Source organism: Oncorhynchus keta, chromosome 7 (assembly GCF_023373465.1).
Source record: "Oncorhynchus keta strain PuntledgeMale-10-30-2019 chromosome 7, Oket_V2, whole genome shotgun sequence".
Classification (NCBI taxonomy): Eukaryota; Metazoa; Chordata; class Actinopteri; order Salmoniformes; family Salmonidae; genus Oncorhynchus; species Oncorhynchus keta.
The window spans coordinates 9,116,009-9,361,618 of NC_068427.1; the positions used below are offsets into that span (position 1 = coordinate 9,116,009).

The 245,610-nt window shown below is 42.7% G+C and overlaps 10 protein-coding genes and 1 long non-coding RNA gene across 17 annotated transcripts; 6 read left to right on the top strand and 5 right to left on the bottom strand.

Annotated features, from left to right (window-relative positions):
* Positions 1–3,155: 3,155 nt before the first annotated feature.
* On the bottom strand, positions 3,156–8,153 carry LOC118385932 (mitochondrial chaperone BCS1). Of its 2 annotated transcripts, XM_035773185.2 has the most exons (8): positions 7,985–8,153; positions 7,286–7,664; positions 5,426–5,565; positions 5,057–5,251; positions 4,854–4,917; positions 4,423–4,595; positions 3,715–3,832; positions 3,156–3,614 (listed from the first exon to the last, which is right to left on the bottom strand). In XM_035773185.2, the coding sequence occupies exons 2-8, from the start codon at positions 7,603–7,605 to the stop codon at positions 3,362–3,364; spliced, it is 1,263 nt and encodes a 420-aa protein (XP_035629078.1). In that variant the 5' UTR covers positions 7,606–7,664; positions 7,985–8,153; the 3' UTR covers positions 3,156–3,361. The 2 variants fall into 2 exon arrangements, with proteins under 2 accessions (XP_035629078.1, XP_035629080.1); XM_035773187.1 differs by lacking the exon at positions 7,286–7,664 and having other exon boundaries at positions 7,985–8,138.
* A 6,846-nt stretch (positions 8,154–14,999) lies between these two features.
* Positions 15,000–25,175, top strand: znf142 (zinc finger protein 142). The gene is made up of 8 exons (XM_035773188.2): positions 15,000–15,378; positions 17,940–18,426; positions 18,547–18,777; positions 19,033–19,857; positions 19,956–20,133; positions 20,844–23,859; positions 24,073–24,178; positions 24,294–25,175. The coding sequence occupies exons 2-8, from the start codon at positions 17,952–17,954 to the stop codon at positions 24,839–24,841; spliced, it is 5,379 nt and encodes a 1,792-aa protein (XP_035629081.1). The 5' UTR covers positions 15,000–15,378; positions 17,940–17,951; the 3' UTR covers positions 24,842–25,175.
* Positions 25,176–25,180: 5 nt separating this feature from the next.
* On the bottom strand, positions 25,181–50,662 carry plcd4b (phospholipase C, delta 4b). The gene is made up of 16 exons (XM_035773189.2): positions 50,309–50,662; positions 46,734–46,787; positions 46,392–46,550; positions 40,831–41,059; positions 40,246–40,375; positions 39,687–39,918; positions 37,379–37,580; positions 30,065–30,209; positions 28,845–28,997; positions 27,813–27,974; positions 27,387–27,537; positions 27,115–27,231; positions 26,850–27,025; positions 26,590–26,722; positions 26,223–26,372; positions 25,181–25,917 (listed from the first exon to the last, which is right to left on the bottom strand). Exons 2-16 carry the CDS (start codon positions 46,753–46,755, stop codon positions 25,817–25,819), a joined length of 2,262 nt encoding a protein of 753 aa, XP_035629082.1. The 5' UTR covers positions 46,756–46,787; positions 50,309–50,662; the 3' UTR covers positions 25,181–25,816.
* A 2,256-nt stretch (positions 50,663–52,918) lies between these two features.
* Positions 52,919–74,233, bottom strand: LOC118385939 (CCR4-NOT transcription complex subunit 9-like). 2 transcript variants are annotated; one of them, XM_035773196.2, is made up of 8 exons: positions 73,786–74,233; positions 72,853–73,032; positions 71,501–71,616; positions 71,310–71,419; positions 71,071–71,180; positions 70,859–70,957; positions 59,840–59,931; positions 52,919–53,854 (listed from the first exon to the last, which is right to left on the bottom strand). In XM_035773196.2, exons 1-8 carry the CDS (start codon positions 73,801–73,803, stop codon positions 53,686–53,688), a joined length of 894 nt encoding a protein of 297 aa, XP_035629089.1. In that variant the 5' UTR covers positions 73,804–74,233; the 3' UTR covers positions 52,919–53,685. The 2 variants fall into 2 exon arrangements, with proteins under 2 accessions (XP_035629089.1, XP_035629090.1); XM_035773197.2 differs by lacking the exon at positions 73,786–74,233 and adding an exon at positions 73,373–73,493.
* Positions 73,423–104,811, top strand: LOC118385937 (ubiquitin carboxyl-terminal hydrolase 37-like). 2 transcript variants are annotated; one of them, XM_035773194.2, is made up of 24 exons: positions 73,423–73,443; positions 77,251–77,458; positions 80,097–80,262; positions 80,349–80,437; positions 80,537–80,652; positions 80,991–81,068; positions 81,421–81,509; positions 81,601–81,694; positions 81,780–81,935; positions 86,788–86,919; positions 87,253–87,376; positions 87,447–87,664; positions 87,884–88,001; positions 92,806–92,885; positions 92,997–93,161; positions 94,457–94,507; positions 97,467–97,602; positions 97,733–97,949; positions 99,241–99,401; positions 99,691–99,751; positions 101,429–101,544; positions 102,058–102,127; positions 102,470–102,608; positions 103,483–104,811. In XM_035773194.2, exons 2-24 carry the CDS (start codon positions 77,285–77,287, stop codon positions 103,571–103,573), a joined length of 2,841 nt encoding a protein of 946 aa, XP_035629087.1. In that variant the 5' UTR covers positions 73,423–73,443; positions 77,251–77,284; the 3' UTR covers positions 103,574–104,811. The 2 variants fall into 2 exon arrangements, with proteins under 2 accessions (XP_035629087.1, XP_035629086.1); XM_035773193.2 differs by lacking the exon at positions 73,423–73,443 and adding an exon at positions 74,429–74,608.
* Positions 104,810–106,595, bottom strand: ybey (ybeY metalloendoribonuclease). The gene is made up of 4 exons (XM_035773198.2): positions 106,033–106,595; positions 105,692–105,823; positions 105,207–105,275; positions 104,810–105,122 (listed from the first exon to the last, which is right to left on the bottom strand). Exons 1-4 carry the CDS (start codon positions 106,240–106,242, stop codon positions 105,027–105,029), a joined length of 507 nt encoding a protein of 168 aa, XP_035629091.1. The 5' UTR covers positions 106,243–106,595; the 3' UTR covers positions 104,810–105,026.
* Positions 106,588–131,953, top strand: mcm3ap (minichromosome maintenance complex component 3 associated protein). 2 transcript variants are annotated; one of them, XM_035773191.1, is made up of 29 exons: positions 106,588–106,727; positions 107,101–107,178; positions 107,256–108,859; positions 108,983–109,230; positions 109,371–109,452; positions 109,708–109,873; positions 110,111–110,304; positions 110,540–110,676; positions 110,988–111,185; positions 111,433–111,701; positions 111,998–112,160; positions 112,359–112,519; positions 114,066–114,304; positions 114,621–114,952; positions 115,393–115,493; positions 115,626–115,757; positions 116,044–116,157; positions 116,346–116,498; positions 118,055–118,252; positions 118,374–118,442; positions 118,557–118,691; positions 119,626–119,779; positions 126,472–126,715; positions 126,869–126,966; positions 127,361–127,751; positions 127,974–128,228; positions 128,479–128,608; positions 128,749–129,079; positions 131,168–131,953. In XM_035773191.1, exons 2-29 carry the CDS (start codon positions 107,132–107,134, stop codon positions 131,339–131,341), a joined length of 6,519 nt encoding a protein of 2,172 aa, XP_035629084.1. In that variant the 5' UTR covers positions 106,588–106,727; positions 107,101–107,131; the 3' UTR covers positions 131,342–131,953. The 2 variants fall into 2 exon arrangements, with proteins under 2 accessions (XP_035629084.1, XP_035629085.1); XM_035773192.2 differs by having other exon boundaries at positions 106,657–106,727; positions 107,101–108,859.
* A 160-nt stretch (positions 131,954–132,113) lies between these two features.
* On the top strand, positions 132,114–145,896 carry lss (lanosterol synthase (2,3-oxidosqualene-lanosterol cyclase)). Its single transcript, XM_035773195.2, has 22 exons — positions 132,114–132,307; positions 132,728–132,896; positions 135,151–135,289; positions 135,635–135,743; positions 135,947–136,068; positions 136,320–136,416; positions 136,625–136,760; positions 136,928–137,036; positions 137,128–137,246; positions 137,696–137,793; positions 137,889–137,916; positions 138,063–138,119; positions 138,287–138,358; positions 138,523–138,573; positions 138,791–138,940; positions 139,203–139,299; positions 139,421–139,526; positions 139,626–139,691; positions 142,069–142,149; positions 142,303–142,476; positions 143,941–144,019; positions 144,294–145,896. The coding sequence occupies exons 1-22, from the start codon at positions 132,291–132,293 to the stop codon at positions 144,429–144,431; spliced, it is 2,214 nt and encodes a 737-aa protein (XP_035629088.1). The 5' UTR covers positions 132,114–132,290; the 3' UTR covers positions 144,432–145,896.
* An 8,751-nt stretch (positions 145,897–154,647) lies between these two features.
* On the top strand, positions 154,648–224,898 carry hibch (3-hydroxyisobutyryl-CoA hydrolase). 3 transcript variants are annotated; one of them, XR_004826127.2, is made up of 6 exons: positions 154,648–155,327; positions 158,128–158,225; positions 190,356–190,433; positions 222,725–222,847; positions 223,068–223,101; positions 223,198–224,898. XR_004826127.2 is itself a non-coding variant. In XM_052521924.1 (5 exons), the coding sequence occupies exons 1-4, from the start codon at positions 155,306–155,308 to the stop codon at positions 223,076–223,078; spliced, it is 234 nt and encodes a 77-aa protein (XP_052377884.1). In that variant the 5' UTR covers positions 154,648–155,305; the 3' UTR covers positions 223,079–223,101; positions 223,198–224,898. The 3 variants fall into 3 exon arrangements, 1 of the variants encoding a protein (XP_052377884.1); XM_052521924.1 differs by lacking the exon at positions 158,128–158,225; XR_004826126.2 differs by lacking the exons at positions 190,356–190,433; positions 222,725–222,847; positions 223,068–223,101; positions 223,198–224,898 and adding exons at positions 163,294–163,378; positions 163,491–166,291.
* Positions 224,899–226,976: 2,078 nt separating this feature from the next.
* Positions 226,977–235,209, bottom strand: LOC118385942 (uncharacterized). Its single transcript, XR_008139668.1, has 2 exons — positions 234,641–235,209; positions 226,977–232,147 (listed from the first exon to the last, which is right to left on the bottom strand). It is a non-coding gene; the product is annotated as an uncharacterized LOC118385942 (long non-coding RNA).
* A 1,118-nt stretch (positions 235,210–236,327) lies between these two features.
* Positions 236,328–241,675, top strand: mstnb (myostatin b). The gene is made up of 3 exons (XM_035773203.2): positions 236,328–237,414; positions 238,474–238,841; positions 239,907–241,675. Exons 1-3 carry the CDS (start codon positions 237,042–237,044, stop codon positions 240,285–240,287), a joined length of 1,122 nt encoding a protein of 373 aa, XP_035629096.1. The 5' UTR covers positions 236,328–237,041; the 3' UTR covers positions 240,288–241,675.
* Positions 241,676–245,610: the final 3,935 nt, after the last annotated feature.

Sequence of the window (245,610 nt, forward strand, 5' to 3'; positions counted from 1 at the left end):
TAGTTAACTACTGGAACTACACACTACTTTCTTTGCAAAAACTAAAAGAAATAATGAATATTTCAAAAACATGTTACTTACCCTACATTATTCATCTCATATGCATACGTATATACTGTACTCTATATCATCGACTGCATCCTTATGTAATACATGTATCACTAGCCACTTTAACTATGCCACTTTGTTTACATACTCATCTTATATGTATATACTGTACTCGATACCATCTACTGTATCTTGCCTATGCTGCTCTGTACCATCACTCATTCATATATCCTTATGTACATATTCTTTATCCCCTTACACTGTGTATAAGACAGTAGGAATTGTTAGTTAGATTACTTGTTGGTTAATACTGCATTGTCGGAACTAGAAGCACAAGCATTTCGCTACACTCGCATTAACATCTGCTAACCATGTGTATGTGACAAATAAAATTTGATTTGATTTGATTTGATACGTGGGAGGCTAATTGAGAAAAAAATAAACATTTACATCATATTCATAGCTTTACATGATTCATAGAGTACATTAGATCAGAGCTTGAAGTGAGAAGAAACATCTTTATAAAATGTTGGGATGGAATGGGAGGGAGTAGTCTTATTTCTACAGCAGAGTCACATATTTTCCCTGTCACAGGATGCGTAGGAATCTCCAAGGTCACATTACCACCTGTACAACTGCAGAACAATCATATTATGCTGTACATCAACCCCATTATTATACAATTGGAAAGTAGTTATTAAACTACTACTTAACAACATGATAATGACACTGTTACCATAGTAATTACAGCTGTACTACACAGGTATAGAGCAACTTTGTCAAACGTTAGCCAACTCAGGTCGACACCCTGTCACTTCTCCTGACTCTGTTGTGAACCTCTTCAATCTCCATCCATGAAGACTTTCCTTAACCTCACAGCGCAGTGAAAGACTCTGGTTCCTAACGTGTTGAACTCTTGTCAGGATTCATCTTCAGCAAGGTTAGGGGAAGCCCATATGAAACCAATAGGGACTAGGTCAGACTGACCTGCTAACCAGAGAAACTGAGTTTTGCTGTCTCTTGTTTAACAGCCACCTCTCCCAGCTTTACACTTGTATCTTTCTCTATCGGTTAGTTTAACAGAGCTGAAATTGTAGCAGGACCCAGGGGATTCATGGGAAGAATCTTGTCCCAGACAAACTTGCAGCCTGTAGAAGAGCCCTCAACCCCACAGCTCAGTCACCGAGTCTCCTACATTCAGCCACCATTTTGAAACAATTGCTACAGCTCTGGGCCTCTCTGTAATGGGGAGATGCCTTGGAAATATTCACACAATGTACTTCACAGCTGAGCATCTTATATCAGCCTTACCAGACCTTCTAAAACATCCTAATGTCTGTGTTAGATAAACTTACCTGACACAGTAAGATTAATAGCATTGCTTACAAATCAAATTTGAAGCTGCGAGCGTGCATGTGTATAGTTTGAAAATGGCTTGTGTATATCCTGCTCTTTTCACACCAATACAAGTGTAGACATCCATGTAAACTGCTGAAACAAAATGGATTCTGTATACATGATCTGTATTGGAATTTACTGACATATCATTCAATCTCCATTTATAGTCCCAGTCATTGGCTCATCCATCTTTTGTCATATCTAAAAAATGACAGTCTCTCTTTTGAATATCTGAGTCCAGTTTGGCTGCAGGGTTAAGAGCAGCCACAAGTCTCTCTGGCAAAACATAACTTATTTCAGAGAGAAAAGATATTGTAACGGAATTCAATTAATAGTGTGAAACTGAAATACGGCAAGACATCAGATGAAAAGGATGGATGGATAGAAGATCAAGGTCAGTTTTTTGGTCAATTGCACATAGGTCCAACCGAAATTACATCCCCTTTTAACCCAACCCCTCTGAAAGACACACATACAGGGGAGTTCATTACCTTTGTCAATGGCACAACGGGAGGCAATGGCATGTAGGACTTGATACGAGCAACCCTCCGGTTGCAAGCTCACTTCCCGCAAGATTTTCCCCATCGGAACCAGGATTCAAACTAGCAACCCTCTGGTTGATGGCACGCTCTGTAACCGCTAGGCTACCTGCCGCCCCATAAACTGGAGATATAAAGGGATGGAGAATCTGACTTTACGACAGAACATCCCATTGGGCAACCAGCTTAGCCCGCTGGGTAATTGCTGGGGGGAAATCCTTCATCTTGACTGTATCCAGAGTAGATGAATGTAGAGTAATTAGTAATAAAACACAGAGAAATGTCTTTAAATGACACAACAACTCATCTAAAATAAAAAACGCAAAGTATACAATTATGTTGTAAATCAAGGAGAAAATACAATAGTGATAAACCCAAATGTTTGGCACATACACTTACAACACTTACAGAAGCGACCCTATCTCCATTCTGTCCAAACAGTGTGACACCTATGTAAACTGCTGTATATATATATATATATATATATTGTAGACCTCCTCCACTTCCTAAATAAAGTCAGCTAGGTTGCACAAGACACAGAGCAAAGAATACAGAAAAAACGTTGCACGTATTAACATTTGATCTCTACTCAACATATCTTTCTGTGGAGCTTACTCTTACAAAGATGAGGTAGAGGGGCTTAACTTTACATCTTGGACCTGTTCAGAGTTTGTCAGTTACGAGCAATGACTGTTAGTACATTATATAATTACTGGATTAGTTTCTACAGTAATTATATGGTAATATTGCAGTACTTAGTTTTCCCCCAATCTCAAAACTCAGTAATACAGGTACCAACCAACCTCAAATTAATAACATTGTATAAGCTAGGGACATCAATACTTAAGCAGTTGCCAAACACAGATTGTGACAGACTTCTCAAATCAACCAATGAGAAAGGCTACCTAGGTGAAGGTAGACTTATGCCAATCTGCAATCAAATGCAGAGTGGATTTGAGAAATGTGTTTGATTTGCACAGCAGCTTGTCCCGGTTGGAGGGAGTTGAGACTTGTTATAGAAGTGTGGTTCTGTGAACTGGATGGCTTCTCAGATAGAATTTCCATTGAATTATCAAAATGCTTAGAGTTCGGAGAGTGTAATACATGACACAACCCTTTTACTTTCAATCTCTATATACTGTAAATACCATGTCAATAGTACCAACTTACTCATGTGCCTTTGATTTTATTTAAAACATGTTTCATTTACACTCACTCACTTTTATTCAGTATGTGACTTTGCAATAAAAAAAGCACATAAAAAGTTTGAGAAGTTACAGCATTTTCCATCTCAAACAGAGTCCCTTTAACTTCTCCTTTCATGTCAAATGACGACTTCTTCTGTGACCTTCCTTCCCAGAGTCCTTTAAGTCTCCTCACTCCTTCATCTTGGCCACGTTGTCTATGGAGCCCGTTGGGTCCATTTTGAACAGCATGAAGTGCCCCTGCACCTGAGCAGCACTGATGTTGGGGTGGGTGGCCAGCGCACTCTCCGCAAAGCGGTCCCCCTCTGTGGCCGACTCAGCTGGGTAGAAGCGTCGGAACATCTGGGTGAGCTGCCAGTGGGTGCAGTGGCCCACATATTGTTTCAAGTCCACACGGCCCGGCCTGATCAGAGCTGGGTCCAATCTATAGGGATGAATGGAGATGGTAGTCAGGATACACAAAGGATTAGATCACAATACAACATGTTGCTAGATACTGTATTAAATCTCAAGGTGGCTCATACCTGTCTATGAAGTTGGTGGTCATGAAGACTATTCTGGCCTCTGACGAGGCCACTCCATCCAGAGCATTGAGGAGGCCACTGAAGGTCAGCCTGCCCATGCCCTGGTAGGCCAGAGGGCCTGTGGGACAGAGAGATGCAATAATGAGTCCTAAAGAGCAACCAAACTGGAAGGAAGAGTATTGTTTTTATTTTATTAAACCTTTTTAAAGTAAAGAGTCTTGATCGAACCGTCCCCATAGTAAGCATAGTGAATGACAATCAAAGTAAACATTAACTAACCAACAGTTGAAGGCAGAAGTTTATATACACTTAGGTTAGAGTCATTAAAACTCATTTTTCAACCACTACACAAATGTATTGTTAACAACCTATAGTTTTGGCAAGTCGGTTAAGACATCTACTTTGCGCATGACACAAGTCATTTTTCCAACAACTGTTTACAGACAGATTATTTCACTGTATTACAATTCCAGTGGGTCAAAAGTTTACATACACTAAGTTGACTGTGCCTTTTAAGAGCTTGGAAAATTCCTGAAAATTATGTCATGGCTTTAGAAGCTTCTGATAGGCCAATTGACATCATTTGAGTCAATTGGAGATGTACCTGTGTATTTATTACAGACCTCTACATGCTCTACATGCTTTGGAAGTAGGAAAACCGGCAGGATCAGCAGTGTTTCAAATACTTGTTCTCCCCACTGTACATACTTTCGGTGGGCAGCAGCTCTCGGCTGACGAAGGCGGCGTCCACGTCCTCCAGCAGGATGATACTCTGCTGCGGCGCCACGCTCAGCAGGTGGTTAAGGCGGTCGTCAGACAGGCTGCGGTCGCTCAGACTCATCAGGCAGATGCTGTAGCCCAGCTCTCCAGCCAGGGCAGTGCTGAAACACACAGACAGAGCATGCAACAACAAAACATTCAGTTCAAGGAGGCTAATGAGATCTCGGTAAACTGGGCAATTGACAACAGCAAAGGTAAGTGGAAAATCATGTCAACTTGTATTTTGAGAGATCTATCCCTTTAAACTGAATAAATGTTATAAGGGAGTATACACAGATAAGTGTAGAGAGTAAACACCACCAACACAAAGCTTCAAAGCAAGGTTGGGGCTGCCATACTGCCATCATCAGCATACTCACATGAAGCTGCTTTTCCCACAGCCTGGAGGTCCATACAGCAGATAACCTCTCCTGTAGGGGATCCCTGAATGCAGAACACAAAACACAACCACATTAACCCTGACAAAACCACACACTCATCTGCTTGTATGGTGAAAAGGAATGGGGTCAATTCAATTTCAAAACAGCTATTCATTTGTCATTAATTACTGAATTGGAATTACCTCGGTCTGTGTACCACTTGGGGTTTCCGATGAACTCCTTCACATCATCTACAATCCTATCGGCCAAGCCCTCTTCCAGGACCACTGAGCTGAGGGGCCGTCGTCGCCGTGGGAACCCAAAGGGCCTCCACTCGGAGCCCAGGGCCGTGTACATCACTGTCCGACCCTCCTCCTGCTTCAGGGCCAACTCCCTGGCTGCATCACACCCAAACAGACAGACAGAACCAATCAACTCCATATCACAAGCTAGTAATAGTAATACAGTCAATCTCCCTTATCTGCAACAGCCAATCAAATCAGATATCAAGTTGTGTGCACATTTTCCTGGGCCACTCTCAGTGTCTACTTGTCTAGATGATTCTAGTGTACCTTCTTGCAGGATGTTGAAGAAGATGTCTCTGTTTCTGCCCATGGCGGTGAACGTGACTGACTCCCAGGGAGTGCCTGTGTGGAGATCCACCATCTGTTTCTCTCTGGTCCTCTCCACTCGGATCCACTTCCTCCCATACCTGCACTCAAACAGGGATGGCAGTCAAAGTTTACCAACTCACACTCTGAAACAAAAGTGTTTTTCTAAATTCTGGTATGTGCTGTGTACATATACAGTCAGGTCCAAAATAATTGGCACCCTCGATAATGAGAAAAAATCAAATAAAGTGAAAATTGAAAATGTTATATGAATACAATTGCTCAAAGAAGGAGAGGCAACCAGTTTTCTGATAAAATGTCCTGACACTGGGTAAAGTTCATGACGCTGTTGACCTTAACAAAGACCCTGTGTGGCTCAGTCGGTAGAGCATGGCGCTTGCAACGTTTGATTCCCACAGGGGACCAGTAGGGCTGGGAATTGCCAAGGCCCTCACGATACGATATTATCATAATACTTAGGTGCCGATACGATATGTATTGCGATGAGATACTATGATTTCATTAAGATTAGATGTTCCAATCCTATTTCCCACCATATGTCTGCTGCAGAGGGATAAAAGAGAGCCATGAGCAAACTGGTTTTGATCATTCATGGAAATAAAAGTGCTGAAAACAAATTGGCTCCATATTTAAAAAGAAGACGGAGAACAAGCTATGAAGGAAAGACACGAGTTTTGGTGCAGGTACAGCCAAATAGCGCAAAAATATTGCAATATTGTCAAAATGATACATAAAAAATAATATCGCGATATGTAACCTCATCAATATTTTTCCCCCAATCACTAAGTAGGTATGGGGTTCTTTTATGAATATGCATATTTCTTTCTACGCAAAGCTCACCACTTGTGTGCATGGCCAAAGAGCTCTATTTTCCTGTAATCGGACCATAGCATCAGTTCCAATCCAAGTGCCAATGCCATTTAGCTATCTCCAGGCGTTTACATTTGTTGGATGACATCAAAATACATCTCTTTCGCCACACACACCAGTGGTGGGTTTTGTGTCGAAATAATGATATTCAGAAAATAACCACTTAGCTACTGTAAAATATGGTGGTGGATCTTTGATGTTACTGGTCCTGGTTGAGGTCAATGGCATGATGAACTTACCCAGACAGTAGCAGGACATTTTAGCCAAAAACCTGGTTGCCTCTGCCAGGAAGCTGAAACTTGGCCGCAAGTCAATCTTCCAGCGAGACAAAATCCACACAAAAAAATGTTAATTGACCACAAAATCTACATTATACAGTGGACATCTCAGTCTCCGGACTTGAATCCCATTGAAAACCTGCGGTTTGAATTGAAGAGTGCAGTCTGTAAGCTCAGACAAATTATATAAAGGATTTGTAAAGATTCTGTATGGAGGAATGATCTAAAATCCCTCCCAAGACTCAGTGCTGTTATCCTCACAAAGTGAGGTATTAAAAAGGTATTGAAAAAAATCGTTTTTACCCCCCATATTTTTTTAGAAGAATTATTACTTATTAAAAAATACATCTCTCTTTGAGTATAACATATATTTTGAGCACACAATATAGCTCAGTATGTTAATTTCTTTTATAGTGCATTTTTTGCTCATCTTTATCAACGGTGACAATTTTGGACCTGACTGTGCCTGTGAAGAGATATCCTACTGTATAGTATCTGTTGACAATGTTAAGTTCCGCATATATTTTCTCACATCAGCTCAGAGAAAAACAGAGCAGAACTATGAGAGACCACTACGACAACTCATCAGACAACTCATCTCTAACTAATCAGAGAGTACAGTCAGGGTTATTGAGTCTTGTCAACATTTTACCAGATTATGTGGTTGCCAGGGCTGGGGTGGAAGTCAAACTGTGTGTGTACCCGTCCACTCTCGTGCTGCATGTAAGAGGTCTCCACACTCAGGTGCTGCGTGTGCTTGGCGTGCTTGGTGATCCAGCTCAGCAGCCAGTGGTAGCTCTTGTCCCGACTGGGCACCTCCAGGGTGATCATGTAGTTCCTCCGGAAGAAGATCATCCCAAATTGAGCTGATTTCCTGGCCACAGCAATGGCCGAGCCCACCCCCACCAGTCCAAAGCCAGCCCCAAAGTAAGGGTTGTCCTTCAAGGCATCCACGAAGTCTGAAAGAGGCATGGTCCTTGTGTTTCCTAGCTATGTAGCTAGGCTACTCAGAAGCTATACAACACCTCGACCTAAAAGAAAAATAAGACTTTCTTACAGCTAGCTAAATTACGGTCAGTATCATTATTAGTTCGCTAGCTAGAGGCTCAGGCTGGTTGCATGTCTTGCTCTGATCACGCCGGTAAATTTAACTGTCAGAATGTTGTAGCAACAGACAGAAGATTTGAGATTTTGTGCAAATAGAGAAGCTAGCTTGTTAGCTGGCTATATTATAGCTTTAGGACACAACATCGGGAGTTGTGTAAATCAAATCTGTTTATTGTTTTTTTATTGGTTGGAGTTCAACCAATACACAGACACCTGATGTTGTGTCCCAAAATGTATTACATACGTTATGAGCATCCGAAAGAGGTGTCCTCACAGTCTTCCCTTTCCAGTCTCATTCCTAGAACCATGGCACCCTTGGCCTTGTTACACTACAGATTTGGCATTTAATTTCCACAGTGCTGTGGCGATGCTGTGGTTTGGTTCATCAGCGTCTCGTCAGCAACACTAAAAAGGTACTTCCGGGTCACGGAATTTCGAAAATGTTTCTAATAAAAGTCCCCAACGTAATATTAGAAAACTGTCAATAACCTGTAATTATTCACGATATATGGAAATTGTCTAAACATGAACTATTTATATTTGTTCATATTTAAGTGACAATTGCATTAAAAATGGTCCGAGGTCAAATAAATGCCCCCAATGCAAATAAATCACCTTGTATGAAATACATATTGGCTTATAGAGCTAAACCTACTCTAGGTGCTGCAGTAAAAGTATTGTAGAGAATACTCAGTAGGGTAGGTAGAATGTATATATAGTGGCATTTCATGTAGCACTGAATTACACAGAATGTTGCTGGCCTTTTAGTATATTTTCTATATCATACATTTTCAGTCGCTCAGAAAAAGATAAAAAAGCAAACATCTTAAATTAAATGGATAAGTTATTGTTCTGGACACTGTGAATGCACTAGATTTCCATGTGCCATATTCAGGCGATATCATACATTCAGATGAAGATGGTATCTAGACCATTTCGAGCACACTCACTTTTCCAAAATGTGATTATTGCGCAACAGGACAGTTAAACCGCACTGTCCTCAAACCAATCCATGCTGCCTGCTAATTATCTATAGGCTGTTTCAACTTGTCAATTTCTAATTATTTTCAAAAAGTTGTATTTTCTAACAACAGTTTGAATTGAGGTGTGTTCTGCCTCATCATTAATTCAGATAGAAGTAGCCCATTTCACTGTTGCGGGCAATTTACAGTACCAGTCAAAAAATTGGGATGCGTAGAACAGCAGAGTGAAGGGAAAGCAGCCAACAAGTACTGAGCATATGTGAGAACTCATTCAAGACTGTTGGAAAAGCATTCCAGGTGATGCTGGTTGAGAGAATACCAAGAGTGTGCAAAGCTGTCATCAAGGCAAAGGCTGGCTACTGAAGAATCTCACTTGTTTGTTTAATTAACACTTTTTTGGTTACTACATAGTTTCCATGTGTTATTTCCTAGTTTTGATGTCTTCACTGTTATTCTACAATGGAGACAATAGTAAAAAATAGACAAAACCCCTGGAATGAGTAGGTGTGTCCAAACCTTTGACTAGTACTGTATATACAGAAACACACAGACACACTTTTTTTAAACAATATCTTTAATTTTTTCTTCCCTTTTTGTAAATGTATTTCTATAGCTGCCTTAAACTCTGTGAAGTTTTGAGAAACAGAGGTAAAATCATACATTTCTATAACTCTCATCCCCTTGGAATGAGTGCAACCAAAACAAAACTCATCGCCAATATGGCAAAACATGCAGTCAAAATAAATGTGTGCCAGGGCTACACACTGGCTAAACACAAAACTTATTGATTTCCCACCCTTGAAAGACAATCAGCAAACAAGTTGTCATGACCATGGACAAGGTGGAAACTCCTGCAATATGAGAATCCAGCAAATAAGTTGGCGATTTGTGGAGCTCGTCTTTTTAAAGAAAACAAGAGGGTTATGATTGGTAAAGACCACTAGAGGGGTAGAGACCGATACGTGCTGTAGAGCCAGCACCAAAGCAAATGTCCAACCTCGAAATATAAATAAATAAAAAAACAAAGCCCTTAACAGACACGTCATAAAAAGGGGTAAAATTCAGTAATAATAATAATAATAATAATAGAATTAATAAAATAAAATAAAACATGTAATCACTTAGGGGGGTGCACCCACAAAATGCAGTCAATGTGATGGCGCATTGATTAGACAGACAGTTTGGACCATCACACCAGATATTCTTGTTATTTTTGTGCCCTGTGTAGCAGAAAATGGTACAGTAAAGAGAGACCCCATCTTTCCATCCAGTACAATTGAAATCCCAGCTGTTGGCAACAAGAACAGATTGAGATCTGTAACATGTCATCCAGGCACAAAATCTACAAGGGGGTCATTTCTGGTCAGAGCTGGATTTTGACACTTTTTAAGATAGGGGCAAATTAATTACACATTTCTGTTGGCACAAATAGGGAAGGGGTTGGCACGAGTACAGAGGGGGTTATATATTTCTATGAAGTAGTTAATGAGCCTCAGACGCAAACAAACCACTTGATTCAGAAACAGATTTGTCATTCCACAGTATGAATACTTCTCCAATCACACAGTTGATAAAACGTTACCCGTTTAAATGTTTCTAAATACTACATCAGCATAGTAAACTACAAAACAACTGATAGTAAACTACAAAACAACTAATAGTAGACTACAAAACAACTGATAGTAAACTACAAAACAACTAATAGTAAACTACAAAACAACTGATAGTAGACCACAAAACAACTGATAGTAGACCACAAAACAACTGATAGTAGACCACAAAACAACTGATAGTAGACTACAAAACAACTGATAGTAGACTACAAAACAACTGATAGTAGACTACAAAACAACTGATAGTAGACTACAAAACAACTGATAGTAGACCACAAAACAACTGATAGTAAACTACAAAAAAACTGATAGTAGACTACAAAACAACTGATAGTAAACTACAAAACAACTGATAGTAGACTACAAAACAACTGATAGTAGACTACAAAACAACTGATAGTAGACTACAAAACAACTGATAGTAGACTACAAAACAACTGATAGTGGACTACATAACAACTGATAGTAGACTACAAAACAACTGATAGTGGACTACAAAACAACTGATAGTAAACTACAAAACAACTGATAGTAGACTACAAAACAACTGATAGTAGACTACAAAACAACTGATAGTAGACTACAAAACAACTGATAGTAGACTACAAAACAACTGATAGTAGACTACAAAAAAACTGATAGTAGACTACAAAACAACTGATAGTGGACTACAAAACAACTGATAGTAGACCACAAAACAACTGATAGTAAACTACAAAAAAACTGATAGTAGACTACAAAACAACTGATAGTAGACTACAAAACAACTGATAGTAGACTACAAAACAACTGATAGTAGACTACAAAACAACTGATAGTAAACTACAAAACAACTGATAGTGGACTACAAAACAACTGATAGTAGACTACAAAACAACTGATAGTGGACTACAAAACAACTGATAGTGGACTACAAAACAACTGATAGTAAACTACAAAACAACTGATAGTAGACCACAAAACAACTGATAGTAAACTACAAAAAAACTGATAGTAGACTACAAAACAACTGATAGTGGACTACAAAACAACTGATAGTAAACTACAAAACAACTGATAGTAAACTACAAAACAACTGATAGTGGACTACAAAACAACTGATAGTAGACTACAAAACAACTGATAGTAGACTACAAAACAACTGATAGTGGACTACAAAACAACTGATAGTAGACTACAAAACAACTGACAGTAAACTACAAAACAACTGATAGTAGACTACAAAACAACTGATAGTAGATAGTAGTGCATTGTTGGGAAAGAGCTAGCAAGTAAGCATTTCACTGTACTTGTGCATGTGCCAAAACGTGAAACTTCTGAGTAACTGTTGATCAATTTGGTTAATTAACTTCAATGTGATGAATACTTGCATTTCTCTTGACTTTTAAAATAAACATATTGTAGGTTGTATTTTTTCCAAAGTGTCTACCAGAAGGAAGATTAGAAGATATGTCTTTTACAATATAAGCTATTTTGGAATGACAATATATGCATCCTATGACACAGTGCTATATTTGAGCCCTATAGTGTCCTGGCACCCCATTTTAAGACGTTTGTTTTGACCACAGTTAAAGTCCATTAACGCTTCATATGACTTAGCTTTTAATTCAAACTCACCCCACTGAGTCTTTTCTCATCTCATTTTAGCTGAGACAGGTAGTAGACAGTCCAGTACAGTATATTGCATAGAAAGCAATAGTAATGGTGTCTTTTTGTAGGCACTAACTCCGCCATGGTTTGTTGTACAAAGCCTATGAGGAAAAGACTAGAATTTTTGAAGAGTTTTGAGATAAACGCTGAAAATAAGGTCTTTGGTAAACACAGGCTTTGGAGATCTTATACGTTTTTTTCGAATAAAAATAATCTTCAGCTAATCAGCTAATGTTACCTTTTGTGAATTTTGAAGCATTTATGTATTCAGAAAAAACGTAAGACTTCATAATTAATAAAGGTAATGTTAACTGATTGATACTATCTCATAGAACAAAACGTATAAGATGACTTCAGTCTTAATTTCAGTGTTTATCCCAAAACCCTTTTCTTTCCCCATAGGAATGGCTGAATGAACCAGAGGTAATTAAATACTGTTTTTTAAGACTACCAGCTGGCAAGCTCTATTGGGGGCTATGGAGGGGGCAGAGTAAAAAGCCAGCAGCAGTTCACATGACACAGTCCCCCTCCAAAACTAAACGTTTGGTTAGTAGTCTGACTTGTCTCTTATCTCTTTCACTCCCCCAGGGTTCTGTGTCTATGAATCTCTTTTAGCCTTGAGGCGCTTTCTCATAGACACCCTGTTTTGACTGCAATAACTCACACATCTCTCAGACTGTTTCTTATAAGAAGCAGAGGCTAGAAAATAACTGTGGAACAATATTAAACCATATAATGCATATATATATATATATATATATATATATATATATATATATATATATATATATATAGCTAATCTGTAGTCCAGGACTCTATCGATGTTTTATTTATTTATTTTACCTTTATTTAACCAGGTAGGCAAGTTGAGAACAAGTTCTCATTTACAATTGCGACCTGGCCAAGATAAAGCAAAGCACTTCGACAGATACAACGACACAGAGTTACACATGGAGTAAAACAAACATGCAGTCAATAATACAGTATAAACAAGTCTATATACGATGTGAGCAATGAGGTGAGAAGGGAGGTAAAGGCAAAAAAGGCCATGGTGGCAAAGTAAATACAATATAGCAAGTAAAACACTGGAATGGTAGTTTTGCAATGGAAGAATGTGCAAAGTAGAAATAAAAATAATGGGGTTCAAAGGAGCAAAATAAATAAATTAATTAAATACAGTTGGGAAAGAGGTAGTTGTTTGGGCTAAATTATAGGTGGGCTATGTACAGGTGCAGTAATCTGTGAGCTGCTCTGACAGTTGGTGCTTACAGCTAGTGAAGGAGATAAGTGTTTCCAGTTTCAGAGATTTTTGTAGTTTGTTCCAGTCATTGGCAGCAGAGAACTGGAAGGAGAGGCGGCCGAAGAAAGAATTGGTTTTGGGGGTGACTAGAGAGATATACCTGCTGAAGCGTGTGCTACAGGTGGGAGATGCTATGGTGACCAGCGTGCTGAGATAAGGGGGGACTTTACCTAGCAGGGTCTTGTAGATGACATGGAGCCAGTGGGTTTGGCGACGAGTATGAAGCGAGGGCCAGCCAACGAGAGCGTACAGGTCGCAATGGTGGGTAGTATATGGGGCTTTGGTGACAAAACGGATTGCACTGTGATAGACTGCATCCAATTTGTTGAGTAGGGTATTGGAGGCTATTTTGTAAATGACATCGCCAAAGTCGAGGATTGGTAGGATGGTCAGTTTTACAAGGGTATGTTTGGCAGCATGAGTGAAGGATGCTTTGTTGCGAAAAAGGAAGCCAATTCTAGATTTAACTTTGGATTGGAGATGTTTGATATGGGTCTGGAAGGAGAGTTTACAGTCTAACCAGACACCTAAGTATTTGTAGTTGTCCACGTATTCTAAGTCAGAGCCGTCCAGAGTAGTGATGTTGGACAGGCGGGTAGGTGCAGGTAGCGATCGGTTGAAGAGCATGCATTTTGTTTTACTTGTATTTAAGAGCAATTGGAGGCCACGGAAGGAGAGTTGTATGGCATTGAAGCTTGCCTGGAGGGTTGTTAACACAGTGTCCAAAGAAGGGCCGGAAGTATACAGAATTGTGTCGTCTGCGTAGAGGTGGATCAGAGACTCACCAGCAGCAAGAGCGACCTCATTGATGTATACAGAGAAGAGAGTCGGTCCAAGAATTGAACCCTGTGGCACCCCCATAGAGACTGCCAGAGGTCCGGACAGCAGACCCTCCGATTTGATACACTGAACTCTATCAGAGAAGTAGTTGGTGAACCAGGCGAGGCAATCATTTGAGAAACCAAGGCTGTCGAGTCTGCCGATGAGGATGTGGTGATTGACAGAGTCGAAAGCCTTGGCCAGATCAATGAATACGGCTGCACAGTAATGTTTCTTATGTAGTGAGGGAGGGGTCTTATAGCCCTTCCCCTTCTATTAATACAACATTAACATAATCAATTATCAAATCAAATTTGATTACTATAATACATAAAAAAAATGTGCAGCCCCTATTATGACCCCAAGGTGACCTCCCATCAGCTTTAAGCCACAAGATGATGCTACAAGGTTAAGACACGAGGCTTTCAGCCACTACATGATACTACTAGGATAAGACACAAGGCTATAAGTCATATAATCATCCAGGTATACATCTCAAGCAAACTGGAGAAAAATAATAATAAATGTGATAGGATCCTGTAGTTATAATGTTGTACGAATTTTAACATTATGCTCTATGACTATGCAAAGCTGCCAAAAAATATTTATTTCACAGGATGCTGCTGAGGGGAGGACAACTCATAATAATGACTGGAATGGCGTGAATGTAATGATATCAAACACATGGAAACCATGTGTTTTATGAGTTCGATGCCATTCCATTTATTCCCTTCCAACCATTACTTTCCCAAATAAGGTGTCACCACCAAACTACCGTATCGTATCATACACAGCGTTTTACCGAATACTTTTATTTTGAAGGCAAACCGGAAAACTGGAAGTCTTAAAGTTGCTATCGGGACACGAATGTCACGGATAGAACAATTAGTTATTCTAAATCGTTGTTCATGTTGTTGCCGTGAATCATGTGGCGACCTCTATAATACTTCCGCTGTTCTATGAAAATAGCTCCGTCTTTTCAGGGCGCATTTGATGTTAGTTCCTGGTCTTCAAATGCAGCGTCATTATTAATGCTAGACCAAACTTAAATGACCGAAAATGATTTTAATTGTCAACAATATACCTAGTTAGCTATATCTACATGCTGTACATATACGCCCTGAGTATGCAAGTAATTATGATGAGATTCTTTCAACTGGAAATACTTAATCATTGCTCCACCAAAATAAACATAGTGATGGCGTCGTTTGGTCATTGAAGTGGCGATTTTGCAAAGTAAAAACAATCTACCCAGCTTCAATACCTTATTAAGGTAAGACAGGCTCATTAAATGACTTAGCTAATTTATGTTCATTACATGTAAACATATGTAACGATATCATAGCCATCAGAATACAGGTCCATTTAGAAAGGTCTGACGGGGTAAAATACATTGTTTTCAAGAGAAAGAATCTCAGAAGTTGACGCAGTAGGTCAGAATTCTGTTTCATAAAGGCTGTCATTATTCAGCACTGCTGATAAAGTTGTTACTGGAGAACTCAAAACATAATTTCGAGTGCTAATTGTGTTTATCAGCTAGTACTTCGTTTTTATAGAAGGCAACAGTGGGCTCGTCACAATACCCATAAAACCCAGCAGACAAACACAGAAATGGTTCCAATAATTTTTTTCACCATTTGTTTTTCTCGAATGGGATTTCATGTAGGCTTTAGGTGCCTTTACTCAGTACTTTGTTGAAGCACCTTTTGGTAGTGATTACAGCCTCAAGTCTTCTCGGGTATGATGCTACAAGTGTACACACCTGTATTTGGGGAGTTGGAAGGTGAACCTTCACACCAGTCTGAGATCCTGAGTGCTCTGGAGCAGGTTTTCATCAAAGATCCCTCTGTACTTTGTTCTGTTTATCTTTCCCTCAATCCCGACAAGTCTCCCATTCCCTGCCGCTGAAAAACATCTCCACAGCATGATGCTGCTATCACCATGCTTCACCGTAGGGATGGTTTTGGCCAGGTGATGAGCGGTGGTTGGTTTCCTTCAGACGTGACGCTTGGCATTCAGGCCAAAGAGTTGAATCTTGGCAAACTCCAAGTGGGCTGTCATGTGCCTTTATACTGAGGAGTATCTTCTGTCTGGCCACTCTACCATTGGTGGAGTGCTGCAGAGATGGTTGTCCTTCTGGAAGGTTCTCCCATCTCTACAGAGAAACTCTGAAGCTTTTGTCACCTACCTGACTAAGGCCCTTCTCCCCGATTGCTCAGTTTGGCCAGGCAGCCAACTCTAGGAAGAGCGTCTTGGTGGTTTCAAACTTCTTCCATTTAAGAATGATGGAGGCCATTTTTAGATCTGTGCCTCGACACAATCCTTTCTTGGAGCACTACGGACAATCCCTTCAACCTCATGGCTTGGTTCTTTGATTTGTGGGACCTGATATAGACAGGTGTGTGCCTTTCCAGGATGCACATGAGCTCAATTTTAAGTCTCATAGCAAAGGGTCTGAATACTTATGTAAATAATTATTTTTGTTGTTGGTGTGTTTTATACATTTGCAAACATTTTTTGTCATTATGGGTTATTGTGTGTAGATTAAGGCTGTAATATAAAATGTAGAAAAAGTAAAGGTCTAAATACTTTCCGAATGCACTAACTTCTGTTCTGTTGCAGATTCAAAGCCAAATGAACTCATTGCAGAATGAATCCATAACCATGAATAAATAAGAATATTTATTTGACAAGAATGCACTTAGTCACCCATCAATCACCTGATCTCCAATTACTGATTGTAAAACAGCATATTGTGATTTTTGGTGGGTGAGTTACAAATGGATAAACAACTGGATGTGTAAGTTAGGTTTAATATAAAATACTAGGTCAAATCCAGCAGAATGAGAAACACTTAACTCACTCAAAACAAGGAAGGCATGCCTAAACGCAGCTATATCAACTCCCTTCTTGTAAATTTAACAGGTCCATGTTGATTGTCATTTGTGAGTAGCACATTTTCCACAGTATTTAGTCCAAACCCCAGAATAAGCAGGAAAAGGCCAGAATTACACAGAATTACACAATACATCACAACCGTTATAATCATTGACCAGTACGGATAATTAAGTAAAACCACAAATCCAAATCCCTATCTCCATCCATGGCTAATTTAGGAAAGGAACCATTTTAGCTAGCTTGCCACTGGAGGACAGAAACACAATGGGATGCAACAATGGGTTTTGATGCGACTGTAAAGCCAAATCCAAACGGTCTTCCCTTTACATATATATTTTTTTTGTGTTTACCAGGACCATTTTTGTGAGGGGGGGGGGTGCTGTGGGATAATTTTAGATACTCTTTGAAGAGGTAGGATTTCAGACGTTTTTCTCTGAAGATGGGCAGGGACTCTGCTGTCCTAGTTTCACAGGGAAGCTAGTCCCACAATTGGGGTGCTAGGACAGAGAAGAGCTTGGACTAGGCTAATCCTACCCCATTGATTTTAATCACTCAGTTGTGAGTTTATTTACATGCATGCAGACAGTTTATACCAGTTGTAAACAGTACTATGAAACAACACAGTGCCTATAACTGTAAATACATAGGTAAGGACACCTAAGGTAAACATTTGATTGTATATTCCTCCCTGTGTGACCAGGCAGCTCCAGTAGTTGACATTTCACTGTGCTTCTACACCTGCATTGCTTGCTGTTTGGGGTTTTAGGCTGGGCTTCTGTACAGAACTTTGTGACATCAACTGGTGTAAGAAGGGCTTTATAAATACATTTGATTGATTGGCATAGTCCTTGGTGATAGGCACACTAACTCATTGTTATTTAGTATTAATTGCCTGTCATGTTATATGGCATAATGCTCTTAATATTTTCTCAACAGACAAATGAGCCAATGGAGACTGAGGGGTTGTGTCTCTGTGAAAAGTGCGGGAAGGAATTATCCGATAGCAGCCGCCTCTCCTCTCACCTTTGCACTGTGGACTTCACCAAAAAGGGACAGTTGACCCGTTATAAGTGTCCTTTGTGCGATGAGGTCTTTACCATGCCAGGTGCACTGAAACACCACTTCCAAAGCCATCGGAGGGAGGAACTCACAGGTCCGTTCCACTGCTCCGAGGAGGGTTGCCAGTTCAGCACCTCACACCGGTTGGTGTTCCAGGAACACCTGCACTCACAGCATGCTCTCACCCTCGTCTCTTGTACCTTCCGGTCCTGCACCTTGGCATTCCGCACACGTTCTGAGATGGAGGGCCACTGGCGTATCCATATGCCTTTCCACTGCCCCCGCTGTGACTTTGTGACCGCTCATGCTAAACAGCTGAGTACCCATGGTGTGGAACATGACCGTCTACTTGCTGCACCTGAGGGTAAACTTTTAGAATAAATGCATCATTCTCCACACAAACTAATACTCACTCACACAAATTGTTATATTTAGGGTAGAGCCAACACGGGATGCCTCAATTTGTGTACATTTTTGTGCTCAGGTGACAAGGTGCCAACAACGACAGGCCAGGGTGGAAACAGCCAATCGGCTCTTGAGACCAGCTCTGGAAGGCCAAAAAGGGCCCTGAAACGCAATCCAGCTTATGTGTCATCATCACAAGAAGATGATGAGGATGAAGAAGAGACACAGCAGCACAACATCGACAATAGAGCCAGAGAGGAGGTGCAAAAAGACAAAGCAGCTACGAACATCAATGAGAACCCATCTAAAGGTAGTGTGGGATCTCTAGAACTGCTTTGGCGTTGTTGTTCTTCTCTTCTGTGTTCAGGACCATTCAAGTTTTCTGGTGAGGTAGGGTTTTGCCAGGTCATCAAATATCAGATAAATGTTGTGCTAACCATACTTTTGAAAATCACTTTAAATCAGGTTTATGTCAGTAAATCTAGGTCTACATTTACATACTAGGAAATAAGTTGTTCTATTTCATTACAAAAGATAACACCCGCATCTCCTCCCTGTCCTGAAGATCATATTATGGCAGGCATGGAGCATATGTATCGCACTCACATCTGCCCCGAGTGCCGCCGCTGTTTCAAGATGCGCTCCCACCTGCTGGAGCACCTCCACCTCCACTTCCCAGACCCCAGTCTCCAGTGCCCCACCTGCAACCATTACTTCACCAGCAAGAGCAAGCTGCGCATCCACATGCTTCGGGAGTCTGGCCAGAAGGTCCATCGCTGCCACCTGTGCGACTACGCCTCTGTGGAGCGCAACTCGCTCCACCGCCACCTGGCCAGTGTGCACTCCAACGAGGTAGGGGGTGACATCCACCCGGATGTCTACCCCTGCCCCACCTGCGGCCAGAGCTTCCGCCAGAGCCAGGCACTCAAGTCCCACATGAAGTCTCACCACACATCGCGGGACAGCCAGCCACTGGCCTGCTTCCAGGAGGGATGCTCCTTCAATACCTCTGACCGGAAGGAGCTCCAGAGACACGCAGCCGATGTCCATGGAATCAAGGCCGTAGAGTGCCGCCATCATGCCTGCAACGCCATCTTTGGTAGCCCCCAGGACATGGAGGCCCATTACCGGACACACTTGGCCTTCCACTGCTCACAGTGCGACTTCTCCTGCTCCAACAAGAGCCTCTTCCGGCAGCACAAACTGCAAGGCCATGCCGGGGACGAGGAGTTGACCTGCAACTTCTGCCCCTTTGCCACGTTCAATCCCGTGGAGTTCCAGCAGCATGTCGGCCATTTCCACGCCAATGAGAAGATCCACCGGTGCCATCAGTGCAGCTTTGTCACCGCACACAAGCGGGTCCTACGACGGCACATGCTGATGCATAGTGGTGAGCAGAAAAAAGTAACGTAACTTTGGACTGTTCTACTCATCCATAGCTTCCAGATAACTCATTTTTGAAAGTCATTCATGTATTTTTCTTTCAAGGTGAGAAGCCCCACAAGTGTAACCTGTGTGACTTCAGGTGCCGTGATGAGACCTACCTCTCAAAACACATGCTCATCCACTCAGATGACAAGAATCATATGTGCTCTGAGTGTGGATATGTCACCAAATGGAAACACTACCTGAATGTGCACATGCGCAAACATGCTGGTGACCTCAGGTAAGTGATTTACTCGTGAGTTATTTTGCACATACAGTACCAGTCAAAAGTTTAGACACACCTACTCAGGGTGTCATCAAGGCAAAGGGTGGCTACTTTGAAGAATCAAACATTTGTTTAACACTTTTTTGGTTACTGCATGATTCCATATGTGTTATTTCATAGTTTTGATGTCTTCACTATTATTCTACAATATAGTAAAAACAAAGAAAAACCCTTGAATGAGTAGGTGTCCAAACTTGACTGGTACTGTCAGTCTTCAAGAACTGTCAGTGGCGCAGCGGTCTAAAGCACTGCATCTCAGTGCTTGAGGCGTTACCACAGACACCCTCGTTTGATCCCAGGCTGTATCACAGCCGGCCGTGATCGCATAGGGCGGCGCACAATTGGCCCAGCGTCGTCCGGATTTGGCCGGTGTAGGCCGTCATTGTAATTAAGAATTTGCTCTTTACTGACTTGCCTAGTAAATTAAAGGTTAAAAAAAGTGAAAATAGTGGTCTGTTTTATGGTGTGCATGCAGTAGTGTAGGGATTTTTAACAGATAAAAGCATTACAAAATACTTTTTGTCTGATGTTCAACCAAGTTGATGTGTATGTCTGCTCTAGCACGTCTTGGTGTGAGAAGTTGGATATCATATCAGCAGTTAATGAACCTAAGGCCACACTTAGGCATTGAGAGATTGACCGATCCAGTCCGTTTCTTCTCCTAGGTACCAGTGTGACCAGTGCTCCTACCGTTGTCACCGCACGGACCAACTGAACAGCCACAAACTCCGACACCAGGCCAAATCCCTGATATGTGAAGTCTGTGCATATTCCTGCAAGCGCAAGTACGAGCTTCGCAAGCACATGCTCCTCAAGCACTCTCAGGGAGAGGGCCATCAGCCTCCAGTCTTCCAGTGCAAGTACTGTCCCTATCAGACATGCTACCGCCAGGCTCTGCACAACCACGAGAACTGCAAACATACCCGGACTCGAGAATTCCGCTGTGCCCTCTGCCCCTACTCCACTTACAGCAGCACCGGCCTCTTCATCCACAAGAGGAAGGCTCATGGATACGTGCCTGGCGATAAGGAGTGGCAAGAGAACTATGCAGAGAAGGAGAGGGAGAACTCTGTGGACCTACTGCAGGGCTTCTACAAAATGCCAGCCAAGAACTCTGCTGAAGGTCCTATCAAGAACCTACAGGAGAAAGTCGCTGGCTCTGCTGTTCAAAATGAACACAACCTAGAAACTGTAACTGGCCCCAAAACCACAGAAATGTCAAATAAAAATTCTGATATTGTCCAAGTGGTAGTTGACAAAGGGATTCTGGCATGTCACAATTCAACAGATAATCCAGAGCAATGCTGTACTTTAGTTTTGACAACAATAGCTAACACAGAGTGCACTGAGATGGCATCCATGCAGGGTGAGACGCCAAACAGCAGAGACCCAACTTACAGAAGACCCACAGTGGACCCTAAAGGATCTAACACCCTGAGCCAAAAGCCAGCATCTGCAAGTGAGGCGGAGGAAGAGGACATGGCTATGGAGGATTGCGATGACCTAAACGATTCAGAAGACAGAGAAACTCCTTTAACCGCTACAAGGCAACCAGCAGAGGCTGCAGAGAACAACACACAGATCGCGGAGGTGTCTAGCGCAGCTTGCAACTCATCCGCCGAATCATTGGCGCAAAGCGCCGACTCTGAGATTCGTCTGAAGGCCATGAGGAAGCAAGACAAGGACCAGGCGGAGGCTCTGGTCTTGGAAGGCCGGGTTCAAATGCTGGTGGTGCAGAATGAGGCCGGAGAGGCTAGCATATACCGGTGCGAACACTGCTCCTACGTGACTCGCAAGCAGACCTCTCTCCGACACCACTGCCGTTCCCTCTGCCTCGCCAGGTGGAAGAGACTCAAGTGCCAAGCCTGTGGGGCGCAGTTCAAACAGAAGAGAGGCCTGGACACCCACCGCCTTAGGAAGTGTCCCGCTCTGCAGAAGAACACCAGGAGGTTCATTGGCACTCCCTCTGCTGGACAGTCTGGAGAAAGGGACTTGGGTCAGGGTAAATCCCAGATCCCTGACAAAACCACAACCGCCGATCAATCAGAGTTCGTATCTTGTGATGTTGCGCCAACCGAAGTTTCCATAGACACACAACCAGAAATGAGAGGAGAGGAAGCAAACTTGTGCGATTTGACCAATCCTGGAGGCTCGGGTGAGAGAGGATCTACAGCACTACAGAAAAGCCAAAGGAAGACAGTTGGAAAGACAAAAAGGCAAGTGAAAGTTGGCAGGGTAAAGAGACCTGTGAAGATTAAAAAGATCAATGAAGGGGAAATTTTAGGAAAGACAGACAAAGCCCATCCTATGAACACAGAGAATGACAATGCGCATAGCTATATAGAAGATGACATGAAATTCACTTGCAAGACGTGCAGTTTCAGGTCCTCCAGGGTTGTGACGATAGAGCGCCACTGCTCGACGTGCACAAGAAAAACTCCCACAAAGAAAGCTGTCCGAATTGTTAGCTCTCTGGAGCAGGATGATGACAGCAATGAGGAGGAGGAGAATATTAAAAGGGGTTCTGAAGAAGATGTGGTTGAGATAAAGGTATCAAATCCAAGCTATTCTCCTAAATTGTCCTGTCCCAACTGTCTTTTCAGGTGCAAACAGAAGAGAGCACTGATCAACCACGAGAAGCGAGGCTGCCTGAAGCCAGACGAGGTGCAGTGCGAATTCTGCTCGTTTGTGGCCAAGTCACAGAAAGCTATGGCTAACCATGTACTGGTCCATCGGAAAGACAAGTTATCGCTCTTAAAAAAGGTCAAAAGGTTAGTTTTGCATTGCGACCATTGCCCCTTTACTTGTAAGCAAGAGCGTTGCATGACGCAGCATGTGGCTCTGAAGCACGAAGGTGCCAAGCCCCACCGCTGCCGCTTCTGCCCGTTCAGCACCACACGGCGCTACCGCCTATATGCCCATGAATCTCTTCACACCGGCTTGGGCCGCCACAGCTGCGACGTCTGCGACCAGACCTTTGGCGCTGCCTCCAAACTCCGCCAGCATCACAAGCGTGTCCACGACAAACAGCCCTCTCATTTCTGCACCCTATGCGACTTCAGCAGCTACTCTCTCAACGATGTCGGACGACATACCCTCCGCTGCCACACAGGGAAGCTCCTGCACCCCTGCAGCCAATGTGAGGCACGCTTTACCTCCGACACAGCGCTCAAGCAGCACTGCAGCCGCAAACACCTGAGCCCCGCCAGCATAGCATGCCAGCAATGTGACTTCAGCTGTGGCAGCCAGGCCACCCTCAAGGTCCACCAGCAGAAAAAGCACCCTCAGCTGGACTGTGCCACCTGCCAGGAGACCTTCCCCACCCGGGAGGGCCTGGAGGAGCACCAGAGGACCCACCTCACCCAGCAGTGCTTGCTTTGCCCCTTTGCCACCCGTAAGAGGCAGCCACTCATCCAGCACCTTCTCGACGAGCATGAGGATGGCCCCCCAGAGGACAAGCCACTGAAGTGTGCCATCTGTGGCTTCGCCTGTCGCCACCAACTGGTCTTTGAGCAGCACGTTCGCTCCCACGGGGGTACCCGCCTTTACAAGTGCACAGACTGCCAGTACTCGACTCGCAACAAGCAGAAAATCACATGGCACATTCGCATACACACAGGGGAGAAGCCCTACCATTGTGAGCAGTGCAGCTACTCCTGCGTAGATCCATCAAGGCTAAAGGTGAGCAATGAGGTCCTTCAAAATCTTTGCTGTAATGTAACACATGGTACTACACCATTTTATTTTATAGAAGTCAGGTCCTCTCGGTCTAATACCAAACCATTGGGCTTAAAAAGTCTACAAGGACTGGTAGAGGACCTTCTATAATAAGATACCGTGTGTTACAAATGGTGTAGTAGATACCTATTTATCATCATTGTCATTCCATTATAGTATCACATGAGGATCCACCAGGAGGAGAAGAAATACCTCTGTCCTGAGTGTGGCTACAAATGCAAGTGGATGAGCCAATTGAAGTATCACATGACCAAACATACAGGTACAAAGTATGAGTCACACTATTGCTGTCATCATTTACAACATACATTTAGTTGGAATTCGATCATAAAATGACCTTTCCCCTGCCCTTTCTTTCTCTCTCCCTCCACCCTCAGGGGATAAGCCATATGCGTGCGAGGAGTGTGAGTACCGCACCAACCGTGGTGACGCCCTCCGCATCCACAGGGAGACGCAGCACTGTGACGCTCGCACCTTTATCTGCGAGAAGTGTGGCAAAGGCTTCAAGACGCGCTTCCTCCTTAAGACCCACCAGCGTAAACACAGCGAGGAGCGGCCTTACGTGTGCGGCCTGTGCCGCAGGGCCTTCCGTTGGCCAGCCGGCCTCCGCCACCATTACCTCACCCACACCAACCAGCAGCCTTTCATGTGCCGCTACTGCCCCTACCGTGCCAAGCAGAAGTTCCAGGTGGTCAAGCACCTCCGGGGGCACCATCCGGACCAGCCTGTGGAGCAAGGGGTGGCCAAGGATCCCCACGCCCTCAGCCTAACCCTGCAGGATGCCCGTCTGGGGGGGCTGGAGGAGGGGGCTGGGGAGGAGGTGGAGGAGGGAGCTCGGGAGGAGGGGATTGTACCGGATGGGTTGGAGGTGTTGGTGCAAGAGAGGGTGGAGGAGGTCACAGAAGGCCAGCAAGGTGAGGAGTAAAAAGGTTCAGCCCACTCAACTGGAACCTGAGAAAACAGACATTTTAGTGAACGTTTTGATGCAGTTTTCCTCATCCAAGCATGATGAGGACTGGGCTACAGCGGTAAACTTGAATTAAACATCAACAAAGGACCTTGTCTTAATGAGTATGCATGTACATATACTACTGCAGAGTGCACCATGAAACACATATACAATTGTATGTTTAGTATTAAAACATTGTCAATTAATGGCGATTTAACAAATTGCTAAATGACAATTACAAGAAATGGGCAGTTTAAAAATGTTTAACCAATAGGAATATAACTTTTTATATTAAGATGTTTTCAAAACAGCAGGTCTTTCATTTCTCTTTATTTATAGAGCTCTATGCGCATGCATACATTACAGTATAATCTTTTACAACACGACGCATGAGATAGCGATATAGTTTCGTGCCACACTTTGAGGAACTGTACAAAATGTCTATGGAAAGGCTTGGATGGAGGACTAATTGTCTATGCAGTTAAGTTACTCGACCAGCACACAATGCAAGTGTTGAATGGTTATGAAACAATGATATAAAAACAAAGGTCATTGCATAGTTTGTAACCCTAAAAGGACTTGTGAGCCCTGCAGTATGTCAGTTATTGTATCAGTTCGATCAGCCAAGTGCTATTGAACATTGCTTAATGCATTCCTATGACATGACAAGTTAAAAAACATTGATTATTTTAAAAGATTTTATATTGGGGAAATGGCAAAATATCACTTAAATGCTGTGAGTTCCCAGGTGTTTTTTCATCAGTGTGAGGTCCCACTAGCGTTTGCTTGAACAGAAATGGGTATTTATGCAGAAATACTTTAAAGCAGTTCATACCGAAGTATTTTCAATACTAATAACAGTTCATTTGAAAGTGACAGCAATCATGAGGTATTGTAGCCCTCCCATGTAGTTGGAGTTTGCAGCATGTTATTCAGCCAATCATTGGGCCATCAGACTTCTGTTGTTACCTCAGAGATCTTGACGTTGACAAACAGAGTAGACAGGGGCATAGCTGTTCCGTCTTTGGACAGGAGGTGGATGTGCCGATATCCTGGGAAAAGTGGGAGAGCATCCAGTAGAAATTCAGATTTTTGTCAGGAAAGAGCCACTTAGAAACCGTCACTCAGACAGTATGATATGTACATTTGTACATAACAGGCATAAATAAAAACTCAGCTGAGATGTACAATTCAGACAGGTTTCATTTATTTAACCTTAATTGATTTAACCTTTAACCAGGTAAGTCAATAGGATAATATTATTTTGTGAAATAATTTGAAGAAAACTGCACTTAGAGATTTACCCAGCTGTCCAGACTACGCTATCTCAGTTGTAATATGAACATGTCTATTTTACCTGGCTGAATACAGGTGAAGGGCACGGTGAACTGGCCCATGAAGTCATTCCTGGAAGCCTTGTCATAGTCCTCCACCACAAAACGCACCAGGGCCAACTCTGGGACGTGGATGATAAAATTGAGGGTCTCGTTCCATAGAGGGTTAAAACCTGTAGACAGGGGGCAGCAGAGACCAGGATTTAGGCAGCCAAGAGAAGGACTGGGGTTCTATGTCACGTTCTATCTAATGTACTTAAACATGGCAAGGTGCGTACTATTTACATGTAAAAAGAATAATAATAATGCATGCATTTGGTGCCCGAGTTGACCGAGTCTGTACAAAGACCCCAATGAATCTCTTTGTCAGGCCATGTAAGGGTCCCTCACCATTGTTGTCAATGTAACTAGTCTCTTGCTTGGCTTGGTCTTGTGATACTCCGTAGATCTCCACTCTAACCAGAGGGTCAACGATAGAGCCCTCTTTCTGGTTCACCTTTGGTAGCTGCTGCCCACTAATTACCTGATGGACACACACACAATCAAGACTCGGGAAAAGTATAAACTTGCAAAAAGTAAACCTTCAGTACACACAAACTGCACAAAGGCACACAACATAGTTGTATGGTACAGAGCAGTTGTTTCTGGACCTGGATAGACAGTTGGAGTGATGTGTAGCCATCCCAGTCCTGGGGTCTTTCTGGGTCAAAAGAGTCATCGTTCCTCATGAAGTCAGGTTTGAGGACGTAGCCACAGCAGCCATTCTGACGGAAGAGCCCATCGTTCAGATCCATCTCCAGCCCAGCCGTCTGGACGTTCAGCGCCACTAGGAGTAGATTAATCAACCAATCAATCAATCACATGTATTTATTTCTATATGTATGGATGTTAATTACGGTATGCAATATGTTTCACCTATCTGACAGCCCACGTTCCACAGCTCCTGTGGGTTGTAGTTAGAGGAATCGGTCCTCATGCCGCTGGGATAGACTCTGCTAAGCTGTCTGCTGTTGTGGTGCACAAACTCCGTCCCTGAGAAAGACAGCCATACAGCGACGTTTTTTCCTATCCCCTAACCCAGGGGACCTACAACAGTGAATGGGAGTGAATTCCTCACCGATGATCCTTGGCAATATATGAATACATTGTTTGCCATGTAGGTATTGCTAAAATAGTTCAGGGCGTACCTGTGTCCTTTGCAAGTTTCCTGGCCTTGGACTCGGAGAAAGAGGACATTTCGTAGCACTTGGAGTGTAAGCGAGAGTACTCAAAGCTGTGAAAATGGACACTCTTGCAGTACACCACCAGATCCGAGAGTTCCCTAGAGAACTTGGATTTCTGAGGAGACAGGAAATGACATGCCTGCGTAAGTGACCTAAACTCACTTGCTTTGTGGCTTTGGAACCAAGGCAAAACATGATTAGCTGACAGATCAAGGTACAGTGTTCATTGCTTGCTTACTGTGTGATAGACAAAAACATTATCTAGATTTTTCACATAATGGCAGGATGTATTAACAGTAATAATGTGTGAATGTATAAGTGTAATAGTTGGCGCAGATGATGGCAAGAAGTTGACAATGTTCACCTCCATCCATCCATAGATCCCCATACCTTATCATGGAGACAAATGGCCTCTGCAGACAGGTTTTCTTCAGACGGGCTCTCAGGTTCAGCTTCATCGCTGACCTCGTCAGTGGCCTCATCGGTCAGCGTTTCACTTTCTTCTAGGCCGCCAATCTTCTTTGCTTTCAGCAGGATCTTTCCCTTCAGATCCTAATATGTGCATGCACAAACACACACACTCTGCCAATCATAAACTTCGGTATTGATTATCTAAAGTGCTCTGAATGGAAAAAGAATAAAACAAATCACTGGAGAATACAGACTGTACTCAGTGGCGGAATGCGAGGCTGGCGGTGCGCGTGCACTGGAACCCACGGCCATTGGGGGCTCACAAGCCCTAACTATTCAGTTATGCATGGGAACCCTAGTTATCTGCATCCCGGGCTGTATAATTTGTACACCAGACTTGTCAATAGTCAATCACAATGTCCACTATGAACCATATCAAAATGCATCATGCTGTTTATAAGACACGCCTACAAGTCAACAACAAATCCTAATTATGATAATATGTAACTTAAATGTTTGGGCACTACATAAGTCACCTAAATATCTCTATGTATTGATGGCAATACATCTATTTGCTTCACATAAAACCTCACTGGACAGTAACAATGTCATTTTTTATTGGTATGCAAAGATTGCTGGGAAATATGCAAATACTGTCCAATGATATTGTAGCAGAGATTCAGATATGTGGGCTAATTGTGGTTTTGGCTTTCAGTTAGTTATTTTTGGCTACCTGTAAGTGTGAATGTCTTTACAGTTCATCTGGTCTGTTGACTTTCAGTTACTGTTCTGCTTTACATTGGGGGCCCAGAGATAATTGTATAATATAACAATGTAGTAAAGCCACTGACTGGTACTGCTCTTAGCTACACTGGCTGAATAAAAACCTGAACATAGTCAGACAGGAATTCAAATCCGTAGAGAATGGGTTCTCAATTGACTTGCCTTGTTGGTGAATGGTTACGGTAGAGTAGATAAATAGAATAGAAAACACATTGAAGGGGGTCTTACGTGGGGAGAGGGCAGCTCTTGGTGAACCAGTCCATCCAGGGGTTCCCTGAGCAGCATGTCCCCCAGGATGGTGTCCAAGAGCTGGGCCATGACCCTTTGCTGCTCCACACTGCAGTGGTTCTCCAGGGACAGGATGACAGGAAACTCAGATGCCTGGGAGAGGGGACAGATGAGGGACTAAACAGGAATTCCTAAAGGAATGTGTGGATCTATTACAGTAATGTTTTTAATGATATGTTAAGGCTGAAGACAGATTGGTTTATGATGCTGAATACTTGGTTGAAGCAAAAACCAACACAGAAGACAAATGGTCAGGACAAGAACCACTTAGAGACTGGATTGAATAGAACTGAGTGGTCATGGCCTTGTGAGTGGCGCAGCGGTCTAAGGCACTGCATCACAGTGTTGCGGTGTCACTACAGCCTGGTGGTCCCATAGGGCGGCACACAATTGGCCCAGCGTCAATCGGGTTAGGGGAGGGTTTGGCTGGGGGGGGGGCTTTATTTGGCTTCGCTCTAGCGACTCCTTGTGGTGGGCCGGCCGCCTGCAGGCTGACTTCGGTCATCATTTGAACAGTGTTTCCTCCGACACGTTGGTGCAGCTGGCTTCCGGGTTAAGCGAGCGGGTGTTAAGAACCGCGGCTTGGCGGGTCATGTTTCGGAGGATGCATGACTTGACCTTCGCCTTTCCCGAGCCCGTTCGGGATTTTCAGCAATAAGACAAGGTCGTAATCCCAAAATTTGGGAGAAAAAGGGGGTAAATAATTACAAACAAAAATGTAATACAAAAATAGCTGAGTGGTCATGAATATGTGATGTAAATGTTCTGTTTGTGTGTCAGATCAATGCTGCTTTTCTAATAGCCACTCATGTGAGTGACTGATTGATTGTACATGGGAGGAATCCTCACATCCGCAGTACGCCCATAACATTGCTCTGGGATCCAAGAGAAGTATCTTCGTTTCAAGGTCTCAGCTTTGAGAGAAGTCTCATGAGGTATCGGTCAGTCACATGCAGGAACTAACATTAATAATGAATCATGTAAATCATGCTTATATGACTTGTTTGTGTAGGGAATGCCCTTGTGAGAGTTTTCATCAAGCATGGACTGAGCTTGTGAACCTTGATAATAAAGATGGATTAATTTACTTTCAATTTGAGTCCTTAGAGGTGAATTTCCACAGCAAACGGTATAATTAACTCAGGTATTGAGGTGCCCACCTTGAAGGCGTACTCTCCCAGTGTGGTGATGACATCTCTGAAGAGGATCTTGGAGGTGAAGGTGTGGCCGTGATAAACAACCGGCTCTCCATTCGGCCCGTCCCAACAATCCACCTCAACACAACGACAGCCCCGCTTTAGAGCCCTGCACAGCAAGTACGCAGACACTCAGACATGGACTGAAAACTGTTTGAAAGATGGTTTGGTTTGTAAGAAATGAGACGTTCTGTGTCTCACTTCCATACAAGCCAGAGATGGGCAACTCCAGTCTTAGAGGGCCTGATGGCATCACACATTTCCCCCAGACCTACCTAACACTGATTAAACTAATTGTATTCTAAACTGGAAACCATTTTTTATTTAACCTTTATTTAACTAGGCAAGCCAGTTAAAAACAAATTATTATTTACAATGACGGCTTACCGGGGAACTGCCTTGTTCAGGAAGGGTCAGAAAGACTGATTTTTACCTTGTCAGCTCGGGGATTCGATCCAGCAACCTTTTGGCAACTGGCCCAACGCTCTAACCACGAGGCAACCTGCCGCCCCGAGAATGTCTGACCATGATTAGTTGGTTATTAGATGTGTGTCAGCTAGGGCTGAGGCAAATGTGCATAGGCACCTGAGCAATGGCACAAATGTAGCAACTGCACCCACACCTTCAAAATAAGAGTGCAAACGTATTTTTGCACCCTCACTTTTTTACCAGAAAATGATCACGATCCATTGGGTAATTTGTCATATTCAATGATTATCAATCTTTTGAGTTAGTCTACTAAAATACATATGACCATTTAATATATTAATAGCACGCCCCCCACCCCCCATTTGTATCGTCGTTTCATGGCCGATGAGGTTGGTTCAAAGCTGTTTTTACATATCATTTGAGCTGCGTGCACCATGAGAAAATTAATTGTATCATTTCACTTTTCCTGTATGAACCATGATGAGCATGTCTGTTTAGGCTTCGCTGTACCGCCGACTCTGACTTGTGAGTAGCCTTCCATCAGCCTACTACCAAAGGTTCCACCTTGGCAGAACACTGCATGTCTGGTCAATGAGTATCTTATAGACTCGCAAGTAGACCGTGAGAAATAATCAGTAGGCCAGATATTGAATGATTAAAATCTGTGAAATAGTTTTCCTCCCCAAGCTGTTTACAGGCATTTAACACCATTCTGCATCTATATTGCCTTCAGAAAGTATTCCCACCCCTTGACTTTTTCCACATTGTATTACGTTACAGCGAGCCTGAATTTAAAATGGATTATCATGAGATTTTGTGTCATCTACACACAATTACCCTATAATATCAAAGTGGAATTGTGTTTTTAGAAATTTTTTGAAATTAATAAAAAATGAAAAGCTTAAATGTATTGAGTCAATAAGTATTCAACAATTTTGTTGTGGAAAGCCTAAATAAGTTGAGTAAAAATGTGCTTAACAAGTCACATAATAAGTTGCATGCTTTGTGAGCAATAGTGTTTAACATGATTTATGAATGAGTACTTCATCTCTGTACACCACACATACAATTATCTGTAAGGTGCCTCAATCGAGCAGTGCATTTTTAAACACAGATTCAACCACAAAGACCAAGGAGGTTTTCCAATGCCTCACAAAGGAAACCTATTGGTACATTTTTGGGGGGAAAAAGCAGACATTGAATATCCGTTTGAGCATGGTGAAGTTATTAATTACACTTTGGATGGTGCATCAATACACCCAGTCACTACAAAGATACAGGTGTCCTTCCTAACTCAGTTGCTGAAGAGGAAGGAAACCGCTCAGGGATTTCAGAGTTTTAATGGCTGTGATAGGAGATAACTGATTTGACATTTTAGTCATTTAGCAGACGCTCTAATCCAGAGCAATTTAAAGGAGCTCAAGGGCACGTCGGCAGATTTATTTATTATTATTTTTAGATTTAAAAAAATACTTTTCTACCCTATTTCGTGGTATCCAATTGGCAGTTATAGTCTTGTCTCATCGCTGCAACTCCCATACGGACTCGGGAGAGGAGTGTGCCCTCCAAAACACAACCCAACCATGCCGCACTGCTTTTTGACACAATACCCACTTAACCCGGAAGCCAGCCGCACCAATGTGTTGAAGGAAACACAGTGCACCTGGCGACCATGTCAGCGTACAATGCGCCCAGCCCGCCACAGGACTCGCTAGTGCTCGATGGGACAAGGACATCCCTGCCGGGAAAACCCTCCCATAGCCCGGACGATGCTGGACCAATTGTCCGCCACCACGAGTCTCCCGGTCGCGGCCGGTTGCGACAGAGCCTGGACTCGAACCCAGAATGCCTTAGACCACTGCGCCACTCTGGAAGCCCCAACAGATTTTTTTTACCTAGCTGATTCTGGGTTATGTTTTGGGAAAATCCAACACAACACTTCAATGAGTACCACTCTTCATACTTTCAAGCATGGTGGTGGCTGCATCATGTTATGGGTATGCTTGTCATCGGCAAGGACTGTGGAGTTTTTTTGTATAAAAAGAAACGGAATAGAGCCAAGCACAGGCAAAACCCTAGAGGAAAATGTGGTTCAGTCTGCTTTCCAACAGACACTGGTAGACAAATTCACATTTCAGAAGGACAATAAAATAAAACACAAGTTCAAATGTACATTGGAGTTGCTTACCAAGATGACATTGAATGTTCCTGAGTGGCCTAGTTATAGTTTCGACTTAAATCAGCTTGAAAATGTATGGCAAGACTTGAAATTGGTTGTCTTGCAATTATCAACAATCAACTTGACAGAGCTTAAAAAAATTTTTTAAAAGAATAATGGGCAAATATTGTACTTTCCAAGTGTGCAAAACTGACTGACCCAGAAAGACTCACAGCTGTATTCCCTGCCAAAGGCAGAGGGTTGAATACTTATCTAATCAAGATACAGTATATTAGTGTTTCATTTACTATTTAAAAAATCTTCAAATTTTTTCTTCAAATTTTTCTTCCACTTTGACATTGAAGTATTTAGTGTAATTGTTGCCAAAAAATTATAATTAAATCAATGCTAATCCCACTTTGTAACACAACAACACGGTGTGTGAAAGTGAATACTATCTGAAGGCAATGTATTTCCTTAAATCAATCGGTTAAATCACATTATTAAAATGTTTTCATTAAGCTACAAAAGTAACATTCCTGGCTGAGACCCATATGCAAGTACAAAATGGCGCTTTGTGGTTACAGTGTAGCCAAGCTGTGTCTGTATCAGAACATGTGAGCAGAGTTGAAATCCCGCTCAAAATGGCGCCAGAAGAAATGGCAGCAGATTTACAGGCGCCCAACCAATTGTGGTATTATTTTGTACATAATGTTTCTGCAACCGTATCTTACAACAAAAAAAAAGAGCTTCTGGATATCAGGACAGCGATCACTCACCTCGGATTAGACAAAGATTTTTTCTTCAATAAGCAGGACGCACAGGACATTCTCCGAACACCCGACAAGGCCAACATCCCAGTTATTTGCAAGAGGAAGCGACGCAGGTACAGAGGACACAGAGCGGGATGCCTCGTAATGGTCGTCAGAAGGCGAGTGGGAATGCTGCCGTTACCGTCAATAATACCCGCCAACGTGCAATCATTGGACAATAAATTGGAAGAGGTATGATCACGATTATCCTACCAATGGGACATCAAAAAGTGTAAAACCTTATGTTTCACGGAATCGTGGCTGAACGATGACATGGAAATTCAGCTAGCGGGATATACGCTGCACCGGCAAGACAGAACAGCACACTCCAGTAATATGAGGGGGGAGGTCTGTGCATATTTGTAAACAACAGCTGGTGCACGAAATCTAAGGAAGTCTCTAGATTTTGCTCGCCTGCGGTAGAGTATCTTGTGATAAATTGCAGACCACACCACTTGCCAAAAGAGTTTTCAGCTATACTTTTCATGGCTGTTTTATTTACCATCACAGACAGATGCTGGCACTAAGACCGTACTCAGTCAGCTGTATAAGGAAATAAGCAAACAAGAAACCCCTCACCCAGAGGCGGCGCTCCTAGTGGCCGGAGACTTTATGCAGGGAAACTTAAATCAGTTCTACCAAATTTACATCAACATGTTAAATGTGCAACCAGAGGGAAAAAATTCTATATCACCTGTACTCCACACACAGAGACACATACAAAGCTCTCCCTCACCCTCCATTTGGTAAATCCGACCACAATTCTATCCTCCTGATTCCTGCTTACAAGCAAAAAGCAGGAAGCACCAGTGACTCGGTCTATAAAAAAGTGATCAGATGAAGCAGATGCTAAACTACAGGACTGTTTTGCTATCACAGACTGGAACATGTTCTGGGATTCTTCCGATGGCATTGAGGAGCACACCACATCAGTCACTGGCTTTATCAATAAGTGCATTGAGGACGTCATCCCCACAGTGACTGTACGTACATACCCCAACCAGAAGCCAGGGATTACAGGAAACATTCGCACTGAGCTAAAGGGTAGAGCTGCCACTTTCAAGGTGAGGGACTCTAATCTGGAAGCTTATAAGAAATCCTGCTATGTACTCTGACGAACCATCAAACAGGCAAAGCGTCAATACAGGGCTAAGACTGAATCGTACTACACGGGCTCCGACACTCGTTTTATGTGGCAGGGCTTGCAAACTATTACAGACTACAAAGGGAAGCTCAGCCGCGAGCTGCCAAGTGACACGAGTCTACCAGACGAGCTAAATCACTTCTATGCTCGCTTCGAGGCAAGTAACACTGAGGCATGCTTGAGAGCATCAGCTGTCGGACAACTGTGTGATCATGCTCTCCGTAGCTGACGTGAGTAAGACCTTTAAACAGGTCAACATTCACAAGGCTGCGGGACCAGATGGATTACCAGGACGTGTGCTCCGGGCATTAGCTGACCAACTGGCAGGTGTCTTCACTGACATTTTCAACATGTCCCTGATTGAGTCTGTAATACCAACATGTTTCAAGCAGACCGCCATAGTCCCTGTGCCCAAGAACACGAAGGCAACCTGCCTAAATGACTACAGACCCATAGCACTCACGTCCGTAGCCATGAAGTGCTTTGAAAGGCTGAAACGCCTCACATCAACACCATTATCCCAGAAACCCTAGACACACTTCAATTTGCATACCACCTAAACAGATCCACAGATGATGCAATCTCTATTGCACTCCACACCGCACCTTTCCCACCAGGACAAAAGGAACTCTTATGTGATATTCATTGACTACAGCTCAGTGTTCAACACCATAGTACCCTCAAAGCTCATCACTAAGCTAAGGATCCTGGGACTAAACACCTCCCTCTGCAACTGGATCCTGGACTTCCTGAACGGCCTCCCCCAGGTGGTGAGGGTAGGTAGCAACACATCTGCCACGCTGATCCTCAACACTGGAGCCCCTCAGGGGTGCGTATTCTGTCCCCTCCTGTACTCCCTGTTCATAATAATAATAATAATAATAACCCACGACTGCATAGCCAGGCACGACTCCAACACCATCATTAAGTTTGCAGACGACACAACAGTGGTAGGCCTGATCACCGACAACGACGAGTCAGCCTATAGGGAGGTGGTCAGAGACCTGGCCAGGTGGTGCCAGAATAACAACCTATCTCTCAACGTAACCAAGACTAAGGAGATGATTGTGGACTACAGGAAAAGGAGGGCCGAGCACGCCCCCATTCTCATTGATGGGGCTGTAGTGGAGCAGGTTGAGAGCTTCAAGTTCCTTGGTGTCCACATCACCAACAAACTAGAATGGTCCAAGCACACCAAGACAGTCGTGAAGAGGGCACAACAAAACCTTTTCCCCCTCAGGAGACTGAAAAGATTTGGCATGGGTCCTCAGATCCTCAAAAGGTTTTACAGCTGGACTATCGAGAGCACGCATGCCTCCGGTCGCAAGGCACTACAGTGGGTAGTGCGTACGGCCCAGTACATCACCAGGGCCAAGCGTCCTGGCATCCATGACCTCTATACCAGGCGGTGTCAGAGGAAGGCCCTAAAAATTGTCAAAGACTCCAGCCACCCTAGTCATAGACTGTTCTCTCTGCTCCCGCACAGCAAGCAGTACCAGAGCACCAAGTCTAGTTCCAAGAGGTTCCTAAATAGCTTCTACCCCCAAGCCATAAGACTCCTGAACAGCTAATCAAATGGCTACCCAGACTATTTGCATTGCCCCCTTTGGAACACTGCTGCTACTCTCTGTTATTATCTATGCATAGTCACTTCAATAACTCTACCTACATGTACATATTACCTCAATTATCTCGACACCGGTGCCCCCGCACATTGACATTGACTCTGTACTGGTACCCCCTGTGTATAGCCTCACTATTGTTATTTACTGCTGCTCTTTATTTGTTATTCTTATCCTCTTACTTTTTGGGGGGGTATTTTCTTAAAACTGCATTGTTGGTTAAGTAAGTAAGCATTTCACTGTAAGGTCTACCTGTTGTATTCGGCGCATGTGACAAATACAATTTGATTTGGATTTGATTTGTATCTCGATAAAACAGCTCTGCTTGGTAAGTGTAATATGGACCAAAAAGCCATTCCTACACTCTTTGCATTCAATATGTATGCTGCTGAGACAAGTTAATTCAAAAAATGTAATGGTGACAGTGCGTCAAGCAAAGGCAGCAAAAAAAGTCAATTTTGGAGGAAAAGCTGAAAGGTCAATTAATGTGCTTGCTGAGACTACACTCCTTTTATTCCTCATACTTTTCATGATTATTCGGGTTCTTCACGATTCGTTGTCAAATAACGTAGCCTACTCATTGTAGTTGTTGTTTAAAAGCCCACCATTAAAAAACATTAAGATAATAAAAAATAATTTATAGTAGCCCAGGCCTGTAACTACAGACTACAGTTGAAAAAAAAAAATGAAAAAAAAGTACATTTTTAAAAAACTTTTAAAAATTTTCTCTCATCTTAAAAAGGTACGATTCTCAGGTTAGGCTACATGAGATAAAAATAAGATTAACTTCATGAGCAATTTAACAATGTCCCCCCCCCCTCATGGTCATGCATTATTCTGGCCATGTTCTTAACAGTTTGGGTTGTCAATCTATCACTATGGGTGGTATTTTCAGGGAAGGGGGCGGGATGTTTGTGAGTCACAAGGTTGGTAGGGTTTCAGACCTCTCAAATGAATTGCACTCCCACTTTCAAAGTCAGGCACCCATGCAAATGTGTGTCACCAATCAGGCCGGAGGACGGGATTTGCCCATCCCTGAGCTACAAAGGGTTATAATTGGATGTTAGGTATGAAGCTACGGGTTGTAATGGTGAGGATAATTTTGTTCCTCACTGGATGTAGGCCTCCTGGCTGCTCTGTCCTCGGAGCTGGTCCTCCATCAAGTAGGTGTTGTGGGAGGAACAGATGAAGTAGTGGCTGAGGGGCCGGCTCATGTCCTGGTTCAGGGTCAGCCGCTGGGGATCCAAGATGGCGCCCTCTGGAGAGACCAGGTACATCTGGAAGCCATCTATAGACATGGCCCCCTGTTTCTTGGCTGTGAGGAGACATGGGAAGTTCCGTCTTATCATAAGTCAAACCCAATCAAAAAATGCTCAGTAACTACTGTAAAGGAAATTTTACTTTGTACAACTTGTCTTTGGTGTCATAAACAATACTTGGTTCTTGCCTGTGTCTGGTAAAGATATGAGGGGGGGGCTGTCATGAATATGTTATTTAAGTTAAGATAGGAGATGGTGCCAGACACATGCCGGAACAAATTGTGACCGACAGGCTTGAGTCGGGTCTTATGTAGATTTTTTTTTTCTTATGTAGAGTTGTTTTAGTTGGATAAAAGTAGAGACTCAGAGCTGGAAAATGGTATATCATACACTACAGTTGAGGGGCAATGGGAAAGTAATTCTACTTTAAAAGTTGAACTTATAATGTCACTTTTGAGAAAATGGCCCTTGAATGTTTTGGTAAACCTACTGGAGAGCTCTCTTCTACGTTCTTTCAGCATCGTTCACACCCTCTTAAGCCTTTGCCCCACCCATCTCTTTAAGGATTCAGATGTAGGAACATTTACTAAACAACCAAAAGGTTTCAAGACTAAAGGCTGGTTTATACTACGCCTATCGACAGTTGTCGCAGTGACATCATGAACATTCTATTGTCTTCCGACAAACTTGTCGTTGTCGTATAAAGTTTATAAGGTATAAACTCAAAAACAGCAAGATCATTATTTACAAGTTAATGGCGAGCCAATTACAGAAAATAGCTAATGGTTGTGAGTGCGATGAAATAAAAGCAGGGCATTCTACTGGATCATTTTTGAACTTGGACACTGTCTTGTTGGCCTAACATTATATCTTAATTTGACTTTGGTGCAGGTCATGTTCTTCACATTACCGTTTCTGGTAAACATATATTATATGACATAAAATCAAAGTTTATTTGTCACATGCACAGGATACAGAAGGTGTAGTGAAATGGTTACTTGCATAGTGGAGTCTTTTGTTTAGACATGTAGCTAGCTGGCTATCTAGCTAAACAATGAACCATAATCTCAACTCATAACGTTACTACCCTGCATGAATCTGCAGGTAGCTAACCAAGCAGGTTCAATCTTAGCTAGCTAGCTAACATTAGGCTAAAATTAGCTATGCAAATGGCTCTGAGATACGAATAATATTACTACACAAATCATACACTTAAAATTAGCTTGCGAGCCACCCAGCTAACTTTAGCTAGCTAGCTAACAGTACGCTTTAACTTGAAATGAAAACGACTTTGACAAAATTAGAATCGTGTAATATCTTAAAATGTAGCTTGCTAGATTATTTTACCTGTAGACATGGATGGACGCTTCTCTCTCTCTGTCAGAGATGCCATGGTTGCCCTTAGTGTTAATATGTAATCCGGAGACAGGCGTTTTATATACAACAGGCTTTTGTGTGTTCTCTTTTCGACTCCCTCCTCATATTTACAATCAAATGCCAGAATTTTCTCCATCTACTTAGCTATCACACTCCAATTCCACCCGGCATTCCACTGATTTCAAAACTCGGTCCTCCAGAAAGTGGAGAGCAACACTTTTGCAATTCTACTGTGTGATATCTTTAAAAAAAAGCTGTGTTAGAAAGGATTAACCACACATACTGAACTGACCAGCTCATGTTGTAGACAAAAGCGTGCTACATGGCAGACCAATCTGAACTCATCTCTCGGCATGTCCAGGCCATCCATTATCTCAGCCAATCATGGTTAGCGGGAAGGTCCCTGTCTTTCTCTGTGGCAAAACCAACTAGGCTCGTAATTTAATAATTGTATTCGTATTTACACATAGCATACACGTTTGTTATTAAGACACATGAAAGTTAACATGTTCCAGAAGGCATTTCTACAAAAAAACAAATTTTGATATTTAAAAAAAAGTTTACGTTCAAAATGCCTCTCCTGTGAAGTAGTGACATGCAACATACAGCTAGTTTCCTTACTTGTTGAATGGTTAATTGTGGGCTCTTGTGGTTTACTGAAGTAAACTAGGTTATTAATATTGTGGTTGCCGTTCATTGTGATTGACATTGTCTCACCGAGGCTATTAATGAAATAATTCATTACGGTTGACTGTGGTTTGTTACAGTTGCACAGTGGTCCTTACCGGTCTCTGACGGCTCATAGCGGTCAATCAGCTCCTGGGCATGCTCCCAACTCCTCTCCCCCTCCTGTTGCTCCTGCCTCAGAAAGTCCTTCAGCTCAGCAAGGGTTAATGTCTGTCCGTCTCGGGAGTAGTCCTGGAACACCCGCCACATGTCCTTCCTTTCCGTCAGTATCTTATAGAACTGGACAAACTCCTCGTTCTCCAGACAACCTGACTTAGACTTATCTGCCAACTGGGGGTAAAGAAAATAAGCAGCATAGATTGTTACCTCTGCACTCTTCCAGTGGTATTGTACTCTCAATAAATCATGCTAAAACAGAATTCCATCACCTGATGATGGAAGGCAGATTAGTTACTGATATTTGACTGTGATAGGTTTCTGTTAAATATTACCAACGTTGAGAACTAATTCCACGACCAACAACATCCCAATTGAACCGTTGCTCACAATGCAAGGTTGATTCATTGACTGAGGATGTCATATGAGCAGTGGGAAGCATAGAATAAATATAGAAAATAGTATATTTTTTAGACCTCACGAACTTGATGGGTACCTCACCGTGAAGAGGTGAAGAGCATACTCCTCATTCATGTCCACGTTCATCATCTTCAGCAGTGTGCGCACCTCCTTGAAGTTCATCCGTCCGTCCTTGTTTTTGTCCGCCTTCTGAAACCAGTCCCAGATCCATCTGAGGGAAGATGCTGGCTAAGGGCAACACTTGGTAAGACATGATTTAGAAAGGAGCAAAAAAAAAAGACTTTACTCACACAACTTAAGTGTTTTTTGACCACAGAATGAAGCATTAGAATACTAGAATGGAAATGAACCTTCTTATGATGGGATAAAGGTCAGCCATTTCAGTCAGTCAAAGAATCAGGGAGCAATTTTCCTGCATAAGTCAAATCTGGATTTCTTTCTCTACTGCCATTAATTCCAAATAGACTAGTTTGGGTTTCTTTCTGACAATATGGCTGCCATTTTCACCCCATTCTGGAACTTTAGCCCCTCCAGTAACTTAATAGGACCTCTATGGTTTTGATTGTTTAGATCAATTGTTATAAATGTATTATGATAAGGCCCCACCAAGTCAAGTGTCACAAACCATCTAATAATCTGCCTGTTATCTGAATGGGATAAGGATACTGGTCAACCCTCTCCTTGTCATCCATGCTCTCAGCATTCTGTATCAGCTTGCTTACACCCCGGATCCAGGCCTGCGCCTCAGAAGGTGACTCCGCCACCAGGTCCAGGTTGCCGCGGCGACCACGGAACACCAGGGTGAAACAGAGGTCAGCGGGGAACTCTTCAGCGACGCTCAGCAAGACCTCCGACTGGTGACCTTCACGCACCACCTCAACATCAGCCACAGAGACTAGAAAGGAACATTAGGCATTATCGGTCAGATTCATACTTAGGAAAGGCGTGTGTAAGAAAGACGTAATTTCCTACGTGCTTCTCAGTAGGTATTCAGACTTACCTTATGAAGGTCCGTAACGGACTTTGCAGTCATGGTTCCCTTATGTGAACTGAATTTCTTTTAATCAACCGCTGAAAATCCTCCAATTTGCTGGCCAACAGATTTTCTCGTGGAGTTTTTATTCAAAAGGGTTTTCAGTACATTTATCTTAAGCCATCCCTTTAAATACGATGTACCTTTAATTTGAATTTTGGCGACAGACTAGAATGCATCGCGATAACTGGTTCATAAAAATAGAGAAGAATGAAAGAAGCCATCTAAATATGCATCTTTGTCTCCGTTTCAGCACCAACTGGTAGATTTAAAAATACACTAATCTTGTAAATTATTTAAGAAGATTTTAGAGTTAAGAAAGCATGTATGAATCATAGAAAAACTGGTTTGGAGAGCCTTTACATACTAAATACTGTATATTGACGAATAAAAAAAAGTGGTTTGATTCATCCTGAAAGTTGTTATATTCAAGTTCAATCCATGAAATCTTGGAAGGTGGGAAAGGAAAAAGTGTACAATAGAGGTTGAACAATAGTCCTGTAAATCTACCCTAATTCTTACTAATCATGGAACTGTATGACAACGGTCCAGTCGTCGTGAACCGTGCGCCAGGCTCCAGGTTTAATCTGCTACATGTGGTCTGAATTCCATAATGATTCAAATAGGCTTCAAGTCCCAAATTATTTCACAACATTAACCTAATATGATCCACTAACGCTAGAGGAACAACTTACATGGATGTGACAAAAAAGAGAACGGAAACGGAATGTTGCTAAATGTAAGTGTCATGACGTTGGCCTCTTTGGGTATAGCAAGCCCATCCCCCTCTCCCTGCCTCCTTCAACTAGACTGCTGTGGTCAGAGGTCGTAAATTCCTGAGAAGACCTCATGGACACACAGTTATAGAGTAGTTTTTCATGGAGACAAAGGAAATCCTTCCACCTCACAGAACTTGAGGTACGAACAAATTTCATGTTCCGGAGTGTAAAAGATCGGTGAAGAATCCAGCTACGAACTGGTCCATTTGTCACAACTTGGGAAGCTCATGGGAGATGGTGTGGCCACATTACCATAACACTGTTTATATAATAGCCCCAGATATAAGGTTTACATCTAATTTTTGTATAAGATGAATGAGTGAGTATGATACTGTTTACACAATTTTACAATGTGATTTTGGACTGTTTTAATGAAGGAAAACTCAAAAAGGGAATTGGATTTGAACTAAATCAGAGGACCGCCCCTGAGCCCAGTTAGGGTCAGACATCCTGGGACAGCCCTTTTCTGCCATTCCGAATAAAACCCAAATTTGAGAAATTATCACCAGACCATGTTTCTCTCAATCACGGGAGTTCAAAGGTTGTAGACCATTGCTGAATCTTTTAACCATACCACGTGGTTAAACTCTTAGACTATCGATACCGACAGAGCTAGGAATTCAGTATCATTGAACACAAAGAACGACAAGCGCCGAAACATCCATTCTATAACAAATGTCACTCTGAACAATCCCCTCTAACCACAACCCCACCATTTCTCCTTTACCCAAATCCAGATGGCCGATGTTCTGAAAGAGCTGCAAAATCTGGATCCCTACAAATCAACCGGACTAGACAATCTGGACCCTCTCTTTCTAAAATTATCTGCCGAAATTGTTGCAACCCCTATTACTAGCCTGTTCAACCTCTCTTTCGTATCGTCTGAGATTCCCAAAGATTGGAAATCTGCCGCAGACCTATATCTATCCTACCTTGTCTTTCTAAGGTGTTCGAAAGCCAAGTTAACAAACAGATTACTGACCATTTCGAATCCCACCATACCTTCTCCGCTATGCAATCTGGTTTCAGAGCTGGTCATGGGTGCACCTCAGCCACACTCAAGGTTTTAAACGACATCATAACCGCCATCGATAAGAGACATTACTGTGCAGCCGTATTCATCGACCTGGCCAAGGCTTTCGACTCTGTCAATCACAACATTCTTATTGGCAGACTCGACAGCCTTGGTTTCTCAAATGATTGCCTCGTCTGGTTTACCAACTACTTCTCTGATAGCGTTCAGTGTGTCAAATCGGAGGGCCTGTTGTCTGGACCTCTGACAGTCTCTATGGGTGTGCCACAGGGTTAAATTCTCGGGCCGACTCTCATTTCTGTATACATCAATGATGTTGCTCTTGCTGCTGGTGATTCTCTGATCCACCTCTACGCAGACGACATCATTCTGTATATTCTGGCCCCTCCTTGGACACTGTGGTAACTAACCTGCAGACGAGCTTCAATGCCATACAACTCTCCTTCCGTGGCCTCCAACTGCTCTTAAACGCAAGTAAAACTAAATGCATGCTTTTCAATCGATCGCTGCCCGCACCTGCTCGCCCGTCCAGCATCACTACTCTAGACGGCTCTGACTTAGAATACGTGGACAACTACAAATACCTGGGTGTCTGGTTAGACTGTAAACTCTCCTTCCAGACTCACATTAAGCATCTCCAATCCAAAATTAAATCTAGAATAGGCTTCCTATATCGCAACAAAGCATCCTTCACTCATGCTGCCCAAACATACCCCCGTAAAACTGACCACCCTTACCGATCCTCGACTTCGGTGATGTCATCTATAAAATAGCCTCCAACACTCTACTCAACAAACTGGATGCAGTCTATCACAGTGCCATCAGTTTTGTCACCAAAGCCCCATACACTACCCACCATTGCGACCTGTACGCTCTCGCTGGTTGGCCCTCGCTTCATACTCGTCGCCAAACCCACTGGCTACAGGTTATCTTCAAGTCTCTGCTAGTTAAAGCCCCGCCTTATCTCAGCTCACTGGTCACCATAGCAGCACCCACTCGTAGCATGCGCTCCAGCAGGTATATCTCACTGGTCATCCCCAAAGTCAATTCCTCCTTTGGTCGTCTTTCCTTCCAGTTCTCTGCTGCCCATCACTGGAATGAATTGCAAATATCTCTGAAGCTGGAGACTCACATCTCCCTCACTAGCTTTAAGCACCAGCTGTCAGAGCAGTTTACAGATCACTGCACCTGTACTTAGCCTATCTGTAAACAGCCCATCTATCTACCTACCTCATCCCCATACTGGTATTTATTTATTCATTTTGTTCCTTTGCACCCCATTATCTATAACTGCACATTCATCTTCTGCCGATCTACCATTCCAGTTTTTAATTGCTATATTGTAATTACTTCGCCACCATGGCCTATTTATTTCCTTAACTTACCTCATTTGCACTCACTGTATATAGACTTTTTGTTTTCTTTTGTTCTACTGTATTATTGACTGTATGTTATGTTTATTCCATGTGTAACTATGTGTTGTTGTATGTGTCGAATTGCTAAGCTTTATCTTGGCCAGGTTGCAGTTGCAAATGAGAACTTGTTCTCAACTAGCCTACCTGGTTAAATAAAGGTGAAATAAAAAAATAAAAAAATAAATATATAAACCGAGAGAGAGAGAGGACGAGAGACGGACAATTCTACAAAAGACACAAACTTTTCACCAGCGATCAAGACGACACACTGAGCGTAAATATATACATTGGTTGCAATTGTTCCCGAATGAGTGAGCGTTCATGTGTAAAGGATTAGCATTTCAATTGTTATAATTATTAACTCTGTATTTACTTCTTAGTCGACCCCCACTTCCCTTTTGTCTAACAAGCCGCCATGCCGGTTTAGCCCACTAGGGAACATCCTCCTATCACCACATTTACCTTGTTTGTTTATGCATTTCTGTGAATTACTTAGTTAGTAATAAATAAATGATTTAAGACAATTCATGTATGGAAGACTCATAGTGAAGACTGGGTTCGTGCAGACGTTTGGAATGAGACTAACGTGAGGTAAAGTAAAAATTCATTAATTCGAAGACCAATTGATCAGATAAAATATCTGAAAAGTTATATTAGGAAATTATAACTTTGTAATCTGAATATTGTTCCTTGGTGCCCCGACTTCCTAGTTAATTAGTTACGTGATTAATCAGTTGATCACATAGTAACTAATTACAGAGAATCTTTGATAAAAACTATCAGTCTTCAGTTAATGATAGTAAAAACACGACATAAGCTACAAATTGAAAACTAACAATAAAGTGACAGAAATGTATGTGGGTATTACCGATGGTGGCTCCCGTTAGTGGCTAATATTTAACATGATACAAATTGTAGAATAAAACAAAAGCCCGGGCATAAGCTATATTTAAAACATGATTTTAAAGTCCATACATCAACAGGACAGATTAAGCCCCACAGAAACCTATAGCTTGGGTGTCCAAATTTCATCCACACAAATTATGAGGGCACACAATGAAAATTCTGACTAACAGCAGAGCTATTTATAGGCTTTTTCACTGTGGTTTCACATTCGTCTCCAAGGACAAATGATCTAAATTGATGGCTGTGTATTTACAATCCCCTTCTCCAAATGGATTACTCATTTACCTAGCTCTTATCAATAGCTTTTATCCATTTATAAATTACAGTGCATGGATAATGCTGCTATTGCTATCTGAAAACAGAAAGATGCTTTTCCCATTTGGCAGGTTTGCTCAACCTTATTCATGGTTTCCTCACGCGTAAATGTGGCGTAATTATGAGGGAGTTAAGTCAATGTCAGAATATGGACTCTGGAGTGGCACAGCGGTCTAAGGCACTGCATCTCAGTGCTAGAGGCATCACTACAGACATCCTAGTTCGAATCCAGGCTGCATCACAACCGGCCGTGATTGGGCGGCACACAATTAGCCTAGCGTCGTCCGTCTTTGGCCAGGGTAGGCCGTCATTGTAAATAAGAATTAGTTCTTAACTGACTTGCCTAGTTAAATTAAGGTTACATTTTTATAAAATAATACATTTGTTGACACTTCCGCACCTTTCATTTCTTAGATCTCCGCCCGAACGAAGTGGGTGAATAGCATGGTATTCTCATGCTTAATTCAAGGTCAGAAAACGCATAGAGAGAGAAGTGCATAAAAAGGGAATACAACGTTCCATTTACACGCGCTTAACTCGGGTCGGAATCGGGGCCGATGTGAAGACATACTTCGGCTTTTTGAATGCTAAAGTGATATCTCAAGGAATGGTTCTACCCATCATCCTTTAAAAGAAGAGAAATAATGTGGCCTTAATTCAGTTATCTACAGTATGTACAATCTGTGGTCAATTCTTATAACGTCTCATCCGTGCTCCCTCCCGCCACCCACACCCTCGTTACTCACAGGTGGAGTGGCTTGTTCCTGCCCACCTGGACTTATACCAGATGGTCTGGCCATCTTCCTGTAGCCGGAAATGCCGCTGCTTCTTCCATGATTTGGACTTGACCTTCTTCAACATGGCCCCCGCCTTCATCACCTGGAGGTCCTTGTCACCCTTGGCAACTGTGTAGGATACAAATACAGTCCATTTTTGGTCAATTGAGACACCAGTGTAGCTTCTCTATTCTGTTTAATGGAGGCTGACATATGTACTCCCAAAGTTCATTTTTGAGATTTGATCAAAGAAAATAAAATGTTATTATTGCCTGTTTCCTCATGCAACAGTTTTAGTACCCATCAACTTACACAAGCTTTGGGGAGAATCCATCAACAGCCTTGACACATGCACTTGGTGATATCCTGCCAAAAAAAAGAGGACAAACATAATTGCTGCGATACCTGCGATAGTGAAACATATACATAAACTCTACAAATTATTAGCGGTGGTAAACCAATTACCTCCCTACTTGCTAATCAGTGTGGCCCACCATGGCTTAATAATTGTTCTAACTGTGTCGTCAACATTATGGCTGGGTTGCCTGCAGAGCTTAGAAATCCAATAAAGCTTTTGCTTTCTCTATCCATCCGCTATTGATTGGCTAGTGGGGGGTAGATGATTGACAGTCTGTGTGCTGCACTGGTTTTTCCAATACCGTCCAAACGATTTATTTGAAGTAAAAAAAAAAATGTGTTGCTAAATACCTGCAGTCAACTTGTTCATCATTTCAGCTGTCACAATTTTTCATAATGAAGTTTACCGGTAGTTCCCAGACACGTGGTGTTTGTGCAGTACATGCCAGGTCCAGTTACAGCATGGAATTCACAACTTACCTACCGGTCAATAGTTTTAGAAGGGTTTTTGTTTATTTTACAATTTTCTACATTGTAGAATAATAGTGAAGACTTCAAACCTATGAAATAACACACATGGAATCATGTAGTAACCAAAAATGTGTTAAAAATATATTTGAGATTCTTCAAATAGCCACCCTTTGCCTTGATGACAGCTTTGCAGTCTTGGCATTCTCTCAACCAGCTTCATGAGGTAGTCACCAGGAGTGGATTTCAATTAACAGGTATGCCTTGTTAAAAGTTCATTTGGGGAATTTCTTTTCTTCTTAATGCGTTTGAGCCAATCAGTTGTGTTGTGACAACGTAGGGGGATATACAGAAGATAGCCCTATTTGGTAAAAGACCAAGTCCATCTTATGGCAAGAACAGGTCAAATAAGCAAAGAGAAATGACAGTTCCTCATTACTTTAATATGGAACATTTCAAGAACTTGCAGTCGCAAAAACCATCAATCATTATAACGAAACTGGCTCTCATGAAGACACAGGAAGGGAAGACCCAGAGATACCTCTGCTGCAGAGGATACGTTCATTAGAGGTACCAGCCTCAGAAATTGCAGCCCAAATAAATTCAGAGTTGAAGTAACAGACACATCTCAACATCAACTGTTCAGAGGATACTGCGTGAATAAGGCCTTCAAGGTCAAATTGCTGCAAAGAAACCACTACTAAAGGACACCAATAAGAAGAAGAGACTTGCTTGGGCCAAGAAACACGAGCAATGGACATTAGACCGGTGAAAATATGTCCTTTGGTCTGGAGTCCAAATTTTGCGGTGTGGTGAACGGATGATCTCCGCATGTGTATTTCCCACCATACAGCATAGAGGAGGAGGTGTTATGGTGTGGGGGTGCTTAGCTGGTGACACTGTCTGTGATTTATTTAGAATTCAAAGCCCACTTAACCAGCATGGCTACCACAGCATTCTGCAGTGATACACCATCACATCTGGTTTGGGCTTAGTGGACCATAATTAGTTTTTCAACAGGACAATGACCGGACACACATCCAGACAGTGTAAGGGCTATTTTACGAAGAAGGAGGGTGATGGAGTGCTGTATCAGATGACCTGGCCTCCACAATCACCCAACCTCAACCCAATTGAGATGGTTTGGGATGAGTTGGACCGCAGAGTGAAGGAAAAACAGTCAACAAGTGAAGCTGGTTGAGAGAATGCCAAGAATGTGCAAAGCTGTCATCAAGGCAAAGGGTGGCTACTTTGAAGAATCTGAAATATAAAATATTTTTATTAGCTTTTTGGTTACTACATGATTCCATATGTGTTATTTCATAGTTTTGATGTCTTCACTATTATTCTACAATGTAGAAAATAGTAAAAATAAAGAAAAACCCTTGAATGAGTAGGTGTTCTGAAACTTTTGACAGGTAGTGTAAATGTTTGCAAGCTAGATATCTTATATCGCTTGAGTTAACTGTCTAAAATGTGTTAAATGCTCTGTAATTTGAATTTGGTTTGCTAATTTAGTATCTAGTTAGCTATCTAGCTAAGTGGTTAGCTTCTTCCAAAATCAAGCTTTGCTTGGTAACAGCAGATAATCCTGTGCTGGATCAAGAGCCTTGTTGCCTAATATTTGTTTTGTGTGTGCTGTAAACTTTGAGTTGCATTTTTGGGTTCTTGTATAACTTTTAGCTGGGATGTCTGTCCTGCAAATGCATTAGCGCAATGCGCTCCTTAGCATTTAGTTAGCATTCTCTATGGGATTTTACATGTACTTCTTAGCATTGCTAACCTTTGGATTACAAAGGGTCCGTGGGGTGTTAAAATAGCTCCCCTTGTGTTCGGTACTGGTATTACCGAATATCCCGGTATGGCACAAGGTCGGTATGGAGGTATGACAATCTGGATACCGCCCAAGCCTATTAATGATGGCAACTTTTGGCTCAGCTGTCTAGTCCCTTGGGAAAGAGGTTCTTAAACCTTATCAGAGAGGAAACTCACAAGGATTATTGTATTGTATACACTGAACAACAAACAAATGTTCCATAAAGGGATAGTTCAAATGGCTACTCTCCCTTTTTGGGGGGCTTTTCAATGGCTCTTTTTCCTTTTATCTTTGTAGAACAATGGCAAATATTTATAGTATCCTCAGGGGTTGTTCTCAACTGTTCACAGCGAGGTCCATGTTCCACTGTTCAAAATACCACAGTTACTTTCCCTTCCAGATCCACTGTTAGTAAATATCAACTCTTTACCTAGCAATACAAGTATAGCAAAAGCAAAGAAACTATATTTTTTATACTTTTTAACCACCCCAGTTATGTTGTTGATTGTTGTGCGATGTTTGTGAAAAGATGTTGAAGAAGAGGCAGAAACAGAACTCTTATTTCCTGGACCCCTTCTGTAACTACAAATACAAAAAAAGTCATATGGTTCTAGCCAAAGAATAACCTTCTATGTTATTTGAGGGGCGGTGGCAGGAGTGTTTCGGGACAGAGAACTCTTTCAGGGGACTTGACTAATATGTGCAAGAGTGTGGTCAACACACACACGCACAGAATCATGACTCACTGGTAAATTGGTCTCATACTCACACAAACAAATACTCAAATGAATATAGAAATACTATACACCCAGTGAAGTGGCAGCCTCATTATATGCCCATATGACTCCACTACAAGCACCCCTTATTATAACCATTTGTGATATCCACAGGAATGTTCAACTTCCCCTTTCATGAAAGCTCTGTGCTTGACCCTCACAGGTTGGTTCTACACTTCAGTAGGAGCTATGCGAAGAATCCGATAAACAAACCAGTCTTTTTTTTCATGTCTGTAAAACATGCTTGTGCCAGGGAGGGAGGCTGGCTGAAGGACAACAAAGTAGAACCAGATGCTGTAATATGAGACAGTATTAAAACAGGGACCAGGGGGTATATTATCATCAAACCAACTAAATCAACACTAAACCACAAACTCTACTGAACATATACTGTATTGTATAGATGAGGGAAAAAGTTCAGTTTCTGTAAAGTAATGTGAAGGGTCAAAGGAGAAAAAAAAGAGACTTACCAAATTGTAGACTGCTCACTTGGGTCTTTGCCCCGACTCAGCTTGGGCTGCCACTGCTGTGACGAGCTCCAGAATAGATTGATGTTTGGTGAGAGCCAGTCCAGGAAAGGGCTCTAGGTCAGAATTAGGGAGTGCCCAAAAGATAGCTGGCCCCCAGAGATGGGGGTCTGTTGGAGGTAGCAAGCCCAGTAGAAAGCTCCAGAACTTAAGACACTCAGGGAGTGTCCTGAGACCACTAGCCCAGCACAGGGAGATGGGGAGTGTCCAGAGGAAAGCTGGCTCAGTGTCAGCCTCTCTGTCTACCAGGCTCCACTCTGCCTGCGTTGTCTGGGAAAACTGATCCCCAGACAACACTGCCGCATGCTGGTACACTGTTCCCCCCCTCCACCTACCCCCTCTCCTCCCTTTCCTGCCACTCCCTCTTTTTTTCCTCCCCCCTTGCCTCTGATGAGGGCTGTTCATTTTTTCCAAGGCTGCTCTCCTTTACCGTTTTCCGGTATGCTGCCTCTCACTTTAAATGTCTTGTTCTCTCTGTCTCCACACACTCTCCCTTATATATCAGCTGACTGCAGATCCGATTCACTCCTTTTCCTGGTTTAAAGAGCAAATGCCCCTAAAAACCAACTTCTCATTTAGAAAACAGCCTGTGGCATTGATGAGTCAGAAACATGTGTTCTATTTTCAAAATTGACTCCAAGGTGTAAAAAGGATAATTTTGGTCATAAAGTCAGTCTCATGCAAAACAGTTTTGTGATACTCGTGGTCGTGACGGCATCACCGCGTAAATTAAAGTTGGGTTTGTTTCAATCCTACCTACATGCTCACAGCAAGTAATCATCAATTCTGAGTGCAGCTGCATGTGAACCGATCGCAATGCCGGTCATAAATTTCAGTTGATCTTGGATGGCTAGTTTGTGACCATCGGTAAATTACACATGGGACAATATGTTAAAATTCTAATTGTTCCAAATGTCAATGACATAAAAAGCATTTCATGAGAAAACTAAAAAGTGTGCAACATGAAAATAGTCTCATTTACATTGTGTAATTTATTGATGGTGCCTAACTAGCACCAGCAATTGGCTATCCAAAGTCAAACCACGGTGGCGCACTAGCCGGCTGAAGCTAATTGGCAAAATAATTTGTCCAACTCCTTCCCACCTTTGAACACACACACACATAAAATCAAACCACACCCCGAAACCAACTCACGTTTCAATTTATCGTGGATGCTAGCATTTCTTAATAACCCAAATAGAAAATGAGGCCAAATCAGGAAGTTCAGCCGCCATTTAAAGGGAAAAAACCCAGACAGGCCTTTGTGCTTACCTTAGTCAAGGAGGGGTTAGGTTGCCTGTGCAAGATCAAAATACATGTAGAGACCTGCATACAGTACTCGAGTTCTCACAAACCCAATCGTTTTCATACATACTGCACTAATCCCATCTGAGTTCATTTACATCTATTGTACATGCAGCCATGTTTTGCTGAGTTTATTGTCCAATATATTGATAGTTACATTATATCCCATCCTCTCCAACATCTAAAACCCTCTCTGATGTGTCTGTATTTACCCACTTAGCACTGGTACAATGACTGGTACCATATCTGAAAACATGGTAGGAAATGGTAGAGTGAGTTACGCTAAAGAGAAAGGACCTAATCGAGAAAGCGCCATCCCATTTGGCTGTGTGCCCATGCACTGCAGTCAAGAGACCAGAGTGGTAGAATGAGCCGTGGGAACAGCTTTCACGGCATCACATATCACTCTTATGAGAATTCTACCCTCCTGTGGACCAAACCTTTCTTTGGATATCTAACGGAAAACATTAGTTGAAAATCCTGGAGTGTGGGTATAATTTGCAATTGCCCCTTTGCAACTAGAAGATGCAACCCCATTTCACTCGTAGTAGCAGTATTTAAAGAAATGACTTTGCAATCAGTACAATTTATTTCACATAGTATAACACCTATATTTTTTAAATCATAATATATTTTCGATATCTACAAAATGTCATTCTCATTTTCCTAATGCACACTCACTTGTAACATAAAATGGAGCGCTCCAGATAGGTGGATATAAAAAAAACATTTATGGGCACTTTCCCGACAGGAAAGCACATTAAAGATTTGAGCAGAGATCCTCTAGGGATTCAGTTTATTTACAAATGGAATTTACCCCAATAACAAAATGAAAATCCCTCCCTTGTATTGTTAATGGTCCCTATGGCGGAAATGGTAGGCTAAAAGCTGTTAAAGGCTAATGTACAAGTGAAGGGAAACCTTTCTTCTCTTCAATAACCTGCGCTCAGATAATTTACAATAACTCGGAAATCACATTTGAAATCTCATTTTCCATTAATAGAGGACAAACAGTTATTCCTTCAACAATTCAAGAAAGTAAGCGTTTTTTTTGCTGAGATTGGGGCTTTGTTTTGGAATACGTTACAGTAGATATGTTCAACGTATAGCTCCTATAACTCCGAAGCAAAAAGGTAGCTCTCTGTTGATGCAGAGCCACCTTTTGTGGGCCCTAAGCAAGATTTGTCTTGAGTGGATGGTCAGGGGGCCGGAACATTATTAGAAATAATGTGTAGACTGCAAATTGACTGCAAGAAGCCCAAACAGATATAATATTTATTAAAAACCTTGTTTACATTTGTATACCATCACATACAGTAGCTCTATTATACATGGGAATACTTTGGAACAGATTTCCCAATTCACTTAAAGCTGATTTACTGGTGTTTTTACAGTATTATGTACAACAGTAAAAAGAAAATGCATTACAATTACACGTTTTTGGGGGTTTCTGGGGACCTTGGGGTGACAAATAAAATCTCCCGTGGGCCAAATTCAGGGAACCCTGCTCTAGATGTTTAAAAGAAAACATATATACAAATATTTTAAAAAAACAGGTAGAAAATGCCTGTAGTGGTTTTGGTTCAGGACAGAACAAAGACAGTGGGAAACACCAGGTTAAAACCAGACCAATGTTGATTTCCTATTTGATGACGTCAATGTTCTACCCTGTTGAAATGTTACGCAAACACCTCCATAAGCATTGAGGAAGCATTGAGAGAACGTCTCAGGGAGAATGCCAGGTGAGCGGCAACAACAAGTGAGCCACAGAGTTTATGGTTCTACACAGCATCATCTTCTCCTGGTCTTGGACAGTGGTTAAATTGGACAGGCGCACACCACTACAGAGTACCGGAGCCTATTATTTTCCACTCTTGAGTACCGGCACCTCTTATAGAACATTTACTCTTAAATATTAACACGGGTACTTTAAAATTAGTACTAATCATGTTTTTCTTCTGTGGCTCTGCCAGCACGGTACTGTTCCTCAGGTAGTGTGAAAGGGGTTGATGAGGTTACTGTGCGGTCAGGGGGATGCCTCGGCCGTCCGTCACCGGGCCCTCCTGCAGGTTCTTGACCAGCTGGGCCAGCCAGCGCTTGGTGGTGGTGTCGTCCTTTAGCACCTGGGCGAATGTGGCATCCTTCAACTGGTCAGGCAGGCACTGGCGCAGTGCTTCTCGCGCTCTGGGGGTCAGAGGTTAGATGTAATGAGTGAACAGAACACCAAATATATTAGGGGCACGTTCATCAGGAAACAACGTTGGCTAACATTTAGATAGGAATATGCTAGAACAAAGAACAAACAACTCTGAAGAAGGAATCATGTCGACTCTCCATGGCATTCCTGTCTTCAACGTTCAAGAACGTTAGGCTTCTGAACATGACCCTGGACTGCAGTACATCCCCCCACCCACCCCTGCTCTTGTTCACTCCTCTTTGTGTATCTGAGACAACTGGGTAAGTGTAAGAGAGACTGTAGGTCCATATACAGTGGCGAACTGGGACCAGAAATTGGCCCAGGGATTTGTAACACACCGGCCCGTTTTTTCCCCCTCAAGGCCCCCCAATCGGCCCATTTATTTCCTTGAGACTCCCAGTATTAGCCAGAAACTTAAAAAGTTGCGCAAAAATTTAGATCAGCTCAGTGGGCTAAAAATGGACAAGCCTATTTGCCTGAAATGCCTGATGGCCAGTCCGCCTCTGCCACTAACTTAACATCCACCACCCACACTCCTCTATAAGATGAAGGGAGTATCAATTTCCTGTTACAAGGTAGAGCTACAGGCAGCTATGTGATACATTCACCTCAACACAGTAGTTTCATTGCTCACCCCCCCACCCCCAGACCAACGACTAAGATATTCTTAACAACATGAGATCCATGGTTGCCGTGGCAGCCTTTGTAGTTTACTAACTGCATCTTACAGACTACCCCTCCCCCTCAGCAACTTTACAGAAGTTATATCCTCCGCTGTGCAGTCAAACATTTATCAAATGAAGGCCACCACTTGCTCCCTATCCCAACTCAAAACCTGCTCATCTAGCCTGCTTATGTTCATCACTACCCTGATCAACAAGTCCCTGCTGCAGGGCTGCCAACCTTTGAAGACAGCTCAGAGTGAGATTTCATATTGTGAATGTCAATGGTTCCACCCTCTAACCGTGGGGTCTGGGTGTACACCCCCGTACAACAATATATAAATGTTTTAAAGCCAATTTCCAGCTATTCTACATATTTTCACATGGCTAACATGCTGACTCAACAGGGCAAGCATCCAGCATCATGAGCATGTTGGTTTTGTCCATCCACACCAGACGAGTTCAGGACACGCAGGTTGAAATATCAAAATGAACACTGAACCAACTATATTAATTTGGGGACAGGTCGAAAAGCATTAAACATTCATGGCAATTTAGTTAGCTAGCTTGCTGTTACTAACTAATTTGTCCTGGGATATAAACATTGGGTTGTTATTTTACCTGAAATGCACAAGGTCCTCTACTCCGACAATTAATCCACAGATAAAAGGGTAAACCGATTTTGTTTCTAGTAAGCTCTCCTCCTTCAGGTCTTCTTACTCTGGACTTTATATGGTGGTTGGCAACCAACTTTAAGGTGCATGACCAACACCAACTGGACTGTGGACCTCAGTTCATCCTTCAATCACCCATGTGGGTATATGCTCCTAAAAACCAATGAGGAGATTGGGGAGGCGGAACTTGCAGCGCATCAAGCATCACAAATAGAACCAAGTTCTATTTTAGCCCATGGCTACGCAAATGCTTGTTGACGTGCGCGAGCAGTTTGGATGCAATGATTGAATGACATGTATGTGTACATTTATTGTGTGGTCAGCATTTAAGGCCCATGACCAGAGTGTTTTAGCACAGGTAAGGTGTATTCAGGATACTTTTAAAGTTGAATACACAATCAAAACTTGTCGACCTGATCTGAAGTTACTTAGAAATGATTTGGGCATGAGATGCTAACATTTAGAGCATTAGAAAATGCTAATATTAAATGGTTGGTGAGGGTGGCTATTGACTAACCATAGGATGGATTGCAGTCTTTCCTTGTCAATAAGAAACCAACATGTAAATATCTAATTCATATGGGTGAACTAATCCTTTAAAACAGGACCATAGAAAATCCTGATTGGAGGTAGCTCTACAAGAGGGTTGGCCACCTGATCTATGTCTCCCAAAAACTGGGGGTTTGAATATGTTCATGTGACATTTGATTAGAATAAATAACCCCACATTTAAGAAAAATGTAATGAATATTTATCTTCAGCAGGTATAATAGAACATTAATACAGGTCACAATCGCTCAAGCACAAGCTCACTTCCTAGTGAGTAGTCAGCTATTCTTCATATTTCAAGTTTAGCCAACTTCAAACTATTTGCTAGCTAACAAGGCAGAACAGTTGAATTGTTATGGAACACACCACTCTGTCCATCTCCAACTGTTTGAACAGCATGCTTGTCTGTCCACTTTGTTCCGACGTTGAAATCAAGTGGCCTACCTAATTTCTCAGAATGAGAACGAGTTGCCAGTTCCCTATATACACACACAATTGTTTTTGATGCATATTGCACATTTATAAAAACACAAACTTGACAGCTAGTATAACAGGCTAAAATGATGTTGGTACTGAAATGCTGCGTGCAATATACTGATAATTCATTTACCAGAATCAATGTTCATTGATCCTCTCGTTTTAGTAGTCATTTCCAAACAATTGACCAGTCGGCTAAATGGAGTCAGCCCTACTTTTTATATACATTACCAGTCCAAAGTTTGAACACACCTACTCATTCAAGGGTTTTTCTTTATTTGTACCATTTTCTACATTGTAGAATAATAGTGAGGACGTAAAAACTATGAAATAACACATATGGAATCACGTAGTAACCCCCCCCAAAAAGTTAAACAAATCAAAATATTTGATTGATTCATCAAAGTACCCATCGTTTTCCTTGACAGCTTTGCACACTCTTGGCATTCTCTCAACCAGCTTCACCTGTAAAATGCTTTTCCAACAGTCTTGAAGGAGTTCCCACATATGCTGAACACTTGGCTGCTTTTCCTTCATTCGCAGTCCAACTCATCCCAAACCATCTCAATTGGGTTGAGGTCGGGTGATTGTGGAGGCCGTGGTCTTGGACCCTTACTAAACCAATCACAAGTTTCAATCTGACGCGGTTCATAGTGTGGTGACAGGAAAATTATGCATCTCCAGCGTGAAGTTGCCAGTTACATTGCTTGTGATGTGGAATGCACAGTTGAAGTTAATGCACTGAATTACAAAATAAAAGCAGTACTGTTTTTCAATGAGTGAGAAATAAAAGGTATGGCTCTTGAGCTTGTGAAGAAGGTCAAATGTGTGTCTCATGCCCAATGCGTGAGTACGCAGCACTGCTGCTGCCCGGAGAGGTACCATCGATCTTCAAAACAGCAGTAGGTCACCCCCTTACTCAAGAAACCCATCCTTGATCAGGACATCCTATCAAGCTACAGGTCCATCTCCAACCTCCCCTTCCTATCAACAGTACTGGAGAGTCCAGATCCCATGAGTCTGCCTTCACATGCGGTATCCCACAGGGGTCAGTGCTGGGGCCTATTCTGTTTTTAATTTACATGCTCCCTCTCGGCCAAATCCTCAGAGATTATAACATCAACTTCCACTGCTACGCTAACGATACCAAAATTTAAAATAACACCAAACCAGACACCATCTCTGCCCTAGCAAAAGTCAGCAGCTGCCTAGAGGACATCAGGGCATGGATGAATGAGAAAGAACTTCCTCCAGTTGAACAGTAACAAGACTAATGCTATGCTTATTCGGACACCCAAGCAGGCCATCCACCTGTCCTTTGTCATCTCCAACCTTGGAGTCAAGTTTGATCATTCGGTATCCTTCGATTTAGGGGGTTTCTCCCATTCTACTCTGCAGATTCTCTCAAGCTCTGTCAGGTTGGATGGGGAGCGTCGCTGCACAGCCATTTTCAGGTCTCTCCAGAGATGTCCAGATCGGGTTCAAGTCTGGGCTCTGGCTGGGCCACTCAAGGACATTCAGACACTTGTCCCGAAGCCACCCCTGCTTTGTCTTGGCTGTGGTGCTTAGGGTCGTTGTCCTGTTAGAAGGTGAACCGTCGCCCCAGTCTGAGGTCCTGAGAGCTCTGGAGCAGGTTTTCATTAAGGATCTCTTTACTTAGCTATGTTTATCTTTGCCTCAATCCTGACTAGTCTCCCAGTGTGCTGCTGAAAAACATCCCCACAGAATGATGCTGCCACCACCATGCTTCACCGTAGGGATGGTGCCAGGTTTCATCCAGACGTGAGGCTTGGCATTTAGGTCAAAGAGTTCAATCTTGGTTTCATCAGACCAGAGAATCTTGTTCCTCATGATCTGAGAGTCTTTTAGGTAACTTTTGGCAAACTCCAAGCGGGCTGTCAAGTGGCTCTTACAGGAGTGGCTTCGGTCTAGCCACTCTACCATAAATGCCTGGTGGAGTGCTGCAGAGATGGTTGTCCTTCTGGAAGGTTCTCCCATCTCCACAGAGGAACCCTGGAGCTCTGTCCGAGTGACCATCGGGTTCTTAGGTCACCACCCTGACCAAGGCCCTTCTCCCTCGATTGCTCAGTTTGTCCGGGCAGCCAGCTCTAAGAAGAATCTTGGTGGTTTCAAACCTCTTCCATTTCAGAATGATGGACGCCACTGTGTTCTTGGGGTCCTTCAATGCTGCAGAAATGTTTTGGTACCATTCCCCAGATCTGTGCCTTGACACAATCCTGTCTCGGAGCTCTAGGGACAATTCCATCAATCTCATGGCTTGGTTTTTGCTCTGACATGCACTGTCAAATGTGGGACTTTATATAGAAAGGTGTGTGCCTTTCCAAATCATGTCCAATCAATTGAATTTACCACAGGTGGACTCCAATCAAGTTGTAGAAACATCTCAAGGATGATCCATGGAAACAGGATGCACCTGAGCTTAATATAGAGCCTCATAGCAAAGGGTCTGAATATTTATGTAAATAAGGAATGTTAAAAAAAAAAAAATTTGCAAACATTTCTAAAAACCTGCTTTCACTTTTTCATTATGGGGTATTGTGTATAGATTGAGGATTTTATTTTTTATTTAATCCATTTTAGAATAAGGCTGTAATATAACAAAATGTGGAAAAATGGAAGGGGTCTGAATACTTTCGGAATGCACTGCATCTCTGACTGACACAGTGACCTCCTGGCTTAAATGACATTCATGGCACAGCTCCTCTTGATGGACATGAAGAGACAGTGCACCAACAAAGAGAACAAGTGAAGCTTCCCCTTTCTAATATCTCATATGTTAAGATTCTGCACATTTTAGACAAGATCATTATGAGAAAGTACTAACACATTATAACAGTGCATTATACAGTGCATTATAACAGCATCATAATGCATAAGCCTATACCTGCTGGTGTTAAAGACATGCTCTGGGACTTTGACGACTAGTAAGTATTCTAGCCAATGAGCTTCAGCACCTCACCATTTGAGTGACAGCTAGCAAGATGCACACAGCAGAGCGAGAGAGAGCAATGACATGGTGCACATATGTGACGTGGTAAGCAATTTTTAGGGACCAATTTTTGGCAAGTGAGCGCTACTTTCAGAACTACTGGCTAAAAAGTATACAAAAGTATCAGAGAATCTCTTTAAAGTGCTGTTAAGGGACATGCTACCTGTTCCAGACCTGCTTTTTTCAACTCTCTAGAAACAGCAGGAGCGGTAGAGATACTCTTAATGATCGGCTATGAAAAGCCAACTGACATTTACTCCTGAGGTGCTGACTTGCTGCACCCTCGACAACTACTGTGATCATTATTATTATTATTATTATTATTATTTGACCATGCTGGTCATTTATGAACATTTGAACATCTTGGCCATGTTCTGTTATCTCCACCCGGCACAGCCAAAAGAGGACTGGCCTGGTTCCTCTAGGTTTCTTCCTAGGTTTTGGCCTTTCTTGGGAGTTTTTCCTAGCCACCGTGCTTCTACACCTGCATTGCTTGCTGTTTGGGGTTTTAGGCTGGGTTTCTGTACAGCTCTTTGAGATATCAGCTGATGTAAGAAGGGCTATGTAAATACATTTGATTTGTTTTAACACTTAATTTACCTTGGATTATCAGAGAGGCGAAGGTAGCAGCGTACAACGTGTTTCAGCAGACGTGCAGATGGTTCCTTCGAAAGCTGCAGCACCATTTTCCCCTGAAAATAAAGGGAATCAACATGTTTGGGGTAGAAAAACACAATAGTATAGTGCCTTCAGAAACATTTTAACATTTTGTTGTGTTACAGACGGAATTTAAAAATGGATTAAATTGAGAGTGTGTGTCACTGGCCTACACACAATGTTTTTAGACATTTTTACAAATTAATAAACATTTAAGAGTCAAGTTTTCAAGCCCTTTGTTATGGCAAGCCTAAATACATGGAACATATACAAGTGTTTGTCCCATGTTTCATGAGCTGAATTAAAATCTCAGAAATGTTCAATACGCACAAAAAGCGTATTTATCTCAAATTTTGGGTACAAATTTACATGTCTCCTTTGCCAAGATATGCCACAACTGTCAGGTGGATGGATTATCTAGCAGCTGATTAAACAGCATGATCATTAAACAGGTGCACCTTGTGACGAGAACAATAAAAGGCCACTCTACAATGTGCAGTTTTGTCAAACAACACAATGCCACAGCTGTATCAATTTTTGAGGGAGCTGTTGAAAGATCATTAAAATGTTCCTTTCTCTACCATAACCTGCCCCCAATGTCGTTTTAGAGAATTTGGCAGTACGTCCAAATGGCCTCACAACAGGCCACGTGTATGGCGTTGTGTGGGAGAGCGGTTTGCTGATGTCAACATTGTGAACAGAGTGCCCCATGGTGGCGGTGGGCTTATGGTATGGGCAGGCATAAGCTACAGACAACGAACACAATTGCATTTTATCAATGGCAATTTGAATGCAGAGAGATACCGTGACGAGATCCTGAGGCCCATCGAGGCGGCAGGTTGTCTAATGGCTAGAGCATTGGGCCAGTAACCGAAAGGTTGCTGGATAGAATCAAATCAAAGTTTATTTGTCACGTGCGTCGAATACAACAGTGAAATGCTTACTTACAGGCTCTAACCAACAGTGCAAAAAAGGTATTAGGTGAACAATAGGTAAGTAAAGAAATAAAAACAGTAAAAAGACAGTGAATAACAGTAGCGAGGCTATATACAGTATCTAGGCTATAACAGTAGTGAGGATACATACCGGTTAGTCGGGCTGATTGAGGTAGTATGTACATGTAGATATGGTTAAAGTGACTATGCATACATGAAAAACAGAGTAGCAGCAGCGTAAAAGAGGGGTTTGGGGGGCACACAATGTAAAAAAAAAAATCAGTTGTTCTGCCCCTGAACAAGGCAGTTAACCCACTGTTCCCCGGTAGGCCGTCATTGTAAATAAGAATTTCATCTTAGCTGACTTGCCTAGTTAAATAAAGATTACATTTAAAATAAAACTAAATGTATCCGCCGCCATCACCTCATGTTTCATGATAATGCACAGCCCCATGTCGCAAGGCTCTGTACACATTCCCTGGAAGCTGAAAATGTCCCAGTTCTTCCATGGCCTGCATAATCACCAGACAAGTCAATCATTCATCATGTTTCAGATGCAGCTTGTTCCAGTTCCCGCCAATATCCAACAACTGGGACAAGATTCCACAGGCAACAATCAACAGCCTGATCAAATCTATGCGAAGGAGATACACTAGTATATGGACACCCATTCAAATTAGTAGCTTTGGCTATTTCAGCCACAACTGTTGCTGACAGGTGTATAAAATCGAGCACACAGCCATGTAATCTCCATAGACAAACATTGGCAGTATAATGGACTTATTGAAGAGCTCAGTTTTTTTTATTTCACCTTTATTTAACCAGGTAGGCTAGTTGAGAACAAGTTCTCATTTGCAACTGCGACCTGGCCAAGATAAAGCAAACAGTGTGACACAAACAACACAGAGTTACATATGGAATTGAGGTAAGGCAATAAATAGGCCATAGTGGTGAAATAATTACAATTTAGCAATTAAATACTGGAGTGATAGATGTGCAGAAGATGAATGTGCAAGTAGAGACACTGGGGATCAAAGGAGAAAAAAACAGTATGGGGATGAGGTAGTTGAATGGGCTGTTTACAGATGGCTATGTACAGCTGCAGTAATCGTGAGCTGCTCTGACAGCTGGTGCTTAAAGTTAGTGAGGGAGATATGAGTCTCCAGCTTCAGTGATTTTTGCAATTTGTTCCAGTCATTGGCAGCAGAGAACTGGAAGGAAAGGCGGCCAAAGAAGGAATTGGCTTTGGGGGTGGTCAGTGAAATATGGAGCGCGTGCTACGGGTGGGTGCTGCTATGGTGACCAGTGAGCTGAGATAAGGCGGGGCTTTACCTAGCAAAGGCTTATAGATTACCGAGAATTGAACCCTGTGGCACCCCCATAGAGACTGCCAGAGGTCCGGACAACAGGCCCTCCGATTTGACACACTGAACTCTGAGAAGAGAAGTAGTTGGTGAACCAGGCGAGGCAGTGATTTGAGAAACCAATAAGAATGTGGTGATTGACAGAGTCGAAAGTCTTGGCCAGATCAATGAATACAGCTGTACAGTATTGTCTCTTATCGATGGCGGTTATGATATCATTTAGGACCTTTAGTGTGGCTGAAGAGCACCCATGACCAGCTCGGAAACCAGAATTGCAGAGATTGAACATGGGGGGGGTTGCAACAATTTTGGCTGATAATATTAGAAAGAAATGGCCCAGATTGTCTAGCACGGCTGATTAGTAGGGGTCCAGATTTTGCAGCTCTTGCAGAACATCAGCTACCTGGATTTGGGTGAGGGAGAAATAAGGGAGGCTTGGGCAAGTTGCTGTGGGGGGGTGCAGGGCTGTTGACCAGGGGGAAAGCATGACCAGCCGTAGAAAAATGCTTATTGAAATTCTCAATTATTGTGGATTTATCGGTGGTGACAGTGTTTCCTAGCCTCAGTGCAGTGAGAAGCTGGGAGGAGGTGCTCTTACTCTCCATGAACTTTACAGTGTCCCAGAACTTTTTGGAGTTTGTGCTGCAGGATGCAAATTTCTGTTTGAAAAAGCTAGCCTTAGCTTTCCTAACTGCCTGTGTATATGGGTTCCTAACCTGGATAGTAAAACAGAACTCTGCAGGCTTTCTCTGCAGTAGATTGCAACCCCGCCCCCTTTGGCAGTTCTATCTTGTATGAAAATGTTATAGTGAAGGATGTACATTTCTGGGTTTTTGGTGGCCTTCCTCAGCCAGGATTCAGACACAGCTAGGACATCCGGGTTGGCAGAGTGTGCTAAAGCAGTGAATAAAACAAACTTAGGGAGGAGGCTTCTAATATTAACATGCATGAAACCAAGGCTTTTACGGTTACAGAAGTCAACAAATGAGAGGGCCTGGGGAATGGGAGTGGAGCTAGACACTGCAGGAACTGGATTAACCTCTACATCACCAGAGGAGCAGAGGAGTAGGATAAGGGTACGGCTAAGGGCTATAAGAACTGGTCGTCTAGTACGTTCGGGACAGAGTAAAATGAGCCGGTTTCTGGGCGCGGTAGAATAGATTCAATGCATAATGTACAGACAAAGGTATGGTAGGATGTGAATACAGTTGAGGTAAACATAGGCATTGAGTGACGATGAGAGAGGAATTGTCTCTAGAGACATCAATTAAACCAGGTGAGGTCACAGCAAGTGTGGGAGGTGGGACAAGAGGGTTAGCTGAGGCATATCGAGCAGGGCTGGAGGCTCTAAAGTGAAGACAATCACTAACCAAAACAGCAATAGACAAGGCATATTGACATTAGGGAGAGGCATGCGTAGCCGAGTGACTTCCAAAGTGACATCGTCATAGGGATGCCACCTTTCCAACAAGTCAGTTTGTCAAATTTCTGCCCTGCTAGAGCTGCCCTGGTCAACTGTGTTGTTATTGTGAAGTGGAAACATCTAAAGGGTTGCAACACTTATAACAGACTTCCAAACTTCCTCTCGAAGCAATGTCAGCACAAGAACTGTTCGTTGGGAGCTTCATGAAATGGGTTTCCATGGCTGAGCAGCCGCTTACAAGCCTAAGATCACCATGTGCAATGCCAAGCTTCGGCTGGAGTGGTGTAAAGCTCGCCGCCATTGGACTCTGGAGCAGTGGAAACGTGTTCTCTGGAATGAAATCCCGCATCACCATCTGGGTTTGGTGGATTCCAGGAGAACGCTACCTGCCCAAATGCATAGCGCCAACTGTAAAGTTTGGTGCAGAAGGAATAATGGTCTGGGGCTGTTTTTCATGGTTCGGGCTAGGCCCCTTAGTTCCAGTGAAAGGAAATCTTAACGCTACAGCATACAATGACTTTCATGACGATTCTGTGGTTCCAACTTTGTGGCAACAGTTTGGGGAAGGCCCTTTTCTGTTTCAGCATGACAATGTCCCCGTGCGGTCCATACAGAAATGGTTTGGTTTGTCGAGATCGGTGTGGAAGAACTTGATTGGCCTGCACAGAGCCCGGACCTCAACCCCATCAAACATTTGAGGGATTAATTGAAACGCCGACTGCGAGCCAGGCCTAATCCCCCAACATCAATGACCGACCTCACTATCGCTCGAAGCTGAAAGGAAGCAAGTCCCCGCAGCAATGATCCAACATCTAGTGGAAAGCCTTCCCAGAAGAGTTGAGGTTGTTATAGCAGCAAAGGGGGGACTAACTCCATATTAATGCCCATGATTTTGGAATGAGAAGTCCAACAAGCAGGTGTCCACATACTTTTGTGTGGCAAAGTAATTCACTTTATGTCCTGAACACAAAGCGTTATGTTTGGGGCAAATCCAACACAACACGTCACGGAGTACCACTCTTCATATTTTCAAGCATGGTGGTGGCTGCATCATGTCATGTGTATGCTTGTCATAAGCAAAGAATAGTTTTATTTGTTTAACAAAAGAAACAGATGTGAGTGATGCACATGGCAATATCTTTGGTTTGTCTCTGACATTCAGAAGCATGGCTATGACCTAAAGTAGAGGAGTAAAAAAAAAAAAGAAGGTATTTGCTTGGGAAGTAATATTATACAATGTGTGACTATGTGGCTATCAATTGATCGAATCACTTTCTGTAAAACAGAATGTATAATTAAATTATAGGTTCAAAAATTATTCCAGTGTTTCCCAACCTTGGGATACGTGGGCAGTCCCAGAGGAAACTTGAGAAGATTCTTGAAAATGTGAAAGAAAAGGCAAGAAAATATTTACTGGTGTGAAATATCTAGTTATTTTATAATTGAAAAGGCCTACCTTTTTTCACTTTAGTTTCTGCGTGTGCGCATTTCTCTGGCTACCTGGCCTCTGCTCTCCAGTTGGATCCGTTTGATCCTATGCTCGTACCAAGTGCACGTGATCCATTGCTTATCCTCGCAGAAACTATGATTGATAAGACAGCAGCTGATGCACTTTAGACTGTACCATTGTCAAATAACACGGTGTGCCGTAGGATCAATGACATGGGCGTTGATATTGATCAATAGATTATTTTTTATTCAGGTACATTTTCTCTGCGGTTGAACAAATCGACTGATGTCAGTGGGGAAGCCCAATTGATTTCGTGTGTGATACAGAGACATTTCGGAAATGAATGAGCACATTCTGTTCCGCAAGAAGCTAACGGGGAGAACTACAGGTGAGGATGTGTTTTGCATTATTGACCACTTTTTCTCAGACACAATCTGGATTGGAAATCCTGTTTTCATGTGTGCACGGATCGTGCTGCATCAATGTCTGGGAACGAAATTATTAATTGCCAACATAAATAAGTTAAATCCCACTGTATCATTCATAGTCATTGGCCATCAAGATAATGAGTCCAGAGTTACATGATGTTTTGAATGACGCAGTGAAAGTGATTAACTTTATCATCTCCAGGCATTTGAATCACCGACTATTTGAAAGGCTCTGTGATGACTGAGGACCAGCAGATACTGCTTCACACCGACGTCTGTTGGCTATTCAGAGGGAAAACGCTTCAGAGGCTTTTTGAGCTGCGTGCGGAGGTAAGTCATTTCCTGTCTAAGCACTCACACCCCCTTGTGGCTGTGTTCGAGGACAGACTGGGGAGCCCGCCTCGCTGATGTGTTCAGCAAACTGAACAACCTGAATCTAGCTCCGCAAGGTAAAAGACACACACATTATAAACATGTACCACAACGTGTGTGGATTCGTGAAGCAGATCAAACTCTGGGGGAGGGAATGTGAAGATGGGGATATAAGCTTAAGTTTCCAGCAGCTTGACACCTACCTTTTTACAGGTGTTTTCAAGTCTTGCCATAGATTTTCAAACAGATTTACATCAAAACTAGAAGTCAGCCACTTGGCAAGCAACCCCAGTGTAGATTTGGACTTGTGTTTTAGGTTATTGTCCTGATGAAAGGTGAATTCACATCCCAGAGTCTGGTGGAAATCAGACTGAACCAGGTTTCCCTGGTTCAGGCTGCAATTTATGTGACTTGTTAAGCAAATGTTTACTCCTGAACTTATTTAGGTATGCCATAACAAAGGGGTTGGATACTTATTGACTCAAGACATTTTTAATTCATTTGTAAAAATGTCAAAAACAATTCAGTTTTCAGATTATGGGGTATTGTGTGTAGGCCATTGACAATTATTATTATTTTTTATATCAACATTTAACCCACTTTAAATTAAAGTAATTTACAACAAAAAAGTCAACCGGTATGAATACTTTCTGAAGGCACCGTATCACTTTGGAGGGCAGCCTGCCTGCAGAGTGCTCGTTGCCAACCTGGTAGTTGTTATTCCTTATAAATATTGTAGTAAATTCACTAGAATATGTTACAGATCTTCATCCCCTAATATTGAAGGCAGTACGATGTTACGGCTGCATATCTTTAGACAAAGAATCAGTAGCCACCCAAACTAGGCCCATCTGAAATATGAAAAAGTATCAATCAAATCAGCAGGTAGCCAGGGTTAGGTAGGTTACTTTCTAAATGTAATCCATCAGTTACTAGTGACCTGTCCAAAATAGTCATCATAAACGTAACTTTAGCATTACAAACTCAGTAATCTGACTACATTCAGTTAATTTTAGATTACTTTTCCCTTAAGAGGCATGAGAAGAAGACAAATGTATGTTACCAATTGAACTACATGTATTGCAGGATAAATCAATGTTAAAGTTTACATAGTTACATTTTACTTTACGGGTTGGTTATGTAGGCTTCTTCTAACCCATCGCTTTCTGCAACATATAAGATTAAATTACATATTTACATTTTTTTGGACTTATATATTAATGTATGTAGCAACTACTGATTGCCCCTTTAAGACTATCAAAGCTGTGTGTGTTTTAGCATGTGTCCATTAGGCCTCTGGATTTATTTTTTGTATCAGCATGAATTAGATTGAGCAATAAAAGACCCGCTTTTATTCCATAGGCTGGGATCTGCACTATGCAGCTCCACAAATTTCTTGTTAACAAACTATACGTTTGGCAAGTTGGTTAGAACATCTACTTTGTGCATGACAAGTAATTTTTCCAACAATTGTTTACAGACAGATTCACTTATAATTCACTGTATCACAATTCCAGTGGGTCAGACGTTTACATACACTAAGTTGACTGTGCCTTTAAACAGTTTGGAAAATTCCAGAAAATGATGTCATGGCTTTATAGAAGCTTCTGGTAGGCTAATTGACATCATTTGAGTCAATTGGAGGTGTACCTGTGGATCTATTTCAAAGCCTACCTTCAAACGCAGTGCCTCTTTGCTTGACATAATAGGAAAATCAAAAGAAATCAGCCAAGACCTCAGGAAAAATAATTTGTAGACCTCCACAAATCTGGTTCATCCTTGGGAGCAATTTCCAAATGCCTGAAGGTATCACGTTCATCTGCACAAACAATGGTACGCAAGTATAAACACCAATGGATCATGCAGCCGTCATACCACTCAGGAAGGAGACGCCTTCTATCTCCTAGAGATGAACGTACTTTGGTGCGAAAAGAGCTAATCAATCCCAGAACAGCAGCAAAGGATCCTGTGAAGATGCTGGAGGAAACAGGTACAAAAGTATCTATATCCACAGCAAAACGAGTCCTACATAAACATAACCTGAAAGGCCGCTCAGCAATGAAGAAGCCACTGCTCCAAAACTACCATAAAAAAAGCCAGACAATGGTTTGCAACTGCACATGGAGACAATGATTGTACTTTTTGGAGAAATGTCCTCTGGTCTGAAACAAAAATAGAACTGTTTGGCCATAATGACCATCATTATGTTTGGAGGAAAAAGGGGGATCCTAACAGACTTAAGACAGGACATTTTTACTTGGATTTATTGTCAGTAATTGTGAAAAACTGAGTTTAAATGTATTTGGCTAAAGTGTATCGAAACTTCCGACTTCAACTGTAGATATCAATAAGTGATATCCGTATCACCGTAGACTACACCACTGCTGGCATCCTTACCGCCAAGCGTTTATTCATGTTGGATAGTCTTTGGATGCCAACAGAAGTCGCACAATTGGAAGACATAGCTTGAACTGTAACCCACAAGCCTATTCCTGCACTTTTTGCGAAATCCATCAAACAGATTTGGTGTGTCATCATAGTGGTCTCTGACTTGTGGTCAGACTCGCTCAGGTGGAACAAACTTGAACTTGCGCCTTTTTTCAATGCTGATTTGAATGTCATTGAGAAAACAGAGAAAAACATCCTTTCTATATTAAAGTAATCCTCGGAGTAATCTACTTTTTCAAAAGTATCTAATCTGATTACATTATTTTTTCTGGTAACGGATTACAGTTACCCTTTTTTTGTAGTCCCTTATATATAACTGATTAAATGTAATCTGTTACTCCCCAACCCTGCAGGTTGTTGTTCCTATTGTTCTGGCAAAAATGAGTCAGTAGTAGATTTCTAAACTGTATTTTATATGGATGATAAATGTAGGCCTACTCTGTTTTTGCCAGGCAAAATTGGAGGAAATTAAACAAGGGCTGTGTTTGAATACTCATAGTAACCTCACTACTTGTGACGTGAATTAAGTATATAGTATGCTTATTGGTCATAGTACGGATATAGTTAGTATGACAAAAGTTACCGGATGTCGTACTAAATTTGCCAAAATATGATGTATACATGCAGTGGACACTATTTCTGTGCTTTTAGGGCCCATAATGCAATTCATCATAAAATGGCCGTGGTTTCACAGCGTTTTCAGATTTGAAGAAAATGGCAGAAAATATGGAGCCAAAGTCCAACGAGAGCAGATGCAAATTCATTGCTTTAACTAATTATAATCAAAGTTAAGAAAATGTTGAGCAATGTAATGAAGTAATGACTTTTCAAATAAGTTACGTTACACGTTATGTTGGCTGACAATTAGGTAACTACGCTATCCTTACGTACTGCATAGCATTACAGCAGTATGTACCAGCAGTTAGTTGGCTACTAATAAATCGAACTGGCCAGGCAGTATATTAACTATCTGCTAACTAACTACCCAACGTTTATTGACTCGATTATTCACATAATTCTTAGCTAAGTGGTATAGTCATTGTGCGTTTCAATGGAAATGGTTAATTCCGGATAGCTACTCTGATTTCAGAGCACTCTTGTGCAGAATAACTGATAAATTTACAAAACGCCGTTGAATATGGCCAGTGTCAGTAAACGTTGGCCAAAAAAAGCGTAATTAAATTGTTGCTAGCAGCACAGTTAGTCACCAACGCTCTGGATAACAAACAGTCTAACCAGCTCTGCTAGGGTGAGTAAAATGGTGAGAGTGAGGTGTTCTCTCATTTGTGTCTGAAAGTAGCTAGCCAACATTAGCTTTGGTGCTTGACTGCCATTGAAAGCGCCAATCAACCCTAGGGTCCGTTCTTAAATTCGCTCAGGCTATCTACTCCGATTTCAAGACACTCTGGTCTGAGTGTGCCAGAGTGCAGAATAACTGATGAATTTACGAACACTCAACACCAGTTGAATATGGCTGCTATCAGTAAATGTTGGCAAAAAACGTAATTATATTGTTGCCAGCAGCACAGTTAGTCAACAACGCTCTGGACAACATAAAAACAGCCGAACCAGCTCTTCTAGGGGGGAGTAAAATTGTCAGAGTGAGGTGTTCTCTTATTTGTGTCTGGAAGTACAGTGCCTTGCGAAAGCATTCAGCCCCCTTGAACTTTGCAACCTTTTCCCACATTTCAGGCAATGATTCTTCACAAAAAAATACAGTTTTATATCTTTATGTTTGAAGCCTGAAATGTGGCAAAAGGTCGCAAAGTTCAAGGGGGCCGAATACTTTCGCAAGGCACTGTAGCTCGCAAGCTAGCCAACATTAGCCAGTTAGTTTGGGTGCTTGAATGCCGTTGTGAGGTCTACTCCTCTGCCAGAATGTCCAGTGTGCGCACTGAACACTCCCGAGAGCGAAACGCTCTGAATTTACGAAGGGACAATCTGACAACGCTCTGGATTTACTAAGGCCCAGAGTGCACCCTGGAAATCCAGATTGAATTTACGAACACACCCGAAATCGTAAAATGTTTAGCTAGTCATTTGTTATGCTAACAAGCTAGCAAGAGGTTGCGTCGCAACAGCGTCAACTTCCGGTAGGCAGGCAAAGCTCTATTATGCTCAACTGAAACGATACTGTTTGTTTACAGTATACTAAAATGAACGAATTGTATGTAGTATGTTAGTATGGGTATTCAAACACATTTAAGTTCTTTCTGGTCACTAATCTTGATATGCACGTGTCCCTTTGCACGCCATTGCTGATGATTGGTAATTGGTCAACAATCAAGACGCTGAACTTTTTGGTTCTGATGCATGGATGACAATTTAAAGACGACTTACGGGCAAGTGGGTTCAGAAGAACTAACATTTTGTGGGAAATTTTATCACCACAGAAAAGGGCACTTTGGAAACTGGGAAGTCAAATGGGCAGGTGCTCTGCACAGGTACAGCCCCATTTGTTCACGTGTCTGGTTTTATCGCTGAACAACCCCCTGTATATACAGCTGTGCTAAACCTTCCTCTGAAAACAAATGATACTTACAAGAATCATTGCCACGTGAGAGAAGCGTTCATAGGTCTGGCATATGTACGCCAGCCCGGTGTCGTCCAGCAGAATTTTTTGGAGTATGAAAGTAGCAACCTAACATTGAGGACAAAGGGAGAATTACTAAAAGGTTATACATTTCCTTTTGTTTATATGCACGTAACATAATGTGTTTAGGCAATATGGCAGAAGCTGGATAGATTAGCTACCGTTTTGGAGAGTTCGCTGCCTGACTCCATGATGCGCAGGCATAGAGGGATGATCTCTGTGGTGAGCAGGAAATTGATCACCTCCTGTTCGTCTGTTTTGACCAGAGCACCTGCAGGAACACAAACAGCAAACTACAGTTGGAGGCATTCAGGTGTTTTTAACAAACCAGAGAATTGCGGCATGAACAATCGGGTGCATTGGAATCAGGCAGACAAAAGCAGGTAGAAAAGGATGTTACCTATGACTCCTAAGCTGGTGAGGCGCAGGTACTCAAATGGGCGTGTCTTGCTCACAGTATGCAGGAAGGGGTAGAGGAAGAGAGGAATGTGTGCTGCCAAAAATGCAGACCTGAAGGAGGTGGTCACATTTTGAATGTGTAAGACACATAACACAATCATTTACATATTGAAAAGAAAGATGGTGCATTACCGAGTCTCTGGATGGGAGGCGACACACTGTAAGAGCGCTAGGGCATTGCATACTCTGTTGGATTGGTGGGCTGTCAGAGTTGGTGGGTTTATGGAGGGGTAGATGTTCACAATTTCCTGAAAGAAACAGAATGCAAATAAATTAGAATGTGAAGTAGTATCGTCCTCTTAAAGAGATTCTGCGGTACTTTTGTATACTTTTTAGCCAGTAAATCTGAAAGTAGTGCTCACGAGCCAAAAGTAGTCCCTGAAAATTGCTACCACGTCACATGTCCAGATACGGGATGTGCACCACGCCACTGCTCTGCTGTGTGTGCGCACATCTTCCTTGTTGCCACTCAAATAGCTAGAGGCGGAAGCTCATTGGCTAGAACCTGAATTGATAGGGGATGGCCCACATGGGGGAAAAATGGCGCAGTAAAGCTTCCAAACAAACTTAGTTTCTAACTAGCGATTTCATGGCTAATTGAGGTAAGACAGTAATTTTGCTCATAGATTATGCATGTATGAACTACATGTCGCCACATCCAGCACAATGCTGGAGGTTTAAAAAAGACTTAGTAGTCGCCAAAGGTAAAATGCATGTCTTTAAGGAGGCACTGTAGGTACCTTCACGCAGCAATATTTTACATTTACGTCATTTAGCAGATGCTCTTATCCAGAGAGACTTACAGTAGTGAGTGCATACATTTTCATACCCTGTAAGAATATTTTAAGATAAATAAACAACGCAGAGGACTAGAGGTCATTGGGGAAATAACGATCAATGGAAATAGTTGTTTTTCAGTTCAACATCTATTTAGAATCTGTGTAGGGGTTTCGGTCTTGGACTCATAGCGACATGTGGCAAGTTCTCATTGGTCCGACTTGTCTATACATTGAGCCTTAAACGAGATACTTGGTATTTGGTCATTGGTCCAATTTTACTGTAAGTAATTGTAATCTGTCAACCACAGGTTGTGTTATAAACTACATCTGGTATCTTTGTTCAGTGGAGAAAACACTGAGGACAGGGAAGAATGACCATCTACTTTCCAGCATAACAACTATGATTTGTTCTCTTTGAATAAATATATTTTTCTCCCTCTGATTTGCATTGGGGTCTGTGTTATAGAAGAAAAACATAAACTGCTAACATCCCCTGTGGGAATCGTACCCACAACCCTGGCACCATGCTCTACCAACTGAGCGAACACAATGCCACAATGACTAAGACACACAGACATAGGGGGAGGCCACCTAAAACAATGCACATGTATTTTTCCTCTTATGACAGTGCATTACAGATTGGCTTTAATCGGCTCAGTAATGTGAAATAGCTATTACAGTAAGCAAAGATAATATATTTAGTACCTGTAGGAGGGCAGCAATGGTTCCACAAGAGTGCCATAGCATGGGTGCAAGGTCAGGGACAGACTCCCTCTTCTTGCTGAGCTCCAGGAGGGCATTCTCCCTGGTCTCGGGGGTAGACAGCTCGTTGATCCACTGGTAGATCTTCTCCCGATCCACCTGAACCAGGGCTGTGGTTGCAGCCTGTGAGAAAAGGGCAGGGGGGGGTGAACCAACCTCATGACATCTGAGCATGTAATACAATTCCATCGAATGCTCCCCCCTTTCTAGGATCATCCGTCAGATAAATCAAGATCGGTTTGCTGCCCCCTTAAGTTAGTTACTAACTTAACTAGTTACATTTTTACAATGCACGAACTGCAATCATGTGTTCGGACGGGTGGGTGGGTATAATTTGTGCAACGTTTCAACTGGAATCTATTCCAACAATAAGGTTGCCAACAAACAACACATACAAAGTTGTATAGCGGCAGAATAAGATACCGGGTAGGGAGTGGGCCATTTAATAAAGTTTTTCACTCACCACGTTGATCCCGAAAAATGTCTGTCCTCACTCTGGTAGCCTACGGACAAACATTAAGGATAAGCTACGTGGTGAGTTGATGCCTATTCGGCAGCTACTTAGCTAGGTGAATTGATCATACTACTTTGTATGCGTAGTTTGTTGGCAACCTTGTAACGTTACAGGAACAGATTCCTGTTGGAACGTTCGACAAATGATACCCATCCTGTTTGGGCTGTGTAAACTAGAGACCTCCCGAGTATTTAGCTTTGCGACACATCGGTAGTATGTGTACTGGTTGGACTCCCCGAGTTGTGCATGGATCTTGTGGGTGGCGACAGAAAATAACCATAACACAAAATGAATATGTATATTGATAGATAACACGGCATACAATGTAACGTTAGCTATCTAATTCAATATTGCAAACTTACTGCGCCTGTAGCCAGCATTGTCTGAAGCGTCTGGATATGATCTCCCGTAAGCTGTTGAGCTACAAATAAAACAAAAACTACAACTAGTTACCTAGCTAGCTAGCTTAGTTTTAGCAGAATATATTTGGTCTTAGTTTGCTACAATGGTCACATCGGAACTGGAACTACGTTTAAACCTTTACCCGCGCGTTTATTATTCCAACATGCTGCGAACTTCTGTTTGAGAAGGATATCTGCTTTATAGCAGTCTAACGCTATAACACAAGCAACATAGCTATTATCTTTAAACAAAATATAACCCTTAGTTTACATGGTAGGTCGATACCGATAGGAAGCTAGTAAGACAGTTATGCATTTCATTTGTTGATTTGTTGAATCAGAGACGGAAAAGGAAGCGAGACCCCCGACTCGCTATTTCTTTCTGGGGGGTTTTCTGGTTCAATAAAAGTCAGAACCCAGCTGCTATTGCATTGGTGTCTATGGTAGACACACCCTGTTAAGTAAACCGGAACTGATCATATTTTGCGATGCTTAACGGCATGAGTGAACTATCTTCATTTTTTTTCACCATCTTTGTTATCAATTCATCGTGGTTAAGTATCGCGAGAACACATGTGATATGTGTTCTCGTATATCATTTCCTCTAGATTTTCACATTCCCGCCATCATCGAGTACTGGAGGAAAACGTCGTGTTGACCACACTGTCAACAACATAATACTGGGGCCAACGAATGCCGGCTAAACCAACTTACTACTCCCCGAGGATTTAAAACGAAAATATTCAAATTTACAAGTTTCGTTGAAGGGATATTTCATTCAAAGGCAAGTGTTCCTTGTCTTGTAATTAAGTCAAGGCGATGTTTATCTCCAAATGACAAAATCAAATTAGCTAGCTATTCCTTGTCCTTTTTAGCAGCCAGCTATCGTTAGTTAGGAACTTGCTCGTGCATGGGACACGGCTAGACATTCACAGCTAGCTAGATGTGTAACTATCCAATGTTGTTTTGCTGAGTTGATTTGGGGGCGTCATTCTCATCTCGTAATATTCAGTTAGCCAGCTACCTAGCTACTAAGCTAGCTAAGGTTAGCTAACTAACTAGTGGTTAGCGGTGCATCATAGCAGTTATCTAGCCAACAGAAACTCATTCGAGTGTAGTGTGGTTGTGTCCTCCCTGTCCCAGACCGTATCTGTGCGTCAGATGTTTGCCCAGGAAGCTCCGATTCAAACGAATAGACAGCTCTGAAAGCGTATTAAATGTCAAAATACGTGTAATGACACACCAACTACAGTATGGAGTTTCGCTTAGGAACTATCTACATTTACTCCCTTCATGGCCGGTATCTACGTCCAAAAAAGGTGTAAATAAAACATTTGCAAGCAACCAAATGTATTTGGACATGAATACGCTTGCAGAGTTGTGTAACGCCTCGGTCACACGGACAGCTCTGTTGCATGTTGGAAGAAGTACATTAATTTCCAATGGAACGCTGCGTTTGCCTTGCAGCATTGCGGAGTTTTGCTTTGCGTTTTGTGTGTACAAATGTTGGATTTATCGAATGTTTGCTCAAACTATATGCGCTGACGGCTTGATAGAAATGGTTGCATAAGGTAAATGTTGAACTTTTGTTGCACATATATCCAGATGATGCTGCATACCATTTTGCGCAACGACGCTGTAGGCACAACGCTTCGATCACACCGACAGTGTCCTTGCGCAAAATAGTATGTGGTATAATATAAATAGTTTTATATTTCTTAAAAAGTAGTGAACCGGGCCATTACTCGTCCTGTATTATTGGACAGCTATAGTAATTTGTAGCGTGGGCAAAAAATAAAACATCTTAAAATATTTTTTACTTTTGCCATCTGTCCTAGTGTTGATTTGCTATGTTTTTTAAATATTTTTTTTTTTACAGAAATCACCATAGCAGCACATAGCATCATGCTGGCTTGCTTTTACAATTACTGTTCTTGCTTTCTTGTCCCGCTATGCCCACAGGTATGTTTTTTTGCATCCCTCGTCTAAATAGAATAAAATATGTAAGTCCACAAGTTTGCGCAGTGCCCCTCTTTTACATTAGTTTGGGAGATAAGGTTGAATCTCTGAACATGGCTATTTGTCATACAATGGGGGCATACTTAGCTAAGCATCGTTATGCCAGTTCGATTATAGCTAGCTAAGTAATGTTAGTTTCCCCTCTATCTAGCTATGTCACTTGCTAGCTAAATTTAACCAATTGGCTAAGGATGCTTGTCGTAATACACTGCAGCCCAATGGGTGATGCGTAAACAATACCTTTGATTATTGTGGATAATGCCACACTTACACTTCCCTGCCTAGTAGAGCTTCCCAAGACTTTACTTGCAATTCGGTAAACAAGTGAACCCCTCCCTGAATAGGTTAAAAACGAAATTGCATCATGCAAAAATTTGTCACTGCCAAATAAGAACACCATGTGACCAAACATAAGCAGAACATTTCAATTTACAGCTTGAAAAATTTGCCCAGGTCACGTGCACTGGTCTGCACAGTATATTATTTAATTCAAGTATTTTGGCATAGTGTTCCCTTTCAAACCAGACTTACCCATAGGACAGAACAACTGGTGTTGCGCCAACAATGTGTTAAAAGTTACTGGACAACTCAGTTACTGCTCTCTTACTCGTGGTCTTAATGTTAAAAATATATTTAAAGTAGTCGTGGGTGGTATCCAGATTGTCATACCTTCATATTGTTCTTGTAATATCCTGTGATATTCTGTAACACTTGCACTGAACACAAGGGGTACTATTTTCAAACCCAACTGAGCCTCTGAGATCTAAAGGTGAATGTAAACTAAATGCTAATGAACGCATTGCGAACATTTTATACTATTTGCAGGACAGACATCCCAGCTCAAAATTATACAAATAATTAAAAAGTGCATGCTACTCAGTTTGCTGCATGCACAAAACAAATACTTGATCCAGGATGGAATTCACTGCTATTACCAAGCAAAGCTTAATTTTGCAATGACTTAAGCACTTAGCTAGATGGCTAACTAGCTACTAAATTAGCAAACAAATGCACACAGTAGCACATTTTAGACAGTAAACATAAGATATTTCGCTCGCAAACATGTAGTTGTGAATTCTATAACTAGATCACCTGTTGCGTGCTGCACAACAAACAGTAAGTGACTCACAAGGCTTCGGTCTCTCATTGTTGTATGCTTGTAAACAAATACCACGTGACTGGGGACTACTGTTAATCAATTTATCTCCTATTGTATTGCACAAGTTGACTGCAGGTATTTACTTAAGTAGCTACACATTCAAATGTATAATTAAAAAAAAATCTAAATAGTTTTGACGGTATTGAAAAGCAATCCTGTGGCTATTTCCAAATATCCGGTATACCGCCCAAGCCTAATTTAAAAAATATGTCCTTGTTTGCACACAATCTACTTTTCCCTTCCATTAGGTTTATTTGGAGAGCACAACCCTGACCATCACTAATGGCAGCAGCAGTGCCCAAGCTCTCCAGTGGAAGCGTTGTCAAAATACGCTACAACAGCATAGACGTGGGCACCACTCGATGGAAGGAGGGGACCTTCGAGGTTCTTGAGAAGGATAACAAGGTCAACCTGTGCCTGAAGTTCAATGCCGGTGGTGCACTCAAAAGTTTCCAGGTAATAGTTTTCCCTATATGTGCTCATTCACCTAACAAAATGGCATGATTACATTGGACTTGAATAGCTGAAATTGTGTATGTTAAGACTGTCTTTTAAGGTACAGTACCAGTCAAAAGTTTGGACACTGACGGATTCAAGGTTTTTTCTTTATTTGTACTTTTTTCTACATTTGTATAATAGTGAAGACATCAAAACTATGAAATAACACATATGGTGTCATGTAGCCTAGTGGTTAGAGCGTTGGGCCAGTAACTGAAAGGTTACTGAATCAAATCCATGAGGTGTCAAGGTAAAACGATTTGTCGTCCTTCCCCTGAACAAGGCAGTTAACCCATTGTTCCCCAGTAGCCCGTCATTGAAAATTATTATTTATTCTTAACTGAATTGCATAGTTAAAAGGTTAAATAAAAAAATACATATGGAATCCTGTAGTAACCAAAAAAGTGTTAAACAAATCAAAATATTTTATATTTGAGATTCTTCAAATAGCCACCCTTGGCCTTGAATGACAGCTTTGCACGCTCTTGGCATTCTCTCAAGCAGCTTCACCTGGAATGCTTTTCCAACAGTCTTGAAGGATTTTCCACATATTCTGAGCACTTGTTGGCTGCTTTTCCTTCACTCTGCGGTCCAACTCATCTCAAACCATCCCAATGGGTTGAGGTCAGGTGATTGTGGAGGCCAGGTCTTCTGATGCAGCACTCCATCACTCCTTCTCGGTCAACTAGTCCTAACACAGCCTGGAGGTGTGTTGGGTCATTGTCCTGTTGAGAAACAAATGATAGTCCCACTATGTTCAAACCAGATGGGATGACATATCACTGCAGAATGCTGTGGTAGCCATGTTGGTCAAGTGCCTTGAATTCTAAATAAATCACAGACAGTGTCACCAGCAAAGCACCATCACACATCCATGTTTCACTGTGGGAACCACACATGCCTAGATCATCCGTTCACCTACTCTGCATCTCACAAAGACACGGCGGTTGGAACAAAAAATGTCATTTGGACTCAAACTAAATTAGAGATTTACACCTGTCTAATGTCCATTGCTTGTTTCTTGGCAAGTCAGTCCCTTCTTCTTATTGGTGTCCTTTAGTAGTGGTTTCTTTGCAGCAATTTTACCATGAAGGCCTGAGTCACGTAGTCTCCTCTGAACAGTTGCTGTTGAGATGTGTCTGTTACTTGAACTCTGATGCATTTATTTGGGCGGCAATCTGAGGTGCAGTTAACTCTAATGAACTTATCCTCTGCAGCAGAGGATGAAGCTGGTTGAGAGAATGCCAAGGTTGTGCAAAGCTGTCCACAAGGCAAAGGGTGGCTTCTTTGAACAATCTCAAATATGCATGCTACATTTGGATCATTTGGGGTCTCTCGGACCGATGCACTTTTATCTTTGATGCGTCTCGTTGAAACTTAACATCCCTAATCGGAGCTCGTGTATCGAATCGTCTTAATATAGTATACAGTGGGGCAAAAAAGTATTTAGTCAGCCACCAATTGTGCAAGTTCTCCCACTTGAAAAGATGAGGCCTGTAATTTTCGTCATAGGTACACTTCAACTATGACAGACAAAATGAGAGAGAAAATCCAGAAAATCACATTGTAGGATTTTTAATGAATTTATTTGCAAATTATGGTGGAAAATAAGTATTTGGTCAATAACAAAAGTTTGTCTCAATACTTTGTTATATACCCTTTATTGGCAATGACAGAGGTCAAATGTTTTCTGTAGGTTTTCACACACTGTTGCTGGTAATTTTGGCCCATTCCTCCATGCAGATTTTCTCTAGAGCAGTGATGTTTTGGGGCTGTTGCTGGGCAACACAGACTTTCAACTCCCTCCAAAGATTTTCTATGGGGTTGAGATCTGGAGACTGGCTAGGCCACTCCAGGACTTTGAAATGCTTCTTACGAAGCCACTCCTTCGTTGCCCGGGCGGTGTGTTTGGGATCATTGTCATGCTGAAAGACCCAGCCACGTTTCATCTTCAATGCCCTTGCTGATGGTAGGCTTTGTTTCTTTGGTCCCAGCTCTCTGCAGGTCATTCACTAGGCCCCAGATCGAGGGAGATTATCAGTGGTCTTGTATGTCTTCCATTTCCTAATAATTGCTCCCACAGTTTATTCCTTCAAACCAAGCTGCTTACCTATTGCAGATTCAGTCTTCCCAGCCTGGTGCAGGTCTACAATTTTGTTTCTGGTGTCCTTTGGCAGCTCTTTGGTCTTGGCCATAGTGGAGTTCGGAGTGTGACTGTTTGAGGTTGTGGACAGGTGTCTTTTATACTGATAACAAGTTCAAACAGGTGCCATTAATACAGGTAACGAGTGGAGGACAGAGGAGCCTCTTAAAGAAGAAGTCACAGGTCTGTGAGAGCCAGAAATCTTGCTTGTTTGTAGGTGACCAAATACTTATTTTCCCCCATAATTTGCAAATAAATTCATTATAAATCCTACAATGTGATTTAAAAAAAAATATATATATTTTATTTTTCCATTTTGTCTGTCATAGTTGAAGTGTACCTATGACCAATTACAGGCCTCATCTTTTTAAGTGGGAGAACTTGCACAATTGGTGGCTGACTAAATACAGTTGGGCAAAAAAGTATGTTCATTATATATGTCTTTGCTTTCAGCTCAACCAGAATGTGAAGAATGTCATTATGCATTCCATGCACACTATGCGACGAATTGTGGTGTCTCTTAAGGATGGCAGTGTAGTCACCCTTGAGAGAATTCCCACTGCTGTGGCTGAGAAAATGAAAGAATATCTTGAGAAGTTGAAGCAGGGAAAACCAACAGGTAACAATCTATTGGAACTTGTAGATCATTAACTGTTTCCTGCGGAACTGGTGTCCTTCTGTTAGACAAGTGTTGTTTTCTTGTAGTTCTAAAGACATCCCAGGGAAGTGCAAGCTTCAGTGTGCTCGGGAATCGATCCGTAAAGAAAGAGATTAGCCCACCTGGAGAACGACAGGTAAAGAGTTGTAAGAAAGTACCTGTCATTTACAACCATACTGTTCCTGGTTTTTGCTTCTCTGAAAATATTACTTATTTAAATCTGGCTCTGTTTCAGACAACACCCAGACGACCCAGTGTGGACAACAGGGAGGAGACGATGCCCCGCAAACCTCTGAGCAGTCCCAGCAGAGTCACCTCCACACCTTCCCGCAGTGGGCTGTCTGAGAACAGGTAGGCAAGCCAACACACCAACCATCCAGGTAGATGGAGCATCACACGCAGGCTGCATCCTGACCGCACTCATACTTCCCCCCCTCATTTATTTAAGTGGATTGGACTTTTAAGTTCACATGGGGGAATGAACAAGTGCATACTTCTGGGTGAGGGGTATAAAATCCCAACCTCTTCCACTCTTGTCTCGCTATCCTTTCTCCTGAGATTGCATTTCTTCATTTGACAGAGGCTTTAGTCTTCATGTATGCATTTGTCTCATAACCACTCTTAAAGGGACATTTTAAAAATGTGTACTTCATATTCATCATCTTCAGAACCATCTTTTGCCCCTTCAGGATTGAGAAGAGGAAGAGACACCTCACCTCTGACAGTGACCTGACTAAGGACTACCCCAAGGAGAATGACTCATCCAGGTATGACAACGACAGTGTTACTTTACCAAGCAAAGGGTTGACTTCACATCCCTTCCTGTCAATTTAAGCTTATGTCCATTGCGGCCTCGGGGTGTCTAGCGAGTGGGGGTGAGGAGGTAGGTGTTTTTACAGTGACGGCCATGATTTTAGCAGCACCGGTTTCGCGTAAAAGGGAAACCGCCATTTAACATTTAAGTCATTTAGCAGACGCTCTTATCCAGAGCGACTTACAAATTGGTGCATTCACCTTACAACAGATCAAAACTTTTTGACCAAATTTGCTGTTACTACACTTTGCCTTTGTAGGGCAGAGTTGTGCACCAGTGAATCTAAACTGTTTCTCGTATTTCAGCAACAACAAGACCATGTCGGACCCCTCCAGGAAGTTTCTGCTGAGCTGCAAAGACAAGCTGAAACAGGCAGAGGAGAACCGCTGCTCTGGTAAGCCCTCGTCAGACTGAGATGACCTTCTCCAGACTAGAACTGTGCCGTCTCTAGTCGCCCTGTGATAACTGTCTACCTTTCCCACCAGTTTTACTGGTTCCAGCGCCACTTCAGCCCACGTCATTCTACGGCAGCCGATCGGTGACCAAAGACTACTCCACGAGTCACTCTTTCCTCGACAGGTAAGTTATTTTTTTTGCGCCTTAATTTAACCAGGTTGTCCCATAGATGTTAAGAAAACATTCTTATGCATCGTTCCCTCCACAGGCCATCCAGTACATCCCAGACCACCTCGGCTAAGAGAAGTCTCATGTTACCCAATCACTCGACCCCCTTCAAGAAAGTGCGCCCCATGCTGGACTACGGTGGCTGGAACAAGCCGAGACCATCCACTCTGGCCCAGCCCCAGCCTCCACTGCAAGGGTGAGGAGACATCCCAGGGTTATACTGATAATTCTAAAGTTAACCTCCGGAGTCAATGAGGGGCTTTTATAGTGTTGCCCACCTACCAGTAATGTGTGATTTACTATATCTGTTAATGCTCGTTATGAATGTGCCATACGGCTGACCCCAATTAGTCGATTGTTTGGTCGATGGGCTGTTTGGTCGGCCAAGATTTTTATTTTTTTTGTCAAGCAGTTGCAAATACAATTTAAGGAACACGAGACACCGGTCTTATTCACGCCCATCTCTGTGATCTAATCCATTATGGAGGCCAAGACCAATCCATTGTGTCGGCTGCGTGGATGGCACAGTCCAAGAAGAGGGGGAGTGTGGCTGAGATGCACAATGCACATCTCTTTCCAGAATGCTCGCTCTCCTACCAATTTGTGCACATTCATTGGTTCTTAACTTCATTGTGTGAATTGTTTGAGTTAGTGTCTATTAATTCTCCATTACATAAATCACCAGCAGTACATTTGCTGTTAATTCCTATATTTTTTAATCTACAATGTTTGTTTGGTTATTGTTTGCAGAGCGCACAACCTATGCTACACTTGTGAGAAACAAGTATGGGTTTATTTAATTACTTTTAAGAGTTTAGTCAATTTAGTTAGTCTTTTGTATTGAGCGCTCCTGTCAATTTTTAGTAAGGACGCGCACCTGATTACGCATGGAAGTAGGCCTATAGGCTACCTGGCCTATGTGCAAATGAAGGCCTATAAATGTGCCCATTTGGGGATCTGATAGTATTTCTGATTGGCTTAATGCACCACCACTAATGAGCTGTGGAGCCTCTCAAAGTAATGTTTTCTCAACCTCGAACAGCAAGCAAACAGTCTTTTTTTTAATATCTATTGAGAATGACAGTAGTTCCTCTATGTAAACTAGGCAAAAAAAAGAATCGTCCTCTCACTATCAATTGTTTATTTTCAGCATACTTAACATGTGTAAATATTTGTATGAACATAACAAGATTACACAACGGAGACATAAACTGAACAAGTTCCACAGACATGTGGACAGAAATTGAATAATTTATCCCTGAACAAAGGGAGGGGGTCAAAATCAAAAGTAACAGTCATTATCTGGTGTGGCATTAAGTACTGCAGTGCATCTCCTCATGGCCTCCTCATGGCACTTTTTCCAGTCCTGTCTGGTCCAGCGACGGTGGGTTTGTGCCCATAGCTGACGCTGTTGACGGTGATGTCTGGTGAGGACCTTCTTTACAACAGGCCTACAAGCCCTCAGTCCAGCCTCTCTCAGCCTATTGTGGACCGTCTAAGCACTGATGGAGGGATTGTGCGTTCCTGATGTCACTCCGGCAGTTGTTGCCATCCTGTACCTGTTCCGTAGGTGTGATGTTCGGATGTACCAATCATGTGCAGGTGTTATTACAAGTGGTCTGCCACTGCGAGGACGATCAGCTGTCTGTCCTGTTTCCCTGTAACGCTGTCTTAGGCGTCTCAGTACGGACATTGCAATTTATTTCCCTGGCAGTCCTCATGCCTCCTTGCAGCAAGCCTAAGGCGCAGATGAGCAGGGACCCTGGGCGTCTTTCTTTTGGTGTTTTTCAGAGTCAGGAGAAAGGCCTCTTTAGTGTTCGAACTTTTCATAACCGTGACCTTAATTTTCTGTCTGTAAGCTGTTTATCTTTGACTGTTCCACAGGTGCATGTTCATTAATTGTTTATGAACAAGCATGGAAAACAGTGTTTAAACCCTTTACAATGAAGATCTGTGAAGTTATTTGAATCATCCTTGAAAGATAGGGTCCTGAAAAAGGGACGTTTTAGCTGAGTTTATTTGAAAAGATATTTCCAGCTCTCTTTTCAATAACCACTCAGCATGAAAGGGAAAAATATCATGATCTGATCCAGTGGAAATGTCATCAAATAGGCCTACCTGATTATTTCTTATCCCTTATGCCTGTGTCTGGCCCCAGCTCACTAGCACGGGAAACTCGGAAGGCCCAGAATATCTTATGCAAGTTTGCTTGCATCATCTGCTTTGGGTCAGACCCAAGTTAATAGTTGATACAATGTTTAAAGTTTGTGGCCATGGCCTGTCTGCAAATGTGATTTATTTCTATCAGGATATTTTCAACCTGCAGGCTGCAATATTTTTTTATTTGTTTGCTTATGTAGGTGATTGTTTTTTAGTTTAGTTGGCAGTAGAAGTTACTTTTTAAGTTAGTATAACTTTCATTTGGATACAAGTTTAATTAACCACATGACAATGATTGAGATAAAGAGGTTATTATAAATTAAATTAAACCGTTCCATGAAAGAACTGGCACGCAGATTGGTAGAAGTCTTAAGACAAATTGGCATGCCACATGATAATGGTTGCTGACGACTCATGTAGCTTATTACTGGCAACTTACTTACGGAGTCTGCGAAAGCCAGCAGGAACGGGAGGAGGATGGTAAGGTTCAGGTTAAGATTTTATTATTCTGGCGATCTTGTTCTCTGGCCCCCTCTTGAGTCATTTGACTTATTTCATCAGAGTGCGCTTAACCCCTCTAGACTCGATTGACGCACCGGTCAGTCAAAGTAACGTAATGCAAAAATCCCCATCAAAATCCGTCAGTTTAACCTAGTGATATCTATTTTTTTTTTTTTCATTGGATCAGTCTCAATCTGCCAATGTCGCCCTTCCACATCTGCAGTGAAAGGTGGCATAGCTAGAGCAATGTTTGTCAGACCACGAGACAAACATCTGTAGCGTCCTAACTAAGCCACTGGGGAAAGGGTAGACTCAAACAAACACGATGGTGGTCTCCATTTTGCTCAACGACCATGGGCAAGTGTCACGTGACTCGTCTGAAGTCCATAGTGTCGATGTGCCAAATTCTGTTTGTAGCTTCCGAACCGTTTGGGCTACAAACTGTGAGCCCACTGTGAAAGGTGAGATTCTTCGTTTTGCTTTACGACCACCACAAGTGTCACGGGACTTGTCTGAAGGTAACCAGCACCAGTATTATTATTATTTTTGATTGAAGTATGAAGGTAGGTTTGCTACCTACCCCAAAAATGTTTAATATGTGTAAAATAATACTATTTTAAAAAATATATTTAAAAAAAAATATGATGTATGCCTTTGGAAAATATTCAGATTTCCAATTTTTTTTTGTTACATTACAGCCTTGTTCTAAAAGGGAGTAAATGAAAAAGAATTCCTCAGATCTATACACAATACCCTATAATGAAAGCAAAAGCTGTTTCTTTTATTTTTGCAAATGTCTTAAAAACAAACAGCTTATTTACATAAGTATTCAGACCCTTTGCTATGAGACTCGAAATTGAGCTCCGGTGCATCCTGTTTCCTTGATGTTTCTTCAAATTGATTGTAGTCCACCTGTGTTGAATTCAATTGATTGGACATGATTTGGGAAGGCAAACGCCTGTCTATATAAGATCCCGCAGTTGACAGTGCATGTCAGAGCAAAAACCAAGCCATGAGAGGTCAAAGGAATTGTCCGTAAAGCGCTGAGACAGGATTGTGTTAAGACAACAGATCTGGGGAATGGTACCAAAAAATGTCTGAAGCATTGAAGGTCCCCAAGAACAGAGGCCTCCATCATTCTTAAATGGAAGAATTTTGGTACCAACAAGACTCTTCCTAGAGCTGGCCAAACTGAGCAATCGGGGGATAAGGGCATTGGTCAGGGAGGTGACCAAGAACCCAATGGTCTCTCTGACAGAACTCCGGAGTTCCTCTATGGGGATGGTTGTCTTTCTGGAAGGTCCGGAGCGAGTCAAAGATGAACGGAGCACAGAGATCAGAGATCCTTAATGAAAACCTGCTCAGGACCTCAGACAAGAAGACTCGAGGCTGTAATCGCTGCCAAAGGTGATTCAACAAAGTACTGAGTAAATGATCTGAGAGGCTGTAATCGCTGCCAAAGGTGATTCAACAAAGTACTGAGTAAATGATCTGAATACCTATGTAAATGTGATATTTCTGTTTTTTTATTTTTACTAAATTGGGAAACATTTCTAAAAACCTGTTTTTTGCCCTGTCATTATGGGTTATAGTGTCTCGATTGATGGGGGGGCAGTTTAATATATTTTAAAATAAGGCTCTAACCCAGGGTGTCATTATCAGGCCCGCAGGATAATAATATTTTCCTAATGTTCTTGTGCTTCTTTACACCAAAACAAAGGAAAGACATGATATTTTGGTTATTTATAGCAGTATGGTATAATTTTAATGGTCCGGCCCATTGACATCTCCCTAAAATAAATGGTTTGACACCCCTGCTCTAACCAAACGTGAAAAAAGTCAAGGGGTCTGAATTCCTTTAGAAGGCACTGTATATCATGAGCTTTCTCATCTCCCAGATATAGGACAAACACTTCAACCTTGTTTCTGATTGATTTTGAATGTATTTTCTGCCATTTTATGGTAGTACGTTTTTAGATATCCCAATGTTATGTTTTTTTTTTATATATAAAGGGGTCCTTGATATTCAAAATCAAATGGCTAAATGATCCATAGTGTGACCATCTCAAAACAATTCCATGTGTCAGATTTGAACCCACCCCCCCCCAACGGCGTAGGCTCTTAAGAATTAAAGCATCAAAGCTTAATACATAGAGTTGATTTTATTAAAACACACAGGGTGTGTCTAACTGGAAAAATACACACAAAAGAATGTCAGCCAATTGATTGGTCGAAAGAAGACATTTCGGTCAACAGACTTTTTGTTGTCGCTTACAGCCCTAATGTGCCGAAGTAGATGCTTTCAGTTGAAAACATGCCTTTTCACCAGTGGTTGTGGTACATGGATGGAGTTATACTTACAGTTTTCTCTAACCTCTTTGTTGCAGATTCTCCAACCTGGGCAACACGTGTTACATGAACGCCATCCTGCAGTCTCTCTTCAGCCTGCCGTCGTTCTCCAATGACCTGCTGAAGCAGGGAATCCCATGGAAGAAGATCCCCGCCAACGCCCTACTCAGGTAGCCTACTGTTACTGCAGTCATCCTTTTAAAAACATTTTTCTTTAGCAGATGCTCTTATCCAGAGCGACTTACAGCAGTGATTGCACACATTTTTGTATTGGTCCCCTGTGGGAATCGAACCCACAACCCTGGCGTTGCAAGCGCCATGCTCTACCAACTGAGTAGAGTCAATATTTCCACTTTAACGTTGGATTTACTCTTTTTAAAAGCTGTTTTTGTTTAGGTGGCTTAGTGTTTTCATGGCTATGACTCAGTATTTCTCTAACTGCTCAGCTGACTTGTGTACCTGCCCTGCACCCTCACTGACCCTCCTCTCTGTTGTGCATGCAGACGCTTTGCCCACTTGCTGGCCAAGAAGGACATCTCGTGCCCCGAGGTAAAGAAAGACCTGCTGAGGAGAGTGAAGAGTTCCATATCCTCCACAGCTGAGCGCTTCTCTGGATACATGCAGAACGTAAGACCTATAATATTTGCACCACAACCATTTTGGCTCTTTTGTAGCTCTGTATACTCACGCCCCCCAGGACGCCCATGAGTTCCTGAGCCAGTGTCTGGACCAGCTTAAGGAGGACATGGAGAAAGTGAACAAGAGCTGGAAGAGCGAATCGGCGGCGTGGGACGAGGCCCCCCAGCAGGCGGCCGCCGTCAGGCCTGGGGAGGAGGCGGACACCTCACACACGTACACCTGCCCCGTGGTGGTCAACATGGAATTTGAGGTGCAGCACACCATCACCTGCAAAGGGTGAGTGGATCATCAGACTGTGGATTTCTGGGTCGTGCATCTCTTCCCTGATGGAAAATAAAATAATAGACGCCATAGATTTAGCTTTTAATAGTCCATACCTTTTAGCTTTTATGGTATTACCTTTCCTAAGCATATGAAGTTGTCATAAAGACTGACTGAATGTCATGTTATAAACAACAAATCATGAAAAAAGGTTGTGCTATTGTGTGGTTTCAGCTGTGGAGAAGTGGTGACCAAACGGGAGCAGTTCAACGACCTGTCCATTGACCTGCCTCGCAGGAAGAAGGCCATCCCTCTCCGGTCCATCCAGGACTCTCTGGACCTCTTCTTCAGGGTGCGTGTCCGCTGTCCCTAAAAAACCACCAGGCTAGCTCCTGTCCAAATATATTGTATATCAACTAGGGCTGTGGCGGTCATGAAATTTCGTCAGCCGGGCATTGTCAAGCAAATAACTGCCGGTCTCACGGTAATTGACCTAATGGTCAATTGACTTAATGATCAATTAACATGAACACATTTATCAATTCCTGGCTTCCACACACAGCCTACAAGCCACTGATACAGACCTTTGGACATCTACATTTTAAAAAGTCTAATAAATCCATGTACACTTTCACAATAAATCCATTATTTATTTTAGACTGGTCTAAAGAAACATGATATGAAGAAAATGTAGTCCATTTCAGAAGAACAGAATAGCATACTCCTTGTTGTCCTTATCTGGCTTTGCCATATTGCTGTGGGCTATACTCATTTAGCAGACATTTTCTTAGAATCCCATGCCATTATTTTATCATGTTTTATAGTATGAAGAATACAATTGAACAAAGCTGAAATTTTCCTCAAACGATTTGAGAGTGTGCACATTCTATGTTGAGCAGTTAAAGAAACGGGTACTCCTATATGCTTAATTTAGAGTTATTTATGTAACGTTAGTTCTACAAACATTGGGCTCCTTGTTTATATTTGTTATACATTCTAAGGCTGCATGATGCGACTAATGATGATTTGAAAAAAGTCACATGAAAGGCATGAGCTCTGCTTTGTTTTTTGTGCAGGCTGTTCACACTTAATCAGTCTCTCATTCACAATTTGACAAGCACTTGATAATGCCTCGGATTTCCCGGCGGTATCCCCTTTGTTTGGCTGTGTTGCCCCCTCAAGAAATCCACGCCCTTTGCGGCTAGTGGCCGTTGTGCCCTTGGGCTGAATATAATAATTTGAATTTGCTTCTCCCTGTGTGCTCTGAAGCACCTCTCACTCACATGGGTCTCCGTCACGTGAAGACAGACACATCGAGGATGCAACTGCACGTGTCCTTATACAATTCCGAGGTGCATATTAAAGATATTGGAGAAACTGTCCACATTTACTTTGTCAGCCAACAAGATGAGTAGGCCTAACACAGCAGAAGCACTTGCAGATGTCAATCTACTATCCCTTATAGTACAAAAGTTGACCTATTATTTTCTGTGCAAGAAATAAATATTCCCAACATAGTCTGGAACACTTGTGGGATGCCAAATTAATACAATCACTAGCATAACATTTTTTTTTTTTACACAATGAGGCTGATGCAACAGAACAGAATGTTTAGCTTAAAATGTTTATTAACTATCAGGCTATTTCTTCAAATTATGAGCGCAGCAATGTGCACACGGCAGTAGTCTATAAGCGCAAATGTTCCATTAGCGGGAAAACACCATTATCAAAAGTGACCGCAAATGTGATTATGCATGTAATGCTTTTATTATAAAGGTACACTTTTATGGTAAATTATCTAACCCAAACTTGAAACTGGCGGGCTGCTTATGTTGCCAGTTAGGCTCTACACCCCTTGTAAAGCGGATTAATGTGCTTCATTTTAAGAAGTTATTTGGTCACTAGTTGTGATACAAACCGTATGAAAACTTATAGGCCTATGGGCTAGGCTACATGAGGTATGCTACTATGATTATAAAAAGCCTTATTGCACACAAGCTGGGCATCGTTCACAAGTGATCGGCTAATTTTGTCACCTATCAGACTTCTTGATTTAATCTTGTCTTTACATATACTAAATAAAATGTGAAATTTGATTTAGGATGGACCATTATCATGCACCTGTCTCACACCGGGCAGTGGGAAAAATACATCTACTGTATGCACTTAAATAGCAAATGGAGGATGCTTTTCCCGTGGTTCATTTTCACGCTCCGACTGCTCTTAAACGCTAGTAAAACCAAATGCATGCTTTTCAACCGTTCGCTGCCTGCACCCGCACGCCCGACTAGCATCACCACCCTGGATGGTTCCGACCTAGAATATGTGGACATCTATAAGTACCTAGGTGTCTGGCTAGACTGTAAACGCTCCTTCCAGACTCATATCAAACATCTCCAATCTAAAATCAAATCTAGAGTTGGCTTTCTATTCCGCAACAAAGCCTCCTTCACTCACGCCGCCAAACTTACCCTAGTAAAACTGACTATCCTACCGATCCTCGACTTCGGCGACGTCATCTACAAAATTGCTTCCAATACTCTACTCAGCAAACTGGATGCAGTTTATCACAGTGCCATCCGTTTTGTTACTAAAGCACCTTATCCTCTTAGTCCGCCCCATCCCGCATGCGGGATCGTGACTACAGCCTCAAGCTCATTACCATAACGCAACGTTAGCGATTTCTAAAAATCGCAAATGAAATGAAATAAATATGCCTGCTCTCAAGCTTATCCTTTTCTTAACAATCCTGTCGTCTCAGATTTTCAAAATATGCTTTAGAACCAGAGAAAATCTATAATTTTTGTAAGAGTGGTGATAGCTAGCTTAGCATTTAGCGTTAGCATTTAGCACGCAACATATTCACAAAAACCAGCAAAGGGATCAAATAAAATAATTTACCTTTGAAGAACTTCAGATGTTTCAATGAGGAGACTCTCAGTTACATAGCAGATGTCCAGTTTTTCCTGAAAGATTCTTGTGTAGGACACATCGTTCCGTTTTGTTACTATGCATTTGGCTACCGAAACTAACCGAAAATTCAGTCACCTACACGTCAAACTTTTTTCCGAATTAACTCTATAATATCGACTGAAACATGGAAAACGTTGTTTGAATCAATCCTCAAGGTGTTTTGTCATATCTCTTAATTGAAATGGCAGTCCTAGAAGACTTCTTTGTTCTCTGATTCGGATGGAAAAATACTGGTAGCTGACTTTTGCGCACCAATTTCCACGCAGACACCGTGTGGGACACTTGGCAATTGTAGTCTCTTATGGTCAATCTTCCAATGATATGCCTACAAATACGTCACAATGCTGCAGACACCTTGGGGAAACGCTAGAAAGTGTCCGTTCATTCCTGTCGCATTCACAGCCATATAAGGCGATCATGGAAAACGTACCTTCAGAAATCCTGTTCATTTCCTGGTCGCTCAAACATCTTGGTTTTGCCTGAAGCTTTTGTTCTAAGGCACTCACAGTGAAAATCTTTGCAGTTCTGGAAACGCCAGAGTGTCTTCTTTCCAAAGCTATCAATTCCAAGCATAGTCGAGCATCTTTTAGTGACAAAATATTGCGCTTAAAACGGGCACGTGTTTTTATCCAAAAATGAAATACTGCCCCTATAGGACTAACAGGTTATACCACCCACCACTGCGACCTGTATGCTCTAGTCGGCTGGCCCTCGCTACATATTCGTCGCCAGACCCACTGGCTCCAGGTCATCTACAAGTCCATGCTAGGTAAAGCTCCACCTTATCTCAGTTCACTTGTCACGATGGCAACACCCACCCGTAGCACGCGCTCCAGCAGGTGTATCTCACTGATCATCCCTAAAGCCAACCCCTCATTTGGCCGCCTTTCGTTCCAGTTCTCTGCTGCCTGTGACTGGAACGAATTGCAAAAATCGCTGAAGTTGGAGACTTTTATCTCCCTCACCAACTTACTTCAAACATCTGCTATCTGAGCAGCTAACCGATTACTGCAGCTGTACATAGTCTATCGGTAAATAGCCCACACATTTTTACCTACCTCATCCCCATACTGTTTTTATTTATTTACTTCTCTGCTCTTTTGCACACCAATATCTCTACCTGTACATGACCATCTGATCATTTATCACTCCAGTGTTAATCTGCAAAATTGTAATTATTCGCCTACCTCCTCATGCCTTTTGCACACAATGTATATAGACTCTCTTTTTTTCTACTGTGTTATTGACTTGTTAATTGTTTACTCCATGTGTAACTCTGTCTGTTCACACTGCTATGCTTTATCTTGGCCAGGTCGTAGTTGCAAATGAGAATTTGTTCTCAACTAGACTACCTGGTTAAATAACGGTGAAATTTAAAAAAAATATTTAAAAAATGCCAGCCAGGTAGGCTATACTTCTGTTGTAAAAATGAGCAATGTGCTTTATTAAGTTGAGATATAAATATAGAAGGCCTAGCCTATAGAAAGCTGATGGGATCCTCTTAAGTAGAGGCCATCACTCTTCTTTCTCACGCAATTGCATAGCCTATAGAAATGTTGCACAACATGGGCTCTCATGAAGTGTTTGATTAGATTTGATAACATTTGCATTGATGTCAGGGTGATTAGAGGGACAGTAGAGTGCTGAGTACCAGGCAGTTAGCAAGTTTGTTAGGCTACTAATGACCATCATCAGCACTTGGAGACTCCTAATTACTGTGACTGCCTTCATGACTCGTGACCACCGGTGTGGCAGTAATATGGTCACCGTAACAGCCCTAATATCAACTCACTAAAGCATGGGTGACCAACTTTTATATTAAAAACCAAACAAAACAAATTGGGTGGGAGGGACATACTCAATATACTTTAAAAATGACTAAAACCAAATTGAAACTGAAGAAATAATGGAGCTACAGTCACCGTTTCTTGACTGTGTCCAGCTCACTAATAATAACTGAAATGAAAGCTAGACAGTCGGGGAGCATCAAATTACCAACAACTTTGACGCCAAGGAAATGTAATATTTTCAGTGTGGCTCTCCGGACCTCGTTGAAGAACGAATGCGGCCCTAGAGGCAAACAGGTTTGACCCCCCTGCACTAAATGCAATGAAACAGTTAACCTAGTATCCACATCCTAATAGGAAGTAGATGAGTTGAATGTGTGTTGATGTGTGTTCCAGATGGAGGAAATCGAGTATTCTTGTGAAAAGTGCAGCAGGAAAGCGGCAACAGTGACTCATAAATTCAGCCGACTCCCCAGGTATGCCTGTGTGTCTACAACAGTGATCTGATGTTAAAGTGAATGAGAAGTGGTACGAGGTTCACCAGAACCCTAAATTCATTCCTTTCTGTTGTTTTCCCCCCCATGCAGAGTTCTTATCTTGCACCTGAAGCGCTACAGCTTCAACGCCCAGCTGTCCCTAAACAGTAAGCTGGGCCAGCAGGTGATGATTCCCCGCTATCTCACACTGCTGTCCCACTGCACAGACACTACGCAGCCCCCCCTCAGCCTGGGCTGGTGCGCACATGGAACCATGTAAGAAACACACCCCACAGTGAAAATTATCTAACGTTTGTTGCATAATTATACAATTTTACCAAGGCCGGACATTAATTTTTGTACTCCACATTTTTTGGGGTGTTTAACACTTTGGACCAAAAAGGTAACGGAAAATTGTTGTATGATGCAGGGCACCACTTTACAAAATAAAATGTGTTATTAGGCCTGTTACAGTGCCTTCAGAAAGTATTCATACCCCTTGACTTATTCTACATTGTTACAACCTGAATTCTAAATGGATTATTTTCCTCACCAATCTATATTCAATACCCCATGAAAACATGTTTTTAGAAATGTTTGCAAATTTATTAAATTAAATACAGAAATATCTAATTTCTATACGTATTCACACCCCCTGAGTCAATATTTTGTAGAAGCACGTTTGGCAGCAATTACAGCTGTGAGTCTTTCTGGGTAAGTCTCTAAGAGCTTTCCACTCTGTATTGTCAACATTTGCCCATTATTCTTAAAAAAAATTCAAGCTCTGTCAACTTGGTTGTGGAGCATTGCTAGACAACCAGTTTCAGGTCTTGCCATATTTAAAAAAAATAATAAAAAAATGTAAATGGCTAAAGCAGCCTACTTCAAAGCAAGGTAGCTGTTTATCGATAACATCCTTTCAGGGGAGATCTATTGACAGCATGGGAGACATTACTCAATTCTTAATTAGGATTATCTAAGAATATATTTTAAAGTTGTCAGTGACATGCCCAACGTTGAACAGAGGGGAATCCCAGCTTTTCAATGGTGTCAGACTTCTACAGCCAGAGTAAGCATTGATTTATTAACGCACCCGTTGATCAACTGCGTGTCGCCATTTGTAGTTATGGTGGTGAAGTTTAGGACATTGGACATAACTATTATCATGTATTAATGTAATTGTCAACTACAGAGAACAATCCAGGCTACACAATAGGTGTTGAATTGGCTAACTAGTTGTTCTGTCATTATTTTGTAGCCTTACCTGCTGTAATGTCTTCCTCTCTCATCTAGCACACATGCAGTCGATGCACACACCCATGATTTTTCCAGGGTTGGTCTGTACAAAACCTGTTTGCTGACAGAAAATGTGCACGTAATTTACTAATCGGCAAGGATTAGAAACAAATGTGCACACGTGGCTACACACTGATCTGTTCTTCGATCTCAATAGCACATCTCGCCAAAGGGATTATTGAAAGACCACTCTGCCTGTCAATGCAATACAATCCTACTCTAATGTGCTCTGCAGAAATTAAATGACCTTACCACACCCTGTTTTTTTTGTACAGGGCACGAACACTGAAGGCCTCCCAGTTGGTGAACTCCTCCTCACTACTTTGGTAAGCCACTCATTTAACCGTTCTCTAACACTATGGTATCACTTCCATCCCATGGACACCAATCATGTTTACAGTAGGTCTTTTGTTTCTTTGATGTGAACATTGTGTAGATCAGCAGTTCCCAAACTTTTCCCATTCCAGGGACTACCAAATCACCGGCAAACTCTTGAGGATCACATTCCAGGAATGGTGCAAATTAACAAAGTATCTTGGCGGTCAAATTTAGTTCATTTTATCAGTAAATGTAACTTATTATTAATAGTTGTATTATTATTATTATTGTAAAACGGTGTAGAATCAGCTTGATTCTCACGTCTTTGTCGAAGACGTTTGGACCTTTTTTGATATTTTCAGTGGTATTGTTAACAGACGTGAGAAATAAAAACAGGTTCAGCCCCTGGTTCGACCGTGATCTTGCAGAGTTACTCCACCTCAAGAATTGCATTTGTTGAAAGGCTCAGGAACGTGTATACTCAGGCTGACTGGCTCTCGTTCAGGCAAATGAGAAATAAGTGCACTCAGGCTACCCGGAAGGCCAAAGTTAGTTACTTTTAAGGAGCAGTTCTCTCTCTCTCTGTGGGTCTAACCCCAAAAAGTTCTGGAAAATGGTTAAAGACCTGGAGAATAAGCCTTCCTCCTCACAGCTGCCCATGTCCCTTAATGTTGATGATGTGGTTTGTTTCTGACAAGAAGCACATGGCTGAGCTCTTTAATCACCACTTCATTAAGTCAGGATCCCTGTTTGACTCAGCCATGCCTCCTTGCCCGGCTAACATTTCCTCATCTCCCACGCCTTCTAATGCAACTATCCCCAATGCTTCTCCCTCTTTTTCCCATGCCCCGCTACAATGTTTCTCCCTGCAGGCAGTTGCTGGGTCCGAGGTGCTACAGGAGCTTCTTAAACTTAACCCCAAAAAAACCATCTGGGTCAGATGGTTTAGACCTTTTCTTCTTTAAGGTTGCTGCCCCTATCATCGCCAAGCCTATCTCTGATATTTTTAACCTGTCTCTCCTTTCTGGGGAGGTTCCCATTGCTTGGAAGGCAGCCACGGTTCGTTCTTTATTTAAAGGGTGAGACAAAGCAGATCCTAACTGTTACAGACCTATTTATAGTTTGCCCTGTTTATCAAAAGTGTAGGAAAATTGTAAATAATCAACTGACTGACTTTCTTGATGTCTATAGTATTCTCTCTGGTATGCAATCTGGTTTCCGCTCAGGTTATGGATTTGTCACTGCAACCTTAAAGGTCATCAATGATGTCACCATTGTTTGATTGTGCTGCTATTTTTATTGACTTGGTCAAAGCTTTTGATACGGTAGACCATTCTTGTGGGCCGGCTAAGGAGTATTGGTGTCTCTGAGGGGTCTTAGGCCTGGTTTGCTAACTTCCTCCAAAGAGTGCAGTGTATAAAGTCAGAACATCTGCTTTCTCGGCCACTGCCTATCACCAAGGGACTACCCCAAGGCTCAATCCTAGGCCCCATGCTTTTTTTCAATTTACATCAACAACATAGCTCAGGCAGTAGGAAGCTCTCTCATCCATTTATATGCAGATGATCATCTTCTACTCAGCTGGCCTCTCCCCAGATTTTGTGTTAAATGCTCTCCAACAAGCTTTCTCTACCATTAACCTATTTCTGAACACCTCCAAAACAAAGGTCATGTGGTTTGGTAAGAAGAGTGCCCCTCTCCCCACAGGCGTGATTACTTCCTCTGACGGTTTAGCGCTTGAGGTAGTCACCTCATACAAGTACTTGGGAGTATGGCTAGACAGTGCAAAGTCCTTCTCTCAGCACATATCAAAGCTGCAGGCTAAAGTTAAATCTAGACTTGGTTTCCTCTATCGTAATCGCTCCTCTTTCAACCCCAGCTGCCAAATTAACCCTGATTCAGATGACCATGCTAGATTGTAGAGACATAATTTAAAGATTGGCAGGTAAGGGTTCTCTCGAGCGGCTAGATGTTCTTTACCATTCGGCCATCAGATTTGCCACCAATGCTCCTTATAGGACACATCACTGCACTCTATACTCCTCTGTAAACTGGTCATCTCTGTATACCTGTCACAAGACCCACTGGTTGATGGTTATTTATAAAACCCTCTTCGACCTCACTCCCCCGTATTTGAGAGCTCTACTGCAGCCCTCGTCCTCCATATACTATATCCTTCAAATACTATATTGGCTAAATTCCCAGTCTGGCCATCAAACCATCAAGGTCACCTAATAATCTCTAATTTACAATTGGCTCATTCATCCCCCTCCTCTCCCCTGTAACTATTCCCCAGGTTGTTGCTGCAAATGAGAATGTGTTCTCAGTCAACTTATCTGGTAAAATAATGGATAAATAAAAAATACAAAAATATACAACACCTGTTCTGCCAGTCACGTTCTGTTAAAGGTCCCCAAAACACACACGTCCCTGAATCGCTCATCTTTTCAGTTCACTGCAGCTAGTGACTGGAACGAGCTGCAACAAACACTCAAACTGGACAGTTTTATCTCAATCTCTTCATTCAAAGATTCAATCATGGACACTCTTACTGACAGTTGTGGCTGCTTTAAGTAATGTGTCGTTGTCTCTACCTTCTTGCCCTTTGTGCTGTTGTCTGTGCCCAATAATGTTTGTACCATGTTTTGTTGCAACCATGCTGTGTTTGTCTTAGTTCTGTCTTTATGTAGTGTTGCGTTGTCTCTTTTTTTAATCCCAGCCCCCGTCCCCGCAGGAGGCCTTTTGGTAGGCTGTCATTGTAAATAAAAATGTAAGACTTGCCTCGTTAAATAAAATACATTGTTATTACAATTTGCATTGTGTAAAGTAATTATAAATGACAAAATTAGATTCTAAAAATAAATGAAAAAATGTTGGACCACCTGCAATACCTCTGGTCCACAGGTTGAAAACCACAGGTGTAAATGTTTGGATCTTCTAACCACTGTCTTTATTTCCTTCCCCCAGGAAAGTGTCTCTGAAGGCAGGGGGCAGCTCCAGCAGTATCCTGGTGGACTCTGACAGCGAGGAGGAGCTGAGCCGGAAGGCGGTGAGCCGCAAGCGACGCCTCAGCGACTGTCTGCCTGACGACAAAGCAGAGGAGGTAGGGTGACTCGGGAGAGAAATGAGTTACTACAACTTAACCACTGACACATGCAGGGACAGGTTGAAAGAATACTGTTGGTTTAGGTCCGGTGTGACATGGTGGGCTCTGGTTGTGTGTTTCGGTCCAGCGAGGCGTCCAACACACAGACGCGTCAGACATCAACGATGAGGCGATGCTGGCGGTAGTGCTAGAGATGAGTTGTCAAGACACTGGTCTCTCCTGCCCCGCCCCTGAGGATGAGCCAACCAGCAGCCCCGACACGGGCTTCGGGGACGCCGACCCCGACACCCAGGAGCCAAACTACCACCCAGACCTGCTGGAGACGGACAGCAAACCGTCTGCAGGTAACCACTACACACACACACACACACACACACACACACACACACACACCCCAGCCAGGAGAGAAGGGGGAAGTGTAGGCTTAACTTCTTGCGTCGCGCCATCCCGGATCCGGGATCGTGAATACAAGCTCATTAGCATAACACAACGTTAACTATTCATGAAAATCGCAAATGAAATGAAATCACTATGCTAGCTCTCAAGCTTAGCCTTTTGTTAACAACACTGTCATCTCAGATTTTCAAAAATATGCATCTCAACCATAGCAAAACAAACATTTGTGTAACAGTATTGATAGCTATTGATAGCTAGCGTTAGCATTTAGCGTTAGCATTCAGCAGGCAACATTTTCACAAACCAGAAAACCATTCAAATAAAATAATTTACCTTTGAAGAACTTTGGATATTTTCAATGAGGAGACTCTCAGTTAGATAGCAAATGTTCAGTTTTTCCTGAAAGATTTGTGCAGGAGAAATCGGTCTGTTTTCTGCGTCATGTTTGGCTACAAAAAAAAAAACGAAAATTCAGTCATTACAACGCAAACTTTTTTCCAAATTAACTCCATAATATCGACAGAAACATGGCAAACGTTGTTTAGAATCAATCCTCAGGGTTTTTCACATATCTATTCGATGATAAGTCACTCGTGGCAGTTTGGTTTCTCCTCTGTTCAAAATGGAAAAATGCACACACCTGGAGATTAAGCAATAGTTTCGACGGAGGACACCGAGCGGACACCTGGTAAATGTAGTCTCTTATGGTCAATTTTCCAATGATATGCCTATAAATACGTCACAATGCTGCAAACACCTTGGGGAAACGACAGAAAGTGTAGGCTCATTCCTTGCGCATTCACAGCCATATAAGGAGACATTGGAACACAGCGCCTCAAATCTGTCTCACTTCCTGTATGAAATTTCATCTTGGTTTCGCCTGTAGCATTGGTTCTGTGGCACTCACAGACAATATCTTTGCAGTTTTGGAAACGTCAGAGTGTTTTCTTTCCAAAGCTGTCAATTATATGCATAGTCAAGCATCTTTTTGTGACAAAATATTGAGCTTAAAACGGGCACGTGTTTTTTATCCAATAATGAAATAGCGCCCCCATAGGTTGAAGAGGTTAAACAGATAACACACCAAAACAACTCTCTGTAGTTACTAGATGTCCATTGTGAAATTTGTGAAATTGTGATTTCCTTGAACTATCCTATACTAAGTCATGAAGACCATGGACTGTTTTGAAATGTGCGTTTCACCAACCCTTGCGCAACAGAGTGTATCTGTGTGTGTAGATGCGCTGGACTCCTTGGATCTGACCATGGACGAAAACAAGGAAAACCAGACACCTGAGGGGGTGCAGGGGGAGCTGGACTGGGTGCAGCAGTTTAGCCTGGAGCAGGAGCGGGAAGAGCAGGAGCTGCAGCAAGCCCTGGCCCAGAGCCTGCAGGAGCATGTAAGACTCCCAACACACACTAGGCCATTACATAGAGCGACCGATACAGCTCTACCCTTTTTACTGTTGGATAAACCTGGTGTCTGTGGTTCACCAATGTTTTTGTAATGTAGGCTAATCTTCCCTCTGCATGTTTTGGTGAATACCCAAAATGGGTTTTAAGCTCTGACCCACCAACTTTATATAATGTCAACTAGGTGTCCATTTGACCCTGTATCCAGCAATGCTGCCTTGTTGCACCATCGCAATACATTCCAGTGACATTTTCAATTTGTGGTATGTCCTACAGGAAGCCCAAGAGATGAGGGAGGACGACGACCTCAAGAGAGCCACAGAGCTCAGCCTGCAAGGTACAGCATAGACACTGGTACCCCTTTTTTAAGCATATACTCAGCATCACAAAAGAAAAGTAGTGTGTGTGTGTGTGTGTTTACACCAGGGGTTGGAATCAGTTCCGGTGTTCCAACCAGAAAATACGTTCTAAATCGGTTCAAACCAATAAATTTTAAAAAGTAGCAGTTTATATAGGTCAGGGAGGGGCAACTTCAATAGGGGTGGGGGCCACACACTCTGGACTCATGAGGGGCTGTAGTTGCCCCCCCCACACACAAACACACACTGAGGGCAAAACATTTCAGTGGCCCACCTCTTTGACAGCGGAGAGACTTAACTTTTAGAGTTCATTTTGTGCAATTTTATACATTTTGTCATAGTGTAGAGAAATATTTGCAGTTTTAATATGGTATCTGAGTGAGACTAACAAAATCAATGGGAGGGGCCCTGGCCGATAATTTGACCGTGATCACAAGTTTAGTGGCCAGCAATCTAATTTACCAATCTGAAAACATTTAGTTGACATGGGCTAATTGACTATCAGTGACAGACATAACAATAGAGAAACTGCTGATTCACATCCACATTTCTAAATTGCACCTTGTGTATTCTACTATTCTAACTTGCAACAAACAGTAAGTTGAGTTGAATTTGATCCGAGGGCCTCCAAAAAGGGGCCTGCGGGCCGCATGCCGGCAGTTACCCATCCCTGATCAGTGGTGGAAATTGTCATATTTAGTAAAAGTAAAAATATCTTCATAGAAAATGACTCAAGTGAAAGTCACCCAGAAAAATCCTATTTAAGTAAACGTCTAAAAAAGTATTTGGTTTTAAATATGCTTAAGTATCAAAAGTAAATATAATTTCTCAAATGTACTTTAATGTATCAAAAGTATAAATAATTTCCAATTCCTTATTAGGTGAACTAGACGGCACCATTTTCTTTCTTTTCTTTCTTTCTTTAAAAAAAAAAATTGATGGATTGCCAGGGACACGCTTCAAACCTCATACATAATTTACAAACGAAGCATATGTTTAGTGAGTCCCCCAGATAAGTGTGTGAATTACACCATTTTCCTGTCCTTCTAAGCATTCAAAAGGTAACGGGTACTGTTGGGTGTCAGGGAAAATGTATGGAGTCATTTAAGAATGTAGTGAAGTACAAGTATAAAATAGTCTAAAATAGAAATAGTAAAGTACAGATACCCCCAAAAAACTACTTCAGTAGTACTTTAAAGTATTTTTACTTAAGTACTTTACATCACTGTCTTATTTACATGTTTGATTGGTCAGATAAGTGCAGGCCTGAGATGCGACTGAAATTTCACGGGTGAGGGGAGGGCAACGTGGTGGACATGGAGGGGGCTTGTAAGTTGAGTTGAGAACATCATGATGTGAATTGGAATGTGTTTAGGCTGTTACTAGCATTATAACTTCACAAAATTACCAAATTATATTCTAGACATTAGGAATATTTTAGGAACTAAAAAGAATGTTAGTAAGCTGTAGGTAAGATATGAAAATAACGGTTTTGTTCCAGAACACGAGAGATCCCTTTTGTTCCCGGTTCCGTATCACTTCCTCTGCAAATGTAGTTATTTTTTGGTTCCCTGAACTGGTTCCAACCCCTGGGTTGTGCATTTCAGTGGTTTTCACGTGTCTTGATCTGCTCTGCTCTGGTTTCTCCCTCCCAGAGTTCAACAACTCGTTGCCAGAGCTGCTGTGTTCAGACGAGGATTCTGGGAACGAAGAGGTGCTGGACATGGAGTACAGCGAAGCAGAGGCTGGGGACCTGAAGAGGAACGCTGAGGTACAGAGCCTCCCTCCTTTTCCTCATCTCCCACACTAACCAGCCTTCACCAGGGTCCTGTTCAGTAGGGAGTAAACTCTCGTGGACAGCCACGCATAACATAAATGGTAGTAGTGTCTTACAAGAGACTGAGATGTGACGACTAACGAGCAACTTTGTTCTGGTACACAGCTTTTTTTTTTTTTTTTTTTTTGTCGCTGATTTGGACAAATCACAATTTCGCAGGTGCTCGCCTCTTTCCTCTGTCTAAATGGGACATTTGGCCCATAGACTTGCCTGAAACTGGCAGAGAGTTTCTGTTTAGGGGGTCGAGAAATGGCTATTCTTGTTAGTATCTTTTCTAACGTGTGTGTATATGTCATCGTCGCCCCCCTGCGCCCCCAGAACTTAATCGAGCTTCTGATGCAATTACACAACATTTTAGTTCTGGGTGTCTGACATTAAGTAAGGAGAAACGTTTTGAAATGGAGTGAAACGTCCTGGCTTGAACACCTCTTCCTTTCTTGTTCCCAGAGTGGAGATCTGGCCAATTCCTTCCGGCTGATCAGTGTAGTCAGTCACATCGGGAGCAGCTCCTCCTCTGGTAAGCACTGCCCTCCCTATAAACCACGGTCTGCTAAGATATATGGCTGTGTTACGAGATGCACCATTATTTGTGGGACCCAAAAAATGTGTTCAAGTTGAATGAATATTGAAGCATCAATATCATTCATATTTTTTGGTAGCAATGGATTTCTGCGCATCTCAAAACACACTACGGTGTAGCAGGAGCCACAGATTATCACTCATCCTTGAAACCACGTAAAGCATGAAAATGTAAGGTTGTGTGAGCTGAGACAGCATATGATTACGATACCATGAGAACCCCAAACACTGGATTCTTGTAGTCTAATATTAACCTATAATTAAATTGCCCGACTCTCAGGCCATTACATCAGTGACATCTACGACATGAAGAAGCAATCGTGGCTGACCTACAACGACCTGGACGTGTCGCGCACGCAGGAGGCCATGGTGCAGAGGGACCGCGACCGCAGCGGATACATCTTCTTCTACATGCACAAGTGAGTGTCCCTCTTATCTCTTCCATCAAGGTCCCTATTCCAGCTTCAGATGGAGGGCGGGGTTGTGTTCAGTGGAGAAAATGCAGTGAAACGTGTCCTGAACTTGTCCAATAAGAACATAGATTTGTTTTCAGTTGCAATAACTTTGCAACGGTATCCCCTACTGAATACTACAACCCTGTTTTCTTATGCTTAGGCAATAAGGCACTGGGGGGTGTGGTATATTGCCAATATACCACGGCTAAGGGCTGTTCTTATGCGTAACGCAGAGTACCTGGATACAGCCCTTAGCCTGGTATATTGGCCATATACCACAAACCCCTTATTGCTATTATAAACTGGCTACCAATGTAATTAGAGCAGCAAAAATGAATGTTTTTGTCATATACCCGTGGTACACAGTCTGATATACCACGGTTGTCAGCCAATCAGCATTCAGGGCTCGAACAGCCCAGTTTTATAATAAGGAGTTAACAACCAGCCTCCTGTCACTATGCACTACACCCGTTTCTGAGTACAATCCAGTGGCGGCTGAGCGAGACCCAGCTCCAGTAAGCAGGGCTGCCAACAACAATGGGCAACTGAGCGGAAGCTGGAACAAAATCCCCCCCCCATGCAATTAGAAAAGCAATTTGTTCAAAGCTCTTCTTTTGTCAGAAAAAATTAAGGGGTGAAATTAAACAGTCTACTATCTCAAAGAATGCTGGGGGGGTTTAATACAAATAAAGGACATTAAAACAAATGAAGTTGTACATTCACTTATTGTAGGAGATGTTGCCTAACTTGGTGTTGTGTGTATCATATACACTGGAACCCACTTTGATGGGTGTGGATGCCTTGACTGACTGCTGTGTTTGTTCCCTCCTCTCCTCAGGGATGTTTTTGAGGAGCTTTCTGAGCTGGAGAGAACCGGGGCCAGTGGAGGAGCCTCAGAGGCAGGGAGGACCGTCCTGCAGCCCCTCTGAGCCACCAGTCTGTCATCAATTAATCACACCAACCAACACACTCCAACAGCACAGAGCTGTTCCCCATCAGACGTGTCGGGTTAAAGAGAACCCTTCTCCAGTACTACTGATTGCCGTCCAGATTTTGCCCTCTTCAGGCACTTTGTCCCCTTTTTTTAAAACAAAACGCAACAGACCAAGGTAGCTTCTGTCAGGCACAAGACATCAGCACACATACAGCCCACATTCTTCTCTCCAGGTCTACTCAGAAATGAGACATGCAGCACACTCAAAATATAGGAGTTGACTATGTTCTTTGTTTATTCAAGCCTGAGAGAGATTAGCCCCCAAACTTTGTTTCTTTTCTATGATTTGTTGAATAACTTGTAAAATAGTTTCTTGGCACTTGTATGATATTAACTATCATGCATTTAAGAACTTTGATAGAAAGTGTCAGATGGCTTGTATGGTTGACTCAATTTCTAATAATCTATCTAAAACCAAGATTTATTATTCTGTGCTGGAATTAAAGCTAATTTAAGGTTAGTACTTCTATATGCATCGGATACATGTGGTGCAATATTTATTTTGTGGCATAGATTTGCCAATACTGCTTATGTTTGTATTCTGTTCTAGAGTTGAGGATGTTTTTGTTTTTTTCAATTTCTTGCAATGATTTACATATGGACTGTTTGTTGCTGTTTTATTCATGTTTTATCACCTTGACAAACTAAACATTAATAAAGTAGCTTGCTTTTTTTTTAGAAGCTTACGCTCCTAGGGGTTCCCTAGTGCCTCCCAGTACAGAACCGGTAGTTTCTTTTTCTAAAGCGCTTTACTTTAAAAAAATGCACAACCACTTTGTTTAGAATGTGTTCCTTCAAACCGCTGACAATGCAGGAACATGTATTACATGCGTAAGCTATCCTGCATAGGCTTTGCTTTTAATAAGGCCATAAGATTTAACTATTTATTTTAGCAGAGGTCTGTTTATAATGGCCAGCTCGGGTGTCTCATCACACCTGACCAGGCCAGTATTCACATCTTTTAGACTACTTTTTGCTAAGATTAGGGTTTGGCTAGCTATTTACTGGTCTCCTGCTTGCATTAAGTGAAAATGAACATGTTTTAGGTTGACAAGCGTGTCTGATGTGGAAGGCAAAGGAGTAGCAGAGGAGTTTTTTTTTTTTTTTGTAGTTCAGGCTCCAGTATTTGACTTCCTACATCACATTTTAAAATAAAAATGAATTTAAACAATGGTTTTGGATGTTTTAATTGTCAAGTCATGAGTAGTGCAGTTTGATTGTAAAAAAAAAAAAGCAATCACATGAAGGCTGACACTGTCTGTAGCTATCACTTGGAAATGGGCAGTTTATTCATGATCAAGGAATCGTCTTTGCAAGTTTCCAAATCCATTCAAAGCTAAGTCCATTCATTTCAAAGGCCTTCCATTGCAGGTGGTTCTTCTTGGTGGTCACCCGTCTTGGCTACATTTCTTGGTCAGAGGCACCAGCTGTCTGCCAGTGAATCTGTTGAACTCATTAAGTATGTAGCTTTCCTTCTGCAGCATCTGGGAGCACAGATATACAACTGTTAAAAGGAAATCTTTCATTGGAAAAATGTGGGACCAAGCCATTGCACTTATCATCCATACCTCTTTCCACTCCTCCTCAGTTTCATGTCTGTAACCCAACAAATGACAGATTCCATGAGCAGTGACTGACTGAGCAAGGAGAAGGGGGACAAAAAAAAGTAAAATGAACAAGCACTAATGCAACTACTAGTGATTAGTGTAATAAAGGCAATTGTCTGTCAATCTTGGGACCCAGAACCATATTTAGTGTGTGCTGGCAAGTATTTCTCTAGAAACGTTATACTTTTGCATGTGAATGATTATCACATGATAGTCACAGGACAAAATGTTAATCACACCATTCTAAAAGGCAAGGTGGGCCACCCCGCCTCACTCTTAAGCTCCCGCCAAAAAGACCCTGGCTTTGATTGAAAATGTGACTTAATGTCTGCATGATATTACTGTTGTCATTGTAAATAAATATTTGTTCTTAACTGACTTGCCTAGTTAAATAAAATACATGTTGTGCATGCATTGTGTGGCTGTATTACTAGTAGCTTGCTCACTGTGAGAATTCCATGAAGATCCTGAGACTGCTGCTGGCACTGTTTCATCAGGTATTCAACCCCCAAGAAAATGTCTCCAAGGTTCAGTTCATCTCTGTAAATGGGGCAGGGCAGCTTCCCAGGCCGCAGCTCCTTTAAAAACAAAACAAACATTGATCGCCGTTTCTTTACCTACATTTTATTTCCAAATGTTCACATAGCGAACAGGGTAACACTTCCAAAGGCCAGAGACCATCCCACCACTGCATCTTGAACCTGTGGTGCATTAACACCCGTGCCATGAAATCCCAGACCTCTTGACAGGGGCAGATGAATGCTGGGAAGGCAACTTAGATACCAACCTCATAGAATGGAAATGAGAGGACATCAGTGGGCATATTTTTTTTCCTATAAATGTTATTGATGCGTTGAATTTTGCGGTTGTCCACGCAAATGACTCCCAAATCAAATTTTTGGATGCCCAATATGTGCCTCAACGTCTCCACATCCTTCCGTAGCCTCGCGCGTCGCAACGGCACCACGTTCTGAAGATTCCGTAGAACTACACCCATTTGAAAACGCCAGTCACTAATGTTACAAAAACTCCGAAGGAAATTGTTTTTATCAAGTAGTCGTAAATATTACGAATGTCTACATACAAGAAACAGGTATCCTAGGTAACTAGCGTGTTGCTAGCCGGCGAATGCTCGTTGGTTCAATCAAGGTGACTCAGTCGTTCCAGTTGTTGAAGGCATTCTTATTTTAGATTATGAATACAAATATGTACTATTCTACAACAAGGTCCTCTAGAGCTGATGTAATGATACAAATCCAAAATATTATTATATGACAAAATATCCTATTGCTTCAAACAAACAATGAACATTTCAGCTGGCATTCTTCTCTTGCGGATCCTTCCCGGGGTGGAATGTAGAATCTGGGAGCCTAAATAGGTTGGACCGGAACCGGATGTCAGCAAGTTTCTATTCAAATTGATGAGCATAAGGGAATACTGAAAAAGTAGCTCACTAGCTATCTTGTTTGAAACAATATAAAGGTAAAGTCCGTCTGTATTATAAAAAGCAACCGAACGTTTTAGCGTTATTAAAGATGTCCTTAATTTTCAAGTAGCACGTCTTGTAAATGCGCTAGCGCGCTAACAAACTAAACGGTAGCTAGCTAGGTTTACATGATGTAACTAACGTGAGCTAGCTAACATTTTCCAAGTCACAACATGTTAACTAACTAGCTAGTTACATGTAAAGTACGCCATTAAATTGTTTACGTAGTCTTTGAATCTGAATTACGTGTACATAATTAGTTTTAAAAAATGTAGATAACATGAATACGTTTCCATAAACCACGTTAGAAAACATGTTAAGTTAGCTATATAACATCAACATGCTAATGTTTACTTTGCTTGTTTTCAGGCGCAATGATGCTTCACTGAAGACACTTCAAATGGAGGAACACACACTTTCCGCAACCTGGACTCTAGAACGGCTTATGTGAGTTCAAGTGAATAAGTGACTGCCGTTGAGTACAATTGAGACTATTCTGACATTTCCACCATGCATCCCAATAGTCTGTTTGGGAGACAGCAGGGAGGAGCTTTCCAGGCCCCCAGCAACACTAACAAGACTGGTGGCATGTTCCAGGCCTTCAGACAGGAGGGTTCCACCAACCCTCCACAGAATGTAGCATTTAGACAAACTGCAACATTCGGGCAACCGTCTGCCTTCAGTCAGCCTTCGGTCTTTGGTCAGTCTCCGGCATTTGGGCAGACGCCTTCGCTTGGACAAGACTCTGTTTTTGGGCAAAGTGGAGGACTAGGTCAGGCGTCAGGGCAGACCTCGACATTCTCTTCAATAAGTCAGCCTCCAGCCTTTGGTCAGTCCTCATTGGGGCAGGGTAGCTCTGGGTTTAGTGGCGCTCCCCCGCCATCGTATGGTCAGGCCACCGGACAGATTCAGAGTTCTGGGTTTGGACAGATGCCTGCTTTTGGACAGAGCGCTGCCTTTGGGCAGCCACCTGCATACGGGCAGCAGCAGGCCCCGGCATTCGGCCTCTCCTCTGGGATCTCCCAAGCTTCCTCTGTCCCCACCACTACCACCACCGCAGGGTCGGCACAGCCTTTGAGTTTTGGCCAGTCGCCCTTTGGCCAGCCGCCACCCAGCGCTACGACCACCTCCTTTGCTACAGCTCAGAGCGTTGTCCAGAGTGGAGGCTTCAGCACGTCAGAATTCAGCTTCAAGCCGTCCAACGAGGTGCTGTTTAAGCCCATCTTCAGTGCCAGCCCAGAGCCGGCTAACCCCCAGCCCGCCTCTGCATCCGAGCAGCCCTTCGGTGGCACCACCACCACCCAGCCCTCTTTCAGCACCAAGGACAGCAGTGGACCAGCCAGCTCAGGCTTCTCTCTCCTGACCGGAGCCAAGAGTGGCCCGCTTGGCTTCAGCTTCTCCCAGCCGGCGGTGGCCCCCTCCATCTCCGCTTCCATTGCCACTACCAGCCTGGCCCAGAAAGACCCTCTCAGCATAGGCTCCGGAAGGAGCCTGCAGTTCACATTCTCCCAGCCATCCGCTCTCTCCAGCACTAACTCCAGCTCCAGCACCGCTGCCCCCCAACCAGCTCCGGTCCCCAGCAGCCCCTCCTCCTTCAGCTTCTCTACCAAAGTCCTCCAGTCCCAGCCCGCGCCCCCAATGTCCCTGTTTGGAGGAGTCTGCTTCGGCCAGACTTCTACATTCGGAGACCTCAAAACCGAGGCCCAAGGCGAGGAGAAAGTTGGCGATGAGGAGAGCACCAGGGAAGTGACCGTGTTGGGGAGACTTGGAAAAGGAACTAAGCGGAAGGAGGAGCCAGTGAGTCCCAAAGCCGCTTCAAGGAAGCCTGCCCAATCAGAGGACGCCCAAGGTGAAGCCAGAGCTGACTTACCCAGACACCCCTCCAAACGGCCTCTCCTGAGGTCCTCCCGCGGCCCCGTGGGTGGACTCTTCTCCAGGGCAATGAGTGGCATTATGAAATCCACAGCCAACTCAGTGAGGAGGGACCCCGTGAAGGAGGAGCAGCAGCCTCCAGGATGGGGGGAGGGGGAGAGAGCAGACACGCAAGCTCCCACCAGCCTCAGACCCGCTACTCCTCCCAGTGCTCAGGCCCCCACCAGAGAGGTTCTGGAGAAAGCAGAGGCGACTGGTAAGTCCTCATCTTGAAAATGAAGTAAAGCACTACTTGCTGTGAACCAAAATGTACCAACAAAATGTTTAATTTGTATCACAGATTTTGTCATGCTGATTTTCTTCTCACCTTTTCCTCCAGGTTCGGTGGAAGCCCCCGACCCAGACGCTGAGACCAAGACCCTAACTAGGAGAAGGCAGCGCAGCGAGAGCACGGACAGCCTGGGGGGCATGTCCCCCAACGACGCCACCATCCTCCAGTGCAAGAGCATCCCACTCAGCCTCAACAAAAAGAATGTCATAGAAAAGCACTTTGGCCGCTTCGGGAAAGTCTGCCGGGTCTACTGCCGACCTCATAAGAACTTGGCTATCGTCCACTTCCAAGACCACGTGAGTACCACTCTACAGACAACAGAAGCGACTTGACATGCTTTTGGGGATTCTCAGTTCCGTTACATATTATATGATTGTGCCGAATTTAACTGAGAATATTTTTTTGTTTGTTTTCAAACGTCTGTGATACCTTTCAGGCATCAGCAGCAAAGGCAAAGAAGAAGGGTAAAATGCTGCACAGACAGGAAATTGTTATCTTCTGGCAGAGGAAGAAACACAGTAAGTCCTTGTGGCCGCATCCTCCTATTTTGCAGAGTTAAGACAGACAATGCAGACCAAATTACTGTTTCTAGTTAAGTATGCAATTAATAGGCTTATCTAAGGGAAATCATCTGACAGACAAGTAGCCCACTGTCCAGCTCTTGATCAGCTGCCCCTGTATTTCCATGCACCTTGATTGAAGCCATTCTGTCTTTAGAAATTGATTGTGTGTGTGCGCGCTCGTGTGTATTGCTCCTTATGTGTTTGTGTCAGGCCCGGGGAAGAAAGGCGATCGAGCCCCAGAGGGAGAGGAGGAAGAAAGGAACAGGGACAACCAGGTTTCAGACACCAGTCTGGGGGGCTTCCAGTCCTCCTCTCCACTGAGGAAGCCACTCCCCAGAGCCCCTGCCCTCAGCAGCACCGTCAACCTCAGCAGGAGGTAACCTTGGCTCCCCCTCACAGCTAGCTGGGCCAGACTTCCTGTTTCTGTGAAGTGCTTTTATAACCCGAAATGCTTGTGGAAACATACGACTTATACTGTAAAGATAATAGATACTTTCGAGGCTTATTAACTGGGGGATAACTGTGGGTGTTAGCTAGCCGTGGGTGACTAGAGTTAATATCTAAACACATCAGGATGTGAAGTCCGATATAAAAAAGACACTTTGCTTCTCAGCTCCCCAGTGAAGAAGCCGTCCATAGCCAAGTCCCTGCAGTTTGAAAGCGAGCCCCAGCAGGACAGCAGCTCCGAGGGCCAGAGCTCTGAGCGCCCCGTGCCCTCCTCCCTCCTCCACCTGATTGGCCAGGTGGCTGAGACAGCCGAGGAGAAGTACCGCTTCCTGGAGCAGAGGGACAAGATCTTGCGAGCTGGTAGGTATAGTAGAGCTGTCAGTCTGACATGCAGTCCTGGAACTGGCCACGCACTTCTGAATTGACTTTCCTGCATTTCTTGTATGAAGCCATTAGTTGACATGAAAGAAAGAGCTGAATGTTGATTTCTTTGACTGTTGGCATAACAACAATGAAGAAATGAAAGTAATAATAATAAACATTAAATAAAAATCTGGTCTGTAGAGGCTGACTGGTTCTGTTGTTCAATGTGCAGGGAGGCCCAAACGGACAGACCTGGAGCTGTCTTTCTTTGTGGGGACATGCCCAGACATGTGCCCTGAGAAGGAGCGCTACATGAGGGAGACGCGCAACCAGCTCAGTTGCTTCGAGGTCGTCCCAGACACTGAGAGGGTAAAGCCATTTCTTTTATCCCTGTTTCAAGTCACACAAATTCTCTCAGGCACACATTTTGCAAGTATACTGCACCTGTGCTACTGTTGTGTAAAGTACACCACCCTGTCATCAATAGAATGTTCCACTTAATGGCATATGATAATCATAATAATGATGATTTTGATATGTGTGCTATTTATCTAGATATGTCCTCAAACTCCAAGTGCTTGACATTGTGAGTGGGATATACTCCTGTCCAAACGTCTCAGTTAAAGGATATCAACCTTGTTTATACATTTTATAATGACATGTAACCACTTCCTGTCCAGGTGGACCACGTGGCGGCCATCAAGGAGTACAGCAGGTCGTCGGCAGACCAGGAGGAGCCCCTCCCCTACGAGCTGCGGCCCCTCCCCGTGCTCAGCATGACCATGGACTACCTCGTCACCCAGATCATGGACCAGGGCCACGACAACTACCGCGACTGGTACGACTTTGTGTGGAACAGGACCCGCGGCATCCGTAAGGTACACACAGCTACTGTTGGTTAGCTAGCTAGCTGGTACTGTTTTTTTAATAGTTTATTATCGGTGTCACAATTTGTATTTTTTTTATTTAACTAGGCAAGTTAAAGGAATGGGAAAGTGCTAAGAAATGCTGAGTAGCTGAGAGCAGAAAAAATATATAAGCTAATGAAAAAGTGTTCATAACACATTGCTGTGGTCTGAGGGGCTTTGTCCGTTGGAGTTGCTAACTCTATTCCTCTCCTCCCAGGACATCACCCAGCAGCACCTGTGCGACCCGCTGACAGTGTCGCTGATCGAGAAGTGCACCCGCTTCCATGTGCACTGTGCCCACCACCTGTGCCAGGAGCACATGATGACGTTCGACGCCAAGATCAACAACGAGAACATGACCAAGTGCCTGCAGAGCCTGAAGGAGATGTACCAGGACCTGTCCACCAGGGGTGTCTACTGCCCCCAGGAGGCTGAGTTCCGCCAGTACAACGTACTTCTCAAACTAGACGTTGGGGACGTCCTCCGGTGAGTCACTCACCAACGATTGGGTCGTGTTTATTAGGGTACACTGTAGCAAAAGATTTGGTAACGGAAAAGGTAATAAGTGTCTCTTATTGGCCAGTTTTACCTCCCAGTCTCCCTTCGTTACAGACCATTTTCTTCTGTTTAGTTCTTACGAATGTGACATTACCCTAGTTATTCTCCATTTGGAAACATACTACTGATGAACTGTAAGCTTGTCTTTGTTTTACTGTTTCAAACACCACCCTTATCCTCCACTCTGACTGAGAGTATGCTCTCTTTTGTTGTGGTCCACACAGTGAGGTGCAGCAGTTCAGGGACGAGGTGCGCAACTCTCCAGAGGTGAAATTTGCCGTGCAGGCATTCGCAGCTCTCAACAGCAACAACTTCGTACGCTTCTTCAAGCTGGTGAAGTCTGCCTCCTACCTGGCGGGCTGCCTATTGCACAGATACTTCAACCAGGTCAGCAATAAAAGTCACCTACCCTAGTAACATTCCTCCTCCATGTGATTTTTAGTGGGTCTGTAGTTAGCTTTGAAAAGTAGTAGGAAGTTGAACCTGTAGTAAATGAGGGTCACATCCCAACTGGTTGTCCCTTTAGAATTGATGGACGTTTGTGTGTTTGTGCCTATGTGTTTGTATGCATTCCTGTGTGTGTAGGTGAGGGGCAAGGCCCTGAGGACCCTGAATAACGCCCACACAGCGGGCTCTCAGAGGTCCACCATCTTCCCCCTGGAGGATCTGGTGCGCATGCTCATGTTCGAAGACGCCACTGAGGCCACTGACTTCATCCAGCAATTCGGCCTCAACGTTAGTGGCGGGTCAGTACCAGTACCTGTCTAAAACAATATATGCACCCAACATATTTACTGGAGAGAAGAAATAAAACCTGTAGCATACAGAAAACAAAAAATAACATTTCTTATTTGATGTTCAGGTTGCACCTCCATGTATCGCTTGAAATGTAACATCTTCACAACAGTAAAGAGCCCAGAGGCAATAAGCAGTAGAAACAATAACAGAGTACCTCGCGCCCCTGTTTTGCGAAAACGCTGAAACGTATATCATCCATGAAATAAAATGTATAGTTTTAACCATGTTTTGAGTCTATATGAAATTGTATTAGTCACATGCTCCGAATACAACAGCTGTACACCTTACAGTGAAATGCTTACTTACGAGCCCCTAACCAACAATGCAGTTTTAAAAACTACGGATAAGAAATAAAAGTAACAAGAAATTAAAGAGCAGCAGTAAAATAACAATAGTGAGACTATATTATACAAGGGGGCACCGGTACAAAGTCAATGTGCGGGAGCACCGGTTAATTGAGGTAGTATGTACATGTAGGTAGAGTTATTAAAGTGACTATGTATAGATGATAACAACAGAGAGTAGCAGTGGTATAAAAGAGGGGGAGAATGGGGGGGGCATGCAAATAGTCTGGGTAGCCATTTGATTAGGTGTTGAGGAGTCTTATGGCTTGGGGGTAGAAGCTGTTTAGAAGCCTCTTGGACCTAGACTCGGCTCTCCGGTACCGCTTGCCGTGCGGTAGCAGAGAGAACAGTCAATGACTAATGTGGCTCTTTGACAATTTTTAGGGCATTCCTCATATAGTGTTTGTTTACATTTATGTTGTTTACAAACATTGGTGTAAACACAGATTTAAAATGCTTCTTATTGTAATTTGTGATTGCTTCAGACAAATTATGTGCTTCAGTTGCTCTTCTCCACTCGTCGTCATTCCCACATTCACGAACGGAAGGCTCTCTGACTTTGTATCAACTTTTCTCTGTGTATTTTTAGCTGGTAAAATGCAAGATTAACTTCAAGCAAAACATAAGGAAATGTAACTGGCTACATTTTCTTCTATGATAAACATTACAAATAGGATTTCCATTCATTGTCTTTGTAAGCTAATTTACATACGTACGGCTGCTTGACAAATAGCGTTTCACTTTTCTCAATAAAATGAAGCTATTTTCTGCCAAATGTGTTGCACTAATGTATTTAGTGTGAACGGAAACCATAGTTGCATGCCCGTGACCACTCCTATTGAAGCAAAAAACACTGACTGTCTATATAAAACGCAGCGTTTCTGATGGTGTGCGTTTTGGTGGGTTACGACAGTTGAACTAAAGCTCATGAGGCAAGTTATATTCTTCAAGAATCAATGTGTACATGTTGTTAATTTATAAGTCCAACAATGGATGTAGCAACGGGTAATTGCCCCTTAAAGTATTCATACAAAAAAAAAAAATCAAAAGATGAATCACTATAGTCACTTTTCAATGTTTCACTGGGTAATTGTTGTCATCAAGCAACAGACTTCCTTCTCTGATGTCCTCTAACCTCCTGACCCCACAGCTTGGTGGAACTGAGCCGCACGGCCTGGCAGGAGCCAGACCTGAACCTACCCCAAGTGAAGTCAGATGTCATCATGGCCAAGAGGGCTGTGCTAATTGGGGAGGTGGTAAACGGAGGGCCACTGCCCAACCCGCCCCAACATGCCCCCGTCTGCAGCTTCGACGCCTACAACAAGTACTGGGGGGAGGGTCCGCTGGCAGAACCCACACTCTTCAGGAGCAGCCCGGTGGCTGTAACGGGTATGGGAGCCATTGCAGTTCAAGATGGCTAAACTGTAGAGGCCTGTAGAGCCGCTTTGCCTGTAGATTGATGTTCAAGACGGCCCTTACTGACATTGTTTATTTAGCCTGTCATGGTGTCTAGAGTTGTCTAGAGTTGTTAATACCCTTAAAATGTGAAAATGTTCAATAGTTTGTATTGGTAGTCTTGAGCTAATGATTCAATGTCACAGGTACGAGGGGTGTCCATGTTCTTTACAATTGCTGCTGTGTTGTAATCTTTATCATTCTGACTGAGAATTAATAATAAAATAAAAAATATTTTGACTCTTCCCAGTGCCAGCCTTCACCCTGCAGAAGCCAGAAGTCAAGGCCCAGCCGGAGGTTGAGCTCCAGCCGCAGAACAAACCTGTCATGCTGCTGGTAGAGCCACGACTCTTCGGGGATCTTCCACCACCGTACCCCGGCCTTGCCACTGCCACCGAGCCTGCCCAACCATTGCAGGGCACAGATGAGACAGGGGAACCAGAGCCCGCCCAGCTCACTGTCCAGGTCCACCCTGCAGCAGATCTCCAACAGCAACTGTTCCAGCCCATTGATGTTGCCCAGACCCAGCCTGTCAGACCCCCCTCGCCCCCGCCCAAACCTGAGCCAATCTACTCTGACGAGGTGAGAGAGCGAGAAACCCCTAGTGGGTTGATGCTAGCTTGCCTTAGTGGTAGTGTTTCCCAAATGGGCTCCCGATTGGCGCTGTGGTCAAGGCACTGCATCTCCGTGCTAGAGGCATCACTACAGACCCTGGGTTGAACCTGGGCTGTATGTCATCCAGCCGTGATTGGGAGTCCCATAGGGCGGTGCACAATTGGCCCAGTGTCTTTAGGATTTGGCCGGGGTAGGCCGTCATTGTAAATAACAATTTGTTCTTAACTGACTTGCCTAGTTAAATTTTAAAAAATGGTGGGTTAAGACTGTTGTTAGGTCGTTGCTGCTTTCTTTTTGGTCATAGCTCTAGGCTCTGCCTCTAGATGTGTATGAAAGTCAGCTGAAGGGTAGGAGATGTGTCCCCCTGCACGTATGACTCATGTTTTCTGTCCATCCTACTACCGTAGGACATCCTGGCAGAACTGGAGTGCGTGGTAGAGGAGGTGCTGGAGGCGGTGGTGCAGGAGGTTGCCAGCGCTGGGGCCGACTACGCTGCAGCCGCTCTTAGGTGAGTGCTATATTATTGCTTTGTTTGTTTAAGACTGACTTAAGATTGCATACACTGTGGTACATCAGGAGTAGCATTGAACATCCCCTTTCACGTTGATACCCAATGCCTTTTTTTTCTGTCTCGCTGCAGTGCGAGCAGTGTCCACATGGAGGCAGTGGTGAGCGAGGTGGTGGAGCAGATGCTTTGGGAGGTGTCCACAGCCGAGGTCCAAGCAGAGCGAGAGAGGCTCGCCGAGGAAAAACGCAGGATAGAGGAAGCCAGGTTGGTCAGAGACTCTGAAACAACTTGATCTCAATCCTAACCCTAGCTGCAAACCCATACGCAAAATGTATGCACGCGTGACTGTAAGTCGTTTTGGATCAAAGCGTCTGCTAAATGGTATATATTATGTTATTAATCTCTCGCTTTCTTAACCATACATTGGAAGCAGAAGTTTAACAAATCACTTAGTCCAAGTTTTGACCTGTTAACATGTAACTCCACATCCAACTTCTAGTCCAATGTCTTCCAACTCATTATCCGTGTCTCTCCCTCTTTTCCTTGGCAGGAGAAAGCAGGAGCACGAAGTCTTCCTGGCCCAGTTTAGTGACTCTCTCTGTTCTGAGATAAGCCAAGAGGTCTTGACCGAGTGTATCCAGGAGACTGCCGCCTCCGAGATCCAGTGAGCTGCCCTTCTACACTCAAAACTCACATTCCTGATTCCATATCCACCACAAGCCCCATGTTCATGGTGCTGTCTCTCCCTTGTGTATATGCACCTGTGCAGTACTGTCGAGCCTCTGTTGTTTTTGCCGACGTGCAATAGCCACCAGACATTAGTCATTTTCACTAACAATATATGTGTGTCAGGTTAGCCATGGAGGAGGAGGCAGCATGTGTGGCGCGCTGTTCTGAGGAGGTGTGCAGCTTCCTGGTGGAGGAGACCCTGGATAAAGAGATATTCCTCATGGTGGAAGACATCCTGGAGGCGGAGCTACAGCGTATACAGAAGTACATTAAGAGGTACAACCAAGGCATTTGAATGACAACTATGACTGCTTAGGTTGACAGTTGGGCCACCAGACATCGTGGAGACCCTTTATCAAGGTTCTCCAACTCTGGTCCTTGCTGTTTTATTTTCAAGGCTCATGTTTGCTTTTCAAAGCCTGCCCTCTCTCTCTGTTGGGTGTTGACTCCTTCTCTCGAAGCACCGCCATAAAGCGGGGTATTTTACCGTGACCACTGCAGAAAACGCGAACTCCTTCCTCCGCTACTCTTTCGTCCTCGTGAGGCTACAATACGTTGAGTATCCGGGGAAGCTGTGAAGCACATAAGCCAACAGAACTTGGTTCAGTAGTGGCCTGAATATTGTACATAAATTTGTTCATACGTCATATAAAGGCTGAAGGCTAGAAATAGCCCATATCTATTTTCTACATTTTTATCTAGGTTTTACACCAATCATTCACTATAAAACATTTACCAACAAAAACGCTTAGCAAAATACAAAATATTATCGGGCAATAATAAGTATGCTTAAAACCATATATTTCTAAATAACAAAAAAATATATAAAATAAGAGTAGGCTACATGACAATCCAGCGCCATAAAAATAAGTTCAGAACAAATCGTCCAAGAATGTGCTTAATGTTCTGGTCTCATAAGGATTTTGGAGTCATTGAAAGGGTTGAAATGGATGTGTCACGAAGGCTAGGTGCTAATTTTTTTCAGCTTGAGTCTTCAGGTAAGACACCAGCTGTTCAGTCATGGTGTACTTCTGAACCCAGTAGCTTGAGTTCCTTCTGTTGCTTGTAGTAGGTGGCAGAATGACAGCAAGTCTCATTTCACCTCTGCAGCTGTTGTTGCAATGCCTCGATGAACTTCCAACGGTGGGGTGGTTAGCGCCAAGATTCGCCGAAAATGTTCGATGCCAGCCTTCCACTCAGTTGTTGGTCTTCGCCAAGTCTTGCAGGACAGCGTCGTAGCAGTTCAGAAATTCTGAAAATTAAAAAAAGATAGGAAAGGCTATTTTAGAATTTCATAATCATTTTCAGACGTTTTCCGTTGGTAGGCCTACCCAATACCAAAGTTGATAATTGTGACTTGATTAAATTGGAATGATGGGAATAATGATGATGTATAGCATAACCCTTTAGTCATAGGCTACTGTTACTTTGTGTCTCTAAAATCACACCGTTTCTAAAGTCATATTGAAACTTCCAAATGTCGGCCTTTTACAAGATCATTTTTTGGGACATGAAATGTTCTATTTTCCTAACGGATCAAAATTGGGTATGCTATAGCCTATATATTTATTTTAGGCCATATATAGACGAGCTTTGCCTGATTTGAATGAAAAGCTGCAAACAGACACATTGTTTTGCAGCCAATAGACTATACAGCTGGCTTCACAGTTTCCCCGACGAATAGGCCTACAAGGAAACTCGACATATCTTGCCGAAGTTGAGTGCGCGAGGGATCTGTGCGCTGCTTAGTACTTTCCACAAAAGTTTTGCACAACAAAAAGACATGTAAGCTTCCCTCTCACCCCCTCTCTCCCTATTTCTTTCTCCGTCAGGTGGCGCGACGTGGTGGCGGTACGCAGGCAGCTAAAGAGACAGATGCGGGGCTTCCCTGCCGCCCCCTGCTGTGTGGACCCCCGCTACAAGCTCAAAGCCCTGGCTCCCAGTGCCCCCTCCCAGCCCTCTATGGACTGTCTGGCCAGGGGCATGGTCAACCTGGGCAATGCCGGCTACATGGCCCTGTCTAGCACCAGGTACTGGAGCTACTCTGCCTTGCTCTGGCCCTCGCCTCCCTCTTCTCTCTGTCCTTCATTCTCTCTCTTTTTTCCCTCTTCGCTCTCTTACACACCTCTGACTCTTCTGTAATGTCCCCAGGTTGCTAAAGATGAGACAAGAAGCAATCCATCAGATGCGAGTCCACTTCTACTACCAGCAGCTGTTGAAGTAAGCCGTCACCCCCGGTCTTACGTCATTGTAGTTCTTCTCTGTTGTGTACTTCTCAAACTCTCTCACAATGACATTAAACACAACATCAAACAATATGTGTGTCCCCTTCAGTGAGTCAGTGTGGACTCCTCTAGACATGCCTACGCTGGTGGTTGAGAACGTTCCTAACCCACCTGACAGAATCTTCTGGAAGGCCACCCTGCTGTTGCCCAGCGACCACGAGAGTGTTGCCAGCATTGCCGACAGGTGAGATCTAAAGCAGTGTGGCAGATGTAATTGCCATTGAATTCCACACACCCTCTCACAGTGCAGTATACAAGTACTCTCACCAGTACTTTGATGGCTGTGTCCAAGAGTGTCATGTATTTGCCGGCTCTGCTAAATACTGTATAGTGATTTTAGTTTGATGGACAGCTGCCTCTGAAGCCTCCGCAGCTAAGCTTCCATCCTGTGGTTCTTGATCTGCATCTGCTCCAGGATAAGGAGCAGCCTGTGAGACCGTTTCTTCTTGAGGACTTTCTTTCTTCTGAAAGTGGCACTGGATGCATGGACCACCGTTCTCTACACACCTGACCATTTTCACCAGCTGGTCTCATGCTTTCCGAGTGCCTCTTTCTGTCCTGAAACTCATTCAGCTTTTCACCTTTCCAAAGATAACCACATACAATGGATCTCTCTTATCAACCAGTTTGCTGTAATGCTCTTTCATGATGTCATGGGACTCATCCCAGCTCTTGGTGGAATCCACAACAGATCTGTAGAACACATCCAGAGTCATGGGAGAGGCAACATCATCCAAATCAGATTGTCTTGCTCTCATCTCTGCCAGTGGTAAAGATCACAGGCTCAAATTATCCAATGGTGTCTATCGCGAAAATCATCAGACCTTTTGTGAATAAAATTCTGAGTCAATCGCAAGAGTTTATGAAAAGTGTTGCAATTAAGATTTGCCGGAGAGGCAAGTTTTTCCTAGCCACCGTGCTTCTACACCTGCATTGCTTGCTCTTTGGAGTTTTAGGCTGGGTTTCTCTATAAGCATCTGCCGATGTTAAAAGGGCTTTATAAATACATTTGATTTTCTCTCCACTTATTTTCACCAGCTAGTCACTCATGCTTTCCAAGTGCTTCTTACCTCTGACACTTGTGTTTATTGAGTGTGTTCTCTGTGCTCTTATTGCAGGATCCTGACAGACTGGCTGGAGACGAAGTTTGGCATAGGTGAAAGTGCAAACGACACCGAGAAGGAGCAGGAGGGGACACTGAGGACTCTCTGCATCACCAACGGACTCAGGGAAGCAGGAGAGAAGACTCACAAAGTACACATCAGCATCAAGGTGGGAGCTAAAACAACATTACCAAAACATTTTCCACTAAGACTAGTGATAAGTTGAATAACTACTTTCTACACAAGGGGTGTCAAACAAATTTTGGCCCAGCTGCCGCATTCAGTCTTCAATGAGATCTGGAGGGCCATACTGTATATGTGTTATACAGTGCATTTGGAAAGTATTCAGACCCCTTCCTTTTTTCCACATTTGTTACGTTATGGTAATTCTAAAATTGATTACATTTTTCCCCTCATCATTCTCCTCACAATACCCCATAATGACAAAGCGAAAACAGGTTTTAGACATTTTTGCAAATATTTATAAAAAAAGTTTTTTTTTAACTTATACCTTATTTACATAAGTATTCAGACTCAATTGAGCTCCGGTGCATCCTGTTTCCATTGATCAACCTTGATGTTTCTACAACTTTATTGGAGTCCACCTGTGGTAAATTCAATTGATTGGACATGATTTGTAAAGGCACACACCTGTCCAAATAAGGTCCCACAGTTGACAGTGCATGTCAGAGCAAAAATCAAGCCATGATGTCGAAGGAATTATCTGTAGAGCTCCAAGACAGGATTGTGTCTAGGCACAGTGCGGCCCCACCAACTCTTCTATTTATTCGTAATGGCCCTTCGCGTGAGTTGGGTTTGTTCCTTCGTTCACGTTGTCACTCCCTTATTTCCCGGTCGGGTATGGGGCCTTGGATAAATGAGCACTTTATTACTTTATGTTTATAGTCTCTTCCTATACTCCCTAACCTTGGGTCCTCTTCTCTTCTATATCAACACCTAATAACAGTAGTCTAGTGTGGGGCCTTGGATAGATGAGGACTTTATTACTTTATGTTTATAGTCTCTTCCTATACTCCCTAACCTTGGGTCCTCTTCTCTTATATATCAACACCTAATAACAGTAGTCTAGTGTGGGGCCTTGGATAGATGAGGACTTTATTACTTTATGTTTATAGTCTCTTCCTATACTCCCTAACCTTGGGTCCTCTTCTCTTATATATCAACACCTAATAACTAATCTTCTGTTAGTTATTATGCTCGTCAGCTAGTAGTCACTTGGAAACTAGAATTGTTATATGTATTTGACTTTTCCAAAGATATATTATTGTCCACACAATGAAATATTCTTTAGTGCAATCCCTTTAACCTATAACCAGGGTCACTTTCTGTTCCGTGAGAGTGTCAAAGGCGTTTGCTCTCCAGATCGTTAATCTGGCCTAGTTGTCAAAGTTTCAAGCTTTTATTAAGTCAATCTGTTTTTGGTCTTTATACACATTATTACAATTCAATGGTTATACAGTACCAATACATCAATAATGCTCAATCAATCCTTAATGCGCTATGCTATGCCACGTAATATTTTGCAAAGGTAAAAAGCTTAAACACACTTCTTTATGACTCTTTAAACAAAGCAAACACCCATATATTTACCTTGACGCTCTATTCCCTTGGTCCTTCCCGAAACTGGTCTTCATAAGAGTAGTAATATTTTTGCAGCCTTCTGCTGTTTATACTACTATAATCTTCTTATTTAGTCCGAATTTCCTTTGGTTTTTACTGTCTACTGTTTCGATATTGATTCCTTCTTATCGACTCTTGGCTACTACGAGGCTTTAACTATTTCTGGGCTTTTTCATTCTTGCCGAACTGCGATTGTTACTGACACACCAAAGATGGAACGTTGTTGCTATCAAGAGTTCTCCACACCTCGCATTGTTGAGGGGCGAAGTTCTCTCGTACACAATCTTGTTCACTTATTATTTTTATAGAGGTGCGTAGTACAACACAATTCTTTAAGATATACCAGTCTATAGTTTGCTCGCGCCTTGAGATCAAAGTAGTCAATACAAACAGAGTATAGTAAAAGTAATTTAACTGGTCTGATGATTCTCTATGATGTCCAAATCATATGGGTAGGATCATGCCTAGGCACTGATCTCTCCTCCTTTTATACCTCTTTTAGACACTCAGTTTGGGGGAAGATGTTCGGGAGTGCAATCTATCTTAGCACAGAGTGCCATTGCATTACGTATGGTAGCACTTAGTCTAATGTTAGTTACTTTAGCACTGATGCCCATAGGTTTTCTTCTGTTGGGGTGTCGTCTTGGTAGGTCGGTTCATAACACTCCTCAGTCTTCCTATAGCTTGGTTCTTGTTTAATTCCTAGTACTTGTATTTCCCATGCATTTGGCTCCCTCTGCTGGTCACCTGCTGTTGTGGCAATTTCTTCTTTTATCCCCAGTCAACAGATGGCCTTAGAGCCCATGAATGTGGCCCTGGAATTGGACCGGCCACTGAGGGAGGGGTCCGATATTTTTTGCCTTTTGCCACAGAACACATTGGCCTCCATCATTCTTAAATGGAAGCATTTTGGACTCTTCCTAGAGCTGGCTGCCTGCCAAACTAAGCAATTGGGGTAGAAGGGCCTTGGTCAGGGAGGCGAAGCATGGTGGTGGCAGCCTCATGCTGTGGGGATGTTTTTCAGCGGCAGGGACCGGGAGACATGTCAGGATCGAGGGAAAGATGAATGGAGAAAAGTACAGAGATCCTTGATGAAAACCTGCTCCAGAGCGCTGAGGACCTCTGACTGGGGGGCGAAGGTTCACCTTTATCAAGGACAGTAACCCTAAGCACACATCCAAGACAATGCAGGAGTGGCTTCGGGACAAGTTAATCAATCAGTCACATTTATTTATAAAGCCCTTCTTACATCAGCTGATGTCACAAAGTGCTGTACAGAAACCCAACCTAAAACCCCAAATGCAGGTGTAGAAGCACAGTGGCTAGGAAAAACTCCCTAGAAAGGCCGGAACCTAGGTAGAAACCTAGAGAGGAACCAGACTATGAGTGGTGGCCAGTCCTCTTCTGGCTGTGCCGGGTGGAGATTATAACAGAACTTGGCTAAGATGTTCAAATGTTCATAGATGACCAACAGGGTCCGATAATGATAATCACAGTGGTTGTAGAGGATGTAACCACTGTAGAGGGTCTCGGAATGTCCTTTAGTGGCCCAGCCAGAGCCCAGACTTGAACCCGATCGAACATCTCTGGAGAGACCTGAAAATAGCTGTGCAGCGACGCTCCCCATCCAACCTGGCAGAGCTCGAGTGGATCTGCAGAGAAGAATGGGAGAAACTCCCTAAATACAGGTGTGCCAAGCTTGTAGCATCATACCCAAGATGACTTGATGCTGTAATCACTGCCGAAGGTGCTTCAACAGAGTACTGAGTAAATGGCCTAAATACTTATGTAAATGTGATATTTCAGTTTTGTATTTTTTTGTCAGTCTTGAGTAAGGACACATACCTGATTATACATAGAAGTAGGCCTAGGCTACCTGGTCTGCATACAAATGTAGGCCTATAAATGTGCCCGTTTGGGGATCTGATACTATTTCTGATTGTCTTAACCCACCTTTACTGTGTAGCCTGTCAAAGTAATTTTATCTTCGCATCAATTAGCAAGTTTTTACTTCCATTGAGAATGACAATAGTTCCTCAATGTAGCCTATTTGATGTTGTTTCCAGCTCTCTCCCTTTCGATAATCACTCGGCATGAAAGGGGTAAATATGTCATGTTCTGATCCGTAGAAAACGTCATCAATAGGCTGACCTGATTACTTCTTATCCCTTGCGCAAAAAAGTCTACAGCTGTGTCTGTTTGTCTGTCAGCTTACTGGAAACTGAGGGCCCAGAATATTTGCTATCACTATCAGGATGGACCAAGTTAATAGTTGATACAATGTTTCACTATTCTTTCAGACAAGTCATGCATAGCAAATGTGATTTTATAGGATATTTATTTTTACTAGGATATTTTCTAACTGCAGGCTGCAATGTTTTTATTTGTTGGTTTATGTAGGCTATTTTTACATATTGGCAATGGCAAAGTTAATTTTAGATTGGTATCATTTTCATTTAGATATAATTTTTATTAACCACACGATTTTGAGATATGAAGACTATTAAAAATTAAATGAATCTGATCCATGCATATTAAAATCATAACTGGCACGCAGATCAGTAAAGTACAATAACTTGTTATTCCAAATGGAAAAGGTTGCCGACAGCTGGTGTAGCCTATTACCGGCAACTTCAGGAGCTTAATGGCAGAATCTGCTAATACCAGTAGCAGAGAGAGGAGGAGGGTTGGGAACAGGTTTTTTTCTTCTGGTTAGGCTATATTGATCTCTTGCTCCCTCTTTAGTAATTTGTGTGTCTTGATTTTTAATCGCAGTGCTTAAAGCATCAGACAAAGCTCAGTAGCCTATATATAGTTGACTTTATTCAAGCATAGGTTGTGTCTTTATATCAAAAGAACAGATGACTATCGGTCGATCAAGATTAAAACTTGTTTTTCAACCACTCCACAAATGTCTTGTTAACAAACTATAGTTTTGTGCACGACACAAGTAATTTTCCAACAATTGTTTACAGACAGATTATTTACTGTATCACAATTCCAGTGGGTCAGAAGTTTTATAAGTTGACTGTGCCTTTAAAACCTCTTGCGGCTCGGTGTCCCGCTCTCGTTCCACTACGACAACATCTGGTGAAATTGCAGAGCGCGAAATTCAAAATTAAACATCGTAATATTAAACATTGTCTTACATCATTTTAAAGCTTAACTTCTTGTTAATCCAACCGCATTGTCAGAAGATAGCGCCCCACATCAAAATACTTTTTCAAACCAGCATAGGCATCACAAAACCACAAATAGCGATTAAAATAAATTACTTACCTTTGAAGATCTTCCTCTGTTTGCAATCCCAAGGGTCCCAGCTACACAATGAATGGTCGTTTTGTTTGATAAAGTCCTTCTTTATATCCAAAAAAGTATGTTTAGTTGGCGCCATTGATTTCAGTAATCCACTCGTTCAACACGCATACAAACAAATCCAACAAGTTACCGGTAATGTTCATCCAAACAAATCAAACGATGTTTCTAATTAATCCTCAGGTACTCTATCTAAATAAACAATAATATTTAAGACGGAGAATAGTATGTTCAATGAGGAAGATAAATAACGAAGAGCGCGCAACTCATTCACGAGTGCAACAAGACTTTTCTAATGAGGGACACATTGGATAAACTACAACTACTTGTTCATTTTTCAAGAAACAAGCCTGAAACCCTGTCTAAAGACTGTTGACATCTAGTGGAAGCCATAGGAACTGCGATATGGGTCCTATATCCCATAGGCTAGCATTGAAATGGCTTGTGACCCGCAAACAAATTTCCGGATGGATTTTCCTTGGATATTTGCCTACCATATCAGTTCTGTTATACTCAGACATTATTTTTTAAATTTTACCCCCTTTTCTCCCCAATTTCGTGGTATCCAATTGTTTTTAGTAGCTACTATCTTGTCTTATCGCTACAACTCCCGTACAGGCTCGGGAGAGATGAAGGTTGAAAGTCATGCGTCCTCCGATACACAACCCAACCAAGCCGCACTGCTTCTTAACACAGCGCCATCCAACCCGGAAGCCAGCCGCACCAATGTGTCGGAGGGAACACCGTGCACCTGGCAACCTTGGTTAGCGATGAGGCAAGGACATCCCTACCAGCCAACCCCTACCTAACCCAGGCGATGCTAGGCCAATTGTGCGTCGCCCCACAGACCTCCCGGTTATGACAGAGCCTGGGCGCGAACCCAGAGTCTGGTGGCACAGCTGACGCTGCAGTACAGCGCCCTTAATCACAGACATTATTTGAATAGTTTTAGGAACTTCAGAGTGTTTTCTATCCAATGCTACCAATTATATGCATATCGTAGATTCTGGGCCTGAGTAACAGGCAGTTTACTTTGGGCACGTCAGTCATCTGAACTTGCGAACACTGCCCCCTAGCCCTAAGAGGGTTTAAACAGCTTGGAAAATTCCAGAAAATGTCGTCATGGCTCAAGAAGCTTCTGATAGGCTAATTGACATCATTTGAGTCAATTGGAGGTGTACCCTTGGATGTATTTCAAGGCCTATCTTCAAACTCGGTGCCTCTTTCCTTGACATCATGGAAAATCAAAAGAAATCAGCCAAGACCTCAGAAAAACGATTGTAGACCTCCACAAGTCTGGTTCATCCCTGGGAGCAATTTCCAAGCGCCTGAAGGTACCACGTTCATCTGTACAAACAATAGTACGCAAGTACAAACACCATGGGACCACGCAGCAGTCATACCGCTCAGGAAGAAGATGCGTTCTGTCTCCTAGAGATGAACGTACTTTGGTGCAAATCAATCCCAAACTTCCAACTTCAATTATATCTTTTTAAAATATATATATGTATATTTTTTTTTACTGGAACCTCCGGCGGGCAGGAATTGACCCCAGATCTGGCCTGTGAGCCGTATGTTTGACACCCCTGTTCTACACTGACGGATTAACATCCTGATGCATTCACCAATCCCATCTAAACAAATATCAAGACACTTCTGACAGCAGTGTAGTTGTTTTTTATTTTTATTTAACTAGGCAAGTCAGTTAAGAACAAATTCTTATTTTCAATGACGGCCTAGGAACAGTGGGTTAACTGCCTGATCAGGGGCAGAACGACAGATTTGTACCTTGTCAGCTTGGGGGTTTGAACTTGCAACCTTCCGGTTACTAGTCCAATGCTCTAACCACTAGGCTACACTTCCGCCCCTTGTACTGACTTTGTCTGTGTGTGTTGTACCTACCAGGCATCTCGGGGCCCGCTGAGTGAAGAGGGCCTGTCCAATTTGGAGGAGGGCCAGGAGCTCCAGGGTACAGGGGCCCTGCTGATGCTGCTGCCTGCCCCCAGCCCAGGCAGCGAGGACCAGGACGTGCCCATGCTCTCCGCTCTGCTCCAGCTCAAACAGCTCCAGCAGGCCAACATCTGGGACTGCTCGCTGCCCCTTGCCATTTTGGTGCCTGGCCCCCACAACACACAGAAACTGGAGGAAGGTAGGGGTACCCCAACCACACATGCACACATGGCTGGACATCACCAGCATTTTCTCAGTGGTCACTCACTCAATGGCACATATTCTGAATTAAGTCCTTATTAAGTACCAAATCTGAAAATCTCTGCCTGCCTGCCTCTTCTCTTCTGGTTAGACCTGATGCTCCAGACGTTAGTTGAAGACGGTCTGATATCAGAACACGTGTTCGTCCACATCCCAGAGACCACCAGCGACCTACAGGGCTCAGAGCAGGTACGGACAGCCCTCTTGAAACAAAATACAACTATTTAAATTGCTCCTAAGATAATTAAATGAGTAGTGTTGTATTTACAACCTGGACGATACCAGTATCGCGATATTCGTTACTATTGTGCCAAAGAAACAAACCACGAAAGGGATTTAATTTCTTTATGATAACAGCCCTAATGTTGGAAACTAACATCATTATGTTTGCATCCAGAGTCTCATTTATTTATTTTCCAAGCTATCTTACAGCTGGTTTTTAAGGGACCAAAGAATTTGATCTGTTTCTGTTTTCGTTTTTGCCATGTAAAAAGTATTGGGATACTGGTATCGTCGCAGCCCAAGTTTTATTGAAATGGAAGTATTCTAATGTGTTGTTTTATGGGGTTTTGCTTGCCCCCAGGTGAGCCAAGCGGTACGCTGGCTCTTGGCACGTGCCCCAGTGCCCGCCCTCCTCTCCTCCCAGACCCTGGTGCACTTCGTGGAGGCCGGGCTAGGCCGCGAGTTCAGTGCCCGCCTCTACAGCCACCGGCAGGACCGGGCGGGGGCAGGGCTGGCGCGCCAACACCCAGCCCCTGTCATTAAACTCTACAATGCTGTGCTGGCATTCCTAGCTGACCTAGTGTCTTCCCAGTACCTCTCCAGCCTGTCCTGGCCTCCGGGGGAGTTCGCCCTGCCTGAGACCCGGGACTTGGTGCCACATCTGGGTTGGAACTCTCCCCAACACCTGGCCTGGCTCCGGATGGCTGTAGTCAGCTTGCAGATACCCAGCTGGGACATTCCCGCTAACACAGGTGGGTAGCTTTTTGGCTTGTGTGTGTGTGACTGTGTAGTTGTGCTTGTGTGTGATTCTGTTGACTTGTGACTTTTATGTAGCCTGATCCCAGATCTGTTTTTGCTTTTGCCTAACAGACTGGCATCCAGGCTAACATGTATCCCTTATTGCTGTTCAAATTACAACTGTTTACATTGCCCTCCCATCTACTCTTTAATCTCATGAATAAAATTCCCCCCAGCCTCCTGGCCCCAGCTGTGTTCCGCCATCTTCCAGTACGCCGGCCAGATCCCAACTTCGCGCCACAGCCAGCCCCTCCTCATGTCCCGTCTGGAGAACCTCCTGGAGAGGGTGCGCTGTTCCACGGCTGGAGCCCAGGACCACTGGGAGGAGGAGGGCCCATCCTTCCAGCAGGTCCCCTGGGACGAGGTGGTGGCTCTCTGCATAGACCATAAGTTGAAGGACTGGCAACCCCCTGACAGCCCAGTTTGTGACGGTGAGATGACTATTGGTTTATCTACTCTGTCTGCTCTACTCAAGGCCTATTCTAGCACTTTGGGTGACATTTCCCGCACCAAAGACAAATGCAGCTCCTTATGCTAGACAGAATATACTGAGCTTTCAGCGGGATTTGAGACATCAAAGTACTGTATGAAGAAAGCAAGAAAACAAGTTAAAAAGCCTTTATTGCATTGGAATTTGTAAAGAGCTAAACTTAATCCCAGACTCCGGTGGTTCTGTTCCAGATGCAGTGACAGAAGATGGAGAGGTCCTGGTCTACTTCCCCAAGGAGGGACTGAAGGGCTTCCAGCCCCCGGCAGAGTGGACGGAGGCGGTCAGGCTCACACACAGAGAGAAGCAGCAGGAGACACAGGGGTAAGGAGGAGACTGGTTCACTACTCTGTCTCTCTTTCTCCCTCTATATTTCTCTCTCACTCTCAAATCTACTCCTGAATCTGTTGGCTTATACTCCCTTCAGCGAATTGATAAATGAAAAATGATCATTTCCTCTTCAGAGCCAGTCCAGGAGGCCTCGCAGCTCTCCCTCCCCTCAGACAGAAGCTGTTCCGGAGCCTGGTGGATCGTCCGGACCGCTTTTCCCCCTGCCACACTCTGGACATCACACACACCCCCTCACTCCGGGACCTGCTGCCCCACAAGGTCCTCCACGGCCTCCAGGAGGAGAGGGCACACAGCCAGAGGTGTGAGGAACAGCTGCAGCGCTGGCTAGAGATAGAGCCCTTGGACTCTCTCTCAATGCCCCTCTTCATGCCCTCTAGCCTGCTCTCCATGACTAACATCATGGCCCCCATACGTACTTCTGGTGGTGCGTCCACTGCTACACAGGTACGACTGTCTTCGCACACACACACACACGTACATATATATGCACACACATAAACACTATTACAGTGCATTGAGAAAGTAAATACAATCAAGATACAATACCCCATAATGACAGTGAAAACAACATGTTTTTAGATGATTATTTTTTACATTAATTGAAAATGAAATGCAGAAATATCGAATTTACAGTGCCTCTAGAAAGTATTCACAACATTTTACTTTGCGTGTTACAGCCTGAATTTAAAATTGGTTATAAAAAAATTAACTGGCCTATTATATTTTTTACAAATTAATTAAAAAGGAAAAACTGAAATGTCTTTAGTCAATAAGTATTCAACCCCTTTGTTATGGCAAGCCTAAATAAGTTCAGGGGTAACAAGTCACATAAATAAGTTGCATGGACTCTGTTTGCAATGATAGTGTTTAACATGATTTTTTTAATGAATACCTCATCTCTATACCCCACACATACAATTATCTGTAAGGTCCCTCAATCGAGCATTGAATTTCAAACACAGATTCAACTACAAAGACCAGGAAGGTTTTCCAATGCTTTGCAAAGAAGGGCACCTATTGGTAGATGGGTGAAAGTAAAAGCAGACATTGAATATCCCTTTGAGCATGGTGAAGTTATTAATTACACTATGTAGAGACTGGGTGTATTGATACACCACCTAAAGATACATGCGTCCTTACTAACTCAGTTGCCGGAGTGGAAGGAAACCTCTCTGTGATTTCACCATGAGGCTGATGGTGACATTAAAACAGGCCGTGATAGGAGAGAACTGAGGATGGATCAATGGCATTGTAGTTACTCCACAGTACTAACATAAATGACAGAGTGAGAAGAAGGAAGTCTGTACAGAATAAAACTATTCCAAAACATGCATCCTGTTTACAATAAGTCACTAAAGTAAAACTGCAAATAATGTGGTCAAGTAATGAACTTTGTACTCAATACAAATAGTTATGTTTGGGGCAAACCCAACACGTCACTGAGTACCACTCGTCATGTTTTCAAGCATGGTGGTGGCTGCATCGTGTTATGGGTATGCTCGTCTTTGACAAGGACTAGGGAGTTTAAAATAAAACTAAATGTAATAGAGCTAAGCACAGGCAAAATCCTAAAGGAAAACCTGGTTCAGTCTGCTTTCCAACAGACACTGGGAGACAAATTCACATTTCACTTAACCTAAAACACAAGGCCAAATCTACACTGGCGTTGCTTGCCAAGAAGGCTGTGCATTTTCCTGAGTGGCCGAGTTATAGTTTTGACGTAAATCTGCTTGAAAATCTATGACAAGACTTGAAAAAGGCTGTCTAGGAATGATTAACAAACAACTTGACAGAGCTTGAAGAATTTCAAATAATAATGTGTGAATATTGTCAAATCCAGGTATGCAAAACTCTTACAATTACCTAGAAAGCCTCACAGCTATAATCGCTGTCAAAGGAAATTCAGTCTATAACATAACATTTTGAAAAAGTTGTGAATACTTTCTGAAAGCACTGTAATTGATCATTTACACTGTTGAACATGTGTTAAACAAAACGCACTAAGTAGGCTACTATAACAATATACACAACACACTATATACTGTAACTACTGTCCAGTAGTTTTAAAGTACTTTAGTAAAAAAAATACTTATTTTGGGGGGGAATTTGTACTGGCAGACTCACTAAACACACATGCTTTGTTTGTAAATTGTTTACGCGTTGGACTGTGTCCCTGGCTATCCGTGAATTTAAAAAACAAGAAAATTGTGCCGTCTGCTTAATATAAGGAATGTGAAATGATTTATTCTTTTACTTTTGATACTTAAGTACATTTGATCAATTACATGTACTTTTGATACATACTTTTATTTAAAACCAAATACGGTTACTGTAGTAGTATTTTACTGGGTGACTTTCACTTTTGAGTCATTTTCTATTAATGCATCTTTACTTTTACTTAAGTATGACAATTGGGTACTTTTTTCACCACTCCCACTGTTTCTCTCACCCAAGTGTTGTGAGCATTTGCGATGAATAGTACAATAGTAGAGTGACTTAACTGATATTCTTCAATGTCTTATTTTTTTGTAGGAGGCAGAATCAGAAGACCCTTTGGAGAAAGCAGAGTGCGATTGGCTCAAGGGTGCTCCTGTATCCATGGCGCAGCGCCTGAAGGAATTGGATAGGCTTTTATTAGCCAGTCGAGAGGAGGAGCTTGCGTGCGGGCTCAAGCTGAACAGCTTATTGAACATTGTCGAGGACTGAATCTCATGTCATATCACACCACTTAGTTAAAGGCCTTAGCTTTAGCTTTTTGGACTTGTTGCCATCTGAAAATCTGTTATTGTGGTCAGAAAATGTAAACCCATAATATTGTCACTGTGTTTTTACTTTTTTAAATGTTGGTTTTCTAATTGAGAAGAAAGATTCATTGCTTTTTCTTTTTTTAGTTTTGTTAAGTAGTTTTGCATTATGAAAGGGAACTGATTTGTTCCGTGTGTCTGCCTTCCTATAACGGGTGGATCTCAGTGACCTACACATGTAGTTGCTTGACAGACCTAACATGACTTAAGTTTATATCCACGATTATGTATTCGTTGTAATTAGTTGCTTAGTCTTCTTGTAGATGCTTTTTTTTTATCCCAAGGATGGTTTATTATCATATTTCTCCATATGAACTGATTTAGGGATATTTTGTGGATTGACCCAAATGAATTACTTTGGTTATGTTTGTGCCCATGTTTCATTTTGACCTATATTTGTCTAAAATGCTGGGGTTATATTTGTCATAGTAATCTAAATAAGTCTTCTGATGAATGTTGCCATATAGTGTTCTTAACTGACTTGCCTAGTTAAATAAATGTAAAATAAATAGTAGATATGTCAAGAGTTAATTGTAAAGCTCTCACATTCACGAAAGCAACATGTTCGAGCACTCATTAGAGCGCCACATTGAAACTCCGCCCATTTCCCCGCCTCTCTAAATTGTGATTGGACAGTCGGTTGTCTGCTCATATCTCTCCATGCAAAAACCAACTCGGGTGGTACTGCTTGGTACCATGGGAAGGGCAGTCCTCTGTGGCACGAGTTAATGTTTATCCAACGGAAATATTTTGAAAGGAGAACTTCAATTCCCACAGTATCACAAATGGGGGCCGATCCTGTCGATCAGATCTGAAGTTTGCGGAGGATTTAATTCATTCATAAGGTTTTAATGATGACCGAGGGAACGTAAGTACAGAACGAACATGTTCAATTATGTGTATGAAATTATATATGCTATAAAAGTAAACGTTTGTAGGAAGTTATAACTTGCTAATTGATTGGTAGCTGATTGCTTTGTGCTCTTTCACAAGATTAACTTGGATCAGAAAGGACATGCATGCTCATTAGGAAAGGAACAGGATACATGTCAACGATTATCAATTTCAACAATGGCCATTATGTACAATACAAATTGTGGTGCAGAATTACTCAAGCGCCACACCCACTGGGCACAGACTTCAATTCAACGTCTATTCCACATTGGTTCAACGTAATGTCATTGAAATGACGTGGAAACAACGTCGATTCAACCAGTGTGTTCCCAGTGGATACGCGCGCCCATGAATTCCATACGCATTCGCGCGCTGTCAATTCTTGCACCCTCAGATGCCTTCGTAGAAGGGGGGGGCCGTACAAGACTGAGCCGGCGACAGACCTGACCCGCTGGAGGCTGAGTAACACAGAGGGCAGGCAGACATGGCGCTATGTAGAGGATCAAGACACATCAGACAGGGAGCAGACTATGCTTGAAGCCCATTCACTTGGTTTGGATACGGTACACATACTCATCCATGTTTATTTACCTAGGCAACCTTCTCTCGATACATTTCATATTATATATTCTGTACGGAAAACCAAGACACTAATTAGTATGAAGTTACTTTTATTCTGTACATAAATCCGAGACACTTTTAGTATGATGTTACGTTTCATATGGTATGTATTAATTTGTGGATGTCCATCACCCATTTTATATGATATGTTACGAATTACAATTCGCATTATATGTTATGAGTTTGCTAAATGTATAACAAGCTGCAAATTTGCCAAACGTATGATACTTTTGGTCATGTAGTGTATGTGGACACTTGCTCGTTGAACATCTTATTCCAAAATCATGGGCAGTAATATGGAGTTGGTCCCCCCTTTGCTGCTATAACAGCTTCCACTCTTCTGGGAAGGCTTTCCACTAGATGTTGGAACAGCCACGAGCACTAGTGAGGTCGGGCAGTGATGTTGGATGATTAGGCCTGGTTCGCAGTCGGTGTTCCAATTATTCTCAAAGGTGTTTGATGGGCTTGAGGTCAGGGCTGTGCAGGCCAGTCAAGTTCTTCCACACCGATCTCAACAAACCATTTCTGTATGGACCTTGCTTTGTGCACGGGGCATTGTAATGCTGAAACAGAAAAGGGACTTCCCCAAACTGTTGCCACAAGGTTGGAAGCACAGAATCGTCTAGAAAGTCATTGTATGCTGTAGCGTTAAGATTTCCATTCACTGGAACTAAGGGGCCCAAACCATGAAAAACAGCCCCAGACCATTATTCCTCATCCACCAAACTTTACAGTTAGCATTATGTATTCGGCAGATAGCATTCTTCTGGCCTCCGCCAAACCCAGAATCGTCTGTTGGACTTCCAGATGGTGAAGCGTGATTCATTTCCACTGCTCCAGGGTCCAATGGCCACGAGCTTTACGCCACTCCAGACCATGCTTGGCATTGCTCATGGTGATCTTAGGATTCTGTGCGGCTGCTCGGCCATGGAAACTCATTTCATGAAGCTCCGGATGAACAGTTATTGTGCTGACGTTGCTTCCAGAGGCAGTTTGGAACTCGGTAGTGAATGTTGCAACCGAGGACAGGCGATCTTTAGGTGCTTCAGCACTCAGCGGTCCCGTTCTGTGAGCTTGTGTAGCCTACCACTTCACGTTTGAGCCGTTGTTGCTCCTAGATGTTTCCACTTCACAATAACAGCACTTACAGTTGACCAGGGCAGACATTTTCCTAACTGACTTGTTGGATGACGGTGCCATGTTGACGGTGCCATGTTGAAAGTCACTGAGATCTTCAGGAAGGCCATTCTACTGCCAATGTTTGTCTATGGAGATTGCATGGCGGTATGCTCAATTTTATACACCAGTCAGCAACGGGTGTGGCTGACTGGCCAAATGAGCCAAATCCACTCATTTGAAGGGGTGTCCACATACTTTTGTATATATTGTGTATGTTACAAATTCCGGCAAGGTGGCTAACGTTAGCTACGGGTTAAGTTTAGGAGTTAGGTTAAGGTTTAGGGCAAGGGTTAGCAGACATGCTAAGTAGTTGCAAAAGTTTTAAGTAGTTGAAAAATGAGGCCTACATCTCTTATGTAACCATATGAAACCTAACATAACATACTAATTTCAGTGTCTCTGATTTACGTTTACTATGTTACGTCTAGTCCATGAGAACAGACTGACCTAGGCTATCTGAAGTGTAAGCATTAGGCATGACAGGTAGCCTTAAGGCTAGAGCGTTAGGCCAATAACCGCAAGGTTGCAGGTTCGAATACTGGAGCCGACCAGGTGGAAAATCTGTAGCTGTGTCCTTGAGCAAGGCACTTAACCCTAATTGCTCCAGGGGTGCAGTACAATTGTGACCCCACTCCCTGTGGGTGTCTCAGGGGTCATTGAAATGCAAAAAAATAGAAATAAATAACATTTCCATTGCACACTTGTATTGCATTTTTTGGATTGCCTACATGTCCCCTTAGTTGGCCTTCATTGTAAATAAGAATTTGTTCCTTAATTGACTCAAATGAATATAAATTGAACAGGTAAAATATAAGCACCCCCCAAATTATTATAATATATTATTAGTTGAAGCCATAAACCGTACATATGTCTCATTGAAGTATAAATTCAATGATAGAATAGTTGGGCCCCACAAGAACAAAAGGTGGAACTAAATCTCTCCTCTAACGAGCTCGTCATTAGTGTTGTGACCTTTGACCCATGCTTTGTTGTGACAGTACCTATGCCCCTCTACAGAGTAAATTCATCCCTGGCTCTCCCTCAGCCCACACTGCAGTGGAGTCAGCCCTGAAGGGCATGGCATTCTACAGCCAACTCCAGGCAGAAGATGGCCACTGGGCAGGAGACTACGGAGGACCCCTCTTCCTGCTACCAGGTACACACAATTAGATGCACTTTCAGAGGAAGTACAGTATGCATCTCGTAAAATTAAATGTCTGCATAATGCCATCCAATATTCACTTCCATATTTACAGATAATGTATGTACACATAACAAGCACGGTCATTGAGTTTTATTGTGTCATGTCCATGGGAAAATAACAGTGGACGGGGTCGGACGTGGTGTGCATTATCGTGTACATTATGCCATGGTAGTTATAATGTAATACATGGGTTATGAAAACAGTAAAAAAACTCAAGTTAACGATGAGACTCACATCTGTACTTACAACATCTGAGGTGACATCAGTGGTCTGTCTGTTTGTCTGTGCTATCCTCAGGTCTCCTGATCACCTGTCACATAACCCAGATCCCTCTCCCTGAGGCCTGGAAGAAGGAGATGGTGAGATACCTGCGCTCTGTCCAGCTGGCTGATGGGGGCTGGGGCCTGTGAGTGTTCTCATCACTGCTCTCCTTCACTTCTACCCCAAAATACAGTGTGAAAATAAGAGGGATGCCCACGCACACTGTTTAGATATTCTCCAGTAGTTTAATTAGCAATGTTTCTACCACAGCTTATGAGGCTTCTGAGTATCAGCGCAGTCGAAGCTTCAAAGATTTCTTATTGTTGTGTTTTGGTCATTTCTTGTCAGACACATTGAAGACAAGTCCACAGTGTTTGGCACGGCCCTCAGCTACACCACCCTGAGGATCCTGGGAGTGGGACCGGATGACAAGGATATGGTTAGGGCCAGGAACAACCTGCACAATAAAGGTTTTATTTAACGGTTTAATTAATTACATTTTTTTTTGGGGGGGGTCAATTAATTGAGCTCTTTGTTTCGTATGTTGGTGGAACCAAAGAAATATGCTGTTTGAACAAAATGAAAGGGAATGTTGGAGAGCATCACCTGTATATGTTTTAAACCTGAAATAAAAAGTGTCTAAATGCTTTTAACCTCATAAGAGGTGAAATTGTTACCATTGTAGAGTCAGATCATGTCTGTGTGTCTGTCTGTTGTACAGGAGGTGCGGTTGGCATCCCCTCCTGGGGTAAATTCTGGTTGGCCATCCTCAATGTGTACAGCTGGGAAGGAATGAACACGCTCCTCCCGGAGATGTGGTACGCTTGATGTCCTGATACGAATTTGATCAGAATTGTACATAGATTTTAATTCGCCTTTATATAGCACCTATACATAAAAGTTGAAATTCGATAGGCCGCTCACTCTTGAATACTTGTGAACTTTAACCTTGATTTGGGATATTGATTCCCTCAGCTATGTTTCAACTTGACCTGTTCTTTGGTCCATGTTTTGTCCTCTATTCAGGCTGTTCCCTACCTGGTTCCCTGCTCACCCATCCACTCTCTGGTGCCACTGTCGCCAGGTCTACCTTCCTATGAGCTACTGCTACGCTGTCAGGTTTGCTGCCCAGGAGGACCCCCTGGTGCTCAGCCTCAGACAGGTGCAGTAGTTACTTCACCCCACCTGGGGGCGACATGTTTCTGTCATAGTGCTCCACTCACTCCGGCCAGAAGTTGCCCACGTAGGCACAGCCCCAAAGATCAGCTAGAATAAGATGGAGCTGCAATAGAGTACATGAACTTAGTAGCATCCTTCTCTGTTCTATAGGAGCTGTATGTCCAGGACTATGCCACCATCAACTGGCCTGGTCAGCGGAACAATGTGGCAGCATGTGACATGTACACACCACACAGCACGCTACTCACCGTGGCTTACAGTAAGCACTGCACATACCGTATTAATAGTTTGTGATTGGTCATTTGTGACGACGTTATAACTGTAACCTTGAATTCTCTGTTCTTCCTCAGTGGTCATGAACGTGTATGAGGCCCACCACAGCAGCAGTCTACGAGGAAGAGCGGTCAAAGAGCTGTACGACCACATACAGGCTGACGACCGTTTCACCAAGTGCATCAGCATCGGCCCAGTAAGAAACTGAACTTTAATCGAAGTACCTTTTTTTTTTTGATGCCACTTGTGTTTTAGGATTATCTAGTATTTCCTTGCACTTCCCAGCTGGAATCCTTTTTTGTGAAACATTGGTTTGCAATATTATCACAGCAAAGAAGTTACTGCGAACAATGAACACAGTTCTTTCCCCTCAGACATCATTGCACGGCGGTAGAACAGAAGCATATGTACTGGATTTTTTTTCCTTTACCTCGATATGCAACGCTTCCCCACCTCTGCTTCTTCAACGAAACAAAAACGACAACGGCCGTGGCGCGGATAACATTAGTGCCGCTGTTTCCCCTAGTGCGGATTCCATCTTTAATGCTGTTTTGCCAGTTTACACTATGGTTTAAGGTGATCCAGAATTGTGTGTCAGTTGTTATTTGTGTGTCAGGTGATTTAACGCCTAGTTTCACTCCTCAGATCTCCAAAACGATCAACATGCTGGTGCGCTGGCACGTGGACGGACCCTCTTCCACTGCCTTCCAGGAGCACGTGTCCAGGATCCCAGACTACCTCTGGTCAGTCAGTTAGTGAGTCAGTTGTATGTGACAATGCAGTAGGTTGTGAGCGTGTTTACTTACATGTTTGTTTTCCATTTCCTGCTTTGCGATAGGCTGGGATTGGATGGTATGAAAATGCAGGTATGTTGGGTATTGGCCATGATATACATAATGTCGTTCATCTTTTGCATTATGGGCTGGTTTCCTGACCCGAATTAAGTAGACAGAAAAGCACTTTTAATGTCTGACCTGTTTTCCTGACATGCAGTCTGGTTGTGTTCCTATAGGGAACCAATGGATCACAGCTATGGGACACAGCTTTCACAGTTCAGGCGTTCCTAGAAGTGAGATATTCATGTTACTCTACAAAGAACCCATCTGACTTGTTCATCATGCTTTACGTTCTGCCTGCATTACTCTCCATTCATGTGATGAGTGATAACTGTAAAGATGTCAAAGTTGAGAGGATTTGTAATGTTTTTGTGTTCTTCCCTCAATTGGGGTCATTCAGGCAGGGGCTCAGGACAGCCCCAGGTTAGAAGAGTGTCTTAAACACGCCCACCAGTTCCTCACCATCACACAGGTGAGAGCGTCACAGGAAATGGGCTTGAGGTCACAGAGTCTAGTGTATTGGCTCGCTGCCAGACAAAACACCTTGAGGGCACACATTCCTCGGTTCCTAATACACCTGTTGCTTTCATATGGATTTTTTTTTCCGATGTCTGACCAGTTTTCTCCTTTCATCAGATACCAGACAACCCCCCAGAATACCAGAAATACTACAGACAGATGAACAAGGTGAACCATTACTGCCAGTCAGAGGAAGTGTCTGCGTGTCCTGTATGGGTGTGTTTGTCCTGCAAGACCGTGTGTGTGTGTCCTGTATGGTCGTGTGTGAGTGATTGTGTGTATTTGTCCTGCGCATCCGTGTGTCCTGCATGGTTGTGTGCGTGCATTTGTGTGTGTGTGTGTGTTTGTCTATGCGCGCTTACATGCATGAATGTGTGTTTATCAGGGAGGGTTCCCCTTCAGCACGCGGGACTGTGGCTGGATCGTGGCCGACTGCACGGCAGAGGGCCTAAAGTCAGTGATGCTTCTGCAGGAACACTGTCCCTTCATCAGTCAGCACGTCCCCTCAGAGCGCCTGTGTGACTCCGTCAATGTGGTCAGTGGCAACACCAACTAACTTCTATCTACTGTACAACCCAATCACAGTTTTTACCACAACTTGATATATCGTGTCGGGGGCTTTTCTCGATCTTTCATGTATTTTCCTCTCTACTATCTCCCCAACTTTCAACTTCTTTCAAGATGATGTCTCACGGTGCTGATAATAATGCAAATTCTCAGCTCATGTTTGATTCCATCATACAACAAAAAAGGAACATAGAATACTGACACTTGCCCTGGTTGACTGTGTGTTGCAGTTGCTAAGCATGAGAAACAGAGACGGCGGTTTTGCCACTTATGAGACCAAGCGTGGAGGGAGACTGTTGGAGCTACTCAACCCCTCAGAGGTGTTTGGTGAGTCTTTCATCTCACCCCCTATCCCTGTGTTGTATTTATGGATATAATGCCTTTTTTGGATATAAATACAAGCTTTGTACTTTCTCCCACCACCACCCCCCCTATCTCTTTCTTTCAGGTGACATCATGATAGACTACACCTATGTGGAGTGCACCTCAGCAGTCATGCAAGCTCTGAGACACTTCCAGCACGTGTACCCTGAATACCGGACAGAGGAGATCAGGTACACGCACACACACATGCTATACCTCTAGCCTGGAACCCTTAACCCTCTCCAAGCTGCTGCCTAAAAGCATCACTTTTTCTAACTGTTTTAACTCAGGTCCACTCTGAGAGAAGGATTGGAGTACTGCCGGAGGGTGCAGAGGCCCGATGGGTCATGGGAAGGGTAAGTAGCTTCCGGTCTCACTTACAGCGCATTCAGAAAGTTTTCAGACCCCTTGACTTTTTCCACATTTGGTTACGTTACTGCCTTATTTTAAAATTGATTACATATTTTTTTGTTCTTATCAATCTACACGCAATACCCCATAACAGGTTTTTAGAAATGTTAGCAAATTTATTACAAATAAAAAACAGAAATACATTATTTACTTAAGTATTCAGATCCTTTGCTATTAGACTTCAAATTGAGCTCAGGTGCATCCTGTTTCTATTGATCATCCTTGAGATGTTTCTACAACTTGATTGGAGTCTACCTGTGGTAAATTCAATTGATTGGACATGATTTGGAAAGGCACACACCTGTCTATATAAGGTCCCACAGTTGACAGTGCATGTCAGAACAAAAACCAAGCCATGAGGTCGGAGGAATTCTCCGTAGAGCTCCGAAACATGATTGTGTCAAGGCACAGATCTGGGGAAGGGTACCAAAAAATGTCTGCAACATTGAAGGTCACCAAGAACGCAGTGGCCTCCATCATTCTTAAATGGAAGAAGAAGTTAGGAATCACCAAGACTCTTGCTAGTGCTGGCTGCCCGGCCAAATAGGTGGAGAAGGGCCTTGGTCAGGGAGGTGACCAAGAACCCGATGGTCACTCTGACAGAGCTCCAGTGTTCCTCTGAGGAGATGGGCAAGCCTTTCAGAAGGACAACCATCTCTGCAGCACTCCACCAATCAGGTCTACATGTAGAGTGGCCAGACGGGAGCCATTTCTCAGTAAAAGGCACATGACAGCCCGCTTGGAGTTAAAGGACTCTCAGACCATGAGAAACAAGAATTTTTCAGCGGCAGGGACTGGGAGACTAGTCAGGATCGAGGCAAAGATGAATGGAGCAAAGTACAGTGAGATCCTTGATGAAAACCTGCTCCAGAGCACTCAGGATCTCTGACTGGGGTGACAGTTCACCTTCCAAAAGGACAACAACCCTAAGCACACAGCCAAGACAACACTGGAGTGGCTTCGGGACAAGTTTCTCAATGTCCTTGTGTGGCCCAGCCAGAGCCCGGACTTGAACCCGATCGAACATCTCTGGAGAGACCTGAAAATAGCTGTGCAGCAATGCACCCCATCCAACCTGACAGAGCTTGAGAGGATCTGCAGAGAAGAATGAGAGAATCTCCCGAAATAGTGGTGTGCCAAGCTTGTAGCAAGGTACAAAGTATTGAGTAAAGGGTCTGAATGGGTTTTTAAATTGAAATTTGCAAAATAAATCTAAACTTGAGTTTGCTTTGTCATTATGGGGTATTGTGTGTATAAAATAAGAAAAACATTTTTTAAATCAATTTTAGAATAAGGCTGTAACCTAACAAAATGTGGAAAAAGTCCAGGGGTCTGAATACTTTCCAAATGCACTATATATCATGGCTGAGTGTCTCCTCATCTCCTTTACTTCATGACCAAGGAAAGCATTGGGCATCTAGGTATATAAAGCTATTAAAGGTCATAAGGAATCATTTAGGGCCCTATGACAACTGATGGGTGAGATAATATGGATAGGTCTTCTCCATGTTGATTCCATCTAACAAGTCCAAAACACTGGTCATAAGGGAAAGGATACAAGTAAAGGAGGCTATTGAAGACTGTCAGGACTCTGGATGTGATTTGAATATAATGTGATTTGAATGGCAGTGTCTGTGATTTGAATGCCTGTGATTTGAATACCAATGCCATGTGATTTGAATGCCAATGCCATGTGATTTGAATACCAATGCCATGTGATTTGAATGCCAATGTCATGTGATTTGAATACCAATGCCATGTGATTTGAATGCCAATGCCATGTGATTTGAATGCCAATGCCATGTGATTTGAATACCAATGCCATGTGATTTGAATACCAATGCCATGTGATTTGAATGTCAATGCCATGTGATTTGAATACCAATGCCATGTGATTTGAATGCCAATGTCATGTGATTTGAATACCAATGCCATGTGATTTGAATGCCAATGCCATGTGATTTGAATACCAATGCCATGTGATTTGAATACCAATGTCATGTGATTTGAATGCCAATGCCATGTGATTTGAATACCAATGCCATGTGATTTGAATACCAATGCCATGTGATTTGAATGCCAGTGCCATGTGATTTGAATACCAATGCCTGTGATTTGAATGTCAAGTTGTTATTCATTCTTCTGCGTCATACGGACCATTTAGTTATGTGTCCTTCCTAGGGTTGCAAAATTCTGGTAACTTTCCCCCAAAAAGTTTTCCAGAAATCCCGGTTGGAAGCTTCACGGAATCAGGAGGGAATATGCAGGAAATCCTACTGTACTTTTTCAACCCTAGTGCTTTCTTATGTGTGTGTTGCCTAGATCCTGGGGAGTGTGCTTCACCTATGGGGTCTGGTTCGGCTTGGAGGCCTTTGCCTGCATGGGTCACACCTACCATGATGGGTAAGGATCCTTAGTGCCGGAGGAAGACATGTACGCACACACCACATTCAAAGGAAACACGAATGTCTGTGGAATCGTTTTTTCAAACCTTTCAAAATACATCTTTCCCTCTCTCCCACTCTCTGTCTGTTTCTGTCTCCTTTCTCTCTCCAGCGGTGGTGTGTGTAAGGAGGTGCAGAGTGCCTGTGACTTCCTGGTGGCCCACCAGATGGAGGATGGGGGCTGGGGTGAGGACTTTGAGTCCTGTGAGCAGCGTCGCTACGTGCAGAGTGCTAACTCCCAGATCCACAACACCTGCTGGGCCCTGCTGGGCCTCATGGCTGCTAGGTAACAGTAACTATTTATGTAACTGCCTTGTAATGACTTATTTAACTAACGTGAACTTACTCACTTTTGTACATCGCCTTGTTCCGTACAATTGACCTTATTTTAGCACCCACAAAACGTAATACTTCCAGATCAACTGTAATGTCGATACCATTGTAAAGCACAATTTCTCCCCTTTCCAACAAAATCCATGCCGAGACCTCCACGCTGCCCTTTTCTGCATGATTCAAGAAGGCAATGATCTCCGTCGGGGCATTTTTAAAATGGCGGGTGGGGAAGTGAAACTAATACGTGATAGTAAGAAAGAGAGATGTCGTGTGGGGAAACTGCTTTTTTTCACTCGATCTGTCCAACTTATCACTTTATCGCCTCTAAAATGTAAATAAAACACTATAAAGAGTTTATATAATGTGTCCTGACATACCTATTTGAAGGTTTGTGTCGAATTTGAATCAGGTTTTAGGGGCGGTGCTAAAGTGATCTTCAGAAGTAGACAGCGGCTTTTGAGAGTCATGATCGCTTGCAGTGAAGACGCAAAAAAATTAAATGATGAGAGAAGTGCTACACCTGGTGGAGAGAGATTGTAAAGACAGAAATAGTTGCTTTATGCGTGCTGTACGTTACGACATGACACGTCCCGATGTAACGGAGGGTCAGTTTTTTCAACTTTTCTCCAATACTATAGAGCCATTATCATGTCGATCAACGATTGAATAGAAACGTAGTTCACACCACAGATTTTGAAGTCAACAGTCGCTACAGTCCCATTAGTTTTCTTTGCAGCCTCGTTTGAATGTTGCGATTGCGCACATTTGTACGGAATGGGGTGAGTTTATGTTAACTTGTAACTACCTATGAGACTACCTTGTAGCTACCTTTTAATAACTACTGTTAGGTTCTAAATAACAGGGTAAAAAATGACAGACAACTATAAAAGCTCAAACCAAGTTTATTCACCCAAAGGGTCGGACAGCAGAACAGGCTTGTTTCCACCAGCACAAGTGTATATATACCCCAATTTGTGTGAAGCATCCTCCTTCCCTCTTAACATGACATCTTTATTGCTAGGCAGGAAGTTAAGTGATGCGGGCAATAAACTGTCCCTTCTCCCTTAATGTGACCTGACCCCAACCCCCATTCCTCACTAAACCACCTCTCTTCACCCTTATCAGTGACTCTAACCATGTGATTGCCTTTCCTTTCCTCAGTACATTCCAAGCACAATTGCCTCCACCATATACATCCCCCCTACAGATAATCATTAACTTCTGGTGTAGAAACCAGACTATGGCACTCCTCATTTCCATAGGATACCTGATAATTAACAATATTTCAAGTTTAAGAGTCAGAACCCATCACTACCTTGTAACTACATGGTTTAAAACAATATGATATAAAGTGGGACCAATCATCCTCAGTATGTTTAAGTTGTAGACCCACAATCTCTTCTCTGCTCTGTGGCAGGTACCCAGATGCACAGGTGATTGAGAGAGGAATACAGCTGTTGGTTGACAAGCAGCTGCCCAATGGAGACTGGCCACAGGTGAGTCCCCGCCTCTGTCACACTGTGCTCAGTGCTTAGCTCCACCCAAGGCTCAAGCATGAAGTTGTCAAATTGTTTAGCATAATCTGTTGTTGAATGTCTGGCCCTCTGGATGTCTGTCTTTCTTTCATGTACTGTATTGTAGATTGTGTCAGTGTGTATATTTGGAGCCCAAGAAGCAGTGTAGAGTATTCTTACTAGAGATACATACTGTGAAGAATAACCTGAAGCTTTATAGATGACCACAACCGTATTTTGGCCTAACTCTCCTCAGGAAAACATCTCGGGAGTATTCAATAAGAGCTGTGCCATCAGCTACACTTCCTACAGGAACGTCTTCACCGTGTGGACGCTGGGACGCTTCTTTAACCTCTTCCCCTCCAGCCCTCTGGCCGGGAAGGTGAAGCTGTGAGGTCAGAGGTCACCTAGTCAGCAAGGATTGGAACAGTGCCCTTTCTAATCTATACATAAAGAACGGTCGTGAACAGGGTTGGGGAGTAATGGATCACATGTAATCTGTTAAATGTAACTGATTCTAAAAGTATTTTTTACCTGTAATCCGTTACCAGCTAAAATATTGTAATCAGATTACAGATACTTTTGAAAAACTAGATGATTACTTCTTCCTCAATAACATTCAAATAATCTTAAATGTGTTCCACTTGAGAGAGAGTCAGAGACCATTACACACCAAATGTGTTTAATGATATGCGGGAAAAGAGCAGGAATAGGCTTTTGTAGACAGTCCAAGCCATGTCTTCCAATGGGTGCGACTGCTGTCAGCATCAAAGATTATTCATCCAATTTGTATAAACGCTTGGAGGTAAGGATGACAGCAGTGTTGTAGCCTACGGGTGCTAGGATATCACTTATTATTGATATCTACATAGCTCATTGATGTGAATCACACTGCTGCTCAATCTAATTCGTGCTGATTAAAGAAAAATGCCCATAGGCCTAACGGACACATGCTCAAACACACACACTTTTGATGGACTTAAACAGCTGCAAATTATTGAGATATCAAAGTGTCACCAACAAAAGCTTAAACAATAGGCCTATAGCAAATGCAGCATATGGAAATCATTTTTCACATGCACTTTTCCAAGTCCTATTTTTGAAGACCAAGGGGTATGAAATCAATTGGAAGGATTGGAAATCTGACAGACTTGATTTTCAATGTGAAGATGTAGCCTACTAATTTTATTATCTATATTAAAGTAGAAAGCTATCGGTTAAAAGAAGCCTACTTAACTATAAAGTAAAATGCAACATCTATTTATTGCCAGAACTTTGTAAACTCTAACATTGATTTATCCTGCAATAGATGTCATTCAATTGTTAATATTCATTTTTGTCTTCTTCTAATGCCGCTTAAGGGGAAAGTAATCTAAAAGTAACTTAAAGTTTAGCAGATTACGTTACTGAGTTTGGGTCATCCAAAAGTTAGTGATTACAATTGTGGACAGGTAACTAGCAACTGTAACAGATTGCATTTCTAAAGTAACCTCCCCAACCCTGTTCGTAAAAGTTACGTTTTTCAATTTTTCTACTGGGTGAGTCCTGAAAAGACCTCAACCTTGGGATCACCTTACCTTGCCTGCTATTTTAACATTCCTCTTGCCTTACATTTTGGTGGGACTGAACTCTTCGAAACAAACCTTTTTAGCTGCTATGTGAGAAATGAGGGTGTCATTTTGGCATCTGTATTATGAAATAAAAATCGAGCCCTTTAATCAATCTGTAAATAGTGCTGAAATAAAAGTGTTTCCATGTTGCCTATTAATATCAACCTTAGTTTCTGAAAATCTATTGATGTAATTGATTTGTAACGAAATCTTATTTTGAAATGCAGAATAAAGTCATTTTGGATGGTTTCACTAATTCACTATTTCTCTCTTGCAACAGCTGATGATGTTTGAGTGGGAGAACAGTGTGAGTCAAACCTACCAACCAGTAGCCCGTGACCCGTCCTGCATCAATACACACACACACACACACGCTCTCTCTCTCACCGAATTTTCCAAATCAAAGTATCTAATGGAATTCAAGGTGCGGTTTTGGGGAGTGTTTGTAACTTTCAACTTTTTTGTGTTTGTGTTTGTGTGGGTGTAGGGTGCAGCTATCTGGACAAAAAGCTGTCTATGCCACTGTCAATCGTAGCAATAGTGAAGGGAGATCATATGATAACACACAGTAGAAGTGTTGCACAATAGGCATTCCAAAGAAAGGCGTGCTTGATAGGTACATTTCTGTTTTCACCTCCCTCATGCCACATCCAATTTGTTTTGTTCCTGAAGCATGACTGCCAATAAGAGTGCTGGTACTCACCTCATTCAACCCCTTCTCCACCAGACCTGGAATAATTTGTTTTAAATAGGATTTGTGCAAAGTTCCTTTTTTTCGGGGGAACAAATTGTTACTTCGGATGTGAATACGGATCCCCCCAAAAACTTATTTGAATACAGATCTCAGAAATGGACTACTTTTTCTAAACAATTTCAACACAGATTTCAGAAAGTAACTACTGTCGTGGAAATTCTAACCAAGTGAGAAAGACGTTGAGCTGGTCAGCGACTCCCTGTTCTTATTGTTAGGGATGCACCAATCTGAAATTTTGGGCCGATATCCTTGCTAAAAACCCTGATCCCCATATTAAACATTTTAGCGGCCTTTTAAGCATTCTAGAACAGTTAAATAGTTTAAACACACACACACACACACTGACGGTTGGCATTTACGTATGTCCCCATTACCAGTAAAAACATAATCAAAACCTTCTTTCTCTTACTTGCTGTGCTGTTCGTTGTTCATTTGTTCAGTCGTTTCATTCTCAACCAAGATTTCACCATACATGTCAAGCAGTGAAGTTTCAGCTGTCTGTCCGTGGCCTCTTCTGTCTTGGATCCTCTTCTTCGGTGCCCACTGTCACTGTCTGTTTCCTTCTTGTCCAGCTGTGTCGGTACAATTTCACATAAACCCTGTTTCTTGCCTGCATCGAAGTAGCGGTCCTTGTACCTAGCATCGAGCATAGTGGCGACACAGTAAAGAGGCTCAGAGAGAATGCCACCGAATCACTTGTTCACAGCCTCTAGTAGAGGTTTTAACCCCACGGTCTGTATCGGCAGTTTTGTTGAGCAGGCCTTTCAATGCCATGACAGAGGGTATCACGTCTGCTGCAGACGCAGTTGAGGAGCTTCTTTCTCCAGTCAGTTGTTCGAATGGAGCTAGCTAGTGTGTTCATGTTTCAAACATGTTCTCAAATGCCATTGAGACGGCAACAGCGGTATGGGGCTGACATCGCTGGTCCAAATGTCAGTCGTGAAGCTAATAGCAGTGGCAACCATAGCAAGTAGCTCATGGATATACGTTTCAACAATACTGTGTAACTCCGGTAGGGCAACATCTGAAAAATAGTGCCTACTTGGTAGTGTGTATACTGGGGCTCGAGGTTCCCGACCAGTCGGCAAAAACCAACATCATCCACAACAGAGAACGGTTGATTGTCAAGGGTAATGAATTCTCATTAATGGATTTCGCCTTTTGAGTTGCCTCGCTGACTTGAACTTGTTTAGTTGTTGGAAGTGTGTGCTTAGTTTTTTTCTGCTTTTCTTCTAAGTAGTCACTGAACGTCTGGGGATGATTCACTTTCAAATAAGTAATTAGGTTTGTGGTATTGAAAGATTTCACTTTCTCCCCTCCTCGGGAAATAATAGCAGCACAAACTTAGCATATGGCCTTTTTTTTTTTATCTTCCTTTGAAACTTCAAAATAGATCCACACAGAAGACATTGTAGGCTAGGTTAGGAATGCTGTGTTTTATGTGTAGCTCTGTATTTTTTGTGTGGTGTCGTTACGTCATCTACCTACGTTATTTATGTTTGCACTTCAGCATTGACATCAGTTTTGCACATCGGCGTTAACACGGGGCCGATGCCGATGTTGGCATTTTTAGCTAATATCGTCCGATTCCGATATGCTTACCGATATATCGTGCATCCCTACTAATTGTATAGAAACCAGGGTTTGACCCCTAAGACAAGGTTCTTCTTATCAGCTGTCCGTACTAGAGCCATCTCCTCCCTGGTACCTCAAGAGTACACAAACACCAATTCAATCTATGGAATGCAGGCTCCGACAGAGGACAAGACCATCATAAATCAGTTGCTAGCCCAAAACCCCAGAGGCCAACTCAGTACACACAGACGAGGGAGTACTGAGAAACCTTATTCGATGCATAAACAGTAGTAAAACGTAATCTTGTAATTTTCTACCATGCTACTTTTCAGAAACTATTGGATTGGCTGCCTTCAACTAATGGCAGGGCTGTATCTGGAATTGCATGTTGAAGATCGAATGAATAGAGCACACACAAACTAGGGCAGGACCTAGTTATGGAAACTCTGGTCTAGCAGTTAGAACGTTGGGCCAGTAACTGAAAGGTTACTGGTTTGAATACCTGAGCCGACAAGGTGAAAAATCTGTCTGTGCCCTTGAGCAAGGCCCTTAAGCCTAATTTGCTCCAGGGGGCCATACTACTATGGCTGACCCTGTAAAACAACACATTTTACTGCACCTTTCCTGTGTATGTGACAACAAAACATTTGGTTTTTGTTCCTCCTTTGAATGTCCATTTCCCCAGGTGTACATTATCAAGTCAAACCAATTAATCAATGATATCAACTTTTCTTGTGCCTGTGTAATAAAACTGTACTTTGAGCAACATTTTATTAGCATGTTGTTACATAACTTTGGAAATGAACATTTTAATTGCATATCAATGAGCTAACAGTTTTTGTAAGAGGAATAGTGGCTGTTCCTTATTCCACCTGTAATAACTCCATTATTATGCCATTATAAATCAATTCCCAAAGTCCTATGTAAGTAACAACAATGTTGCTATTGTAATAATCAAAGTTACTACACATGTATAAGAACTTGATGTCAAGTGTTACCTTATGTCTCACTCATTATGAAAATATATTTGTTAGTCATTTTGAAGCTGCAAAAGAGGTCTATTCTAATGTTGAGGTCATTATATTATAGGCTATAGACTATATTAAGATTCATATCTAAGAGCCCTCCACACCATGTGCGTATGATAATATATTTAGACTAATTCAACTAGTTTTTGGTTCTTCATCAAGTATTTGGTAGCCATTAAATATATATACAGTGGGGCAAAAAAGTATTTAGTCAGCCACCAATTGTGCATGTTCTCCCACTTCAAAAGACGAGAGAGGCCTGTCGTTTTCATCATAGGTACACATCAACTATGACAGACAAAATGAGAGAAAACAATCCAGAAAATCACAGTGTAGGATTTTGAATGAATTTATTTGCAAATTATGGTGGAAAATAAGTATTTGGTCACCTACAAACAAGCAGGATTTCTGGCTCTCACAGACCTGTAACTTCTTCTTTAAGAGGCTCCTTTGTCCTCCAATTGTTACCTGTATTAATGGCACCTGTTTGAACTTGTTATCAGTATAAAAGACACCTGTCCACAACCTCAAACAGTCACACTCCAAACTCCACTATGGCCAAGACCAACGAGCTGTCAAAGGACACCAGAAACAAAATGGTAGACCTGCACCAGGCTGGGAAGACTGAATCTGCAATAGGTAAGCAGCTTGGTTTGAAGGAATCAACTGTGGGAGCAATTATTAGGAAATGGAAGACATACAAGACCACTGATAATCTCCCTTGATCTGGGGCTCCACACAAGATCTCACCCCGTGGGGTCAAAATGATCACAAGAACGGTGTGCAAAAATCCCAGAACCACACAGGGGGACCTAGTGAATGACCTGCAGAGAGCTGGGACCAAAGTAACAAAGCCTACCATCAGTAACACACTACGCCGCCAGGGACTCAAATCCTGCAATGCCAGACGTGTCCCCCTGCTTAAGCCAGTACATGTCCAGGCCCGTCTGAAGTTTGCTAGAGAGCATTTGGATGATCCAGAAGAAGATTGGGAGAATGTCATATGGTCAGATGAAACCAAAATAGATTTTTTTTGGTAAAAACTCAACTCGTCGTGTTTGGAGGACAAAGAATGCTGAGTTGCATCCAAAGAACGCCATACCTACTGTGAAGCATGGGGGTGGAAACATCATGCTTTTGGGCTGTTTTTCTGCAAGGGGACCAGGACGACTGATCCGTGTAAAGGAAAGAATGAATGGGGCCATGTATCGTGAGATTTTGAGTGAAAACCTCCTTCCATCAGCAAGGGCATTGAAGATGAAACGTGGCTGGGTCTTTCAGCATGACAATGATCCCAAACACACCGCCCGGGCAACGAAGGAGTGGCTTCGTAAGAAGCATTTCAAAGTCCTGGAGTGGCCTAGCCAGTCTCCAGATCTCAACCCCATAGAAAATCTTTGGAGGGAGTTGAAAGTCTGTGTTGCCCAGGAACAGCCCCAAAACATCACTGCTCTAGAGGAAATCTGCATGGAGGAATGGGCCAAAATACCAGCAGCAGTGTGTGAAAATCTTGTGAAGACTTACAGAAAACGTTTGACCTCTGTCATTGCCAATAAAGGGTATATAACAAAGTATTGAGATAAACTTTTGTTATTGACCAACTACTTATTTTCCACCATAATTTGCAAATAAATTAAAAATCCTTTTTCTCATTTTGTCTGTCATAGTTGAAGTGTACCTATGATGAAAATTACAGGCCTCATCTTTTTAAGTGGGAGAACTTGCACAATTGGTGGCTGACTAAATACTTTTTTGCCCCACTGTATATATATTTTTTCATATATTATTTGGTTTTCTGAGACCTGTATTTGAATATCAAAGAAAAGTGGATTATTAGTTGAAACTATATAAACTATATTCAACTACCACAACAAAATACAACTATTTCCTGCCCAGGTCTGTTCTCCACATCTCATTTGTAAATGCCAACTCTTTAAAATGTGCCCAATATTTACCAATGCTCAGTACTTTCCCAATTACTCATACTGTGTGTGTAGGGTGTGTAGTGTGAATCATTAGATGGTTGGAAGACTCATCTTACCAGATATTTATTGCCATCTGTCTTTAATCTTAATTCTTAATGCTTGTATTTCTCATATTATTTACAAAAATATTAATACCTGATAAGAGAATATTGCAGCTAAAAGCTGAATTGCAAAATACCTATCGCACATACATGCTTGTCTATTGTTGTGATTTAGATCAGTGTCACGGACGTGTGGAGAGACGGACCAAGGCACAGTGGATGTTGAGTTCCACATAATTTATTAATAAAGTGAAACTTAGCAACAATAAATCAATAAACTAACAACGAACCGTGATTACGTGGTACACAAAATAATATCCCACAACACAGGTGGGAACAATGAAGAACTTAAGTATGATCCCCAATCAGAGACAATGATAATCAGCTGCCTCTAATTGGGAACCATACCAAGCTCACCAACATAGAACTAGGAAAACTTGAACACAACATAGAAATACTAGATCACCCCCTAGTCAAGCCCTGACCTAATACACCATAGAGAAACAATGGTTCTCTATGGTCAGGGCGTGACAATCAGATCAAATTTGATGACCAATTTATGCAGAAATACAGGTAATTCCAAAGGGTTCACATACTTTTTCAAGCCACTACATTACGTAAAACCCAATGGACCATATGCACTATTCAATTAAAACTGAATTATTTGTAAAATGAAACAAATATTGGCCAATTATTTTAGACATTCATCAAATTACATAAAAACACAAAAATGACTGCCCTTCTATTACCACCCCACTCGCATTCCCTTGACATACACACACACACACACACACACACACACACACACACACACACACACACACACACACACACACACACACACACACACACAGAGAGAGAAAGAGAGATGTATGTTTAGTTTATGACGAGAGGTGTGGAGGTGTGTCTCTCTCTACAGTATAATTACGAGTTATTTCTCTGGGAAGCCATGCAGACAGAACCCTGACAGGAACTACATATCAGTAAGTACACTATTTCTAAATATGCCTTATTTTGACAGGATTTATTTTTTTAAACAATGTTTTTTTAAAGAAACATGTAAAACATGATTGATAGAGTTTAACAGATAGCACTTTGATTGCTGTGTTACAGTACTTTGAACTATGGGAGACTAAAATTGCCAATGCAGGGAAATATGTTCTTTGTATATCTTTAATTGTTAATAAGTATTTTTTTATCTACTTAGGGATACGTTTCCTAAATGTTTATTCCAGATGAAATAAAAGACCAAAAACAAAACAAAGCTAAAATGTTTGTATTCCATTTGGAAATGTACAATTTCTGCTATAATGCTAATTCTTAAGTAATCAAGAAAGTAGTTTATTTGACCTGTGTCAGTGCTTAATTTACCAGCAAATACTGGGATAAATACTTAGTACCTGCGTAAAATATCAATTAATTCAGTAACTTAGGTGCTTACTGATTACCTCAGTGCTTTCAATGCTCCAGCCAGTAGAAATCCATTGAAATACCATATTATATACAGTATCTTGACATTAATGTCAAAGCAATTATCTTTTATAAGTACTTAAGAAAAACTGTTTATAAAGGTATCTTTGCAGACAGTATTTACCTGGCAACTACATGAATAAAAAGCACTGCAAAAGGATTTTTAAAAAAATGTTGGCCAACACCCCACTGTTACTTTCCTGGTAAGGAACATTGGTCTTGGTGTGCAGCCAGCAGCCACATCTTTCTAGGACACTATTGTTCCATATGTTTGCAGATAGCATTTTCCACAACCAGTCAGACTGGTTAGATGTGACTGAATGTAGCAATATGTTGACAAGGACCTCCTCCATCTCAAACTCTAGGTTCTATACTAGCGAAAGCGGGGACAAAATATAATATTTTAAATAAATCATTAAAATAAGTAGAAATATTTTTTCCATTTCAGGGTTTTGATCTGAAACATCGAGATGTGGGGTCACAACCAAGGTAAATGTTTGTAAATGCAGACCCATTTAATTTGTTTCTACCTCTCTTTCAATTTATAGTGTAGGTAATTTGGCTCATATTCTATATAAATCTCTCCTTGTATAGGAAACCAGCATCCCACTGGCTACAACGTGAACCCAAGCGGGTGCGAACCGCCAATGCCAGGTGGGGGACACCCTGGCGGGTGCACCGTTGGTCCCATCATGGCCCCATTATGCCCTCCCTACCAGCCCCCCTCCACTTGCTACCCTGTGCCACCATCTTATCCAGTACAGGGTCCCCATGGAGGTCATGGGCATGGGCACGATCATGGGCACGGGCACGGACCTCATGGCCATGATCATGGTCACGGGCACGGACATCATGGCCATGATCATGATCATGGTCACGGTCACGGGCATCGTGGAGGTCACGGTCATGGAGGGCACGGTCATGGAGGACACGGAGGGCACGGTCGCGGAGGGCATGGTCGCGGAGGGCATGGTCATGGGCATGGTCATGGTCATGGTCATGGGCACGGTCATGGGCACGGTCATGGATGCAGGCACAGGCACAAGCATGGGCATTGGCATGGGGGTTGTCACAAGAAAGGGAAGCAGAGTCATGGGGTAAGAGATCTTTTTAGTCTAAAACTAATTGAAAGTGCTCCATAGTAAAAAAAATCTCTGTTCAATTTAAATAATTTATGTTGAATTAAAGGTGTTCCTTTTCTGTTTCTCCTCCATCCAGAGTTCAAGCAGCTCCTGCAGCAGTGACTCCGACTAGAGCCTGCAGTCAGAGGGACATGACTTATCCTCTTATCAGCCGTAAGAGACCTGGATCTCTCTCCTCAGTGCTTTACTATAGCCCCAGAACCAATCCCTAATCCCCATCCCTAATATATGGATGTTACAAACCCACATCTCTCCCGCTCATAGGTCTGATTTTTTTTAAAGCATGATGGTTTCTTTTATGTAAAATAATTAAAGGACACAGAGGGAAACTTATTTTTTCTTGTTGTATGTCAAAATGATTAAAAAAATAAACAACTGTCCAATTACTGTGTACATCATAACTACAACCCACAGTATACGTTTTTGATATTTCAATCCTGGGGAATTCTGATTTGTTTATGGGTATTTGGTTATCTGAGCCAAGCTATAATTGTAACCCTGCATAGTTTCCTCATAAAGTCAAGCATTCCTAAACATTGATTTGTAGGAACCTAAACTCAAATGTGGGCGGGTTGCCTGTTTTGCATGTTATTTTGACATGAATACATGTCACATATCAGTTTGCACACAATATAAAAAAAAACAATTATATCATTAAGTTAATAAAGCTGTATACAAACTTAGTCTCTTTGTTGCTTTATTGAGTAAGGCAGCTCAAAAATGCAGGTGTCTCAGTGCTCTCTGTGGTGGTGGGGCAGCCAGTGGAAAAAACGGAGCAGAGGGGTTGGTAATGTTCTCTAGTTGGGTGTGATTGGGTTATGTTCTCTAGTTCCACCGTGATTGGCTCAGTGTTCTGTCACTCATGGGGACACTACGTCGCACCCAAATCTAAGAGTAAAGCTCGAAAATTCAAGCCCCAAGGGTGCTTGCCATAGAGAGTTACATTAGAAGTGCCCATCCAAGAGGGCTCAAGGTCATTGGACACAGATAAAATTACGTGAAAGAAATCACGTTATATCTACAGTAGCTTTGATTGGACTGATCATGTCAACCTCATACTTTCATAATCTTAGCTAGCAAGCTAGTAGTCATCATCATGGATCTAGTCGACAATCTACTGGCAAATTATTTGTAATCCTTGTCATATGAAGACAAATAATGAAGAAGAATTATAGATAAAACATATTAGTGCTCATCGGCCATTGGACATAAACATTACACAACAAGTTGGAAATCGCAAATTCAATAATGAGTGGTTTGGAAGGAATTAGTATAGTGGCTAACTACAAGCATTGCAAAGCAATCACTAGCCTGCTATTCAGTGGAGTGGGTTTGTGGTTCCAAATCTGGGATTAAGGGTCCATTTTCCAAATTTAAAATGATAAACATTCAACATTGTCCATGCTGTCAATCCAGCATGATTTCTGCCGCGCTCAAAACTGTAAACTCAGAATTGTGAAATCTGACTTCAGTGAGTTCAAGAGAACTGGGAACTCTGGAAAAAAATTAGCCTTGACTGGGAAAATGCATTTTCAATGGTCATCCATCTCGGAATTGCAAGTCGGGAACTCTGTCCTCTTTCGATCCGAAGATCACTGACGTCATCGTGATTCGACCTTGTTTTTTTTTAAAGCACCATAAATCCAGAGAACGCAAGACTTTGATGACAAAATTTGTTCACGAAGGTGAGTCCAAAGAATGTATTGTATGCTACTGCATAAATGATATAATATGCCAGGGAGACATGTATACTGTAGCTAAGAAAGTAATACTAAGTGTATGTTGTGTAGTAAACTGTTAGCCCATATGCCTCACTCTAATAATTTGGTCCCTAAATAGATTTTTAGGTTTGCCCCACCAAGATTTACATGCTAAAATCGCCACTGCCCTGGGATGTCACATTCATCACACTTATATCAATCAGTACACTCCTAAAACCTAAGCATACGAAACGTCTAATACATCAAATAAGCCTCACGTAATTAAAATAACAATTCAATTGTATCTGGACTAAATTTGACACCAATTGCCCCCCCCATTCAAAAACTCCTCACTTGCTTAATAATTAATGATCTGCTTAACGTAGACAGATTTTGGGCACAGAAACCCCACTCGCGTAGCCTCTTCCTCTGCTGAACGTTAACTTGCAGAGAGGTTTGAAGTAGTGATGGGAAAACGAGGCTTTCTGAAGCCTTTGGAGCTTTTACCAAATTGTGCCGGAAAATGATTCAAAGCTTTTAACACAATGTACATTAGTGACATCTGCTGGTCAGCAATAAACACCATTTGCTGTTCAGGTATAAGTAGTATGTATTACTGTTAGATTTGCCTCCAGCACAGGGCCCGCGCCAGAACGAATCTGTTGGACGGGCATTTGATTTCCATAGGGGGGCACGTTTTTGTCACGGGATCTCCTTTTTGGATAAATGTAAAAAAAAATAATAAAAAAAAACAAACATTTACATTACATTTACATTTAAGTCATTTAGCAGACGCTCTTATCCAGAGCGACTTACAAATTGGTGCATTCACCTTATGACATCCAGTAGAACAGTCACTTTACAATAGTGCATCTAAATCTTAAAGGGGGGGGTGAGAAGGATTACTTATCCTATCCTAGGTATTCCTTAAAGAGGTGGGGTTTCAGGTGTCTCCGGAAGGTGGTGATTGACTCCGCTGTCCTGGCGTCGTGAGGGAGTTTGTTCCACCATTGGGGGGCCAGAGCAGCGAACAGTTTTGACTGGGCTGAGCGGGAACTGTACTTCCTCAGTGGTAGGGAGGCGAGCAGGCCAGAGGTGGATGAACGCAGTGCCCTTGTTTGGGTGTAGGGCCTGATCAGAGCCTGGAGGTACTGAGGTGCTGTTCCCCTCACAGCTCCGTAGGCAAGCACCATGGTCTTGTAGCGGATGCGAGCTTCAACTGGAAGCCAGTGGAGAGAGCGGAGGAGCGGGGAAACGTGAGAGAACTTGGGAAGGTTGAACACCAGACGGGCTGCGGCGTTCTGGATGAGTTGTAGGGGTTTAATGGCACAGGCAGGGAGCCCAGCCAACAGCGAGTTGCAGTAATCCAGACGGGAGATGACAAGTGCCTGGATTAGGACCTGCGCCGCTTCCTGTGTGAGGCAGGGTCGTACTCTGCGGATGTTGTAGAGCATGAACCTACAGGAACGGGCCACCGCCTTGATGTTAGTTGAGAACGACAGGGTGTTGTCCAGGATCACGCCAAGGTTCTTAGCGCTCTGGGAGGAGGACACAATGGAGTTGTCAACCGTGATGGCGAGATCATGGAACAGGCAGTCCTTCCCCTGGGAGGAAGAGCAGCTCCGTCTTGCCGAGGTTCAGCTTGAGGTGGTGATCCGTCATCCACACTGATATGTCTGACATGCAGACATGATGCGATTCGCCACCTGGTCATCAGAAGGGGAAAAGAGAAGATTAATTGTGTGTCGTCTGCATAGCAATGATAGGAGAGACCATGTGAGGTTATGACAGAGCCAAGTGACTTGGTGTATAGCGAGAATAGGAGAGGGCCTAGAACAGATGATGTGTGAGTGATTTCACTACACAATTATTTGGAGTTTCCGCAACGCCCTCAAGTTAATTTCGATGCCAGTTGTTCGATGCACCCTCCTCTACAGTGATGTCTCCACGAATCTCTACACTCACTGGCAAGAACTGACAGAATTTCGGACCAATTACATGTGCGCTTTTGATGCTCCTACTTTCTTTCGGTAAGATTTGGCATGGATCCTCAGATCCTCAAAAGGTTCTACAGCTGCACCATCGAGAGCATCCTGACTGGTTGCATCACTATCTGTTATGGCAACTGCTCGGCCTTCGACCGCAAGACACTACAGAGGGTAGGGCATACGGCCCAGTACTTCACTAGGGCCAAGCTTCCTGCCATCCAGGAACTCTATACCAGGCAGTGTCAGAGGAAGGCCCTAAAAAATGTCAAAGACTCCAGCCACCCTTGTCATAGACTGTTCTCTCTGCTATAGCACGGCAAGCAGTGCCGGAGCGACAAGTCTAGGTCCAAGAGGCTTCTAAACAGCTTCTACCCCCAAGCCATAAGACTCCTGAACATCTAACAAATGCCTAACCAGACTGTTTGCATTGCCCCCCTTACACTGTTGCTACTCTCTGTTATTGTCTATGCATAGTCACTTTAATAACTCTACCTACATGTACACATTACCTCAATTTCCTTGACTAACCGGTGCCCCGCACATTGACTCTGTACCGGTACCCCTTGTATATAGCCTAGCTATTGTTATTTTACTGCTGATCTTTAATTATTTGTTACTTCTAATTCTTATTTTTTTTAGGTACTTTTCTTAAAACTGCATTGTTGGTTAAAGGGTTTGTAAGTAAGCATTTCACTGTAAGGTCTACATCTGTTGTATTCTGTGCATGTGACAAATAAAATTTTATTTGATTTGACACCCCTATTTCTTTTGACACACCCAACCATTTTGGGCTGTAGTTATCCACTTCCAGAGAGGATCAGACCAGACAGGAAGAGACGAAGTGAGAGGATTTACTCCACCCAAAATCTTTCTAATGAAAATAAACCCACATGAGGTGAGGAATTTCTGTATGGAGGTTAATGAGCGAGTCGAATTTGTCAACAAAAAATGTAATTGCACATTTTCGATGTGAGGCTTATTTGATCGAAGACAGGTTGTTACAAATCAATCAATCAAATGTATTTATAAAGTCCTTTTTACATCAGTAGATGTCACAAAGTGCTACACAGAAACCCGGCCTAAAGCCCCAAACAGCAAGCAATGCAGATGTTTAAGCATGGTGGCTAGGAAAAACTCCCTAGAAAGGCAGGAACCTAGGAAGAAACATAGAGAGGAACCAGGCTCTGAGGTGTGGCCAGTCCTCAGGAGTAAATGTCAGTTGGCTTTGCATAGCCGAGCATTCAGAGGTCAAGACAGCAGGTGTGGTAGAGAGAGAGGTTGTCGAAACGGCAGGTCCGGGACAAGGTAGCACGCCCGGTGAACAGGTGCAGGGTTCCATAGCCGCAGGCAGAACAGTTGAAACTGGAGCAGAAGCACAACCAGGTGAACTGGGGACAGCCAGACGTCATCAGGCCAGGTAGTCCTGAGGCATTGTCCTAGGGCTCATATCCTCCGTTGAGTGGAGGGGAGAGAGAGAGAGAGAGAGAGAGAGAGAGAGAATTAGAGGGAGCATACTTAAATTCACACAGGACACCAGAATTACACCATATATAACAGACTGACCCTAGCCGGTGCCAATATATCCTCCTAACACCGGCTTCGAGGGCATTATTACTTTTATACAACGGGTTACCAACATTAAAATAATGATTTAGATATTTTCATTTAAAAAATAAATAAAAATCGTACAATTTCATCCTTCCACGAGATATAGTCCCGACATAAATCTAAGGTTGCTACACACATTGGCTGGACGTTTCTTTTATCGGTTTGGTAGCCAGAGACGCGACCCAGTCGTTAAGTCTTTTTGCTCTGTATCTATGGAAAATACCCAGTCGTTCGTTCTAAGTGTTCCATTGCCATACTGGCTGGAAATGTTCTTATCCCTTGCTTGCTAGCTAGCCAACTATGCCTAATCTTTCAGGCACGTCAAACAGTGTAGCCAGAATAACATTAAAGTAGCTGCATTTGCATTTGTTTAAGCTGTTTTCTAGTGACATTTATTTGGATACATCCATAACAATTAGCTAATGATGCACGGTTTTGCCTGGCATACAAAATGTGCTCCCTCGTCAGGACACTGTTATTCAGAGGAGCTAGCCAACAACACAGCTAACACAATCACTTCAAACTGAAGCTGAAAAGACTGCAAACTAGCTGCATTTAGTTTCATTTTTTTTTTACATTTCTTTGTATATATCCATAAAAATGATGCCAGCTGATTCATGATTTCGACTGACTGAGAAAAGCTGTCTGTCTGCCTGTATGTCTCGTCCCGACAGTTCATTACTATGGGACAGAAGAAGATTGATTCAATATTGAAATTCGATGTTTCAAATGTCGGAGAGAGACAGACAGAAAAGTTTATACAAATCTCTGCTGTTAAAAACCAAATGCTAGTCAAAAATACATTTGAGATAATGTCTAGATGCTTTTCATAGTGGATATCAACTTTATAAATTGTTGGGCTGATGAGACAGTGGATTGCGCAGTCAGATGGAACATAGTAAATAGGCATTTCAACATAATAGATTTAGCCGGTGGTAATTTGTGGAATAGACACCGGTTGGAATGCGGTTTTAACCAATCAGCATTCAGGATTAGACCCACCTGTTGTATAAAGTGCCAATTTACCACAGTTTAGGGCTGTTTTTAGGCTTGATGCAATATATCACAACCCCCAAAGGTGACTTATTGTTACTATAAACTGGTTAACAACGTAATTAGAACAGTAAAACATTTTTGGGGGTCATATCCATGGTATATGATCTGATATACCACGGCTTTCAGCCAATTCAGGGCTCAAACCACCCAGTTTATAAAACCCGTTTTAGCATGGACATTGCCATTGAGTGCTTCCATTTTAAAGTATCCAACTGGGTGGGGATTCCTATGAGTTGGGAGCAATCAACCAATGAAGAAGAAAATGGACTAATTTAAAATGGCTGCCCAAGTTGTCACAGACACTATAGAGTAACACATTAAGAGTCATAATACCCCAAGGAAACGGTTCCAATTGTATTTCCACCATTTATTTTTCCTATATGGGATTTTAGAAAAACATAAAATAAGGTCTGTATTTCTTGTAGGCTTACCCTGGCGTTACGTTTTAGTAACCGTGTAAATCTTTCCAGGACAAGGTGACTTATTTATTTGTGATATTTGCCTGTATTTACCCCCAAGATGTAATACTAATTAGCTGCTAAAGTGGCTATTATAAAGAACTACAAATTCAATGATGTTCTGGACAAGACTACGAATCTCTGGATTAACTATCTAATGTTAGCTAAATATAGTAATGAATAAATAGGCTACATTTCTTTAAATGGACAATTATGTTAACTGTCTTGTGCAATTTTTACATTGACAAAATACCTGTTAGCAAAGGTATCAGCTAGAGATGACGTGCAGGAGCTTGCAGGGATTTTTAGTTTTGCATGATGTCTACTTTGATGCTAATTGGCACTTTCGAATCTGAGAGTAAATAGAGCTGAATATATTCTTAAGTCACCTTGTCCTAGAGAGATTTGCACAGTTATCAAAAGTAATGTCAGAGTAACCCTAAATGAAACACTTCCCTTGGGGAAAATGAATGGTGGAAAACTTATTGGAACCATTTCCCTGTTTGACCGCTAGGTTTTATGGGTATTATGACACCTCCATTGAGAATCAGGGTTATTCCACCAAATATTGATTTCTGAACTCTTCCTACATTAAAACATTAGTATTGTGTTGTTTAAAAATGAATATGAATTATTATTATTATTATTTTCCTTGAATTATTTGAGGTCTGACAACACTACATCTTTTTTGTTATTTTGACCAGTTGTCATTTTCTGCAAATAAATGCTCTAAATGACAATATTTTTATTTGGAATTTGAGAGAAAGTTTGTCAGTAGTTTATAGAATACAACCAAAATGTTAATTTTACCCAAACAAATACCTATAAATAGTAAATCCAGAGAAACTGATAATTTTGCAGTGGTCTCTTCATGTTTTCCAGTGCTGTATATCAGGCTGATTATTATGACGTAAAATGTTTTCTTTGTGTATCTCTTGTTGCGTCATTATTGTTGCCATTGTCCTGGCTGGAAGAAGGTTCATTGAATGGGCATATGCATCATGTACAGTAGGGGGAGTGCAAGTGCTTCTCAAATGTAACATTTCATGCCTTCTCCACACTCGTCCTCACAAGAGCATATTGAAGAGAACGTCCTCGGAGAATGCATTTGAAGCACGGTAGTAAGCATATTGAAGAGAACGTCCTCGGAGAATGCATTTGAAGCACGGTAGTAAGCATATTGAAGAGAACGTCCTCGGAGAATGCATTTGAAGCACGGTAGTAAGCATATTGAAGAGAACGTCCTCGGAGAATGCATTTGAAGCACGGTAGTAAGCATATTGAAGAGAACGTCCTCGGAGAATGCATTTGAAGCACGGTAGTAAGCATATTGAAGAGAACGTCCTCGGAGAATGCATTTGAAGCACGGTAGTAAGCATATTGAAGAGAACGTCCTCGGAGAATGCATTTGAAGCACGGTAGTAAGCATATTGAAGAGAACGTCCTCGGAGAATGCATTTGAAGCACGGTAGTAAGCATATTGAAGAGAACGTCCTCGGAGAATGCATTTGAAGCACGGTAGTAAGCATATTAAGAAACACCCATGATTTTGGTTCGTGAGTGTGTGTGATATTGGTGATTGATAAGTATTTTCAACATTATAAAGAAAACCTTTTAAAAACAATGCAACATTGCTATGTTGATCTGATCCTTGCTGTTGGAAAACTACATTAGTGTCTGACTTTCGGCTGTCACCGATGCACGTCCCCCGACTTCACTCTTCGACTTTCGTTTACAGTCAGTCGCTTTCTCCTTACCATTCAGCACGCCCGATATCTTGACATTGCATTAGTCAAGCCACTTAGTCTTCCAACTGCAAATGATATGTTTCTCCAAAGTGACTAACAATAACCTAGCAAATTAACAATAATTGGTGGACTTTTCCATACTGCAATGCAAGGAAGAATTAAACAGCATTTTTAGTTAGTCAAGCCTTATCTACCTCACCTCTGACATTTGTGAGCCAATGTAAAAGAGGTCAATATGTCCAAGTTTACACTGTCCATAGTTCATTGTCACATTTAATCTCTGTAAAAAAAAACACATCTTTCTTGTGTTCTCTTTAAGGTCTAAGGACAAGTGGTAATGGCTCAGATGTTGTAATACTCTCTCCACAGAAATTAAGGGGGGGGGGGGACATGCAAGTTAAAAGCATTAGCTACATTAACAGCACCACATGTAGAAATGTGGTGTAGGAGAGTGATAGAAATTTAGGAGCTAACAAATTAAGCTTGTTCTGCTACTACTACTTAACACCGGCATTGCTGTACCTAAAATGTTTCAGCTTGTGTTTACATTGCCTCTGTGTGTGTTTGGGGGAAGATGTCAAGTCAGGCCGAGGTGCTGATGGAGAAAGTGGGGAATGCTGGGGTAATCACCTTGAATCGATCCAAAGCCCTGAACTTGATCCGACTCTCTCACTATCTAGGCTACCTGTCACTAGGGCCATGGGTCAGATCCCCTACTGCAAACAACAGCAGCCAACTGTAGGAGTAGTCAATTAAATGTGGCAACAGTTTGGCTAAACTGCTTACTGTTAAGGCCTCTATTCACAGTAGAAAATTGGGCAAGTTAAGGTTGCATTCAAAATCTTAAATGTTGAAAAACTTGTTTTAATGGCCGTGGAACGTGCAAATACTTTTTTAAACACAAATATATTTTGCAATGTGCAACAACTATTCTATAGCTTGAATGCAATGAGTTACATTGGCATTCCAATGGGCAAATGTAGTAGCTTGTCGTGTATCATGGGTAAACCTAAGATGGCAGTCAGCATTGACTTGCACTGATCCACATAATGTACTAAACTGTTTTGAATCTATTTTGCATGTTTCATCGTAGAAATGGTAGACGCACAAGGAGACTGATATTGTGATTATCAAAGGAGCCGGTGGCAAAGCCTTCTGTGCTGGTGGAGACATCAGAGGTAAACAACAGGATCTTGATTTGTACTGAATGTGGTCATCTACATTTTCAAACGGGCGTCTTATCATCTCTGTGCTTTACTGAGCGCATTTTGTGATGTCATTTCCCCCTAGCTGTGACTGAAGCGGGGAAGCGTAGGAGATCCCCTTGGTAATGACGTCTTCCGTGAAGAATACATCCTGAACAATACTATTGTTACGTGTCCCAATCACGCATCTTCCATGATTATGTAAGAGAGGGGAGAGTTCTATAACAAACAGTATGCCTGTGTATTACATAATGTTTGGTTTTCATTATGAACCTACAAGGACAGACCGTACTGTACATCCATTTTCTCTGATGAGACCAGCTATTTTTTTTTGTATCTTAAGAGTACCTGTTTCCCTCCTTTGGCTATCAGTGACTTTTTCTACAACACTTGGTTTGACTTATATTTTATATTTTAAGGAACATATCAGAAACCATATGTGGCCCTTATTGATGGGATAACAATGGGAGGGGTGAGGATAAAAAATATATTATTTTGCCCAGACCTCCGAGCATACAGATAGATGACATTGCAAGTTATTTCTGCGGTGCATGTTTTGACCACCAGATGGCGACATGAGCGGGCATGATTAGCATGATTTCCTTGGAGCAGAGATGGAGTGTGGTCCTGGCTGTCACTGTAGCTTGTCTCAGTAATCTCCCTTGAAAAGGTTAGATGAAAATAAAAACAGGTAGGCTTCTAAACACAAACATGGTTTGCCAAAACCCAACAAGATGGCAGATAAGTAGCCCGTAGCAGTGCATGGGTAAAATCACTGGGGAAGCCATATTTAATATTTAGCTCTGTGTTGTGATAATTGCATTGTTTGCTCTTTAACCTATTAGATCATATTCCTTGCAACTGTGATATATAGGCATAAAGGCTGAGACGATAAGAAGAATACATTCAACCACGCCTTTATTTTACATGACCTACAGCATGGTCAAGCAGGTTAATGTTTCTGACATTTTCGGACCACTAAACTACTATTGATTTAGAATCACCCTACACCAATGCCATCCTCCTCTCTTTCATGTTGACAAAACGATCACTCTGTCATACAGTACATGCTTGTATTTTTTGTTGTCCTAGAATACCTGGCTAAAATGCTTGCTCGCTAGCCTAACTTCCATTCATGGGCAACATTATTTAGTTAACATTAGCCGTCTACATCTGGCTACATATTGAACTTCCATCCTCTCAGGCCAGGGGCACAACAATGTATGAATTAATGGTTAGATCAGAATCGCCATTATAATCATTGGCCAGTATGTACAATTAAGTAAAACCTCTCCCTCCATGGCTAATTTAGGAAGGGGCCAATTTTAGCTAGCTGGGTAACTATCCACCAGAGGACAACGAGATGCAACAATTCCAAGTTTTTCTGTCAATTATGTATGCTCTCTATGGGATTTGATAGGAGTGTTGTCAAATCCTTGTATACAAAATTAGCCAATCAGCATTGAGCTAAACTGAGCGAGCTCAACTGAGAATGGTCCTGGCGCACAAAAAAATAATGTCAAGGGAAGCTAGCTTGAATTGGCCCTTTCCCCGATGCTCGCTGGCTTCACTTGCCTTCAATGCTATGGGTGGCCACAATGTCATACTCATTTGGACCAGACAGCATCAGGTAGATGGCCCACACATAGAGAGACAGGGGAGCTCTGTTTCTCCTGTGAGATACATTCAGCTTCGTGCGAATTGAAGAAAATGTATGAAACATAGAGAGACGAAAGATAAATCATTTAGTTTTTTAATTGGGATTTTTTGGGGGGGAAACCCTTGGCCACTATGAATACACACCACTGTGGGTAGCCAGTTGGGTCACAAACTAGAATAGGTATTTGAATATGTTGTCATTTTGTGAATATCATGTCCCTTTTTTTGGGTGCAGAAATACTACATTTGGAATGTTTAGCCTTTGAGTCATCACCAGTGACCCAATTTCAGGTTCTTTGAAATGACTAATGTTCCAAAAACAAGGACTGATTTTGCCTTTGGTGGAAAACTTTTGTACTATACGTGCATTAGACTAGCATCCACAGCAGTATGAAAATGCTTTAATTTGCAAAGTTATGGGTCTGATATGGAGGAAATACTGATGGACATTTGATTTATTGCCCCTCATTCACTCTCAAGGAAGTACTTGTGTATTTCATTCCCTTCAAACAGAATTTACTCTGAAGGTTTTGATCATAGTTCAACTGTACACACCTCATTTACACAAAGGCCTCTCTGTCTAGAGTACAATTAATTTGCCCCTATGAGTTCACACACTGTTCAAGTCCTTTGATGACACCCTTTTTATAGCTGGCAATAAAATGTGTCAGTTTGCTCTATAATTTACAGACCTTGCTGCAGGTGGCAGCCATGTGCTTAACATCCTGTAGTCCCTTTTTTATTGTGAATTGATACCAAGGTGGGCTCTCATTGGTCGCGATGAGAAGTGACATAGACCAGAGCATGTTGCTGCCACTGTTTTTTCCCATCCTCCTATCAGACTTGCCCGGTATGTGAATTGATACCTTGTTGTCCTGCAGATGGTTAGAAGCGGAGAGGCACTAGCTACAGTTACTCAGACAGTAGACATAGAGCTGCTGCCGAAGACAGTCAATACAACCATGAAGAGCGCACCATCATACATTGTGATAGGAATGTGTGGAAGTGGTATGTCTGACAGAGTAGAAGCCAAGCCATGATTTAATATGAGTAGCCTAGATTGTTTTGGAATAAAGGGTTAAAGGAAATCTCACTAATACGTAGACATTTCGATCCACTCAGAACCTTGTCCAGTCATTCCATGTTAGCGATGTATTATTTCGCCCAGCCCATAATGAGAAGTAATATGTGGCATGTGTATGCTGGATGAGACACTGTGGCAATAGTTTCACCCAGCTGTCAGACTGTCAGCTGTGTGTCCCCCTCTCTTCCTCTTCCGGGTGCCCAACAAGGTCACTGAGCACAGACGAACTGCGTGTGTCCATCAGGTTCAATGTGTTTGTGTGTTTTTGTCGGTTTCCCCCTGGCAGGGTGGAGTCATGGAGAGGTGTGAGTGATTTAGATCGAGTTCACACACAGCACACAAAGATCTATCAATTTCTTATGGCATATGAAAGGGTTTGACTCAGGCAGGCTACATTCAGACACATCTTCTTGTATGGGGTGGCAGCCTAGTGGTTAGAGCGTTGGGCCAGTAACTGAAAGGTTGCTAGATCAAATCCCCAAGCTGACAAGGTAAAAATCTGTTGTTCTGCCCCTGAACAAGGCAGTTCAGGGGCACTGTTCCTAGGCCGTCATAGTTAAGAACAAATTCTTATTTAGACTTGCCTAGTTAAATAAATAAAAAATAGGGCCACGGAGAGCTGTTCTGGATGACTGTGTGGTAATGCTTTCTCTCGGTAGCCGATGTGAGCAAGGCCTTTAAACAGGTCAACGTTCACAAAGCCGCGGGGCCAGACGGATTACCAGGACGTGTACTCAAAGCATGCACGGACCAACTGACAAGTGTCTTCACTGACATTTTCAACCTCTCTCTGACCGAGTCTGTAATACCTACATGTTTCAAGCAGACCACCATAGTCCCTGTGCCCAAGGAAGCGAACGAAGGTAACCTACCTAAATGAATACCGCCCCGTGGCACTCATGTCGGTAGCCATGAAGTGCTTTGAAAGGCTGGTCATGGCTCACATCAACAGCATCCTCCCGGAAACTCTAGACCCACTCCAATTCGCATACTGCCCCAACAGATCCACAGATGATGCAATCTCAATCGCACTCCACACTGCCCTTTCCCACCTGGACAAAAGGAACACCTATGTGAGAATACTGTGTGGGAAGGGTAGGCCCCGCTGATCCTCAAGACTGGGGCCCCTCAGGGGTGTGTACTTAGTCCCCTCCTGTACACCCTGTTCACCCACGACTGCGTGGCCAAACACGACTCCAAAACCATCATTAAGTTTGCTGACGACACAACAGTGGTAGGCCTGATCACAGACAACGATAAGACAGCCTATAGGGAGGAGGTCAGAGAACTGGCAGTGTGGTGCCAAGACAACAACCTCTCCCTCAATGTGAGCAAGACAAAGGATCTGATTGTGGACTACAGGAAAAGGCGGGCCGAACAGGCCCTCATTAACATCGACTGGGCTGTATTGGAGCGGGTTGAGTTTCAAGCTCCTTGGTGTCCACATCACCAACAAACTATCATGGTCCAAACACACCAAGACAGTCATGAAGAGGGCACGACAAAACCTTTTCCTCCTCAGGAGATGAAAGATGTGGCATAGGTCCCCAGATCCTCAAAAGGTTTTACAGCTGCACATTCAAGAGCATCCTGACTGGTTGCATTACCGCCTGGTATGACAACTGCCCGACATCTGACCGTAAGGCGCTACAGGCGTACAGCCCAGTACATCACTGGGGCCAAGCTTCCTAACATCCAGGACCTATATAATAGGCAGTTTCAGAGGAAAGCCCATAAAATTGTCAGACTCGTCACCCAAGTCATAGACTGTTTTCTCTGTTACCGCACGGCAAGTGGTACCGGAGTGCCAAGTCTAGGACCAAAAGGCTCCTTAACAGCTTCTATCCCCCAAGCCATAAGACTGCTGAACAATTAATCAGATGGCCACCGGACTATTTACATTGACAACCCCCCTCCATTTGCTTTGTACCCTGCTGCTACTCACTGTCTGTTATCTATGCATAGTCACTTCACCCCTACCTACAGGTGCAAATGACCTCAACTAACCTGTACCCCCGCACACTGACTCGGTACCGGTACCCCCTGTATATAACCTTGTTATTGTTACGTATTGTGTTACTTTTGACATTTTTTTTTATTTTTTACTTTAGTTTATTTGGTAAATATTTGATTAACTCTTCTTGAACTGCTCTGTTGGTTAAGGGCTTGAAAGTAAGCATTTCACACTATGGTCTACACCATAGTGTGACAAATAAAGTTTGATTTTACTTACCTTACTTAATTACTCACCAGTAAGGGGCAATATAGCCTACTACCTGGGGGCCTCCTGAGAATCTCAGGAGTCGTCTAAAGGATGTTTTACACCAAACATCTTTATCACTATTGTTTATACATTTGGGCTTCAAGTTTGTTCTCTGCATATTTCCATGGGGGGAAAGTGTGGATGTCTTAGCGATAGACAACTGGGAAAAATCATAAATTCAGTGGTTGGATGGTGAAAGCAAGTGTTATGGAAGCATTTTACCCCTGTCCAATCAGAACTATCTCCCCTGAGTGAGCGCTTGATTTATTGGCCTGTCTGTTTTTTTATGGTGTGCCCAGATCCCGGTCTAACACTGAAAACAATGACGAGCCTACCTGTTGGCCTGATCAAACACGACAGAGCCACTGGTCTATATTGACACAATTTCTAAACGTGTTATTTCAATCACCCTGCCACATTTTTCAGATGTAAGTTGCATATATTTTTTTAACTCTTATGTACTTAACTCTAAACTGATAACTTGTAATGCAATCTTACATCAGATGATAGGCTCACCATTTAGTAATTTTAACTACCATTTAATCCAATTGCAAAAAATGCAAGATTCACATTTCAAAACTTTTTTTTTTCTTTAGTCCTGGTTAGAAAGAATAGTAGATGGTAAATATCCTAGTATTTGACAAGAAGGCATATTAGTCCAAGTCACCGAATGGCACTGATCCAGACCCAAATTCAGTTACTGCTCTTTTCAATCGTTGGGCATCTTTTGAGTTCAATATCATTACATTAGACTTTCATTAGACAGTCATGTATGCATTAGTGAATCAATCATACAATCAATTTGACTTCGGTAAAAACAATCTAACTGTATAACATAATGGCAGTCTGTCACACCCTGATCTGTTTCACCTGTCCTTGTGATTGTCTCCACCCCCCTCTAGGTGTCGCCCATCTTCCCCATTATCCCCTGTGTATTTATACCTGTGTTCACTGTTTGTCCGTTGCCAGTTCGTCTTGTTTGTCAAGTCAACCTGCGTTTTTGTTATCAGCTCCTGCTATTACCAGTCTCTTTTTTTTCTTGCCCTCCTGGTTTTGACCCTTGCCTACCTTTTCCCCACCTCTGCCTACCCTGACCCTGCCTGTCGTCCGGTACTGTTGCCCCACCTCTGGTTTACTGACCCCTGCCTGCCTTGACCTGTCTATCGCCTGCCCCTGTTGGAATATTAAACCATTGTCAATTCGACGTGTCTGTATCTGGGTCTTACCTTGATTCCTGATAGTACGAACTAGCCATGACTGACCCAGCAGATCCGGTGCCAGCTCAGTGTGCCCTCGTCTTCGAGCTTCAGCCGCCCTCCTTCCCTCGGATTATGCCAAGATAGCCTACCTCATCACGCTGATGTCCGGGAGGGCTTTCACCTGGGCTGCTGCAGTTTGGGAACAACAGCCAGTCTGGAGTGGTTCGTGGGAGAAGTGAGAGAGGTTTTTGATGCCCCATTCTCCGGGCGAGAGGACTCCCGCAGTGTAGCTGATTATGCTGTGGATTTCCATACTTTGGCAGCGGAGAGTGCTTGGAATCAAATGGCACTGTCCCATATATTCCTGCACGGCGTCTCAGGGGGTGTCAAGGACAAGCTTGCAGCCCGGGGCGTTACCTACGGAGCTCAATTCCTTCATCGCTTGACCATCTGTATCGATGAGCGATTATGGGAACGACGAATGGAGAGGAAATTTAATTTCCAGGGATCCCATCTTGCCTCCAAGTCATCCCGGAAGCTCCTGATGGCCTCGCTGCCGAGAGAACCTGAAGCTTCCCGAACTGCCCCGAGGGCTGCTAAAGATGGCAGAGTCACCTCCTCTTCATGAGCCTATGCCACTAGGCAGAGCTGGGCTATCGCCAGCGGAACGGCAATACAGGATTGACATGAAGAGTTGTCTGTATTGCAGGACTCTTCGTCATTTTGTGTCCCCTTGTCCTTTAAAAAACCACCGGTAGGAGTGAGTGCTCTGGTGGGCTATGGAGAACATTCCTGTTAGGAGCGTCATTGACCAGAGCTTCCGGTACTGTTACCCCACCTCTGGTTTACTGACCCCTGCCTGCCTTGACCTGTCTCTTTCCTGCCCCTGTTGGAATATTAAACCATTGTCAATTCGACGAGACTGCATCTGGGTCTTACCTTGATTCCTGATAGTAGTCATTTATTTGAATGGTAAATCTCTTGATAAACTGGGTGAATCAAGATGTAGCCGAGGCCTCTTCACAATATACTGGTCAATGCATATTCAATAGGAGTGTATGCATGCATTGCGTTATTGAGCTTGATTTGGTTGATTTCATGGGGCTACAGATGACAAACAATCAGTTTCCCTTCCATTTGGGACTGATCAAAGTTTACTTACAAAGCTGGAAGCTACCAGTATCATTTTGCGTTGTAAAGTGTTCTTGCCTGTATGGACATTGTTCTGTGAACAGTAAATAACAGTTGCGACATGGCATGTAGAAATGTTGTATTATTCAAGTGTGTTAACTTCTGGGAGGCATGAGTGGGGAGCTAACATGATACAGCCCAGACTCCCGGTGCAGGATAAGTGCTAGCTGTGCCACCAGAGATTCTGGGTTCGAGCCCAGGCTCTGTTGCAGCCGGCTGCGACTGGGAGGTCCATGGGGCAACGCACAATTGGCCCAGCGTCGTCAGGGAGGGTTTGGCCGGCGGGATATCCGTCTCATCGCGCACTAGCGCGGGCTGGGCGCAGTGCACGCTGACCAGGTCGCCAGGTGTACAGCGTTTCCTTGGACACATTGGTGTGGCTGGCTTCCGGGTTGGATGGGTATTGTGTCAAGAAGCAGTGTGGCTTGGTTGGGTTGTGTTTCAGAGGATGCATGGCTCGTGACCTTCGCCTCTTCCGAGTCTGTACGGGAGTTGCAGCAATGAGACAAGACTGTAACTACTACCAATTGGGGAGAATATATATATATTTTTTAAGGGCACATTCTATTAACAACAATTCTAGTACCGAAACGTTTTTCATGTTTTAGTATAGGAAAAGTACAGAAGTTTCGGTATACCGTGCAACACTCGTAGCACAGTGACTCTTTCCACTGTGTCCTATTGAAGCACACTAGCTAATGGAGAATTAGTATTTACAGCAAACAATAAAAAAAAAATATATATATATATATGCATGCCAGCAAAGCCAGACCACTAAACAAGACATTAATTGCACTATAACGGTGACAAACGGTGCCGACAAACTTAATGAGTGAGCTAGGACATAGCTATATTGACTATTTGTTCAACTCTTTTGAAATGTACATCGACAGAATTCAGAACATTGGCCGTTCTTACAGTTTTCTCCTTGTAAACCCAAGTCAGAACCGTGGGATAAACAAAGGGGGTATATAAGAAGACAATAAAAGCTCTTAAAATATTCAATGATGACATTTCTCTAAAACAGGTTATAGGCTACATGTGAACCACTAAGTCAGAACAGTAGGCAAAATTAAGAGGGGAAAAGGGACCAAATTATTAGGGTGAGGCACTTGGAATACTACACAACATACACGTAGTATTACTTTCTTAGCTACAATGTACATATTTTCCTGTCATCAAAGTCTGGCATTCTCTGGATGTATGGTGCATTTAAGACAACTGGGAACTCTGGAAGAAAAAAAACAAGGTCCAAACATGATGACGTCAGTGATATTCAGGTCTGAGCTCTAAAAAGAGTCCCGAAATCCTGACTTACAATTCCGAGTTGGATGACTGTTCAAAAGTATTTTCCCAGTCGGAGCTCGTTTTTTCCTGAGTTCCCCGTTGTCTTGAACTTACTGAAGTCAGATTTCCCAGTTACGAGTTTCAAGTTATTTTCAATCCAGTCCTGCTGGATTGACAGAATGGCCAATGCTTAATGTTTGTCCTTTTAAGCTTGGAAAAGAGACCCTTAAACCCAGACTTGGGACCACACACCCACTTCACTGAATAGCAGGCTAGTGATTGCTTTGCAATGCTTGCAGTTAGCCTCTGATTCATTCCAAACCACTCATTATTGAATTTGCTATTTCCAACTTGTTGTGTAATGTTTGTCCAATGGTCGATGAGCACCGATACGTTTTATCTATAATTTCTCTTCATTATTTGTCTTCGTATGACAAGGATTTAAAAGGATTTGCTAGTAGATTGTCGACTTGATTCATGATAATGATTGCTAGCTAAGATTTTGAATGTATGAGGTTGACATGATCAGTACAATCAAAGCTACTGTAGATATAACGTGATTTGACGTCATTTTTTTTCTGTGGCCATCGACGTTTAGCCTTCTTGGTTGGGCACTTCTAATGTAACTCTATGGCAGCACCCAAGGGGCCTGAATTTTCTAGCTCTACCCTTAGATTGGGCAGTGACGTTGTGTCCCCATGAGTGACAGAACACTGAGCCAATCACGGCAGAACTAGAGAACATTACCAACCCCTACGCTCCGTATTTTCCACTAGCTGCCCCACCACCACAGAAAGCAATAAACTAGGCTGAAACACCTGCATTTTGGAGCTGACTTACTCAAGAAACCAAAAAAGAGACCCAGTTTTTATGCATGGACTTGCCTGCAATGATCACCCTCAATTGCCAGTAATATCCCCATTCCAACAACTGCCATATGGCATTTCATAATCTAGCATTAAAGAGTCAGAGGATAGAGGAAGCTAAAAATTTAAACAAAATTGATCAGCAACTTGCGTGGTCTCCTGTTGATGATGATACACCAACGGCATCTTAGGTTGATGCTCTACAGCATTTTACAATTGATCTGAATTTATGCTTGATGTTAGATAGAAGAAGCATAGTATTTATGGCCTTGAATGTTTTCAGTACATCTGAAAGGTTTTCAACAGTTCTATGGACATTTGTTAATTTACATTTGAATTAGGATGTGTATGGGCTGCTGATGGCTGCCAGACATTGTAGTCTATCAAATTAGGCACCATAGATGCCGTTCTTTCAAGACGACCAGACACTCTGGGACGGCTCGCATCTGGATGTTCAATTAATCCATTAGTGAGATCAAAAACAGTTCCCACTTCTGGGTAATGTACATAAGGGCACACAACGGAAATGGTTTTCCAACGAAAAATGAAAATGAACGTTTCTTATTGAAAGTAGTCACTCCCTGTTTCATAATGAAAGCAACCCACTTATATGGCTGTCTGATGATGGTGAGGTTTCAGAATGAGGATTTCACCTGCACCCTTCCAGTGAGACCAAATAAAGTCCCATGCAAACAGCTGCTACCTGAGCTAGTCCTTTATCAGGACCTTCCTATCAGAGTTTGTTGTGTTACAGCCTGAATTTATAGTAGATTAAATGTAGATGTATTTTGTCACTGGCCTACACACAATACCCCATAATGTCAAAGTGGAATGATGTTTTTTGACATTTTTACAAATTAAAAATGAAAAGCTGAAATGTGTTGAGTCAATAAGTATTCAACCACTTTATATTGGCCTGCCTAAATATGTTCAGGAGTAACTATTTGATTAACAAGTTGCATGGACTCACCGTGTGTGCAATAATAGTGGTTAACATGATTTTTTTCAATGACTACCTCATCTCTGTACTCCACACATGCATGGCTCTCAGTCGAGCATTGAATTTCAAATACAGATTCGACCACATGCATCGCAAAGAAGGGCACCGATTTGGTAGGTTCGTAAAAATGAAAAGAGTAGAAATTGAATATCCCTTTGAGCATGGTAAAGTTAAGATGGTGTATCAATACACCCAGTCTCTACAAAGATACCGACTTCCTTCCTAACCCAGTTGCAGAAGAGGAAGGAAACCACTCAGGGATTTCACCAAGAGGCCTATAGTCTTTAAAACAGTTATATTTATTGAAAATATATTGCAAGACCTGAAAATGGTTGTCTAGCAATGATCACTGACAAATTTGACAGAGCTTAAATAATAATGGGCAAATGTTGTACAGTCCAGGTGTGGAAAGCTCTTAGAGACTTACCCAAAAAGAATCAGCTGTAATCACTGCCAAAGGTACTTCTACAAAGTATTGAGTCAGGGGTGCAAATATTTATGTAAATTAGATATGTATGTATTTCATTTTTTTAAATAAATGTGCATAAATGTCTTAACATGGATGTCAATTATGGCAGCCCCCGCTCCTCTCTGATTCAGAGGGGTTGGGTTAAATGCGGAAGCAACATTTCAGTTGAATGCCTTCAGTTGTACAGGTTGTACTAGGTATCCCCCTTTATTTATTTATATTTTTACTTTGTCATTATGAGGTATTGTGTGTAGATGGGTGAGAATTTTTGCTTTGTAATTTCAGAAAATGTCCATAATATATCTGCCGCTAATAGTGGAATAATATTGTTTCACAGTATTACTTACCTACCAGTGTTGTGATGGCTGTGATATTCGAATATTGATTTCTCCCGCCAAAGCTGCATCTGTTGTCAAACCGGGAAAGCTGTTCTGACTTTGTGGCTATGTTATCTAGTGGAAATCCCTAATTTCCTGGTTGCTAACGCTGCTGGGTTTTTCCAGGCTCAACATTTTCCCGTGTGTATTAAGAATGGTCCACCACCCAGAGAACATCCAGCCAACTTTACACAACTGTGGGAAGCATTGGAGTCAACATGGTCCAGCATCCCTGTGGAACACATTCGACACCTTGTAGAGTCCATGCCCCGACGAATTGAGGCTGTTCTGAGGGCAAAAGCGTGTGCAAATCGATATTACGAAGGTGTTCCTAATGTTTTGTTCACTCAGTGTATATTATGGGTATTTTCTGAAGGCTGTAACACAACAAAATGTGGAATAAGTCAACGACAGCTGCATATGCGTACTAGCCAGTACTTACAGTGCATTCGGAAAGTATTCAGACCCCTTCACTTTTTCCACATTTTGTTACGTTACAGCCTTATTCTAAAATTAGGGGAAAAAATATTTTTCATTCATCAATCTACACACAATACCCCAGAATGACATAGCAGGGTTTTGGCAAATTTATACAAATCTGAAATATCACATTTACATCAGACTCTTTACTCAGTACTTTGTTGAAGCACCTTTGGCAGCGATTACAGCATTGAGTCTTCTTGAGCGTGATGCTACAAACTTGGCACAACTGTATTTGGGGAGTTTCTCCCATTCTTCTCCACAGATCCTCTCAAGCTCTGTCAAGTTGGATGGGAAGCGTTAAATGCACAGCTATTTTCAGGTCAAGGACATTCAGAGACTTGTCCCGAAGACACTCTTGCGTTGTCTTGGCTGTGTGCTTAGGGTCATTGTCCTGTTGGAAGGTGAACCTTTGCCCCAGTCTGAAGTCCTGAGTGCTCTGGAGTAGGTTTTCATCAAGGATCTCTCTGTACCTTGCTCCGTTTATCTTTCCCTGTACCTCCCGCTGAAAAACATCCCCACAACATAATGCTGCCACCACCATGCTTCACCGTAGGGATGGTGCCAGGTTTGGTTTCCTCCATGCGTGAGTCTTGGCATTCAGGCCAAAGAATTCAATCTTGGTTTCATCAGACCAGAGAATCTGGTTTCTTAAGGTCTGAGAGTCTTTAAGTGCTCCAAGCAGGTGTCATGTGCCTTTTACTAAGGAGTGGCTTCTGTCTGGCACTCTACCATAAAGGCCTGATTGGTGGAATGCTGCAGAGATGTTTGTCCTCCTGGAAGGTTATCCAATGTCCACAGAGGAACTCTGGAGCTCTGTCAGAGGGACCATTGGGTTATTGGTTACCTCCCTGATCAAGTTGTAGGCCCTTCTCCCACGATTGCTCAGTTTGGCAAGGCGACCAGCTCTAGGTAGAGTCTTGGTGGTTCCAATCTTCTTCCATTTAGGAATGATGGAGGCCACTGTGTTCTTGGGGACCTTCAATGCTGCGGACATGTTTTGGTACCCTTCCACAGATCTATGCCTCGACACATTCCTGCCAAAGTATTGTTGTCCATTAGTTTACTCCAGTTAGGGGAGGGGTAGTAGGGTTAGGGGAAAATAATAAATAAAGAAAATACATTTTAAAAACTACATTTAAAATAATATATTTACATGTCTCAAGTTGAGAGGGAGTGTGCAATTGGCATGCTGACTGCAGGAATGTCCACCAGAGCTTTTGCCAGAGAATGTAATGTTAATTTATCTATCATAAGCCACCTCCAACGTTGTTTTAGTTTATATGGCAGTACGTCTAACCGGCCTCACAACCGCAGACCACGTGTAACCATGCCAGCCCAGTACCTCCGCATTTGGCTTCTTCACCTGTACGATCGTCTGACACCAGCCACCCAGACAGCTGATGAAACTGTGGGTTTGCTCAACTGAAGAATTTCTGCACAAACTGTCTGAAACCGTCTCGGGGAAGCATCTGCATGCTCGTTGTCCTCACCAAGGTCTTGATCTGACTGCAGTTTGGCATTGTAACCGACTTCAGTGGGCAAATGCTCACCTTTGATGGCCGCTGGCATGCTGGAGAATTGTTCTCTTTAAGGATGAATCCCTGTTTCAACTGTACCGGTAGAATGGAATCGTGTGGGCAAGTGGTTCGCTGATGTCAACATTGTGAAAAGAGTGTCCCATGGTGGCGGTTATTGTAGGGGCAGGCATAAGCTATGGACAATTAACACAATTGCATTTTGTCGATGGCAATTTGAATGCACAGATACTGTGACGAGATCCTAAGGCCCATTGTTGTGCCATTCATCCGCCACCTTCACCTCGTGTTTCAGCATAATAATGCACAGCCTCATGTCGCAAGGATCTGCACACAATTCCTGGAAGTTGAAAATGTCCCAGTCACCCATTGAGCATGTTTTGGATGCTCTGGATCGACTTGTACGACAGTGTCCCCCCCCCAATATATAGCAACTTCACACAGCCATTGAAGAGGAATGGGACAACATTCTACAGGCCACAAGCAACAGCCTGATCAACTCTATGCGAAGGAGATGTTGGGCTGCGTGAGGCAAAGGGTGGTCACAACAACTGGTTTTCTGATCCACGCCCCTACTTTTTTTTAAAGGTATCTGTGACTGACAGATGCATATCTGTATACCCAGTCATGTGAAATCCATATATTAGGGCCTAATGAATGTATTTCTATTGACTGATTTCTTTATATGAATTGTAACTCAGAAGAATATTTTGAAATTTTTTCATGTTTTAATATATTTGATCAGTGTAGCACTCATTAGTCTAACAGTTGCAAACAAGAGTTTATATTGGACAAATTCAGGTATGTTTATCCCCGTTCTGTTTGCTTCCGTTTTAAGAAATGTTTTTCCACAGAATCTGCGTAATGAATACACCCCCGATCATAAGCAAATTCAGATCACATTCATAGCAGCCACATACAAACAGCATGATCATTTTGTGCTTTGTATAATTTGCCTCTTTGCGCTCTCCTTCTCTCATCTTTTCCCTTAGATTGTGGACTTCAGTGCACAACACATCAGGTGTCTGTGACTAGGGCTGTTACAGTGACTGTGTTATTTCCACACCGGCGGTCACAAGTCATGAAGGCAGTCAAATGACTGTTTAGTCACAGTAATTAGTCTTCTCCAAGCTCTGATGCTGCTGATGGCCATTAGTAGCTTACCAAACTTGCTAACTCTAGGGTAAAGCAAGGCCTCTTTCATAATCATGTGAAACGTCAGTTGCTATGGAAATGCTGGGATGTGTTTTTCAATGATGTAATTATGATGCAACATTGACGGTGATACGATATGGATTACAATGATCATCATGAATATTAAGGATATATGTACTACAAGTTACACACATACATAGACACTCAACCATGCAAATTATTTATTTGGACAGCACACACTTACTCTTATACAGACATCGTAGACACTTTCACTAAATCACATCCAATATCATACACATCAACCTACTCAGATTTACTACACACAACATCTTGTCTCAATTTTCTAACATCTGTGGCATTGGCTCACAGGCAAACAGGCAATTTCTTGAATTCTAAATATGACATTTGAAAGCTCTAATTTTGACCGTCATAATACGTCTTGTGACAGTAACTTTACAAGCACTAATTATGGTCAATTTAGACAGAGAAAAGTATCTAGTTATGGTAAGGGGTGAAATAAGACATAAGTATAGCCAGTTATAATTGTAACGGTTTAGCAGATTATAAAATAGATCAGTCTTTACATGGCTAAAAGAAAAGGAAGAAAACATCCACTGTTTACAGGAAACTCACTCTACGTCCTTAGATGAAGTTGGTGGAAAAAGGAATGGGGTGGAGAAATACTTTTCTGTCATGGACAAAGGAACTCAAAAGGTGTGATGATTTTAATTAACAAAATTTTTTACACATACAAGAACACACACATACATGTAATAGTGCTAGACATGCACACAGCTATTGGGGAACTGTGGGATCGGGCTCATGTTTTTTGGCCTGGTGGTAGATCATACCCTTGAGCAGGGCATTGACCCTGGATGCTTCTGTGTGTTGCTCTGAATGGGAATCTGTTGGATGACTGGTATGATGTAGTTGTTGAGCGGCTTCACCGCAAGTATATTGTATGTTTTGAATATTCAATTAAAAAAATACAAAACATATATTTTTTAAAGTATCTGAATGTGCAAAAAGTCAAGAATGATTTGCAAGGACGGTGGATCTTTTTAAATATGAAAATGGACAAAAAAAATACTTGGCTCATTAATCTATTTGGTCCAAATCAGGATGATCCATACTTCTTCGAAGATATTTATACCAATTTATTGAACTTACAGGCAACAAATGATCAAATCATTATGGTAGGAGTGTTAAGTGTTGGTAGGAGTGTTTAAAAAGCAGTTTCTGGCTAAAGAGACAAGACTTACAAGGGAAATACATGAAATAATAGTACAGGTAGATAGGAATAATAACGATACGACAGAGATACAAAATAAGTTAGAGGAAAAACAAGAAGAACTTGAACTTATTCAAGAACGATCGATCTAATGTAATCTATTACAAATATAAAGCAAACTGAATGGAATATGGAGAAAAATTCACAAAAGTCTTCCTGAATCTCCAATACAGGAAGGCTAACAAAAATAACTAGCAGAAACTCATTACTGAAGACATCTATGATTCTCCTAATTATATTTTTAAAAAGGAAGCTGAATATTTTAGGCAGATGTTCTCTTTTCCGTCTCTGTAAGGAATTATTTCCAAATAATATAACAAATGTACACAAAGATCAGTGCAAAGGCCAAATTACAGAGGAAGAATATTTTGAGGCTATTAAATCCTTTCAGTCTGGAAAAACCGCAGGGCTTGTTGGCATACCAGTAGAGGTATATCAAGCCTTTTTGATATACGTAAAGCTCTATTGTTAGATTGTTTTAACTACTCCTATAGAAATGATAGTCTGTCAGGTACTCAGCAGGAAGGTCTGATTTCTCTATTATTAAAACAAGACCCAGGTGGAAAATATAAAGATCCAGTCTATCTAAAAACTTCAATGTTGTGATGCAAAAATAATACCGGAATGCATAGCACTCAGAATTCAAAGGATTTTACCAGCTATTGTTCTTCCGGACCAGACAGGTTTTTTACATGGACAATACATTGGAGATAATATAGGACAACTACTAGAAATAATAGAGCATCATGAAACATATGAAGCCAGGAATGGTATTGATAGCAGATTTTGAAAAGACATTTGATAAAGTAAGACTGTACTTTATTTCGAAATGCCTGGATTTTTTTCAATTTCTGTGATTCTCTTATAAAATGGGTAACAATAATGTATAGCAACCCCAGGTGTAAAATAGTAAATAACGGCTACTTCTCAGAGTTTTGAATTGTCGAGGAGTTAAACAAGGGTGTCTGTCCGCAGTCACCATATCTATTCATTATGGCCATCGAAATGATAGCTATTAAAATCAGATCCAATAACAACATTAGAGGATTAGAAATCCAAGGCTAAAAAACAAAGGTGTCCATTGATGTTAATGACTCAAGTTTTATATTAAGTCCGCAAGCTAGATCCCTGCAATGTCTCAACTCTCTGGACTAAAACCTAATTATGAGAAGTGTACAATATTACATATTGGAACTTTAAACATACAACTTTTACATTACCTTGAGGTTTACCTATAAAATTGGCTGACGGTGACCTACTTGGTATTCATATCACAAAATATATAAATAAGCTTTCAACAGTGAATTTCAATAGAAAACTTGTAAAAATAGACAACATTGTCTGCATCTGTGTCTTACCTTCATACCTGATAATACGTGATGGAGATCCATGTGAGGTGAGAGGTGCTTCGGAGCAAGCAGCACTCAGGGAGAAGGGAATTATCATTATTATATTCAACCCAAGGGCACAATTGCCACTGGCCACAAAAGGCCAGATTTTTTTAAGGGGCATTACGTCCACACAAAGGGGATGCCGCTGGGAAATTTGAGGCATTATCAAGTGCTTGTCAAATTGTGAATGAGAGACTGATGAAGTATGTACAGCCTGCGCAAAAAAACAAAGCAGAGTTCATGCCTTTCATGAGACTTTTTTCAAATCATCATTAGTCGCACCATGCAGCCTTACAATGTATTAAAAATCAAAACATGTAGAACAACTAAAGTTACTGTCACGACTTCCGCCGAGGTTGGCTCTCCTGCCCGGTCGGGCGGTGCTTGGCGGTCGTCGTTACCGTCCTACTAGCCACTACCGATCCCTTTTCGTGTATCTGTTGGTTTTGTCTGATTGGTTTCACCTGTGTGTTGTTTAGTTTATTAGTGTCTGTATATATAGTAGGTTGTCCCGCCCTTGTTTTGTGCGGGATTGTTTATTTGTCATCTATGTCGGTCGGTGTATCTAAATAATAAACTTTCAAACTTTCATAATAAACTTTCATATCGCTATCTGCTCTCTGCGCCTGATTCCACCCACCTTGATTAGACGTGACAGAATCCCGCACCACCCATGGAATCAGCAGGAGCAGCAGCGTCTCCTCTCCCATCGATGGAGGAGAGGGTCCTCCATCATAATATATAATAATATATATGCCATTTAGCAGACGCTTTTATCCAAAGCGACTTACAGTCATGTGTGCATACATTCTACGTATGGGTGGTCCCGGGAATCGAACCCACTACCCTGGCGTTACAAGCACCATGCTCTACCAACTGAGCTACAGAAGGACCATCATACCAGCGTGATCCACCGGATTGGTTCTGCTATGGACCAAATGATTGAGAGAATGGATCGATGGGAGAGGAGTGGCCTCCCCACCTCATCTCTAGCAACCCCTTCTCCAGCACCTCCTGTTTCTGCTACCACATCTGGCTCCGGGGCTCTTCGGCTGACACTCCCACGGGAGTATGACGGATCGGCGGCGGGGTGCCAGGGTTTCCTCCTTCAACTGGAACTATACCTGGCTACCGTGCACACACCTAGTCTCCTGTTTGACTGGGCAAGCCCTTGAGTGGGCCAACGCAGTGTGGAATGGTCCGGACTCGGCTAAGGATAATTACCCAGAGTTCACCCGCCGATTCCGAGCTGTTTTTGACCATCCACCCGAGGGTCGGGCGGCGGGTGAACGGCTGTTCCACCTGCGTCAGGAGACGAGGATCGTACAGGATTTTGCTTTAGAGTTTAGGACTTTGGCAGCAGGAGCAGGATGGAACGACAGGGCCTTGATTGATAATTTTAGATGTAGTCTCAGGGAGGACGTCCGCAGGGAGCTGGCATGTCGGGACACCACATTCACACTGGATGGACTTATCGATCTGGCTATCCGTCTCGACAACCTGCTGGCTGCTCGCGGGCGTTCGGATCAGGTCCTGTCGTTTCCTATCCCCAGTCCCCCTGTCCCTATCCCTATAGAATTAGGAGGTACGGCTTCGAGGGGGACCGGAGGAGGAGTGTCCTCCTGCACCAGTTGTGGTCGACGAGGGCACACATCCGACCGGTGCTGGATGAACTCGTCTAGGAGTCGGGAGGACGGAACACTGCTCGATCACCCCAGGTGAGTAAGCACCAAACTCATTCAGAGCTTCCTGTCGGTCATGTGTTTGTATTGATTTCTTTCCATGGGTTTTCCCCCTCTCTACAGCATAAGGCGCTAGTCGATTCAGGCGCAGCTGGGAATTTTATGGATCGTGGTCTTGCGTTAAGGCTAGGGATTCCCCCGGTGTCGTTAGATCAACCTTTCCCCGTGCACTCCTTAGATAGCCGACCATTAGGGTCAGGAGAAATTAGGGAGGCTACGGTGCCGCTGGACATGGTAACGCAGGGTGATCATAAGGAGCAGATTAGCCTGTTCCTTATAGATTCACCTGCGTTTCCAGTGGTGTTGGGGGTTCCCTGGTTAGCTCAACACAACCCGGTGATTTCCTGGCGACAGGGGGCTCTTAAGGGGTGGTCAGAGGAGTGTTCAGGTAGGTGTATAGGAGTTGCCGTTGGTGCGACTACGGTGGAGTCCAGACCGTGCGCATTCCCTCTGAATATGCCGATTTGGCTATAGCCTTTAGTAAAGGGAAGGCGACCCAATTACCACCTCATCGTCGAGAGGACTGCGCGATAAACCTTCTGGAAAACGCTGCACTTCCTAGGAGTCACGTGTATCCATTGTCCCAGGAGGAGACAGTTGCGATGGAAACATATGTTTCTGAATCGCTGGGACAGGGGTACATTCAGCCCTCCGTATCACCCGTCTCCTCTAGTTTCTTTTTTGTGAAGAAGAAGGATGTAGGTCTTCGTCCGTGTATTGATTAGAGAGGTCTAAATTCCATCACAGTGGGGTTTAGTTACCCACTACCTCTCATGGCTATGGCAATGGAATCATTTCACGGGGCGCGCTTCTTCACAAAACTGGACCTGATGAGCGCATATAATCTGGCACGTATCCGGGGAGGAGATAAGTGGAAAACCGCATTTAGTACTACTTCTGGTCATTATGAGTACTGCGTCATGCCATACGGGTTGAAGAATGCTCCAGCCGTTTTCCAATCCTTCGTAGATGAGATTCTCTGAGACCTGCTCGGGCAGGGAGTGGTAGTGTACATTGATGACATCTTGATCTATTCTGCCACACGCGCGGAGCATGTGTCTCTGGTGCGTAAGGTACTTGGGCGACTACTGGAGCATGACCTGTATTGCAAGGCGGAGAAATGTGAGTTTTTCAAACAGTCCGTTTCCTTCCTGGGGTATCGTATTTCCACCTCCGGGGTGGTGATGGAGGATGATCGTGTTACAGCCGTGCGTAATTGGCCGACTCCGACCATGGTGAAAGAAGTGCAGCGGTTTTTAGGTCTCCTCCTGCTCCTGTCGGTGTATCTTGTGTTCTTATTCTCCGGTTCGTCTTTTATCCTGTGTTGGATTGTTCACCCTGTGTGTATTGGGTTGACCGTGTTTCTTGTTCACCGGAGAATAAACTTTCATATCGCTATCTGCTCTCTGCGCCTGATTCCACCCACCTTGATTAGACGTGACAGTCACATTAATAACTCTAAATGAAGCATATAGGTGTATCTATTTCTTTGTTAACCGCTCAACACAGAATATCTGCGTGTGCGTACTACCTCAAAATATCATAACCGCTAACCGCTACATACAGCCTACATCCTTGTCACCATATTAGGTAATGTCATAGTCAACATAGCTACTAGAGCTAAAGCGCTAGTTAACCCGCTACAATCATACAGTACAGTCAGCAAGCAGTTTAGCAGTTACACCGGTGGGCCCCGGTGGCAATAAATTAATAAAACCAAAACTTACCTTGACTTGGAAGAGTTCCAGTGTTGGATAGCCATAACCAGCCAGCTAGCTAACATTGTGTCCCTCTCTGTTTGAGCCTGTTGTTTGTGTAGGCTAAACTGCATTTGCTAGCTCAGTGAAAGTGAAAAAATACAACGGAATATAGCTCTCTTGCTTCTCATTCATTTTTAAGGACATTAATTGTTCAAAACTGTTCAACTATTGTCTTTCTCTCTATTTGAGTCAAACACATTGATGCACTGCAGTGCAAGCTAGCTATAGCTAATGATTTCAGTATCTGATTCATTCTCTGATCCTTTGATTGGGTGGACATGTCAGTTCATGCTGAAAGAGCTCTGATAGGTTGGAGGACGTCCTCCAGATGTTGTCATAATTACTGTGTAAGTCTATGGAAAAGGGTGAGAACCGTGAGTCTCCTAGGTTTTGTATTGAAGCCAATGTACCCAGAGGAGGAAGGAAACTAGCTGTCCTCTGGCTACACCATGGTTCTACCCTACAGAGTGCTGTTGAGGCTACTGTAGACCTTAATTGTTTTTAATCAATTGATTGGTGACATGAATATATTTAGTATAGTTCCCCACATTTTCTTTCAGAATGAAATTCACTGAGGATGGTTCTCCTCTTCCTGTTCTGAGGAGCCTCCAGTGATATAATTGAGAATACCCCAGAGACCCCTGATGAAGCTGTAAAATGTTAAGTATGAAATGTGCTATGCCTGGGCTATACTGTATATTTGACTAGTTGTTTGACAAGTCCTATGTTCCGGGAATCCAGATACCCTGAACGTGTACTTAGGTGGTCGGTGGTACCCGTAGATCATATTGTTCCTTTACTTTTATGGGTATGATTTCATCTTATGAAATGCTAAATTAAATGCTCCCCTTTCATGCTCCTTCATTCCGACCAGCAGTTCCCATTGCTATAAAAAGGTGAGAGATATACAGCCTCAGATTCCATCCTGAGAATAATTCTCTGTAAACCTATGTGCGGGGAATCTGCTTTTCCACTCCAGTCTCCAGAGCCTGCACAGCCATGTCAATGGGTGGTATTTTCCACTTTGGAGAAAATGCTGCTTAGTGCCAGCAAGATAGACAACTCATATTCCGTTCATTTGAGATGTTTAATGGCTTCTCTATATCTCTGGTGACCTGATCTGATTCCTAACATGAACAGAATGTCCTTTGACGGCCATTTACACACACAACACTTCACAAAGTCTTACCCTTCATATTCAATCAAAATGTAATCTGAACTTCATTAAATAAAGATTCATACAGTTTCATGCAAGTTAGTGAAATATGTTGAAGTCCCTAACTACAAGCGCATTTTTCTATATAAATCAACCTTCAGTTCGACAGGAATCACTCGACAACTCAGACCTTGAGCAGAATGTGATTGATTTGACTTGCTGCAAGGATGCAAATTGGAATGTATTGGGAGGAGCGGAGGTATTGACACAACCATGACACTCATCTCCGCTGACAGCCCAACACACCTCCAGTAAAGGACACAGTCACCATTTCCAGCTGCCGGGCACCAATGACCCTTATCTGAGGTGATCTGTCCAGGGCAGTTTAATCAACTAGTTATAGCTCTGTTTTCCTTACCAAGGTCCCTCCCCGCTCTCTTTATTTCCTCAAAAACATTGTTATTCTACTCCTTTATTTCTCTAGAAAGATCTCCTGTACAGCATGTCCTAATTTCATTTAAAAAATGAATGGGTAGCCACCCTCCTTGTACTTGTCCCCAATGTGGCTTTTCACACCCCGCGCCTCAGCTCTGGGGTAGTTGTCTGTTGCAGCCAATGCGTGTCAATGAGGGGCTCTCACTAAGTCACATCAGTGCTACATATCTTCCAGTTAACACTGCAGTGATGTCTGTTCACTCTGTTGATGTTTAGTCTGCATGGCTGTTGGTCACACAACCCCCAGGTGAACCCCGGGTGGTTGGGGTCGTCTTTGGTTTGATTTGGCTTCATGTTTATTGTTGTTACTGCCAGCTGCCTGTCTGTCTGTAGTCACGGAGGTACTGCAGACCAGACGCTCCTTCACAGACATCAACGCAGAGCAGGTGCTGCTGTGCTGTGTGCACATCCACAGATGTATAAATCACCTATCCACATCATGTAACCTTTTCCACATTTTGTTACGTTACAGGCTTATTATAAAATTAATTAAATGTTTTTTTTTCACTCATCAATCTACACACAATTCCACATAATGACAAACATAAACTGGTTTTCAGAAAATGTTACTCATTTATGTAAAATAAAAAACTGAAATATCACATTTACATAAGTATTTAGACCCATTACTCAGTACTTTGTTGAAGCACCTTTGGCAGTGATTACAGCCTCAAGTCTTCTTGGATATGGCGAAATAAGCTTGGCACACCTGTATTTGGGGAGTTTCTCCCATTCTTCTCTGCAGATCCTCTCAAGCTTCTGTCAGGTTGGATGGGGAGCATTGCTGCACAACTATTTTCAGGTCTCTCCAGAGATGTTTGATCGGGTTCAAGTCCGGGCTCTGGCTGGGCCACTGAAGGACATTCAGAGACTTGTCCCGAAGCCACTCCTGTATTGTCTTGGCTGTGTGCTTAGGGTCGTTGTCCTGTTGGAAGGTGAACCTTCACCCCAGTCTGAGGTCCTTAGCGCTCTGGAGCAGGTTTTCATCAACTACCTACAGTTGAAGTTGGAAGTTTACATACATTTAGGTTGGAGTCATTAAAACTCGTTTTTCAACCATTCCACATATTTCTTGTCAACAAACTATAGTTTTGGCAAGTCGGTAAGGACATCTACTTTGTGCATGACACAAGTAATTTTTCCAACAATTGTTTACAGACAGATTATTTCACTTATAATTCACTGTCACAATTCCAGTGGGTTAACATTTACATACACTAAGTTGACTGTGCCTTTAAACAGCTTAGAAAATTCCAGAAAATTATGTAATGGCTTTAGAAGCATATGATAGGCTAATTGACATCACTTGAGTCAATTGGAGGTGTACTTGTGGATGTATTTCAAGACCTACCTTCAGACTCAGTGCCTCTTTGCTTGAGATCATGTGAAAATCAAACGAAATCAGCCAAGTCCTCAGAAAAAAATGTTGTAGTCCTCCACAATTTTGGTTCATCCTTGGGAGCAATTTCCAAATGCCTGAAGGTACCATGTTCATCTGTACAAACAATAGTACACAAGTATAAACACCATGGGACCACGCAGCCGTCATACCACTCAGGAGGAGACGCATTCTGTCTCTTAGAGATGAACGTACTTCGGTGGGAAAAGTGTAAATCAATCCCAGAACAAAATCAAATGACCTTGTGAAGATGCTGGAGGAAACCGGTGCAAAATTATCTATATCCACAGTAAAAACAAGTCCTATATCAACATAACCTGAAATGCAGCTCAGCAAGGAAGAAGCCATTGCTCCAAAACCGCCATAAAAAAGCCAGACTACGCTTTGCAACTGCACATGGGGACAAAGATGGTACTTTTTGGAGAATTGTCCTCTGGTCTGATGAAACAAAAAAATAGAACTGTTTGGCCATAATGACCATTGTTATGTTTGGAGGAAAAACGGAGATGCTTGCAAGCCGAAGAACAACACCCCAACCATGAAGTATGGGGGTGGCAGCATCATGTTGTGGGGGTGCTTTGCTGCAGGAGGGACTGGTGCAGGAAAGTTATGTGGATATATTGAAGCAACATCTCAAGACATCAGTCAGGAAGTTAAAACTTGGTCACAAATGAATCTTTCCAAATGGACATTGACCCCAAGCATACTTCCAAAGTTGTGGCAAAATGGCTGAAGGACAGAAAGGTCAAGGTATTGGAGTGGCTATCACAAAACCCTGACCTCAATCATATTGAGAATTTGTGGGCAGAACTGAAAAAGTATGTGCGAGTAAGGAGGCCTTACAAACCTGACTCAGTTACACCAGCTCTGTCAGGAGGAATGGGCCAAAAGTCACCCAACTTATTGTGGGAAGCTTGTGGAAGGCTACCCAAAACGTTTGACCCAAGTTAAACAATTTAAAAGCAATGCTACCAAATACTAATTGAGTGTTTGTAAACTTCTGATCCACTGGAAATGTGATGAAAGAAAAAAGCTGAAATAAATCATTCTCTCTACTATTATTCTGACATTTCACATTCTTAAAATAAAGTGGTGATCCTAACTGACCTAAGACACGGGATTCTTACTAGGATTAAATTTCAGGAATTGTGAAAAACTGAGTTTAAATGTATTTGGCTAAGGTGTATGTAAACCTCCGACTTCAACTGTATCTGTAATTTGCTCCGTTCAACTTCACCTTGATCCTGACTAGTCTCCCAGTCCCTCCCACTGAAAAACATCCCCATAGCATGATGCTGCCACCTCTATGCTAGGGATTGTGCCAAGTTTCCTTTAGATGTGATGTTTGGCATTCAGGCCAAAGAATTCAATCTTGGTTTCATCAGACCAGAGAATCTTGTTTCTCATGGTCTGAGAGCCTTTAGGTGCCTTTTGGCAAACTCCAAGCAGGTGTCATGTGCCTTTTACTAAGGACTGGCTTCCGTCTGGCGCTCTACCATAAAGACCTGATTGGTGGAATGCTGCAGTGATGGTTGTCCTTCTGGAAGGTTCTACCATCACCATAGATGAGCTCTGTCAGAGGGACCATCGGGTTCTTGGTCATCACCCTGACCAAGGCCCTTTTCCCCAATTTGCCTATCTTAGCTCTAGAAAGAGTCTTGGTGGTTCCAAACTTCTTCTAGTTAAGAATGATTTAGGCCAATATGTTCTTGGGGACCTTCAATGCTGCAGACATTTTTTGGTACCCTTCCCCAGATCTGTGCCTCGACACAATCCTGTCTTGGAGCTCTACGGACAATTCCTTCGAACCTCATGGCTTGTTTATTTTTCTGACATGCACTGTCAACTGTGGGACTATATATATATAGGTGTGTGTGCCCTTCCAAATCATGTCCAATCAATTGAATTTACCACGGGTGGACTCCAATAAAGTTGTAGAAAGATCTCAAGGATGATCACTGGAAACAGGATGCACCTGAGCTACATTTTTCAGTTTTTTATTTTTAATACATTTGCAAACATTTCTTAAAACCTGTTTTCGCTTTGTCGTTATGTGGTATTGTGCGTAGACTGACTTTTTATTTACTCCATTTTAGAATAAGGCAGTAACGTAACCAAATGTGGAAAAAGTCAAGGGGTCCGAATACTTTCCAAAGGCACTGTATGTTAACAAAGTGCTGCTCTTTTACACTGATCTCTTATAGAGGGGAAACGTCTATAAAATGAGCTTGTGTTGACGGCAGTTTCCATTTGGAAAAGGCACTTTGCAACCATTTTCAATCAGACGGGTTTACATCTTTAGTGCCATCTTCAATCAAAAACAGTTTACTTGATAAGTCTACAGAGCATTTTGATATATCAGGCCTAGTGGGGTTTTCAGCAGTCAGACGCTAATATTCTGCTTCCACTGTGCCACAGGGCTCCTTGAAGGGACATGGCTGCTACAGACCAGGACAGGGTGTGATAATGTTAGTGTGTCTACAATATCTAGTCTGATCATATCAGATTCTCCACTGTATTATGCCGCCCTGCCATTGGTGCTTGACTTTGGGTGAACTTGAGTTTTAATATTTTTTTGCACTGTGTGTGTGAGAGACGGAGGCTGTTTCCACGGTAACGATGCAGTCCTTGCCTTGTCTTGGACACACCGTTTGTTGTGCTGCTATGGCAGCAAAGGGATGCTCAGCCTTTCCTCCTGGTTAACCTTCACCCTTCTTCCTAATACCCTGTGTGGCTCCTTAAACACACACACAGAAACACACACACACACACACACACACACACACACACACACACACACACACACACACACACACACACACACACACACACACACACACACACACACACACACACACACACAAATGGCTTAACATGGCCTCTGCCTCAGTCTGCATTTACAATCTGTTACATACCTTTACATCAGTCACATCACTCATATCTAGCGATGGATCTTTGTATGCCCCTCTCTTTACCTTTCTTTCTCTTGCTCTAGTCTCTTTCTCATCTTCTTTCTATCTCATCTTTTCTCTCTCTCTCTCTCTTGCCCATTTCCTTCTGTCCCAATTCCCTCATTAATAATTCCCCCCTCATTATCTTCCCTTATCTTACTCACACTAACCCTTTCTTCCCCTCTCTCTCCCTCAAGGTGTGGGCCTCTCAGTCCACGGGAGGTTTCGGGTGGCCACTGAGAAGACTCTGTTCGCCATGCCGGAGACGGCAATCGGTAAGACACTGTGCCGGCATCGACCCCTGCCCTCCCCTGAGGTCCATGTTTGGCTCATGTTATTGTGATTGTGTGTATTTTCACCTTGCTTGGCACAGTCACTTCAGTGCATTAATAATAAATGGGCCATGCAGACATAGCAAGAAGAGCATCCTCCTCAGTCAGATATGAACAGGCCAAGCAGGGTTACACACATACGCAGAAACATACACAGCTGTTTCTGTGGCTGTTTCTCTGCGGTTGCCTAATGTTTTACAAAGGCTTCACATGGCATGATGTGACAATTAAACCTTAAATGTTTTATGTAAACATTTTAAAATAGTTTGTTGACCGCCTAGCCTGAATAGATGGCCACACTTCTTTCAGGTGACAGAGTCATTTGTTTTTAAAAATCTGAACAGATCAAGATTCTTCTGTGTTTTTGGCAGGTTTTAGACCAACCTGTAATTATGTGTGGTTTGCAAGGTCTTGTATATCGACCCTAATTACGCAATAGCCTGTTACCGGTTTAGGTCAATATATGGCTGATTTGTTCAAACTACAGTAAGAATGGGTATTTCAAATGAGAATATGAACCTGGGTGCAAAAATGTATTTGGCTATATGTTATTCATATTATTTTGAGTGTTGATGGTTATGGGGACCATGGGAAAATACAGTTTTATATGGAAACTGACAACCAGTTATGCTGCGTGAACAGAAGGTATGCAGATGATCACCTGGTGGGCACTACCCGCTATGGAAGGAAGGAATGCTCGCCACGCGGCCAACTGCAAATCAAACCGTCGTTAAAATGCTTGAGGCCGGTCTCACGCAGAGTCTCAGTGTCAACCCTTGGTCTCGGACCGTCACTCATTCCCATGTGCACTTTTTACCAAGTTGCCAGGTGTGGGGTATGCCAACATCATGTTCCACTGGGCATGATGAACACCTTACTCGTCTCGTCTATTGAAGATGGGCCACTTTTCCTGAGACGATCGATTGTAATGAACAATAGAAAGCTTTCATGGCACCCCATGCTGTAATGTGTCCCAGATAATTTTGGGAGTTTCTTTGCTTCTTTGTTATGTTGTGATTGATTTTACTGATCGCATCTTACTGGCTGCTGCTGTAGTGATTCCCCTCTTATACTGTACAAAGATGAACAGCACAGTCATTAAGGGGGAGGAGCTGCCTCTGAATCGATCCAGATCCTTCTGTGTTTTTGGTAGGTTTTAGACCAACCTGTAATTATGTGTGGTTTGCAAGGTCTTGTATATCGACCCAGTAGTAATTGGCCATAACGTAGGGCTGGGTGATTATGGCGTAGAAGTCATATCTCAATTTCTTTCAAACTTCTGGCCGATTCATGATATAAAGTGCCTTCGGAAAGTATTCAGACCCCTTGACTTTTTCCACATTTTGTTAGGTTACAGGCTTATTCTAAAATGTATTAAATATCTTTTTCCCCCTAATCAACCAACACAAGACCCCATAATGACTAAACAAAAAACGTTTGTTCCCATTTATGTTAATGTATTAAAAATGGAAATATTACATACATATTCAGACCCATTACTCAGTACTTTGTTGAAGCACCTTTGGGAGCGATTACAGCCTCGATTCTTCTTCGGTATGACACTACAAGCTTGGCACACCTGTATTTGGGGAGTTTCTCCCATTCTTCTCTGCAGATTCTCTCGAGCTCTGTCAGGTTGGATGGGGCGTTGCTGAAAAGCTATTTTCAGGTCTCTTCAGAGATTTTCGATCAGGTTCAAGTCCGGGTTCTGGCTGGGCCACTAACGGACTTTCAGAGTCTGTGTTGTCTTGGATGTGTTTAGGGTCATTGTTGGAAGGTGAACATTTGCCCCCAGTCTGAGGTCCTGAGCGTTCTGGAGTAGGTTTTCATCAAGGATCTCTCTGTTCTTCGACACACTCCTGTTTGAGTATTTTTGTAAATGAGGTATTTCTGTTTTTTTAATGAAATGTTTTATCTAAAAACCTGTTCGCTTCATCATTATGGGGTATTTTGTTTAGATTGCTGAGGATTTTTATTTTATTTCATGCATTTTAGAATAAGGCTGTAACGTTAAAAAAAATGTGGAAAATGTCAAGGGGTCTGAATACTTTACAAAGGCAATTTAATAAAAAATATATCTAAATAAGCTTTGTTGTACAATTAAATATCAACTACATTGTAATGAATTTCCTCCTCTTCTTCCGAAGAGGAGAGGCGAAACGGATCAGAGGACCAATACGCGGCGTGGTAATTGTCCATGGTTCTTTTTTAATGCGTAAAAGTACACATGAACAAACTAACAACAAAAAAAAAACAAGAAATGTGAAAACTCAAAACAGTCCTATCTGGTGCACACACAGAGACAGGAACAATCACCCACAAACACACAGTGAAACCCAGGCTACCTAAGTATGATTCTCAATCAGAGACAACTAATGACACCTGCCTCTGATTGAGAACCATACTAGGCCGAAACATAGAAATTCCCAAAACCTAGAAAAACAAACAGACTGCCCACCCAATTCACGCCCTGACCATACTAACTAAATACAAAACACAGGAAATAAAGGTCAGAACGTGACAGTACCCCCAAAGGTGCGGACTCCGGCCGCAAAACCTTGACCTATAGGGGAGGGTCTGGGTGGGCGTCTGTCCGCGGTGACGGTTCTGGCGCGGGACGCGGACCCCACTTCACCATTGTCTTAGTCCGCTTTATTGTCCGCCTCCGTGGCTTTCTCACCATGGCAACCCCTCTCAATGACCCCACTGGACAGAGGGGCAGCTCGGGACAGAGGGGCAGAAGCTCTGGACAGAGGGGCAGGGGCTCTGGCGCCTCTGGGCTGAGGGGCTCTGGCGCCTCTGGACTGAGGGGCTCTGGTGCCTCTGGGCTGAGGGGCTCTGGCGCCTCTGGGCTGAGGGGCTCTGGCGCCTCTGGGCTGAGGGGCTCTGGCGCCTCTGGGCTGAGGGGCTCCGGCAGCGGCGCCGGACAGGCGGGACGCTCCGGCAGCTGCGCCGGACAGGCGGGACGCTCCGGCAGCTGCGCCGGACAGGCGGGACGCTCCGGCAACGGCGCAGGACAGGCGGGACGCTCCGGCAACGGCGCAGGACAGGCGGGACGCTCCGGCAGCGGCGCAACGGACAGGGACGGGAGGCTCAGGACGGCAGCGGCGCGCGGACAGGCGGGAGGCTCCGGCAGCGGCGCCGGACAGGCGGGAGGCGCTGGCCGGCAGCTGCGCCGGACAGGCGGGAGGCTCAGGCAGCGGCGCCGGACAGGCGGGACGCTCCGGCAGCTGCGCAGGACAGGCGGGACGCTCCGGCAACGGCGCAGGACAGGCGGGACGCTCCGCAACGGCGCAGGACAGGCGGGACGCTCCGGCAGCGGCGCCGGACAGGCGGGAGGCTCCGGCAGTGGCGCCGGACAGGCGGGAGGCTCCGGCAGTGGCGCCGGACAGGCGGGAGGCTCCGGCAGTGGCGCCGGACAGGCGGGACGCTTCGGCAGCGGCGCCGGACAGGCGGGAGGCTCCGGCAGCGGCGCCGGACAGGTGGGACGCTCCGGCAGCGGCGCCGGACAGGCGGGAGCACCTGCAGGGAGGAGACTGAGAGACAGCCTGGTGCGTGGGGCTGCCACAGGAACCACCAGGCTGGGGAGACCTTCAGGAGGCTTGGTGTTAGGAGGAGCCTGAAAGACCGGGCTGTGGGGAGCACTGGAGCTCTGGTGCGCAACCTTGGCACCACTTCCCCAGGCTGGACAACTACTCTAGCCCGGACCCTCCAGAGTGCAGGCACAGGTTGAACCGGGCTGTGGGTAAGCACGGGAGATCTAGTGCTTACTACACGCACCTCTCCCCTAGGCTCCACTCCCACAGTTGCCCGGTACGAGCGGAGCGCAGGCAGAGGACGCACTGCACCCTCCCAGCGCCCCGGAGACACAGCACGCAGAGCCGGCGCAGGATAACCTGGACCAAGACTGCGTACCGGCGACCAGACCCGCTGAGCAGGCACCATACGCCCTGGCTCAATGCCCAAACTCGCATGGCACTCTCGGGGGGCTGTCCTATAGCGCACCGGGCTATGGACACGCACTGGCGACACCGTGCGCTTAACCGCATAACACGGTGCCTGACCAGTAATGCGCTGCTTATCATGAACACGAGGAGTGAGCTCAGGTCTGCTACCTGGCATAGTACCACACCTCGTGTGCCCCCCCCCAAAAAAAATTGGGGGCTGCCTCTCGTACCTGTCGCACTGCCGTGCTGGCTCCTCACATTGCCAGCTCCTCTCTCCGGCTGCCTCTGCTTTCCTAGCTGCCTCCACCTGTTCCCATGGAAGGCGATCCTTTCCCGCCAGGATCTCCTCCCAGGTGTAGCAACCCTTGCCGTCCAATACATCCTCCCATGTCCATTCCTCCTGTGATGCTGGCCGCTGTTGTTGCTGCTGCTGCTGCTATCGTCGCTGTCCTTTACCACGCCGCTTGGTCCGATTTTGGTGGGTGATTCTGTAATGAATTTCCTCCTCTTCTTCCGAAGAGGAGAGGCGAAACGGATCAGAGGACCAATACGCGGCGTGGTAATTGTCCATGGTTCTTTTTTAATGCGTAAAAGTACACATGAACAAACTAACAACAACAACAAAAAAACAAGAAATGTGAAAACTCAAAACAGTCCTATCTGGTGCACACACAGAGACAGGAACAATCACCCACAAACACACAGTGAAACCCAGGCTACCTAAGTATGATTCTCAATCAGAGACAACTAATGACACCTGCCTCTGATTGAGAACCATACTAGGCCGAAACATAGAAATTCCCAAAACCTAGAAAACAAACATAGACTGCCCACCCAACTCACGCCCTGACCATACTAACTAAATACAAAACACAGGAAATAAAGGTCAGAACGTGACATACATTGCATTTCAGACATTCAGCAATATCTAATGAATTCAGGGATTCTGAAATTATACCTAGGCCTTTCACAACCATACGACTCACTAATAATTAAATTATTTTGTCAAAATATTTTAACCTGCAATAATCACTGAGATGGCTTTCAAATCTGTCTACGAAAATGCCCTTTTTTGTTACAAACGTAACCTGAACCATGCAAAATGCACATTCACTAATAATGACTAACTTCTTGAAGCAGGCATTATAGACATTTAACGCAGGTCTCATAAACAATCTATCAAGCACAAGCCCACATGCTAATGAGTCGCCAGCTAATCTTTATATTTGAGGTTTAGCCAACTTGGATCTATTTGCTAGCTAACAAGGTAGAATAGTTACATTGTTATGAACACACCCTTCTGTTCAAACAATCTCCAATTGCTTGTCCGTGCTTTTCCCAAGAATTGGGCTACTTTGAAAACGATGCCTTTGAAAATATATTGGTTGCGGGTTTTAGGTTATTTCTATATTGCACCACGGCCACCATGGCATTTTTATTACATATACAGTGGGGAGAACAAGTATTTGATACACTGCCGATTTTGCAGGTTTTCCTACTTACAAAGCATGTAGAGGTCTGTCATTTTTATCATAGGTACACTTCAACTGTGAGAGACGGAATCTAAAACAAAAATCCAGAAAATCACATTGTATGATTTTTAAGTAATTAATTAGCATTTTATTGCATGACATAAGTATTTGATCACCTACCAACCACTAAGAATTCTGGCTCTCACAGACCTGTTAGTTTTTCTTTAAGAAGCCCTCCTGTTCTCCACTCATTACTTGTATTAACTGCACCTGTTTGAACTCGTTACCTGTATAAAAGACACCTGTCCACACACTCAATCAAACAGACTCCAACCTCTCCACAATGGCCAAGACCAGAGAGCTGTGTAAGGACAACAGGGGTACAATTGTAGACTTGCACAAGGCTGGGATGGGCGACAGGACAATTAGGCAAGCAACTTGGTGAGAAGGCAACAACTGTTGGCGCAATTATTAGAAAATGAAGAAGTTCAAGATGACGGTAAATCACCCTTGCTCTGGGGCTCCATGCAAGATCTCACCTCGTGGGGCATCAATGATCATGAGGAAGGTGAAGGATCAGCCCAGAACTAAACAGCAGGACCTGGTCAATGACCTGAAGAGTGCTGGGACCACAGTCTCAAAGAAAACCATTAGTAACACACTACGCCGTCATGGATTAAAATCCTGCAGTGCACGCAAGGTCCCCCTGCTCAAGCCAGTGCATGTCCAGGTCTGTCTGAAGTTTTCCATTGACCATCTGGATGATCCAGAGGAGGAATGGGAGAAGGTCATGTGGTCTGATGAGACAGAAATAGAGCTTTTTGGTCTAAACTCGCCGTGTTTGGAGGAAGAAGAAGGATGAGTACAACCCCAAGAACACCATCCAAACCATGAAGCATGGAGGTGAAAACATCATTCTCTGGGGATGCTTTTCTGCAAAGGGGACAGGATGATTGCACCGTATTGAGGGGAGGATGGGTGGGGCCATGTATTGCGAGATCTTGGCCAACAACCTCCTTCCCTCAGTAAGAGCATTGAAGATGGGTCATGGCTGGGTCTTTCAGCATGACAACGACCCTAAACACACAGCCAGGGCAACTAAGGAGTGGCTCCGTAAGAAGCATCTCAAGGTCCTGGAGTGACTTAGCCAGTCTCCAGACCTGAACCCAATAGAAAATCTTTGGAGGGAGCTGAAAGTCCGTATTGCTCAGCGAGAACCTGAAGGATCTGGAGAAGGTCTGTATGGAGGAGTGGGCCAAAATCCCTGCTGCAGTGTGTACAAACCTGGTGAAGAACTACAGGAAACGTATGATCTCTGTAATTGCAAACAAAGGTTTCTGTACCAAATATTACATTCTGCTTTTCTGATGTATCAAATACTTATGTCATGCAATAAAATGCAAATTAATTTCTTAAAATTCATACAATGTGATTTTCTGGATTTTTGTTTTAGATTCCGTCTCTCACAGTTGAAGTGTACCTATGATAAAAATGACATGCTTTGTAAGTAGGAAAACCTGCAAAATTGGCAGTGTATCAAATACTTGTTCTCCCCACTGTGTGTGTGTGTGTGTGTGTGTGTGTGTGTGTGTGTGTGTGTGTGTGTGTGTGTGTGTGTGTGTGTGTGTGTGTGTGTGTGTGTATATATGTGTGTGTATGTGTGTGTGTGTATGTATGTATGTGTATATATATATATATATATTTATTTATTTATTTATTTACTGTGACCTGCTGCTGCTGACTATCAGGCAGTGAGAAGGCTGTTGCTGAGTGAGTGAATACGTGAGTGGTGGGGAGGGTCAGAGGGGGGGTGTGTGCTGAGTGCTGCAGCAGGCAGCTGGGTCACATGAGTGAGAGGATACAGAGCAGCAAACGTGCACATCATTACAACTTTTTACCAGTTGTAGGTAGACTATTTAGATTGTCATTATGGAGACACCCATTTCCAACCTTTTTTCCTCAAAAAATATTTAAGCACTAGAACTGATGCGCACCATCAGTTCTATGATGACAATGCATATGTAAACTACTTAAGTTGCTCTAGAGCGCATTAGATAAATTAGCTTGAAGGTGGTTTAAACTGCATTCTAATGTCAACTTTGCTTATGGAAAAACCGTAAAAAGGTTTTACGCATGCTCAGTTCTTGGGTTTCGAGTGCTGCGCGAGTGGAAATTTCAAATGGAAGTTATGGATCTCCCTCACTTGCTTCGGATATGGGGAAAAGTCCACAATGAAACTAAAATTGAATGTGGACAGTGATACATCTTGTTGTGGACATTCTACACAGGGACATTCAAATCAATCTTAAATGAATCATTCTTTATTATCAGCATGCTGGAGAGGTTCCAACCAACTCAATGCACCAAGTACACATGTCGATCAGGAGCTCTACCGGAGCAGTCCCGTTAGTTCTCTTATATATTGTAGACAAGTTATATTTGCATGATTTTAACTTATTCATCATTCATAATTAATTTATCTTTGACATTTGCTTCATTCATGTGACTGACCAATACCTCACAAGGCTTCTTCTCTCTACGCTGAGACCTTGAAACAGAGATATCTTTCGTTCTCAAAACAAGGATCTGGGTGTACGGCCAAATTGGAGATACTGATAGTGAGGATTTGTTTAACCAGTCACTTGCATGAACACAAAAATGGTTTATTAGAAAAGCACAAACATAGAACACAGAAATATGTTTCTAGAAAAGCACAATCATCAAATGTTCCATCACATAACATTTTCCATCACAATCTGTTGGCCATTAAGTAGCCTATTTATTTATATGCATATGTAGACTATTGTAACCTACCATTGGATACAATAAATATGTTGATATTATGTGATCAATGGAGTCATTGCAAATCAATTTGTGTTACTTGTGTAGCCTACCTGAAGCTGGGAAACGGATTTAATAAATAGTCTAACTTTATTGTTGTTGTAGCCTTGTGTTATTATGCAATTATTAATGGCCATGTTTAGGTAATGAAACTGAAAGTTATCATTTGTGATCATGGTCAATTCTATCGCAATTGCCAATCAGCTGTTGTTAGAATGCATTAGATTTAAGGTAACAGTCAATCAGATAAAAAAATAAAAAATAAAAAAAATGAAGAAATAAACACTGGCTGTTGTTGACAAGCATAGGCCTCTTCAGTTCATATCCATATTATTAATATATTGATTAATTATAACACCGTCCTCAGTAGCCTATACCAGCAAGCTGTTTGGCAATAGAAGCACTTCTTACCTCAAAATCGACTCGCTATTCATGTTAAATAAATGAGTGTGTCTAATTTGAACTACGCAAGCTGCTAAATCGTTCATCTTACATCTTGCCTAGGCTACTGTAGGCTATCAGTAACTATGGGATACTTGCATCCAGCTAAACAAACCATGGTAAAGTTGAATTCCAATCATAAACCTAGCTTTTAGTAAGCCTATGCCTACTGACATGACAAGTCAATCTCGCAAATAGGCCATTTTATAACGGTTTGTAGTCTTAACATCTGACACATAATGAAGGCATAATTGCCAGAAAATAGCCAAACATTCTTTTGTAGTTTGTTGAAGTGTTTCTTTCACAGAGATTTTGAGATCAATGTGTCTAACTTTCATCCCTCAAACTCTCCTGTTGGATTTATGCACATGCGCACAAGGGATTTATTCACAATCCTAGCAGTCATACAAGTTAAATCGACATCCATTGATGGAAATTGATCTGGCTAGTTTAATGAGGGCAAATGATCTTTTCTCTTGCAACATAATCAAATTCCTTTATTAGTCACGTTAGCTTGCAATAATTATTATTTTGACGGAAATTCCTTATATTAAGCAAACCAGACGGAACCATTTTCTTGTTGTTAAAAAAAAACATACATTGAATTCCTCTAATTAATGAGATACATCTCCCAGCCCTACCAGAAAGATACGTAGTGATGGGGTCTATCATGGTCGCTTCTAATATTATAGATGAGGCTCCCCTCATACGATCATTTACCCTCAGGGTTTCTCACTGCGAGGAAGTTAGTACCGGTGGTTGTCTAGGCAAGCAAGAGGGAGCTGATTCACAGACCTTTTGCCTTGATGGCCCACCAAAACGATCAAATGCTGTGGGAAACCCTCTATCTGGGTACGTTCAAGATGCTTCCGGCGCCGACAGAGATGGCCGCCTCGCTTCGCGTTCCTAGGAAACTATGCAGTTATGTTATTTCTTACATTAGTACCCCAGGTCATCTTAGGTTTCATTACATACAGTCGAGAAGAACTACTGAATATAAGATCAGCGTCAACTCACCATCAGTACGACCAAGAATATGATTTTCGCGACGCGGATCCTGTGTTCTGCCTTTCAACCAGGACAATGGAATGGATCCCATGCGGCGACCCAAAAAAACGTCTGGTCAGACTCCGGAGACGGGCACATCGTGCACCACTCCCTAGCATTCTTCTCGCCAATGTCCAGTCTCTTGACAACAAGGTTGATGAAATCCGAGCAAGGGTAGCATTCCAGAGGGACATCAGAGACTGTAACGTTCTTTGCTTCACGGAAACATGGCTCACTGGAGAGATTCTATCGGAGGCGGTGCAGCCAGCGGGTTTCTCCACGCATCGCGCCAACAGAAACAAACATCTTTCTGGTAAGAAGAGGGGTGGGGGCGTATGCCTTATGGCTAATGAGACATGGTGTGATGAAAGAAACATACAGGAACTCAAATCCTTCTTTTCACCTGATTTTTAGAATTCCTCACAATCAAATGTCGACCGCATTATCTACCAAAAGAATTCTCTTCGATTATAATCACAGCCGTATATATTCCCCCCCAAGCAGACACATCGATGGCTCTGAACGAACTTTATTTGACTCTTTGCAAACTGGAATCCATTTATCCGGAGGCTGCATTCATTGTAGCTGGGGATTTTAACAAGGCTAATCTGAAAACAAGACTCCCTACATTTTATCAGCATATCGATTGTGCAACCAGGGGTGGAAAAACCTTGGATCATTGTTACTCTAACTTCCGCGACGCATATAAGGCCCTGCCCCGCCCTCCTTTCGGAAAAGCTGACCACGACTCCATTTTGTTGATCCCTGCCTACAGACAGAAACTAAAACAAGAAGCTCCCACGCTGAGGTCTGTCCAACGCTGGTCCGACCAAGCTGACTCCACACTCCAAGACTGCTTCCATCACATGGACTGGGATATGTTTCGTATTGCGTCAGATAACAACATTGACGAATACGCTGATTCGGTGTGCGAGTTCATTAGAACGTGCGTTGAAGATAACGTTCCCATAGCAACGATTAAAACATTCCCTAACCAGAAACCGTGGATTGATGGCAGCATTCGCGTGAAACTGAAAGCGCGAACCACTGCTTTTAATCAGGGCAAGGTGACTGGTAACATGACCGAATACAAACAGTGCAGCTATTCCCTCCGCAAGGCTATCAAACAAGCTAAGCGTCAGTATAGATACAAAGTAGAATCTCAATTCAACGGCTCAGACACAAGAAGTATGTGGCAGGGTCTACAGTCAATCACGGACTACAAGAAGAAAACCAGCCCAGTCACGGACCAGGATGTCTTGCTCCCAGGCAGACTAAATAACTTTTTTTGCCCGCTTTGAGGACAATACAGTGCCACTGACACGGCCTGCAACGAAAACATTTGGACTCTCCTTCACTGCAGCCAAGGTGAGTAAGACATTTAAACGTGTTAACCCTCGCAAGGCTGCAGGCCCTGACGGCATCCCCAGCCGCGCCCTCAGAGCATGCGCAGACCAGCTGGCCGGTGTGTTTACGGACATATTCAATCAATCCCTATACCAGTCTGCTGTCCCCACATGCTTCAAGAGGGCCACCATTGTTCCTGTTCCCAAGAAAGCTAAGGTAACTGAGCTAAACGACTAACGCCCCGTAGCACTCACTTCCGTCATCATGAAGTGCTTTGAGAGACTAGTCAAGGACCATATCACCTCCACCCTACCTGACACTCTCGACCCACTCCAATTTGCTTACCACCCAAATAGGTCCACAGACGATGCAATCTCAACCACACTGCACACTGCCCTAACCCATCTGGACAAGAGGAATACCTATGTGAGAATGCTGTTCATCGACTACAGCTCGGCATTCAACACCATAGTACCCTCCAAGCTCGTCATCAAGCTCGAGACCCTGGGTCTCGACCCCGCCCTGTGCAACTGGGTACTGGACTTCCTGACGGGCCGCCCCCAGGTGGTGAGGGTAGGCAACAACATCTCCACCCCGCTGATCCTCAACACTGGGGCCCCACAAGGGTGCGTTCTGAGCCCTCTCCTGTACTCCCTGTTCACTCACGACTGCGTGGCCACGCACGCCTCCAACTCAATCATCAAGTTTGCGGACGACACAACAATGGTAGGCTTGATTACCAACAACGACGAGACGGCCTACAGGGAGGAGGTGAGGGCCCTTGGAGTGTGGCGTCAGGAAAATAACCTCACACTCAACGTCAACAAAACTAAGGAGATGATTGTGGACTTCAGGAAACAGCAGAGGGAACACCCCCCTATCCACATCGATGGAACAGTAGTGGAGAGGGTAGTAAGTTTTAAGTTCCTTGGCATACACATCACAGACAAACTGAATTGGTCCACTCACACAGACAGCATCGTGAAGAAGGCGCAGCAGCGCCTCTTCAACCTCAGGAGGCTGAAGAAATTTGGCTTGTCACCAAAAGCACTCACAAACTTCTACAGATGCACAATCGAGAGCATCCTGGCGGGCTGTATCACCGCCTGGTACGGCAACTGCTCCGCCCACAACCGTAAGGCTCTCCAGAGGGTAGTGAGGTCTGCACAACGCATCACCGGGGGCAAACTACCTGCCCTCCAGGACAGCTGCACCACCCGATGTTACAGGAAGGCCATAAAGATCATTAAGGACAACAACCACCCGAGCCACTGCCTGTTCACCCCGCTATCATCCAGAAGGCGAGGTCAGTACAGGTGCATCAAAGCTGGGACCGAGAGACTGAAAAACAGCTTCTATCTCAAGGCCATCAGACTGTTAAACAGCCACCACTAACACTGAGTGGCTGCTGCCAACACACTAACACTGACTCAACTCCAGCCACTTTAATAATGGGAATTGATGGGAAATTATGTAAAATATATCACTAGCCACTTTAAACAATGCTACCTAATATAATGTTACATACCCTACATTATTCATCTCATATGCATACGTATATACTGTACTCTATATCATCTACTGCATCCTTACGTAATACATGTATCACTAGCCACTTTAACTATGCCACTTTGTTTACATACTCATCTCATATGTATATACTGTACTCGATACCATCTACTGTATCTTGCCTATGCTGCTCTGTACCATCACTCATTCATATATCTTTATGTACATATTCTTTATCCCCTTACACTGTGTATAAGACAGTAGTTTTGGAATTGTTAGTTAGATTACTTGTTGGTTATTACTGCATTGTCGGAACTAGAAGCACAAGCATTTCGCTACACTCGCATTAACATCTACTAACCATGTGTATGTGACAAATAAAATTTGATTTGATATGTGTGTGTGTGTGGGTAGGTAGGTAGGTAGGTAGGTAGGTAGCCTGGCTTGTGTACATACAGTATATCAAAACATTTAAGAACACCTGCTCCTTCCATGAATTAGACTGACCATGTGAATCCAAGTGAAAGCTCTGATCCCTTATCGATGTCACTTGTTAAATCCACTTCAATCAGTGTAGATGACTGAGAGGAGATAGCCGTCCAAAGGACGTCGAGCCAACTTGACACAACTGTGGGAAGCATTGGAGTCAACTTGGGCCAGCATTGCAGTGGAACGCTTTCGACACCTTGTGGAGTCCATGCCTCAATGATTTGAGGCTGCTCTGAGGGCAAAAGGGAGGCTGCGACTCTATGTTAGGAAGGTGCTCCTAATGTTTGGTGTACTCAGTGTATGCATGAATGAAGTTAGAATGATTTATTATTTCAGGAACCCTCACGGCCTGTTAGTCATTTGAAGCGAGCCATGGAGCCCTTTAAAGCGACGTTTATTCTAGCAGAATATGATCCAAAATCAGATTGAAATACCTCTTGGACTGTGAAAGTTTGTTTGTACAATGCCATTAATTCTTCTGATAGATTCTGTGTTCTAAGTCTATCAATCCGGACGCACATGCACACACACACGCACACACACGCACACACGCGCACACACACGCACACACACACACACACACACACACACACACACACACACACACACAAAAGGAGACTTCTGTGTGCTGTATCTAAATAATTACATTCCTGACTGTGCTCCACCTGAGCTGCAGATGCTGTCTCCCACTGAGACGTGACTGTCGGGAAGTTCTTCTGATCTCTGATTGTGTGTGTGTGTGTGTGTGTGTGTGTGTGTGTGTGTGTCTGTGTGTCTGTGTGTGGGTGCGTGCGTGCAGCCAACTGTCAAGGTCAGTTCATCTATATTTTTCTTAGAGATGGAGCTGTCATTGTCAGTTATGATTCGGCATAAGAAAGTAATGTAATGTTTCCAAGGGTCTCATTGTTTGCCGGATGGGCTACCACTGAAGTAAATCCTGAAGATTTTCATAGAGAAAAAAAACAACAGTTTGTCGTTTTTGAACACAGAGCATGTGCCCCTGGACTGGCAAGGCAGCAGAGGAAAAATAACATAATCAGGATAATCATTCAATTGCACAAACCGAGACCCATCTGTTTCAGAGTGTAAATCTCTCTCTCTGTGTGTGTGTGTGTGTGTGTGTGTGTGTGTGTGTGTGTGTGTGTGTGTGTGTGTGTGTGTGTGTGTGTGTGTGTGTGTGTGTGTGTGTGTGTGTGTAGCTAGCCAGCACAGGCCAGGGTAGCTGGCAGGGCAGCATGCAGAAATGTTTAGAGCCCGACCGTAATGGTATTTTGGAGTCTGTTTCCAATTTTATGGAAGCAAAAGTCCACCGATTAACTTCAGAAAGTAGTCACACCCTTTAACTTTTTCCACATTGTGTTGAGTTACAGCCTAAATTAAAAATGTATTAAATTTAGATTTTGTGTAACTGGCCTACATGATACCAGATAATGTCAAAGTGGGATTATGTTTTATAAATTTGTACAAATTAATAAAAAGGAAAAGCTGAATTGTCTTGAGTCAAGTTTCCAACCCCTTTCTTATGGCAAGCCTAAATCATTTCAGGAGTAAAAGTTGCATAATAAGTTGCATGGACTCACTGTGTGAAATAATAGTGTTTAACATGATTATTGAATGACTAGCTAACATAATAGGCCCATACAGTAACGGTGCTCTTTTTGTATCAAGGACGAGTGTTCACTTTGGCACCAGTTCAGTATTGGCACATAATTAACATAGACTGCTAGCTAGTTAAGCTAACTACCTTGCTGGCTAGCTAGCCAGTTAACGTTAACTAAGTGAGAATGTGATGAGGACAGGACCGCTCGCTTGTTGGATTATACTTTTGATTATTTACTTATTCAGATATGCTGGCTGTGGCAAGCTACTCACCGTCAAACCACCATGCCTACTATCTCTCACCTTGGGCTGAGTGTTGTTCAATGAGCAGCTCGTAGAAGAAACACCCTCTTCAAGAAACCATTCAAAAGAAGAAAAAAAATGACCGCAAATGAGCAGATGTATTTGTTTATTCTATGTATATAATATTGGCGCTTTATCTGTGGAATAAAGACTATTTCCGTGAAAGGCTAAATTTGGTCGATAATATCGGTCAACCGATTTATCGTTCGGGCTCTAGTAATCTTATTAGCAGAGATGGTCTTGGGTGGAGTTAGACTGAAACTTCAGCTAGGGCTGAGGGACTAATCCTATTTGGCGCTGGCTGGCTTTTTTCCCTGCTGCTTGGCCACACTTCTCAAAGTGCCTAGAGCCACAAGTTGCAGTGCACTTCTCTTCCCTTCTGCCTCTCTGACCCTATTACAATGGACAGGCCAAAGCTCAAAGCTACAGCTCAAGCTTCAATTTTCAGATCTCAATTCAGTTGTTACACTTTCTCTTGCATTTGAATGCTAACGCCAGGGGTACGCCAACACTGCTTCCATCCTCTTGAAAGGTTTTTTGAGGTCATGGTGAAAGGAGCATTTAGGAATTGCCCCTGGCCATCAATGACTCAGATGAGACGATTGGCCTAGTAGTATATCATTTTTTCTCACCACCACCCCCTTTGCCCTTATCCCATCACTGCAGTTCACTTGGCTGGTGTCTTTGTAATCTCTTGTCCAATTACCCCAAAAACTGTGACACAAGGATAGACAAACGGTTTATCTCAGACACCCACCATCTCCTCCCACAAATGTTTGTACCCACACAAAGTCTACCTCCCAGTCATGGTTTTACTGTGGTCTGGACTTTACATAATGACAAATGGTCTTGCAAGTTGATATTTTCCGATCGTGAAGCATTTCGTCCTTCATTTCTTCCACAGTCCGATACTTTCTATGAAAAAGTTCAGATCCAATGTCCAATCATGCTTCTCTGAACGCTTCATGTTCAGAGGGTGTAAGAGCAAGTGATATCTCACCAGTCTTTCTGTACGTTGACCGGAAATGAAGAGAAGCGCAAATTAATCAGTGGTTTTGCTTCAACCTCTGAGAAACATGACGAACAGTCTTTCTGCATGTTGATCAGAAATTAGTGCCAAACAGAAAAACACACTGGCACATGGTTTTGAAACAAACCCAGTCGAACGGTGCTCTCTGCACACTGTATGTACTATCCATCTGGGATTTCATTTGGATGTCCCTCCCCCATCGTTCAGCCCCAGTCCCTTAACCCCCTTTATCATAGGATTAAGAGATTGTGTTCATCTTTAACCCTCCCTGCCTCAGGCTCCAAAGGGATTCATAATCTGGCATTTATGATATTACATGTTCAACCCAGAATCAGGTCAGAGATTCTAAACCCTGAGCCTACTCTCTCTCTCTCTCTCTCTCTCTCTCTCTCTTTCTCTGTTCCAATAGCATTGTAACGATCGTTGTTGGAAGGTGTGGACCAAGGTGCAGCGTGGAAGGCGTTCATCATGTTTATTAATGTGAACCAGCAACAAAACAATAAAGAGTAACAAACGAAACGTACAGCTTTGTAGGGATAAAAAGCAACAATACAAAACCAAGATCCCACACACAACAGGTGGAAAAAGGCTGCCTAAATATGATCCCCAATCAGAGACAACGATAGACGGCTGCCTCTGATTGGGAAACATACTAGGCCAACCTAGAAACAAAAAACTAGAATGCCCACCCTAGTCACACCCCGACCTAACCAAATAGAGAAATAAAAGGATTTCTAAGGTCAGGGCTTGACAGTCATGCCAAGGACAAAACTATTGGAACCTTTACATCTGCTCCTTTGTCCAATGTGATTGAAGCATTGCATAATTTGACACAGGAATACTCCAATCCTGTACAATTGAGGCATCATTGAAAAATGTCCTGAATTAGATGCAGATTTTGGCAGTGATCTGAACAGGGATTTTTGTATGAACAGATGATGTTGAGATGTGTTTGTTACTTGAACTCTTTGAAGCATTTATTTGGGCTGGTAACTCTAATAACCTTATCTTCTGCAGCAGAAGTAGCGCTGGGGCTCCCTTTCCTGTTGCGGTCCTCATGAGAGCCAGTTTCATCATAGCGCTTGTTGGTTTTTGAGACTGCACTTGAAGAAACTTAGAAAGTTCTTGAAATTTTCCGGTAGTGTGATAGTGTGTGTAGATCCCCAATGCCCTTGGCCAAGGTCATGAGCAGGGCAGTCTTGTAGGAAAGGACTTTTAGGTCCACAGGTTCCAATGGTTCAAAAAAAGGCTCACACAGTATCCAGGACCAAAGGCAGGTCCCAGATCGGTGCTGTAGGCTTAGACACTGGTCTGAGCTGACACACGCATTTCAGGAACTGCACAACCAGAAGTTGAGACCCTGGGGTAGAGTCGTCAATCCCTACATGACAAGCTGAGTTGGCTGCCATATAAACCTTCAATGTGGAAAAAGAAAGGCCCTGCTCAAAATCCTCATGCAAGAACACGAAAATGTCCACCAAAGCTCTCTGATGAAGAAGAAACACCTTTAACCTGACACCAACCCTAAAACTCGCGCCACTTACAGTGCATTCGGAAAGTATTCAGACCCCTTCACTTTTTGTTTCATTATGCTAAAATTGATTAAATTGTTGTACACACCATGCACTAAATTAAATCAATGTACATACAATACTCCATAATGGCAAAGCAATTTGTTTTGCAAATGTATTAAAAATAAAAACAGATATCACATAAGCATTCAGACCCTTTGTTGAATCACCTTTGGCCGTGATTACAGCCTTAAGTTTTCTTGGGTATGACAGTTTTTATTTTTTTTATTTGACCTTTTATTTAACTAGGCAAGTCAGTTAAGAAGAAATTCTTATTTTCAATAACAGCCTAGGAACAGTGGGTTAACTGCCTGTTCAAGGGCAGAACGACAGATATGAACCTTGTCAGCTCAGGGATTTGAACTTGCAACCTTGCGGTTACTAATCTAACACTCTAACCACTAGGCTACCCTGCTACCCAAGTTTAAGCTTGGCACACCTGTATTTGGGGAGTTTCTCCCATTCTTCTCTGCAGATCCTCACAAGCTCTGTCAAGTTGGATGGGGAGCATCGCTGCACAGCTATTTTTAGATGGTTAGATGTTTAGATGTTCGATCAGGTTCAAGTCCGGGCTCTGGCTGGGCCACTTAAGGACAGCCAGAGACTTGTCCCAAAGCCACTCCTGGCTGTGTGCTTAGGGTTGTTGTCCTGTTGGAAGATGAACCTTCACCTCAGTCTGAGGTCCTGAGTGCTCTGGAGTAGGTTTTCACCAAGGATCTCTCTGTACTTTACTCCGTTCATCTTTCCTTCGATCCTGACTAGTCTCCCAGTCCCTGCCCTGAAAAACATTCCCACGGCATGATAATGCCACCACCATGCTTCACCGTAGGGATAGTATTGGCCAGGTGAGAGAGTTAAATCTTGGTTTATCAGACCAGATAAACTGGTTTCTCATGGTCTGAGAGTCCTTAAGGTTCTTTTTGGCAGGCTGTCATGTGCCTTTTTATGTAAAATATTCAGGCCTTGACTGGCACAGCAGTCTAAGGCACTGCATTGGGTTAGATTCCGAAGGGGCCTGAATACTTTCTGAATGCACTGTATATGTATACAGCTGTCTTGTAGAAAGCACATGCGCTGACTGTACAGTCGTAATCACATTTGTGGGTTCAACCTTTCAGGGGCCAAACCCACAGATCCCATATCTGCGGTCGTGTGTGCCAAATTCTCCCATGCGCCTGGGACAATAGATCCCGACTACACGGAACCCCGCAATCAATGATCTCCGGCAATCAATGTTGTCTGGGCCACCGGGGACCCACCAAATCAATAACAGACCCTCCTGACGGACCCTATCCATGGTGGCCTGAATCAGGTCCACTGGAGGAACACATAAAGCAGGGTCTTAGGCCACTGATACACCAAAGAATCCGTTCCCAACGGAGTGCCAAGATTACTTATTGAGAAGAACAGACAACAATGTGCTTTTTCTCTCTATGCATAAGATCTTCTTCAGCCCCGCCTGTCCCCTATTTGGACCACTACCGAGGGGTGCAGTCTTCACTCCGTAGAGATGGGGACCCCCCCTGGAAAGTAGATCCGCACCCATGTTGAGAGATCTGGGAAGATACGTCACCCTGAGAGACAGGAAATGCACGCTGCTCCATACGAGAAGTTAACTGGCCAGGTTCAGGAGAAAGCGAGACCGTGTCCCTCCCTGCCTGTTGATGTACGGCACCAGCGTCCTGTTGTCGGCAATCACCCAGCGCTGAAACCGACGTATCAACAGAAGTTCCAGAGGTACCACAGCTATCATACAGGCCATCAGACCAAATAATCGCAGGCATAAGCAAAAAGACACCGTTTGCCCCAGCTGGAACCATGCCAGACATAGCCGGAATGCGACCCTCCTCTGTTGGGACAAAAACGCATGATTCAGAACCGAGTCCAGAAGCCGGAGTCGATCAACGTTTCTTGTGAATCACTATAAACCCCAGAGAATAAATATGGGAACCAGCGTGCCATCTGTTCCATCAACAAAGCCGACTCCACCACCACAGAAAAGATGCGGGCGATAGGGAGATGGGGAGGATGTATAACACATGAAAATATGCATCCTTCAGGTCTATGGACGTGAACCAATCTCTGGGACGCACAGACTACAAGTGTTAGCATTTTTTTGTTTTGTTATTAAAGTTATTTTTTTTTTCATTTTTTCAACAAACTAACAAATAAACCAAAAATTGTACCACATAAAAACAATGAACATGACATTCAGACATATCCTCCAACATAGCACACAATAAACAGTTAGAATACAGATCTCAATGGGGACACAGACATAAGTCATCACCTCTCAGTCTTAGAAACAACAGTGATCAGTGCAAATTCCTCATTTGTTACATTAGGTATCTCTGTTTCATCACCCAAGAGACATATTCTCTGTGAAACTAGAATTGTTAACCCCAACCATTTCTCCAGATATTTCAAAAACATCCTTCCAGAAAGGTAGCACTAATGTACACTAATGTTGGCATTTCCAACACAGAGAATTGTTGGTCAGCCCCATCTGATGAAGCCTTGTTGGGGTCCAATGAAGCTTATGTAGTATCTTCTATTGAGTAAGTTTCCCCCTGGCTTCCCTTAGGTTCCTCCCTAAGCTGGACAAGATCTTCCATCAGGTATCCTCCTTAATTTCACACTTAAGGGAAACTTGCCATATTGTTCTGAGGCTTGTAAAGTCTTTACTCTGCAGGTGACTAAATATTGAGTAAAAATGGGCTAATTCCAAATACTCTGCTATTGGGTTCTTTCCTGGATTTTGTTGATAGCCGGTTAACAAACATTCCCTCAATTATAAATGTTTCTAGAAATCTGGTTTGTCTCCCACATCATATTTTTGTCTGAGTATGACAAAACATCTTCACCACCAAATAATATGAATTCCTTTCATTAGCCACACACAGACTTCTTTCCTATCCGTAGCCTAGGCTTGTGCCACAATGATGAGTATTCTTGTTTTATATGTAAAATTCCACATATCCTGTGTGCTGTTCTCCACACCTTTTTTTTTAACAACATTGGGTTGGGAGTTGCAACAGACCCTCCCTTGTAAGACTATGTGATAGAATATCAACAGCGGGGGGGGATAACTTAGTTCCCGTTCTATTATTATCTAATCCAAGCCAGCATTACCTTACCCCAATGCATCGCCAATTTAGCCACTTCAAATAATAAATTGTACAATTTAACATCTGGTAAAGCCAAGCCTCCTTACATTCCTTGGCGAGCACATCTTCATATTAATCATGTGTTTTTTCCAATATCACTTAAAGTATTTAGTTATTTTGTCATATTGTTTAAAATACCGGTCTGGAATAGTCATAGGTAACATTGTAAAGATTACAGTCAAATTGTGGGACCACAACCACTTTAATCCTGTTGAACTTTCCACATAAAGAAAGCTGTATCTTTTCCCATTTTTCTAAATTGGTCTTAGTCTTGATAAGTAGTGGTTCAATTTGTTTGCCTATCACTTCCTCCAAATTTGAACTCAATTTAATACCCAAATATTTCATCCCAGTCGGAACCCATTTTAAATTAAATGGGGTAACGGTTCCAGAGTAACATTGGGCATTAATTGGCATTGCTTCCGACTTATTCCAATACATTTTGAAGCCTGACAAACTAGAATATGATTAAATACAAGTATGTCATTGTGGTACAGACTGAAGAGGACCAGAGACCAGCAGTAGAATATTGCCTGCATACATAAGCAGCTTGTGCTCTTTTCCTCCTCCATGGACACCTATAATTTCTGGATCTGTTCTTATCCTTGTCGCAAGAGACTCTAAAACAGGAGAGTGGAGAGTGAGCAACCCTGCATTGTGCCTCTAGAAAGACAAAAAAGGAAGCATAATTCCATTTGTAAGTACTGTTGCTTTAGGATTGGAATAAAGGACACCTATCCATTTACAAAAGTCTGGTCCAGACCTGAATTATCCTAGGGTTCTTAAGAGAAAAGCCCACTCTACCTTATCAAATGCCTTCTCGGCATCTAAGGAGACAGCAGCGGTAGGAACTATTTTTGAGTGGTTTAACCACATGAGATGTAAGAGCCTTCTCATATTATCAGTTGAGGTCCTGTTCTTAATAAATCCTTCTTGGTCACAATGTATGATATTAGGTAGTGCCTTCTCTAAGTGTATCGCAAGAGTCTTAGTAAGAATCTTACAATCCACATTGAGGCTAATAGCTCTGTAGTATCTATCCTTTTTAGTGATAAAAAATATCAAAGCCTTATTAAAAACGTTTTAGTGCTGCAAACCCGTTAACGAGATCGATATGACAACAGCCAGTGAAAGTGCAGGGCGCCAAATTCAAAACAACAGAAATCTCATAAGTAAAATTCCTCAAACAGTAAATTAAAAAGATTAAAAGTAATCTTGTTGTTAATTCCACCACAGTGTACGATTTAAAATAGGCTTTACAGCGAAAGCACCACAAACGATTGTTAGGTCACCACCAACTCACAGAATAATTCAGCAATTTTTCCAGCCAAAGAGAGGAATCACAAATTGCACAAAGAGATAAAATGAATCACTAACCTTTGATGATCTTCATCAGATGACACTCATAGGACTTCATGTTACACAATACATGTATGTTTTGTTTGATAAAGTTCATATTTATATTTTTAAAAATCTCAGTATACATTGGCGCGTTACATTCACTAGTTCCAAAAGCATCTGGTGAAATTGCAGAGAGCCACGTCATTTTACAGAAATACTCATTACAAATGTCGATAAATACAATTGTTAGACATGGAAATATAGATATACCTCTTCTTAATGCAACCTCTGTGTCAGATTTCAAAACAACTTTACGGAAAAAGCAACCATGCAATAATTTGAAAATAAAGAAAATAAAAGAAAATAAATAAAGGTATCCACCATATTGGAGTCAACAGAAATCAGAAATCACTATAAATAATTACACTATAAATCATCATCATTATAAATATTCCCTTACCTTGACGATCTTCATCAGAATGCACTCCCAGGAATCCTAGTTCCACAATAAATGCTTGATTTATTCGATAATGTCCATTATTTATGTCCAAGTAGCTACTTTTGTTAGCGCGTTTAGTACACAAATCCAAACGCTCGTGCAGGTCCATCCGAACGTCGGACGAAAACTTCAAAAAGTTATATTACAGGTCGAAGAAACTTGTCAAACTTAGTATAGAATCAATCTTTAGGATGTTATTATCATAAATCTTCAATAAAGTTCCAACCGGAGAATTCCGATGTCTGTAGAGAAGCCATGGAATGCAGGTCGCTATCATGTGAAATGTGCGTGGCCAGGACCTGGCGCTCTGCCAGACCACTGACTCAAAGAGCTCCCATCCGGCTCCACAACACAGTAGAGGCCTCATTCAAGTTTCTAAAGACGGTTGACATCTACTAGAAGCCATAGGAAGTGCAACTTTATCCATATCCCACTGTGTATTCAATAGGGGCTGGGTTGAAAATCGACCAACCTATGATTTCCCACTTCCTGTTTGGATTTCTTCTCAGGTTTTTGCCTGCCATATCAGTTCTGTTATACTCACAGACATCATTCAAACAGTTTTAGAAACTTCAGAGTGTTTTCTATCAAATACTAATAATAATATGCATATTTTGGCAACTAGGACTGAGGAGCAGGCCGTTGACTCTGGGCACCTTTCATCCAAGCTACTCAATACTGCCCCTGCAGCCATAAGAAGATAAAGGTGTCTGAAAGGGAGTCATTTTTAAATGCCTCCTGGAAAACCATTGTCAATACAGGTACAAGAAAGTCAATATACTTTTTAAATATATATATATATATTCTACAGGAAGGCCATCCAGACCAGGAGGCTTCCCTGCTTTCATATAAAATGTTATAGTAAAATGTTATAGTACAGTCCAGGTCCTCTACCTGATTATCTGATAATCTAGATAATTCTATACCAGACAAAAAAAGTATCCATATCTATGGGGCTAGCTGAACAAGAGCTAAAAACATTAAAACAGGCCAGGCTCCTGCAAGTTGATTGTGTTTCCTCCAACACATTGGTGCGGCTGACTTCCGGGTTAAGCGAGCAGTGTGTCAAGAAGCAATGCTGCCTGGCAGGGTCGTGTTTCAGAGGATGCATGGCTCTCAACCTTTGCCTCTCCCGAGTCCTTAGGGGAGTTGCAGCAATGGGACAAGATGGTAACTACCAATAGGATATCATGCTAAAAAAATTGAATGTCAAGTTTTTCAGCGGCAGGGACTGGGAGATCAAGGGAAAGATGAACGGAGCAAAGTACAACGAGATCCTTGATGAAAACCTGCTCCAGAGCACTCAGGACTTCAAACTGGGGCGAAGGTTCCCCTTCCAACAAGACAACAGGACAATGATGCTAAGCGCACAGCAAAGACAACTCCGGAGGGGCTGAGTCTCTGAATGTCCTTGAGTGGCCCAGCCAGAGCCCGGACTTGAACCTGATCGAACATCTCTGGAGAGACCTGAAAATAGCTGTGCAGCAATGCTCCCCATCCAACCTGACAGAGCTTGAGAGGATATGCAAAGTACTGAGTACTGTGCTAAGTAAAGGGTTTTAATGCTTATGTAAATGTGAAATTTCCGTTAAAAAATAAAAAAACATTTGCAAAACCCTGTTTTTTCTTTATCATTATGGGTTAGTATGTGTAGATTGATGGGGGGACAATTTAAGCCATTTTAGAATAAGGCTGTAACTTTACAAAATGTGGAAAAAGTCAAGGGATCTGAATACTTTAGGAATGCACTGTATGATGCATAACACTGCCTTAATACCGTTTATAAGAGCCTCAATGCAGATAAGCCTGCCAAACTCATCAGCGTGTTTCTTCAACATTACAAAATGAAGTATTTGGCTTATCAGGATAATCACACCATTTTGTTTGGAATTCAATTACCTATGCAACACAGCATCCTCTACATTTTAGTGCCTCTCTATCTGTTAAATGTGATTCCTGTATGAACACAATATCTGCCTGTTTTTATTTTAAATATGTAAAAAAATATTTTCCTATTCACTTGGTTACCACAAGTAAAGTAAAACCTAGTATAACCACAAGTGAAGTACTACTGCACTGTTGGAGCTAGGAACACAAGCATTTCACTTCACCCGCAATAACATCTGCTAAATATGTGTATGACATTTGATGTGATTTGACAACCATGCATAACCATTAGCCATATTCGCTCCGAGTAGTTAATGCCTGTGAGTGTGAAGTGTCCCATTTAACATGTGACAACTCTAATGAACATTATATAAAATGTCACAATATACAGTTGACCACTTTATGTTAAGAATGTGAAATGTCAGAATACTAGTAGAGACAATTATTTATTTCAGCTTTAATTTCTTTCATCACATTCCCATTGGGTCAGAAGTTTACATACACTCAATTAGTATTTGGTAGCATTGCCTTTAAATTGTTTAACTTGGGTCAGACATTTCGGGTTGTCTTCCACAAGCTTCCCATAATACGTTGGGTGAATTTTGGCCAATTCCTCCTGACAGAGCTGGTGTAACTGAGTCAGGTTTGTAGGCCTCCTTGCTTGCACACGCTTTTTCAGTTCTGCCCACAGATTTTCTATAGGATTGAGGTCAGGGCTTTGTGATGTCCACTCCAATACCTTGACTTTGTTGTACTTAAGCCATTTTGCCACAACTTTGGAAGTATGCTTGGGGTCAATGTCTATTTGGAAGACTTATTTGCGACCAAGCTTTAACTTCCTGACTGATGTCTTGAGATGTTGCTTCAATATATCCACATAATTCTCCTGCCTTCATATCCACCACTCTTGACAACCATGTGTCTGAACGTGGGAAAGACTGCATTCTGATACCCGGCCAACAACGGGGTCGGGGACCTCGGCAACCAGTAACTTGCCCACCATTCACTGAGTCACTTGGGAGCACTGTTGGAACGGTAATAGTTGGGGAGTCAAACAGCTTTGTTGGCAAAACTGTCTCATCCAAATACATCCGACTGTTCCCCCAGGAATCCAGAGAACCGGCGCTGTATATTTGTGCTAGGATTAGCCACCTTGTTAGCCTCAGTATAAATCTTTCAACGGAGGATAAGCAACGCATCACCGTTGCAGGGACAGGAGGTAAATACCTTCCCCCAAACCTGGAGGAACTTCGCTGCGGAGGAGAAAACACCATCAAAGGTGCATTCATCCCCCATGGTTCTCCCTCATGCCGAATCCAAAGCCAGGGCTTCAGGCTTCCCCGGACTGATGTCATTCGATTCACACCCCTGAAAATCCTCCAGAGCTCATCAGGGAGTGTATATCATCCCGCGGAATCCGGACTCTGAACACTGCCAGAGAAACTGGAGTGAGCCTCATTTGGCTGGGATGATACCCCTATCAACTCTGACCACCAATATTCCTCACAAAGTCAGCCCGAATCTCAATGGAAGATGAATCCACCGGGAGACAACAGTGAGTATTGTGAGTATCTTTCATTTTCATTTTGAAACCACATGGTAGGGCATGGTAGGAGGTTCAAACTGGTTAGCCTTTTTGAACTTACTCTTACCACTGCCCATCTTACTCAAGCAAGGAAGCAATAGCTACACAAGCAAAGCAAAAACGAGTTGGTTTTTAGCCAATACAACTCCTACCCAAGCAAACACAAAAAACAATACCAAAACCCAAAACTCGCAACATCTAGTACTCTCTCCCCACTAACAGACAACGAAGTCAGAGCCAAATCAGAGCCGAACCTGACACGTTCTTCCTTCAGGCGAGCTGAAGAGCGAAGAATTTATAGAATGGATGCCAGACCTGATATAATAGCCAGGAAGGCAGGGCTTCTGGGCTGGATCTGCATCCATTGACCCTCTGGGTGTGAATTCAGTTTGCTTCAGGCGAATAGGATTGGTCAACTCCACATAGTACAGTATGTTCTGCCGAGTGACCGACTGAAAGGGAGAGCCGTCTGTTACAAATTTGATTATTTCAGTCATACAGTACCAGTCCAAAGTTTGGACACACCTACTCATTCCAGTTTTTATTTTTATTTTTACATTGTAGAATAATAAGACATAAAACTATGAAATAATACATATGGAATGATTTAGTAACCAAAAAAGTGTTAAACAAATCAAAATATATTTTATTTCAGATTCTTCAACGTAGCCACCCTTTGCCTTGATGACAGCTTTGCACACTCTTGGCATTCTCTCAACCAACTTCATGAGGTAGTCACTTGGAATGCATTTCTGAATTCTGCAGCGATACGCCATCCCATCTGGTTTGCACTTAGTGGGACTATAATTTGTTTTTCAACAGGACAAGGACCCAACACACCTCCAGGCTTTGTAAGGGCTATTTGACTAAGAAGGAGAGTGATGGAGTGCTGCATCAGATGACCTGGCCTCCACAATCACCCGACCTCAACCCAATCGGGATGGTATGGGATGAGTTGGACCGCATAGTGAAGGGGAACTCCTTCAAGACTATTGAAAAAGCATTCCAGGTGAAGCTGGTTGAGATAATGCCAAGAGTGTGCAAAGCTGTCATCAAGGCAACGGTGGCTATTTTGAAGAATCTTAAATATATTTGGATTTGTTGAACACTTTGTTTGTTTACTACATTATTCCATATGTGTTATTTTGATGTCTTCACTATTATTCTACAATGTAGAAAATAAAAATAAAAACTGGAATGAGTAGGTGTGTCCAAACTTTGGACTGGTACTGTAGGATGTACTGTGTGTGTGGATGTCCATGTGTGGTTCCTCATCAGTAACGTCTGCTTGACCCAGGGCTGGAAGTAACCTACTCCGCCTTGTTTTATTGAGCATTGGTGCATCAGATAATTTTTCCTAGCAGATTTATGGCCCCTCTATAAAGTTGACTGAAGGGGCCTCAAATGAAGATGACCAAGGCTGCATCCCAAATGTCATCCTATTCCCTTTTTAGTGCATTTCTTTTGACCAGGACCCATAGGGCCGCAGCCCATTTGGGATGCAGCCCAAGAGACTCAAACATGCCTTTCATCAGACAGCTTTCCAGAAATCTGGTGCCTTGGGTTGGTGTGTTCAGGGATAGGCTTTTTATAGCCTCCTACAGTATGTGGGTTTATACAGGGGTAATATAACATATAAATTACTTTGGGACCTACAGTAAACCAGAGAGATGGAGGTGAACAACAATATGGGGCATAATATTGTGCCAATCGGCCTGAGATTTTCCATAGTGGAAATGGAAATAATTGGAAATGCCAACACTGTCTGCGTTGCCAGTCCTAAACATTAGAATTAGTGTTGCACGGTATAACGAAATTTCTGTACTTTTCAGATACTATACTGAACAAAAATATAAAAGCAACATGTAAAGATCCCAGAAATGTTCCATAATCACTAAAAGCTTATTTCTCTAAAATTTTGTGCACAAATTTATGTACATCCCTGTTAGTGAGCATTTATCCTTTGCTAAGATAATCCATCCACCTGACAGGTGTGGCATATCAAAAAGCTGATTAATGATCATGACCGCATGATAATTACACACGTGCACCTTGTGCTGTGGACAATAAAAGGGCAATCTAAAATGCGCAGTTTAGTCTCACAAGACAAAGCCACAGATGTCTCAAGTTTTGAGGGAGCATGCAATTGGCATGCTGACTGCAGGAATGTCCACCAGAGCTGTTTACCAGATTATTTTATGTTAATTTCTCTGCGAAAAGCCTCCTCCAATGTTGTTTTAGAGAATTTGGAAGTACGACCAACCGGCCTCCCAACTGCAGACCACTTTTAACCATGCAAGCCCAGGACCTCAACACCCGGCTGTAGTGTTTATTGTTGAAGAGTAGACCACAGTCTCTTTGTAAACCGTTGTGAGCAGACTCCAGGAACAGATAGTATTAAAGGACCCTTTTGATTGACTGAAGTATCACCCCCAAAAAATGTGAAAGTATTTTTTCTCTCATAGCTAACTACCAGGAAGTTTGAAAAGACTGGCTGAGTGGGCGGGGAGCTTATAATCATGAGCTCACCTTGACTGGCAGCTAATTGAAATGCCTATGTCAAGAAACTTAGATGCAGTGTTGCAGTAAAATCATCTCAAACAAATTTGGTGGTTACTCAAAGAAACTCAAACAACACTGAAATCCCGTTTGGCATGTTACTTATCATGTGGTTCACAGCAGTACTGACAGATGTGTTGACATGACTACTGTGTCAGTTTTGAATGACCCTTCTTCCCCTTTTGTTCCATGCTGGCAGAAGACCTGGCTATCCAGTGACAAGCTAACACCAGATACTTGTATATATCTGTGTCTGGTGTATGTGGACACCCCTTCAAATGAGTGGATTCGGCTATTTCAGCCACACCCATTGCTGACGGGTATATAAAATCAAGCACACAGCCATGCAATCTCCATAGACAAACACTGAAGAGCTCAGCGACTTTCAACGTGGCCCCGTCATAGGATGCCACCTTTCCAACAAGTTAGTTTGTGAAATGTCTGCCCTTCTAGAGTTGCCCCAGTCAACTGTAAGTGCTGTTATTGTGAAGTGGAAATGTCTAGGAGCAACAATTGCTCCTCCACGACATGGTAGGCCACACAAGCTCACAGAACGAGACCGCTGAGTGCTGAAGTGCATAGCATGTAAAAAATAATTTGTCCTCGGTTGCAACGCTCACTACTGAGTTCCAAACTGCCTCTCGAAGCAACGTTACCACAATAACTGTTTGTCTGGAGCTTCATGAAATGGGTTTCCATGGCCGAGCAGCTGCACACAAGCCTAAGATCACCATGCGCAATGCCAAGTGTCGACTGGAGTGGTGTAAAGCTCGTCACCATTGAACTCTGGAGCTGTGGAAACGCGTTCTCTGGAGTGATGAATCACGCTTCACCATCTGGCAGTCCGACGGATGAATCTGGGTTTGGCGGATACCAGGAGAACGCTACCTGCGTAGTGCGAACTGTAAAGTTTGGTGGAGGAGGAATAATGGTCTGGGGCTGTTTTTCATGGTTTGGGCTTGGCCCATTAGTTCCAGTGAAGGGAAATCTTAATGTTACGGCATACAATGACATTCTAGACGATTCTGTGCTTCCAACATTGTGGCAACAGTTTGGGGAAGGCCCTTTCCTGTTTCAGCATAACAATGCCCCCATGCACAAAGCGAAGTCCATACAGAAATGGTTTGTCAAGAACTTGAGTGGCTCGCAGAGAGGCCTGACCTCAACCCCATTAATCACCTTTGGGATGAATTGGAACGCCGACTGCGAGCCAGGACTAATCGCCCAACATCAGTGCCTGACCTCAATGTTCTTGTGGCTGAATGGAAGCAAGTCCCCACAGCAATGTTCCAACATCTAGTGGAAAGTATTCCCAGAAGAGTGGAGGCAGTTATGGCAGCAAAGGGGGACCAACTCCATTTTAATGCCCATGATTTTGGAATGAGATCTTCGACGAGCAGGTGTCCCACATACTTTTGGTCATGTAGTGTAAGTTTCTTTGCCATAGATGAATAGTGTACACTTTTAATTATAATTTTGGCACCTGTGGAGTAGGTATCCAGCTATATAAACCACGCCCCCCCTGCAAACACGCTTTCTCCAATGTTGGTTACAAGGCAGTACTTATTTAAATTCAGTAATAGAATATCATGTTACCATTGGTGTATTAAAATGAGTCAGGGGGATGTCACTCTATCCCCTTAATAATCCACCCTCCTGAATCCAAGTGTTTGACAACTCTATGATCAAACTGTTTCAATGTAGAAGCAACAGTCATTTTAAATACTTTGGTTAATACATCATGAAAAACATGATTTTTTTGACTGTTAAAAACCAGCGTGGTGTCTTTTGCACATCCAAACTGATTGATTCCAGCCAACACTGTCCTTGTTTCAATGCTGGCTTATGCACCCGCACGCTTGTTCGTGTGCGCATACACACACACACACACACACACACACACACACACACACACACACACACCAATTGAACCCCGGCTCTTAGAGAGCATAGCCATATTTACAGTAATAACACACTGGCAGGGCAAGTTGAGTTCCTTCCCTTCCATACAACCAGTTACAGTACATTTCTCCAGCACTGATGACTTTCCTCTGTGACTACAATAATATGTGTCCATGCGTGACAGTCGCAGCCTCTCTGGCCTAGAAGGCATTGAACCGTGGCATTACCACAGTCCTTGACGCAGTAAACAAGCCTGAGTCATATTGGGTCAACTGTTATTAGATTCTCTCTGTTAGTTGCCCCTTGGTAGCCTGAAGGCAGTAGTCTAGGTATCCACAGGGTGTCCAGGCTGTTGTTCCAGCCCAGCTCTAAATAATATCACACCTGATTCAACTAATCAAGGGTTTGATGATTACAGTTTTCAGATGTTTTAGTACTGGGCTGGAACAAAAGCCAGCACACCATGTGTGTCTCCAGAACCAGCATTGCAGCACACTGCACTACCGAGTGTTCTGTTATATTTAGCATTGGTGCATTGCTAATAGTTGGGGCCTCCAGCACAGGGTACTTTTGAGCAGAGAGAGAGAGAGATCACCACTAGTCGCTATTTATATACACTCTTATCATCGAGTACACATGGACCTGTCTACCGTATGTGTTTTTCATGAAAAGCTGTTGTGTAATGTGGGCTATTTTTGACACTGGTTGTTTCACTAACACACATATTCTTAGTGGATGTAAATCCCACCTGCACACTGGGGATTATAACATTGGTTCCGTGTCAAGAATGTGTATGTTAAATGAAAATAGTTTTTTTCATTGAGTAGTAACATTGCTTTAAAAAATGTGCACATTGGGCCTCCCGAGTGGCGCAGCGCTCTAAGGCACTGCATCGCAGTGCTTGAGGCGTCACTACAGACCCTGGTTTGATCCAACCGGCTGTGACCGGGAGTCGCACAGGGCGGTGCACAATTGGCAAAGCGTCGTCCGGGTTTGGGGAGGGTTTGGCCGGGGGGGCTTTACTTGGCTCATCGCGCTCTAGTGACTCCTTGTGGCGGGCCGTGCGCCTGCAGGCTGACCCTGGTCGTCAGTTGAACTGTGTTTCCTCCGACACATTGGTGCGGCTGGCTTCTGGGTTAAGTGGGCGGGTGTTAAGAAGCGTGGTTTGGCGGGTCATGTTTCAGAGGATGCATGACTCGACCTTCACCTCTCCCGAGCCTGTTGGGCGATAAGACAAGATCGTAATTAGATTGCAATTGGATATCAAGAAATTGGGGAGAAAAATGGGGTAAAATACAAAATTAATAATACAGTTTTTCACATGATAAAATGATGTGAGAGTAACACATTCGGTTGCCGACATACACTAAGTGATGAGTTCAGATGGTGGTGTGTGGGAAATTAGGGAAAGGGCATTTAGGGGGTTAGGGCAGCCCCTCAACTTCATTGTTGGGAAGGGCCCGTATGTTAGTCACTGTTAGTCTACACCTGTTGTTTACGAAGCATGTAACAAATAAAATGTGATTTGCACATATCAATGCAAAGCTAGTAATTGTGGGTGACTACAATGATATAGGCTATTCACAATATCACATGAAATCATTTCCAGTGTATTGACCATAAAGTTAATGATCAATACTTTATGGTCATAACAAACTAGGCTACAGCTAACCAGGTTTGTGTTTGTAAATTTGACAGATCCGAGCCAAGATGTCTCCCACATCGCTGAAGAGAACCTTCAAGCAGCTTCAGGAGGGAAGCGGCGAGAGTTTGTAGGAGGTTCTGGTGATGGAGTGCAGGCTCAATCAAGCCTGCATGGTGGTACGTGCCAAAAGTGCCCAGGCCCTTAATACTACCTCCTCTTCCCCATTTTTTTCTCTTTTCTTAGCAATTTAAAGTTTTTCCATCTAAAGGTAATGCAATTTACTAATTTATTGGGGTCGGAATAGGATCGCCCCTCCGCAGCTATGCACCCTTATCCCGGGTAGTTAGTTTAAAACAGGTATGTGTGTCATGAGTTTTTATTTTTGTTGTTTTGCAGAAGGGCAGTGACTTCTACGAGGGTGTGAAGGCAGGTAAGGTGTTTGACTCCTGCAAAATCCTTTTTTTCTGTACAATGTTGAGTAGTAGTTGGCAAAAACTGCTCTGCATCCCTCATTTCTGTCTATTAGGATGTTTCTGGCGGTATGCAATTGATTGTTTTGTGTGCCTAGTGCTGGTTGACAAGCACCACGGCCCCAAGTGGAGACCATCCACACTGGAGGAGGTCTCAGAACAGAGTGTGGATGACTACTTCTTGCCACTGGGGGAGCATGACCTCAAGCTCTAAGGACAACCCCATAGATTAGATCAAGGGATACCACTTTGGTCCTCCATAACCTCCCACTCATGAGGTCTTTTCATAGGAGGTGTCCAAGTTGCCTAAATGAGTTTCTGTCCCTCGTATCCTTTCTTTCATGTCCACTCAATATAATCCATGTTCTCATTGAGTTTTATGGTTGAAATAAGCCACCATATTCACCTATTAGTGGTCATACAGTTGGAAAGGAGACAGGGAAAGGACCATCAGACATGGCATGCCAGGCCTCTCACAACAGCAGGACTTTGGTAAGACCACACCCCAGTGCCGTGCCCGTTTCTGTGGGGGCAGAGAGAGTATGACCTCACCAGTGCATTATAACAATACTGTGTCAATGATTGTTACATGACATCTATCAACATCGATTCAAAGTATATTATCTTTCTACAATGATGGTTGATAACACAGTGAATCTTTTTGGTTTGTTTCTACTAGATTTACTAAATTGATGTTTCCTAATATACATCTACATTATCTAGCTAGCTGGTCTCAAAGTTTGTAGTGCTGAATTGCAAATCGTAGGACTATGGATCAAGCGATGATCTAATATCTCTGTTGTGCTGATGTACAGAATTATTGGCAAAGGGCAATATTTCTCATTACAGTTGGTGGTGCAAAGAAGCAAATGTTTGTTTTGGTGAGTAGGTGGAGTCGCTGGGTAAGGAAGAGGTTCTATCCTGTTTGAGGTATCACATAACTGTCAGGTGGTTTTTATGGCCCTTGTTGAGTCATACTTTCCTGTGCATGTGAGTCTGTCCAATACATTCAATCAAATACACAATGCAGGAAGCCTACACTGGGAAAACACCATGTCAAAATGTACAGCAATTTACTGTAATTTCTACCTCATTTGTATTTTAATGAAAAGGGGGATTTTTGCAGCACTTGAGCTGTTACATTATTTTTCCGCAGTGTGGCTTTGATTGAATTTCTCCGTATGCAGCTCAAATCATTGGTTATATTAAATCCCATTTGCAGCACTCTAACCCTCAGCACACAGTTAAGAGCACTTACAGGCAGGCTCCCAGAGAGAAATGAGGCCAGAGAAGCTAAATGACCCGCCATGGAGTTTGCTATGTAAACAATGAACCAGCATAAACACTCTCTCCTGGAGAACACAGGCTCAGTAATTCTCTTGGTGTCAGAGATTTTTAGGGTTTAGAATTTGCCCTTCAAACGGCACCAGCCAGGTGGCATCCTTCTTAATGTCTCTTGCCCGTGTCATGTATCTGAAGTGATCACTCAGTGTTACATTTGGCATTGTATTACTGTATGCTAAAGGCCAGTTCTCAATTCATTGTGCACTCTGGTGTACAATTCAATGACTCCAATTTCCCAACTCGTAGCTTCAAAAGCATGTTGTATAATAATTACGTTGATCAAGATGTGTATGAAAACCTGATCGTAACAATTGTAATTTGATGTGTTGTTTGAAGCCGTTGACAAAAGCATAATTACACTGTACCTGCCTATGTAACTATATATTAACACTTAGTTGTATATTCCATTTATAAAGTGGAATGTTAAACATTGGCGTTGTGTACAAGCCTGTATTGTTCAGCTGCTAAAGCTTCTGAGTCACTATATCAAAGCTAATTTGTGTGATCCATTAATCCATTTGGCTGATAACAAATCTCCTGGACCTGACAGTCTATCAGCTAATCTAATGATTCAATTAACGTTAAAGGGACATAACACAGGCGCAGGGGGAGCTGTTGGCCCTGGATAGGCAAGGATAGGTTGAGCACATGATCAAATCTGTTTCAACTCTAGGTAGTGGATAGGTTGTGGATATTCCTCAAAAAGTTCTCCAGCTGCACCATCAAAAGCATCCTGACCAGTTGCATCACCGCCTGGTATGGCAACTGCTCGGCATCCGACCGCAAGGAGCTACAGAGGGTGGTGTGTATGTCCCAGTACATCACTAGGGCCAAGCTTTCTGCCATCCAGGACCTCTATACTAGGCGGTGTCAGAGAAAGGCCCAAAAAATTGTCAAAGACTCCAGCCACCCAAGTCATAGGCTGTTCTCTCTGCTACCGCACGGCAAGCGGTACCAGAGCGCCAAGTCTCCTTAACAGCTTCAACCCCCAAGCCATAAGACTGCCAAATAATTAATCAAATGGCTATCCGGACTATTTGCACTGTAGGTGATGCTACTCACTGTTGATTATCTATGCATAATCACTTTAACCCTACCTACATGTACATATTACTTTAATTACCTTAAACTGTACACCCGCACATTGACTCGGTAGCGGTCTCCCTTGTACATAGCCTCGTCATTGTTATTTTATTTGAACTTTTTTTACTTTCATTTATTTAGTAAATATTCTCTTAACTCTTATTTTCTTAAAACGACATTGTTTGTTAACTTGCAAGTAAGCATTTCACAGTAAGGTCTACACAAATCAAATCAAATGCTATTGGTCACATACACATGGTTAGCAGATGTTAATGCGAGTGTAGCGAAATGCTTGTGCTTCTAGTTCCGACTGTGCAGTAATATCTAACAAGTAATCCAACAAATTCACAACGACTACCTTATACACACAATGTAAGGGGATGGAATAAGAATATGTACACACACACACACACACACACACACACACACACACACACACACACACACACACACACACACACACACACACACATATATATATATATATATATATATATATATATATATATGCGCGATGGCCATGCGGCATAGGCAAGATGCAATAGATGACATAAAATACAGTATATACATATGAGATGAGTAATGTAGGATATGTAAACATTATTAAAGTGGCATTATTTAAAGTGACTAGTGAGACAATTATTAAATCAATTTATTAAAGTGGCCAGTGATTGTAGTCTGTATGTAGGCAGCAGCCTCTATGTTAGTGATGGCTGTTTTAACAGCTTGATGGCCTTGATATCGAAGCTGTTTTTCAGTCTGTCGGTCCCAGCTTTGATGCACCTGTACTGACATCGCCTTCTGGATGATAGCGGGGTGAACAGGTTACAGGTCTTTAATTATCTTTTTGGCCTTCCTATGATATCGGGTGCTGTAGATGTGCTGCACGGCAGGTAGTTTGCCCCTGGTGATGCGTTGTGCAGACCACACTACACTTTGGAGAGCCTTGCGGTTGAGGGCGGTGCAGTTGCCATACTAGGCGGTGATACAGCCCGACAGGATGCTCTCGATTGTGCATCTGTAGAAGTTTGTGAGGGTTTTAGGTGACAACCCAAAGAAATTTGGCTTGTCACCTGTTGCGCCTTCTTCACGATGCTGTCTGTGTGGGTGGACCATTTCAGTTTGTCCATGATGTGTACGCCGAGGAACTTTAGAACTTTCCATCTTCATTTACTGTCCTGTCGATGTGGATAGGGGGGTGCTCCCGCTGCTGTTTCCTGTTTCCAGGTCGAACCCAAGTTTTACTTTTTTCCCGCCAACATTACCCAACATACTTCACTAATCACATTTCTAATTTATTAACATTCTAAGTGCCTCAACAGCAGTTGACTATGCACTGGGATAGAGGGTCACAGGTTCTAACCTCACCGATGCCCTTTCTCAAAAAAGAGATTAAGTCACTTAATGGTAGAAGGCATAGATTTCAGCTTTATTGTTATTCACGTTTTTTAATCAGTGAGTTATTTACAGACCTGTACAGTGCTGCAGGTGAAATGAATATTATATAAATATATAGATTCAAAGGAAGCATTAGGATCTCCCAACAGAAAACACATTTTGTTCATAATCAAACTAAAGGGTTGATTGAAAGACTGATGTTACTGTAATTTTGCCATGGTTACCGATACTGACATATTTCGAAGGAAAGAATCCAGGTATACCTAGATTGTACATACGTTGGTATACCTTGTATTTCATTCAAGCTGGAAGCATTGTGAACTGCAACATTGACCATAATCCAAAGCATTGTATTTCTGTGTTCGACGTAACTTAGAAGGCTATCACCGTTTTATTATTATGAAATACAGTGCACTCGGAAAGTTCAGACCCCTTGACTTTTTCCACATTGTTACGTTACAGCCTTACTCTAAAATGGATAAATACATTATTTTCCCTCATCAATTTACACACAATACCCCACAATGACAAAGCAAAAACAGGTTTATCAAATGTTTTGCAAATGTATAAAGCAAACTAAATATATAATTTACATAAGTATTCAGACACTTTGCTATGAGACTCGAAATTAAGCTCAGGTGCATCCTGTTTCCATTGATCATCCTTGATGTTTCTACAACTTGATTGGCGTCCACCTGTGGTAAATTCAATTGATTGGACATGATTTGAAAAGGCACACACCTGTCCCACGGTTGACAGTGCGTGTCAGAGCAAAAACCAATCCATGATGTCGAAGGAATTGTCCATAGAGCCCCGAGACAGTATTGTGTCAAGGCACAGATCTAGGGAAGGGTAGCAAAAAATGTCTGTAGCATTGAAGGTCCCCAAGAACACAGTGGCCTCCATAATTATTAAATGGAAGAAGTTTGGAACCACCAAGAATCTTCCTAGAGCTGGCCTGAGCAATCGGGAGAGAAGGGCGGTGACCAAGAACCCGATGGTCACTCTGACAGAGCTCCAGAGTTCCCCTGTGGAGATAGGAGAACCTTCCAGAAGCACAACCATCTCTGCAGCACTCCACCGATCAGGCCTTTATGGTAGAGTGGCCAGACAAAGCCACTCCTCAGTAAAAGGCACATGTTTGCCTAAAGGCACCTAAAGGACTCAGACTAAGAGAAACAAGATTCTCTGGTCTGATGAAAACCAAGATTGAACTCTTTGGCCTGAATGCCAAGCGTCACGTCTGAAGGAAACCTGGCATCATCCCTACGTTGAAGCATGGGGGTGGCAGTATCATGCTGTGGGGATGTTTTTCAGGGGCAGGGACTGGGAGACTAGTCAGAATTGAGGGAAAGATAAATGGAGCAAAGTACAGAGAAATCCCTGATGAAAACCTGCTCCAGAGCACTCAGGACCTCAGACTGGAGTGAAGGTTCACCTTCCAACAGGACAATGACCCTAAGCACACAGCCAAGACAATGCAGGAGTGGCTTCGGAACAAGTCTCTGAATGTCCTTGAATGATTCTTGAACCAGATCGAACTCTGGAGAGAGACCTGAACATAGCAGTGCATCGATGCTCCCCATCCAACCTGAGAGCTTGTGAGGATCTGCAGAGAAGAATGGGAGAAACTCCCCAAATACATGTGTGCCAAGCTTGTAGCGTCATAGCCAAGAAGACTCAAGACTAAAAACCTGTTTTTGCTATGTCATTAAGGGGTATTGTGTGTAGATAAAAATAAAAAATAAATTTAAACCATTTCAGAATATGGCTGTAACGTAACAAAATGTGGAAAAGGTCTAGGCGTCGGAATACTTTCCGAATGCATTGTATACATTATATACTGTAGTACTAGTTGTCTTCTGCATAGTAATATATAATAATAATAATATATAATATATAATAATAATAATAATAATAATATATATAATAATAATAATATAGTCCTTCTGTAGCACAGTTGGTAGAGCATGGCGCTTGTAACGCCAGGGTAGTGGGTTCGATTCCCGGGACCACCCATACGTAGAATGTATGCACACATGACTGTAAGTCGCTTTGGATAAAAGCGTCTGCTAAATGGCATATATTATTATTTCTGCATAGTAAAACATTACTTTTATCAACCAATTTACTGGAGTCAAACTCAAGCTTGATGGGAATCAACTTTTGAATGTATTGTTTTTTGCAGCTTTATCTATAAGTTGTTACAACATTTAGCTGAAGCAGTGATAACAGTGATCTGTTTCTAAACCCTCCACCTCCCAGTTTTTAGATTTAGGAATTCAGTATGGGGAAAAAAATTGGGTCACTGCTAAATGGGCCTGCAAACTAGGTTTGGTTTGCTACTAGCAAACTCCCTTAAAAAGACCTTCGCTTGAAAAACAAGAAAAAAACAGCAATATTACGGTTTGTCCCTCTTGAGATGCCGTAGCAACAACTTAGCCAATAACACTTCCTCAAAAGAGTCAGAATTCATCGAAGATAAATCAAGAATTATTAGTAATTAATGTTGGCATTTTTGCTGAGGAGGTCTTAGTAATTTTACATCTAACTAAGATGTTTGGTGCAGTATTTCTCAAGTGAGAAAATGTGCATGAAATTTGAAGAATCCTGTCTATAGTTCCCACCGCTACTAGGAGTAGTACTGTTGACCAATCACCGACGAAGGGGCATATACTTGGGCTACCAAACTTCAACTTGCCTCAAGAAAAAAATGTTTGTGTGCGCAAACAGACAACAACAAAAAACAGCCAAAACAAAGAATAACGTCACAAAATGTTGTTGCAATATACGCGCAAACTGTTTCGACTGGGAGGCATTCGACAGGCTTTTCAATTTGTTTACAGAATTTTTGGGATGGTTCAAGAGATTAATCTCTCAACCCAGATTAGTGCAAATGTCGTTATAAACAGTATTTGTTGCTTTTAACTGTAATGGAGTTTTTGGTGTAGCGGTTAAAGCACACAACCACCACATTTTTTTGCTGAGCAAACCTAATGCCCTGGCAGCTGAATTCTCACTTGAGATACACATTCCAAACATCACCAAAACTTGATTTTCCAGTGAAATAATGTCCACTTGTTAATGTACCATGTTGCCCAGCCTAGACTAATGCACCTTTTTTAGAGCTTCTTGAACATCGTTTGTGGTAGGGTGGGAACTGACGTGCTTATGACTAAAACGCACTGATATCGCCTTCTATTGAATAAACGTCGTAAGAAAGCCCGTCAAACATATTGTGCTTGTATTCGCATTCATTAAGGACTTTGGCAGTTGTGGTCCCCTTATTCCAAACAACTCAACTCTCTGTTGTGAGTATGTGTGTCTTTGGCCTGTTAAAATAGCATCATACAATTAAGATGCCATTTGCTCTTAATAAAAATAGCATGGCCTTTTAGAGTTGCATATTTCTGCTGTAAATTCTATGGGGCAGATGGCAGTAGTTCATCATTGGATAGAATACAGTAAGTAAAAACCAGGGTGCTTGGCCCTAGACATTTTTGGCCAAAACAAAAGGTATTTGTGAACCCAGCACTCTTTTTGTGCCCAGAAGCAAAGTCCCGGTAAAAGTGTGTGAATCCGTCCTAATGTCCTGATTTACTCATGGCATGCGGACCTAGCCAGCCCTCAGGAATGTCCTATTGTCATTGGCATTCAAATGCACAAAATGGGAGGACGCTGAACCTCTGTAAAACATTCCTAGAGCATCATTTTGTCAAAGTGACCGTAGTCAGGTCCTCGGTTGCTGCAGCTCGTGGTCAAACATGCTTAATGGTAGGGCCGGGACAATACCCGTATCGCGATATTCTTTCCATGGCAAAAATAAAAACACGAAGCTCTTTGGTCCTTTAAAAACCTGCTGTATGTAAAATATTGTGTGCTATAGCTTGGAAAATAAATGAATGGGACAACATAATTATTTTTGTTTCCAACATTAGGGCTGAAGTTAAATTCGCTTCATGTTTTGTTTCCTTGCCCCGATACTAACGAATATCGCGATACTGGTATCGTCCCGGACCTACTTCATGGGTAGTTTGAAGAATGAGTTTCCTTTGTTGGTGGATGTGGACCACAGGCCCCCTGGGACGCCATTATCCAATAACCCTAAACTGGGAGCTTCTGTCTGGGAAGACAGATGGAGAGGGAGGTGTGTAGCTGCTGATCCCAGCAAACATTTCAAGTGAAAAACACTGGCCACTTGAGGGGCCTATTAATAACTTCCTACATAGGACCTGAAATTTGGCCCCAGGATGACACGCGTCAAGCAACAACAACAAAAACGGTATAATTTTACTGAAAGGCAGAACCGGTAATTTTCAAAGCAGGATTCAATGATACTCTCCTGCTTTATTGGCTCCCAAGACGGTTTAACCAAACCCACCCCAACTCTCATCCTCCAGCTAACGATGGAGGGAAGCACATGGTCTAGATTGAATATGAGAGGAGTAGCCAAGGTCTTTGTCTGTTAGTCAAGGTCAAAATGTCACCAAATGAGTTACAACATCCAAGTATGTATTAATTAAACAGAAAAATGGCTTTGGACCATAGATTGGGATAAACTGTCATCTCCAGCTGGTACATGTTCGTAGTGTTTTTTGTTTCACCCTGAATCTGAGTGCTGTCTGGTCTCCTGTCTTCTGGGCATCCATTTGTCTCTCTCTCCCCAGAGGGTCAAGGTGAATCCCAGAACAGAAATGCCTCTTGCACTGCCTGCCCCCTCCCCTCATGGCACGTCACACTCGATGTAGGGGATGTCACTGTAGCGGCTGTCCACCTCCAGCCACTGCTGCACTGCCCGGGCCACAATCTCCTCCGACAGCCGCTGGGCATACTCCAGCAGGATGGGGTCCACCCGGGCAGAGTCTTTCCCTGACCCCGTCTCAGAGTGGACCAGCAGCGCATTCTCGCCCCATCGCTTCCCAAGCTTGCCGTCCACCTTCTCCACCGAGTTGGCGTACTGGGTCGGATCGCTCTTCTTGGATTTGACGCATCCCATGATAGAAATAATGTAGCATTGATTTCAGGGAGCTGGTGAAGCAGGAGTGTGTCTGAGAGGAGCTTAGGCTCTGGTCGAGATGTGACGGCTAGGAAGCCGATTCTTGTCTGGACCGAGCTTCACTGGAATAGTCCAGACGGTCAGCCATGCTCCTGTACCTCCCCTACACAGATCTTTCCCATGTGCTGTAGGGAGAGAAAATAGGGAGAGGATTTCAGTGTTTTATTTTCCATCAGAGGCAGCCTAAAAATACTAGATAGCAAAGGAAAGGATTGAGAGGCCTACTATTTTCACAGTGACTTAGCATTTTCCCCTCTGTTACCACCTATGCAGCAGTAGCTACACACCGGACACACCACGTCATTTTAACATGGACCTTTTGGGTCATATTTGGTTGAGACGTTAATCAATGAGAGATTTCAACCTTTTATTCACCCACTCAAAAAAGGACAGCCAGAAGTTTGTTGAATTCCCAATGTGTTATCACTACACTTTCAACCATCTAAAGCGCAACCAAATTCCAATGGAAAAACCATGTCTGATTTTTGGTTAAGTTAAGTCATCTGAATGTGTTATCACTGCGCTTTCATGTGGCCATGGATGTGTTACTCATTTTAAGGTTGAATAGATACTGTTACATTAGTTTCTAAGATTGCCTTAACTTTTGGCTATTTTACTGTACTACAAAAGTCATATTGAATTGTGTTTGGTTGATAATGCAACCAAATATCAACATCTAAAAGAGATGTATCTAATGCTTCAATAGCTTCATCTGAGCCACTGGGTTAATCACATTCTTTAACTTTTATTTTTGGTTTACTTGGAGACGTGAATCGGCTATATAATTTGTTAACTTGTCAAAGTTATAAGGCTATTTATTGTATTTCAAAAGTAATATTGAATTGTGTATGGAAGCAAATATCAACATTTGAAGGAAATATATTTTTGTTCTGTATAGCTTGTAGAGAAACTGGAGTTAAAGTTCGATGAAGTTAATGGCACAAAAGATACAAAACGCAAGATGTAAAGTGTTTCATGAGCTGAAATAACAGCATGCTGACTGCAAGAATGTCCACCAGGGCTGTTGCCAGAGAATGTAATGTTCATTTCTCTACCATAAGCCGTTCTTTTAGAGAATTTGGCAGTACATCCAACCGGCCTCACAACCGCAGACCACGTGTAACCATGCCAGCCCAGGACCTCTATATCCACCACTGGCACGCTGGAGAAGTGCGTTCTTCACAGATGAATAGCACAGCCATCGAAGAGGAGTGGGACAACATTCCACAAACCACAAGCAATAGCCTGAATAACTATGCGAAGGAGATGTGTCGCGCTGCATGAGGCAAATGGTGGTCACACTAGATAGTGACTGGTTTTCTGATCCACGACCCCTACTTTTTTAAAAAGGTATCTGTGACTAACAGATGCATATCTGTATTACCAGTCATGTGAAATCCATAGATTAGGGCCTAATGAATTCATGTCAATTGACTGATTTATTTATATGAACTGTAACTCAGTAAAATCTTTGAAATTGTATCTTGCGTTTATATTTTTGTTCTGTGTAGATATAGAGCATTTTCCAAACTACTTATCATTTTTTTCACTTTGAAAATGTGGATTAGGTTGTGTTTAATTATAAGGCAGCAAAATGTGAAACCTGCAAGGGGTGTGTAGACTGACTAGGCATTGTGTAAATAGACTGTGTGGCTCTAGGTTGAATGCACAAAGGACTGGTGTTATTTGCTGTAGTCCACATCTCCATCTGTCCTGTGCATGTGTGTGCTGCCTGATCCAGATTCAAGGTGGCATGTGATTATTTCTCTGACAGAGCAGCACACTATTATGTCATCCCTTCATCTCTCACATACAATTAGATTTTTACAGATGCTGCAAAATGCTAGCATTGTATCTTATGCTTTTTGACAGTGGCTTCCCGCTTATATAAGTACCGTGCTGATTCCTGAAACTTCAATCAGATTTTTATGACACATCTTTTCATATTTTAAGACAAAGCGGGGAAAGGTGATGTCTGTTACCTTATGTCAAGCATGTCGCTCTAGCCCAGGTGGCCTATAAGGAACGTGGCAATGTAGCATTTCGCTCAAGAATGGAACGTGGCAAGCATGTCGCTCTAGCCCAGGTACCATGGGACGCGACCCTATAACCCCTTCCCCCCAGCGGATTTAGAAGCCGGGGGTATTACAGCCAACACATATAACAATTTTACTTTACATTTTGTTATTATATTTTACATTTAGAAATAACCTGATTGTGTAATATAGTCGTATAGGTTATTCTTTGACAAAAAGTTATTCTAAATAAAAAATGTGTCCATTTAATTTCCGTCCTTGGGAATGTGAGGGTGAAGTTGGCCAGACCAGGGACGTTTAACCCCCATTCTCCTATAACCCACCTTTCTTGAATTAGTAAGGGCATATATGAAATAATCTCACTATTGAAATGTGAACATAAAAGGTCAAGGAGAAATGCTAACCGGGATGGGGAAATAGAGGGCGAAATAGTTGTCACCCTTGGAAACAGGATTCTGAAAAATCCCTACTCGTGAGCGCATTTCTGCTTAATACAGCATTATTTAGAGGTAGCCTGCGCCTATAGCCAATTTCCCAAAAAAATACATATCATAAAATATCGTTGATGCCTGGGATACGTACCTTCAAGAGGGCTCTTGGAAAAGTCGGACTGGGTGAGTTTACCCACATGAATATCAAATTCACCCAGGGGGAAATCACATCCTCGTTTTCTCTTTAACGACACTTCCCCCTGCGGTTGATTTCAATAAAGAAGTGTCATACATCCACACGGATTGTGAACCGAAATATGTGTGCCGCATCTCCTTTCAATTCAATCTCCTTATCGCCTTCAAACCGCTGCATATGCGTCCAATGATTTGAACTTGAAGCTTAGAAGGCAGTGATAGCATTGGTCGCTTTCTCTCTCTGCACGAAATGTGCACTACGTTACCAAACTGGGCATCCAATGTTGCACCATACCACATTGTGCAGTAATTTAACTAAATGCTAAATCGATTTAAGGTCTTAAAGCCATGAATAGTCATACCTGGATGACTACACCTTCTTGACATCATTCTACTCGAGATTGTCCATAGGTCATCGTTGAAATTGTTGCCTGTTTGACTACACTTTCTAATGGCGGCTGTAGCTTGTAGGACGTAATTATATTTTTAATACACACTCAACAGCAATTAGTAGCTGTGTCGACTGTCGTGGAGGTAAATTGTGCGCATACAATCAGGATACTGATACTTGTACAATATCACCCTCTTGTGGCATGCTTGACTTCTCAGTGATTTATTACAATGTTTAAAGTAAGGAATATATTCAGTTGTTGCTATAAACTAATGCCATAGATTATAATCCTGTCTCCCAGGCCTTTGCTGGAAGTGTACCCCCGTACAGTTTCCCTGTGTCTAAACTTTAGGCTACTACTGAGTCTGCCAAGGGGTCTGGACCATTATGGCACAGGAGGTACGGTAGTGTGCTTTCGCTTAGGCCGCAGAGGTTTTATGAGTATTGATAGCAGGCTATATGTGCTCGGATATATTTCAAACCAATTGTTGTCATTTAAAAAATATATATATATCACGAATTCGTTCTTGACGAATGCGTAAATCTGTAAAACTCATTGGAGGAGTGTGCGTAAAACTGTATAGTCCATAAGTGTACATTAGTTAAAGTCGTTTAGTATGTTTTCTTTCACATAAGGGATATAGTCTCAAATTCCATAATGATAATAGGCTTTAAACCATTGACATGACTCGTGACCAAGTCATTGTGTCATGCCATCCATATTGCTGCGTAAAATGTACATAATTTAGACGATTTGATTGACTTTCATTATAACCTATATGTTACTTTTCATCTGTAAATGAAAATAATATTTCATAACCTGTGTGTAATGTTGCAACTGTAGTTGTCGATAAGCCGCACGATGGCACTAAACGGCTAGACAAAAAAGCTTTCGCAAATCAGACACCCCAAGGCAACAATAAGTAGCCTATCGTTTAGTACAGTATAGTAGACCTACATTACAGCCCATTTCGCTATATATTTGGAATGGTATCGAGCAATGGTATCTATCCTATAGCCTATTGATTAATACATTTTGCCCTTGGAAAGTAGGTTTGGAGACATGTAGGTCTACTCCATGTAGCCTATAGGTCTACATAGACTAAATATTGGTTCCTGTCATATTTGTAAATAATTGACCTTACATTTTCAAGAGAGATTCAGAAAGATAGGCAAGCTGATCATATAACTAACTGATTGTAAAGAAGTGGTCATAACTCAGATTCATTTGATCCCTGTAGCTTTGATGGGATGCAGGGGCGGACTGACCATCTGGCATTCCTGGCAAATGTCAGAAGGGTTGGTAAATTCTTTGCCTAGAGGGCCTGTCTAACTTTTGTTTTTGTTTTTTTGCGCAAAATGATAATTATCTGGCTAATAATGGTGGCCTCAATGAATAAAATGGGCTGGTGTGGGGGCCATGAGGAAACATTTTTAGTTGTGGGTGTCTCAAGGGGGAAAATGTGCCATTGTGTTATAAATGCCAGAATCGATTTCTGGTTCCAGTCCACCCCTGGTGTGATGGGACAGGCTGAATAAAACAGGTTTCTCAGTGGCATTCAGATGTTGACAGGCTGTGGCTGACTTAAGTTCATGCAATAAATCAATAACCATATCCAAAATGTTTATTTGACCATTTGCAGTACTGTCTTGTCTGATTGATAGTGTAGTTGTCTCAAAACTATTCCAAACCTTGCCATTGCGTACCTCTTTAAGGTTTGACAGAAAAATGCAGTTCATGTCTGTCTGTTAAATTCATTGTTGCCAGCCCAACCAATCATAGATTTTGACGACACAAAAGAGAGGCCAAAGTTGCAATATAAAAAGGGCTGCCGAATTAAAGTATGACACCTATCAGTGTAGAGCCTGATTTCAAACAGAGGCAACTCTGTAGTCCGCCTTCACATATGCCAATACATATTACATTTGGGATTCAAATTTTATAGCAAACTCCGCACCTTAGATAATGCATCTGACGCAGGTTCTGATTTATCTCAGTTTCATGGTTGCTTTCGGTCCAGTGGGTCTTGGTGATCAAACCGCGCACCACCAGCCCCCTGCCACGGATGACGGAGAGCAGTGCTCAACATGCGAGGTCCGACAGCAGATCAAAAACATGAGATTACACGCCATCAAGTCCCAAATTCTTAGCAAACTGCGACTCAAGCAAGCTCCCAATATCAGCAGAGATGTTGTCAAGCAGCTCTTGCCTAAGGCACCACCTTTGCAGCAACTTCTTGACCAGTACGATGTTCTTGGAGATGACAATAAGGATGGAGTTATGGAAGAAGATGATGAACATGCCATCACAGAAACAATCATGACAATGGCCACTGAACGTAAGTTTGACAGACTATTATTCAATGTAACTATACAGTGAGTGTACAAAACGTTAGGACAACCTGTTTTTTCCATGACATAGACTGACCAGGTGAATCCAGGTGAAAGCTATGATCCCTTATTGATGTCACTTGTTGAATCAACTTCAACCCGTGTAGATGAAGGGGAGGAGACAGGTTAAATAATGATTTTTAAGCCTTGAGACAATTAAGACATGGATTGCGTATGTGTGCCTTTCAGAGGGTGAGTGGGAAAGACAAAATACGTAAGTGCCTTTGAACGTGGTACGGTAGTAGGTGCCAGGCGCACCGGTTTGAATGTAAGCTGCTGGGTTTTCACGCTGTGTACAAGAATGGTCGATCACCCAAAGGACACCCAGCCAACTTGACACAACTGTGGGAAGCATTGGAGTCAACATGGGTCAGTATCACTTCGGGACGCTTTCGACACCTTGTATGCCCCAACGAATTGAGGCTGTTCTCAATATTAGGAAGGTGTTCCTAAAGTTCTGTACACTCAGTGTTTAATAACGTTAAAAAGGCACCAGACCGCAGCTGTTTTTACGCGTTGGGCACAGAGCGCACTTGCATATCTGATCCCGTATTACTTGCACCACTATGTTGAGAATAGGTTGGAATTTCATACGAATGATGAATTCGTATTGATCTGTAATTTCATGTTAAATTGAAACCACTATAGAATTTTACGCAGTAAATTTACGAACAATACGCACGAGCCAAGTTCCATCGTATAATGTGCCAGTGTCACTCTGGTGTTGAGTGTGGAAGTTCTAAAACTAGATAGGGTAGGCTATATTGGAGGATACCCTGGAGATGACACATTGTTGTGTTTTATAGTTTATCAATACTTGTCATGACATTGTAACTTTAAATATACATTTTGAAATTGGTTTACCAAGGGGGTTATTTTGTGTTTTGTGTTAAATACAACTGCGAACGTTTTTTGCAGTCATTTAATTTAGTTTATAAATCAAATTGTATTGTGGAATTAGAGATGACATTTCCATATTGTAATTAATGTCTCTTTCTCTCCTCCAGCCGAATCCATCGTCCAAGTCGATCGGAAACCCAAGTGTTGCTTATTCTCCTTCAGTTCGAAGATTCAGGTGAACCGCATAGTCCATGCGCAGTTATGGGTGCACCTTTTGCCAGCTGACGAAGTCACCACCGTGTTTCTGCAAATCTCCCGCCTGATGCCTGTCACGGACGGGGGCAGGCACATAGGTATCCGGTCTCTAAAGATCGACGTGAATGCAGGAGTCAGCTCTTGGCAAAGTATCGACGTGAAACAAGTGCTGTCCGTATGGCTGCGGCAGCCGGAGACGAATTGGGGGATCGAGATTAATGCGTTCGACTCGAAGGGAAATGATCTGGCCGTTACCTCAGCAGAAGCGGGAGAAGGACTGGTGAGTTTAGATTGATCTCCCATCGAAGCAATTTACATATAGTTGTGTAACTTATCCCCGTGGGATCTATGTGAAATAATCCATAACCCACGTATTAATGCGTAATGATGCAATATCAACACGTACCACCCTTGTCAAGAGTGCAAATACATTTTTGTGTCAAATTGTGTGGCAAGACTCATCTGGCTTCAAATACCAGTTGTTGATCAGAGGGGTCTTGGCATCCTAAGACTTGCTCTCATGTGCTTTTATGTTTAGCTAACAATCACATTTTCAAAGTACTTTAGAATCTTTAGTATTAACACACAGACCTCATTAAAGGAGTATATCTATAACAGAATAGTTTCCCTGGCCACCAATAATATCATGTTCTATCACCTGATTACATAAAAGTTCACATTATTTACATGGCCAGAAATTCCTGAAGTCCTCTGTGTGACTGTGCTAATCAGAGTAATTGCCTACAGCCTCTCTCTCTCTCTCTCTCTCACACACACACACACACACACACACACACACACACACACACACACACACACACACACACACACACACACACACACACACACACACACACACACACACACACACACACACACACACACACACACACACACTTTGTTCTTCTATCCTCATTGGGAACTACAATTGTTTTCCATTCAAAATCCAATTTTCCCTAAACCTTAACCCTAACCTGTAACCCAAACCCTAAATCCTTACCCTATTTGTCACTCTAGCCCCTAAACCTAACCCCTAAGCTTAAAATAGCCTATGTCCTTATGGCGAGGGAGAACTTTCCTTGTTTTACTATCCCTGTGGGGACCTTTGGGGATTTTAGGTCCCCACAAGGACACACACACACACACACGCACACAAACACATTTTCAGTGGCTCAAAGTATCACAACACCAGGTTTGAAACCTTGATCAGCAATTTTTTTATTTAATTTTTTACCTTTATTAATAAAGCAATGTTTTATTGGAGAGGCAAAATCAAATATATTTCCCAATGTATCAAGCAATGCCTGTTTCTGGTTTTCAACCATTCCATATTGTGCCTTTACAGCAACCCTTCATGGAGGTGACGATTTCAGAGGGCCCAAAGCGCTTCAGGAGAGACTCGGGCCTGGACTGTGACGAGAACTCCCCCGAGTCCCGCTGTTGCCGCTACCCGCTCACGGTAGACTTTGAAGACTTTGGCTGGGACTGGATTATTGCCCCCAAGCGCTACAAGGCCAACTACTGCTCTGGTGAGTGCGAGTACATGCACCTGCAGAAGTACCCCCACACCCACCTGGTGAACAAGGCTAACCCTCGCGGCACTGCCGGGCCCTGTTGCACCCCCACCAAGATGTCCCCCATCAACATGCTCTACTTCAACCGCAAAGAGCAGATAATCTACGGCAAGATCCCCTCCATGGTGGTGGACCGATGCGGCTGCTCGTGAGCGAGAGCTCTGCCGGCGAGGGGGAGGGGCTCAGCCAGGGTCTCCCCCTGGACTTTGGGACAGATCCATCCACCACTACCAGTGCTTTCTGCAGAACACGGTGCAATAGAGCCAGAATAGCGGCTAAAGAAATGCCCGTTCATTCGTTGAGCAGCGCTTCCACCACGGACATGTCTCGTTCATTTATTTTTTTTCCCATTTTTTTTTTTTCTTCCCTCCTCCAATCACATGTTCGCAGCCACAATGGCCTAAAACCACATGGATGTAGGAACACAACGCCTGTTGGACTTGGGAGTGGACGTAGTAGCCTAAAGTACGCCACATGTTCCCACAAAACTGTTAAATGTTACACGCTCCGTCCAGTTATTCAAACATACAGACATGGATGGACACACATACACCAGACCTGGGTTCAAATAGTATTTGTTTTCTTTCAAATACTTTGACTGTTTGATGGAGACAGGTGGGGTTTGCACTTTGGGGAGTAATCCATTGATTCCATTGCACCAGGCAAGCACAGCTTAAGTACTGGAAAGAAAACAAATCATATTTCAACCCAGGTCAGAAACATAGGTGCACACACACACACACACACACACAGACTCATTTCCCCCCAAGATTTTACAGCTACGCTTACCTATCGGTGTGATAATCATATAAGCAATGTTTGAGAGTGAAACCGGGAATCCTCAACGACTTTTGAAAGGGCTTGGAAAACTATAGCTGAGGTCTCAGTCTGAACTGGCCTTCATGCATAATGCCATAAACACCATGCACACACACAGCAACAGTGCATTCTTATTCAACTTTTAATCATAGCTTTACCACCATTCAACTGCCTGAACTGCCCTACTCACTTGAATTATTCTTATTGTAAAATCAACATTACTGGACAGGAGGACTTGAACCGGAGGCACAATGAATGCAGTCTACACATTGAGATGTGTTTGAGACAGATAAATGTATTTTGAAAAGTATGAATGTTAAAACCACGTTTAAACTCTGTCTTACAAATAACACAGTTTGCACTATGGCAAACCAATAGAAAGAATTGGTTGCTACAAAAGTTGTAAAATTTGTATTGTATACATATACCATTGTTTCCATTAGCAGTTGCCTTTCTAAACCACTGTTAGTAAATGTATAAGACCACAAACTAGCAAGAAAACAGTACAAATGCGACTATATACCTGTTAATCAAATAAAGGTGCTTGCTTATATGTTAAGTTCAGTTATTTCATCCAATAGCTTAGTAATGGTATTTTACTGCCCTAGGAATACTAGAGGCTGTGCATGTATTCTAGACAAGGGGTGATGTGCTCCTTCAGCAATGACTTCTGAATGACACAAGTGCCATGTGGAATCATATAAAGGTCATTTCTAACATTCCTGTTCATGTGCAAAAGCCTCAGTCATGTAAACTGAATCATAAGAGGAAGGTTCTTGTGATAAACTCATGAAGACTAATGCATCCCTAAGGTTCCAATTCACATCAAATGAAATGTGAATTATAGACCGCAATACAGTTCATTCTGTTCTCCTGAACAGGGCTCAAACTCAAAATACTTTGCACAACCCCACTTATAGCCAACAGAGCAAGAGACATCCCATGATGACATCGCTGACATCCCATGAGCGACAACTGGCTTCAGATCTCAAGGAAGGTGACGTCATCGATGTCATCAAGCCAACATGCTACCTGAACTTCTCATCCACTACACAGGCAATTCAGCCAAATAGTGCAAGACCCAAAACCCTCCCATCCATGGTCACAGAAAGTGTGTCCAGGCTAAGGAACAGCATGGATCCTACCATACCCCATTAAAACGATTGGACCACCATGGTCCCTTTCAGCTGACCAATCACACGGACCCAGCCAGCGGTGGTGTTACCATTTTCGTTTCATCACCAAAACAATATGCAGTGATCAGAGTAGTCTGGACAACATGTCTCATTCACTTGAGTTTATCCACCCTTATTCCTTCAACATATGTCTTCTACTGATGGATATGCCACAGGAGGTGTGTGAGTTTGTGCATGCACCCATGCATGGATGTACAGAAAAGTAATAAGATCAACATTCACTGATAACATTATATCATACGTATTGTGGACATCATTCATGCCAACTTTCTTTCAATCTGCTTTTCCAGCTTGGGGTCTAGCAGTCAGTCAGGGCTGTAGAAGGCATTGCAGTCTAATGAGAGAGGAAGTGAAATCTGTTGCGTTCGGACAGCATGACTTATTGAACTGATGGCTTCATGAGGCTTCACTTCCAACCGGTAGAGGGCGAACTGAGCATTGGCCCAGAGTGACATCCTTTCTTGCTGTGAGCTGGAGGCCTGCCATGACAGTCAGGTGGGACTCTAGTACAGGGTTTCCCAAACTCGGTCCTGGGGCCCCACCGAGTGCATGTTTTTTTTCTTCTCCCTAGCACTACACAGCTGATTAAATAATTAAAGCTTGATGATGAGTTGGTTATTTTAATCAGCTGTCATCCCATGAGCGACAATTGACTTCAGATCTCACGGAAGGTGACGTCAGAGATGTCATCAAGCCAACATGCCACCTGAATTTCTCATCCACTACACAGGCAATTCACAGGCTAGGGCAAAAAAAACTCAGGCTAGGGCAAAAAATGGGCACCAGGGGGGTCGGAACCCTGAAGTCTAGCAGACAGGTGCAGTAGATTCACAGAACAGCTTTCCTTGAGAGTATTCTTTTCCCCCCAAAGTTATTCCTTGCCCACTGCCATCCCAACTAATGCATACGGACATGTAACAGGTGCATTTTCAAGAAGTAAAGCACTATGGGAGCGAGCTTTACACATTACGTGGACCCTACACGTATCATGTCTTTAGGCTACATAGCAATGGCAGGAAGTTCTAGAAAAGCCCAACGAATAGTAGTAGGTAGAATTAAAAAAAATTGTAACAGTATTTTTATTGGAATTTCACAATTTTCACCCATATTAAGAGATACAACAACAGAGACAAAGCACACAAAAAAAACAGCACTCACTTACACATATCTACGCATATATATATATATATATATATACATACATACATACATACATACATACATACATACATACATACATACATACATACATACATACATACATACATACATACATACATACATACATACATACATGCATATACACATATATACGCGTACACACATACATACATACCACACACACCCATACATACGTACACCATTTTCCTCTTCCCGCTTGGTGCTTCTCTCACCCCATTCCCATCATTGCATCTCTCAATACATACATTTTAAACAAACTTACAAACAGAAATTAAACAAAAAAGCTCAGTTTAAACCAAGAAGTTAGGTTCCACACATGGAACGTGCAGTGTAGTTCTGAAATACATAGATCCCCGCCATTCTAAGAGAATCCTTGCAGCATAATAGCTGATACCTCAGGTTCTAGGTAATTTAGATAAGGTTCCCATACTTTGTAGAACTGGTCTGTTTTAGAATGCAATGTACATGTCAGATATTCCAGAGGCACCCATTCAAATGGTATCTTATGCCAATCTTTAATAGAAGGAACCTTATCACTAATCCAAGAATAACATTTTTTTTTAAATCAAGTTACTTCCAAATCATTCTCAGAGGTAGAATCAATTAATTCAATTAAAACATGTAATCAATGACAAATACACAAATTACACTACATTGAAACTTAGAAACATGATGACAACATTGCATGACAATTTTCTACAATGTTTATGATTGTAGAAAATGACACATTCAGTTGATAAAATACCTGATGTAACACTTTACAACATAGACTTAGATATGAATTAACATTAGTTAATGCAGCAGTTAGCACAAACAAATGATTAAGTATTATTATTATTATTATTATTATTATAAGTATTAGTGCTACAAATCATTAAGTATTCTTTATGCCAACATCACATATTTTCCACATATTTTCCACAATGAATATTTGTTGAATCTAGTTCAATGTAGATCTAGTACCTAATCGGCAGTACTTTAGAATACAGCTTCATTACTCATGTGGATTATTTAGTTAATGAGTTCATGCAGTAATTAACATGACTACATCATTAAGCTAATGAAGGTAATACCGGGAGGGTGTGTTCATAGGGTGGGAGGGAAGGGACTTGTATAACATGACTGTAATCGTATATTCTCTGCCATTTGTGTGTGTGAAAAAAATATAGACTTTTAATAAATGAGTAAAGAGGTGAAAATGGCATGTACATAAGTATTAGTAAGTAAATGGTTTGTTAATTAGGTATTAGTTCATGCTATCTAAGTATTAAAGGGATAGTGCGAGATTTAGCAATTCCTTCCTGCGTGCAGTTTGAAGAAAGTTGAAGGTAGTTTTGCGAGCCATTGCTAACTAGCATTAGCGCAATGACTGGAAGTCTACTGTAACAGCTGTCATGGCTGTCATGGCAGCCAGATCAGCTTTTTCATAAATAAGTAGCACTTCTTGAACACCTCCAACATTCAAATCTAATCATCAGATAGGTGTGCTTAAGTGATAAACCTCCAAATCAGCACCATTCTCCAAAAAATATCCGTCAAGGTAGCAATAGTACTGCACATGTTGGATTGTTTTCCTGGTCTGTGCCAGGTAAGTGTTGCTGCTAAATGAACCGCAGCAGGGAAACGCTTTGACTGATCATCACTACATCTGTCACCTCAAGACTAGCATTTCCAGAGAAGTGACACTGCCAACAACATTCCGTGCTTGACAGGTGAGGATGTGACAGTGAGAAAAGGGGAAGGAGGGGGAAACAGTTCTGGTTGCTGCGCTCAGGATTCCCCTCCGTCTGGTATTAGGATGCTCCACCTCATCCCGGTCCCGGACGGGGCAGAGAGCCACAAACAAGGGGAAGGGGTAGGCTGCCAGGGGCAGTCCGACATCTGGAGCCTTCGGCAGACGTGCAAGACATACGGAGTCTGAACAAAAAAAAACATCTGGAGAAACACTCTGGCAGATTGTGGGAAGGAAGGACTTCCTTGTAACGTACACGGGTTGATAGGGATTAGGATGGATGAAGCTGTCGCACTTGATGAAAACCCTTTGACGAAAACCCTTTGTGTTCTTCTAACTGATTGAGAAAAGTCTAATACAGGGGTGGGCAACTCCAGTTCTCGAGGGCCTGATTGGTGTCACAGTTTTTACACTTCACCCCTCACAGAGACCCATCCAGGTGACGGCACCAATGTGACAGACTGGGTTTTGAACCCGGGTCTCCTGTATGGCAGAAAGTATTCAAGTCTCAAGAAGGTTGCTCATCACACAAGTGTGAGTAATTAA

Bases quoted from the DNA above. Each gene is read 5' to 3' on its own strand.
- LOC118385932 (XM_035773185.2), bottom strand. From the start codon at position 7,605: ATGCCTCTTTCAGACTTCGTGGATGCCTTGAAGGACAACCCTTACTTT. The intron at 3,833-4,422 runs GTATGTACAGTG...TCTGTCCCACAG, and splicing joins AGAGCTGCTGCCCACCGAAA to GCCCTCTGGCCTACCAGGGC. The intron at 3,615-3,714 runs GTATGAGCCACC...TCATCCCTATAG, and splicing joins ACCACCAACTTCATAGACAG to ATTGGACCCAGCTCTGATCA.
- znf142 (XM_035773188.2), top strand. From the start codon at position 17,952: ATGGAGACTGAGGGGTTGTGTCTCTGTGAAAAGTGCGGGAAGGAATTA. The intron at 18,427-18,546 runs GTAAACTTTTAG...TTTTGTGCTCAG, and splicing joins TCTACTTGCTGCACCTGAGG to GTGACAAGGTGCCAACAACG. The intron at 24,179-24,293 runs GTACAAAGTATG...CTCCACCCTCAG, and splicing joins TCACATGACCAAACATACAG to GGGATAAGCCATATGCGTGC.
- plcd4b (XM_035773189.2), bottom strand. From the start codon at position 46,755: ATGGATTCTCCCCAAAGCTTGT. The intron at 39,919-40,245 runs GTGAGGTACCCA...CTTTACCCCCAG, and splicing joins ATGCTCTTCACCTCTTCACG to TTGGCAGATAAGTCTAAGTC. The intron at 28,998-30,064 runs GTGGGCACCTCA...CCCCTCTCCCAG, and splicing joins TGGGAGAGTACGCCTTCAAG to GCATCTGAGTTTCCTGTCAT.
- LOC118385939 (XM_035773196.2), bottom strand. The intron at 70,958-71,070 runs GTAGCTAATCTA...CCTCAATGTTAG, and splicing joins GCAGCGAACTCTCCAAAACG to GTTGCTACTTTCATACTCCA. The intron at 53,855-59,839 runs GTAAATTAAGTG...TCTGACCCCCAG, and splicing joins CGCCTCTCTGATAATCCAAG to AGCGCGAGAAGCACTGCGCC.
- LOC118385937 (XM_035773194.2), top strand. From the start codon at position 77,285: ATGGCAGCAGCAGTGCCCAAGCTCTCCAGTGGAAGCGTTGTCAAAATA. The intron at 101,545-102,057 runs GTACAGAGCCTC...TCTTGTTCCCAG, and splicing joins ACCTGAAGAGGAACGCTGAG to AGTGGAGATCTGGCCAATTC. The intron at 102,609-103,482 runs GTGAGTGTCCCT...TCCTCTCCTCAG, and splicing joins ATCTTCTTCTACATGCACAA to GGATGTTTTTGAGGAGCTTT.
- ybey (XM_035773198.2), bottom strand. From the start codon at position 106,242: ATGGGTGTAGTTCTACGGAATCTTCAGAACGTGGTGCCGTTGCGACGC. The intron at 105,824-106,032 runs GTTGGTATCTAA...TTGTTTTTAAAG, and splicing joins TCTCATTTCCATTCTATGAG to GAGCTGCGGCCTGGGAAGCT. The intron at 105,276-105,691 runs GTGAGCAAGCTA...CTCCTTGCTCAG, and splicing joins ATCTTCATGGAATTCTCACA to TCAGTCACTGCTCATGGAAT.
- mcm3ap (XM_035773191.1), top strand. From the start codon at position 107,132: ATGGAGGAACACACACTTTCCGCAACCTGGACTCTAGAACGGCTTAT. The intron at 114,953-115,392 runs GTGAGAGAGCGA...CTACTACCGTAG, and splicing joins AGCCAATCTACTCTGACGAG to GACATCCTGGCAGAACTGGA. The intron at 126,967-127,360 runs GTACGGACAGCC...GCTTGCCCCCAG, and splicing joins ACCTACAGGGCTCAGAGCAG to GTGAGCCAAGCGGTACGCTG.
- lss (XM_035773195.2), top strand. The intron at 139,527-139,625 runs GTACACGCACAC...GTTTTAACTCAG, and splicing joins TACCGGACAGAGGAGATCAG to GTCCACTCTGAGAGAAGGAT. The intron at 142,477-143,940 runs GTAACAGTAACT...GCTCTGTGGCAG, and splicing joins CTGGGCCTCATGGCTGCTAG to GTACCCAGATGCACAGGTGA.
- hibch (XM_052521924.1), top strand. From the start codon at position 155,306: ATGACAAAATTTGTTCACGAAG. The intron at 155,328-190,355 runs GTGAGTCCAAAG...CTCTCCCTCAAG, and splicing joins GACAAAATTTGTTCACGAAG to GTGTGGGCCTCTCAGTCCAC. The intron at 190,434-222,724 runs GTAAGACACTGT...TAAATTTGACAG, and splicing joins CATGCCGGAGACGGCAATCG to ATCCGAGCCAAGATGTCTCC.
- mstnb (XM_035773203.2), top strand. From the start codon at position 237,042: ATGCATCTGACGCAGGTTCTGATTTATCTCAGTTTCATGGTTGCTTTC. The intron at 237,415-238,473 runs GTAAGTTTGACA...TCTCTCCTCCAG, and splicing joins CATGACAATGGCCACTGAAC to CCGAATCCATCGTCCAAGTC. The intron at 238,842-239,906 runs GTGAGTTTAGAT...GTGCCTTTACAG, and splicing joins CAGAAGCGGGAGAAGGACTG to CAACCCTTCATGGAGGTGAC.